General features: G+C 45.2%; 3 protein-coding genes across 5 annotated transcripts; 2 read left to right on the forward strand and 1 right to left on the reverse strand.

Moving 5' to 3' along the window:
• Positions 1 to 99,068: 99,068 nt before the first annotated feature.
• Positions 99,069 to 227,301, forward strand: LOC119652567 (elongation of very long chain fatty acids protein AAEL008004-like). The gene is made up of 6 exons (XM_038056780.1): positions 99,069 to 99,748; positions 125,952 to 126,142; positions 126,206 to 126,286; positions 167,530 to 167,692; positions 167,964 to 168,100; positions 225,901 to 227,301. Exons 1-6 carry the CDS (start codon positions 99,610 to 99,612, stop codon positions 226,081 to 226,083), a joined length of 894 nt encoding a protein of 297 aa, XP_037912708.1. The 5' UTR covers positions 99,069 to 99,609; the 3' UTR covers positions 226,084 to 227,301.
• A 14,364-nt stretch (positions 227,302 to 241,665) lies between these two features.
• LOC119651004 (serine/threonine-protein kinase STK11) lies at positions 241,666 to 256,750 on the forward strand. Of its 2 annotated transcripts, XM_038054291.1 has the most exons (7): positions 241,666 to 242,480; positions 242,537 to 242,713; positions 242,768 to 243,090; positions 243,156 to 243,350; positions 249,153 to 249,310; positions 249,406 to 249,504; positions 256,115 to 256,750. In XM_038054291.1, the coding sequence occupies exons 1-7, from the start codon at positions 242,067 to 242,069 to the stop codon at positions 256,132 to 256,134; spliced, it is 1,386 nt and encodes a 461-aa protein (XP_037910219.1). In that variant the 5' UTR covers positions 241,666 to 242,066; the 3' UTR covers positions 256,135 to 256,750. The 2 variants fall into 2 exon arrangements, with proteins under 2 accessions (XP_037910219.1, XP_037910218.1); XM_038054290.1 differs by lacking the exon at positions 256,115 to 256,750 and having other exon boundaries at positions 249,406 to 250,149.
• An 11,913-nt stretch (positions 256,751 to 268,663) lies between these two features.
• Positions 268,664 to 278,291, reverse strand: LOC119652838 (integrator complex subunit 5). 2 transcript variants are annotated; one of them, XM_038057174.1, is made up of 11 exons: positions 278,174 to 278,291; positions 277,663 to 278,115; positions 277,525 to 277,606; positions 277,210 to 277,457; positions 276,806 to 277,150; positions 276,503 to 276,752; positions 270,100 to 270,458; positions 269,661 to 270,043; positions 269,318 to 269,597; positions 269,117 to 269,259; positions 268,664 to 269,046 (listed from the first exon to the last, which is right to left on the reverse strand). In XM_038057174.1, exons 1-11 carry the CDS (start codon positions 278,223 to 278,225, stop codon positions 268,777 to 268,779), a joined length of 2,865 nt encoding a protein of 954 aa, XP_037913102.1. In that variant the 5' UTR covers positions 278,226 to 278,291; the 3' UTR covers positions 268,664 to 268,776. The 2 variants fall into 2 exon arrangements, with proteins under 2 accessions (XP_037913102.1, XP_037913101.1); XM_038057173.1 differs by having other exon boundaries at positions 277,663 to 278,265.
• Positions 278,292 to 288,358: the final 10,067 nt, after the last annotated feature.

Genomic DNA, 288,358 nt, shown 5'->3' on the forward strand with positions numbered 1-288,358 from the left:
CACGCATCACGAGATGTGCCTGCATGGGCATGCCTATGCGCAGGCCCATCGGTGGATAAAAATTGGGTATGGGAAGGACACCCAGAAATCAAACCAAATATGCAGGATAAGAAGGGTAGTTTTTTTTACGGTGCAGGGCTTTGGAAACCCAGTACCGGCGGTTTTTGCGAGTGGGTAAGAGGGCTCCCGGCCGTCGATATCCAGCGACCGCAATGCCTCAGTAATGGAAGTTTGTCTACTTTGGCATCTAATGCTACAAGAGATTTTAGTGAAGTGGAAATGAGATCTCACCGGATCCTTTTCGAAAAAGCAGAAAACTTGAGAGGTCGCCACTGAAGGCAACTTTAGCCCTAGGCAGTCGAGATTCGTCGAGGGAGTTTGAGATTCCCCGGATTGGCATAACTATCGATGCAGTAAAAGGCGATCGTTGACGGCCACAAACTGCAACAGCGTTTGTTTCATTGAGTTAATTCAATTCATTAAATGAACTCTGTGAGTTTATTAAAGAGAGGCGGAATACCCATCAAAATATCAGGGCTCTGATACTTTCGATGATCCAACGCCCAAGCGTCATGTAGCAAAAACGCGCGGGGATGCAGGTGACGCCACCTTAACACAAGATAGCTGAGAACGCGGGCGGACCGAGTGGGGATGGTGTAAGTGAATCCCTTTGTGTCCAAGAAGAAAAAAGCCTCATCGCCAAAGAAAGCTGCGCCGGCGAAAGTTCTGGGTAGTGTGAAAAAACTGTGACAAAAGGGGAACACCCTACAGCTCGTAAACTCGAAGAATGGACAAAGGTGGGCGGAAAAAAGCGGCACAAGAAGAAAAAGAAAACTCGTCCTATGCCGATAACCTTCGGAAAGTCAAATCTGATCCGGAACTGACAGACCTGGGTGGCAGTTGCAGGTAGTGGCAGGTGCCCCGCATATAGGAGGGAGCTGAATCGTAAGGTTAAATAAAGTTGATACAAATCAACCTCAAGCACTGCAAGGCAACTCAAGACTTTCTCTCGGAAACCATTCGAGAGTGGAATGTGGACGTAGCGATAATATGTGAATCGTACCGAAATTACGTTAGTACTACGTAGGTGAAAGACTCATCGGGAAACGCGGCGATGTGGGCATGTAGACGACAAGCCATCCAAGAAACAATGCCATTCCCAAGAGTCCGCATTGTATGGGCGACAATCAACGGCGTTCATATCTACAGCTGCTATGCTCCTCCTAGTGCAACATTAACGCAATATGAGGAGATGCTAGACAGCTTGGTGTTGGACGCTAAAGACCGCAGCCCCAAAATCATTGCCGGCGATTTCAACGTGTGGGCTTTAGACTGGGGAAGTCCAGTAACGAACACCAGGTGCCAAACCTTACTTGAAACCTTTGCGGAGCTGGACGTCGTACTCGTGAACGTTGGATGCGTGTCCACCTCCCGAGGCAGAGGGCTAGGCTCAATCGTTAATCTAATCTACCTCAGTACCTCGTTAGCGAGAGGGATGATCTGGCGGGTGAGTGAGCACTATACCCACAATGACGATCAGGCCATTTTTCTCGACATCAGGAACGAGGGAGGCGACGGTCGAGTGAGAATCAAAAGCGGAAATACCAGGATAGCTGGGTAGTCTAGTGGAGCTTTCGAGGATGAGACATTCCTGGGGGCTTTAAAAGGAGGTTCCGACCCAATGAGAACGGCGCTGGAGAAAGTGAGCCACTTATGTCAACGGATAACGCAGGCCTGCGACTCCACAATGCCATCACAGTAGGAAACCAAACTACTGGTGGAACCAAGAAGTCGCGCTGTTGAGAGTATCGTGTCTCCGAGTGAGGAGGCTTTGCCAAAGAATTAGACGGAAGCCAGAACATCAGCAGTCGAAGAAAGAATACCGCGATCTACGAAGTAGCCTTAAAAAGGCTATACAGGAAAGTAAGAGGAATTGATACAAGCACTTATGCCTTGAAGAAAAATACGTACTGTGGGGCGCTGCTTACAAGGTTGTAATGAACAAGATTCGTGGACAAAAATCACCCCAAGTGACGTGCCCGCGACTCTTGTTCAAAATAATCGTAATTCTTTTCTGACAACAAGAAGAAAGCACACCCCACCCTAAGATTAAACAGGACGTCTTCAGAATCCCCGGGATGACCCAAGAGGAACTATGGGAGATCAGTGGACAATTTATAGACAATAAGGCTCCGGATTTGGACGGGATTCCGAACAAAGCCCTAAAGTTGGCTGCTAAAATCAGGCCCGCATGATTCATAAGTACATTTGAATCGTGCATGGTCGAAGGAGTGTTTCCCGCCCAGTGGAAAAGGCAGAGGTTGGTTCTGCTAACTAAGCCCTAAAAACCATCTGGCACACACTTTTCATATTGTCCTACCTGTCTTATAGGCACTATAGGGAAGATGTTGGAGAGGGTGTTATACAATAGGTTGCTTCCCTCCGTTCAAATAGGGGGTGTTCAATCGGAGCGGTAGTATGGGTTTCGTAGAGCGCGGTTCACAGTTGATGCCATTGCAATGGTCGTGAACCTGGCCCGGGAGGCATCGGCCGCTGGTAAGTGCTGCGCGGTGGTAAACCTGGATGGTCAGGTATGCCTTTAACTCGGCCAACTGGGGTTGGATTAAGGGCACCCTGGCTAAAATAGGTGTACCTGGTTGTTAGCTCGGATTACCAAGAGTTACCTTTCAGAGAAACTTCTTTGGCACGAGACGGACGCCGGACCGAAGGAATATGTTGTGATAGCAGGTGTTCCCCAAAGCTCTGTACTGAGGCTCCTGCTGTGGAACATAATGTATGACGGAGTGCCGGATCTTCGCGTGCCAAGGGAGGCAACATGGATTGGTTTTGCAGCTGATTTGGCAGTGGTAGTAGTTGCGAAACATCACCAGGACATGGGACTGTATGAAACCATTCATCAAAGCATTGCTCCAAATGGTGAAATTAGACCTGGCGGAAGTTAAATCAAAATCCGGTTTGGTAATCACGAGTTCGTTTCAAAATCGATCATTAGATACCTGGGGGTAATGATCGATGCCAAATTGAGCTTCAAGGGGCACCTGGACTATGCTCGCGAAAAGGCAGCATAGACTAGTTCATCTTTAACAAAGATAATGCCAAATATCGGAGGGCCAAATTCTAGTCGCCCTCATCCAGATCAAGCAGGCGGCGATTAGCCCGAGATCTTGGGCTGCACATCAATGAAGGCAAGCCAAAATATATGGTGGCAACGTCAGCCCCGAAAACCAATCAACCGACAACATCGCACTGGTCAAACGGGAAGAATAAGGAGAGGAGAATACAACTTTGAGACCGTTGACAATTTCTCCTATCTAGGGTCGAAAATCAAAACTGATAACAGCTGCGATGATGAAGTCCGCGCACGGTTGTTGTCAGCAAACAGAGCCTATTTCAGCTTACAAAAACTGTTTCGCTCGAAACGTCTCATCATAGGGTCAAAGCTCGTACTGTACAAGACTATGATCTTGCCAGTCCTTATGTATTCCTCGGAGACTCGGGTTCTTGGCAAGGAAAATTGCGAACTCTTGGCGGCGTCCGAGAGAAGAATCCGCCGAAGAATTTTTGGCCCCCTGCATGGGGATGGACGATTCCGTAGCCTACATAACGACGAAATCTATGAGCGATACCATGACCGTCCGGTTGTGGATAAAATCCGGCTCAATAGGTTACGATGGGCGGGTCACTTAATCCGCCTGGATGAGGATGATCCCACCCGGAAAGTCAATAAGGGCAATATCTATGGTAGAAAAAGAAGTCGAGGCAGACCTTGCCTAAGATGGAGCGATAGCGTAGGTCAGGACCCCAGACAGCTTTTAGGGATATCGAATTGGTGGACCTCGGCGCAAAACCGGGATGTCTGAAGTTCCTTATTCAGGCAGGCCTAGACCGGATACCGGTTGTTGCGCCGTTGATGATGATGATGACGATCCCTGCAAAATTGACGGTAGCAGGAATATTGACCTAGGAAATGAGTAACAAAGCGTCTGCAACTACATTGTCCTTGCCGGACACGTGTTGGATCTCCAATGTAAACTGATTTATGTAGTTCAGGTACCGAAGCTGGCAAGGAGATGCTTTGTAGGACTTCTGCTTAAAAGCGAAGGTAAGAGGCTTGTTGTCCTTGAACACTGTGAACCGCCTGTCTTCTAGGGAATATAAGAAGTATTTTACTTCCGGCTGATAGCTCACAATAGTAGATGCTTGGTTCACATTTGGGTGAAAGCACCTACTGCGATATCTGAGGCATCGGCGAATACGGCTAGGGGTGCGTTTGTTTGAGGTAATGTCAGGGTTGTAGCGTCCGCCAGCTGCCATTTTCCTAGCTCAAATGCCTGAACGTCGGTTGTAGATTATGAAATGATTTGGCTGGAGTCGACTGGTATCCAACATTAAATCACAATACAAATTCCACTGTCACCAGTGAGATTTGAACCGTGACCTTCTGTACGACAGTCTTGTTCTCTAACCCCTCAGCTATCCGGACATAAAAGTTTGACATGCCCAAAAACCTTCGCAGATCCTTGACCGGATTCTTAGCAGTCCATGATGGCCTGAATTTTCTTTGGATCCGGTTGGATTCCCTCAAGTGAAAGCACGTGGCCTAGAAACTTGACCTGCTGTTGAAGGAATTTACACTTTTCAGCGTTAAGTACAAGACCGGCCTCAAGGAGACGTTGAAAACTGCATTCGAGGTGTTCCAAATGCTCATATTTAGAGGAAGAGGCGATCAAAACATCATCCAAATACACGAAACAAAAGTAAAGGTTTCGCAGGACAGAATGGATGAATCTCTGGAAAGTTTGCGCCAGATTGCACAGAACAAAAGGCATCCGTGTGAACTCGGAATGTCTTCTAGAGCTACAGGGATTTGACAGTACGCCTTGGACAAGGACGCGAAAACACGCGAGTTAGCGAGGTTCTGCGCAAAGTCGTGGATGAGTGCTATGGGATAGCGGTCTGGAACGGTGAGCGCATTCAGACGTTTGTAATCGCCACATGGTCTCTATTTGCCGCTGGACTTGGAAACCATGTGTAACGGAAACGACCAGCCGCTATTTGATGATCTGCAAGTATCCTACTTTAAAATTATATCAAATTCTTGCTTAGTAACTGCGAGCTTGGATGGTACTGGACGCACCTTCGGGAGCCAGGAGTGCGCAAATGCGAGAGTCGACTACTTCTTCAAAAATTATAGGAACATTGACAGTTGAGCAGATGACAAGTTTTCCTGGGGACCTGAGCGAGCTTACGGGGTCTGTTCTGCAAATCCATCAGCAATCCACAATCGCCTAAGAAGTCTGCGACTAATATGGAACTGCTGATGTCCGCTATAAAAGAACGCCATGACAACGTATGACATTATTAGGCATAATTTTTTCCATGCAATTACCGCAATGCACATAAGCAACAGAATATTAGGTTGGACTTTGGAGATTTCCCACCCTCAATTTGAAGCAAACTAAAAGGAATACCGCCGAAGGTAATCCCCACCCCAGAACTGCGAGCGTGAATTTGATGGAAGTTTACCGAAAAGGAGGTTCGACAAACCACAAACCGTCCGAAAACTGGAGGTTTACTAGTACACACAGTCAGTTGACATATATTATAGATCCCCCATTCGTTCACCCAGTAATATGTCTTACGCTGATATACTAAAATGACCGCTAACCCTGATCTGAAAAACTTGGAGGAACCGAAAATAGGGTCCCATGTTGGAGCGAAAAAATATCAGGGAGATCAAAGCTGGACGATAGTGCTATCGTGCATGGCATTTTATCCAGTGCAAAATCCATGACAAGATCACCATGGTAAAAATCTGCACCGCAGAAGCTGCACGGTTTACAGAAGGCATCTAGTGCTAGCCTCAGAAAAGCGTATGTTGGCACACGGAGCATGGCCTTCTGACTACCAACATAAGCAGCATATAAGCTCCTAGACATTGAGAAGGTCTATATTGGATGGATAGTCTGTCGCCTTAGAGGACAGAACTCTTTGAAAAGGGCAACCCTCCTCCCCTAACAATGGGCACCCGATCTAGCGTGGGGGACGGTCATACAGGAATGGGCACTTCGGTCCCTGTATCATTTTATAAAACTTCACCCGTTCTTTTAACCGATGCTTGAGACCGCGACGGAACCTAAAAACAAAAGAAGGTAATATTTCTTTCCGACTCGTAGGCGCGCAAACGCCTGTCGACGGGATACTTCTGTAGAGCTTCAGGATTTGCGGGCTGACCTTCACACTCAATTTCGACATCTTTTTGGGGATAGCTCCCTCAAAGTCGGCTCCGACCAACTCCGATGGTCATGTCACTCAGTGTGAGGCCCATCATTCGTTAGGTTCCGTCTAGCTAAACTTATGAAGGGTACCCTACTGGTTTTTGGTGTGTCGTGTCGTATAAGGGTACAACAGTTCCTTTTGAGCGTGCCCTTGACTTCATTTTTCAAATTTTGGTTACACGCCTTTTCCCCGGAATTATGTGTTTTCAAGCCTTATCTTCCCATCACACCTTGTAGAGGACGGTTTCCTATCCTTTCCTAGGTAGTATACCTTAAGAGTTTGCTATTTCTTATGTTTGCCTTTATCGACTTGTAGGAGATTGCCTTCCAGAAGTCTCTACGGACCTTTGCGGCTATATACAGAATGTTTACGCAATCCGAGCTTCTGAGGAGTGCCTTTCCTACCTTTTGGTGAAAGGACAATTTGTACATTCAATTGTTTGAAAATTCGAAAATTCCTTCTTGTTCGTCGGGATGAAGCGACAGGTGAGATGAAATCTTAATGGAATGCAAAGCCAGCTTACCTAAGTTGTGCAATTCTGTCCCCAATGTGTTTCCATTTTAAAAATTCCATATTCGATTTTCTTTGAGGTGGGAATAGTACCTTCCTTTGATTGCTTTTGATTTGGCATAATTATGCCTCACCAAGGAGAATTTTCCAAGCGACCGATGACGCTTGCCTTCTGTTTCTTCGCCGGATCGTTGCGACTCTGCTGAGCTTGACTTTATAATGGCACACCGCGACAATTGATGGTGACGAACTGGACGATGTCGACACGTTTTTGGAATGCCAGGCACAACCGCTTAATACCAACTCAGGGGGTTGTGACTTCACTATTTTCCCGTCCTACGACCTGGTTTTTGATGATACACCAGCGACTTTGCATATCAACCACTGTCTTTGGTCATTCAATAAACTATGCATGTCTATACACATCCTTTTCAAGGAGGAACAACAGCAGCGTCTCAGGGGGTAGGTGAGGAAAGTGCAGGAACTTTGCAGTCTTGCAGATTACTCACTAAGGAAGCTATCTCAACACCTGGCAGCTAGGGATAAAATGCACCACCAAAAATGAGAAGAAGGAGAAATTTAAGGTCCGGTACGGATAACCGGCGGGAGTCGTCTGACTTGGTGACTGGGTCGGGCTCTCGTAATGGACAGCACGGCGTCGAAACCGCTAGTCGTGAGGCGGGTCGACGTCTAGGCGCCACAACAACCAAGAGCACAGCTCCGCCTGCTGCAGCTTTTTCGCCACAATCTGTAGCGACCACTTCAGCAGGTTCGCATAGGAAGCGGATGAAATGGACTGAAGAAATGAACCTCTTCATCATGCGCTCCCACTACGAAATAACGGCGGGGGCAGGTACAACATCTTACCGCCCCTTGTTGCACCAGAGATTCGTCGAGCGTTTCCCGTAATTCGCGCACGTGACTGTGCAGCGAGTCGCAGACCAGTACCGCTTTATTACTCGCAGCGACACAATCCCGGCCACCATCAGGGAGCGTGTTCGACTTGAGGTCGTCGGGGAAACTGATGACCGAGAGTCGATGGGGGCAGAGGCGGCGGCATCAACAACACCACGCCGCACTGCAGGCAACAGGTTCAGTACTCGCCAAAGGACCCTTCTCCACCGTCCAGCTGAGGTTTCTGCTGAGGTTCGGAACGAATTCCAAAGAGCGTGTATAGAATTCTCGGATATGGATCCTTTGCATAGACCAGGTATTCCCAGGCTCTATGCATCTCCAGCAACTCCGGGAATTCTATCTCAAATCAATGATGAGATTGCATCTCGACTGTGTGCTGATATGTCGCTGCTGCAACTACAATCACTTGTGTATTGTGGTGCAGTTGCGGCTATCAGATTGCACGGTCAGAAGATTCGCTTTCGTGTTATTGGTTTGAGTGACAAAAGAGATCCACCATAGAAAATTCGTCTGGAACGTCGGCGGGACTCACTAAGGCAGGACATTGCTAGACTGATTCAGATCAGCACTGGCAATGCCAGCCGACGGGTGAGAAACAAAGTGCAGAGGGTTTACCGGAACTATGCCATCCCCTGTGAGACACCCGTTATTGAAATTCTGGACACACTAAAACAGAAACTTTGTGTCCTATGCAGTCGGTTACGACGGTATGACGAAAGTTATTCCAGACGTGTCCAGAATGCAGCATACGCGAGGAACCAGCGGAGCTTTTTCAGATCTCTCAACGAATCCCAACAGAGCGCCCAAACAATACAGTTCTCAGTGAGGGAAGCGAAAGAGTATTGGGGTAGGCTTTGGGAGTTACCTGCCCAGCATGCTGAGTGGATCACCGTCAAAGGCACCCGCCATGCCAATACACCTGGCATGAATTTTGCGGATGTTACCGAAGAGGAAGTTCGACGAGGCATAAACATCTCGAAGAACTGGAGGGGCCCAGGTCTGGATCGGGTGCAGAATTTCTGGTATAAGAAATTTACCAGCGTACACAGTCGGTTGGCACGCAGTATAAATGAGGTCATGAGTCGGCCAGAGGAATTTCCACCTTTCCTCACTGCGGGGATTACCTACCTTATCCCTAAGAAGGACACGGTGCAGGACCCCGCAGACACAAGACCGATCACTTGCTTACCAACCCTCTACAAATTCATCTCGTCCATTATTAGTGGAAGGATCAATGTGCACCTTGAGACCAACAACATTCTGTCCGAGGAGCAGAAGGCCTGCCGATTTGGGCCAAGGGGTTGCAAAGAGCAACTCATTATCGACTCGGTAGTTGTAGGACAAGCAACTAGAGGCCAAAGAAACCTCTTCAGTTGCTATATCGATTATGCCAAGGCTTTTGATAGCGTTCCGCATACCTGGCTAATCGATATCCTACATATGTATCGCATTGATACGAAACTAATAAAGTTTTTGGCGACAGTCATGGAAGGGTGGCATACCACCTATCAGTCCGTACATCTGAGGGTGCTAATACCTCAGAGCCCATCTGTATACGGAGGGGCATCTTCCAGGGGGATTCGTTGAGTCCCCTTTGGTTTTGTATAGCACGGAACTCCCTTTCATGGCTACTGAATGATGCTAGAGGGCATGGTTTTGCAATAAAGTATGGCCTACCTGCTAAGTGCGAACTGACACACTTGATGTACTTAGATGACATCAAGCTGTATGCTGGTACTGACAAGCATCTTAGAAGTCTGTTACGAATAATAGACATGTTTAGCCGTGATATTCGGATGGAGTTTGGATTAGGCAAGTGTCGAATCCAAGCCATCCGCAAAGGTCATCACGAGCTGCATGCCGGACATAGCATTGGTGACCTCCACATCGAAGCTATGACCGAGACAGACTTCTACAAGTACCTAGGAATTCTGCAAGGAACCCATGCTCGAGTTGGTGATCTGAAGGAAGCTCTGCTGTCCGAATTCCTGCGGCGTTTAAAGCTGGTGCTGAAATCGCATCTCTCGGGGAAGAATAAAATAAGTGCGTTGATTGCATTCGCCATCCCTTCACTGGCTTATGCATTCGGAATATTGCCGTGGACGAAGACCGACCTGGAAAACGTCCAGCGGCAGATACGGACAACTATGTCCAAATTCCGAATGCATCACCCAAAGTCTGCCGTGGAGCGGATGAACCTGCCTCGTGACATCGGAGGTAGGGGCGTGGTTGACGTGGCGGCACAACATCATCCCCAAGTCGACTCGCTGCGCGCTGATTTTTACAGCAAAGAGCAGGCGAGTCCCTTGCATGCGGCTGTCTGTAAGGCAAACTGTGGACTGACTCCACTTAACTTGAAGGGTCGATCTTTCAATCCTCTGAGTGGGGTGAAGTCGGACCAAGAGCGGATCGATGAATGGAAGTCGAAGGCGATGCACGGTAAACACGTGAATTGTCTTTGGCAGCCATTTGTCGATTTGCATTTATCGAACAGATGGCTGTATGCTGGGGAGCTCTTTACTGATACAGAGGGGTTCATGTGTGCCATTCAGGATGGCGTGGTCGCCACCCGAGCTTATAAAAAGCTCATCATGAAAGAACGGGTGGAGAACAACCAGTGCAGAATGTGTGGTTCGGCGTTAGAGACGTTGGACCATCTCATTTCTGGCTGTACTGTTATGGCACCGGTGCAATACATCACCAGGCATAATGCTGTATGTAAGGTTATCCATCAAAACCTTGCATACAAGCATGGGCTGATCACGGGAACATGTCCGGTTTACCGATATGAGCCGTAAGCAGTACTTGATAGTTCTGCTTACAGCATGTATTGGGACCGGCAAGTTCTGACTGATCGCCATACTGCACACAACAAGGCTGACGTACTGTTAGTTGACAAGACGGGTCGCTCCGTGTATATTATAGATGTTGCTATCCCCCATAATAGCAACATTGAACGGAAATACGTGGAGAAGAAGGTGAACTATGAGCCATTGGCTCGGGAAATCAAAGAAATTTGGCGTCTCGAGCGGGTGGTTGTAGTTCCCATAATATTGTCAGCTACAGGTATTGTACCTAAATCCCTGACGGCTTCCCTTGATGTCCTGGGACTTTCGCACAGTCTGGTTCAAACCATGCAAAAGTACACCATTCTGCATACGTGCTCGATGTTGCGGGGAGTACTCGACGGATTCTCCCATTGACCTACCACCGGCCACCACCACCAGTACCCCTTTAGTTTTTAAGTAGGTAAGATCGTCCGAGCCTAAATGCTTGGCATTAGGTAAAATCCGGCATCTGCCGAGATTGTGATAACTCGGAAATAATAATAATCGCTGGCGCAACAATCCATGTTGGATCAGGGCCTTGAAGTGTGTTAGAGCACTTCATTCAAGACCGTAACGGTACACTAGGAGGCAATGTGGTCAGCATTGCGCTCGATGTCTACAAATAACCACTCTTAAATCCGAGACCTTCAACTGGGGTAGGTCAACCCTAGCCGTTTAACTCTGCTTCCAGATCCTTTGAAAAGGTGACCTTAAGGTGCTCATTCTACCAATCTTAAAGGGTCATAAAGTAGCTTCACAATGACTTGAAGCAAGAATTGCTCGAAATCTTCTTTTTGAATCTAGATTGAAGAGAAATTCCGCTCACTATATCCACCCGATTTATGTAAGCATAAATTTATTAGAAATGTTAGATCACTCAATAAAGATATTTGGTTTGAAAAGATACTACCTCTGTATATACTTATCTTTGATTTCATAGCCTAGATATTGCCATTTTTCAGTACAAATTCGTAGATCAATTTAGAAAATTTCATATTAAACGTTGGCCAACTGCCATAGCTTGGTTACATTCCTAACATCTTGCAAACCTTGACCACACTCTTACTAACGTGTAACCTCCAGATGACAATGGAACATAAGACGAAATTCGCAAATTCTGTATTTAATTATTTTTCCATTTGAGATTAAGATGTACCAAATAATCACGATATACTGTCCACATAAATAAAAGCCTAAAAACTGGTCCGGAATAAACCTTAAACCCAACATTGAAGGGCAGGTGAGCACAGGTAAAACCTACAACTTACATTTCTATTTTTTCACTTGAAATTTTATTTTCCTAAAACCAGATTAAAGCCATTGACAAAGTCGTATAATCCCCAAGTTCTTGTAAAGTTTGTCAAAGACCCTCCACATGCTTCTGAACATATCATACCTTTCAGTAGCCGTACCTCTTGAGGTACTTAATTGCACTGGGAAAGGTCAACCCGACAAAAAAGTCCGTTGAATGGATGGACGGAATCATGAACAAGGTTTAGTTGGATACCGCGTACTTGAAATTGAGTAGAGTTTAAGGGCACCCTTCTCATGCATCGCCACAGCATTTTTTGCTACTCCTCCAACAGTTGGACCGCTCATCAATGAATGCGTGCCGCCGGCGAAGAGAAGCAGCAGCGCCGAGAACGGACACCTTGGCACAATCAATTAAGACAACAATCTAATCGAACACCTGTACTTGACACGACCTTTGAAAGTTTTCTGTTTGATTTCACCTTGAATGCATTCGATTATTAGGCACTAAGCACTGCCAGTGTCAAGACCGAAGATCTCGATAAATTGGTAATTCGCCTCAAGAAGTTCATGCGTGAAGCTGATAAATACCCGGAATTGGCAAACTAAACTGAAAAGCTTAACTAGATTCACGCTTAATTGATAACCTTAAGACTAAGTGTGTAGCTATGATAATGAGGGAGGGAAAGTCTGATTTTCACGTGCATGGAGCGCGGTAGCATTGAAAAGGGTTCGACCAGATTTTCCAATGGACCAGAAGATATTCTGATTTATTGAAAGATTAACCTTCCAGAAGCTAGCCATGGAGTTTCTTGTAAATCACACGTTTTGAAACAGACGATTATGAAATTCGTCTGATGAAATGAATGGAATAAATCAGTCGGATAAGAAAAAATCGCATTAGACTTTAAATCAGCAAACTCCCATTGGTAATTCCGCAGCAGTGATTTTTGCAGATGAACAAGAACCATCCAAGCACTCTCTTCAGCAGACCACCAGAAAGATACTCGCAAAAATTACAGATTAGCCTTTACCATAAGAGTCTGCAATGGAAATACCTTAGGAGTGCCATCAAAAACCAGGTCCCAGAACGCATTGATAGTATCGACAAAATCCGTAGAGATGGAATCAACTGGTTGTTCCTGGAGTCCTGATGGCGAATAGGCTAGTTTGTCATGTCCGGGAAAGTTGTCAGCTCCAAAACTGTCGTCAAGTGGGTAAAATTTGCCAGATTCATATCTATCGTAAAGTACGTGAAAATTATTCGTGATATCTTTCGTCCTGTTAAATGCGCCGCATGGTTTGTGTAGCCTGAGGAATTGAGTAGGTGCTGGGATTCAAGGATTGCAAAGCAGTCAATCTCGCTCGAACCAGATCTTAAACTCGTGAAGCGATGGAGGTCTCCGTCGCCACTGTTCCTGTGTGGTAGGCCCATCTAAGGACAAACGAAATGCTGTTTACTGAGAACCCCTTCTCACCTCCTGAAATTACCGAGAACTCGTAAAAGATGCTAAAATAAAATAAAATGACCATTCCAACCCCAAAATGTTGAATGCTACGAGCCCCCCCTCGTCATGAAATGCCGAAACACATAATTCGACAGTCGCAAGAATGCACTCATCCTCGGTTGGCATCAGACGACGAAATGAGAACGCAGCAGCTCTCGCACCCTCCAACTAGAAGACTCTCTACGGTCCCCAAAGAATGGTTTGCCCAGTATACGTAGCCTGTCTCTAGCTAAAGCTTGGTAATTGCAAGGAAAATGCCCCGCCTTCTCCGCGGCTTCGACAATGCGAAATGTAGGGTATACCAAGCCTGGCGGCAAGGTCCCCTTTGGGCCAGTGCCCTGTGCAGACCACTGTAATATTGTAAGTATTTGCACACGTCTTGCACAGAAGAACTAGTGATCGGATTTCGTTGTAAGCGGGCCAAATCCTCCTTAACTTTGCGCAGGCGGTGAGCCTTCGCCATCTCAAATCCGCGGCTTCTAAGTACTGCGAGTAGATTCCACCCTTAACAGTCGACAGCGGGACACCGACTGTACTCGTCGAAGGACTGCCAAGAGCAGAGCCCCGCCTGGACAATCCGTGAGCCCACTCATTCCTCTCCACGTTCCTATGACCCGGAACCCAGAGGAGGTTAACTTTGAGCGCATTACCCGAACTGTTCAGCACCAGCCTGGAGAATGTCCCCATTAAGTGCAAGGCCTTAATGGCCGCTTGGTTGTCGGTCAGAATGGCTATGTGACGCTTGAGGCTCGGATTATGCCCCAACTATCGGCAGGGTTCCAGTATAGCCAGTACTTTCACTTAGAATACTCTGGCGAAACCTCGGACACCATACGACCACTGTATGTATTCAAGAAAACCCAGCACCGACTCCACAGAACATCTTTGATCTGTTGGTGAAGAATGCTGTGTCATAACCTCCCACTCTGTCCTGGGTGGAAAGTCCGCAACAAAGTTTCACGTGAAGTTCAGCTTGCCTGTGACATAGAATTCGGATCCCCTTGTCTTGGGGGCAGTTTGTACGTCTCGGGTGGTTCTTCCCATGATCTCGATGTCGTCAGCATAGGCCAGTAGTTTGGTGGACTTAAAGAGGATCGTACCTCTTGCATTTACATCAGCATCACGGATCACTTTCTCGAGGGCCGGGTTAAAGAGGACGCATGATAGGGCATCCCCTTGTCGTAGACCGTTGTTGATGTCGAATGGTCTTGAGAGTGATCCTACTTCTTTTATCTGGCCTCACACAATGGTCAGGGTTCCCCTAGTCAGTCTTATTAATTTCGTTGGGATACCGAATTCTCTCATGGCCGTGTACAGTTTTACCCTGGCTATGCTATCATAGACGGCTTTAAAGTCAATGAACAGATGGTGCAACTACTGTCCATATTCCAATAGTTTTTCTATCGCTTGCCGCAGAGGAAAAATTTGATCTGTTGCTGATTTGCCTGGAGTTAAGCCTCTTTGGTATGGGCCAACGATGTTCTGGGCGTATGGGGCTATCCGGCCTAGCACGATAGCGGAGAATATCTTATAGATGGTACTCAGCAACGTGATACCTCTATAATTGCTGCACTGTGTGATATCTCCCTTTTTATGTATGAGACAGATAATGCCTCGTTGCCAATCGTCAGGCATTGATTCGCTGTTCCATACCTTAAGCACAAGTTGATGAACCACTTGGTGTAACTGGTCGCCTCCATAATTAACCAATTTGGCTGTAATTCCATCGGCTCCTGGCGACTTATGATTTTTTAGCCGATGAATTGCACGGACTGTTTCTCCTAAACTTGGTGGTGGCAGTATTTGTCCGTCGTCTTCAGTTGGCGGGACCTCCAACTCGCTGATGTTCTGATTGTTCAGTAGCTCATCAAAGTACTCAACCCATCGCTCCAATATGCCCATTCTATCGGAAATCAGATTTCCTTCTTTGTCTCGGAAGGATGAGCATCGAGGTGTATAAGGCTTCATCCTGCTGACTTGTTGGTAAAACTTCCGCGCCTGGTGCAGTTGCTCCCTTTACTTTTCTAGTTCACAGACTTGTTGGTTCTCCAAGGCTTCCTTTTTCCGTCTGTGTTTCCGTTTCTCCGCTCGACAGAGTTTGTGATAAGTCTCTGCGAGTGCCCGCGTTCTTTGAAAATGCGGCATTCTTCCGTTCCGTTGCTAGCCCTCACTCATCGTCAAGCCAGCCGTTCCGACTCCTTTTGCGGCTGGGGTCAAGTATGTTTGTGGCCGTATCCATGATAACGTTCTTCAGGTGGTTGTGAAGATCATTTGTGGATGCTTCATCTCCAGGTCCTCTGTTGACTGCGGTTATTGCGGCATCCATTTCCCTCTTATAGGTGTCGCGGAGGGTTGTGTTATGGATGGCTTCAGTGTTAACTCCCACCTGATTGTCAGAGGGAAGTCTAGGTGGTGTTGTTATTCGAACTCGGAGCACCATGCCAACGAGATAGTGATCCGAGTCTATATTGCCCCCCCCCCCCCCTATATGTTCTGACATTCATCAAGGCTGAGAGGTGGCGGCGTTCGATCAACACGTGGTCAATTTGGCTGAAAGTGGTCCCGTCTGGAGAGGCCCACGTATGTTTGTGGACAGCTTTCCGCGCAAACCAGGTACTTCCAGCAACCATTTCGTGTGACCCTGCTAATTGAATAATCCGCAGTCCGTTATCATTTATATTTTCGTGTAAGCTATGGGAGCCAACGTATCGCCTGAATACGGGCTCCTTCCCTACTTGGCTGTTAAAATCCCCGAGTATGATTTTGATATCATATCTGGGACAGGCTTCAAGGGTTCGTTCTACTGCCTCGTAGAAGGTATCCTTCTCCGACTCTGCAGTCTCCTCTGTAGGGGCGTGAACGTTTATGAGGCTTATATTTCTAAACTTGCCTCGCGCAGAGCGCATAGCCGTTCGCTTATGTTTTCAAAGCCGATAACAGCAGGTTTCATTTTTTGGCTGACTAGGAAACCTACTCCGAGCACATGGCAATGGTCTACGCAGATGGAAAAGATACTCGCAAAAATAATAGATTAACCTTTACCATAAAAGTCTGTAACGGAAGTGCCATAGGAGGGCCACCAAAAACCAGATCCCAGGGCGCATTGATAGTAATGACAAAATCCGCAGGGATGGAATGAACTGGAATCCTAATAGCGAATAGACTAGCTTGTCATGTCCGTGAAAATTGTCAGCTCCAAATCTGTCATCAGATTCGGATCTGTCATCAAGTACGTGAAAATTATTAGTGATATCTATCATCATATTCTCCTCTTGAATGGGCCGCATGAGTTGTGTAACCTGGGGCACCAATTCACAACCTGAATACATGAACTGAGAAGCCTTGATAGACTAGAAGCTACCTAGGATATACAGAAATCAAAGGCTTATAACACCGGAGCAATAATTACAAATATGCATATGTTAGCATGAAGCAGCCCCCCCGAAGAATATACGACAAATCGGCAGACGTGACAACGGAGATAATACAGGGGCACCGTCCTTATGGTGCAGCCCAAACTGTCGGATTATCTTTTTCCAGACGACTGAATGGTGGGATAAATGCAATGAGTGGAAAAAAAGGAGCTAAAAAGTACTAAAGAACTAAATGGGTCATACGATACCATAGCGAAAGAGGTCGTGATCTAATACAAAATATTGGCCCAAATACCTAAATTCTATTGAAGATGCCGAACATTTGGTAGGGCCCAAGCTACAGCAGCGGTCAAAGGGTAGTATAGGTGCCAGGGCGAACCGTGATTGGTACCCACGATGGAGCATAAAACCTGGGAAACGCCTGCTTAACCAACACCAATAGCTTTACTACCAAACCCTATCTCCACCTCCACGTGGTGATCGCTGAGAATTCTTTCTTTATGAAAAACTCTCGCGCCTACAAACGGGACAAAATATACCAACTGGTCCTCTAGGTTGGGGGTTGGGTAGGGCTGACAACCCTACATGGAAAACCGATGTTACGAAGCAACGAAAGGAGCCTCGGACAGGATGGATTTTACAACGACAAAGCCAAGTGGTGGAAAGCCAAGTGGTGACAAACACGTTTCGGGTTCTTTCTGGCGGTTACCGCAAGACCCGCACTTTTGACCTGCGAACCGATTTCTGACTGACTTCTAACTGATAACTGTTCAGGCATTTGATGGAGAAACATAGTCTTGGTAACTGTAACGATAATGCTAAGAGGTTCATGGATTTCTGCTACTTCCACCATCTCGTCATTGGGGGCACATTGAGCAAGCACAGAGCCTGCCATAAGGTCAGTTGACTTTCAACTGGCGGACTCTGAACGAACGAAAGAACACACTTCCAAGCAGAAGAGAAATCATTTCCACGACCAATTCAGATCTACTACTTCCCTTTCGTACAGAAATCTTGGGAATCTCATATCTTTGGCAGAGACTGGAAGAAGAGGATGGTGGAAAGGTACCCCGTTTTGAGTGTGATAATTGGAGGGTATATCTGTACTCCCTGTCGTTGTGAAGATAAAAGCTAAAATAATCCTGAAACGCAGACTGGTTTTCGCTTAGGATCATCAACACCCCTACGGATCATTTTGGGGAAATGCGCGGAGTTAACACCTTCTTAACACCTGCTCTTCATCGATTTCGAGAAGGCTGTTGATAGCGTGAACAAGGAGTGTATCTGGAGTGTTCTACACAGGGGAGCATTCCAGCGCAACTACTAGCTGTTATCAGAGCAACATATAGTGACGCAAAATGTTGTGTGGAGGAATGGACAATGATATCTTTCCTCAAACATCTCGACTACGCTGATGGCATCTGCTTGCTCTCTCACCGGGTCATGGAACTTGACAAAACTATTATAAGATTCTCAGTCTGACAGGTAATGGCGTTCTCTCTATATGCATTAATGGGCAGAGCATCAAAGACGTTGATCAATTTGTATATCTAGGAAGCGGAGTTTCTGTCGATGGCGGCACCGAATTGGATGTTACCCGACGCATTAACAGCGCTAGGTCCACTTTCACTGCCCTTTTTAAAATCTGAAAATACAGTTATCTCAACACCAAGATCAAGTTGAGACTGTTCTGTGCTAGTGTCCTTTCTGTGTTGCTATATGGGAGTTTTTTTTTATTCTTCAACTTTTGTCCCGTTCACAAGCGGGGTCGACTCGTCATGATCGGTTTCGCCATTTGGCTCTATCGAATGCCTGATCTTGGTGTAACCTCGAGGCTTTTAAATCCCCATTCAGCGTATCAAGCCACCATTGTTTCGGCCTGCCTTTTGGTCGTTTACCATCAACTTCGATGTTCAGACCAATCTTGGGAAAGCGAACTCTACTGTAACCCAAAACCTCCAAGCTTTCTTCAATACCTGACTACGTCGTAGCATCGGAGTGCCCTGCCCTGACACAATCTCAAAGGAAGAACTTGGTCGGCGCACAGACCTGACACTTGTACTCACTGTGAGCGGGAGACGAAAGAGGCAGTGAATAAATCACACTTCAAGGAGGGGCGACAATTGCGTTCATGGACGCATTCAATTGACAATTGTTTCAAGTGATCGAGGTTAAGCCGAATAAAGCAATTGATGGCATTAAATACAAGTCCCTAGGGAGAAAGAATGCTAGCCTATCTCTCGCAGAAAACAGGACTGAAATAATGCTTATCACAAAACGTAGTTTTTTCGAGGGGCAAAGGTTGACCAGAAGCTAAATTCTTCACCACACTGTGAGTATACAGCAACCAAGGTAGTCCTGAGCCTCTTATCTCGAGTATGTTGGCTCGATGCAACCCTAGTGTATTCTACTGCACTGGAAAAGAAAGCAAACAAAAGAAGTGTGTATTCCGGCTCTTATCGAACTCCGAAGAATATATGACAAAGCTGCAGTCGTGGTAGCAGGCATGATCCCAATAGATATTCTGGCGGAGAAGAAACAACGCCTTTATAGCGGAAAATGTATTAGCAGAGTATCGTTTTCAAGACAACTAAATGGTAGGCGAGATGGAAAGAGAAGAAAGGCCACCGAAAAGAACTAGAAGATGAAATGGGTGGAACGATTCGACAACCGAACAAGCTGGAATCTAATGCAACTTTTAGTCAAGCCGGATTTGGTCAGCAGAATTCACTATATTACCCGCAGTGCTCGTAAGTTGTCGAGCATACTGCACGTAGCCTCCAACAACATCTTGAAACAAATGTTGAAGTCGGAAGGAATATGGATCAAAGGTGAAAAGACGATGACAGGAATCTCGGAGAATCTTTGGTTGGAAAAGATCAGACCCTGTCCCGCGGGAAAAATGAAAGAAGAAGGAGGTTGATTCTATCAGTAAGAGTTCCACATAACCATCTGGCAGGCTTAACAAGATTGGAGTGGACAGGACGTTTATCCAGGCCCGCAGTTTTCTTAAGGGTCCGCAGTAGAAATACCAATAAACAAGTCGGGAAACCGGAAGCTAGACGCTTCAGGTATGAAAGGTTTTGTGTATTACTTTTATAAAGAGATTTGAGTATGCATTTGTCCCATTAGCATGTAGCACGCAAAATATGCATATACAGGGTGCGGCAGCATAACTTCCTTTTTTAAAATGCCCGCCACTCAGTTGCTGTCATAGCGGAGCGCTAGTGGTCTCGTTCAAGAGGGGATACTGTAAAGTTTTGTCCCGACACGGTTCAGTCGCCATCATGCGTTGGAATAGTGAGGAGCGTGCCTTTGCCGTTGAGGTTTACTTTTCAAGCGGATGTTCGGTTATTGCAATACAGCGTGCATTTCGGAGTCGTTTTAATTTAGCCCCGTTGGCTACATTCAGACAAACTGCAAGTGCGACAAAAGGAAAAACTGGAGTCCCTAGGCCCGTTAGATCACCTGAGAACATTGAAGCAGTGAGAGCGTCAATGTTGCGATCGCCACGGTGTTCTGCGCGTAAACACGCACTGCCCTTGGACTATCCGATCGTTCTGTGAGAAGAATTTTTTCGTGATGATCTTCATTTTCATCCCTATAAGATGGCGATTGTGCAGGAACTTTCAGAACGTGACTTCAATTCTCAGATGAACGCGTGTGAGCTTCTTCTTGATGTCGTTCTCGAGGGTGCAATTGTTTTTTTAGCGATGAAGCCCATTTTCATTTGTGTGGGTCGGTTAACAAACAAAACATGCACTACTGGGCTGACACCAACCCTCGAGAATTGCATCAAAAGCCTTTCCATTCACCCAAAGTCACAGTGTGGTGTGCAATTTCCTCAGCTGGAATTATTGGTCCCTGGTTTTTTGAGGAAAATGAGGTTACAGTGACAGTGAATTCGGACCGGTATGTAAACATGCTGCAGAATTTTTTTTCCCACGGCTAGAAAATTTGGATTTGGGGGACACTTGGTTCCAACAAGACAGTGCAACAGCACACACTTCAAGAGCATCGATGGCTGTTTTGAGGGAACACTTTCCAGAGCGCCTTATCTCAATTAGAGGCGATTTGGAATGGCCGGCGCGCTCTCTCGATCTGTCCCCTTGTGATTTTTTTCTATGGGGTTTTTTGAAATCCCGTGTTTATGTGAACCGTCCAAGAACCCTACAAGATTTGAAGACCAACATCCAAGAAGAAATTGTTGCAAAATTTTGTGATTCTAGGGTGAACTTAAGGTGGGTTTTCCTGTCAATTACTAACAATTATAGTAATATACTATTATTAACTTTATTTGCACAGGTATCGGTGTGGAGGGTATTTCGGAGCCTAGGCACCATATAGTGGCAGAACCCTGATTTTTTTTAGACTTTTCGGTTAGGTAGTTCCTGAGAATGGGTTCGTTAAAAAAATGACCACTTTAAACCCCCCGCACTACCCACCTTTTCAACAAAAGTCAAAACTAAGACCGGCTTCGAAAAGTACTAACCGAGACTTTTAATTTGATACCCCACATGACTACATTTGATGAAAAAAAATGTACACCCCCCTTTTGCATGTATGGGGACCCCCCCCCCCCCTTAAATTCGTCGTAAAAGGATGTAACTCACTATATGCATGAGCGTTCACAGTTCCCACCTTTCTACCAAATTTGGTGTCAATCGCTATAACCGTCTCCGAGAAAAATGCGTGTGACGGACAGACAGACAGACAGACAGTAAACCGATTTTGTGTTTACACAAAACCTTAAAAAAAGGACAAAATAAGAAGCAACATAAAGACATAGAAAAACTCGTGATCTGCAGCTGCCCGAGATGCTTGAACCTATTGAAGCAAGTTAGATTCTTTCTTGACATTGTCATCTAAGTTTATTGTGTCGATTGTTTCACCATTTATTTGATTGGATCTCATAAGCCTATACGATTTAGTCCAATATAGGAATCTAAGGATCTGTGGCCTGAAATTATTACAAATAACTAGAACGTTGACCTATTTAAAACAGGAAAGCCCCAAGAAAGAGATTAGCTAAAAACAGAAGGCTAAGGCAAAAACCTGCTTTCATTTTGCACAAAAGGTCCCGATGTTTGCATTTGTTGTTTACATAAGCAAAGGGTTTTCAACGGTATGAAGGCAGTTTCCGGTGACTGCCACTGCTACTTGAAAGCTCCAACTGTTCGTCAACCCATATGTACGGCGTATGATCGGCATACTCTAGCCTGACACAAGCACAAATAGAAAAACTTGACCACCATTCAGGCCAAAGTGTTGATCAGAAAATGGAATTGGCAGTGAAGAGGTCACTAAACGAGAAAGGCAGCGAATAGATCTAGATATATATACTTGGCATAGAGTAGGAGGAGTGTCTTGGGAGGAATTGAACCACATTGAGAGGAACTGTCAACGTAGGTGGATTGTCACGCTATGACCGATCAAGGGGTGGTGGTTGGGTAGGATAACTGATGCAACCAATTTTTTCTCAAGATATTTCGCAGTGTATGCGTCCCTTTATAAAAGGGATTAGTAAAAGGAAATATTGTAGGAATATAAAAGATAAATGATTTTTATAGGCATTTGGTTGCATTGCTTATGGAATGCTCGCTGCAATTTCAAGCTCAAACCAACCTACCTACTCCATTCCTAATAGAAATTAAAATAAAATTGTCAACCGGAAGGCTCTTATTATTTAGATCAGTGACCTTTAAGCCAACATATCTTCAGAAGTGATTCTCCTTGATTTCAAGAAAGCTTCGAAGATACCTACCAAACACGTTAATAGTTGCATGGACATAGTGAGTTCATATTTTTATTATCTCAAATTATTCAGTACATCCAACCAATTAATAACCGCAAATAAAAGCGTACCATATATTTTATTCTTATTCACTTTTAATTGAAAAAAAATATTTGTTTATATCAATTCTCTGCAGAATCGATGACGACAAGTCGTAATTCAAGAATTCAGTTGCAGGAAACAGATAAGAACCGCAAATCAAGGTCTGATTGAGACAGAACCCGCTGTTGAAATGAGTGAATGTGCACCAAAGATGGAATGACGACCACGCCATCATCAACTTTTACCTGAGGCAAAGTACGGATACAACGCAATTACTCAAGTCGATAATGCGACAGATAGTTGTTTACTGTTACAAGTGTTGATTCTTAATCACAAGATAGTTTTTCCCCTTTATGCAAATTAGCTTCGCGGGTGGAATAGGAAGATTATGAGGATTGAGGTAGTTTCCCATAACATGGATATGTAATAAATGACGCCAATTATATCTTAGATAATTCTTTTCGAAACCTTATTATTTGGAACCAATTTTATGAGTTCAAATTTTTTTTAGAAATTTTAGCTGTTGGTTCCTTCAAATTCATTTCAAAGATATTGGAAAATTCCAAAAGTATTCCTCAAGATTGCTGGCAAGTTGCTTAATCACCCATACGAATAAGACTAATTAACTTGATTGTTTTTCAGAAGCCTTGGAAAGGATCAGGTGGGCTTCCTCTTTTTCCCTTCTTTTCTCATTTTCCTTAAATTAAAAAATGTTATCTCCTAACATATTTAGAGAGGAGCTTAGGAGTCAAGACTTTTCAGCTTTTATGGAGGATTACAATTAGGCACTTTTAAGATTTTTTTTAAAGCATGGATTTATGTGAATGTGGAATTTCAAATGAAACGTCTGAATTAGCACAAACACAAGCATCTTACTTCCCTGCATTGGTTGCAAAATAAAGGAGTATGAAGTCAAAAAGAATACACTTAAGGCGAAGTATATATGAAATCTGGGTCCCAAAATAGGTCCCATTCCAATATCTACTCAAAAAACTTAAGGGGTTAGGCCACTGTAGAGATTTCTGCTGAAAAAAACACAAACAGCTTAAGAATGATATACTCATAGGATTGAGCAGGGGAAACCAAGTTACACTATGTGTAGCGTCGCTTGCAACCTCATGAAGTTATATCCAGGATAAGCATGGGTGCCCACCGATCATTCTTCGCGTGAGCCCATGCTGTTTGCAATGAAACCATACAGCTCGACCGCTCAGATTTTTTTAGTGCCGATCCCCATACTTGTGTGTCTAAAATTCAGCTTCGAATTAAATTTACTTCATCCCGAAGTCTTCAAGCCAAGACTCCACGTCCAGATAGTCCTGGCTTCGTCAAGTTGACGGGATGTTATCCCCACCCTGATGTTATCTCCGAAACAAACCACAACAAAAAAGTTGACTGACGGTTTCTTCCAAGACAGAGGCAACTCATCAGACACTGCCTCACCTCTACCCTAGGAGCAGCGGGGCCGAAATTAGCGACAGGTGGTAATCGCTCCATTCATATATAATCGCCGTGGACATGCTAAAGAGGAAGTAAGTTATTTCCAATGTGGTCCGGTCCTTCATCAAGTGGGTGTGGAATCAGGACTTCCAGCATCCTCAACAACTACAACAGCCGTAAGACACCATCATACATTATGTTCCATAGCAGACGACCGAGAACAGACCCCTGTGGAACATTTGTCATTTATAGTGTATTTTGGACCCTTCAACCAAATTGTAGAGCAACTTTATCTGTCGAAAGTAGTCCAAGATAATATATAATTTGACATTTGAGGGGCAATGGGCACATCCTTGATTTAAAAATGACCAGAGCGGAGTCGTCGTTTGGTAAATAACTACCCCGGGACAGTTACTCGCTCGAGAGCCTTGCTTATTCTACTCAGAGGTCAAAGAGGTGTCTATGATCACTTATTAGCTTACTCATCTTCAGGATCAGAGCCTCTTTTTGGCTTACTCATCTTCAGGATTAGAGCCTCTTTTTGGCGGGTCTGCTGCACTTCGACAATTGCCATATAATCTAGCGAGATTCCTGACAAAGGGGCCGCAACGGCGTTGTCTTTTCCAGACATGTTTTGGATGTCAGAGGTGAACTGGATGATGAAACTCAGTTGTTGTCGGGTTTTTGTTTAAACGCGAACGAAAGGGGGTTGTGGTCCGTGAACAGAATGAATGACTTCCCCTCGAAACAGAAACGGAAGTATTTTGTGGAGAGGTACGCGGCAAATAGCCCACGATGGTTGGCGCTGTAGTTGCGTTGACCTGCTCTGAATTGTTTAGAAAAGAAGCTGAACGGTTTCCAAGTTTGGTTTATCCGCTGGTGAAGCGCAGCGCTTACAGCTGTGTCTGAGGCATCAGCGAACATGGCTACGGGTGCATCTGGCTGCTGTTGTTTGACCTCGCAACAGTCTTTAGTTTGGGGCCCATACAAATAAACGTTAAAGATCGGTTGATGGTGAGGGGCCTTAGGCAGGAAACGACGGTAGAACTTTAAGATGCCCAAGAGCCGTCGCGGATTCTTCACCGTGGTCAAGAGGGGAACATTTTCGATCGCTTCAACCTTGTCTGGGTCTGGTTGAATTCCATCAGGGGTGATCATGTTTCCGAGAAATTTCACCTGCTTTTGTTGGAAATTGTACTTTTCAACGTTTAGAACAAGACCGACCTGAAAGAGGAGTTGAGAAATCTACTCGAAATGGCCCAAATGCTTAGATTCGGAAGAAGAGGCGACCAACACATCATCGCTGTGTACGGAACAAAAATTGAAGCTTCGTAGAACAGAGTGGATGGGTCTCTGGAATGTCTGCGCTGCATTGCACTTGCAAAATGTCATCCTGGTGAATTCAAAGAATCTGAAAGGTGCCTTCAGGAGCTATAGGGATGGTACACCTTGATGAGATCCTAGCTCGAGAAAACACAGCAGTTTGTCAAGTAACGCGCGAAATCATGGATGAGTGGAACAGAGTATCGGTCAGTAACTATCTGAGCATTTAGACGCTTGTAACCTCCCGTTGGCTTAGGGACCATATGGAGTAGAGATCACCAACAGCTATTGAAAGGTCTGTTTCATGAGACTTTTGAACTCTTTCTTTGTAACAACCAGTTTTCGTGGTGATAGGGGATGTACCTGTGAGAAGATAGGGGAGCCCGTAGTGTTTTGAAATTTTTTCTAACGACTACAACGAGGTCGCGACGTCTATTAGGACTGTATTCTACAGGTCCACCAGCATCCCATTGGGGTGCTGATGTCCACCAGGAAAACGTCCGGCGCAATCCAAGACTCACGTTTACCTGTTTGCAGCAGTAAGTGCGGATGAGAGAGGAGTTGAGGCAGCCAATCGCAAGTTTTGCAGTATCAACATGTTTGGACAGGGTAAGGGAAGAACCGACACTGCAGCGCCCACGTCGGCCAGAAAGCAACGCCTGTTCAGAGGGTCGAAAATTGTAAAGCAACGTAGTACTGAGCTTCGGGTAGCCGCGGCCGAAGTACCCAGGTTTTTATAAAATTTTTAGGTTTTATATAAAACAAAACCTTATTTAAATCGGTTTACTGTCTGGCTGCCTGTCTGTCTGTCTATTCGTCACACGCACTTTTCTCGGAAACTGTAGCAGCGAGTAACACCAAATTTGGTGGAAAGGTGGATACTATGAACGCTCCCACATACATTAAGTTACATCCTGTTACGTCGAATTTAAGGGAAAGCCCCAAACATGCAAACGGGGGCTAAAAAATATTTTTTTAACAAATATAGTCGTGTGGGGTATCAAGTGAAACGGCTCGGTTAGTACTTTCCGAAGCTGGTCTTAGTTTTAACATTTGCTGGAATGGCGGGGAGTTCGGGGAATTGAAATTGATCATTTATTTAACGGGGTCATTCTCAGAAACTGCCTAACCGAAAAATCTGAAAAAAATCAGGAAGTTGCCACTATATAGTGGGAAGGCTCGGAAATACCTTCCATATCGATATCCCTTCAAATAAAGTTAATAATAGTGTATTACTATAATTTTCAGTAATTGGATGAAGAAACCCCCTTAAGTTCATTGTAGCACAGCGAAACTCCAGCAAAGTAAGCTATAATATAGAGATAGAGAGCTACTAAGTTTGGTGGAAATCGCACGATTACTAACAAAGTTATAATAGGTCAAAGTTATCACTTCTGTGGAAATTCAAGATTCTGGATGTCAATATTACTCGAAAGTGGATATTCTCACATAATATATTACGTGTTACGTACTAATGGGACAAATTCACACTCAAATGTCTTTATAAAGGAAATATACAAAATCTTTCGTACCAGAAGTGTCCAGATTCGGTTTTCCCGACTTATTGTTGCATTGAAATTGCATCCAGGAGTACGTTTATTTACTTGAGATCCGAATATGCAAATTGTCGGGGGCCAATGAGGGTCCCGGCATGGAACTACCCGAACGCGTTTTTCAGGAGGAAGACCTCGACCGTGACTGCGATCAAGATCTACCTCAAAAACGAAAAGTAGCTACAGTGACCGTAAGCTTGGAAACTGCGTCCACAAGTGTGATCACCATTGTCTTCAGATCCTGTAACTCCCCACGTGTGGTTCTAACGTGATTACTTCGGGGTCACTACTTTAGCGTTTTTGCTATTGTTTCCACGTGCCCGGCGTGACTAAATTGTGCTGTTTGCACGTAGACTACGTGCTCACTCGCAGGCGGTCGGAACTAGAAGAAGGAGAAACCGCGGGCGTGGCTTTCTGAGAGCATATGTACCAGGAAAATTCCTGGGGCATATACTCTCGGCCCGGTTATTTGTGGTTGGAAACCTTCTGAGAGTTTCATGGTGGCTGTGGTTATACCCATACCTCAGGCAGAGCTCCTTGTTGGTTCAAGCGTGGGGTGGCGCTGTACAACTCCGGCCCCGTACCTCTTAATTGCGGCTGGGGGGTTTGATAGCCCTAACTGAGCCTGCACTCGAAATAAACCAGTACTACTGTGGCAATTATGACGAGGCTGAGATTTATTGGATGGTGGAATTATGTCTGCACGACAGATTCTCATGTTAAACCCCTGAGGAGCTCTGGCCCCAAAGGAAATCTGTGGAACGAGCGACAATCAGGGCCTCGCCAATCGGGCCATCGACCTATATATGGGCTTAGGTTGTCAGGCAATGAAATTTTAAGGGTATCCAAAATAGGAATCCGAGTGAAAAACACCACCACGTCGAAAATCCATTTTTTTATGTCAAGGATTGAAGAAATTTTGAAGGTAAAGTCTGCCAGATCAGCGACGCACAAGGATTTAGTAAGGGAAGTGATGCTCGTCTGAAATGGTAGTGATGCTCAAGGAATACCCAGCAACAAGGCAGTCCAGAACCTTATTCTATCTGAGGTATGGAGTTGTGACACTTTCACTGGATCGTAATGAGTGGTATTAACAGCCGAGGAATGGAGTATTACCAGTTTTAAGCGAAATAGGGATGTAATAAGCCTCATTGCAAGAGCAGAAAGGGCGAGTGTCTTCATTATTTTATTACTCAGCATAATCTAGACATTCACCCGACTTTTATCACTAGGCCCGGAGGCCCGAACAATGGGCTAAGGTGAGCAACAAGAGGAAAAAGGACAAAAAGAAGCTCCGCCCGGAAATAATAATTATTTCCAAGAAGGGAAATATGTCCTATGCCGATATCCTCCGAAAGGTGAAGTCAGACCCTTAATTGAAGGATTTGGGGGATAGTGTGAACCGTATCAGGCGAACACAGAGAGGAGATCTGATGCTGGAGTTAAGTAGATCCGCCGACAAGTCGGCCGATAACTTCCGCGGGAAGGTGGAGAGTGTACTAGGAGAGGAAGCTGAGGTAAGAGCTCGGAAATAGGAGATAGTGCTTGAATGCAAGGACCTAAATGAGGTCACCTCACGGGAGGATATCTGTGCTGCGCTAAAGCAACAGTTTAACCTTAGCGATATAGACCAGAGTGCCATAAAAAGGATGAAGAAAGCATATGGCGGCACACAGGCCGCTATTATTAGTTTGCCGGCGGAATCAGCTATTAAGTTGATTACCGCGGGCAAGGTAAGAGTAGGTTGGGTCGTGTGCAGGCTCAGGGAGCAAATATCTCTAAAGAGATGCTTCAGATGCCTCGATTTCGGCCATTTTGCGGCGGCATGCACTAGCCAGCATGATAGGTCGAGGAGTTGCAGGAAGTGTGGGGAAGAGGGCCACCTCATCAAAGATTGCACCGGAGATCCACGGTGTATGTTATGTAGTGGGAAAGAGGGCGTGGACGGCCGGCATATTGCGGGAAGCAGCTAGATTGCACCGGAGATCCACGGTGTATGTTATGTAGTGGGAAAGAGGGCGTGGACGGCCGGCATATTGCGGGAAGCAGCAAATGTCCGAACGTGGTGTATAGGAGGGAGCTGAACCGCACAGGCAAATGAGATTGTTACAAATCAATCTCAATCACTGTAAGGCAGCTCAGGACCTGCTCTCGCAAACCATTCGAGAGTCGAATGTGGATGTCGCGGTTATTTGCGAGCCGTACAGAAACCACGGCGGTGCGACTTGGGCGGTGGATGCGTCTGGCAACGCCGCAATCTGGGCGTGCGGAAGACAGGCTATTCAGGAAGTTATGGCACCCCGGCAGCCGGTTTTATAAGAGCGAAGGTCAACGGTGTCCATATTTACAGCTGCTACGCTCCTCCTAGTGCAACCTTAGCACAATATGAGGAGATGTTAGACAGTCTGGTGTTGGACGCTAGAGACCGCAGCCCTAAAATCATTGCGGGCGATTTCAATGCGTGGGCCCTGGAGTGGGGAAGCCGATCGACGAACACCTGAGATCAAATTCTGTTGGAGTCATTTGCGGAGCTGGACATCGTGCCGGCCAACGTTGGATGCGTGCCCACCTTTCGAGGAAGAGGGTCGGGTTCGATCGTTGACCTGACGTTTGTTAGCACTTCACTGATGAGGGAGATGGCTTGGCAAGTGAGGGAGCACTACACCCACAGTGACCACCAGGCCATCTTCCTCCGCATTGGGAACCGGGGAACCAGTCAAAGACGCTCTGGAGGTGGAAAGGCTAAGGCGGTTGGCTGGTCTATCGGAACTTTCGACGAGGAGACATTCCTGGCCGCATTGGAGGGAGCCCTTGATCCGGATGGAACAGCGGTAGAAAGGGTCACACAGCTGTCTCAGCGTGTAACCGAAGCATGCGACGCTACGATGCCACGACGACGTTTGCACCACGGCAAGAGGCCAAACTATTGGTGGAACATGGAGATCGCTGCCTTGAGATCCTCTTGTCTCCGAACGAGGAGACTTTCCCACAGGACAAGGGGAAGGCCGGAGCACCAGGAGCGTGAAGAGGAATACAGGGATCTGCGAAGCAACCTTAAGAAGGATATTCGGAGAAGCAAGTGGGAATGCTACCAGAAGCTCTGCATGGAGGCTAATACGAATCCGTGGGGTACAGCCTACCAAGTTGTAATGAAGAAGATCCGCGGACAAAAATCACCTCAAGTGACATGCCCACGGCTCTTGTTTCAAATAAATACAACTCTTTTCCCGCAGCAGGAACAGGACGAAAGAGAATCCCAACTGGCAGCTGAGCAGGACGTCTTGTCGATCCCTGATGTTATTGAAGAGGAACTTTGGGAAATCTGCAGACGTATTGGGGACAGCAAGACTCCGGGATTGGACGAAATTCTGAACAGGGCTGTGAAGGTGGCGGTCAAGGCCACACCAAGGTGGTTCGCAAGTACATTCGAATCGTGCATGGCGGAAGGAGTGTTTCACGCCCAGTGGAAGAGGCAGAAGCTGGTGTTGCTACCGAAGCCCCGAAAACCACCCGGCGTGCCCTCTTCATATCGCCCTATTTGTCTTTTAGACACCATGGGGAAGATGTTGGAGAGGGTGATATACAACAAGTTGCTCCCGTTCATTAAGCTTGCGGGTGGTCTTTCGGAGCGGCAATATGGGTTTCGGCGAGCCCGTTCTACGGTCGATGCAGTAGCAAAGGTCGTGGAATTGGCTCGAAATGCAATGGCCATGGGCAAATGCTGTGCTCTGGTGACGCTGGACGTCAAAAATGCTTTTAACTTAGCCAACTAGGGCTCGATTAAGGGCGCTTTGGCCAAACTGGGTGTTTCTAGCTACTTGGCTCGGCTCACTGAGAGTTACTTTTCGGACACGGTACGAGACGGACGACGGGTCGAAGGAGTACATTGTGACAGCAGGTGTGCCTCAAGGTACTGTATTGGGACTACTGCTGTGGAACATAATGTACGACGGAGTGCTTGGTCTTCGCGTGCCGGAGGAGGCAACGCTGATTGGTTTTGCGGACGACCTAGCGGTAGTTGCAATTGCAAAGCATCCCGAGGACGTGGACCTTTATGGAAATGAAGCCATTCATACCATCAAGTCATGGTTACGAATGGCCAAGCTAGACCTGGCGAACGAAAAGACGGAGGCGGTCCTCATTACCAACCGTAAGAAGAACAACACGGTTACCATCCAGGTTGGTAATCGTGAGGTCGTCTCAAAATCGGTTGTCAAATACCTGGGGGTGATGATCGATGCCAAGCTGAGTTTCAAGGGACACTTGGATTATGCGCGAGAGAAGGCAGCAAATGTCAGCTCATCCCTTGCAAGGATGATGCCTAACGTGGGAGGGCCGAAGTATAGTCGCAGTCTACTCATCGCGGGAATGGTGAGGTCAATCCTGCTATACGCGGCCCCTGTTTGGGCGGGAGCGTTGAACCACGCTGTCAACCGGAGGAAGCCAATCACGCTAAGGGTGTGCAGAGCATTTAGGACGGCGTCGACGGAGGCAGCACTGGCTCTAGGAAAAACGAAAGGCAAATCCAGCCGAGGTGAATGCGGATTTCCGAAAAGCCATCAGGAGAGAGTTGTGTGGCAAGTGGCAACAACGGTGGGATAACTCCGACAGGGGCCGGTGGACCCATACATTGATCCTGTGTATCAAGAAATGGGTCAACCAAAAGCACGGAGAATTGAATTACCACCTGACACAGTTCCTTACGGGACACGGTGGCTATAGGAAGTACTTGCATCGATTCGAGTTGGACGAGTCTCCCAACTGTCCTGAATGCGGTGCTACACCCGAGGACCCGGAGCACGTTATGTTCCATTGTCCCAGATTTCTGCAGCAGAAAAGGAGGTTGAACAGCATCTTAGGGGCTGACATCGAGCCCTCGAACCTGGTGGAAAGGATGCTGAAGTCGGAGGAAAACTGGATGGCGCTAAATGGCGCGGTGCAGACAAAACTCCTGGAGTTGAATCGAGCTCGGAAGGTGGCGCGACAGAGACGTGACAGGGACGAGCTGGTATAGCGAACCAGAGCCTCCCCCGCGAAGTAATACTTCACGGTGGTCCCGCGGGGAGGGGCGGAAGAGTGGGGGTGATTTTAGTGGGTGCGAATCCCACACACTGCTGCAACCTGGCGCAGCAGCGTCTTTCTAAGATTTCTACCTCCATCCATAAAAAAAAAGGCAGGGAAAAGAGCTAATGGATAGAGGCACAATGCCTGCTACGCTTTCTGCTTTTTATTACCTCTTTGACATTATTCTACCCTCTTTCATTATGGGGGACATGCCTGATGTAAACTCCAGTTTATGATGCTCGCTTCATGTTACATCTGCGTGTTCAAGATATACATACGTCGAAATTCCGTGTTATCACATCATCATTAAGGATCCGTATCCACATGAATTGACGTCAATATATAATACTTTGCACCATTCCCATTTATCAAATAAAGAAAAAGTTCAATGGACAGAACAAATAACCGTTCAAACGCCCATAACCAATAATCAGATTTTTTTTTCTTAAAATTAGCAAAGATTCCATAGTCCACACAGATTTATCTAAACATAATAATTTGCAGACTTTGGACTCTTCTTCGGCCGTACCAGAACTTGTTAGTCATCTGAACATTATTCATGTTATAACTCCGGAATGAGATGATATTTCCAGAATATTTGTCCAGCACATTTGGGAGTGCTTTTAGTAGAATTAGAGCCTGGCTCAGTCGCGGGTTCATGGAGACGGTGGTTGCCAGCACAACCGCAGATCCGGAGATCAAAGTACAAAGTCTGTAGAAAGCCCCCGGAGTCACATAAGTTTGGGATCAACTTAGCTCATTCTTGAAAGGCTTGTGATCAACGAGATCATTCAGAAAAGACCTATTGGACTCACCACCAAGGCACGTGACACGTGAGTTACGCCCCAATGTTACCAAACTTTAACCATCAAATTATCATAGCTCTGGGACAGCCCCTCGTGAAGAGGTTGATGCTGAAATGGGAATGCTCTGCACGCGACCTTTAAATTCATTTTCACTTTTGTTAATAAACATAACGAATATTCATATTAGTTAGTTTAATATGGAGACAGGCATGTGTACGGTGTATGTTGATCTTGTGTTTCCACGGGCCATTATGCACTTCAATGACAAAGATGAGTGTGCTTCGGCCTTTAAAGAGGCCTTTGACTCATATCTTTTGGCTTGTGCTGAAGCCAGGTTTGACTTACTTATTTGAGACACTGACCAGAAGAATATACTTTTGAGGATTATAAATTATCGGAAGTGAATAACTGTTGGAGTTGATCGGACATTTACATAATACAATGACCTATTTTGGGTGCAACAAACTAGAACGTCCTTGGTCTTCCCCATATGATGAAACTTATAGTATCTTGTTTTTCTCTAATTTTACGTTAAAAGATTGTAGGTTTTGTTTGACAAAAATGGACTCTCGGGGGTATGTGAACGAACAGCTCAATTAATATATAGTTAAAGTCCGTTGAAAGTTGAAAGCCCGCTAATTACATACGCCTTAAACGGTTCCGCGCCCGTGAGATGAGGCGGAAATTAACAGCTCCTTTCTAAGTGGTCTTAAAATAATGCTTGAGAAAGGAGATACGGAAGGCAGTTCAAGATAGTCAGGGACTTAACAGGCTATCTCCAATGCATCTAATTAAAGATTGCGGGTGAAGGGTCCCAAAATTATAATGAACGCACTTTATATGGCAAGTTAGCTGCTCTACGGAATCCAACTTAACAGAAGACTCACTACATATGCTTGTCTTAGCTAGGTACATTGAACAAAGGAGGGATGAAGTACTATCTAAAACATCTATTCAGATATGCCACCTTCCTGCGTTCGCTATAGGAGAACATTTCTCAAAAACTGGAAATTGGCCGACTTTCCGTGGAAAATGACATTTTTTTTTTTTTTTTTTTTGGGAGTAGTGTAGGTGAATGCGTTTACGCACAGAATGTTGGACTCCCGCAAAAGCACGCTGGCGGACTACCAACTAAACACCTCCCTGTTATCAGAGAACTAGCCTGGAACCGTTTGACACATTACTTCGGGCTAGCCCTCCCGCTCTCCCGGCTTTGAGAGCCTTCAAGTCAGGGAATTCCCTTCACCAACGGGAGGGGAGGGGAGGAAGGGAGTTGTTAGTTCAGGGAACCCCTTTCCGTCCGATCCCTCTGCCGGTCGAGTTCAATCTTCTTCGTAGTAAGAAGAGCCCGAACATAATGCGCAATACGATTTCAGCTGCCAGCGCTCTTCAGCATCTCTCGCACAATGTTATCTGGAGAGAGCTCCCCTGTGTCTGCATAAAGCTGCTGGCGGAGGCCGTCCCACCTCTCGCAAAAGAAAAAGGTGTGTTCAGCGTCATCCGCCACTCTATTGCAGAACACACAATCAGGAGATCGCGCCTTCCCAACCCTGTGCAGGTAAGACTGAAAACCTCCATGCCCACTTAGAAGTTGGGTAAGGAAGTAATCAATCTCACCGTGCTTTCTGTTCAACCACGGATCTAATTTGTCGATGAGCCGCGCAGTCCACCTGCCCCTTGGCTCATTTTGCCAAGAAAGTTGCCACTCGTTAAGGGTGCGTTGACGTTCTTCACGGGCAACCACTTCTCTTAAGTTTTCGCTCTTACGGCGGTAGATAGCTTTGCGCTCCTTGGCAAGGAGGGCAACGGGGATCACTCCCGCAATCACCATCACAGCCGGTTCGCAGACGGTGCGATAAGCAGACGCCACTCGCAAAGCTCCCCGCCTCTGCACTTGAGCGAGGCGTTTACGATGCACCTCCTTGTCAAGGGCATCAGCCCATACCTCCGCACCATAGAGAAGGACGGACTGCGTTGCTCCCATGAGGAGACGTCTCCTAGTTGATATAGGGCCGCCGACATTCGCCATTAGCCGACTCAAGGCCGCGACTCCTGCTGCAGCCCTGTCCGCTGCTGCTTTGATTTGCTCGAAGAATCTCATCTTCGAGTCGAGCATTAAACCAATATATTTAATCACTGGTTTTGACTCTATAGTCAACTCGCCGATCGATATGGGACGCAAGGTCGGGATTCTCCTTCTGGTCAGGATGACTACTTCGGTTTTTTCCAGCGCAAGGTTGAAACCGCGAGCAGTCATCCATCCGCTTACCCGTCGCCAAGTCTGCTTTGCGCCTGTTCAACAGTGCGTCCGGCAATAAGTGCCGCAACGTCGTCTGCATAACCGACCAGGGGCGACTCTTCAGGCATATCGAGTCTCAGCAGACTATCGTAGGAAGCGTTCCAGAGGTCCGGCCCTAGGATGGATCCCTGCGCTACTCCCGACGTGATTTCCATCCTCCTCTAGCCCTCTAGCGTCTCATAGAACAGGGAGCGGTCTTTCAGATAATCCCTCAATATCCGCAAGAGATAGCTTGGCACGTGAAAGGAGTTCTCCAGTGTGCCTAGCATATCTGTCCATCTTACGGAATTGAAGGCATTTCTGACATCAAGCGTTATGAGGAGCACTATCCGTCGAGATCGGCGGCTGTGTGCCCCGGCTCGATTAAACGCATCTACAACCTCCATAACAGCATCCACTGTAGATTTCCCTGTTCTAAACCCGAACTGCCTTGCGGATAAGTCCCCGGCAGCACGGATCGCTTCAGCGAGTCTACCCCTGATGAGCTTCTCGAGCACTTTTCCGGCCGTGTCAAGCATACACAGCGGTCGGTATGCAGACGAGAGCTCCGGGTCTCCTTTACCCTTACTGATCAACGCGAGTCTGGCCACTTTCCAGCGACAAGGAAAAATGCCCTCCTTCTAGCACGCGTTGAACGCTTCGAGCAGCAATTCTGGCCGTTGGCGGAACACCAGTTTGTAAACTTCGGCCGGGATGCCATCAGGACCTGGCGCCTTCCTGTTTTTCATAGTGAGAACCGCTTCTTCGAGTTCTCCCATTGTGAAAAGGGGGCAATCCCCAACGCTTTCCGTGCTGTTTACATCAACCCGTACAGGGTGTCTGGGGAAGAATGCCCGCACAATGCGGTCCATCTGGTCGGTGCTCAATATGTAGGGCTTCCGCAGAGCCCCGATTTTCCGAGTGACAAGCTTATAGCCAAGTCCCCACGGGCCATCATTCACCTCATTAACAAGCTTTTGCCAGCCGCGAGCTTTTATTTATAGCGCTGCGGAGTCTCCTTTTTGCTGATCTATATTGTACCTTTATGGCACATGCCTCCTCGTTGGCGTACAGACGTTGTGCCAAACGGCGGAGCTTATGACACTCCTTCCGTAGGTCGGCAATTTCCGCCGTCCACCAGTACATAGAAGGCTTGTCGCGCCTGGGGCCTCTCCGGGGCATGGAAGCCTCACACGCCGTCGTTATCAGGTTCATCATTGAATTTACGACGGTGTCAGCTGCGACACCACCACCCCCCGGAGTGCCCCCCAGCGCGGCCCTACCTGCTCCAAGAGCTTCGACGAACCTTCCGATGTTCACCTTCGCGACATTCCACACGCAGGGGGAACGTCGTGTTGGTGCTCGCCGGCAAGTAGCGTGAAACACTTCGAACGCAATGTACTGATGATCACTTGTCGAGAAGTCTTCTAGGACTCGCCACCCGTATACCGATGATGTCAGAGATTCCGACGCAAAAGTGATGTCGGGAGTGCTTCCTTCACAACCTGGGCGCCGAAACGTTGGCGTGGATCCGGTGTTTAAAATTACGAGCCCGGTTCTCGCCGCCATTTCCAGAATCCGCTTCCCTCTGGAGTCTGATTGAGACATGCCCCATTCAAGAGCCCTGGCATTAAAATCACCGCCAACCAGGATTCGTCCTTCCGTGCTCGAAACGGCGTCCTCCAGAGCATCAAGCCGGCGCCGAAAGTCCGGAATCGACTCATTCGGCGTCAGGTAAACGCTAAAAAACGTTATCCCTAAACACCGGATCCAAACAAATTCGTCCCCCCGGCCTTCGGCAAGAACACGAAGTCGAACGTCGTCCCGAACCCAGATGGCAGCGGTGCCCGATAAGTCAAAATACCATGATTACGGGTCCTTGTTTCGATATTGCTCGCTAATCAGCACTAGATCAGCATTTACTTCCGCAGCGAACTGTGCTAGCAACTGGTGAGCGGTTGCACTCCGGTGCATGTTAATTTGCAAAATGCGGATCATGGCGTTCGCACCCTAACCCTCTCCAATTCCGCCCTGAAGATTGGACACCGTCCCGAGCCCGCAGTGTGTGCGACGCTTTCGCCAGACGCGCCACGATCCCTGCAGAGAACACAACTCTCGCTTTCCTTGCAAGTCTTCGCTTGATGACCCGCTTGGCCGCATCTCCGGCATGCTGTCCTCCTGTCCGGACCCTTGCAAGCTGCTGACGTGTGTCCATAGTCCAGACACCTGTAGTACTTGGTGGGGACTATCCGCATTTTTACCCTGCATACTACCCATCCGATTTTGATTCTCCCGCTGTTAAGGAGTTTCCTCGCATATTGCTCGGGGACATCCACCACGGCAAGTTTTTGGCCTCGAGCATTTACAGAGGTAATACCTACCCGGGCATTGGTTACCTTTGGACACTCACGCTTTAGCGCCTCCTCTACTTCGACCTTTTCTGTGAGGCAGTCAAGATCCCGTTTTTCTAGAGAGCACATGGGTTCTAGGCTGGAAACAAGAGCCTTCTCCCCCAATAGCCCCTTGACCGCTTCGCAGAACGTGCTCTTGCTGGTCGTCTTTGGGCCCAGTTTGACGAGAACTCCACCACTCCTCGTTTTCCGTATCGAAGACACCTCTGCTCCATTCTCCTCAGGTTTCATCCTGTAGCGGATTTCACTAAGGACTTCCGCAAATGTCTTGCCTTCCGTCGACTTAATGAGGAGAGCCGACGGTCTAGTCCTTCTTCGTTTCCTCGTTTTTTCCGCTAATGGCTTTGGGTTGGCAGCGTCCTTGTTTTTGGACAGACGTGTCGCTGGCGACGGAGTCCGTCGTTTCTTTTTATCCTTTTTCGCCTTCTTTTTTTGTGCCTTGGAGACTACTACGACAAAGTCTCCTTCAGGCACGTCGTCCTCTTTCCGCTTTTTCCCCTGTTCACTTTGCAGAGGGCTATCTGCAGTCCGTTTGACGCAAGCAGCATTCTCAGCGGAGAGTGCGACTGTTTCTGCTCTACAATCGTCTTCCGCTGCTCTCCACGTGCGTCTATAAAAGGAAATGCGATCCAGTAGTTCCTCCAGTTCCATCAGCCCGTTTTTGACGCCTTTGCTGACGTTTCTCTGAAGGAACGTTGCTGACCGCATACGTTTCACCACTGCTGCGCACTTTCTGATGAGCCTTTCCTCTTCGGCTCTAGCGAGGACAGTCGAATGCACTTCCACTCGATTTGTGTCCAAATCCATCTGCTCAGGACTAACGTTTCTCACTGAGCTTACTTCCAAAACAGGGGCACTGCAAGGTAATGGAGTTGCCATCTCCGCACGGTCAGTCGCGCCACTTGATCAGGCTTCCTCTTTATTTGGGCGCCCCGGTGTCTCATCGGGTATATCAGCCCTCGTTGCCTCTTTCACTGATCGCTGCGGTGAACGACGCATTTTTGTGCTCCGCCCAAACGCACCCAGCTCTTCCTCCTTGTCTGTTGTTTCGTCGTTTTTTTTTTATAATTTCCAGAATATTCTCCATGAAAAAGGTACCAGCGCATCGTGTGCGAGGGAGCGGGCCGCAATAGTCAAGAACGGGTATACCCTCGGGGACACAGCCCCTACCCCAGTTCCCTGAGGCCTGACCTACGCTTAGCCGATCCCGGAATTCACGGACGGATCAGCGCTCGCTCGGGGCAACGCGGTCTACTAACACCGGTTCAATGCACACTTCCCGACCAGGGTCCCGAAGGGGCTGGCTCCTGATACACGTCGCAACTACCACCTTGGCAAAGCTAGGCTCACATCACCCCGTCGACGCCGACAGAGAGTTATCGACGGCTCCGGAGACTCCCAGTGTGTCCCGACGTGTACCGGTCATTCGCGGTTCGCTCTTCACCGAGAAGCTTTCTCGAGGCTACTACCTAGGACGCAGGTATGCTGCCAGCTAGGGGGCAGAACTACTTACTCGGGCACCTCGGGGACGTCACACCCCGTATCGTAAGCGACCCGTTTAAAAATCGCTAACGACCCCTGAGGGGAGAGTACGGAAGGTAGGAAGGCAGTACAAGATAGTCAGGGACTTAACAGGCTATCTCCGAAGCATCTAATTAAAGATTGCGGGTGAAGGGTCCCAAAATTATAATGAACGCACTTTATATGGTAAGTTAGCTGCTCTACGGAATCCAGCTTAACAGAAGACTCACTACATATGCTTGTCTTAGCTAGGTACATTGAACAAAGGAGGGATGAAGTACTATCTAAAACATCTATTCAGATATGGCACCTTCCTGCGTTCGCTATAGGAGAACATTTCTCAAAAACTGGAAATTGGCCGACTTTCCGTGGAAAATGACATTGACATGTATGTATATGTAGGTCCCCAAAGGGATCTGAAAGGACATAGAGGTTGAAAGGATTAGAAGAAGCTGGGAAAATACAGCTACTGCCCAGTGAAGAGAAGAAGTTGGACGACCTTGACCTGGATCTTCTTGGGCTTCGGGTGGAGAGTGACCTGCAAGAAAGCGCCATGTCAGAGGTGGAGGGTGATATTCCGACAATTGAGAAGAGCTTTAAATGCTAACGGAGCCAATTTCCAGTACTAAGATGACCCAGGTAAATCTTCACCATGGAAAAGCTGCATCCGCAGTAATTACAAGGGCAAGCTCCAAGGGTAACATTGGAATAGAGCGGGCTCAAGAGCCCTGGATGTACCAGGAGCACGTTTCGCGGTCCACAAGAAGGAAGCATGCAGGTAATTTGGAACCCCTCTTGCGAAAATCCAAGAGCTTGTATCAGTCTTAAACGTAATTTAAAATATATATGTCTCTCAGAGTTTCTGACTGGGGACCTTGTGGCTATTCAAGTCTCACTGGAAGCCAGGGAAAGAACTCACGAAGTAGTCGTAGCATCGGGCTACTTCCCCGGAGATGACATCCGGATCCCACCGAAACTGGTGAACTATTGTGAGAGGAGAGCGTTTCCACTTCTCCTCGGCTGTAATGCCAACGCCCATCACGAAGTCTGAGAAAGCAGCGGCATCAATCAAAGAGGTGAGTACCTTGTTGAATTTATTCTTAGCAATAAGCTAGAGATATATAACATAGGAAACATTCCAACGTCCATGATTAGCACTAGACAAGAGGTGCTAGAGAGGAACGGATTGGAATGCCTACGTGACGCACCTGAACAACGACATGGTTCACCTTCGAAGGGGCGGTCATACCAGAAACGAACTGGAACTGAAAACAATTGTGGAAAATCTCAAAAAAAGTCGTCATTGCCAGCTGTCTCACTAAGACAGTTAAGTCATCAAGGGATGCACCCTTGCGGAATAGGAGCCTAGTCAGAATGAGAGCAGAGATTCGTACCACTCTTCAACGAGCAAAACAAACCGGAGACTGGACGAGGTACAAAAATGCACTGACTGCGTATAGTAATGTGATCAGGGAAACAAAACGGAACAGCCACAGAAGCAATGAGGCTATGCAAAGACAGATAATTTACCGAGAATGAGAAGGACAGAGTATACCTGCTTCTCAGAACTCATTTCCTGGGGCCCTATCCAACGGCGGCAGGCACGAAACATCCTGCCCGATATCCCAACAACCAATGGAAGGGAAGAAAGGAGAACTGGACACTAGCAAAAGAGAGGTAAAGTGGGCAGTGGAAACTTTTAAACCACTGAAATCACCCGAAGTAGATAGCCTCTTCCCAGCACTAACCCAGAGAGGTCTAGAAATCAGCATAGTCCTGAGATATATACCAAGCGCATGAAGGCGGGCAAAAGTCCGTATTTCGTGTGTTCCGAAAGCGTATAAAACGGATCCTTTTCCCCAAAAATCTTTCAGACTAATTCGCCTAACATCGTTCATACTCAAAATGGTGGAAAAGGTCATAGAAAACCATTTGAACTAACGTTCTAATACGCACACGAAGATACAGGATGCCCTGATCCCCAAAGGAATGGGCAAAATGTTAAAGAGTAGGCAAATAGAAGCACCTTCAGGTATAAACTCTATTGTCGTGAATATTGCTCAAGGTTGTCCATAGGACGGGGTACTATCACCGCTTGTGTGCAGGACGATAGTAGACGAACTTCTGGACGAGCTAACCAGTGTGGAATACAGCACCAGGGTTACGCGGTGTTGCACCTCGAAGATACTACTTTGGATATACAGCGTAATAGTAAGGCCAAGAATTACGTATGGAGCAATGATCTGGGTGGAAAGAAGCAGCACACAAGGCAGAGAGTTACACAAACTCCAAAGACTAGCTTGCGTGTGTATCATGGGCAATAAGGACATGTCCAACGGCATCCCTCAAAGCCCTTCTGGGATCAACTCGCTTCCATCTGCACATACAGATGCAGGCAACGAAGGTGATCTTCAGAATGGCCGGAAGTATTAGTGAAGCAGAAAACTGACTAAATCGAAGGAAGATTAATATTTTCTTTGTCAATACCCCGAATTACTGATACCAGTTTATCATATGACAACGAGGTTTCATTTCGATAAGAAATTTAAGCAGGTTGGAATAACAGGGCAAACTGAGAGGGACACACGGTTTAAATCAGCAACTAATTACTTGGCATACTCAGGCTCATTTGTTCAAAGGAATAGCATATTACAGGCGGAAATATATGCCATAGACAGATGTTCCTCCTTCAGGCTCGAAAGGAACTATAGGGGCAGAACACTACTATTCTGACCGACAGCCAAGTGGCAATCAAGACACAAAGGTCCACCCTGGTGAACTCTAAACTGATATGGGAATGCATTGATAGATTGAATACGCTTGACTCGCGCAATAATGTGTGGATACTCCGAGTTCTAGCCCATGTTGGGTTTGAAGGCAATGAGGCAGCGGACGAACTGACTAGGAAGGGAGCCGAGACGCCTCTGCATGGACCAGCACCCTTCTGTCAAACCGGAAACAGGTTCGCGGCTATGACATTAAACAATGAAGAAAACCGGCTGAGGGAACTATGCTAGGCGAACTTACCAGGAATGGAGTAGCCCAGGGTGCTTATGAGGGGGATACGAACCCAAGCGCACAAAGGAATGCATAAACCTCACCAGCCTCCGGATTATAGTGGGAGAACTCGCTGACCACTGGCGACTAAACTATAGTCTGGGGAAGCAACGGTTATAGGCTTACTTGACATACTGCAGGTAACAGATACACTGTACCCAGCATAGATACACTATAGCCAGGAAAGGGGACATAATACTTCTTTTAAGACGCAGTGCAACTTCAATTAATAGAATAATAATAATGCAATTTTCTTAGCTAAATTAGCTTCAGATAACCAAGTCCATTATGCCGACTTTCTCTAGATGATAGTTTAAGGGGCTGTGGCCCATTTGAGGCTTTACTAGGGTGCAAATATCCCCGTAGCAACCAAAGACTCTTCCATGAAAATTTCCGTATAAATTTGATTGTTATAAGCGATATTCCAGAAGAGATTAAGAACGTATATTTCATTCGACACCAAGTGGCTTCAAATGGTTTGACTGTCGAAACCGATTCGGATGGAGCACTTTCAACAGTTATGCGTCACCAGTGAAATAGCATACATATATCTTCACTTGCAATACAGTCTTCAATTTCCCGAAGACTGAGAGGAGCACTACTGCTAAAGCCATATATTTCTGTTGTCGTCGACATGAAGATATAGGCCTATTAGCTGGGGGAAGTTTCACCTGAGATTGCTGGTACCGACCACAAACAGCTTTTGATAACCTTGGCTCCAATGAAGCCATTGTTTGTTCCCTATTGAACCATATTTGCTGGTTACAACTTGGACGGGTTCGAATCATCTAAAAGCTGCCTTGTTACCACCCGAAGATTATGGTTTACCCGAAGAATGTTCTACTCCCAAACCTCTCATTTTATAAACTTACTAGAAACCCCCACCCCCGGTAGGTAAATAGGTTTCCGAACTAAGTGTTGGACTCTTGTCACGGTAAACCGTCAATTAAATTAAAGACCTCTCCGATGTTACAATACTTCGGGATAACTGTGCCATGCTCCAGGTTTAAGAAGCGTTGAAATCAGGGAACTCTTTTCACCAATGGAGGAAGGAAATTTGTTATTTCAAAAAGCCGCAAGTCATCCTGGCGATACACCTTTCGAGTTAAAAAAGAAAAACCCAAATTGAATACAAAATACAGTTCTACCTGTCAGTTCCCTTGTGTCTCATCTTATCTTTGACAGAAAAAAAGATTTGATCGGCAACTTCCACAGACCCATTGCAAAATATTCAATCCCACTCTTTTGCAGGTAAGCCTAACAACGTCCATGCTTCATTAAAACCTAGGAAGCGACACAATCAATCTCACCATGTTGGTTTCGTCAGGTACCTATTTTTCCGATGGGCAGCGCAGACCATCTGCCTCTTGACTTGTTTTCCCAAAAGAGTTCCTAGTCATTCAGTGTATGTCGCCATTCTTCCCTTGGCGCCAGAAGTCCTTTTGCTTGCGATTGTAGATGGTATTCCCTTCCTGCAGAAAAAGCGAAAACTACCCTGACCACCATCTGAGGCAAAAAAAATGATTTGATGAGGATGTCATCTGCCTTAGCTCTTCCCCCTTTGATCATGACTGTCATGGGTCATAAATTTTCCAGTAATCTACGTCAATTTCCGTAACTATTTACGGTTCCCACAAACTTTACGAAATTTTCGAAAATATTGCCCCATGTAAACCCCATCAGGTGAGACAGAGGAAGCTTAGCTAAAATAAATGCATGAGGGATGGGACAATTCAGGTTTGTGGTGACCAGTAGTCACGAATTTTGGATGTACCAAAAGCGCAAAAGACGATAACGAAGAAAATCCAGGACATCTAAACTCTTCTGTTAGGTTAGACTGTGCGCGAGAGTGCCACGCATTTTATTAAAAATCAACTATTCGACGGTCTTCCATCTGCGGCGTTCGCAGGCTTTTACTAATCCTGATAGACCTCGCAACCTCATTACAGATGGCGGGGAAAATTTCTACCTGCAAAGATGACACTCATCCATGATTTTGCGCACTAGCTCACAAACTGCCGTATTCTTACGAACTGGGATCTAGCCAAGGCGTTCCAACAAACTGCTGTCGCCCTCGAAGACATTCCGATAACGGCTATCTGCACACCTTTCGGACTCTTTGCATTCATCAGGATGACTTTTGGCTTGTGAAACGCTGCCCAGGCTTTCCAGGAATTCATCCACTCTGTCCTGCGAAACTTAAACTTTTGTTCCTATAATGTTTTGGTCGCCTCTTCTTCCGAATATGATCAGTTGGACGATCTTGAGTGCATTTATCAAAGTCTCCTTGGGGCCTCCAGATGCAGGTGAAATTCGGCCATATAATTACCTCTGACGGTATCCAACCTGACCCAGTCAAGATTGAGACGATAAAGAGCTTTCTCTTGCCAACCAAGGAAAAGAATTTGCGAACGTTCTTGGGCCGCTGATCATCAACCAATCCTTAACGCTTGCTTGTCTGAACACAAAACCAAAGACTCCCGCGACGAGGCGTGGTCGATGCCTCAGACAAAGCGGTAGACGCTGTTCTTCACCAGAAGATGAATCAAATCTGGCAACCGTTGAGCTCGTTTTCAGCTCAATGTGGCTACAGCTCCCGCGATCATGAGCTACTCGCTGCGTACCTTTCCATCAAACGCTTCCGTTTCTCCTTTGAGGGCAGGGCGTTCACATTGTTCACGGCCCATAAGCCACTCACTTTTGCTTTGAAACAAAAGCCCGACAAAACGTCCCCTAGCCATCTTCTGCGCCTGAGTTTTATCAGCTAGTTCACTTCTGATATTCAACGCGTGTCAGGAAAAGACAATGTTGCTGCTGACGCTTTGTCTCGAACCTCGGAGGTCACAGTCCGTGCCGCGGTCGAATATACGGCAATCGCCGAAGCACAGAAAGGCGACGCAGAGCTTCAGAGGCAAACGGCAATATAAGTTCAAGGAGTTTCCTATCTTCGGCTCAAACTCCTACTTGCCCTGCGAGACCTCAGAAATGGAACCTAGGAAAATTCATTCCGACTGATTTCCGCAGGGAAGTATTTAACGCAATACGGATTCTTGCGCACTCAGACATCAGGACGACGAACCGGTTAGTCACTGCAAAATACGTTTGGCCATCCATGAGCAAGGATGTATACTCTTGGGTCAGATAGGTGGATCAACAAGCACCTACGAAAGGAAGTAGGCGTATTCCCTCACTCGACCGAACGCTTCCACACCATCCACCCCGACATCATTGGCCCTTTGCGAGACTCGCACAGATACAAGCATTACTTCATCGACGGGTTTACGCGGTGGCCTGAGGCAATACTTCTGTATGACATTACTGCAAAATCATGTGCCGAGGCCCTTGGTCAAGAGTCGATTCCGCGCTTTGGTCTACTAGCCGTAATCGTCACGGACCAGGGAATGCAATTCAAATATACTCTTTTCGTGGAGTTAGGCAAGCTGCTTGATTTCAAACGACACAAGACTACTGCATGCCACCCACAGTCCAATGGTATGCTGGAAAGTTGGCACCGGAGGCTGACGACCGCCTTAATGGCTCGCAACGATCCTTCGTGGTCGCGGTCCTTGCCTTTCGTTCTCCTCGGCCTCCCGACAGCCCACCGAAAAGAGTTCACGGTCGGCCCCATGAAGATGGTGTACGGGGAGAATCCGCGCCTCCCCGCCGACCCTGTGGTGGACATCAGAGCAGGGTTAAGCGACTTGGGAATGCTACGTCTGCTCAAAGGCGCGGTTTCGGAGCTGCGACCAACTCCACCATCCCGACACGCGACAGTGGGGGTCAACACCTCCAGGCACCTCGAGACGTGTACACAGGTGCTCATTAGGGTGCACACTCCTCGGAGGCCTCTGCAACCACCATACGAGGGCCCCTTTTGAGTTCTGGAACGAGATGAGCACTGGGTCAAGCTCAACGTGGGAGGCAGGCCCAAAGGGTCCGGCAAAGCGTTCGACGAGCCGGCGGCCGCTTCAAAAAAGCGCCCGCGCAGTGTCAGATTTGCACAGTGACCCCATTGGCGGGATCACGTTGCCGGTTAGCTCCGCTAAACCCGCGCGGTTTCAGGTGGGGCAGAGTGATGTGGCCGCACATTGGAAGCGCGAACCTAAACGCCAACGTGAAACAGCTGACGGCCTGGCAGGAAGCTGGAGTGCCAAATGTCAAGAACGACATTTGTTTACCCAGAGACTCGAATCTTGTCCACCGGGCCGTCGGCAGCTATAATGTAAAAGCTGAAAGCGAAAGCACTCATTAAACTAAAACACTGTTTTTTTTTGTTCGACTAATCTGGATGTTGCGATTATTTATAAAAAAATTAGTTAATTTAATCTTTCACTTCAACTTTTGTGGACATTGCTCTTCCCCAGCATGTAAGCAATCCAACTGATTAATAGTGGGTCCATTTGATGTTGGCTTGCTGCATCACAAATCGCTTGAATGAGGCATAATTGAAGGATATGGCCTTCTCAATTTTTCTCCTAAACTCGTCGAGTGGTGTCTCCGTGGATTTGTCTTTCTGGCAGACACGTAACCCTGCAGTGAAGACGCCTCCTTGGAATTTACGTATATATTATGAAACGATTTACATCTCTTTCCAGTCCTTTTGTAAGAAGGATGTTAGACCGATCGGCCGTAAGCTTTTTGCGCCAATATAATTGAGTTTCTTTGTTTTGGGGATAAATACTTTCGAGCGTGCAAACTGGAAACATATCAACCTAGCCCTCAAAACCAAATTTCAACTTCTCCTACTCCCATCCAACCGTACAGTTCCTAATGAGTCCATCGACCTGACAGTTCGTCAATACACCGAAGCAGTTCGGCAAGCGTGAGACGAATTTATCAGTTCCCGTCCCTTAAATTACCGCAACCTAATCACCCTTCCCGATGATATCCTATCCGACATCCAATACAAAAAGACCCTCAGGCGAAGATTATTTAGGAATAGATACTCCCCGCAATCCTCTCACCTCCTCACCGAAATCCGCGAGCTGGACAAGTCCATCCGCGAAAGAATCCCCACCCTATATTCCCAATATCTCCACAACCGCCTTTCCAACACTGAACTGAACCCTGGTACATACAGGGAACTCAGGAAGACCTGCTCGCGTTTGGGCAAATCAGTCCAACAAAACGCAATCCTTTCCCAAAACATCTCACCCACAGAAAAAGTGAAAGTCCTCGCTGACCACTTCCTTCAAGCCCACCACTGCGCTCTCCATTTCCGTGAACCAAGTTTCGATAACGAGGTAAACGGAAAAATCTCCCAACTCCTAACCCACCCTTCCTACCTCATTCCCCAATCCGCACAAAATCCCTTCACCCATGCCCGCGCCGACCCAAGTCAGCGAGAGAATATCCTCCCCATTCACTTTATCAGTCCAGACTCCGTCAGGGCGGCCATCGCCCCCTCCAAAAACAAGAAATCGGTTGGGCTTGACAAAATCCCTTCCATCGTCCTTAAGAAATGCGCCCCAAGCATTGCCCCCATTATGTCCTCCATCATCAACCACTGCCTTATCAACGCCCACTTCCCAACAGATTGGAAGAGTGCTCGAATTGTTCCTACTCCCCCCAAAAAAAAACCAAAATCCACTAAATCCCGATAGCTACGGGCCTATCTCAATCCTCTCATCCTCCTCCAAAATTTTCGTGCGGGCCATCAAACTCATCATCGACGAGCACTGTGACTCCAACCATTCAATCCCACAATTCCAATTCGCCAACCGCTCCAAACACTCAGTCGAGCATGCACTACTCGTGCTCAGATCGGACCTTCTCCTCGGCCTCAACCGGAACGCACCGACCATAGCCTGTCTCCTCGACATAAAGAAAGCTTTCGACTCCGTATGGCAATACGGACTCGCATACAAGCTTTCCGAAGTCCTCCAGTTCCATCCGCACCTCTGCAAGCTAATTCCTAGCTTTCTTGATGGGCGGAAATCCCAAGTCCAACTCCGTGAACACCTCTCGTCCCCATACTCTAGCCCGGCTGGCATCCCTCAGGGGTCAGTCCTCTCCGCTACCATCTTTTCCATGTTCACCGCAGACCTTCCCAAACCAACTACACACCCAAATCCAATTCGAATCCTCCAATACGCGGATGATCTCATCCTCTACACCTCCATCCCTGCCGGTGAAGCCCGCCTGAATTGCTATTTGGACGAGCTCTACCGGTATTTCACCCGCTAGAAACTGTCCCTAAACCCACAAAAATGCGAAACCATCGTATTCCGTGGTACCGCGAGGATGACACCGAAAATGAGGAACGACGTTTCAATCTTATCCCTGAAGGTCCACAACGACACCATCCCAACCGTCAAAGAAGTTACCTACCTTGGGGTAAGAATCCACTCCCGCCTATCCCACGTCCCACATATCACGAAGGCACAGAACCTTGCAACAGGTGCCTTCAAATCCCTCTACCCAATCCTAAAATACAGTATCCCAACACCTCAGAAAGTCAAGCTGTTTTGCTACAAACAGCTTATCGTCCCCTCCTCGTTTTCGGCTTCATCTTCTGGTCCGACGCTTCCCCCCACCAAATCGAACGACTCCGCTGCAAAGAGCGCAGAATCCTCCGCCACTGTACCAATATCTACAAGAAGGAAGACCGCCCCAAATACATCTCCAACCAGATCCTCTACGACTACTCTCAAACGCCCCGCATTGACGCCGTCCTAGTCCGTCATGCCCTCAAATTCCTAGAAAAATCCATATCCCACCCAAATCCACTTATCTCCCAGGCCATGCAGATCGAGATCGTCGAAGAGAATCTTCTACGAACTCATCTGTTCCCTCAAATCCTCTTATCTCTCCAGTCCCGTAACCTCCTTTTCGACCCCGGCGGTAGAGTAATCTTCTACAACGGCATTTACTCCTCATCCCAGTTTTCAAAACCTACCCACCTTAGCGCCACTCCTAGCTTCCTTTCCCAAACCCCTCGCGCATGACCCCCATCCTAACCCACATCCTAGTTCCTTCTCCGCCCGCCTGCTTTTACACTGTACTTGTACTTTTGGCCGTCCATGAACAAGGATGTATTCTCTTGGGTAAGATAGTGCATCGTGTGCCAGAAATTTAAGATCGACAAGCACATACGAAAGGAAGTAGGCGTATTCCCTCAGTCGACCAAGCGCTGCCACACCATCCACCTCGACATCATTGGCCCTTTGCGAGACTCGCACAGATACAAGCATTGCCTCATAATCATCGAAGGGTTTACGCAGTGGCCTGAGGCAATACTTCTGTCTGACATTACTGCAAAATCATGTACCGAGGCTCTTGGTCGAGAGTCGACTCCGCGCCTTGGTGTACCAGCCGTAATCGTCACGGACCAGGGAATGCAATTCAAATATACTCTTTTCGCGGAGTTAGACAAGCTCCTTGGTTTCAAACGACACAGGACTACTGCATACCACCCACAGTCCAATGGTATGCTGGAAAGTTGGCACCGGAGGCTGACGACCGCCTTAATGGCTTGCAACGATCCTTCGTGGTCGCGGTCCTTGCCTTTCATCCTCCTAGGTCTCCCGATAGCCCACCGAAAAGAGTTCACGGTCGGCCCCGTGAAAATGGTATACGGGGAGAATCCGCGCCAGCCCGCCGACCCTGTGCTGGACATCAGAGCAGGGTTAAGCGATTCTGGAATGCTACATCTGCTCAGAGGCGCGGTTTCGGAGCTGCGACCAACTCCACCATCCCGACACGCGACAGTGGGGATCAACACCCCCAGGGACCTTGAGACGTGTACACAGGTACTCATTAGGGTGCACGCTCCTCAGAGGCCTCTGCAACCACCATACGAGGGCCCCTTTTGAGTCCTGCAATGAAGACGCCTCCTAGGAATTTTCGTATATATTATGAACCGATCTACATCTCTTTCCAGTCCTTTTGTAAGAAAGATGTTAGACCGATCGACCGTAAGCTTTTCGCGCCCATATAACTGAGTTTCTTTGCTTTGGGGGTAAATACTACCTTCGCACCATGCCAAGTAATTCGAAAAACATGACGTTTTGTGCAGTACATGCGTGGTATACAGTCCAATTCTATGGACCCACTTACTACATCCGGAATTATATCATCGACTCCTGCATCGATATGATCCCACTCAGACATTTGAAGGGCATAATTTTTACGGTGTTTACTAAAAAATGAACTTTCAAATTGACGCCATAGTGCCAATAATAATAGTAAACATTTTTATTTTTCCACGTAACCAATTACATCATTGACGCAAGTTTCAATCCCAACTATGAACAATTGAAAGCGGAAAATGGAACTGGAAAATCATCACTTAACTAGTTTGTTTTCGTTCCTAATTTCCCCCCACATGTTCGCAATTAAATTAATCGTGGAACTTATTAACTACAGAACTATCTTCAAGACGCAACCACTAAATCTATTCATGAATGAAGGAGTAATTATTCAATTTTCAAGCCACGCTTGCTTACAGCATTGTCAACCAAGGTAGAGGGTAAATATCTATTTCTGAAGATATTTTTATACAAGAAATTCAGATTGATTAGCAACAAAAAGATATTTTCCCAAAGGTATAATACTTGGAAATTAGCATAAACCGGAGATGAATTCAATAGAAAGAAACCGGAAAGTGATAAAGGTTCAAGTTTACCCCAGCGTTACATGTGATCCGGTCATAGTCAGTAAATCATCGTGAAGGCTTTCCGAATAACAATTTTCACATTTTCACACAGAATATTAAGAAAGGTTCTGATAACTGGCTTCGGAATAAATATATATTTTACCCTTTGATATTAAGCGATATCAGATACTTTTTGTATCTTAATAATGGGCACGTGGAATATTGAAAAAATCACAGAAATTTATATGTATTTATGTCGATTCATGGATCAACAGAATAAAGATCGACATTCATTTCCACGTTAATCGTAGCAACAAATTAATTTAATTATTGTTTGTTAAAGCAAATTAGGTAATATTATTGTTCGGCATAAGAGCAACTGCAAGGGTAATTTGTGATGTTTACCCACTGGAACCAGGAAAATTCCCTCTATTAAGAAATTGACCCTGCCCAGCCAACAATTACCACTCATTACAAGAATCTATTAGATGCTTTGTAATTAGATAGAACAATTGCAGAATCTGTCGCTAATATTCTAACAGTCACAAGAATTTCTTGAAGCACGTGGATTACATGGAATATGAGATAATATTCGAATTTCTGGGCAAAAGAAAGCTAACTAAATTTTCCCAGTTTCCTTGTAAAAATTGTGAAAGTATCTCCTCGCTATCGACTCATTCCGCCTAGGACCTTCCGGAAATAATCAGTGGTTGTATTCACGTGTACAGTCCTATAAAATTGGAAGCAAATGGACATGTGTGCATGCATATGGCACTGGTTACTAATTTCAGACGGAGTAATTTTTTATAACTGTCCATCACGTTATTTGATTAAAATTCACGTGATCGACTAGTATTCCCTGCATGGAACGTGATGATGTACATCATCATCAACGGCGCAACAACCGGTATCCAGTCTAGGCCTGGCTTAATAAGGAACTCCAGACATCCCGGTTTTGCGCCGAGGTCCACCAATTCGATATTTATTTATTTTATTTATTTATTTAATTAACGGACAACAAACAGAGAATTCCAATTAATTATTGTCCTCAGGAGGAGGAGGAAAAAGCAAAAAACTTATCCTACTTTTAAAACTACTTAAAGTAGGGAAGTTAAAAGGACGAAGCTGTTTTGCATTATAATTTCGGCCTGGGAATCGGGGAATGAAAATAGACTTCGAGCTCCGCGAAGGGCACGTTGAAAATGTCTGCGTTACGTGTGTTATAAGACGCAGGACGGCAGGTGATCTCGTCAGCGGCGAAGCAGTCCATCAGACCCGAGGAAAGTTTAAAAAATGTGCATAGATCCAGATAGGATCTACGCTGTTGTAGGAAGGGAAGGTTTAGAAAGCGGAGGCGGGAGGGGTAATCCACACGAGGGAAGCTTTTCTTAAAGAAGAGGGAAGAGGGTGAATTTACGTTGCACATTTTCAAGAGCAAGACAATCACAGTTACGGGAGGGTGACCAGATCACGGAGCAATACTCGAGGGTATTCCTCACGAATTTTGCTACTCGATTGATGACATCGAGGCAATGGGTATCAAAGCGGAGCTTATTGTCGAAAATGACTCCGAGGTCTTAAGTGGAATTTAAGCAGGATAAGGAATGTCGGTCAAGCGAGTAGGAGAAAGAAGTGGGTGAGGATTTTAGGGAGTAGCACATAGAGTGACACTTTCTGACGTTTAGCGCTAAACCATTAGTCGAGCACCAACGAACCAGAGTGTCCAGGTTATTCTGAAGGGAAACACAGTCCATAGGCGACGATATAGCGGAAAACAGCTTAAGGTCGTCTGCATAGAGCAAACAGGGACAAGTAAGGAGGGGAGGAAGGTCGTTAATAAAAAATCAAAATAGCAAAGGACCCAGAACAGACCCCTGTGGGACGCCAGAAGGGGGGGGGAGAAGGAGCGGGAAGTACAGCCGTCAAAAGAGACGCGGCAGGATCGGTTGGAAAGGTAAGAGGCAAGCCATAAAACAAGTGGTATGGGAACGTTTAGGGACGAGAGTTTGGATAGAAGTATCTTGTGATTTACAGTGTCGAAGGCTTTCGCGAAGTCAGTGTAAATGGTATGCACTTCTTGCCGTGAATTTAGACATTTGGCGACAAAGTTGGTAAAGTCAAGCAGGTTGGAGGCAGTGAATCTACGTTTAACGAAGCCTTGTTGTTCTTTCACTATGTGTTGGCCAAAGTGGGCGGACAACTAGTCGCTGACATATCTTTCCAGGATTTTGGACCAGGAGGAGAGGAGGGAAATGGGACGGTAATTCTCGGCAAGCGAACGATCGCCACTTTTGTGAATGGGGATAATGAGAGTCTCTTTCCACAAACTGGGAAAATGATTCTCTTCAAGGCTTTTGTTGAAAATAAGAGATAGGGGAAGGGAGATGGACCAGTTTTGAGCAAAAAGAGGTTTGGAAGACCATCGTAGCCAGGTCCGACCTTGACATCAAGTTCGCCAATGAGGTATTCGACAAGGATAGGGGTAAGAAGGGAATGGGTAGGTGAATGCATTTACGCACACAGTGTTGGACTCCCGATTCGGTACATCGTCGGACTACCAACTAAACACCTCCCCATCGTCAGAGAGCTAGCCTGGAACCGTTTGTCACATTACTTCGAGCCAGCCCCCGAACTCTCCCGCCTTGCGGAGCCTTCAAATCAGGGAATTCCTTTCACCAACGGGAGGGGAGAGGAGGAAGGGAACTGTCAGTTCAAGGAACCCCCTGCCATCCGGCTCCTCCACCGGTCGAGTTCTATCTTCTTAGCAACGAGAAGGGCCCGAACGTAATGGGCAACACGGTTCCACCTGTCAGCAGTCCTCAGCATATCTTCGACAATGTTATCTGGAGAGAGATCCCCTGTGTTTAAATAGAGCTGCTGACGAACCCCATCCCACCTTCCACAAGAAAAAAAAGTGTGGTGGGCGTCGTCCACAACTCCATTGCAAAACACACAATCCGGAGAACGCGCCTTTCCAATCTTGTGCAGGTAAGACTGAAAACCTCCATGCCCACTTAAAAATTGGGTAAGGAAATAGTCAGTCTCACCATGCTTCCGATTCAGCCACGCACCTAAGTTGCCGATGAGCTGTGCAGTCCATCTGCCTCTAGTTTCATTTTGCCAAGAGAGCTGCCACTCGTCTAGAGTGTGTTGCCGCTCTTCGCGAGCAACCACCACCCTTGGCTCATCTCCCTTGCGCTTGTATATGGCCTGACGCTCCCTAGCAAGAAACATCTACTATCGGGAGGGATTCGGAGGAAGGGGGAGGAACATAGACTGACGAAAAGTAGCGGCAGAGTAAATCGCAAGATCGTTGGGGGGGAGTTAGCTGAGAAGCCAGAGAATTTAATGGATGGAGGTTATAACTGGGCAGAGCAGCGGGAGTTGCGAATGTGAGACCAGAAAGGTTTTAGATTTCAGCGCTTTAGTGAGTCTTCCACGCTGGACAAATATTTATTATGTATTAAGGATTTGACGGAGGAACGAAGGGATTTGAAAAAAACTAAGTCAGCAACGTTTCTAGAAGACAGGAACTTCTTGCTCGCAGTCGGTTTTTGACGTAGTTTTTTGTGAATTTTAGTGGTGAACCAGACGGGGTAAGAGCGTAAGCACTTAGGAGAGGAGGGAACGTAACAAGGACGAAGATTAGATAAAATGGTATAGAAAGTGTCGGGTGCTTGGTCACATGTAAATGGGGAGAGCAGGGGGCCCAGTTGATTGACGCCAGGGCTGAGTTCAGACCTTCGAAGTTCGCCTTATGAAAGTTGAACTTGGTAGGCTTGCGAGCGACAGGAAAGTGGAGTCGGGATATCTGAACATCGAACTGGAGAGCAGGATGATGGGCGTCAGGGGCAACGTAAGACGGAGCATGAAAGGATTGGGAAAGATAAAGTACAGGAAGGTTAGAGAGGACAAGGTCAAGAGTGCGATCCAAGTGGTTTCTAAAAAGGTTAAATTGGAGGGCCCCACAGGAGTACATGAAAGTGGATAGAGGAAGGGAAGGGTGGGTCGAGTTTTTAGGGAGGGAGGGAAGGCCAGGAGTAACGGGCCAGGAGAGCATAGGAAGATTAAAGTCAAGACAGAGGATGAAAGGAAGTGAGGGAAACAAAACGGTTAGGGCCTCTGATAATCTGTCGAAGAAATCCTCGTACAGAGAAGGCGGGCTTAGGCCGGGAAAATATACACACGATATGATAAAGGGACATACGTTTGGCGGAAGGACACGTATGGTAACAGAATCGTAGGAGGAGGAGGAGGAGGAAAAGATGATTTCGGCACGGAGAGGGGACTTAACAGCTATTAGGGCACCTCCGCCAGTTGTCTTACCAAGCGCAACGCAGTCTCTGTCACAACGAAAGAACCTTCGAGGAGCTTAGAATCTAAAATCCTGTCATCCAGCCAGGTTTCAGAAATGCAGATGACATGATGTTGGAACGCTAAGGCAGACAGTTTGAAATCCGACAGCTTAGTCCTTAGACCCCTTACATTTTGATAAAATAGCGTATAGTTATTGGAATCATTCAAGTTCGGCGAGGCAGGCGAGCGGGCCGGAAATTTTCACGAAGCCTAGACCTCTGATAAGGCTTAACGAAGACCCTCTGCGGCCAAAAAGAGGATTGGACGATAGCATCGAAGTCATGGGGATATGTCACTTTGAAGGAAGCTATCACTCGGTCAGGAGAGCCATCCTTCGTCAGCTTCACACAGGAAGGAGGTGACAAAGTTGAGTTGCTTTTGCTTCTGATATAGGCCAGAATTTCGTCGGGCGTAGTGGAGTACGCTAGCCTTGACACGAAAAGCTGTTTCGGTGGCGAGGCGACGTTCAATTGGGGGCCGCTCGGACGACATGAGGTCGGAAAGGCCTGCGGTTCAGTGGTGGCGGGCGTCAATGATACACAGGAGGAAGCGTCCGGTGGTGCTAATGTAATGACTGTAGGATAAACGCCAGAACTTCGTAGCGCATCCTATATTGCGTAGGGAACTTGTCCCTCTGATGGAGGATTTTTCAGTAGGCTAGCGGACGTCATCGGGTTGATACCATCTTTTATGGACACACTGGAATAGAGCGAGGCAGATAGAGGCAGAGAATTAGAATTAGTCGACCGGGGCGACTTAGGTATGGCGCCAGTTTTGCTCATTCGTTTGTCGGGTGGCTCTTCCCATCATCTCGATGTCGTCAGCATAGGCAAGTACTTGGGTGGACTTGAAAAGGGTCGTACCTCTTGCATTTACATCAGCATCACGGATCACTTTTCGAGGGCCAGGTTAAAGAGGATGCATGATAGGGCATACCCTTATCGTAGACCGTTGTTGATGTCGAATGGTCTTCAGAATGATCCTGCTGCTTTTATCTGGCCTACCACATTGATCAGGGTCAGCCTAGCCAATCTTATTAGTTTCTTCGGGATACAGAATTCTCTCATGTCCGTGTACAGTTTTACCCTGGCTATGCGATCATAGGCGGTTTTAAAGTCGATGAATAGATGGTGCAACTGTTGTTCATATTCCAAAAGTTTTTCCATTGCTTGCCGCAAAGAGAAAATCTGATCTGTTGCTGATTTGCCTGGAGTGAAGCCTCTTTGGTATGGGCCAATTATGCTCTGGGCGTATGGAACTATTCCGCCTACCAAGATAGCGGAAAATATCTTATAGATGGACTCAGCAACGTGATACCTCTATAATTGCTGCACTGTGTGATATCTCCCTTTTTATGTATGAGACAGATAATGCCTCGTTGCCAATCGTCAGGCATTGATTTGAGTTAATGAACCACTTGGTGTAATTGGTCGCCTCCAATTTGGTGGTGGCAGTATTTGTCCGTCGCCTTCAGTTGGCGGGGCCTCCAACTCGCCGATGTTCTGGTTGTTCAGTAGCTCATCAAAGTACTCAACCCATCGTTCTGATATGCCCATTTTGTCGGAAATCAGATTTCCCTCTTAGTCTCGACAGGATGGGCATCGAGATGTTTAAGGCTTCATCCTGCTGACTTGTTGGTAAAACTTTCGCGCCTGGTGCGGTTGCTCCCTGTACTTTTCGAGTTCACAGACCTGTTGGTTTTCCCAGGCTTCGTTTTTCCATCTGTGAAGTCACTTCTCCGCTGCACGGAGTTCGTGATAAGTCTCTGCGCGTGTCCGCGTTGTTTGAGAATGCAACATTACTCAGTATGTGGCATTCTTCCGTTCCGTTGCTAGCTTACATTCATCGTCAAACCAGCCGTTCCGACTCCTTTTGCGGCTGGGGCCAAGTATGTTTGTGGCCGTATCCATGATAACGTTCTTCAGGTGGTTGTGAAGATCATTTGTTGATACTTCATCTTCAGGTCCTCTGTTGACTGTGGTTATTGCGGCATCCATTACCCTCTTATAGGTGTCGCGAAGGGCTGTGTTGTGGATGGCTTCAGTGTTAACTCTCACCTGATTGTCAGAGGGGATTCTGGGTAGTGTTGTTATTCGAGCTCGAAGCACCTTGCCAACGAGATAGTGATCCGGGTCTATATTGGCCCCCTTATATGTTCTGACATTCATCAAGGCTGAGATAATGCTCGTCTTTCCTATATTCCATTTGAAGGCAACGTTCACCCCTCCTTCTAGTATATTGGGACCCCCCCCCCTCCATTTGAAGACAACTCAAACATATGTTTTTGGATTTTAAGCACGCCACCTTTAAGGAGATTTTCCTTGTGTTCACTCATTTGAGGTTGATGAAAACAGGGTCCATTTTTCCGCTCTTCACAAGGTACCCTTTGACATGATATGTGATGTTCGTGCTCATGTGGCAGCTCTTTAACTATTTAATGATTACACCCTTGCCCATAACGTTGTCTAAAAAATACTCTGGAAGCCTACTTACTTTTTAGCTGATATATAATTTACATTTCTTAATTCTGTCCCCATCATTACTGCCTTGAAGACGTCTATAAAGGTTACTTTTCTTCATTTTTAAGCAGGTTTTTCATTGTGAAGTCATTGAAGTCATTGGCAGCTCTGTTACCCAAACATCCGGTTTAAATTGGCAATCGTTTTATTTTCTTGTCTCAAGAATTTTCATTTCAGCAAATCAAAATCTTATTTATTATATAAAAAGATTGAGGCAATAAAGACGAAGAGCCAAAAAAAATTAAAGCAAATTTTAACTAAAAGTTGATTGTGTGTGACCGGAAACCGTCAAATTGGAACAGATTTAACAGATTTAAGGCAATTTAGCTCACTTTGATGGAAAAATATTACTAGATTATAGTGAGCTCGTTGGTCCTTTGGTGTTAACTGAAAATTGAAGCTTTTATTCTTTTAAAAAAGTATCTATTATCTACAGTGGAATATTCGGATGGCATATTGGGAAGAAACAACTTATTTAATTTGTGCAACTTTTTTAGTTATATCTATCGTCTCTTCCGTGAGTGATACCTCTATTGATAGTACTATATCTGTACAACCATAGTGATAGTGTTTCTTTTATCACAATCAAGTAAATTTAAGAATTTCACTTGCATTGTCCTTCAACAAGAGGCGGAGCCCAGTCTTTTTCGAATTTTCACAGACCGATGGATCTGATAAAGCAAAGAATTGCTCCACATCACGGTAAAGGCTAAATTGGCACATATAATATCAACGTTTTTTGGACCATCAAGGATTTTGATATTTGTATTTATAACTTATCTGTCATTCCGATATGTATAGACAATGTTACAAAAAACTAGAAAAAAGTATACATTAAGATCGATATCATAGTATCATACATAGCCAGCAGTATCGCAAAAAAGAAATAAAAAACTTGGTATTTGGATCAAACAATAAGTTATTGTTGTTGATTTGTCTCATAATGTAAATATATCAACATTTCAACATATGTTACAAATAACAAAAACGTGAGCTTTTGACTACGTTGTTATTATGCTGGTCTAATGGATATGGGTATGTCTTTATTTCATATATTCTGCAAAAGATTTTTTCACAACAAAGATTTCGCGCAATTTGCCCACTTTTTTATCTAATCACTTTCAAGGAGAATGTTGGACAAAATAGATTCTTATAAGTAGATGATTGTTATAAGATCTTTAACGACTGGCATGAACTGACATTCATTAATTTTTCCGCTAAGCATGGTTCTGATTCCAATAAAAGCAAGGACAATAACGTTGAAATGTGTATCAATACGTCATAGCTAGCTGTCATTACTTGCTTTGACTATTAGGAGTCCAAAATCCATAGATTTTCTATATCTTCTAATTTTACTAAAATTTCTGCAACCCTTTTTCAAGGGTTTGTGTAAAACAAAAGGAGGTGGAAATCTTCAAAAGACTCTGGCCTGGGCATGCCAGAGTGTGGGATCTTTACCCATTAAAACCGACCCCCGACTCTCCCCTAGGCCGTGAAACCACCTTTAGGTGTTACACAACAAAGCGGAGTTAGCTTGCTTTAACTAGGTCTCCTTCCATCTACCCGAGTAGTTTGTAACCGCGCCTTCCTCACTTCTTCTGCTTTTCACAGTTTATCTTGGATTCCTGCGATCATGAAACTGATCGCATCCCAATCCTCCTGGCAAGCCACCATTTTCCGGACAAAATTTTCCTCTAGGTTCCTCCTTTCTTCCTTGAACCTAGGACATTGGAAGGATACATGCGCTGGGTCCTCTGGGACCGCGTCGCAGTTTAGACAATTAGATGAGGTGTCCAATTTAAACCTGTGCAGGTATCGACGGTATTCTCCATGGCCAATGAGAAATTGGGTGAGATTATAATTAATCTCCCTATGCTTTCTCTCCAGCCACTCCCCGATGGAAGGAATCAACCTGTAAGTCCAATGACCCTTTTCTGACTGGTCCCATCGCTGTTGCCATTTGCTTATTGATCTCTCCTTTCCGCTTTTTTACCTGAGATAAGGGAGAGGTGGACCTGGTGTTATAATTGTTCATAATTTCGGTTGCCAACATCATTCCCGAGGTGACGAACGCTGCATCATCTGAGACAGTCCTAAAGGCAGAACACACCCTTAATGCTGTTCTTCAGTAAACAGAACTCAGTTTATGAGAGGCAATACAGAGCCCTGTTGTACACCCGCGGAGACAGTGTACTCATTGGGTCCATCATCGGTATTATACCAGAGTGTCCGCCCTTGCAAGTAGCTATCGATAATAGCGGCGAGATAGGTGAGAACACCAACCGGTGCCAGAGAATTTAGTATAAGGTTCCAATTAGCCGAGTTGAATACATTCTTCATATCCAGTGTCATCACACCATCACAAAATATTTGCCGGTACAAACCCCTTCCGTGAATTGCATTTTTGGCTAAGCTAGTAACCATTTTGATGGGGTCATTGGTTGACCTGGCTTTACGGAAACCACACTGCCTATTTGAAAGGCCTCCTTGGCTTTCGACGACTGGGAGTAATCTATTATAAATAACCCGCTCCAATATTTTCCCCATAGTGTCTAGAAGACATATGGGTCTATAGGAGGACAGTTTTCCTGGAGGGTTGTAAGCCTTAGGGAGCAGCACCAGCTTCTGAAGCATGGGGAATAACCCCTGGATTATTTTCAACAAGAGCATAAGGCATGGATGGGGATTTAAAAGCCTCGATATTGCACCCAGATTAAGCATTCGATAGAGCCAAATGACGAAACCGATCACGACGAGCCGACCCCGCTTGTGAACGGGACAAAGGCTGAAGAAAAAGAATAAGATAAGGCACGTGACCGGCCGAGATGTTTCTTTGGATTTCGGCTTCCGGGGTGAGGGTCGCCTGCCTTGTGGCTCCGTCCTTAGTTCAAATGTGATTGCCTGGTAGTCGCTGTATGTCAAATCCTTACTAACTTGCTAGGACATGTCACGGGCTAGCGCAGGGCTGACAAAAGGCAGATCTAAAATTGAACCAGATCCCTCTTTCGGATAGGTGTTTACTTGAACTTCGTTGGCTAGAACTAAATCCAACTGAGCAAATGCTTCTAATAAGCACCGTCTCCTTGCGTTAGTCTCTTTGCTGTCCCACTCGATAGCCCACGCATTAAAGTCACCGGCTATCACCTCTGGACCTCGTCCCCTTGCGCCGTGAACAAGATCGTCTAATATGTTTTCAAACTCTGGCAGTATGAGGCTCGGTGGGGCGTAGCAGTTGTACACAAATATACCGCTTATTTTTCCCCACACAAAGCCACTAGCCCCCTGACCCATGCTATATTGTATGGCTTGACGAGCGCAAGCCCGTATGGCGCTCCACCAGTCGAATCTGTGACCCATACACCACCGTAAAGATTTCTGTACGGTTCGCTAATGACAGCAATCTCCATCGCGGATTTGTAAGTGGTCTGCGCAAGCAAATCTTGTATTAACCTTACTTTTTCACTGCAGTTAACACCTTCCTAAATTCGGGGAATTTACCACTTCCGTCAATATGCCGGTTATCCCGTTCCTCCTTTCCTTCGCACAAAATGCATTTGGGATCTCTATTGAACTCCCTGGGAATATGCCCTTTCTCCCCGCACCTTCGACATCAATCGGACCGATCAACACCGCTAGTGCATGTCTTCGCAAAGTGTCCAAAACATTAGGCGTTTGAAGCACCTCTTTAAAGAGATCTGTTCCCTTAGTCGGCAAACAACCCATCCAATCCGAACTTTCCCCACGGTCAATAACTTCTGCGCTGACTTCACTGGCAGTCCCATTGTGGCCGTTTGAGTACCCCTACAAGCTTTTCTTAGTCTCAGGTTAGACTCTTCGTTGAATTCTTTCAGCTTGAATTGTTACTTGAAGGCAGTGCAGATCTCTTCTCTGGATGCTACCTCATCGAGATCCTTGCTCTGTATATAGATCTCATGTTTTTGGGAGCGAACCGTAACATTCTCCCCAAGTGAGTTTATAGCTTGGTTACGAAAGCCGTCACTTTCTCCCACGCTAGATTTTTTCAGCTCAAACTTGAGATCTCCTTTCTGGCTCCTCCGGATTTTGCTGACATTTCCACCTAGGTCTTTTAAGCCGGGGTCAGAATTCGCACTTTTGGTTTCTTGTTTCTTTTTTGTTCACGACCTTAGTCCAACTATCGTTTTTATTTTCCTTTAGTTTCGCTTCGCTAGCCAGTATTCCCACTTTGGGCACTTTTAATTCCATTTGTTGGACTGGTCAAGATCGCTTTTTTCCTTTTTGGGGCTTGTTGATTCCCCAAAACTTCCTCCTCTTTGTCTCTCACTCGCTTATTTGATCGAAGCTCTTTGGCCATGTGTTTTGCTGTCACTTGGGTCACCTGTGACACTGTTGGGGCTGCGATGTCCGGCTTTTCCTTAGGCTTTCTTTCTTCTTCCTGCTACCTATTGTAAAACACCCTGATGACTCTCACCATGTTCTTAATGGCTTGGTGCACGTTGCGCTTGTCCTTGATGAATTCGGATAGTTCGACTACTTTAGTCCCAAGTTGCATAAAAGGTAGTTCTTCTGGGTCGGGCTCTGCTCTCGGAGAGTCTTGGCCAGATTATACTTTTCACTGACTCCTTCACCTTTTTCAATTGCTTAGCTCCCATGAGCTTTCTCCTTTGCCAGTTTTGATATTAGAAGAGATCGTAAAATTGATGAGCTTCCCCTGAATGGATCTGTTTGCTGCTGCTGGAGAACCTCTTGATCAGATGCGATGCGCTTCGAAATCGCCTTTTTTGGCCAGCTATCTCCTTTTAGTCCATCATTCTTTGTCTTTGCAATTGGTGTTCTTGGCAGAGTTGCCCTTTGTTTGAACACCTCCTTCTCCAAATCTAAATCCGTCTGTCCGTCTGTCTGCCTTTTTTTTTGACTGGGGGAAATCCATCATCAATACGTATCTGGAATCTAGGACCCGCATGCCGGGCTCTTACCGGCTAAAATCTCCCGTATTTTCTCCACGCAATCCCCACGGGACCACCGTTCCGGTATTGCTTCGCGTCGCTGTTCAGTTCTTAGCTGTTCACTCTAAATGAGCTGCTACTGCTTTGCGGGGCGTTAATTGCAGTAGCTTCCCTTATATGTCTCCGCTGTACTTCTACTGCTTTAATGCTCTGTCAAACGCCGCTTGCCACGCAGGGCCGAATCCTGGTAGAAAGAGACTTCAATGCTTGGGCGCTTCATCTCAGAGCATATTGACTGCAGTGGAAAACGTAGCTTGGAAATTGTGACAGGGAGTTTCAAACACCGGATTCACGCCAATCTTCCGGTGTCCAGGTTTCGAAGGAAACATCCCGAGCTTAATTTTTGCGCCGGAATCACTGGTACCGTCGGTGGACGAAGATCCATCCCGGGGATGATGGCGTTGCGGCTACTACTATGACATTCAGCGGTGAATCTGATAACAATAGCCTGGGAAGCTACTATGCCCCAAAGAGGCTCGGCTCTGATAAGCCTTGTATGCACTCGTATATGGCAGAAATTTCCGACCTACGGAAGGAGTGTCATAAGTTCCGCCGTTTGACAGCACAACGCTTTCGCGCCCGCGAGGAGACATGCGCGACAAAGACAGAATACAGATTGGAAACCTGCGGCGCGATAAATAAAAGCAAAGTTTGCGGCCAGGGGAACTTAGGGATGGAGATGAATGGAGATCCATGGAGATTCGATTATAAACTGGTAACCCGAAAAATCAGGGCTCTGCGGAAAACCTGCATATTTTGTAACGGCCAGATGGACTGAATTGAACGGGCGTTATTCTCCGGACATTCCGTAAGTATTGGTAGCAACAGCGCTTTTCAATATGAAAGAGATCGAAGAGGCACTTCTCGCTATGAAAAGTAAGAAGGCGCTGATAGTATCCCAGCTTCCTTCTCGGGATATTCAACGCCTGCCTGGAGCACAAATTTTTGGTCTGAACGAGAGAAGAAACCTAGAAGAAACTCTAAGCCGTAATGCTACTGGGAAATATGATACGGAGAATCCTAACACACCTCGCGGATCGGAGGGCGGTTAGACCGATAACAGGATCTATTTAGCATAAACTTCAAAAAGTGGGGGAGACCAGGAAAGTTTGATTACGAGAGCTGTGTATAAAAGAAAAAAGACAAAGCTAAAGTGAGCGAACTCCTTGATATTATATCTTATGGTGGTTCAATTGGGCTGGGAGTTGTTGTGGGGGATAAAAATCTCACACTCTGACGGGTCCAAGTCGGTGTCCTTAAACAATTTCAACCAACTTAAACGAAAAGGCAGATAGGGCAATTTGTAAAAAGTACCGAGACCTAGAAGAGAAATCAATCCTGAGACCGGGCAATCAATGAGGCGAGCTTTCAAGCGAAATTAATTTGCCCAGATGCAGAACTACCCCCTTAAGCTAATACGAAATGTGAATCAATATTCAAGTTGAATAATACATTCTATTAAAATTATGTATGTGCTAACGGTTGCTTACTTTTATTACGCGAAATTATCTCATTTCCGCACAACACCAATTATTTACAATTTCCAGTAGCAACGCCTAGACGGTTCCTTCGCGTGCAGCACCCACAATTCCTTACTTTAATTGGAGGAATCTGCATACAATTAGCAGTTATTGGTGGATTACCTCATTGAAGTGGGAAAAGGTATTTCTGTGACTGACCTTTCTAGAATAAAGTTGATTTCTAATAATTGTTTTTCGCTTGCATAATGAAGCATTCCCAACGGAAAGAGTAGAACAATGAAACTCAAAGTGATTCAATTTATTTAATGATGGTGCTAGTAAGGGCAAATATCACCAGGATAATGATAGTTCCCGAAAGATACTAGGAGGCGTACAATTACCCACCCTTCAGCTTCCCGGTAGTAGCAAAGTCAATGCAATTCACACGGAACTTTTCCGATAAATGTTTGATTTTCACAATCAATGAACCTGGACAGCCCATGAACCTGGTCAAACCCCATGGTTCCGCTTTAGATTTTTTTTTTAATAAACAATAACGTGTTCAAACACTCACGGAAGAAACCAGCACTGGTTGTTTGAAGGTCCCCTACAAATTGAGCCTATAAAATTTGGATAAAAATGACAAATTATAAACCATTTGCTTACCTCAAGACAACCATTCCATACCGCCAAGATGTTAAGTAAAGATAGTGAATTTGCCGCAGATACGGCGGTAAAGAAGTGACACCGACCTTGATAGGAGACGTCAATAAGGAAAATTATGATGATTTCTCAAACAAAATTCGGAAACAAACATTGGGTTGACGCTCGTATAAACTAAATATAACGAACCGACTCATATTGCGCTGAATCTTGAGAAAATACCAAGACTGGAATTCACATCATCCGGAAAATATGAATAAATTGAGTAGTTGAAGCGTAATGTTTTGATCATTAGTTGTGAAGTGGAATAAATTTATCTTAAGAACTAAAAGATTGACGTTTTTTATACGAGAAAATCTTAAATTCCAAGATACGCTTCGGTTAAGCAACCATGGACGATTCTCTTGATTTGGGTGCCGGTTACAACCACAATTTTATGGGCCTTAACAAAGATAAATCTGCTTCCGTCGAGGTACATTTGTCACAAAAAATTTTCGCGAAATGAAAGTCATGAATTTGATAACAACACACAGAAAACCCATTTGTCTCTGCTGCTGTTAATTTATTTTGCATAATGAAGACAAGACGTTGCAGTGCTTCCATTATACAATATTGTGCCGAAAAGATCCAGCCCTTTATTCATATTCATGACACTTCATGACTTATGAGAATTATGGTACCTACCAATTAAAAGATGTTGAAAATAAGGTCATTCATTTCAAGGGAAGAAGATGGATGCTTTTCAAATAAGGAGTTTTCTAATGTGTTAGTACACAGTTCACATTGAGTTCAAGACTTCCAGGCTAACCCCAAACGTCAAGCTTAAAGGTGTTCTCCCGCCGCTCCAAGATTTTAAAGGGGCTCTCATATGGTGGGTGGCCTGGTCTGATTATGCTTCAGGTTAAAGTTGCATAATTAGGCAAGTCCTCACACGACCTCCGCGTGGTGGCCGCTGGAAACCGTCTTCGGGCGGGCCAAGAGTGTGTAGGGCCGGGCTGGGAGTAGGCTCATCCAACTGACGAGGATCTGCTTGTCTGCTGGTCATGTGTTAGGGGCAAGTAGATCTGGCGGGGGGATGGACTGAAGCAACAGCCCGGGGATCGTCCTCCCTGCACCGGAGAAGGTGCTAATAGGACCCCAAGCCAAGGTGGAACAGCATACGCCGAGGGCTGCGTGGCCAATGGGGAGCTTGGTCTTTAGTATGCGAACTCTGAATACATTGGGCACCTTCAGTTTCAAATAAGACCCTTACCCTGGTGGCCGGGCCAGCCAGGGTGGACATTCTTCCCGGACTACTCGTGGGACCAAGACATGGACTCAATTAATAAAAAAACCAAAACGACGATAGAAGAGGAGGCGATGATGCCAGGCGCATCATCGGAGGACGAGCTGCTGGCCTCCAGCCAGGAGACAGTGGCCGTCGAGAGCAATACACTCGGTGCCAGCCGTAGCACCGTTATGCTGAAACCAACCGCAGGGACCTCCCGGAGCGAGGCGTCAGACGGACTAGTGGCTTCTAGCCTGGAACCCACTGCCGTCAGGCTGGGTGTAGCGAGTACCAGACATAGTACTCCTGACCCGAAGCCCTCAGCGTCGGGGGATCCCTCGAAAGCGAAAACCGACAAGAATCGCCGGAAACCGGCTAAGAAGCGAAGGTCCACGGGTGTCCTGCTCAAGAGTCAGTACCAGAAGGCCATGCATATTCTCGGCAAGATTGCCGGTACTGTCGACGAGCGGGATGAAAAAGACCTCGCTAAATACCAGGCGATTGTTGATGAATACAACAGCAAACGCCGGGCTGACGAGCAGAAGGCGAAGCCCATCGCTCTAAAACGCAACCGATCTCAAGACGAGGTCGAACAAGATAAAAAGCGGAGTAGAGTGGGCAAGAGCGCAGACGCCAAGCAACATACGAAGGAAATTGTACAGCAACCGTCAGCCGGCGGGCCACGTACTGCGAAGACCTTCAGCGATGTGGCCAGGAGTCACTTATGGGTGGCGCTGGCGGATGGCAATTCTGCTAGCGGCAAACTAACGCTGGAGGTGTGGACCAGTGTTGAGGCTAGGCTGTCGGGAATGGTCTATGAACATCTCGTGGAAACCGGAGGGGGAGGGGGACTCACTCCCCACTTTGATTCATCTCATGTGGTCCGTGGGTTCCACGTAATAACTTGCATGGACCAGTTCTCTAAGGACTTTTTCGGCTCGTGCGTCGCTAAGATCAGCGACGCTTGGGAGGGCGTTAAGCTCAAGACTATCCTTTACGGCGAGATTCCCAGGAGACCGGTCGCTCGCATTTGGTTGCCGAAGATCCGCATGGAGAAGGACAAGCTCGTCCATTTCCTGCGCCTTCACAACCCCGGGATTCCCATGGACGACTGGGTTGTTATAAAGGAGGAGGAACCTCAGATAAACAGCCAGCCCGTACTACTCCGCATAAACGAGGAGTGCCTGGAGGCACTGAAAAAGGCCGATTACAAAGTGTGGTTCGGAGTCAGGAATGCCAAAGTAAAAGTGTTCCGCTCTGCAAAACCGGACGAAGACCTTAACCCAATCGACGCCGCCAACGAGCTGTTGGAGGAGATGACGATCGACGGTCCGACGGGGGCTGACGAACCCCCCACGCAAGCAGATCATGCTGAGGGTAACGCAGATAAATCTGCAGCACTCGAAGTGTGCCTCGGCTAATCTGCTCGTCTTCCTCTTAGAGGAAGACATCGACATCGCATTAATACAGGAGCCCTGGGTCGGAAGCGACCGAACCATCAAAGGGCTCCAAAGCAAATATTTTAATTTATTCCACAGCACAGGAGACGCTGATCAGGCTAAACCTAGAGCATGTATTCTTGCGAGGAAGAGTCTGCACGCTTTTCTGTGCCCGGACCTGAGTTCCAGTGACCTAGTTGCGGTCAAGCTGGAGCAGGTGGGGGCAGAGAACGTGTATATTTCCTCGGCGTACATGGCTCACGACCGATCAGCTTCGCCACAAGAACTACAACATCTGACGAACACCATAACACCAAAGAAAGCCAACCTGCTGATAGGCTGCGACGCAAATGCAAGGCATACGCTTTGGGGCAGCTCTGAAATCAACGAAAGAGGTGAGTCATTCTTTGATTTTATTATTACTTCAAATCTATCGGTGTGTAACAGGGGCAGTACACCAACCTTTCACTTCCCCTGCTCGGAGAACTGTAATGGTTGGGAGGAGGTCCTTGATATCACCCTAATAACCGACAACGGGATTCTTAGGGTGGAGGACTGGTCAGACACTCTCTGACCAGAGAGCCTTCTCTGACCACAGTTGGATACTCTTCAGTCTAGATCTCGCCGCAGAGGTCTCCAAGCCCTTTAGAGACCCCAGGAGGATCGACTGGAGAAAGTTTGGTCAGGTAATTAAGAACAAACTCTCCGGTGCGCAAATTGGTAGGATTGGCACGACAGACGAACTGGGGTCAAAGGTCGGGGCTCTGGAGAAGGCTTTTGATACCGCCTTCAAAGTCTCGTGCCCTGCTAAGTACAGCAAAAAGACCCTGCCACCGTGGTGGAACGAAGATCTCTCTAGTCTCAGGAAGTTGACCAGAGAAATCTTCAACATCTGCTACAGGCAAAAATACTGGCAGCCATACAAGGACTGCCTAAAGAAGTACAAGTCGGCCATCAGGACCGCCAAGAGGCGGTCTTGGCTAGACTATTGTCAGAACATTGAAAGCACTAGTGAATCCGCGAGGCTCAATAAGATTCTGTCCAAGGAACATAAGAGTCCATCCTTCCTTAAAAAGTCGGAAGGCTCCTGGACGGAATCTTCTAGTGAAACCTTGGAGCTGCTGGTGCAAACGCACTTTCCCTCCAGCGAGGAGGACTGTAAGTCAGAACCTAGCTTGGAGGGTTTGCGGCAACCCCAGCTGTGCGAGACTATCAAATCGGTAATTACCGGGGATAGGAACGGCTGGGTTATAAACAGCTTCTCCACACACAAATCTCCAGGCCCAGATGGCATAATGCCAGTCATGCTACAGAAGCAGCAGGAAAGGGTTGTGCCGTGGCTTGTTGAGATTTACCGGAGCTGCATCACTTTAGGATACGTACCGCAGTCCTGGAGGCGCGCACGGGTGGTTTTCATACCGAAAGCGGGCAGGCGCGGTCATGAGTCCGCGAAGGACTTTCGGCCAATCAGCCTGACCTCTTTCGTGCTGAAGACCCTAGAACGCGTCCTGGACATTCACTTAAGGACGATTATGGAGAGAACGCCTTTCTCTAAGTCACAGCATGCCTACCTCAAAGGAAAATCCACAGAAACCGCCCTCCACGAGGTAATTGGCACGGTTGAGCGGTCGCTGCAGTACAAGCAGTATACCCTTGCTGCCTTCTTGGATATAGAAGGAGCCTTCAACAACGTCAGTACCAACGCCATCAAGGAAGCCTTGACCGGTGTTGGATTGGAGGGGTATCTAACGCATTGGATTATATCCATGCTGAGTACCAGGATAATCCAATCCGGTCTGGGAGGCAACCACTTGACCAGAGCTGTGAACAGAGGCACGCCCCAGGGTGGTGCTATCTCACCGGTGCTCTAGTTAATAGTAATGGACAAAATTTTACGTACATTAGACAGCAGCGGGGTGAAGGTGGTGGCGTATGCCGACGACTTGGTGATACTAGGATCTGGGATGTTTCCGTCCATTATGAGCGACATCATGGAAGGAGTGTTGCGAAAGGTGTGCCTGTGGGCCGCAAGATGCGGACTCAGCATAAACCCAACCAAAACGCAACTGATGCTATTCACCACCAAGACAAGGATACCTGAATTCCATCTACCACGGCTGAATGAACAAAGATTGGTTCTTTCCTCTAATGTGAAGTATCTGGGTGTAATTCTGGATCCTAAGCTAAATTGGAGGTTGAACATAGAACTGAGGGTTAAGAAGGCCTGTATAGCCTTCTATGCCTGTAAGAGAACCTTTGCCAAGAAATGGGGTCTCCGGCCGAGGATGGTTCTCTGGATGTACACCGCTGCAGTGCGTCCGATCCTGACGTACGGATCTATTGTATGGTGGCAGGCTTTGAAGAAGAAATACAATAGAACGAAGCTTAATAGGATTCAAAGAACCGCGTGTGCAGGTGCTACGGGGGCTTTGCAGTCTTGCCCGGCAGATGCTCTCAATGTACTCCTGCATCTCCTCCCCCTTGACCTCCACAACAAATATGTTGCAGCGTGCAGTGCCGTCAGACTACGTGAGTCCGGATGCTGGGCAGCGAAGTCCTACGGCCACAGCAACATTCTAGATGAAATACCTCGAGAAATCTGGGCATCCCCCACGGACTATGTCACACGCAAGCTGAACTTCACGAGAAACTTTGCTGTGGACCTTCCAACCAGGGCAAAGTGGAAGACCGGCGGCGTGTTGCAAGACTATGACACGGTATTCTTTACGGACGGATCAAAGATGGCCTATGGAGTCGGCGCGGGGGTTTTCTCGAATACACACGGTGTGTCCAAGTCGTATGGTCTCCCAGGTTTCACCAGTGTATTCCAGGCGGAAGTACTGGCGATATTGGAAGTCTGTCGATGACTGGAGCGTGATTCGAGCCCCAAGCGTAACATAGCCATTCTGACAGACAGCCAAGCGGCCATCAAGGCCTTGTACTCAACGACGACATCTTCCCGGTTGGTGGGGCAGTGCAGAGACACGCTCAACCATCTGGGCGGCACGCTCAAGATAACTCTCCTCTAGGTTCCCGGGCATAGGAACATAGAAGGGAATGAGCGGGCTGACGGATTAGCCAGGCAAGGCTCTGCTCTTGGCAGTCCCTCGGGGAACACAGTCGGTGTTCCGCTGGCGGCTGTCGGGGGCCGAGTCTACTCGCACTACCTAGCAGCCGCGGGCCTGAGATGGCGAAGGCTTACAAGCTGTGCCAAATCAAGGAGAATTTGGCCCGCTTATAACATAGCCCGATCACGAGAGCTCCTGTGCCAGACGCGTGCAAATGCATTCAAGATTACGGCGGTCTGCACGGGGCACTGGCCCATAGGGGACCATGCCGCTAGGCTCGGCTTACCCTACAACTCGCATTGCCGAAGCTGCGGAGAAGGAAGGGAAACCCTCATGCACTTTCTCTGCGATTGCCCGGCTCTGGCTCGAGTCAGGCTGCGGACACTGGGTAAACCATTCTTTGGGGACCTCAGTGAGATTTCTAGTTACAGGGTCGGAGAGCTGCTTTCCTTCGTGAATGCTACGGGCTGGCTCTGAAGATCCGAGCCAGCTGGACTCCGCTTCCCTGTTCCTATAACAACAGTCACGGTCTTAGGAGTTTGTGGCATCAAAACGGCGCACCAAGGCGCTAATTGGGCTCCTCGGAGCGGCCACTGATACCTACCTACCTACTCCCGCTGCTCCAGGAGCGTGTCTCAATGCCCCTAGGGGTTTCGACCTTCAGTGTCATGTGTCGGGAAGGTTGGATCGGCCGCAGTCTTAAAGCAGCGTTCCTAACATGCTGAAGTCACTTAACCCTGCTCTGATATTCAGCACAGGCTTAGCGGGAAGTTGTAGATTTTCCCCGTACACAACCTCCGCGGGGCGGGCTGTGAACTCCTCTCAATGGGCTGAGCGGAAGCTAAGGAGGGCGAAAGACAAAGGCTACGACCAAGACGGATCGTCGCGAGCCATTACGGCGGATTTTAACGTCCGGTGTCAATGTTCCAGCATCACATTGGACTGAGAATGGTATGCAGTGGTCCTGTGGCATTTGAAACCAAGAAGCTTACCTAACTCCGAGGAAAGTGTAGAATCAAACTGCATTCCCTGGTCCGTGATAATTACGGCTGGTACACCAAAGTGCCAGAATGCCAGCTTGCTTTAACTTCAGCAAGAATTATAACGACACAGGCTGGACATTGTAGTGACCGCGGCTGCGTGACGGGAGCGGAATCTCATTCGGCTCTTTCTTAATTAATTTGCTGAAACAATGCATTTAACAGTGTGCAATTGCCTTAATGTTCGCCGCAGATTGCACATTATTGAATGCATTCGAACGGATTGATCTTGACAAGAGGCGAATGATTTGCCGCATCCGCAGGCGCATGCGCATGTTGCCGCAACATTGCCTAGCGAGTGAGAAAGGCTATGTAGCGGGAATTGAAGCGGTGCACGAACAAAGAACGCGGAGAGTGTTGCTTGGGAAGAAGCGGTGCGGAGGAAAACAACGAGGAGTTTCGCTGAGTGAGGAGAATTTATTTATAATGTGGATTGGAAAGTGTTGCGCGGAAAAATAACCGGGGGTTGGATTTTTGGCTGAGTGAGGAGAAGGTTGCTAGAAGTTCATTATGGTCATGAACATTCCTGAGATTAATTTATAATGTGGATTGGAAAGCGTTGCGCGGAAAAATAACCGAGGGTTGGATTTTTGGCGGAGTGGAGAGGACAAAGAAGTTTTTGGGATCGAAGGAAGGAAATAGGAAGTTTTGGGATCGAAGACAAAGGAAGTGACGTTTTGGAGAAGAAAGGGTTGAACGCCGGCTTCAAAGAGTGCATGAAGGGTCGTGAGCGTAGTGGAGTGATTTGCCAGTTGCGTTGTGATTCCGTAAAATACTTAAAACTTCACCTCGCCTACTTATAGCGGAACCGCCTGAACAGTTTGTGGGAATAACTGGTTCGATACGTTATTTTATGGATGAGCGGAACTTTCGCTGAGTGAATTCAGTGATTTTGCAAATGTTTGACGGGCTCCATTCCAAGACTATTCGTGGACTTGCTAGCACTCCCTCCTTGAAGTGAAAGGGGTGCAAGTTGAACACTCCCAGAAAACAAACGAAAATCTTGTGTAAATTGAGTTTTCCCACCTACATTTTGACCAGGACGGAATTCCAAACTCAACTTACAAAATCTCTCGTCCTGTCTTGTTGGACTCGTGCGTAGGTTGGTAATTCACTTCTTTTTGCACAATAAGTTCGAGCTTTCAATTGGAGGACGTGCGTAGATCTGGTTTTTGCAGTACTGTCCTCCCCAGTCATTTCAGTTCCCTGTACTGAGGCTTGGAATTTTGATATCTGGATGAATATTCAGTAAAAGTGTTTCGTGTACTTCCTGGCGTCAGGACGACTTCAGTGTGCAGCTGTTCATCTGCATCACATAAAACTAAGATTACTAGAATAAGAACATAATGTAGAAAGGCGTCCAAGCAATTACTTAAAAATAGAGAATAAGCAACTTTGAACAAAGTAAACCAGCATCAATCCGAGCTCGGAGTGACACCTGGGTAAGTCATTGTTTTTTATTTTATTTTCTATTTTCTTTTTTTTATGATTTTATTTCTCTAAATTTTACATTTTGTTTATTTTTATTTTCATTATTTCTTTAAATTTTACATTTTGTTTATTTTTATTTTCATTTTTTTTTTGTAATAATTTTTGTAATAATTAATGAATGCTTGAACAACGGACAATGGTGATTGACTAATCTTATCGTAGTTTGAGGACTTCCTCCCTTTCGTTCCTCCTTACTCTCGCGGAATTTCTATACAGGGACATCCTCAAAATGAATAACTGGCCGAAGGATGTCGAGGAAGGGTGGGAACCTCAGAGGCCGCGCCTCATACAAGATCTGAGGTGGAATAGACAGCAATTGAGACGGTGATCCGTCGTGGATCTTCCCCTCCTTGATTGCGGCACTCGGGTCCGGAGACTTACGGCTCCACGCGCGCGGTCGAGCCGTTTTTTTTCTCCTTTCTATTTTCCAATTTAGTTCGCGTTCTAGTTTTCATTCGATAGGCCGTCGCGAAATCCTAATTAGTGTCGAGTTAGAATCCGTTGTGGACCCACGCATCGGAATAGCCACGTTGGTTTTTAGTAACGAAGCGTGAGGAATCAAAGCGCTCAAAGGACCCCCCCACATTCCCCAGCCTAGCTAGCACAGAGGCGTGCAAGAACGTGTCGACCGAGCACTTTGATGGAGCTTCAATCTTTGTGGGCGGACCTTCACGGTCAATTTAGCCAATTTGTTTAGATTTTTGGGATAGCTCTGCCCTCTAGGTCGTTATCGGCCACTCAGGATGATCGACCTGATCTCCTATTCCACACATATCATTACAACATTCTAGAGTTAGGTGAGCTCAAATGGTCGGGCCAGGAGAGCAGTAGTCTCCCTCCAACCGCAAGTTACTGTTGTATTTCGGAAGCTGACTGATTTAAATTTGGTACCAGATTAATGCTAAGTGCATCCTCCAGTCCTAGAAACCCGCATCAGGCAAAATACTAACTGCACGATTCCGGTTCAGGATGAGTAACATGATAATAGCACAGTGTTACACACCAAAAACTTATAAAAGAAAGAGTCTTTTAATGAGCAACTCAATGAATTTCAGGAGACACTTTCCAGAGGGGACAATGCGATCGTGATGGGAGATCTGAACGCCAATGTGGGCCCTGAAAAACCTGTCCTCAAAACATGGGCTTGGAGACCGTAACGATGATAACGAGAAGATGGTGTCATCTTGTTCGTACATAGAGCCTGCCATAAGGTCAGTCGGTTGTCAACTGACTGTCAAAGTACCTGTCATCACGTCGACCACATCGTCATAAACCGCATTTTGAAAGTTCATTATCATCAACGGCGCAACAACCGGTATCCGGTCTAGGCCTATCTCAGGAAGGAACTCCAAACACTCCAGCTTTGTCTGGCGTCCTGACCTGCGCCATCGCTCCATCTCAGTCAGAGTCTGCCTCGTTTTTTTTTTCTACCGTTAAAATTGTCCTTATAGACTTTCCGGACTGGATCATCCTCATCTACATGGATTAGCTGACCCAACCACCGTAACCTGCTGAGCCGGATTTAATCCACAACCAGACGGTCATGGTATCGCTCATAGATTTCGTCGTTATGTAGGCTATTTAAGAATTCCTCTCCAGATATACGAAATAAGAGAGGCACTGACTTCAGCCTCGAATGAAACATCACCTGACGGTCCCCCGCCGACGATTGCGTATCACGTTCGCATCTTCTCGCAGAGGGGAGTGTTGAATCCCGAGGCCCAACACGGTTCGAGACCCGGTTGTCATTCGACAATGGGAGAACTATCTTGGGGATCGGACGGAAGACAGTTTTTGAGGAAAAATATTGATGTGCACCGCGCTGCCATCAAAAGTGCTTTTCTCTCCGACGTAAATAATATTATTGGCCACGTCCTGAAGAGGCGTCATAAGATTTTGGCAACTGCCGATATATGGAAAATCGGGAAGTGAAACGTAGTAACACACGTCTTAAAAAAGGCAAATTTATTATTGTACTAGTCGGAGAAGCAGAAGCTACCGCAAACATCTACAATTTTGCCACAAGTCCTCCTACGGAAATGCCCCGTTTCAGGGTTGCTTCCTCTAATTTGCGAGTTATGTCATGCAATGGAACCCAGTATCCCAAGACGGCGGAAGAGTGGATCACCCTAGAGGTACCTGCTACATAATAGTCGAGAAGGAGTGAAAGCTTCTCGGTAAATCGTGGGAGGATTGGAAGTGGATTGCTGCGAATCGACAGGGACAGCACGTTTGTGTAGTTGGCGTGTTATAAAAGGAAAGAAGTCGGGGACGGGACTTCTTATAATTTGTTTAGAAAGATTTTGCAATATAACACATCCCATAGAATAGAAGAGATGCATCAAATGCGGTTACGTTCACCATCCAAATAACTGCATTAGGACGATGAAAGAAAGTATGAAGTTTATCAAACGCGGGACAAGGAACTTCGTCACCAATAAACCCAAATTTTTTAAATAGTGACAAAGGGAACAAAATCACGGAGAACTTCAACCAAGTTCAAACCAGCGGCAAAAGTGACAAGCATTCTCAAGCCATCTGTCATTCTCGACAGTGGGCCTTGCACATGATTCTGCCGTAATGTCTGTCATAGGCATTGCTTCAGGCCATCACGTCAACCCGTACACCCAGAAGTATTTTCCGGTGACTACCCGGTTCGAGGTCGTGATGCCTGGTGCGCAACATTGCTAAAATCAGCCAGAATAAATGGACTAGGTCCCTTGTCTGAGGTCTCGCAGAGTAAGTAGGAGTTTCAGCCGAAGGAAACTGCTAAAAGTTGTGTTTGGAGTTTGTCCTCAGGCTCTGAAGCTCTGTGTCGTCTTTCTGCTCCTGTGAACAGGTGTGGTCCGTGAACACTGTGACGGGGAGGAACGGAAGTATTTAATAGAAAGGTACGAAGCGAGCAGCTCCCGATCGTAGCGCTATAATTACGTTAAGCTGGGTTGAGTTGTTCCAAAAAGAAGCTAAACGGTTGCCAGGTTCGGTTCACCCGTTAGTGAAGGGCGGTGCCTACCGTTGTGTCTGAGGCATCGACGAACACCGACTGAAGAAATAAAAATGTAGCATCCACTAGCTATAGTTGACGCAACCTCGCAGGACTCTTTTGCTTTGCGCCCAGATAAGTAAGCGCTGAGGACCACTAGAGCGGCCTTGGACAGGAAACGACTTTGGAAGTTTAACATACTCAAAAACCTTCGCAGATCCTTCACTGTAATGGAATCCATGATATTCGTATTTCAGAGGAGGTTACGATTGTCAATGACCTTGCTGTAGTTACTGCCTTAAAACACCCAGGGAAAGTGAAGTTCAACGCCACGGGGACGGTGAGAGCGGCGAAGATCTGGTTAACCCTGGCGGATAAAAAAACGAAAGCAGCCTTAATAATGAACCCCAGGAAGAAGAATACTCTCTAGGTCTTTGAACGGTTGGTAAACGTACAGGTACATGTGGTTTTCATGCGAAAAGCGGGCAAGTCCGGCCATGAGCTACGAAAGACCTTCGGCCAATCAATATCATCTTTAGGACGCCTTTCTCCAAATCTCCTTAAAAAGAAACCATTTTTGATTTCGATTGAGCCCTCGCTACCCTAGAAGCAATGTACTCTGGCTGCCTTCCTGGATGTAGAGGGAACATTCGACAACGTTAGTACCAAAGCTATCAAGGAGGCTCTAAACAGGATTGGAGTAGTGTCCCTTGGATTGGATAGTGTCCATGCTTAGAACCAGGATAATCCAATCTAATCTGGGAGGTAGCCGCTTGACCAAAGTTATGAGTGGGGGGACGCCTCAAAGTAGACACATTTCTCCGGTACTCTGGTTGGTAGTGATGGATCAAATTCTACGGATATTGGAGAGGAACGGGGTGAAAGTAATGGCGTATAGTAATATTCGTGTGAAGAATGCTTCCCTCCGTGATGAATCAAATTATGGAGAACGTGTTGGGAATGGAATTGATGCTGTTTACTACCAAGACAATGGTATCCGAATTTCAACGCTCGCGGCTAAATGGACAAAAACTGGCACTTTCCTTTCATGTACTGAAGCATATATTTGGGCGTGATCCTGAATTCCAAGTTAAGTTGGAGGTCGAACAGAGAGCTGAAGGTTAAAAAAGCCTTAATAGCCTTCTACACCTTGATGAGGGGTTTAGGTTCTTCGGCCCAAGTTGGTTCTCTGGATGTACACAAGTGTAATTCATTTCATCCTAATGATACGGTGCCAAACGTTAGGCAAAAAATACAATAGAGCAAAGTTTAATAGCATCGAAAGAAGCGCGTATGTCGCTGCTGAGGGGGCTCTGCGAATCTGCACGACAGATGCCCTCAATGTACCCCTGCACCCCTGGACGACTGTCGGACTACATTAGTCCGGATGTTGAAAATCCGAGCCCTACGGCCAAATTAATATCCTAGGCGAAGTACCTTGACGTATTTCAAGGTTACGGCACAGTAGTCTCCACCAACGGATCAAATATAGTCTGTGGATCCAAAGCCGAGTCGTACGGTTTTTTAGGACCCTCTAGTATATTTTAAGTGCAGGTTTATCGATAATTGGGGCATGATCCGAGTGCGTGAATGCACATAATAATTTTGATTGACAGCCAAACGCCCCTTAAGGCTTTTGTAGAGATCCTCCAGATTGGGAAGGCATTACTAGGGGGCGGTAAACATTCTTGACGGCACGCTTGTTCATAGGAGTATAGAGGGGAATGTACAGGCTGACGGGCTGACAAGGTGGCGCCCTTCTCTTGACAGTATGTCCGCGTGGTGAGGACGATTGGCACTCCAATAACAAAACCGCATCAAAGTAGCTTCTGCGGTTTAAACGTAATTCCTACGGGCAGGCTCTGAAGATCTGAACCAGTTGAATACTGCTGCATATAGACGAAACGAAAGGATGAAGTCGAATCTCCCGCGCCTAAAAACACACAAAACCTTAAAAACGGAGGTGATGGTATGTACCGCCAAGACAAGGCTACCCAAATTTCAACTCCTGTGGCTAGGTGGACAAAGATTAGCTCAATGTACCCCTACACCTCCTGCTCCTGGACTACTATCAGACTACATGAGTCCGCATAATGGAGAGGAAAGTCCGACTTTTAAAGTAATATCCTAGACGGAGTACCTCTTGGCATTCTCAAGGAATTAGGCCACACGCAATGGCTTTCCAACCAGTGGCATGGAAAGGTTATGGCACAGTAACCTTCACCGACGGATCAAAGATGGTCTGTGGAGTCAAGACGGGGTTTTTCTAGGATGCATACAATGTAGGCGAGTCATACGGCTTTTTGCAATTCGCCAGTATATTTCCAGTGGTTTTACAAGCGATATTGGAGGTCTGACGATGGCTGGAGCGCAATCCGAGGGCACAGGGGAACATACATAATCATTTTGATCGACAGCCAAGTGATTATTGAGGTTTTTGTACTTAATAACGACATCCTCCAGGAACGCGCTGAACAGTCTAGGCGGCACGTTCGAGCATAGAGACATATTGGAGAATGAACGAGATGACGAACTGGCCAGCTCTTCTCTTGACAATAGCTCGGTGGGCGTAGTTGACCTGCACCAAGTCGAAAAGGATTTGGCCCTCTTATAACAGAACCCGATCGCAAGAGTTTCTTCACATACTTACAGGCTACTGCCATATAAGGGACCGTGTCGTCAGACTCGGCGTACCCTGTAGTTCGTGGGAGGGAGACACGCTCAGACACTTTTTAACCGTAGATTCCAAAATATCTTTTATAAACCTTTACGGTTAATGCTAGGCAGAATAAAGTCTCAGAACATGAGTGCACGTGTCCAGGTGTGGACGAGTGTCGGGTGGGTGGTGTGGCTTTGATGCGTCGGAGATTGTCCCTCAGCAGACGCACCAACCCCGACTCTGTGAGACCCGATCTCTTGTCGAAGACCGGACCGCTTGGGAGTCTTGGGTTCTCCCCATATTCCAGCGTATACCGCCGCTTGGCGATCCTTATGGCCGATTTGTACTTCTTCAGGCAGTCCTTGTATGGCTGCCAGTATTTTTGCCTGTAGCAGATATTGAAGATTTCTCTGGTCAGCTTCCTGAGACTAGAGAGATCTTCATTCCACCGCGGTGGCAGGGTCTTTTTGCTGTACTTAGTAGGGCGCGAGACTTTAAAGGCGGTTCAAATGCCTTCTCCAGAGCCCCGGCCTTTGACTCCAGTTCGTCTGTCGTGCCAATCCTACCAATTTCCGCATCGGAGAGTTTGTTCTTAATTACCTGACCAAACTTTCTCCAGTCGATCCTCCTGGGATCTCAAAAGGACTTTGAGACCCCTGCGGCGAGATCTAGACTGAAGAGCATCCCTCTGTGATCAGGAAGGATCTCTGGTCAGACACTCTCCAGTCCTCCACCCTAAAAATCCCGTTGTCGGTTATTAGGGTGATATCAAGGACCTCCTCCCAACCGTCACAGTTCTCCGAGCAGGGGAAATGGAAGGTTGGTGTATTGCCCCTGTTACACACCGATAGATTTGAAGTAATAAAAAAATCAAAGAATGACTCACCTCTTTCGTTGATTTCGAAGCTGCCCCAAAGCGTATGCCTTGCATTCACGTCGCAGTTGGCTTTCTTTGCTATGATGTTCGTCAGATGTTGTAGTTCTTCTGGCGGAGCTGATCGGTCATGAGCCATGTAAGCCGACGAGATATACACGTTCTCTACCCCCGCCTGCTCCAGCTTGACCACAACTAGGTCACTGGAATGCAGGTCCGGGCACAGCAAAGCGTGCAGACTCTTCCTCGCAAGAATACATACTCTAGATCTATCCTGATCAGCGTCTCCTGTGCTGTGGAATAAATTACAACATTTGCTTTGGAGCCCTTTGATGGTTCGGTCGCTTCCGACCCAAGGCTCCTGTATTAATGCGATGTCGATGTCTTCCTCTAAGAGGAAGACAGGCAGTTAGCCGAGGCGCACTTCGAGTGGTGCAGATTTATCTGCGTTGGTCTCAGCATGATCTGCTTGCGTAGGGGGTTCGTCAGCCCCCGTCGGACCGTCGATCGTCATCTCCTCCAACAGCTCGTTGCCAGCGTCGATTGGGTCTAGGTCGTCCTCCGGTTTTTCAGAGCGAAACACTGACTCCGAACCGCACTTTATAATCGGCCTTTTCAGTGCCTCCAGGCACCCCTCGTTTATGCGGAGTAATACGGGTTGGCTCTTTGTCTAAGGTTCCTCCTCCTTTATAATAACCCAGTCGTCCATGGGAATCTCGGGATTGTGAAAGCGCAGGACTTGGACGAGCTTGTCCTTTTCCATGCGGATCTTCGGCAACCAGATGCGAGCGACCGGTCTCCTGGGAATCTCGTCGTAAGGGATAACCTTGAGCTTAACGCCCTCCCAGGCGTCGCCACACGAACCGAGGAAGTCCTTAGAGAACTGGTCCATGCAAGCTATTACGTGGAACCCACGGACCACCTGAGATGAATCAAAGTGGGGGATGAGTCCCAGGTGTTTGCCTCCGGTGTCTAGGAGATGCTCATAGACCATACCCGACAGCCTAGCATCAACACTGGTCCACACCTCCAGCGTTAGTTTGCCGCTAGCAGAATTGCCATCCGCCAGCGCTACACGCAAGTGACTCCTGGCCACGTCGCTGAAGGGCTTCGCAATACGTGGCCCACCGGCTGACGGTTGCTGTACAATTTCCTTCGGATGTTGCTTAGTGTCTGCGCTATTGCCCACTATGCTTCGCTTCTTATCTTGCTCGACCTCGTCTTGAAATCGATTGCGTTTTAGAGCGATGGGCTTCGCCTTCTGCTCGTCAGCCAGGCGTTTGCTATTGTATTCATCAACAATCGCCTGGTATTTAGCGAGATCTTTTTCATCCCGCTCGTCGACAGTACCGGCCTCCTTATTCTTAGCAATCTTGCTGAGAATATGCTTGGCCTTCGGGTACTAGCTCTTGAGCAGCACAACCGTGGGCCTTCGCTTATTAACCGGTTTCCGGCGACCGACATTCTTGTCGGTTTTCGCTTTCGAGGGATCCCCCGACGCTGAGGGCTTCGGGTCAGGAGTACTATGTCTGGTACTCGCTACACCCAGCTTGACGGCAGTAGGTTCCAGGCTGAAAGCCACTAGTCCATCTGACGCCTCGCTCCGGGAGGTCCCTGCAGTTGGTTTCAGGGTAAGGGTCTTATTTGAAACTGAAGGTGCCCAAGGTATTCAGAGTTGGTCATGCAGCCCTCGGCGTATGCTGTTCTACCTTGGCTTGGGGTCCTATTAGCACCTTCTCCGGTGCAGGGAGGACAATCCCCGGGCCGTTGCTTCAGTCCATCCCCCCGCCAGATCTACTTGCCCCTAACACATGACCAGCAGACAAGCAGATCCTCGTCAGTTGGATGAGCCTACTCCCAGCCCGGCCCTACACACTCTTGGCCCGTCCGAAGACGGTTCCAGCGGCCACCACGCGGAGGTCGTGTGAGGACTTGCCGAATTATGCAACTTTAATCTGAAGCATAATCAGACCGGGCCACCCTAGTTTTATAATTAATATACTGATTTTCTCCTCGACAGCTCTTTTCAAGCTCATGCTAGAATGACTGATTTGGCAGGGGTTCCTTTACTTACTGATAAATAGATGGAAATTTTCAAGAGTATCTACCATAATAATTACAACCTATATTGCATGGTTACATGAAACTTTGCCGCCTTAAACGGTAAACCTATCTTTAGCTGATACAGATGAATGAATTTATATTTTTGATTTCACAAAAATTGAAATGAAAGCGCGAGAAAAGCTGAAAACAATAGATTATTTCACTCTACAAATTCATGGTCAAATTTAATGCGATTTTTAGTCAATCATTTTACAAAATCCAGTGATATTGCTTTATCGTACTATTCAGAAATGTTCCAATAAAAAATATTTATTTACGTATTTCGCATATGAAAATTAACATAAACATATAAACAATTTTCCAAAAGTGCGCAATTATCTCAGAAATTAATATTTAGCATGAACATTTCCAAATATTTAGTGTAATATTCACGCCTTCTCAAAGAAACTCCTTACGGACTTGTTCGAATAAACAATAAAAAAAAAAAACATCCACACCATCTACACCCGTACATTTGTATCTAAACCTATTTCACGAGGAGTTAATTGAGCAGGAAATGTACTAGTTTTTAATAAAAGCATTCAGCGCTTAATGCTCTGAATATCATTATGAATAACTCAGATCCAGTGCAACCGCGTTTTTTTGTTTTTCTTCGGAACAAACGATTTCGTGTTGTATTTTTAATTACGTTGCACCATTTTCCCGAAATTTGTATTCAAATTTTCCACCACATCGAAACCCCCATGAAATTTTTGCAAAATTTTGGTTCCTGGTTCGCGAAAAATTCTGAAAAAAAATAATTCATAAACACATAAAATAAATTGGAGAACACAAGACGTGATTGATGAAACCCATTGTGGGTCAAATTCAGATAGACACGTTAGTAAATAAAGATACACCATAAAATTATAATATCTTCATGGTGCCGGCTGAGACTCGTCTATCTTCGAGAAGATCGCATCGAGCCCCATCCAACCTAAAAGATTTGCAGATCGAAGATGGTTTCGGTGATGAATGGAGCCAGGTAACGAAAGTGAAAACTCACCTGGGCGAGCGACTACCCGAGTGGCACAGTTTTCAAAGTCGGCAACAGATACATGCGGATAATTGGTCCATAAAACTGACCATCGTCAAGCATCGTTTTGAACTCAAAAGAAAACGGTGGACTGCATCTTGGACGATTATGCAACTAAACTGCAAGCAATAAGTGGCGGATGGATTCAGGTTGGCTGGCGGGCTGGCTGGCTGGCTTGCGTGGTAAGGCAGCTTTGCGAAGCGACCTTGCAGAAAATCTTTTAATGCTTGAGTGAATCTCACATGCAGTTATATTTACCTCTGGAACTTCAGATATATAAGGTACCTATTAGCGTCTGGATGTTTTTGTGCATGTGTTCAGATACTTACCTGAGTCGTCGTTAAACGTTTTATGTAAGTAATTCGCCCTGAGTACTTGCATTGGCCCTCAAAATGAGTGTAATTGGGCCGGTTGATGCACTTTTCGATCGTAGCCATTGCATCAGAAAAGGCCTTTCTTAAAGTGGCAAAATCAACTCATCTTTATACATGTACTTAATATTGGTAGTTAACAATCATCAGACTGCTTTGGTTATTCTGAAGAAAGCGGCAGTTCCTAAACATCGGTAAACTTAGAAGTCGTCCCAGCTTTTTGTCTCCATTTTTTGACCTGCTACTGCAGCTTATCCCTTGCAATCATTATAATAAAAGGACTAAATTGTTTCCCGCTATGATCGCAAGATTCTTAAACAATGCTGCGAGCATCTTTGCTCATACTTCCTCAAAAGGACCCTGGGTAGGTAGGTAGGTATCAGTGACCACTCTGAGGAGCCCAATTTGCACTGTGGTATGCTGCTTTGATGCTACAAATTTCTTACACGTGACTGCTGTTATGAAGGCAAGAAGGAAGAGTTCAGCCGGCTGAGATCTTCAGAGCCAACCCGAAGCATTCACGAAGGAAAGCAGCTCTCCCACCTTGGAGTTAAAAATCTCTTTGAGGTCCACAAAGAATGGTTTACCTAACTAAGCAATCGCAGACGAATTGCCTGAGGGATTTCTCCTCTTCTCCGCAGCTTCTGCACTGCGAACGATAGGGTATACCGAGCTTGGCGATATGGTCCCCTATGGGCCAATGCCCTGCGCAGACCGCCGTAATCCTGTATTCATTTACACGTGTCAAGCATAGGAGCTCTCGTGATCGGGTTTTTTTATAAGCGGGCCAAATCCTTGACTTGGCAGAGGTGATGCACCTTCACCATGTCGCTGTGTCATCACAGCCAATAGGACGTATTATCACAGCCCCAGACTTATTCAAGTCAATGACAGTTTAATGCAAGTGCAAACGATTTCTAGTGCGAATATTTCTTTTTGAAGCAAGATTATTTTAAAAGTGACAGAACAAAGGAAGACATTTTCTATAGAGAAGTGTCGTAAGGCGACAGGCAGTCCGACCGCTGAACTTCAACTGGACGGGCCAAACGACGGCGTCCTAAACGATGCTATCAAGCGACTGCGAGTCCCACTCGTAGTCTAGCTTTGACTGTACCGTCAGAATTACGCCACAATCGCGAGTCTACCGGCCTCCAGAAAGAGAACGATAAACTGATAAGAAAGCTTGAGGAAGCCCTCGAGAACAACAAGTGTCCAGACAAAAGGATCAAAGAGCTGACGGCCGTAATCGTGTCGCTCGAGGCCACGAAAGCAAGTACTTTCGAGACACCCAGCCAACGGAAAACCAGAGGAGATTGGCATGACCACGCACTTGTGCTCTCAGCTGAGTCCCAACCCGCGGCCATCCCCACCCTCACCAAAGCCAAGAAGCTACGTCCGACCACCACGGCCAAGCAACCATCAGCAAAGGAAACGAGGCAGCAAAGGAAACGAGGCAATCAACCGCTACCACCAGCAGTGCAGCGCCAAGGAACAGACAGGAGGTAAGCCGAAACTTCCTCCACTCACGTTCGTCGAGATCCCCGAGATATTTAAGGGCATAAAACAAAGCCTTCCCTAAAAGTTATTTGATCAAAAAATCAGGCAAGTCACCCCAAATACTAACCAAAACACCGGAAGACTACTCTACCGTCAGGCAGATCCTAGTGGAAAATCATATTAAGTTCTTCACTTATATCCTCCCTGTCCAGAAGACTACCAGCCTCTCCTCCGTGACTTAGACGCGATGTTCTTCCCTCAGGAGACCGTCGATGAACTCCAAGCTCAGGGAGTCTCCAGTACCCTGGACGCAAGACCCTTCGCCACGGCCTAGGCTAAGAACAATAACATTAACCTCGACCGTACAACGTACAACGAGCAACAATTGCGCAACGTTAAATCCATTCACCACATGATCGTTCGCTTCGAACAAATCAAGAATAAACAGGTACTGCAATGTAAATATTGCCAATATTGCCAGGATACGCGGCAACTAACATATGGCGTACCGATGGGTCAAGTGTGACCAGCTTCATGGTCCAGGCGAGTGCTCCTCTCCAGGCACCTACCCATATAGCCTACCCTACTACCATTTCCAATTCTTACTTCCTTCAGTTCGCAAGAAAATTTCAAGTATCCTTGCAGATGTTCAACTCAGCGATCGGTATCTTGACATCCATTAATGGACGTTAAGATAATCAAGTTAAACATAAACTCCATTATCGGCCAAACTCGCAGACACAAGTTCGAGGTATTTCTTGGTAAGCACAAACCCCATATAGTTACCCCATCTGAAATTAGGTTGAACTACAGATACACACCGTCCTTTCCCAATTTCATCCTCTTCCGAACTGACCGACCATAGGCCCACCCATAAGTCCGCAACACCTGCATGGGAACACCCGACCTTATCTCCGAAAAATTCCTAGCCATACAAAAACACCCACCTCCCAACACCTTCAAACCAATTGAAACCACCATCATCTCCTTGGATTCCCAATCAATCTCCGTCTTCGTCGCCTCGGGTTACTGCCCTAACCAATCCCTCCCCACATACAACTTCCTCCGCATCAAGTCCCGCTACGAATCTCAAACCCATCCTCCCGGAAAACAATGATTCTTAATTATCGGTGGAGACCTCAACGCCAGGCAACCGTCCTAGTTCGATGCGCCGTCGAACCAGAACGGGGAGCAACTCCACTGTTTCCAAACAACCTCCCATCTCACCATCAACCTAGCCCCTTTCAACCTAATCCTGCCAATCTTTAAGAAAGTCTACTACCATCCCTACCTAGATCGCTTCCTGATTAGCAGTAACCTAACTGTTATTCCCAACCCACATACCTTTCCCTTCCTCGAATCAATCCGTGGTATCAGTGACCATAACCCCATAATCCTAGACATTAAGCTCCCGAGCGGAGTCATTCGTTCCACCCATCCCTCAATCCCCGACTTCCCACGCGCAAATTGAAAACGCATCAACCTGGCCCTCAAATCTAAATTTCAACCCCTCCTACTCCCATCCAGCAGCGCAGTTTCCAACAATACCAGCGACGAAACAGCCTCCAATACACTGGAGCAATTCTGCAAGTATGTGACAAACTGATCCCGCTATATACTACCGCAACCTCATTAAACGGTCGCACGGTCGCTCATGGTTTACTGGATGGCCACTATAATATATGGTATAGCGGCTTCTTCTCCAAGAAACCGGTCCCTGTTCAACGCATCACCTGTAACGCTGTTACATCAGCCCTATATTGGGACAGGGTATCGGCTAGCTGCTCAGCAGCTTCATCTCTGTACAGGGAGTGCACGTTCCATGAGTAAATGCGTAAATCGTTATTCCGTTGTCGTTGCCGGGTTCGTCGTTGTATAATCCGTCCAGTCCGAGGCTCTTGTTGTGGTTCCGTAACATATTGTTTTCCGTGTAGGGTTGTCAGCCCTATCCAACCCCCAACTTGGGGGACCAGCTAGTACAATTTGTCCTGTTTTTGGGCTGGGGAGACTCGCCTTCATCCTTCTCTTTCTGCAGCTTTTCGTTAAGAAAGAGCTCCCAGCGGTCACCACGTGGAGGTGGAGATAGGGTTTGGTAGTAGAGCTGTTGGTGTTGGTTCAGCAGGCATTTCCCTGGTTTTATGCTCCATCGTGTATACCAATCCACGTTTAACGTACTTAACATTGGTGGTTAACAATCATCGGACTGCTTTGGTCATTCTGTAACAGGCAACAGTTCCTAATCATCAGTAAACTTAGAAGTCGTCCCAGCTTTTTGTCTCCATTTTTTGACCTGCTATTGCGGCGTATCACATGTAATTATTATTAGAAAAGAACTAAACTGTATTCCCGCTATGATCATAAGACTCTTAAACAATCTTACGAGCACCTTTGCTCATACTTCCCCAAAAGCACCCTGGGTAGGTAGGTAGGTATCAGTGGCCACTCTGAGGAGCCCAATTAGCGCTGTGGTGTGCCGCTTTGATGCCACAAACTTCTAAGATCGTGACTGCTGTTATGAGGGCAAAGAGGAAGAGTCCAGCCGGCTCAGATCTTCAGAGCCAGCCCCTACCATTTGCGAAGGACAGCAGCTCTCCCATCCTGAAGCTAGTAATCACTCTGAGGTCTAGTGTCTGTAGTCTGACTCTAGCTAGAGCTGGGCAATCAGAAAGGAAGCTCCTGAGGCTTTCCCCCCTTCTTCGCAGCTTCGGCAATGTAAATGGTAGGGTATGTCGAACCTGGCAGCATGTTCTCTTAAGCCCCAGTGCCCTGTGCGTAGGAGCCCTCGCGATCGGGTTTTGTTATAAGCAAGCCAAATTCCCCTCGGCTTGTCGTAGGTGGTAAACTTTCGCCATCTGAGGTCCACGACTTCTAAGCAGTGCAAGTAGATCCTGCCCTTGATAGTCGCCAGCAGGACACAGACTGTACCCACCCAAGGAATGCCAAAAACAAAGCCCCGCCTGGCCAATCCGTCAGCCCACTCATTGCCCTCTATGTCCCTATGACTGGGAACCCAAAAGAGGGTGACCTCGAGCATGCCGCTCGCCTAGACTGTTCAGCGCATTTCTGCACTACCCCACCAGCTTGGAGGATATCATCACTGAATACAAGACCTTAATAGTCAATTTCATATTTTCCAGTTGGACCGTGCCATTGACAGTCATCACTTGCGCTCTCAACTGAGTCTCAATCCGAGGCCCCCCCCTCACCGAAGCCAAGAAGCTACGTCCCACCAGCGCGGCCAAGCAACCATCGCCAGAGGAAACGAGGCAATCAACCGCTACCACCAGCAATGCAGCGCCAAGAAACAAATAAGAGGTAAGTCGAAAAATCCCTCTGCTCAAAATCGTCAAGAACCCCATGATATTTAAAATCATAAAACAATGCATTCCCCGCGCCCTCCCCAATAGTTACTTGATCAAAAAATCAGGTAAGTCACACCAGATACTAACCAAAACACCGGAAGACTACTCTACTGCCAGGCAGATCCTAGTGAAAAACCATAATAAGTTCTTCACTTCTAGCCTCACACGACGTTCTCCCCTTCAGGAGAGTCTCCATTAACGTGAACACAAAACCCTTCGCCACGACCTGGGCTAAGAAAAGTAACATTAGCCTCGACCTGTGACTGGTCACTTTTGAAGCAACGTTCAACGAGGAACGGTCACGCCACGTTAAATCCATTTAACACATGATCGTTTGATTCAAACAAATCAAAAATAAACAGGTACTTCAATGTAAAATTTGCTAGCGCACAGGACACGCAAGAAATAACTTCCATTTTGCGTACCGTCAAGTGTGACCAGCTTCAAACTGTAGAGCGGACACCTAAGTTCGTTAACTGCGGGGGCAACGGCCACTCCGCAAACTACAGAAAATTTCCTAGGTTTGTCCAGGTAGTGGCAAGGAGAAACGCACAAAAACGTGCGCCTCCCACCCACCTACTCCCCACAACTGCCTCAACTACCTCTGGTCGCCCAGTAATCAATTCCGCCTTCATCCGTCCGTCCGTGTCCTTCGCAGACGCTGCACAAAGCGAAACTTCCCCCCAGCCCTACCCGTATAACCCACCCTTCTACCATCTTCAATCCTTACTTGATTGAGTTTGCCAGAAAATCTCAAGAATTCCTGCAGATGTTCAACTCAATGGTCGGTATCTTGACATCCATTAATGTACTACACCAAACAGATCATCAACTTATGCTCAAAGTGTGGGACAGCAAACCAATGCCTGACGATTGGCAACGAGACATTAACTGTTCCGTACATAAAAAGATAAGATAATCGAGTTCATCATCAACTCCATCATCGGTCGAACTCGCAGACACAGCTATTTCTTGGAGAGGACAAACCCCATAAGTTCGCGTGTATGAAACTAGGTTGAATTACAGATACACACCGTCCTTTCCCATTTCATCCTCTTCCGAACTGATCGACAACAGGCCAACCCTCAAGGCCGCAACACGTGCAGCGGAACGGCCGTCCTTGTCTCCGAAAAATTCTTAGCCACACAAATTCATCCACCTCCCAATACCTTCAAACCAATTGAAGCCACCCTCATCTCCATCGAACCCCAATCAATCTCGGTCTTCGTCGCCTCCATCGACTGCCGTAACCAATCCCTCCACACATACTACTTCATCTGTATCAAGCCCTCTACGCATTTCAACCCCGTCCTCCTGGAAAACAATGATTCTTAACTATCGGTGGAGACCTGAACGCCAGGCACCCATTCTAGTTCGATGCGCGGTCGAACCAGAACGGGGAGTAACTCCACCGTTTCCAAACAACCTCCTATCTCACCATCAACCTAGCCCATTTCAGCCTAACACTTCCAACCTTCAAGAAAGTCTACTACCATTCCTACCTAGACCGCTTCCTGATTAGCAGTAACCTAATTGTTATTCCCAATCCACATCCCTTTCCCTTCCTCGAATCAATCCGTGGCATCAGTGACCATGACCCCATAATCCTAGACATTAAGCTCCCGGCCAGAGTCATTCGTTCCACCCATCCCTCAATCCCCGACTTCCCGCGCACACATTGGAAACGCATCCGCATCAACCTCGCCCTCAAATCTAAATTTCAACCCTTCCTACTCCTAGTACAGTACAGTTTCCAACGGCACCATCGACGAAACAGTCCGGCAATACATTGAAGCAATTCAGCAAGTATGTGACGAGCTGACACCATTACTCGCCCTGATGATGTCCTACACGATATAAAATACAAAAAGGCCCTCAGACAGAGACTATTTAGAAATAGATACTCTCCGCAATCTTCTCCCCTACTTTCCGAAATCCATGAACTGGACTGGTCCATCCGCGAAAGCGTCCTGACCATCTACACCAAATATCTGCACAACCGCCTTTCCAACACTGAACTGAACCCTAGTACATACAGGGAATTCAGGAAAATCTGCGCGTATTTAGGCAATATGTAGAACGAAATGCGGCCCGGTCCGACATCAAGTGGATGCGGACTTACAACCCCGTAATTCTCAAAAAAAATTAAATTCGATTCTACCCCAAAATATCCCCTCACAGAAAAGATGAACGTCCTCGCAAACTACTTCGTTCAAGTTCACTGCACCCTCCACTTCCGTGAACCACGTTTTGACAACGAGGTAAGCGGAATAATCACGCAGCTCCTTTCACTCCTTTCTTTCTACATCTCTCAACCTACCCAAAATCCCTTCAGCCAAACACTCGCCGTCAGCTTAAAAGGACCTTCACCATCCACTTCGGCAAACTCCGTCATGGTATTCATCACCTCCCCCAAAAATAAAAAATCGATTGGACTTGACAAAATCCCTTCCATTGTCCTAAAAACTGCGCTCCTATCATTGCTGCCATCACGTCCTCCATGACAACCACTGCCTAATCAATGCTTACTTCCAAACAGATTGGAAGAGTGTTCGGATAGTTCCCATCCCAAAAAAGAAGCTATAGACCAATCTCGATCCTATCATCCTCCTCCAAGATCTTCGAGCGGACCATACAATCACAATCAATCATCGACGAGCACTGTGACTCCAACCACACATTCCCCAACTTTCAATTCGCCGACCGACCCAGACACTCGTCTTGCTCAAATCGGATGTTCTCCTGGATCTCAACCGGAGGGCGCCGAAATAGCCTGTATCTTTGACATAAAGAAGGCGTTCAATTCCGTATGACAATACAGACTCGTTTATAAGCTTTCCACAGTCCTCCATTTCCATCCGCACCTCTGCAAACTAATTTTTTGCTCTCTTGACGGACGGAAATCCCAAATTCAAATCCAGCAGCACCTTTCTTCTCTCTACTCAAGGCCAGCTGGCATCCCCCAAGGATCAGTCCTCTCCCCTACCCTCTTTTCCCTGTTCACCGCAGACCTACTCAAAATAACCCCACATCGAAACCCAATCCGAATCCTCCAATACGCAGATGAACTCATTCTTTACACCTCCGCCAAAAACATCCCGGCCGGTGAAGCCCACCTGAATTCCTATTTGAACGAGCTTTACCAGTACTTCACCCATTGGAAACTCCCTCTAAACCCACTAAACTATCGTATTCTGCGGTAACACAAGGATGACGCCGCAAATAACGAGTGACATATCAACCCTATCCCTCAAAATTCACAACGCCCCAGTCCCAACCGTACCTACCTTGGGGTGATTGTGAATTCCCGCCTATCCAACTTCCCACGTATCACGAAGGCACTTAGCCGTGCAACTGGTGCTTTCAAAACTCTTCACCCAATCCCCTAAGGGGAAGGCAAACAAATTAGCCGAAGCCCACCTCGAGTGCTGCAGATTTATCTGCGTTACCCTCAGCATGATATGCTTGTGTGGGGATTCGTCAGTCTCCGTTGGGCCATCGATCGTCAACTCCTCCAACAGTTCGTTGTTGGCGTCGATAACATCCAGTTCGTCGTCCGATTTTGCAGAGCGGAGCACTTTCACTTTAGCGTTCCTGACTCCGAATTGCACATAATAGTCTACTTTTCCAGTACCATCAGGCACTCTCCGTTTATGCGGAGCAATAAAGTTTGGCTTTTTGTCTGAGGTTCCTCCTCCTCGATAAACCTGTCGCCCTTAGGAATTCTCGAGTTTAGAAGGAGCAGCGATTGAATGAATTATTCTTACATGCGCGGATCTTCGACAAACCGATGCGAATCTCGTCGTAGGGAATTACTTTGAGCTTTACGCCCTCCCAGACGTCACTGATCTTAGCGACGCACGAAGAATTAGTCCTCGCAACCTATAACGTCGAACTCACGGACCACCTGAGCGGAATTAAAGCAAGGGATGAATTCCATATGTTCGCCTTTGGCGTCCAGGAGATGCTCAATGACCATGAACGATAGCCTGTGCTTAACGATAGTCCATACCTCCGGCGCTAGTTTACCGTTAGTGGAATTGCCATCCGCCAGCGCCACACTTAAATAGCTCCAGGCAAGTCGCTGAAGGGTTCCACAGTTCGTGCCTCGTCGGCTGGCTGTTGCTGCTTATCTTCTCCAGCTCCTTTCTTGCAAGCCCGGCCAAAAGAGTAAGGGTCTTATTTGAAACTGAAGTTTTCCAAGGTATTCAGAGTTCACACACTAAAGACCAAACTTCCCATTGGCCACTCAATCCTCGGCGTATGCTGTTCCACCTTGGCTTGGGTCCTTTTACCACCGTTGCCAGTGCAGGGAGGACGATCCCCAGGCTATTTCTTTGGCTCATTCCCTAGCGCGAAAGAATCGTGAAACCAAAGACTTGATCCACAAACGACCTATGCAACCTTCAAGGTCACCGGTACATCAACCCAGATACTTGGCTTTTGAATGACGATGTTGAAATAAATAAAATATAACGCTGACCACTTGGCAAATTTACAAGAATGTTAACCGGGAGGCGCGGCCCCTGAGGTTCCTTCCCATCCTTGACATCCCCGGGCCATTATTTGGAGGATGTCCCTACGAAGAAAGAGAGGGAAATTCGGGGGCCGCGCCTCAATAACCATATGAGGCAAGGGAAGCAAGGATAGAGACTGTAGACTGTCGTGGATCTTCCCTCTCGATCGCGGCACTCGGGACGCACGCGTCGAGCCGCTTTTTTTATTTTCCAGGTTTAGCTCGCGTTCTGGTTTATTACATTAGGCCGTCGCGAATTCCCTTGTTCGTTGCATCATCTCTAGATTCGCTACGGACCCACGTCGGTATAGACACGTTGATTTTGCACAAATGACACGTGCACAGGGATCAAAGCACTCAAAGGACCCCTCCACATTTCGGGCCTGGCTAGCGCAGAGGCATGCAAGAACATGTCAACTAGGTACTTTGATGGAGCTTCAGTATTTGCGGGCGGACCTTCACCGTCAATTTCGCCAAACTTTTAAGTTTTTGGGATAGCTCTTTCCTCCAGGTGGTCCCCGACCACTCAGGATGGTCGTTTTATCATCCTATGTCCCTTAAGTTCATTACAGGCGTTTGTCCTATTATGGACATTGATGGGCGGATGCAATGTGATTGACAACACTTCTATTGAGGTCGTGCTGGTGAATAGGGACGTGAATGTGAGTGAGGGCACTTCAAGACCCTGATCTAATTGGATTGTTGCGCCAACGATTATTATTATTATTATTGAGGCAGTTTAAAGGTTAAAGGTTTAAAGGTTTAAAGGTTTAAACTGGAGACGATTCGTCGGTGAGAGTAGTGGTGACCCTTGGGAAGCGTCTACTGGATATGTGGAGGGAAACGTCATCACGACTTAGATAGTGAACCTATGCTGACATGGTGTGATAATGTTTGCGCTTTGTTGGGTGAACTGTTTCCAAGATCCGAGCTTTCGGTGTCTCCTGACGCTCGCGTTGAAGGAGGGGAAGAAATTCCTCCCCTAAGGGTGTTGTGTGATCGGGGAGAGCATCGCGGGGCTCAAGTTTCGGAAGTCACCTGGTTGGGATGTTCAAAGCCATCTAACGGGCCATCCCATCTCATGTCCAGTGTCTGTTTGAATGTTGCTTGCGGGAAGGTTATTTCCCTGCATTCTGGAAGACTCCCAGGATGGTTGTGCTCCTGAAGTCACCTGGGAAGGATAAGAGTTATCCTCGGTCATACAGAGTCATATCTCTTCTTATTTATTTATTTATTTATTTAATGAGGACAATACACAGAAAGCAAATTTCTTATTACATATTGTCCTCAGAGGGAGGAGCAAGTAAATGGCTTATTTTGCGCTTAAAGCTAGAGAGGGACATAGAGTCAAAGGAACCAAGCTGTAGGGCATTGTAGGACCGGCAAAACCTCGGGATCGGAGAGTGAAAGTAAATCTCGAGCTCGGCGAAGAGCACATCAAAAATGTCCGCATTACGTGTGTCATGAGACGAGGCGATACGGAGAGTAATATCCGAGTTGGCGGAGCAGTCCGTCAGACCATTGCAGAGTTTGAAAAGAGTACACATATCAAGGAAAATACGGCGTTGCTGTAGGGAGGGGAGATTGAGGGTGCGGAGTCGTAACGGATAATCAACCCGTGGAAGGTTCTTTTTGTAAAAGAGGGTCCGGGTGAATTTGCGTTGTACAGCTTCAAGAGCGCGGCCGTCACGGATGCGGTAGGGGGACCAGACTACACAGCAATATTCAAGGATGTTTTTTACAAGGGAATTGAAGAGTGTTAAGGAGGGCTGGATTGAGGTAAAGTCGAACGAGGAACGTAGGATAAAACCAGACATTTTGGAAACTCTATTGATGATGTCAACGAAGTGGGAATTGAAACGAAGTTTATCGTCGAATATTACACCCAGGTCTTTGAAGGAGGTCAGTAGTGAAAGGGGTTGACCACTGAGAGAATAGGAAAAGGATGATGGGGAGGGTTTCAGGCAATAGCGCATCCAGTGGCATTTGTTGACATCCAGTGTTAGCTTGTTGATCGAACACCAACAGGCCAAATTATCAAGGCTGGATTGTAAGAGAGCACAGTCCAATGAAGACGAAACAGAGGCAAACAATTTAAGGTCGTCTGCGTAAATCAAATACGGACAGGTGAGGATGGAGGCGAGGTCATTAATAAAAAACAGGAAGAGTAGCGGGCCAAGTATAGAGCCTTGGGGAACACCAGGGGAAGGAGAGAAAGAACCAGATGAGTGACCATGAAAAGAAACTTTGCAGGAACGGTATGAGAGATAGGAGGAAAGCCATGAGATGACTGAGGGAGGGAAGTCTAGAAATGAAAGTTTAGAGAGGAGAATGTGATGATCAACAGTGTCAAAGGCTTTGGAAAAATCGGTGTAAATAGCATGTACCTCCTGTTGTGAATTCAAGCATTCAGCAACAAAGTTGGTAAAGACCAGAAGATTTGAAGCCGTTGATATATGTTTCACGAAACCATGCTGCTCTTTGACAATGAGGTGACCGAAGTGCGCGGTCAACCAGTCGTTGACGTATCTTTCAAGGATTTTGGAGCAAGAGGAGAGAAGGGAAATGGGGCGGTAGTTCACAGCAAGGGAAAGGTCTCCGCTCTTGAGGATAGGAATGATAAGGGCCTCTTTCCAGAGACGGGGAAAGTAGCATTCGTCTAGACTTTTGTTGTAGATTATACACAGGGGGAGGGAAATGTGTTTTCTACAGTTAAGGAGGAAGAGATTAGGAAGCCCATCGGGGCCAGGTCCGACATTGGGGTCAAAGTTACAAATGAGGAACTCAACCAAGGAAGGCGTAAGGAGAGGAATGGCTAGTGATTCGGAGGAGTCTGTGGTTATGAAAGGTGTAGAGGGTGAAGGGCTCGAGGGAGAAAACACTGAAGAGAAGTAGGTGAAGAGAAGGTCGCAGGATTGTTGTGGGGAGTTGGCAGTGGAGTCAGCGAAGCTGATAGAAGAAGGGATAGATTGAGTTGGATTACGAGAGTTGCGAGCGTGAGACCAAAAGGGTTTTAAGTTACCGCGGGCAAGGGTGGCTTCGACGCTCAATAGGTACCTTTTACGCGCCTTTGTGACCATTAACTTCACAGTAGATTGTATAGCTTTAAAGTGAGCAAGGTCGGCGTCATTTTTAGAAGCCCGAAACTTCTTCCTCAGTGTATGTTTCAAGCGAATGTTAATATGAAGTTCCGTTGTGAACCAAGTTGGGAAAGAACGTAGGCAGGGAGGGGAAGAAGAGACATAACAGGAGAGGAGATCAGAGAGGATATTGTAGAAGGTGTTAAGAGCTTGATCACACGATGAATTACTTAATATATGACGATAAAGCTGAGTTCAGACCGTCAAAATTGGCTTTGCGGAAGTTGAACTTAGTGGATTTACGCTTGGTTTTGGGTTTTGAACGAGGGAGCTCCGGTTCAAATTCAACGGCGGGATGGTGAGCGTCGGTTTTTACATACGGGGATGTGCCAGGAGATAAAGAGATGTGGCGCTCGGGGAGGTTGGAAAGGAAGAGATCGAGAGTGCGACCCAAGGAGTTTTTGGTGGTGTTGAAATTGAGGGCAGAGCAAGTATACATAAAGGAAGAAAGTGGGAGGGAAGAATGGGAGAGGTTGTTGGAAGGAATTGGAAGACTAGGATGATTAGGCCAGTTGAGCATGGGGAGGTTGAAATCTCCACAAAGGAAGAAAGGGAGGGAAGGGAATCTGACGGTAAGGAGTTCAGACAAACTGTCAAACAATTCTTCATGCAGGTGAGAAGGGCTAGTACAGGGGACATAAACACAAGAAACAATGAACGGGAGGAAGTTGGGCGGGGAGACATGAAGAGCAACACAATCAAAAGGAAAGCCAGAGGAGGAGAAGACGAGTTCAGCGGGAAGTGAAACTTTTATAGCAATTAGGACTCCACCGCCAGTGGACTTACGAGAAGCATCCCGGTCTCTGTCACAACGGAAAGTGGAGTACCCTTCGGGGAGCTCGGAGTATAATATGGCATCGTCTAGCCAGGCTTCGGAGATACAGATGGCATGGTGTTGCTGAGCCAGCGCGGATAAATTGAAGGCCCCCAGCTTGGTTCTTAAACCCCTGACGTTCTGATAAAACAGACGTTCAGTGAACATGGATCCAGTTATATAGCTCGGCGAGGCAGGCGGGTTGCCCTGAAATTTACCCGCGAATTGGGGCGCTTATACGGCTTTATGAATACACCTTCAGGCCAGAAAGAAGGGTTGCCGAGGACATCAACTTCGTGTGGGTAAGTAACCTTGAAAGATGCAATGACCCGGTCGGTGTTGTCGTCTTTTGTGAGTTTAATGCAGGAGAGAGGAGAGAGTAAACCAACTTTGCTCCTTATATACTCCAGAACATCGTCTGTAGACGTTGTGAACGCTAGCCTGGAGATGAAGAGATGTTTAGGTGGGGACGCCACCCTTAACTTGGGGCCACTGGTATGGATGGTTGAAGTGCCAGGATATATGGCGGTAGCGGGAAGCGGAGCTTCGTTGGCGACTGGAACGATGTCAGAAAGTGGGGCGGCTGTGTTCCGATTCAAAACTTGCTGAGGAAGCTGCGGATATTGTCCCCTCGTAGGCGCGATGGAGCGAGACAAGATGGGAGGCTCGGTGGACCGTAACTCGTCGCATGGGGGCCGCTGGATTAGGGCTGTAGAGCCAGTGGAAGCAACCCTGATGTAGGAGGGCATTGCAGGCGAATTCAATACAAAATGAGAGGCCTGGTGCATAGACTCCTGAGATGATGTTGAGGCTACATTGTTATGCACAGTAGAAAGCGCCTTTTCGGAAGTCACAGTCTCGTCTAACGGATTCCTGAGCCGTCGGGAACATGCAGATGACGACGTCGATCGCTGCATTTTTGGCAATGCACCAGTGTTGCGGTTCACGTTTTCGGCGGAATTCCCCCTTCTTCCCTTGGCAAGGTCTTGGAGAGGATTACGGTCGAGCCACTGGGGGTGAAAATAACCCATTTGGTGTCTGACAGGCAGTACGACTTCCGTACTGGCAGGTTCACCGACGCCGCCTTAATATATGTGAAGAACTTTGTTCTCTGCTGTCCTTGGAATCTTTGTAGATTTAAAGGGGCATTTGATTACCTAAGTTGGTCGTCCGTGTAGTCGACACTTTGTGAGTGTGAGTGCCAGGAATTCTTCCTTGCATGTTCTACACTCGAGCTCGAGAAGTTCCATCGTGGACTTCGGGCTTGAGATGGGCTTCCTCCTGAGGGGGCATGGTAGCTTGAATGAACCTTGCCTCCAGTCAGGGTTGTATTCTATGTGGGGCAGACTCAGAGGACTGATTCCATGTCCTCTGTGTCTGTCCAGCGTACTGTGATATCCGTAATCTAGACGACATGGACGTGGTGAACGGTATCTATGATTTCAGCCAGTGTCTTGCTAGCTGTGATTCACTCCGACGCGATATGCTATTGACTTGTATCTTTTTCTGTTGCTCGATATCTTAACATAAAATGGCATCTTTCATTACACTCTCTTCACTCTCGCCATTGAATTATAAGTCATGGGTTGAACTCAACTCTTCCGACATTAACCCATGCATTACGGAAGCGCAATAGATATATACGTACTAATCTAAAATCAGATTAAGTTCAATGTTCAAGTGCAAAATCTTGACCACTATTTTTATATCCATGAAACACTTTTCTCCTTTCATCCTTCGTAATCAATTGATTAAAAGTACGCATAAATGGCCAGACATGCAGCACAGATTGCAAATACTCATTTCTCTACTTATCCTTCGCAACGTAAATGAGTACATAAAACGTGAAAGATTGAATTGAAAAAAAAAAAAAACATGAATGAATGACGTGGAAAAAGTGATTATTTAATTATTTGCTGAATTCACATATTCAAGGTGGTTTTTTTCCGGTAAAACCCACTATCGAGAATGCAAAATCGTTTCCTTGAAGAATAGTGAAATATGAGAGATAGCTTGGACCAATTAAGTATCTTTCCGATAGATATGCTCCGAAATGGTATTAGCACCTTGAAAATGCCAGCAATGATACTCTTCGGTCAATAATCATAGTTGATCGGATTAGATTTAATTTGGGAAGATTGTGGGTTGGTGGTAAACTTGAGGGTGGGTCAACGAGGACTGGAAAGATAAGTCTATCTTAATGGATTAGATACAAGATTCAGTGTTATCAATAGTAAGTCGCCCTGCACTTAAAAATACATTCACCCGGGTCCAAAAGCGAGCCCATATATGCCCGCCAAATATCTTCTGCGAGTATCTTTTATCTGAATTTGAATCTGAAGACTGGAAACTCAACGTCGTGGAAAATACCTAAGCTACAAGCTTATGTAAAAGATGCGCATTTCAAGGGCATTTCGAAAACTTATTGGCACTAAACACTGCAAAAATCAACCACTCCTTCCTTTTCCGTTTGCAATCTCACTAACACTATCTCGGTCAGCGGCAAGGGTATTGCAACAGATCCGATACCCGAACCCGAACGCATATCTTTTTGTTAATAACAATTTTTGCAGCATCAGATCATGCCGCGGTGGTAAGCTTGGAGCGTAGTGCAAATGTTGACCGCCACCAGTAACAACAAATTGAAGTTATTGTTGGTGTTGTTGTGGCGCAGATACTTCCATTCTGTTAGTATCTTTATATGGGCTTGTATCTACTCTGAGGTGGTTATTTTCACTGCAAGTGTGGTAGTGTGGGGCCGAGATGTATTACCACTGAGTCGGTTGTGGATCTTAACTATTTTTCATGTATGTCGTTGGATTTTTTTGATCAACGTTTCACTTTTTAACTTATAACCGTCAGGAAGTTTTCAAGTCAGTTTAACTTAAACATTCGTTCGATTCGGTCTGAAAGTCTCTTGAGAAATTTCGTTGATTTTTAAGAAAATTATAAATAAAGAGTTAAAAATCATAAGCAACGACCATTCTTTAGTTCTTTCAGTTAAAATCTTGTATCTTTATGTTGCATTGAAATCCGTGCCGTAATCCATGAAATGTGTTTTATATCAACAAATTCAAAATGTTTATTGTAAAATATATTTCGTAACTTTTATCGCATAACGAATATCTTGTGTTGGATGATATTGTGATTTAACTTTTTCTACGATTTAGACAGCAATTAAAAGATAAGTGGAAAGTATTGGTAGCATTGAATCAAATAATGTCGCTTAAGACCGTTGCGAAAATTTTTTGATTCAGAATTAACGCGAAAAAAGAAAAATTGTTTTTTTTTTTGTGATTTATCTAAAGTTATCGATAAAGCGCGCTTACGTACACGTACATTTAGTGGCTCGTGTTTCTGATCCTTAATTTTAAAAGATAACTATAACAGCTAAGATGGATAACTACACAGACTTTTCACTGGCGGCCGAAATCTATAGAGTTGCTATCGATGAGTACCAACAGCATCATCTAACACGAAACTATACAGGATTATTGCAACGATACTATAAACTGGTCGAAGATGAATATGGTGGTATGTAAAAATCCTTCAGTGCATCTTTAAATATTCAAATTTTTAACATCTTTCACATGAAAGTGACCTTCATTCCGCGGAATATCGTTTTCATCCTTTAGTGTGACTTTTGTGAAAAGGAAAAGGAGCTTCCTTTCTTGGTTACAATTTCATCAATTAAAACAAAAATCGTATTTCGGGAATCAGTTTTTCCCTTCTCGAAGGAACACAACACTGCGGAGGGGAAAAACTGATTCCCGAACTATCGTATCTGTTTTAAGATAGACAATTGTACGTAACAAATCTTCCCCTTTCTTTTCCATTTCACATAAAAGACTTAAACTTCAAAAGTACTTAATTTGATTAGATCGCCCCCCCCCTTTTCCATATTTTAAAATTTTCTGTAATACAAAACCTTATTAAAATCAGGTAGGCCTGTCTGCCCGTCTGTCTGTCTGTCTTTTTTTTAAGCATTGGAAGGTTGAAAAGGTCAAAACCTCTGCTGGCTCCTACCATCCGGTTACTGGAGAAATTTACTAACTAAAACTGCCTCCTTTTTCGCTTACCCTGGAGGACTTCCATATCGGTATTACATATTACTTCAGAAGCTCTTCCTTTAGCAGATTATGGATCGCCTTCGTTAATTTTTTCACCACCTTCCAAGGGGTTTCAGAAGCTAGCATGTGGTCCACAATATTCTCCAGTGATAGCCGTGTTCCGGCGTCAACTTCGGCCTTAAAAAAAGGTATTCCACATCCTTTGAAATCATCACGCATGTGGGGCAATATGAGCAATCACCACCTCTAAAGCTATCAAAATATGCGCGGTACCCTCCATGTCCGCTTAGGAGCTGAGTTAGGTCGTAGCTAACTTCGCCGTGCCTTCGTTCGATCTATTTTGAGACATCTGGAATAATCCTGTGAGTCCAGCGTCCTTTAAATGAATCATCCCATCTCATCTGCCACTCTAGAAAATAGTCTCGCTTCGTGCAAATTACCAACCATAGGTACAGGACTCTCCGATTCCATATGTAGCCATACAATTCAACTTCCTTATATATGCTGAATACCTGCTCCCTTTTTCCTTTACACAACATCGTATACATCCAATACAACTTTTGTTGAGATGCCTGTCTTCTCACTTTTTTCAATCTTTCGTGTTGATCCCCATATACCTTCTTCATCCTTTTTATTGCACTTTATTCTATTTCGTTCCTGTGATATAGATTTTTGCACTCGCTTTCGAGCTTAGCCGCCAAAAACTACTAATTTTCGCTGAAAAAGGTTTTTTTTCTTGGTTCCGCACACCAAAGGTTTCTTCAATATCGTCCCTACTCCATTTCCCGACATTCTCACCTGCCTTATGTTGAGGGTATCACCTGCGTTTCTGGCGTGCCACATGCCGCGTTCGCCTCTATTGCTCTGATATAGAATAACCCAAGGCCCATATCAGAACCCTGATATTTTGATAGATATTATGCCTCTCCTTAATAACCTCACAACTTCCGTTTATGCGTTATACCAGTTCCAAGTTGCTGCTTTCTACGTTCCTCTTTTGCAACAGCAGCATTAATGTCGATTAGGCACTTCCGATTTCCACGAGAGAGCTCGTCTGCTGAGGGGTAACGTTGTACTTGGGGGTAACCTTCCAAGCTTCGAGCTCCTGTGTCTCCAGCGTCCTTCAAATGAATCATCCCATCTTTTCTGCCACGCTGAAAAATAGTTTCGCTTCGATAGATACCATAGATACAGAGCCCGCCGATTCCATATGATGGATCATAGAAGCGTCGACCCTCGTTCACCAAGATGTCAATGGGGACCACACCTGCTATCACATATGTTGCTTCGTCTGATGTTGTACAGTGAGCACACGACGTTCGCAATGCACCCAATCGGTAAGGGGTGCAATATTTCTTCTATTGGTTTCTAGCTTCAATGACGATGTTCAGATTGGAGCTGAAGTTGAAGAGCATGAAATTAACAGATCTCGAAATAAAGAGCCGAAGGCTTTGCCTAGGGCTACCTACATTCGATAACATTCTTCCCAACAAAGTATCCACCCCGGAAACTTTTGTTATTAAATTCTCAACATGGGGCTAGAATTTTAGACTTTGGTTCACCATGCCTCATAGGTATTTAAGCGTGGGTTGCAAATGTATAATGTGTTCGCCAATCGTGACTTTTGTCGGAAGGAAGCGAAACTTCCTTCGCTTGGTGAACAAAACTATGCTCTGCGAGCCTCACCCCAGTGTCTTCTAGCCAAGATCAAATTTCAAAAATCGTCTTGTTTATGAAAACCTCCATCTCGTCAATATCTTGTGTCACGAGAGTCGCTCTGATGTCGTCTGCGAAGCTGATGATTGTCCTTTGGGCAACTGCAACTTCAAAATTCCGTCATACATTGTTATCTACAGGAGAGGACCGAAGATTGATCCTTGTGGAGACCCAAAATACCCTCTATGCCAAGATCTATTCAAATTAGATTAATAATAGTATATTACTATAATTTTTAGTAATTGGCTGCAAAACCCCCTTTATTTCATCCTAGAATCATTAAATTTTAGGCTATGATTTAATTTATGGTCCTACCAAATTTGCTTAAAATCGCACTATAACCACAAAGTTCTAATTGGTGAAGCGACAACGCTTCAAAGGAAATTCTAACACTTTGAATGTCAGTGGCACGCGAAAGTGAATAATTTGTGCTAGGTACTTATGTTTTTTTATTAGAAATTCACAAAACCATCCATGCCTGAAGGGTCCAGCTTTCGGTTTCCCCACTTGTTTCTTATATTTAGCATTGCAGCATTGTTTCTTATATTTAGCATTGCAGTGCTATGTACATTTCTATGCTAGAGTGCAATTAAATGCATTTAATCTAAGCGTTTCGTCCCAATAAGTATAGAAATACTTCTGTAAATAATGGTGTCAAATTGCGTACTGTACTTATCATAATACATAAATGTCAGCCAAGTCATCGTTTTGGCAAGACGAGTGCCGCAGTTGATTTAAATAAAGTGCAGCTGATTGTTTGTTTGTGCGATTCGTCGTTCACTTGGGTCAGGACAATTCCCAATTTACCTCTATGTGCATCTATAACCAAGGGTCCAAAAAGGAATGTTCCAAAAAGCTGATGGTTCTGGCTCGTTGGTTATAGAATCGTAACTCCAACTTCGCCAGAGTAGATTCATTTACTTCTTCCCCTTCGGAACTATAGTCAATAGCTTTGGAAGCCATCAAGTCTTGTAGCCTTATTTTGACCCAAATAAAAAACCGTTTGGAATTTTCAAATCCCAATTTAGAGTTTTCAAGCATTGGTGGTCTTTCGAAAGTTAACAATTGATAATACTCAAAATTTATCCAGAATAGAAGCCCAATTCAAGCTAAGAAGAAGCACTACTTCAGGCAAAACCTCAATAGAAGAATAAGAAACAGATATTTAAGGATTGTGTTAAACTTGCAATAAGGAAGAGTTTGAAGCCCTAGGGCCGGATATTTAATAAAAATTTCACATATTTATCACCAACACACATCACAGTGTTTTCGCGTCCTGTAAATTTAAACGGTTAAGTGAATATCGTCTGTTAGTTGACTGCAGCCGTGCAGTGCCATTCTACGCTGCGAACTGACAGAACCTGAAGAGTATTTCCCTATTGCTGGACGAATAGAATGGTAACGATATAAAGCATCTAAATCTCCATTAATTGACCTGTCAGAAGAGTAATAAAAAGTTGATGGGAAGAACATTGGAAAGGAAATTTCAAACTTATTCAACTTTATAAAAGGGGCTAGCCTCGGAACTGAGCCAATAGTATATACCTATGTCAGTTGAACCCAGGCAAAGCTCTGTGCATTTTGCTCAAAGGCATTGAGTCCGCAAATGACTCCAAAAAATGCTATAAGTATACTATCATCAGTACTAACAAGTCTGCTTTCTTGGCACTTTTGATGGTCAGTCAGATGGCGTTCTAGCTTCCTGACTAACCCGATTAAAGAATTCACTGAGCTATAGTGTTGGGTCCCAGCTCTTCGCTTTCCAGAGCTCAAATATGATGTCGCCAGGTCCTGTTGCTTTCCTCGATTTCATTCGTTTTATTGCTTCGTCGACAGTTGCGCTGACAGTTACGTGTCTGTGAATTAACGTTGGTGCCTTCCTCGGAGACTGAATTCCACGGTCTTCTTAAGACAGGGATTGATTTTGTTACCATAATTAGAGCCCCGCTGTGACAAGCTACAACACTACCAGTCTATACTGAGTGCATGGCTCAGCATTTGTACTGGTGGATGCAAGACCTACCTAAATCTCTACCAAACCCGTGTTGATACGAAACACCACGATTGAGGCCCAAAGCTCTCTGTTCGCTTGAATACAACCACAACCCCCATGAAACTCCCACAAGGGGGCCAACCGCACAATCGAGCTGATCGCACATACAACATGAATTCTTCCATGAATTCTTCCCATGGAACTAGTATACCCCTGGCAAGGTTTCATGACCTATTGCCACTTCAGATGAATCCCCGTGCAGACTCGGGTCTGATCGTTCTAATTAGGCCTTTGGACCATTCACCTACTGCATCACGGCCGGCAAACCAATGTGATATAACGTCTCCTCACCACCATCTCTGAGCACCAGTTGCGCTGACAGTTAAGTCCTTGAGGGTTTAACGTGAGCACCTGTCTTGCGACTTAATCCCACGGTCTTCTTAAGACACGGATTGATTTTGTGACCACAATCAAAGCCCCGCTGAGACAAGCAACAAAGGTACCAGTCTATACCAAGTGCATGGCTTAGCATTCATACTGGTGGATGCAAGACATACTTAAATCTCTACCGAACTAAGGAGTACGGCACCTGTGTTGAAACGCAACACCACGCCGAGGCCCGAAGGTCTCTTCTCGCTTGAGCATAACCACAACCACCATGAAACTCCCACTAGGGGGGCCAACCGCAAATAACCGAGCTGTACTCACATACAACGGGAGTTCACCCAAAGTATGAGAGTCCAGGAGCTATCTCGGTTCCCATGGTACCAGTATACCCCTGCTGAGGTTTCGTGGCCAATTACCACTTCAGATGAGTCCCCGTGCAGACTCAGGTCTGATCGCCCTGATTAGGCCTTTGGGGAATTCGCCTACTGCATCACGGCGGGCAAACCAAAGTGAATACAGCGTCTACCGATGCCACCACTATGGAGGTTCTTCTCGGCCACTTGGTTTTGGTTTGACCGACAGGGTTGCCGCCCCGTCTTCCTCACCGCCACCTTTGAGCACCAGTTGGGCTGACAGTGAAGCCCATAGTGTTTTACGTAGGCACCTGTCGTGAGACTTAATCCTACGGTCCTCTTCAGACACGGATTGATTTTGTGACCACAATCAGAGCCCCGCTGAGACAAGTCCCAACGGTACCAGTCTATACCAAGTGCATGGCTTAGCATTCATACTGGTGGATGCAAGAATTACCTAAATCTCTACCGAACTATGGAGTACGGCACCCGTGTTGATACGCAACACCACGTCGAGGCCCGAAGGTCTCTTCTCGCTTGAGCACAACCACAACCACCATGAAACTCCCACTAGGGGGGCCAACCGCAAATAACCGAGCTGTCCCCACATACAACAGGAGTTCACCCGAAGTATGTGAGTCCAGGGGCTTTCCCGGTTCCCATGGTACCAGTATACCTCTGGTAAGGTTTCGTGACCAATTTATCACTTCAGATGAGTCCCCGTGCAGACTCGGGTCTGATCGCCCTAATTAGGTCTTTGGAGCATTCGCCTACTGAATCACGGCCGGCAAGCCAAAGTAATTACAGCGTATCCCGGTGCCACCACATGGAGGTTCTCCTCGACCACTTGGTTTTGGTTTGGCCGATAGGGTTGCCGCCCCATCTTCCTCGCCGCCACCTCTGAGCACCAGTTGGGCTGACAGATGGAATTCCTCCAAATGTCACTAATGATTATGGAAGTGGAGGATGAATAAATTCCTCAGTTAAAATCTGATCAAAATATTCTCGCCATTTATCCGTCGCGGCACGATAGTCCTTAAGCAAAGTGCGCATTAACGGAACAGGAGTAATCGATAGAGATCTCTCTTTCATACTGAGTGTCCAGTTTATCGTGAAGATTTTTGTAAGGGTACGTTCCTTACGCTGTTTTCTCGGTGGCCTGATTTGCATGGCGGCAATCAACGGCCTCAAAGGATACACAACGGGCAAGACAAGATCTAGCAAAAGCGCTTGCGTTGGGCCAATAGTTAAGCCTTTCGGAATTCATTCTAAAGCACCTGCTGGTAAAGCTCATCACATAAAATCAAGTCAATCTTCCGAGATCATTGGTCTCTGATTTCCTCCTTTGTGAGAAGACAGTTTTTCCTCAGGCTCGTCGAAACGCGACTAGAAGGTAAGGGACCCCGGGAATGTTAATACCATCCTTATCTCGTTCCAAATCCAATTCTTGAGTGGCCAATTCGGATATCTTTATCAAAAAATGCATCTCTATTTTCTTGAATTAGATTCCTTTTCATAATAAAGCGTGAAAATGTATGAAAGGAGCACACAGTCCCGTCAAATGGCGGCCAAAAGGAGGGGGGCGGATCCTGCCTAACTTCAATTTATCTCAAGGCTCGAAATAGAGACTAGAGAAAACTAGATTAATTATCCAATTTCAGGGAGGTCGAATGATTTTCAGCGGATCTAGTGTGCCCTCTTCCTATCATGCTTGCAGACTCAGAAGTGCTAGGAATCAACTTTCATACAATCACTGAGCTATGCTACCAGCATCCGAAATTTCAATGTATCAAATTTTTAAATCAACTAATTTTATTAAGTAACCTTTCTCCTCTTGTGCTATAATCTTTCGATATAATAATACGAAAACCTGACATCCCGCACGAACTTTTAGTTTCACTCGGTCAACCGAAATACCTCTGAGCTTCGGAAAAACCAAAGATATGAATGAACTAAAATAAAAACCAAAAAAGATACAGTCAATATGTAAATTTGAAGCTTAGTTTTTATCTAGGCATCTAATTATTGTGCACCAAACTGAATTTGAATCTAATAATAGATGGCCGGCATCGGGTTCAATCAGGGAAGTAAATATTTGGCATGAATTTACATACACACTGGGCAACAGGTGCTTATTCACCTTTGTAAATCTTGGCCCATCATAGATTTCTTAATTTTAAAATAAGAACATAGTAGATCATAACATTCATCTCCATTGGAAAGTTATATAAAGATAAGATAAAATATCTGAAAAATTCGTAAAAATTAATTCATTTATTTATTTTACTATAAACTATTATTACTATTGGGTGTACACATTATTATGGTCGTTAATGTTTCATATTGCTAGCTGATTGTAGTTATGTCAGAGAGAGTAGATATCTGTCAATAATATACAGTGGATTCTGCTTTAAGGTTTATCCGGTTTTTTATGTTAAAAATGTTGAATTTTGTGGTAACTGGGCAGTAATTGCAAGAAGTTTTACTTTTCTGTTTCAATTGGAAAAAAATGCAGCTGAAGCGCATAGAATGCTTGTGGAAGTGTATGGTGACAATGCCGCAAGAGATAAATCATGTCGGGAGTGATTTTAACGATTCAAGGATGGTGATTTTAGCGTTGATGACAAGCCTCGTCCTGGACAACCGGAAAAATTCGAAGACGAAGAATTTGATGCATTGTTCCGAGAACATGCGAGTCAAATGGAAGATGACCTTGCAAAATCATCGGGAGTGACACAGTAATTTAAGTACGATTAAAATGCAAAGCAATGATCCAGAAGTAAGAAAACTGGGTGCCCTATGAACTTAAACCGAGAGATGTGGAAAGGCGATTGTGCATGTGCGAACAGTTGTTTGAAAGGGAAAAAAAGCAAGGTTTTTTTGCATCGGATTGTGACTTTTGATGCGAAGAGGATATTTTATGACAATCCCAAGAAGAAAAAATACTAAGCTAGGCCCGGTCAACCGTTTCCATCGATCAACAGCCCCAGGAGAAAAAAACCCAGAATACGCGTTATCTTTTGCATGATAACGCTCGACCTCATGTCGCAAACGTCGTGAAAAATTATTTTCAAACACTTAAGTGGGAGATTTTACCACACCCGGCCGTATTCGCCAGACATTGCTCCCTCCGATTCCGGCTATTCTGACGGATGCAGCAAGATTTGGCAGGACACCGGATCACCCCTTTCGAAGAAGTGGAAAATTGGCTTCAGACTTGGATCGCCTCTCTCTGAGTGACGAAAAAATATTGTAGCCAACGATGGACAACATTTTAGCTAATCCATTTGTTTATCTTATTTCGAAATAGATACATTGTTAACACCAAAAAAAAAAACAGACCGAATTAATTTGCACTACCAATAATTAACTATTATTGGACGAAACCGTCAGTCAACTTTTTACCTTTTTTTCTGTAAACTTGGGTTTAACTCAAAAAAAAGAGGAGTCCGGGAACTACAAAAGAGGGAGTAAGTTGCTCCCCAAGTGGTTCGGTCCGTCACTAATAGGGTGCGGACTTAGGACTTCCAACATCCTCAACAAAAAATATTAACTATTAATTTTTTCAAATTCACTTTTTAATTAAGAAATACTCGTAGAAGAAAAACTTGTAGAATATTGAAAATGACCGGTGCGGTCAACGGCTAGCTGCAAGTCAGTGTGGTTTTTAGTGATACCTTAAGAAATCAAAACTGGCTTTTATTGCTGCAAGCATCTGCGAATATTATGATGATAAACACCATGTAAAAAAGTTTAAAAAAAAAAGTGGATTTAAGGTACCAATTTGAACGATTCGTTGAATCCGTTGGCAAAGTCAAATTTCAACCTTTTATCCCTAACTTATTTCAAAACTTCCAAAACTTCATATGCGTCTAGGTTCCTGGTGTCCCTAGTTTCCTTCAACACAGTTAGCTCGTTTCTGTGAAACTGAAAATTAACACCAACAAAACTAAGGTTCTCATATGACGGGTCATTGCACTCTATCTATCTTCATTAATGGACAGAACATCGATAGCGCCGATCAATTTGTATATCTAGGAAGTGTAGTTTCTGCCGACACCGTAACACCAAACAAGGCACATAAACAGCGTTAGACCCGCCTTCACTGCTTTGTCTGAAATCTGGAAATGCAGTTATCTCACCATCAGGATAAAGTTGAAGCTGTTATGGCCTAATTTTCTTTCCGTTTTACTACACGTATATAATAGTAAACTGTTACTCGAAAGCTGAAGTGAAAGTGGCAATAGATAGGTCACACATTGAGGAAAGGTGACAATTCCATCACTGGCTACGTCATGCACTGAAACCCACTGTTCCAAGAAGGCCGACGAGTGGATCGCCCCAAAGCGCTTGGCGCAGAACAGTAGAGAAAGAGTGCAGTCATCTCGGGAAGTCCTGGAGAGAGTTGAAGCGCGTTTCAGTAGACACAATTTTATTTAACCTTAGCTAATCATCTATGTTTTCAAACTTCTTCGTACGCATAAAAATTTACTCCACGAAATTTCCTCTGTGTTTCTGTTATCACAACCAAATCATCGCTTCCAGCAGAATGCCTCAAGTGTAGAAATCGCATTGTTTGCTTATACAGCGTTAATTATACTTGAAGAAATTGGGTTAATATTTGCCGTTGGTTATAGTTATTCATCACTAAAAATGTGAACATTATTTTAAAATTAATGAACCGTATTTATGTATAAAATAGTCATCTGTAATTTTTATCTAAATTGTTATGATTCATAGGAAAAGAGTTTTGAAGACGAAATTTCAAAAAAATCGCTTTGGGGCCCATATTGAGTGGGTTAATATGGTAGACCATAAAAGTGTGGTGAATCAGAGCAAAATATGGAACTATTAAAACTTAGCAACCGAATCCGAACTGTGTTCAACTCTAAAGGCTACTAGTTAAATCAGAGCAGTCGAAGCCTTAATTCAAGGTACCTTTTGGCTCGAACAGACGAGCCCTCTTAACTCAGATTAAAAGCACCAAAAATACCAAAGTTGTAATGACTGTTGAGGTAGGGTATAACCAAAATGAAACGACCAATCATAAGGGCAGAGCTATCCAAAGACCGGAGGAAATGAAGAAAACTGACCATGCTGGTCCTCAAGTAAACCTCCACTGAAATGTCGACCCCCATTTCCCTATTCTGGCCAGCATAGAGGCATGTAACCGCATAATGAAGGAACATTTCAGTGAGTTTCTTATAAGTGACGACCAACATGGGTCCTGACTAACATGTGGTAGGTACCCTATTTTAACTCCAAACTTCATTTTTAGCCAGCCAGTAGAGGATAATACCAGCCTCTCAGCTTTCGTTCCCTGCTAACCTCCACGTGCACTTGCTTTCATTTCTTAAATTTTGAGTTACATGCCTTTTCCCTTGGAACAATTGTTCCTAAAATTGATAAGACCAGTAGCTTACTCCAAACTACAATTCTATTTTATAGTGTATATATATCTCGGGAGCAACTTACTCCCTTCATCGGTACAAAGCTACTTCTTTGTTGTTCCTAAGCCTCATTCCGATGCAAACTTATAGAATAGAATTTTCTATCCTTTCGTTTGGAATAAGGACCATTAGAGCTCATCATTTTTTGTGCTCATGTTGATGCCAATCGTCACCTAGGCGATTAAATCTCCGGTGTCCCAGAACTTACAGACTTTGTGACCACATGGACCTCAGAAGGCGAAAACTCACCACCTCTGCCAAGTGAAGGAGGGGTTTGGTCCGCATATAATAAAATCCGATTGCGAGAACTGTTATGCCAGACACGTGGAAATACATACAAGATTACGACGTCAGGGCCTTCCTTTGCGATTACCCAGTTTTATCTAGAGCTAGGCTAAGGACACTAAGTAAACCATCCTTTGAAAACCTCAGAGAAATCTCTAGCTGTAGGGTGGGTAAGCTACTTTCCTTCATGAATACTACGGGCTGGCTCTGAAAATCTGAGCCCACTGGACTCTGCCTCCTTGCTCTTATCACAGCAGTCATGTTCTTAGGAACACACCACAATGCTAATTGGGCTCTTCAGAGCCGCAACTGATCACTACTGTCACACTGTCAGCTATTGATGGATATCTAGAAGCAATTAGCCCATGTTGAAGCTATTCTTTAAGTCACGGTTCATCTTCAAACTACTCTCCTTTGTGCACAGTTCGGCTGTGATAACACTGTGCTATCTGTAAGTTCTAGGGGTTGAAAGTTTACATAACAAAGAAAATTTGGTTGAGTAGTTCTACAATGACATACATGGCCCGACCGTTTTTGTACTCGAAGAACAGTTTAAACAGTTTTTCCGACAGCATCGCGCCTGAAATATTAAATATTCCAAGAGTTTCGCTGTCAGATTACGCTATCAATACTGCTGATCAGAGAGTTCGACTATTCCAAAGCTGACAAGCACACGTAAGATCTTCCTCTTCTAACTAATTTCGACTTCTTCGAAGATTTTACATCCCAATTTTTGAGATTAATGCTAGGTTAAGCCGGCCAATCTCCGAACCCAATTTAGACCTCAAAAAAGTTTTCATTTTTAGCAAGAAAGGCTTAACAGAACCTTGACAGCAGGGTGTGACAAGAGCCGATAACAGCTACGATGATGAAATCCGCGCACGGTTGGTGGTAGCCAACAGAGCCTACTTCAGCTTACAACAACTGTTTCGCTCGAAACGTCTCACCATAGAGTCAAAGCTCTTACTGCACAAGACTATGATCTTGTCAGTCCTCATGTATTCCTCGGAAATTTGGGTTCTTAACAAGAAGAATTGCGAACTCTTGGCCGCGTTCGAGAGAAGAATCCTCCGAAGAATTTTTGGTCCCCTACATGTGGATGGACGATTCCGTAGCCTACATAACGACGAAATCTATTAGCGATACTATGACCGCCCGGTTGTGGATAAAATCCGGCTCAATAGGTTACGGCGGGAGGATCACTTAATCCGAATGGATGAGGATGATTCGCCCTGAAAGTCTATAAGGGCAATATCTATGGTAGAAAGAGAATACGAGGTAGACCTCCCCTAAGATGGAGTGATGGCGTAGTTCAGGACGCCAGCTTTTAGGAATATCGAATTGGTGGACCTCGGCGCAAAACCTGGATCTGGAGTTCCTTATTAAGGCAGGCCTAGACCGGATACCGGTTGTTGCGCCGTTGATGATGAAGATTATGATGTGACAAGAGCATGTGAAAAATTAGATAAACGGGATTCTGTGCAACCAACTCGAAATATCGGCCACGATCTGCATAGCGAACTCAAATGCTCGAAGCGAAACAATACCCAAATTGATCTTGTTGGGAAGATCATGATAGGAGGATTCAACAAACAACAACAACAAAAAACAGAGTCCTGGATATAAAAGCTGGTAAGTTATATGAAATCTTTGAAAAATTCACAGCATTTTCCACAACAAAAGTCCCTTACACGTCGTCCATCAAACTATGACTTGGCTCTCAGTAACATCCAACCACCTACCTTATTTTGAAAAAAGCACTCGAGCAACAGCATTGAAGATCAATCCTTAAAAAATACAGCGGGTACTGAGAGGTTGACTTGAGTACCTACCATGTAGGCATAACCCTGCGGTGCTATTTAGACACGGATTGATTTGGGGACCACAATCAAAATGCTACCGTGATAAGCACCACGGTTGTGGTCTGATATGATTGCACACACAATATTTATAGGCGAGGCCTATCTAACACCTCTGGTGGCCCTGAATGGCCCCTGGATGGTTAAGCCGATCTCAAAACGTTGAGCCCACAAGGAGCCTTTCCAGCGTTATATGCGTAATTACAGCCATAATAAAACTCCCAAGGAGGCCAACCGCATATAACCGCATATAAATTCTCCTGAAGCATATGCTCTCAGAGAAGCAACCGGTTCCCCTGGTATCTGATAACCTCTGGTAAGGCGTCATAACAAGAGCAACTTCAGATGAGTCCTTTGCAGACTCGAGTCTGATAAATATTAATAATTAATAAATATTAATATTAAAAATGTATGCGCTTGAGTTGTAAAAGCAATTGTATGGAATAAGTCCATCAGTAGCCGTTTCTTCCAATCGTTTCCCTCCTTTTGACTCTCTTCTAAGGTAAGACCATGTAAATACTCCCAGTATCAATCGAAACTTGATCAAGTGAATTTCCACAACTGATGTCCTTTGCAATCGATGCACCGACGAAAGTCTCAAAGCCAAACCTACCTCAGTATTGTTCGCCCTGTCACCTCTTATTGATCAGACTCTTGACCAACCACTAAATTACATCCACTTTCCCAGCGCTTTTCATTTTCTACGGTCCATGATTAAATTGATCTTGGTCGTTTTTGACATCCAACGCCAACACGGTACGCCATCTGCCAAAATTGTCCTGCCAAGTACCACACTGCAGGGGACGCAATCATTCTGACAGGGCATTGCCATCAACGATAGGCAATATCTTGTAATTAGTGACTCCCTCCATCATCTTCCCCAAGCAGATCGGGGGATATGCTGTCTTTAAGTCCATAACTTTGCTTTTTCCGCTGGATAGAAAATATTCCTTTTTTAGACACACCTTGAAAGTGTTGACAATAGGTTGGACCTTCCCTTAATTTTTAGTTCTAACGCTTTGTTAGGGCTTCCTTAGAGCCTTATTGTCACCGGATCTTCGGAAATGAAGGAATTGTGCACTAGTCGAATTTGATCACCTTTTGCCTTTTACCCCTTATGTAGTCGCGAAAACTTCTTTTGCTTCTACAAATGGCCTTCATGGTGCTGCCACTCTATTGACTGTGTACTCCCACTAGAAGTTGTGTTACCTCCTGTCGGCCGCACGCTTTCATGATCAATTGGTTCACTAGAGTGACCATTTCTATGGCCGTGCCGTTCAGTCTTATATCGTCTCGTACCCCGCATTCCACCCTCATCTGAGTACAACCGACATATGGTGGTAGCTCATTTTTGAACCCAATAACCTTTTGATCACCGTGCCAAATACGTATAATCCTGATTAACATGTCAAGCGACTCGCCTCGCTAACTTCGCGCTTATATCTGTCAGGGTCCTCTATAGGCTTCAGGGCTTTTCATCAGAAAGTGTTTGATTTCCAAACATTCGTCAATGCCACATCAAGCTCTGCAAGCGCTTGAAGCTACACACTTCCCTCACATTCGACCGAAATGTTTTAGGATGTTCGCTTACAGAACTGAAGTGAAGACCTTGTAGATGGTAGGAAGACAAGTAATTGGTCGACATTTAGGATGGGAGAAGGCAACCTGTTCCATGTGGATGAGGAAACTTATCCCTTGGTGAAAAATTGTGGAACTGATTCCGGGTCGGCAATCATCTGATTAAAATGATTTGCCAATACCCTGTGAGTTCTCTTGAACCAGTTCAGCCAGAAGTTATGAATCTTATCAACTTCTGGCGCCTTTCAATTATCTGCCTTTTTCTAAGTCGACTTCACTTACGTCAAGCATGATCATTTCGGGGAGGGCCTCGTATGAACGGATAAGCTGTGGGAAAAGTATTCTGCCTGATCCAGATCGAGGTTACTTTCTCAACCTGTATGCATAGTGTATCCGAGTCGTATGATCTTCCAGGTTTCGCCAATGTATCCCAAGCGGAAGTACTGGCGATATTGGAAGTCAGTCGATGGGTGGAGCGTGATTCGAGCCCCGAGCGTAACATGGCCATTCTGAACGACAGCCAAGCGGCCATCAAGGTCTTATACTCAGCGACGATATCCTTCAGGCTGGTGGGGCAGTGCAGAGACGCGCTGGACAGTCTGGGCGGTACGCTCAAGGTCACCCTCCTCTGGGTTCCCAGTCATAGGAATATAAAGGAGAATAAGCGGGCTGGCGCATTGGTCAGGCAGGACTCTGCTATTGGCAGCCCTTCGCTGGATTCAATCGGTGTCTCGCTAGAGGCTGTCAAGGCCGGAGTCTATTCGCACTAGTTAACGAAACTAGTTAGGGAAACTCACATGCAATTTCTCTGCGATTGCCCAGCTCTAGCTAGAATCAGGCTACGGACACTTGGTAAACTATTCTTTGGGAACCTCAGAGAGATTTTTAGCTGCAGGGTGGGAGAGCTGCCTGCCTTCGTGAAGGCTACGGTTTTGCTCTGAATATCCGAGTCGGCTGATCTCTGCCTCCCTGCTCTCACAACACCAGTCAAGGTCTTAGGAGTTTGTGGCATCAAAACGGCGCACCACAGGACTTATTGACCCACCTACTTACCTACTCCCTGATTGATTTACAGAAGGCTTTCTATGGCTTGAACACGGAGTGTATTTGCAGTGCTCAGGAGAAGCATCATTTCGGAAAAACTAATAACTATCATAAAAACGACATATGACACCGCATCAAGGTTAAGTCTCAGGGAAATCGGAAGTCCAAAGCGGAGTCCATCAGCGTCAACGGACCACCCTCTCACCGAGTCACGAATTTTAGCCAAATGGCTTTGGGTTTGAAAAGGAAGACACCGAAGTTAGTATCTATCAATTAGTATCTATCAATACCTAGTTAGTATCTATCAATACCTTTCTCACTCCCATTGTAAACATCGTGAATGTTCATAAAACCTTTATTATAATATTTTTTAAATTTGTTATTAGTTCCTTTGACTCAACGTAACTATGTTGTCAAAAATGGATAAAAAATAGCAGCGACCTCGAACGGTTGTTGAACGCATCGAAATAAATCAGGAAATACATATAAAGCCATCAAGAACGGTCAAAGAACTCATCTTTTCCGGTCCATTCACTTACCCGAGCGTATAAATATAATTTTTTCCTCAGGACCAGTTTCCAAACCTACACTATAAAAGCAACTAGATTGCGTAGTAAATTCCCAATAACGGTGAAAAAGCCAGAAAAGTAACATGCACAGTGTCATTATCTCCTTGAAGGACGTTCACTTTCGCTTAAGTCGTTTCAGGGTTAGAGAGATCAATGGATCTAAAATTGCCAACCAACTTCAAACCTTGGAGGGAGATCTTCATATCCACCTACGCAACACTAATATTTCGTGGTTTTGAATTACAACTATCTCAATGGCAACTATCAATAGATAGTTTATTCACACTCACCAGATATTTTAGTGGATTTGATTCGTAGTATCTGATTGATTTTAAAAATTATCTTTTATAGTAATCTCCTGACTTTATATACTTTGTTCACGTAGAGTCATGCCCTTCGAATTGAGAAGGGAGAAAGTAGTGATTCTCCCGACGAGAGATTTTCCTGGAGGCCCATATAAGAGAGACAGCAACTAAATTGAATTGATTGCGCAATTCCGGGATAAGATACACGGATTATCTCCCTAATAGAATCCATTCTAATTCTAATTTATGATGAGGGTAGGAACCACCGACCGCTCGATATTCGTATCTTTTCTTTGTCATCAGGAACCAGTTAGTATGGTACATCAGATCAGCAAATATTATCTGGTTTTCCCTCATTTTGTTAAGAATTATTGGGAATACAACCCTCTTAGCTACAATCTATCATACAACAAAGTGCTAATAGGTAACATTTAGTTTCAGAATTTGCCATTTTCTTCATCAATTGTATTTATTTTTGAATTTTACATATCTTTCTTAATTAATTCAATTTTCATTTCTCAGCTGTGGTTATTACTGCCATAAAAGACACATTTTTTTTGTTTTTGTTATTACTTCCGCTACACTACTTGAAAAACCTTTGTTTTTTTTTAATAATATAATTGATTTAATCTAACAAGCAGTTTAGTAAATTAGTTGTTGTATGAGCCTCACTATTTAGCAATGTTTATTAATCGTACTGAAAGTGATTTCATATGCATGCTGACCCAATTACGTCCATAGATACTATCTATAATATTTTCAGATATAGTTTAAATGGGTTCGATTACAAAACAACTTGAGACTGCTAATTTTTTTGTTTGCCATAACTATGAGGCCTTTAACACCATAAAAACCAAAAACTGTCCTCCCACTGTGTTTACCAAAAAGCACTTTACATCGAACATGGAAGTTGGTGTTTGCGATACTTTGGAACCTGCAAGTCTGTCACCCAGAAAACTTTCGCAGTATTTTGTAAAGCGGCAAGCATACACTTGACATTGACTTTCATTTCCCAGTGAATTAGCATCCGTTATCGAAAATGTTACTAATTATTTCATAATATGATCTATTGACTCTGGTCAGTCTTGGTAACTTGCGAAATCCGCCATACGGTGTAAGTTGTGTTGCGTTTTCTTCACATGAATTTGGGTCATGCCGCGTGTGTAGATGATAATTTGGATAATATAATTTCGCCAAAAACGGTTATTTCGATGGATTCATGTAAATAATATTTGGTCTTCGATTTCATAAATAAAGTGCAATTGGTGATGAGTGGTCGATTTGCCCTTGAAATCCTTTATTGGTAATGCATGAGCGAATGTAGATAAACTTGTTAACGGCTATAGTTTGACGCTTCAAGTCAAACCACATTATGTTCCCATATAAAATTAGTTAGATTTTTATATTTTCACTAGTTGACCCGACAGACTTCGTACTGCCTCAACCGATAAATAAAAGACCTAAACTTTTGTATAAAATAATTTTAAAACAAACAAAACGAATCCGTATTTAATAAGAAAGCATATTGTGAAGCATTCCGTCTGCGGATTCGATCAATTTCATTATGTCGTGATTGCTGTTGTTGTGTTTGATGTGCACGAACTCGTTGCATTCTAAGCCTATCTACTTCATTATCACTCACTAAAAAACGCAACTCTGACATAGCAATACGACTATTTTCTTGATCTGTCTCTCTCTAGTCATCAGTGCGGTTAGCACGTGAGGTAGCTCTTCCCACATTTGATTGAATGTCACTATCGCAAAGGATCCCCAAAGTAAAGAAAGTTCTCGCGTACTCATAGATATCGTAACGCAATATCGTAATACTTCTTTCCGTGTTCTAAAGTGCAACAGGATGGATTGACACATTAGTTGGTTGTCAAATCTAATGTCAAATATTATCGTTGCGTTCAGAAATTTAATTTGTAACAAAACTTAATATCTAGTTTAGGTCTAGGTAGTCTAGTTTGGTCTTGAAATATTTATGGAAATTCAGAGAAGGTTTAAACGGTGAGAAACAAAAATACTAAAAACAGAAATTCTATTTTCCAATACAACATGTTCTGAGCTGTCAAACATTTGATATCTTTTGTCTTTTTAGAAATAAAGATTGTCACTTGGTTGGTTACGTTAAAAAATTTGTCCGTTTCATAGCTGGAATATGAGGTCCGATGAACACAGTGAGTGATTGAACTCTATTGAATATCAATAAAGTTCAAATTGACTCTAAATTTTATTTTGAAAAAAACGTTTATATGGGAAGAAGAAAAGTGCTGTTTTTAGGGTTTTACCGGCAATTATTCGAATTTTTCTCACCTTTTAAACCTTTCCTAGACCTCCACGGACATTTCAGAATCAAGATAAGATAAATCCGTTCAGCCGTTCTCGAGTTTTAGCGAGACTAACGAACAGCAATTGATTTTTATATATAAGATAGTTTAAATATTAAAAACCTGACCAATTGTGAAGACACTGTCTTCTATCTTAAATTATCTATTTAAAACTGAAATAACTCATCAGACGCCGCCTTACCTCTGCCCTGGTTTGCTTCCTTCTCTTTAATCATCACATGGGTGCAAAGTACACTCAGGGCGCAAACTGTCTGGCTCAGGGCTACACTGCAAATATTTTTTTTTTCATTATTTAGATACATACAAACATGTATCACAATCAACCTGTTTTTGAGAATGGAAATTTTTATGAGAATGTATTTTTCCTGCATATTCTACTTTCCTTTGCTGTTCTCCCTAGCTTCCCCTAAAAAAATAGAGTGCAGAGTGGGTAAGCAAGTTAAGACTATTCCGTGACTTCGCTACTTCTTTCGCTTCACAACAAAGCTAATCCCGAGCCACTCATCCGAATTGGAATTGTTGCCAGTAACACCACCGCGTCTACTGTCAGTAGCAGTGATCCGCCCAGAACTAAAAGAAATCAAATATCGCGGAGCAATGAAAGTGCCACACTTGTCAGTCCAACGCAAATAAAGTGACGATCTCTCAGATTGAAGCATCAACGGGCCTAATTGCTTGACAATCACCAAAGGCAATAAACGCCCCCTTGAGGTAATGGAGGCATATATCGCTACGATGAATGGTATATTTTTTTTTCTGTTCGCACACGGAGCTGAAAAATCTTAACGTCGAAGCTACAGCAGGTACGTGTGGGATTCGCATCCACTAAAAACCACCCCCGGTCTCTCCAGTCCCAGCCCCGCAGGACCATCATTTAGGTATTACTCCGCGGGGTAGGTTTGCCCTTTGGCACTCATCCATCTGGTTCTTTCGCTTTTCATTCTTTTTTGCTTCAGCAACTCCTCCTGTATTTTCACGACTGCGGAGGAAACCTTAAGCCATTTCTCCTTTGGCCGTTCTCCGGGTTCACGCTCCTACCCACCGCTTGGTTTAGATCCCTTTTCCCCATTGCGAATCTTAGGCAGGGAAACATCGCATACTCTGGTTCCTACGGTATTCCACCGCAGCTAGGACAATTCGGAAAATCATCCAAACCAAAGCGATGTTCCCTAAAGCTCATCATCCCAGGTATTCAATAGCCTGCTTTGATACGACCGTATATCCACTGACTTCCACTTTCACAGGGGTTTTTCCTATGCCTCAGTCCAGTCCCAACTCTTTCTAGAAAGGACTTTACCTCTCTAACTATTTCCGTCGCGTAGACCTCCACATTTACTGAGTGTTTTGCTGTAACAACCACAGCTAGATGTCAACAGCAAAGCCGACAATCGTAGTCCCCTGTGGGACGGGAAGAGCAAACACCCCATTATACATAACATTCCACAACAAGGGACCCAGTACCGATCCCTGTGGCATCCTGGCTGTGACAATGTACTCTTCGAGGCCCTCATCCGTCCCATACCGGAGACTCCTCACTGAGAGGTAATTTTTCACCAAATTCGCTAAATACCCTGGGACACCTATGTTAGCCAACGCGCCTTTAATTCTGCTCCAGTTGGTCAAGTTGAATGCCCTTTTGACATTCAGCGGCAGGAATCAGTGCGTCTTTTGTCAGGCACACTACCATGCTTATTGCAACCACCGTAGAGTATGCACGGTGGAAACCAAACCGGCACTCCGACAAGCCAATGCTATTTTCGACGATGGGTAGGAGTCTATTGTAGTTGGCTCTCTCTATCATCTTCCCCATTGTATCCAACAGACAGATGGCACAATATGATGCTGCATCTCCAGGTGGCTTGTTAGGTTTAGAAAGTAATACCAACTTGTTGTTTTTCCACTGAACAGTGAATATTCCTTCTCGAAGGAAGCCTTCACTGCCAGTTCCAAAGCTCGGTTGGGGATGCCATCCAAACCTGGGGCCTTGTTATCACCGATCCTACCACATATTTCCCGCAGCTCCTCCACAGTTACTGGAGGTATTATGTCCTCATTTAGCTGAACGACCATTTAATTTTCCTTATTTTCGTGATAAGGGAACAGATTGGTAACAATATGTTTCAGAAGGCGCGAGCAGGTCACCTGGGGTGATCTCCGCAGCCGCTTCATTACCTCCCTGTGGTCCTCGCCCCAAGGGTTTATATCGGAGTGATCACACAGCTGTTTGAAGCAACTCTTTTTACTCCTCCGAATCGCTTCCTTTGGGCGCAAACGCAGTTACCTATGTATCTCTTCTCATCCATCGCCACCGGGCTTTCCCCTGAACCTCTGATTGAGCCTCCTTGCCCGGAAACATAGGGCTCGCAACTTGCGATTCCCAACTGATGGTTGCTTACTGGGGAGCAAACGCCTTCTGGGCATAGTATTATCATACGCCTACGTCACCCATCATGATTTGTATGGCTTTTTCTTTAGCCGTGCCAATTTGAGTGCCGCACAAAACCTGTCCCCCTCAAAAGCTTTCACCGTTAAGCTGAGCTAACTACCGAACCCGATCCGCCCTTGTTGAATCTCAGAGGCCCACGATGTGTTCCCTTTGTACAAATACTGTCGTAACATGCAACCGAAGGCAAAGAACCATCTGGTGAAGGTCAAGCGAAACCCAACTGATCTTGTAGCAGCCTCTGCTCTCGAACAATGAGTCGTCAAATACAAACCTTCAATTACAAACCTTTCACCATCGTTATTACGGTCACTAGAACCATATCTCCTTATCACATGCCCGAGCAAGGTATTATCAGCAATGCCTAAAAATGCTGATTCGCCACTAGAAACCGAATTACTGATGGAAAAGCGAACTTGTCAGCATACGACCCGCTTGCCGCCGTATAGGTAAGATCGATCAAGGGTAAAAGGAAACCTGAAAGAACCTCAGACGCGCCATCCAGCAAAGCAAGAGAAGCTTTGTTTGCAGGTGGATATAAACCGGTGGGGTAGCACCTATAAAATCGACAAGAGGTTATTTCCCCAGCAAGAGAGGGGATACTGACATCTTTCCGCGACCTCTGAATGTGGCCCCGATTTCGGCAGTCATCAGAGACAAGTTGCTGTGGATCTGTGATCGAATAGGTGACAGCAACGCCCCAAATCTGTACGGCATATCGAAAAAGGCCCTCAAGCTTGCCGTCAAATGCTGATCGGATAAGCTCGCTGAGTTGTTCGAAGCGTGCGTGTCCGAGGCTAGTAAACCTCCCATATGTCACTATGGGGAAAATGTTGGAGTGGATAATCTATAATAAATTACTCCCAGTCGTCGAAAGTCAAGGAGGCATATCAGATCACCAGTTTGAGCTCCGAAAAGCCAAATCATCCATTTATGCCATCAAAAAGGGTTGCTGGCTTAGTCGAAAATGCAATTCACGGAAGGGATTGTATCAGCAAATATTGCGTGGTTTGGCAGCGAGGAATCCATTCAACTCGGCCAGTTAGAACCTTAGTTGGAAGTCTTTGGCGACGCTCTGGTATGACACCGTTGATGGACCCAAGGAGAACTTTTTCTACGTATTGTGCCCACTACTCAAGAACATCATGATGTAATTAAGCTTTCAGATCCGGAGGAGGCCATGGTGGTGAATTAGACAAACGACAGATATTGAGTTGTACGAAGCAATCAGTGCTGTTAAGGTTTGGTTAGCGCATGTTTTAGGCAATGTACATAAACCGAGTGCGGTCTACTGAAGAGCAGCTTTAAGCAGCATTCGTCATTTCGGGAATAATAACGACTGACATCTTGGCAGGCGAGATGATGAACATATATAACATCAGGTCCATTTCTCCCTTATCGCATTTGAAAAAAGCTAAAAGATAGAGATCCATATGGAGTTGGCAACAGCGATGAGAGCAATCAAAAAGGGGTCGTTGAATTTACAAGCTACCCTTTCATCGAGGAGATCAATTATAATTTTACGAAGTTTCTCACCGGTTCTGGAGGATATCGGTAATGCCTGTACAGAATTAAATTTGATACCTCATCTGATTGCCCAAACTACGATGAGGTCCCAGGGGACCCAGCGTATGTGATCTGCCAATATCCGAGATTCTTGGAAGAAAGGAGGAACCTAGAGGAAACTCTGGATGAAGTACTATCACCGGAAAACTTTGTCCGGAGAATGATAGCTTGCCGGAAGGATTGGGATATGATCAACTCCATGATCACAGGAATGCAGGATAAACTACGAAAAGAGAAATTTGGAGAAAGTGAATATTCGAGAGGCCTTCAATACCGATTGCAATGATGATCTGCCTAACCGTCAGCCATATTCCAGAATCATTTTTGATAGTCAGAAGTCGTAGTCGCGCAATTAGTCCCTATCCGAGAAACTGTTGACGTTTCGGTAGTATTAAAGTGTGTAAACTTGCAGACTTCTAACCAATACTTTTACGAAAACCAACCCAGTTCAAATGCAGAAAAGAGACGGTAGGGGGTTTAAAAAAAACTCTTAAATTAAGGTCGCCCATCTCAAAACTGTACATATGTCTATCCTGGTCATCCTTTGGTCGAAAAGCCTTGCCCTACCGCGTCGACTCTTATGAGTGAGCCGATTATAGGTTACCTACTTGAAATAAATATCCCTGTTCAACAAACCTTAGGGCCTTTCATCAGGAGAAATACCACGTAGAATTTAGATTGGTGAAATTATCCCACCTCTAAACTATTAGTTAGACGTCTGTCAGACTTCTGTTTCGATGGTCCTGTGAAGGAAGTCAACGGTTGATTTCGCATCCGCGATGACGAGCAACCGGAGAGGTGGAAAAAATACTTCAATACAGTTCTAGACCGTATCACATCCTATGACGCCCTTCCTCTTGAGGATGAAAGCGCTAATCATCCCAACATACGAGTACGGACTGATCCGTCAAAGAGAAGAGAAATCAATCATTTCGCTCCTTTTCTCGAAATTCTCAATATTACCGGAGTTAGAAACGTTTGAAAATAGATGCCCAAGATACCACCAAGCTTCAGCAATTTTCCTGGCTCCCAGATCCCCCAACCTATATACCATTTTGTAGCTCATATCCTCCCCCGATGGAAGTGAGTCACTCAGTTACTGCAAATCTGCTGCTTCCACTCGTTCAGAAATTTTGGGAATCCCAGATTTTTCTCAGAAATAGGAGGAAAGGCATGATCATCAGGATCCCAAAAAAACGCACTCGCTTTGAATGTAACATTTTGAGGGGTATCCTGCCATCGCAAATATAATAATAGCTAAAATAATCTTGGAACGAAAAGAGCGTCTCGAAAGCTAGATCGATAGAGAGCAGGCTGGTTTCCGTTCCGGATCCTCCTGCATTGACCATATCAACATACTACGGATTATATTGGAACAGTGGGCAGAATTTAGATCTTCGCTGCACCAGCGCTTCATCGATTTCGAGAAAGCTTTAGATAACGCGAACACGGAGGGTGTCTGGAGTGCTCCACGTAGGATATGGATTCTAGAGGAACTAATAGCTATTAATAGAGTGGCATATGGTGGCGCCCAATGTCACGTGCTGCGCCAAGGTAAAATTTAGGAGCATTTTAAGGTCGAAAGCGGAGTCCGCCAAGGTTGCATCTTGTCACCAATATTATTTTTTCTTGTTATCGAGGACGTTTTTCATGCTGTCTTGTCCGGAGGACGAGGAGGAATACAATGGACGATGACATCTTTCCTCAAATATCTCGACTACGCTCATGACATCACCCGGTCATGGACCTTGGCCAAATGGCTCTGGATTTGGAAATAGAGGCAAGTAGAGTTGGACTGAAGATAAACACCAACAAAACCAAGGTTATCAGTCTGACTATCCCCCTATCAATGGCTAGAGCATCGAAAGCGTCGATCAATTGGTATATTTGGGAAGCGTGGTTTTTGCTGATGGTGATATCGATTTGGATGTCGGTCGAAGCACTAGATCCGCTTTCGTTGCTCTGTCGAAAATCTGGAAATGTAGCTATCTCAACACCAAGATCAAGTTGAGATTGTTGTGTGCTAGTGTTCGTCCTGTTTTGCTATATGAGAGCAGTACAGGGAAAGTGAACTTTAATGTTACCCGATAGCTCCAAGCTCTCTCTGCATCGTATCATCCGAGTGCGCTGGCCTGACACTGTCTCAAACGGAGAACTTGATCGACGCACAGACCCGGCATTCGTACGTACTGTGCATGCAGTGGATGGCCGACGAGTGGATCGCCCCAATGGCACTTGGCACAGGACAGTAGCAGATGAGGGCGAGCATCTCAGGAAGTCATGGGGGGGAGCTGAAGTACATTTCAAGTAACCTCTCAACTAACTGATCAGCAGTAGATTTAGAAGTTGTTGCATAGCAAGAAGGGATCTGACAATTCCCTGGAAAAGGCTGGCCCTCGCAGTGCAGGAGAATTCAGACCCCACCATGTTGAAAACCGACCAATCTCCAAAAAAGTAGTCCATGGCCCCTCCATGATTTCTTTCAAATCAACAGCGAATCTATCTCATCATGTGTATCATATAAAAAAATATTCATTAATTAACCCCAACAGGTCTTTGACAAATACCGTAAAAGATATGTACCTACACTATACGATATCGCTATCTATAATTAAATTAACTATCGAACACAATTGCAAAGACTTAATTAACAGAAATAAATGCCTACGCCGCAGCAAAGGTGTCGAGTAGTATCAAATATCACGGACTGAAACAAGCATTTAAATGTTTGCATATTGAACTGGATTAAATGAAAACAATGACGACCAATTGTAGATACAAACATACTCAGATACTATATACCACATATTACGAAATATCAAGCCATATTTAAGATTATAGTTTATATTGCAAACTGCAAACTTGGAATGTGGTTTAACAAGACGATTATTGACATTGTTTGTCACCGTCATCCCTGACCTACAGAATTTCCTTATCCGATTGTGTGTTATACATATTTATCTGAAAGATGAAAAACGTGTTGCACATTCATTTTCCATAAAGATCAGATTCATAAGGTATAGATTTCAGGGACTTTTTTTTCAAATTTCACTCGTGCAGATAATATGCTTAGAGTATATAATATCGAATGATCTGGCTTCTTTGCAGTTTTTTTGTTAAAGATATTTAACAAAAACCGAAGATACAATCTATTTATTGTACTAAATCAGGTGAAGGAAGGCAAATCTCAAAGAATTATGTGAATTTTGTCGGACTTACTTGATTGGATACTATAAAAAATGCATCGACATTGATGATGCTCTTCCAAAATTATTTAAATGTCAACATCAGCGATATTTATCTTTTCTAATTTTAGATATACTTTTTTTTCGCTTTTAATTCAAATTATCAATAAAATCTTGCTCCTTCCTTATTCGTGAAGGCCTAGTGCAATTACACTGAATCATTCTGCACCAGAGCGTATCTTAAGATTACTAATTAGCCATTGTAAGTGATTTGAATCTTGCAACCTATTCATCATTTGTCTAGTTGACATGTCTAGAAGATAGAAAACTGCTTTAAGATACATTAAAACATCTTCTCTCGTATCCGCCGGAGATCATGAAGTTTCTACATAACTGTACGAGATAATTATCAGTATCAAGTCTCATGCATAGACGATGAGATGGCAATAAATCTGTAGATACTATTATTTGCCGACAACGCTATTATTAAAGAACGTTTTTGTTGACAATAACATTTGTTTAGTTGCAATTTCCAGTGGTTTTTCTAATGATAAATATTATTTACTTTTTTGTTTTGTTACAGATCCTCGAGCAATTAGCTATCCATTCATGGAAAACCCACTGCCAACGCTAGGAATGGTTGCCACATATTTAGCATGGGTTTTAGTGATAGGTCCAATTTATATGAGAGATAGGAAGCCAATGAACCTGAAGACCACACTTATAGTTTATAATGCCTGCCAAGTACTGTTAAGTGCCTACATGTTTTATGAGGTGAGTGAAGGACATCAAAATGAAATTAGCCATTCAACGAATAATATGCTCTTTTATCTTTAGCACCTCATGGCCGGATGGGGGACATTCTACAATCTAAAGTGTCAACCTGTTGATTATTCAGATGGACCAATGTCAAGAAGGGTAAGTGCCATTATATTTTTCTGTAACCACAATAGAGAAAGTTTCTAGGCCATTCGGAAAACCCTAAATTTAAGTAAACTCAACTAGCAACCATCCAAACCTTCAAGAAAATCTTGTATAATAAAATTGTTCCTTCACCCAAGAAAAAAGGGATCTTGCCATGGATAAGCGTTAAAGATAAGCAGGCTGATAATACAGTTCATTCGAATGGGGTTATTCACCATCGAAGACTAGAACCTAGGTCTGTATTATTAAATTTCGTCCTTCCGAATTCAATTCTAGAACAGATAGATAAATAGATAGATAGATAGATAGATGGATAGATCTTTTTAAAAATGATGATATACAAATAGTCAAAGAGAATAGAGGCTACTTAAAGAGGGTAGAGGCGAAGCCGATTCAGAAGAGTCGACCACCCTACCTAGCACACGCAACTAGGACTAACAAACTAAAATAGGTAAAGCCAAACCTACCATTTTCTACATTGATCTTACCTATTTTTGATTATTCCTGGATGATGAAAATAGGATTTTCTTGGCTGCCGATCTACATTCAATCAAACACAAAGAGAACGTCCTCCTTTAGCACTGGAAAGCTTTTATTTTGTCAGTAGTATTAGCTAATGTTGGTAAAGTGATTATCAACAGATCGCTGGCAGGCCTAGACCGGATACCGGTTGTTACGCCGTTAATAAAGACATCGCTTATCATGAAAGGCTTGAAAGGTAGTATGTGTCTCAAGACAGTCTGGACACTCGGCACTGCAATCCTCAACGAATACCTTTTTTTTTTTTATGTATGGAGATGGAAATCTTAGAAAAACGCTGCTGCGCCAGGTTGCAGCAGTGTGTGGGATTCACACCCACTAAAACCACCCCCACTCTTCCGCCCCTCCCCGCGGGACCACCGTAAAGTATTACTTCGCGGGGGAGGCTCTGGTTCGCTATACCAGCTCGTCCATGTCACGTCTCCGTCGCGCCGCCTTCCGAGCTCGATCCAACTCCAGGAGTTTTGTCTGCACCACTGCTACTGCCTCATTTGCCACCAGCCAGTTTTCCTCCGACTTCAACATCTCTTCCACCAGGTTGGAGGTCTCGATGTCCGCCCCTAAGATGCTGTTCAACCTCCTTTTCTGCTGCAGAAATCTGGGACAATGGAACATAACGTGCTCCGGGTCCTCAAGTGTAGCACCGCATTCAGGACAGTTGGGAGACTCGTCCAACTAGAAGCGATGCAAGTACTTCCTATAACCACCGTGTCCCGTAAGGAACTGTGTCAGGTGGTAATTCAATTCTCCGTGCTTTCGGTTGATCCATTTCTCGATACACGGGATCAATGTATGGGTCCACCAGCCCTTGTCGGAGTTATCCCATCGTTATTGCCACTTGCCACACAACTCTCTCCTGATGGCTTTTCGGAAATTCGCATTCACCTCGGCTGAATTTGCCTTCCGTTTTCGTAGAGCCAGTGTGCCTCGCTCGCTAGAAGATCTATAGGGATCATTCTTGCGATAACACACACTGCCTCCGTCGACGCCGTCCTAAATGCGTTGCACACCCTTAGCGCAATTGGCCGGTATGCCGAACATATCTTCCTCCGGTTGACAGCGTGGCTCAACGCTCCCGCCCAGACAGGGGCCGCGTATAGCAGGATCGATCTCACCACTCCCGCGATGAGTAGCCTGCGACTATACTTCGGCCCTCCCACGTTAGGCATCATCCTTGCAAGGGATGAGCTGGCATTTGCTGCCTTCTCTCGCGCATAATCCAAGTGTCCCTTGAAACTCAGCTTGGCATCGATCATCACCCCCAGGTATTTGACAACCGATTTTGAGACGACCTCACGATTACCAACCTGGATGGTAACCGTGTTGTTCTTCCTACGGTTGGTAATGAGGACCGCCTCCGTCTTTTCGTCCGCCAGGTCCAGCTTGGCCATTGGTAACCATAACTTGATGGTATGAATGGCTTCATTTGCATAAAGCTCCACGTCCTCGGGATGCTTTGCAATTGCAACTACCGTCAAGTCGTCCGCAAAACCAATCAGCGTTGTCTCCTCCAGCACGCGAAGGCCAAGCACTCCGTCGTACATTATGTTCCACAGCAGCGGTCCCAATACAGAACCTTGAGGCACACCTGCTGTCACAATGTACTCCTTCGGCCCGTCGTCCGAGAGAAGTCTGTCCGAAAAGTAACTCTCGATGAGCCGAACCAAGTAGCTAGGAACACCCAGTTTGGCCAAAGCGCCCTTAATCCAGCCCCAGTTGGCTGAGTTAAAAGCATTTTTGGCGTCCAGCGTCAAGAGAGCCCAGCATTTGCCCATGGCCATTGCATTTCGAGCCAATTCCACGACTTTTGCTACTGCATCGACTGTAGAACGGGCTCGCCGAAACCCATATTGCCGCTCTGAACACGAATACCTAGGTAATGCTATCAGGCATGGAGTGTTGAAGAGGGCGATAATCCCGGGTTTTAGTTTGGTGCTCACAATTTAACAAGGCTTTAAGAATGTTGCCAATGGGGTGGAGTTATCCTCCAGATAAAGTTGCCTCATAAGTGGATTAGAATGATTCTCCGTTCTTTCGAAAAATTTCTCGACCAGGCTGAAAGCGAACTCTCGAAGAGGTTTTATTATTGCTCGCCGGTACAGTGTCTCAAGATTCTGCCCTCGAAGGACTCACATTTCTTCATAGCTCTGGTCGAGCAAGTGATCCATGTAGGGACTCTGTAACAAAGAATGGGTCTTATTGGGACTTTATATTGAGTCAGCTTGTGTATGTGTGTGTTTGAAGTGGGGGAGAGGCAAAGCCTCTGAGCACTCAGACCTTAGTGCTCTATTGTACTCGATTCCCCATTTAACGCAATATCCCGGATTCGTTAATGTATCCCCGCATTTTCGTGATGTGGTGTGATGCTACCCGCTGCCGTTTGAGCACATCAACAGCAAAAAATCTCATTACAGGATGGACACGTATCATCTACCTATTCTGAACATATGCCCAGCTAGTGAATTATGGCCAGTCAGAATTCCCACAATACTTCTGCAAGTCTTCCTATTTTTTGACAGGATAAACATAATGCAAGTTTGTTTGGTTCTGACAGGAAAAGTTTGGTCTGTCTAGCAGCATTATGAAAAGCTTGTTCCCAGTTTTTTATGGCAGCATCAGCCACCCCAATTGCTGGTTCCGGTCCGGACATGGGGAAAGTTCACGCCTCTTTTGTTAAGGCATCTGAGATTTCATTTCCCTCTACACCACAATGACCAGATACACAGAGTAAATCCACCGTATTGAATCTAGAAACAGAGTTCAATCGGTTTCTATATTCCTGAACGATTTTTGAAGTGATTAAAGTACTACTCAACGCCCTCAATGCAGCTTGACTATCACTAGAGATTGCAATGCACCTGCCCTTCAACCGCTCATCAATAATCCACTTTGCCACCCTTAAGATCGCATACACTTCAGCCTGGAAGACCGTTGTGTATTGTCCCAAAGGAAAAGCCCACTTCACGTTTTTATTCGAGAGGTAGACTCCTGCTCCAGAACCATTTTCTGTTTTTGAGCCATCGGTGTTCGTCGCTTTCGTTGTTAGGTAGTAATCGACACTCACTTCAGCGCACAGAAATCTCTGCGGTAGCATAACGTATGCACACTTTATTAGGGTTTCATGAACACCATGCACTCTGGCTGCATCAGAAAGCTTTTGGAAGGGCGCATACCAAAAGCCTCTTCAATGTCCACAAACACCCCCTCGCGTATTCGCTCTTCCAAGTTGCATCCTCAATCTTTGAAAGCAGTGAATGAAGAGCAGACTCACAGGGCTTTTCGCGCTGGTAAGCATGTTGGTTTTCATTTGGTGGGTGCGACCTTAGCGCCTTCTCGCGAATGTGATGCTCAACCAGTCTCTCCAAACATTTCAGCGAAAATGATATTAAGCTGATTTGCCTGAAGTTCTTTGGATTAGAATAGTCATCTTTTCCACGCTTTGGTATGAAGACTACCTTTATCTTCTGCCAAGAGGAAGCCATGTAGCCCAGGGCAAGACATCCTCGAAAAATATATCTTAGAAGTTGCTCTAAGTGCTCTATACCCTCCCTTAGCATCGCTGGGTAGATGCCATCCATGCCAGGGTCTTTGAAGTGTTCAAATGATAGTATAGCAGATCTGGCCTTTTCATTGGTAATAGCCGCTCTCGCAGTGTCCGGATTCTCCTTGGAACACCTTCGTGTTGAAGGGTTTGCTGAAACCGCAAATTCACTTCTTCCCATTTCTGAGACCTGTTGTCCCGGGTGATGCACTTCCAAGAGAGTCTGTATAAACTCAACTTTAGAGTTCGTGCAAGTACCATCCGGGTTTCTATGAGAGTTAAAATTGGCCACCTCATCCTTATTAAGGACTCTGCACAGCCTGGAGGTTTCCTTTCATCTTCCAGTTCCTCACAGTATGCTCTAAAAGGCTATCATTTCAAACGTTTTAAGAGTCTCTTATATTCACGCTATGAATTCCGGAAGTTTAGCCAGTTATCACCTTTATTGCTTTTGCAGGCACGATTTCGAAGTCATCTGGTTGATTTCCGGAGTCTCTGCAGTTCTCGGTTCCACCATGGAACCATTTTACCACGTTGGCCTCGAAAAATACTATATAAATTAATAAATAAATTAAGAATTGATCTTCTATCGCCAAAGAAGTCCTTAGTCGCCTAGGGGGCTCAACTTTTTCGCCAAGAAGTTCATTGATCTTCGTCTAATCTGTTTTCCTAGGATTCCATCTTTGTATTACAGGCTGTTCGCCTGAAATAGTCAGAGTAAATTCTAAGTACCCGTGATCTGAGAGTGAGACTTCATCTAGCACTCGCCAGTTTCTAATAAACTCTACCAACTTTGAAGTGCAGATTGTTAGGTCAATTACTTCACTTCTTCGAGGCCTCACGAACGTAGGGACACACAGTGTCACCGCCAGGCCGGCCGTAGTCGGATTTCCAGTTCTTCTCATTAAGGGAGTTGCTGTACTATCCTTTTTGGCTGACCGCACCGTAGACACCGGGTGTAGGTTTTCCACTGAAATGGAGAGCCTGCCTTCCACAGATTTCTCCGCGGGGGAACATTTGGTAAGGCCTCCAAAATCCCTGCCTCGGCCACGACCTGATTTCCCAAAGTGGCGGGTGGATTCGAAGTCCGTGACTTCTTACCACTTGGAGAATTACAATCCCCTGTTTCCCTCTTCATGTGTTTTTGGACACACTTAGTGTAAAAGTAAACTACAACCAGCTCCCCCACCACGACAAGGTGGTGTCCGAGGGGAAGCTACTTTTATCTGCTAGCGAATCCGTTTCACCATTGCAACTACCGCGCCCCATGCTGTATTTGATTGCACCATGCACCTTATCAGATTTTCCACTGTTAAACGGGTATTTAGCTCTATTTCAAGCTTTCTCTTTGAGCTTTTAAATTTTGGGCAAGCAAAGAAGACTTATTCTGTATTTTCGGCTGCACCTTCACACGTAGGACAATCAGACCCAACCTCAAGAAATAATTCCTGTATCCACCGTGTCCGGTTAAAAACTGAGATCATAACTCGTCTCACCGTGGTTCTGCATAGTCCACATACTAATGTCTGAGATAAGCCTGTGTGTCCACCGACCCTTCTCCGCCTGGTCCCATGTTTGCCATGTAGACGCTTCCTGACCTACAGACCCTACACACGACTTGCTTCATCGGTTAGAATACCCACCGGGATCATCCCCGCAATCACGCGTGAAGGTCGTCCATGGTTTCTTTTAGAGTGAACGTATCGTCGAAACCGCGTCTGATCAGACTCGTAGTTTTCTCGGATAAGAGGGTGTAACTGTTAAACTTGGTATTCCTTTCAACCAGGAAGTTTTCAGTAGAGGCAAAATCCCCTTTCATTTGGACGAGGATTTGGTGAGATTCAAGGCCAGGCATTCTAATGAGAAAGTCGTGGTGGAGCAATTTCTGCAAGGTTGTTTTAGAGGCGGAAAAACGAGTGAGGGGGGGGGGGGGGAGGGGTTATGGTCGGCTCCTTAGAAGATGCTATCATATGAAATTTGTTGTGACCGTGAAATGATACCCCTATACCTAAGTAAAGCCCGCAACGCTTGGGCTTTACTTAGGTATAGGGGTATACTTGAATGGAGCGATTAAGGGGTGTGGCCTTCTTTTCATGGTTTTGTATGGTTTTTGAAGCTGAACTGCCTATCGTCATAACCCTTTTGAAAGCCTACCCTTTAAAATGCATACTCGCAATCCTGGAGAGCTGCAACTTCACCAAGTCCAACACCGACCGCTTACACGATACACGATTGGGGAGTCGTAAGTCCACATCCGTTGATGTCGGACCGGACCAAATAGAGAGCAACTTACTCCCACTCTTTATGATCCACCGACCCCTCTTTTTGGGCTTAACACCGATAGGTCAAAAATCAAAAGCGGGAGTAAGACGGCTACGGTTTGTTGAGCTGATAGTCGCCGCTTTCTCCCCAGTAAGCGTTAAGTGGGGTTTAAAGCGCAGGTATTTCAACGATGCCTGAGAGCTAACAACATGCGCCCCCATGCAAATTTCACCAATTTTCTGTTTCCGCCGCTTTTCCGTCTTGTGTTCGGCAAGCTCTAGCCCGTGGTCTAAAAGTCAATACTTGATCGTTTGTATAGTCTCGTACGCATATATCTGTCCTTCGTCGGGGTGATTGGACGACAGCGGCTTCTTCAGCTACTGGAAGCCGTAAAACACCATTATACATTAAGTCCCATAGCAGAGGGCCCAGAACAGACCCCTGCGGAACTGCTGCCGTTATTACATAGATCTTCAACCCTTCGTCCATATCATAAAGTAGCTTCCGCTGTCGGAAGTAATCGAAGACTATGTTTAATATATATTTTGGTGTTTGTGCCACGGTGAGCGCTTCGATGATATGGTTCCATCTGGCTGAATTGAACGCGTTCTTGATGTCAAGAGTCACTAGACTTGCATCCACCTCCGATTCCAATATTGACCACCTTTTTCTGCCGTTCCCTTTCTTCCATCATGATTTCTCCTGAGAGAGTAAATTTTAAGATGTTTGGCTGAATCGCTCTATTGATACTTCTCCCAGTTGTGCTGGGTGAATTCTATGAGGTTTCTTGCCAACTTTATTACAGATATTCTGGTACTCTGAACCGGGTTTTCAACCGCGTTCTGGATATTTTCTCCCGCTAACGAATGTCATCAACTACACAATAGCATATCCAGTCTGGCAAACTTTACCATTCTGTTTCAGCTAACGCCTGCGTTCTAGAAATGATCATTTTTTGGCCAAGCTGTCTTTCTCTGGGGTATCTCTCGGGTATTAGAGACAGCTGCGAACTATGGTCGGAAGAAATTTCCGAATTCAAGCCGCTCGTCCGTTGCTCACAGGATACCCAACTTGTGATTCTATTTACTGCAAAGACCAAGTCGGTCACCACTGCGGTATTATAGTCCCTTTATGTCGCCGATTACATGCCTGCTTCCTTAAATCCCTCCTCTACCTATATTAGATATCCAAATCCCTGTTTGGTAACTTCCCAATCATCAGCGTCCAGAATTGGTTTTTTGCTCTGGATTCCTTCTCGCATCTGATTGGAAGTTGCTACTTACCGGCGCCACAGTTCGCTGCTCATCCTCTCTCACTTATTGCTAAGCATCGCCCGGCAATTACCACGAGCAGGATGGAGTAGGATTTGGTAGCATAGCTAGGGATGGTTTCTTTTTTCAACAGTCTATTCTTCGGTTTGTACTACTGTGGAGTATTTTCTTTACAAGTCGGTAGGGGGACATATTGTCGTTTAACAATCTTGTCTATCTACCTATCTCTCTGTCTTTGTCTGTTTGTCCATCTGTATATCTGCCGTCTGTCGCACGCAAGAAGATTGACTATAGGAAGAGAAGATCAAGTGGCTAAGGGACGTGGAATGTCATTGCGTATCTGTGGGATAGGGCAGAGGTAGCTATGTGGTTGCAGTATTGGTGTGTCGATAACATTTTGTCTTGTGTGTGTTTCCCCATCCCATGTGACAAGTCATAAACAGCAACACAGCAATGCACTGCATCACATACATAGCACTAACACCAGACCTTATACGCGGAATTTTTCTCGCACATTTCCCGTAGACGGTCGAAGATGCGCAATGATCTTTCTTCATCATAAAATTTCGAGCAATGCGCTGGGAGTTGAATCTCCTATGTTCAGTATTTTTGGTCGCAAGCAATTTATTAGAAAAAGGCTGCTCCTATTGGTACAAAATTTGGTGGAGATATTGAAACTAGGAACTAGGAGTGAAGTATCCAAAGTGCTGGCTTTCCCTCTCCGAAAGTGGCAGTCAAAGAGGCATGCAAGCAGGTACTGATGGAACACTCTAGTAGAGCTACGTTTGGGTCGTCTCAATCATGTAGTTTCCCAAAAACTCGCAAATAAAAAACCTTTTGAGCAAATAACGGAAATTTTCAATCTTTATCTGTTATTCTACTGTCTTAATTCAACAAAGGCCTCCATACTTTGGATATGTAGGGGTTCTTGAAATATACAGTTCCTAGAAAATTCTCCATTTAAAACTCGATTATCTGGCGAAGTACAAGCACCACACAATCAACGCGTGATCGGTTTGGGCTACTTTAGATATTTTTCAATTCATTACAATTTTACATGATATTTGCCTTCGTATTTGATTTATTAATATTCAAAATTTCACTTCCACTAATCCAAAGTTCATTTCATTACCATGCAAATTCTGTCAGCCCGGACGTTTCCTGCTTCTTGAGAATTATTCTGAATTTCCAGAGAAACTCTACCTTCCCATCTCATTACCCATTCTCAAGAAAAAAAACCCAGACAGAAAAAATACTCCATAATTATCACTAAAACAAACTTGAAATCTGTTTTACATCTTTTATGAGTGACTCTCATGTTCATGAATTTTCAACTTGACTAACCTCCCCTGCCACTGGTTAATCCACTTCAATGTTATAAACGTTTCGTTTTTAGATGTCTTAAAATTTAAGATGCTCATTACTTACCTATGTACTTGCGGGACATTTCTAGAGTAATTATTTTAGACTCATTTCAAGTAAATAAGCAGATAATTACGTGAATTTTGTAATATTCGTAACGAGTTCAAGGGTAATGTCGAACAATATGGCCAAAGTTGAACCCATGGTCTGGGAGATGTGACTGGTTTCGATTAAATATGGTGTTTGGTTTCAGCAATTTGCATGACCGGAACCCAAGGCACCGTTTTATTGTTGAAAATAATTTTTAAATTATTTAGATTTTTATAAGATACGCAACTTACATTTTTCTGCAGCATGAAGACGCTAGCAAGATACTCCGCCTTATACTCGCTTCCATTTTATTCGCACTCTCATCTTCCTTTATGGACGCTATACCAGGTAACGCTGAAACAGTTACAAGTGATGGGAGAAACAAGATTATGTAACTGAACAAAAAAGATATTTCTGTTTTGGATTTTTTCAGTAACACAAGTTACTCATCAGGTTCTACTCCGTCGTATTACTACAAGTAATATGACCTCCGTTAACTGATAGGTTTTTTATATGCGAACTCAATGCTTGAGTTAAATTTTGTGTCAGATGGCCCCCAACCTAGCAATGGAAACCCTGAGTGTATTTGTATTGAGCAAAAGACAACTTCAAAAAAGTTGGCTGACGGTTTCATCCAGGACAGAGGCAACTCATCAGACGCTGCCTCACCTCTGCCCTGGGAGCAGCGTGACCGAAAGTGGCGACAGGTGGAAAGGGCTCCATTTATATATAATCGCAAACACGACGTCGTATGTTCAGACCTAAACTAGTCCGAAGTGTATTTTTTGTCGACGATGTAAGGAGTCCTGAGTCTGCATCTACTTGATGTCGGACCGGACGCAACCTACTTCCTCACTTGTAGTCCACGGATTCCTCTTTTTTGGGCTGAACATTGGAGTGCTTACCACCTGTCATCATTTTCGGCCACGCCGAAGTGAGTGTGGAGGCAAAACTCAATCACTTACTGAATGAACTTTCACTAGGTGACCGTACCCCTAGCCAGTTGCTTCGTGAAAGGTGGCAATTGGGTGGGCATATGGTTGTCTGTGACCTGCTGAAGTCACTCTGGCTGCAGCGTCTTCCAGAGAGCTCTCGCCCCATTTTGGCCTGCGCCGACTCGAAACCACTGGAGGGGTTTTCCGCCACGGCGAGGACCCTTATCGTCCTCGACGATTTCTTGGTACCATCTTATTTACGAGCCTCAACGAATTAACATACCACCGGATGCTCGTTTAGCGCAACAAAAACTAGGCTCGCTGAGCACCTTGGCGACGGCTACCCGAAGCGCAGTACCAAGTCGCCTTACAATCTTCGACCCTCTAAGCAGACGTTGCTTTCTGATCGACACGGGCGCTGAAGTGTCGGTTCTCCATGCACCTTGTCCGAACACCCTAATGCCGCAAAACCTACCACTAGCGGCCGCGAACTCTTCTCCCAGATGCGGGGATATAGGCAAGCGGACGTGAGTCTCGGACTGTGCCGAACGTTTTCGTTTTTCGATTTGGGCTGCTGGTCGACTTGCAGAACAACAAATGACACACTTTCGATAATTTTCAAGGACATTAATACAACCGGCCCTCCAATTTTCTCAAAAGTGCGTCCACTTTGACCCCAGAAGCTTGCTGTTGACAAGAAAGAATTTGAAGACTTGATAAAACAGGGTATCCTCACACCATCCAATAGCCGTTGGCCCTCTCCACTTCCAAACGGTGGATGGCGACCATATGAAGATTATAGGCGTCTGAATGCTCAGACAATTCCAGAACGATATCCCATTCCACCCATTCATGATTTTGCACAATCGCTTACGAACTGCCGTGTTTTTACGGCCTTGGATCTTGCGAAGGCGAACCAACAAATACCTGTCGCTCCCGAAGGCATTCGGAAGACGACTATCTGCACATCTTTCGGACTTTTCGAGTTCACTAGGATGACTTCATCCACTCTGTCTTACAAAACGGCAACTTTTGCTTCTTCTCCATAGATGATGTTTTGATTGCTTATTCTTCAGAATCTGAGCACTTGGAACATCTCGAGTGCTATTTTTCAACTTCTCCTTGAGACCCCCCAGAGACCGGTGAAATTTCTCGGCCAGTTGATAACCCCTGATGGTATCCAACCTGACCCCGACAAGGTTGAGGCGATTAAAAGTTTCCCACTACCAACCACATAAGGCGCTCAGAGGTGGCGGTGAGGAAGACGTGATGTAATAGGCGAATGCTTCAAATGCCTAATTAGGGCCATCAGTCCCAGGGCAGAGGTGAGGCAGCGTCTGGTGAGTTGCCTCAACCCTCGTCGAAACCAGCAGTCAACTTATCATATTGAAGTATTGTTTCAGTAAAATTAAAATTCAACTAGGCCTACGTCGGTGTCATAGAGCAGCTGAATATACGTGACCACATCCAGCTGGCTCAAGGATCTTATAACATATTGTCATTGCGTTGAACTGAAAACATTCGTCACATCAAGGGTTATGATAGCACAGTATTTTTTGATACCGCCCTGCCATCTTATGTATACCTGCAATTCCTTCCTCTGCCAGATTGACAACTCCATTGATAGCATCCACTGTTGATCGGCCAGCGTATTATATGAACATATTTCCTGCTTCCTCTACAATTGGGAGCAAGATATTGCATATACCATACTGTCTAATAAACAAATAGGGGGATACAACGATGGCCCACCAGGTGGTTTGCCACTCTTTGGTAGGAGCGCCATTGTTTCATCACGCCCGGGTACTTTTGAGTTGTTATGTGATCGTAAGAAAACCAGTGAAAGTGGTCACTATGATGGACGCTTGATGTGCGATGCCCTGCCTCCCTTCGCCTTACTCATTCCTCCTCTGTATGCTCCTCCCCACCGGTTGATATTGGCGTCGTCGCAAAGTTCCTTTAAAGAATTCTATTATATTTGCCCTGACAGATGGCCTCCCACAACTCTCTCAGATGAGATTTTTGCCTTTTTATGTGTGATTGTAGACCTTTGGCATGCAGTTATCTGATTTCGCCATTCTACCAGGGTCTTGGTAACATCCTGACATTATTTCTACGCCTTGCCATACAGGCCTCATAGGCTGGAACCACGCTGCTGACAAAAACAAGATCTCTCTTCTGCGTACCTCTGATTCTTAGGACATTGCCACCTATGCCGTCTAGCTTCGTATCTACCTTGACTTTCCGCGAAATTTCAGTTTAGGAGGGGTCACTTCTGGATAACAATCGCGTCTGCACAGGGCTTTGGAGTTTCTGTACTTTTTCGGTGTTAGAAGCTTGACCCCAATATCCTCCGTCCCTTATCTGCTCCTCTTTATACGCTGTAAAATTTTCGACTTTGGGCATATTTGACTGACTCGTTTCCAGGAGTTCTCCAGATTTCGGACCACCACCTTAAGCGGTAGACGTTATTCTTCGCCCGACAACTTCCTAGAACATGAATACCCCCCCCCCCCCTCCGATCAGTTTTACACCACGCGCTAACACTGCATCAATTCTCTCGTCGTTGGTTTGCACTATTTCTTCCTTGCTTTTGCCCGGGACAGCTACTGTCACTATCAATATGTGTTCTTCCATCCGTGGACTTAGCTAGAGAGAGTAGCATCTTACCACTTCGTCTAAGGCAGGAAAAGCGTCAAAATCCTCTCTGTCCTCCAATATTAATGGAAATTTGCTTCTTGCATTCATATTTTTGTTCGGCTCTTTGTCCCAAATTCAAGCACAGGCTCGCGTTCAAGACCCACAACTGTGACAATCCCCAACTTTTCGCTTCCGTCTGTAATCCATAAGAAGTCCCATTCCTCCAGTCATGTTTTCCCCTCTTTAAGCTGCCCAAAGAGCAAACGGCTGACGAAGATTTCGTAGACTTTCAGAAGTAGTTCCGCTTGCACATCTCCTGAGACAAGTTTACTAACTCTGGTGTATCTCCTAGTTTAGGGCCGCTGTACGTACCCTAAATCGCGGTTCACCTGTCTCGGGATTGCGAAAAAAGGCCATTGGATTCCGAAATCGGCAGAAACGTTCAATTCAACTAGCCAGTCACAACAGAGGTAGGTGACGTTAAGCAAATTAGCTTGAGTTCTAGACCGATGAATTAGTAACATTTCTGCGGAAAAGATGTCCCTCACCCTTGTCCTTTTTTTTCTGTTTATATACAGAGACGGAAAATCTTAGAAAGACACGTCCTCTCCAGCTCCACCGCACAAACGGCGGAGCTAGAGTGGGCGCGTGTAGGATTCACATGCACTAAAAGAAAATCACCCCCGGGCTCTCTAGCCCCAGACCCGCGGGACCACAATTTAGGTATTACTTCGCAGGGTCGGATTTCCTTTAGGCACTCACGATTCTCTTCTTTTGAGCTTCCCCCTCCTTCCCTCCTTCACCAGCTCATTTTGTATTTTTATAATTGCGGAGGAAATAGTAAGCCAGTCCTCCTTTTATCCAAGCATCTTTACAACTATACTCTCCGGGCCCACGTTCCTTCCTGTTGTTCAGGCTACTTCCTTTCATGACGAACCTTGGGCAGTGAAACACTACATGCTCTGCATCCTCCGGTGTGCTACTACATGCAGGACAATTCGGCGAATCATCCAGCCCAAAGCGGTATAAACACTGCATACAGCAACCCCTGTGTCCCGTGAGGAAATGGGTAACGTGGTAGTTGGTTTTTCCGTGTTGTCATCCAAGACATACCCTAATGTTGGTACACACAGAGAGTATCTTCTGCAGTATTTCGGGCCAATGAGATTCGGCAACATTCTCGCAAGGGACCGTGGCCGCACCAGCTGCCTTTGACCTAAACACTCTAGGTGCTCCCTAAAGCCCAGTTTGACGTCAATTATCACCCCCAGGTAATAAACAGCCAGCTTAGAGAGGATCATATACCTACCGACTTTCACCTTCACGGTGCTTTTTTCCAGCGGTTCGTTATTAAAACCGCTTACGTTTTCCCATCTGCCAATCCAATCAATCCAGCCTTCAGGTCTTTACTGCTCTCACCGTCTCCGTCGGATTAACCTCCACATCCACCTACAGCCAGGTTATCGGCAAAGCCTACAATCATAGCCTCCTCTGGGACGGGAAGTACTAGCACTCCGTTATGCATGATATTCACACGGCAAAGGACCCAGTACCGAGCCCTGTTGTACCCCGCTGTGACGATGTACTCTGTGGAGCCCTAATCCGTCTCGCACCATAGAATTCTCCCTGAGAGGTAGTTCTCCATCAAACATGCCCAATATCCAGGAATGCCTATATCAGCCAGTACGCTTTTAATTCGGTCCCAATTGGCAGAATTAAATGCGTTTCTGAAATCCTGCGCCACCATGGCACAGTAACCACCAGTGCGTCTTTTGCTGGATGCTGGATCTCCACGTGGCTTACCGGGTTTGGGAAGCAACACCAACTTTTGCTTCTTCCACTCGGCAAGGAATATTCCTTCTTTTAGCACGCCTCGAAGGTATTGGCGGAACAGTTAGGCGTAGTCCTCACTGCCAAGTTCAAAGCTTGCTTAATGATGCCATCCAAACCTCACCGATCCAAAAACATATTTCCCGTTGCTCCTCCTCGGTAACTGGATGTATCAGGCACCTGTTGACTATGGCCACCGTTTTGTTTTCCGCTGACTTGGTGGTGAGGAAACAGAGTGGTCACAATCTGTTTCAGGAGTCGCGAACAGGTCACCTGAGCTTATTTCTGCAGCATTTTCATTACCACCTTGTAAGCCCAGTCCCAAGGATTTCTGTCGGCATCTTCGCACAACTGTTTGAGGCATTCCCTTTTGCTTTTGCGAATCGCCTCCTTTAGGCGGTCACTTAGCTGCCTATAGGTCACCTCTCGATCTGCTCTTCCGGGTTTTCGCCTGAGCTTCCGGTAGAGCCTCCTTGCCCGGAAACCTACTGGCGAACAGTGGCCTTCTGGCATCGCATGCGCTTGTTATCCATTGGATGATCTGGCTTGCTTTATCTATGGCCGTACCAATCAGAGATATATCAGACTCAAGTGCCACAGAGAACTTGTCCCTCTCGGAAGCTTTCGCGGTCCAGCTCGGCAACTAATCCGATCAAACTCGATTCGCCCTTAATCTCCATGTAGGTTGCCTGGTGATCACTGCGAGGTAGTCCTCACTAACTTGCCAAACAACTCTTCTGACTAAAGCGGTGCTCACGAATATGAGGTCCACTATAGACCCCAAACCCCTTCTCGTAAAAGTGTATGAAATCCCAACCTTCGCGAATGCCTCCAGCAGAACACGCCCTCTCACATTCTTTGTCCGGCTGTTCCATTCAAGAGCCCACGAATTAAAATCACCTGCTATTATGGTTGGCTTCTGGTATCCAGAACAAAAGCGGTCAGCATTTGCTGATAGTGTAGCGCTGGTAGGAACATATTAGCTGTATATGTGAACGCCTTTTATCTTCGCACTGATAAAGCCTTCCTCCGAGTGTTCCATTATTTCCTCGAAGGCCTGCTCTCCGCAAGTCAATTTATTAAATTTGAGTTTGTTATTTCCCAAAATTGGTTGCCAGCCTCTGATGACTTTGTCTCTTCGTAAACGAACTTTGGTAAAAAATTAAACCTGAACTTTCGGCTTGATCCATTCTGGGGGGAAGTCCCCTTACAAAACAGTGTAGATGCCTACTCTACCAGCTTGAGTCAGCAATTGGTGCGTAGGCGTGTGCCTGGGACGCAGTTAGTGCCAACAGCTTAGGAACGACTTTTCAGTTTTCTGTTTCAGGTGTCCTTCCCATTGCTATTTTTCGCTCACGAGTATACGTTTTTCTCCCACATACCGACCCGTGCATAACTGGCTAATGCACGTACACCTCGCAATGCGTTCAAGCGCATTTTCATACGCCCTCATCCGCCCGAATGGACACCTCCTACGAGGTCCGCCTCTCTGTCTTTTTTCGTCGTTGGAAGGTGGAAAAGTTCAAAATCTACCGTTGGCCTCTGCAATAGGGTAATGTGAGAATTTTGCTCAATAAAACCACCTCCTTCTCCTTCGTTCAAACCGTGGGACTACTATTTCAGTATTGCATCGCAGAGGAGGATCAGTTGCTAACTGCGGCTCATGTTGTTATTTACCACTTTCCTCCGAAGCTCCTCCTTCCTCAGCAAAACTCTTGATCGCCTTCATTAATTTTCCCAACGGCCTTTAAGTTGTTTGAGAGGTTAACATGTGGTCCATAATATTCTCGGGTATCACAAGAGGCCCGGCGGCAATTTCCGTTTCCCCTCTATGTGCGGCGAATCTCAGGAAATTTAAAACAACATGCTTCGTATCTTCCGGGATCATTTCGCATATCGGGCAGAAGCGACAAGGGTGTGAACGATACACTCCATATCCAGTTAGGAATTGGGTTAGGTCGTAGCTAACTTTTCCGTGACTTCATTTGATCCATTTTGAGACATCAGGATTAATTTAGTGTGTCCACTCCAAAACAGTATCCTAATTGGCGAGCCCTATACATACCCCATACATAGGAACTGCATACAGTAAAATAGAGCTGACAACTCTCGAGCTAAGGACACCTCGGCTTTGCCTTAGGCCACCTGCATTCGGTAACATTTTTGCCAACTTTGTAGGGACTTCGGGAGCCTTTGCTGCTAAACTCTCAAGATGACGTTTGATGTTAAGTTTCAGGCCAATCATGACTCCCAGGTATTTAAGCGCTGATTGCGAAAGAATGGTGTTTTCGCCAAACCTGATCTTTATCAATATTTGCTTCCTTCGTTTAGTGATCAGAACTACCTCGGTTTTATGTTTTGCGAGGGTCTGACCAGCATCTTTTAGCCAAGATTTCAAAAATTGCTTCGTTTGTGTGGTCCTCGATCTCTTTAATATCTTGTGTCACAATAGTCACTCCGATATCGTTTGTGAAGTCAATAACGGCCGCGCCTTTGGGAGGTTGTACTCTTGAAATTCCGTTGAACATTATTATCCACAGAAGAGGGCTGAGGACCGATTCTTGTCTGCGTGTCTGTCAATATGTCTGTCATACTCACTTTTCTCAGAAAACGTCATACCTATTGACACGAAATTTGCTGGAGATGTTGCAACTGTGAACACCCACAGATTTTACTGGAATGCCCCCATGTATACCAAAGGAGGGTCTAAATTTTCTTCTCCAAATATAGGCATGTGGGATATCAAATGAAAGGTCTCGATTAGTACTATCCAAAACTGGTGTTAGTTTTGACTACATTGAAAATTTGAAGGAAACTTTCCACTGTTTTCAGTATTTAACGCTGAATCCATGCATGGAAAATAAGCGTAAAATTTATCAATATTCAGTCTACGTAGCAAATAGTGGCGGGACATAGTTCCAATTTTTATTTAATAAGATATTCAATAATTTGAACTTTAAAAACCCACCAAGGACGTGAAAGAGAAAGCTGGAGATACACTTAATAATGCTCTCATGAAATGTGATATATGAATCCGATTGTCTATTAATGTAGCCATGCATATCAACCGGAAAATCTTAAACACCGAGCAAAGTTCTGAATGAATCTTCTAGTGCTAATTCATGAATGTATCTATTTGCATGCGTATACTAAATCTCCACAAATATACATATAATATCACTACTTTTCGGTCGCTTGTGTTGTTTACGTTTGTATCTTTTACGGTTTATTTGAATTTTCGGTGTTTATTTCTCATTTAAGATATTACCAATTCAAATCTTCCATGCATTTGCATCCACGGTATTCTTTCAGGAAGGAACGCTTACACCATCTTTCTGCATATTTTAACAGACAGTTACAATCTTTGCATATATTTCAATATTTACTGTCCCATATTCATCACAGTACCAGAATTAACAACATCCGGTTCAAATAGATTGATTATCCATCCATCATTTGACACTAACTTGTTAAAGATACACTTGTTCCGTCAGATTGCCCAATACCCATCTTGCTTCCTGTCAATATCGTAAAATTTGTTCGAACACCTGACCTCATCCAAGGCAAGCAACACATCCAAGAGGTCATCTTTCGAGTAAATACCGTGCATTGTTTGCACCTCAAACAATTAAAAAAAAAATCTGAAAAAGCATTCAAACCAGCACAAAAAAAGATTACAAGCATTTTGCTCATCATTACATAGCAAAGAAAGGCGTTATAAATGACCGTGAGATATCTACGGATGATGGTCATACGTGAAATTTGGTGCAGCATTATCACCTTCAACATGAAGTTATTGTTACGATGGTGTATCTGCAGGCAAAACTCATTAAAAACGCAGACAATTATCTGAGCACTTCAAAATGTTTACCCATCTAGATATGAGCCGTCCTAATACCCACTAAATTGCCAGCTTAATTTATGAATATCTTTCATGAAACAGAAAGACAAGATATGAATAAAAATTTTTGCGGTTACTCTTTCATTTCGTAGATTTATAATTTGTGCAAAATATTAAAGATATTAGATAACGTTACGAATCATCGTTTTTACCTTTCTAGCAGTGGAATTACAAAAGATTGTAAATTGATTACGTCGTCTGGTTGGGTTGGAAAAAAAAACAGACACGCACGCAAATTACTCACCGGAGTTTGGAAAGGGTTTATGTCAAAGTGCTAACTAGATAATCATAAAAGATACTTTGGGTATCGTTTCGGTGATAATTGCTTGCCAACATGGCACATAATGCAAGGGGGTTATGTGATTGTTTCTTCAAGAATAAATATTCCATCATTTGAAAGGTCTTAGATGTGAATTGACCTCATTTGATCTCTCAACTTATGGTAATCATTCCAAAGTTTCATAAAAATCAGGTCATCAAAATTCCCTGTGGTATTGTCAGACCTAGGGGACGCTAGCGAGACTCAGGTCCCAGAGGTCGCCTGGCTGGAATGTTTAATTGTTGTTTACAGGACGGTTATTTCCCCGGATTCTGGAAGACTGCCAGGGTGGCAGTCAATCCTAAAGTCACCAGAGAAGGATAAGAGAATTTCTCGGTCGTATAGAGTCATTTTTTTTCTCCCGCCCTTGACAATGTCCTGGTGAGGATTATGGTTCAGCGACTGTGGGTGAAAAAATCCCATTTGGTGTCTGACAAGCAATATGGCTTTCGCCTTAATGTATGTGAAAAACTTTTTTGTCCGTTGTGATAGCAAATACGCTCTTGAAATTTTTGTAGATTTTGTAGATTTTAAAAGCGCATTTGATTACCTAAGTAGGCTGTCCGGGTTCTTGAAACTTCGTGAGTGTGACTGCCAGAAATTAGCTCTGTGGAACAGCTAACCATAGTAGAAGAGCACTCGTTCAGGGCAAGCATTCTGATTGAAGAGAACAGCCGACTTAAGCTTGAGCGGCGGGGTACTGAGTCCATGTGCAACATAAACGAGTGGCCCTCGAAAGTTGGTGTTGCGGTTTCAACGAAGAAATCCTTTGCGATGTTGTTGAAAGGCAACCAGTAGTAAATTCAAACAGAGTAAATTTGAGATACCGTCATTAACAGACATACCTAGTTGTCAACACATGCGCTGGTGCCGTTCTATGCAGGTGAGCCACTAGATCCATATATGTGGAACTCTTTCTTGCATGTTCTACATACGGGTACCCTCTATTGTGTAAGTTTGTAATGACGGTGCCTGTCCGGAAGTTATTGTAGGCTTATCAGTGAACGGCGCTGTTATCGTGTCTTCCTGCCTGTCGCACGGTTTCGAGCGATACCATGCATGTTTTGTTAGGTGTTTCTCCACTTGATCTAGAGATAGTCCAGCGTGCTACGACCAACAAGATTAGGAAGGACCTACCTTTGCCGCAAACCGATTTAGTTAGTTCGGATCAGGTGGAGGGTTTAGGACCGCTTGCTGTCAAAAGGTTGTTAAACAATAGTATAACCTCTAAGTGGCAGTCACATATGAGTACATAAAAAGTGTGTCTGCCAGAGGAAGCTCTGTCGTGGACTTGGGGTGAGCATCCTTCTGACGGGGCACGGTAGCTTAAACAAGTTTCATTCTGAGTCGGGCAGAGTCAATGGGTAGGTTCCATGTTCTCTGTATCTGTTCAGCATACTATGACATCTGTAATATAGACGAGATGGGCATTCACGTAAGAATTCCTGGAGAAGTTGCGTTAATTTGCGGTTGGCCCCCTTGTGGGAGTTTCATGGTCGTTGTGATTGTGCCCATATTGCGGACAGAGCTTAATCGTGAAGTTGCATTGTACAAGTTGGGCGCCGTACCCCTAAGTTGCGGTAGAAATGTTAGATAATGCCAAGCCTGCACTTAGTATCGCTGTGCCAGTCAAAACGAGGCTCTGATTGTGGTGCCCAAAATAATCAGAGGACCGTTGGATTAAGCCTACATTTCAGGTACTCACGTTAAATCCAAGCGGTTCATATCCCATAACACGGTTTTTTGACGTTGTCAGAAAACTGAGTTGGTTTGAACTTTTTCGGCTTCGGCAAAGTTGACTGCCGCCATTCTAATGATTGCTGTTGGTTTCGCCAGTGAAATGACACGCCCACGTTTCGTCACCTATGACAAAATTGTCCGACAATTCCTCCTTGTTTCCGGCACATTGTTGTAAGAAGTAATAGCGATATTTGACGCATCTCTGCTTATGGTTTTCTGTGTCCGGTCTCCACTACGTACATACCTTCTGATAAGCCAGCTTTTCTAATTTCTTCGCCTTTCGCAATTTGCTCTAGATAAATCTGACCAAGGGGTTGATCCCAGTCTTCCTGACATGCCCACACACTTCGCACCAGATTGTCTGAGCATGAGCACCTCTCCTAGAGTCTCCTCTAGGCATCATTCCAGAGATGACGAATGCTGCATCGTCTGAGACAGTGATGAATGCCGAGCACACCCTAAGGACTGTTCTCCTGTAGACTGCACGCAATTTGTTAGTGTTAAATGTGACCTGCAATGCCTTTCTCCAAACTGGAGCTGCATAGAGCAGGATCGAACTCACTAGCCTAGCTATAAGCAGCCTGGAAGCATGCCGTGGCCCTCCATTGTTTGCCATCATCCTTGCCAGAGCCACACTTGCGGTGAATGCTATGTCATAAACATACTGCACATGTTGCTTATAGCTGAGCTTTCCGTCTGTCATCACGACCTAGTATTTGATGGCAGGCTTAGAAGTGCTGATATGATTCCTTATTCGAATACGGGCATAAATTTTTTTACGGCGCTTGGTGATAAGGACCGCTTCCGTTCCGTTCCGCAAGTCTCAGAATAGAACTCTCTAGCTAACGCTTAACAGCACTAATCGCCTCGCATGAGTATAACTCAGCATCTCGACATCACAACTCCCCCAACAGTGGGCCCAGTACAGAGCCCTGTGGGACACCTGCAAAGATAACGTACTCCTGGGGTCCCTCATCAGTGTTACACCAAAGCCTCCAGTCTTCGCCAGTGAAGGTTTAATAGCCTTAAGCAGTAGTACTCACTTCTGTCGCTTTTATGATACAGGAAATATCCCCTCCGACATGCACACTTCGAACAACTCAGTGAACACGTCCAGTCTGGATTTCATGACAAGCTTAAAGGCCCTATTCGGCACGCCGTAAAGGCCCGGAGCTTCGTTATCTCCTATTCTAGCGCAGATCGTCACTGATGACTGGCGGCATTGCCGTCACATTGAGAAGTTGTTGGAATATGTCACTGCCCTCCTCTTGCTGGGGGAATAATCCCTGAATAATTTCTAACAAGAGTGAAAGTTTGAGGGTTTTGCGGGCTTCCTTATAGGCGCGCTCTTTTTGCGCTTGGTTGATTCTGCCTGGTGCTCTCTGAGCCGCTCTTCTGGCTCGATGACACACCTCTATGAAGGTCTGCCCATCCAAAGCTTTTGCAGACCAGCCTGACATCTTTCTCGATTTCGAGGATGATAGTCTTTTACCCGGTGACTCCATCCATACCCCAAAGAGGATTTTCTGATGTAGTCCCTGCTGATGCACCAGGACATATCACGTGCCAGTACAGGGCTGACAAAAGTTGGGTCTACGATTGAGGCAAACCTCCCTTTCTGAAAGGTGCATTTGTGTCTCTGCTACCCCACTCACGGACACAAACATTGAAGTCACCAGCATTCACGCTTGGACTACGACCCCTTGCATCGAGAACAAGGCTGTCAAGCATTTCCTCGAATTCGGACAATGTCAGACTTAGTGGGGCATAACAGCTGTACACATATACCCCGTTTATTTTCGCCCGCACAATGCCGCTTACAGTCTGACTCCCAGTACATTGTATGGCCTGTCGACCGCATGTCCATATCGCTGCTCCACCAGTAGAATCTGTAACCCATACGCCACCGTGATGGTTTCTATAGGGTTTGCTCATGAGGGTAATTTCCGCCTTGAATTCGACCCTGCAATGATTGAGGTTTATTTTAATAAACCTTATTTTTTCATTAAAGTCAGCGCCTTCCTAAATTCCGAGAATTTACCACTTCAGGTAATAAGCCGATAATCCCGTTCCCCTTCCTTCGCACAATAAGCAATATGGCCTTCTCCCCACACCTGCTACATCAATCGGACCAATCTTGGACGAAAATCATTAGACCATTCCTGGGGACGTGTGCCAGCTAATGAAATTGTTTTTTTTTTATTATTTTCTAGGAATGGGGAGTCGAAAGTCCGCATCCACTTGATGCTGGACCGGACCAAATTGAGAACAACTTGCCTCCACCCTTTATGGTCCACGGACTCCTCTTCCAAGGTTCCAAAAAGTAAAAAAGGCACAAAGACGGTTAAGGTTTCCTACCAGGGCAGAGGCAACTCGTCAGACGCTGCGTCATCTCTACTCTGAGAGTAGCCTGACCGAAGTGGCTCCCAGATGTCATACGCTCCCTTGGCAAAAGGCAACACGGGTGCCAGTAGGGAGCAAGTTGCTCTCCATTTGGTCCAGTCCGGCATCAAGTGGATGCGAACTTAGGACTCCCCATTCCTAAAAAACTGTCTAGCTCTGGTCAAACTGGGCGGATTTTCGCTGAATATAATTTTAATCAGGCAAAGTCTCGCCTCATTTTGTTTGAAGTTTTGAGAAAGCATGCCCAAAAGTCATTAAGTAATTAATAATCTAATGAGAACAAACGAGATTCTGTACAACTGGTCGAAGGAAAAATAACCAAAGAAAACTTTTCAACTACTCTTCTGTCCACGCAACTGCACGCCCTATAGAAAGGACAAACAAAAGCGAGTGAAATAGTTCGACCAGAGTCAAGCCAGAAAAAGTTAAGATAAGGAAGAGGAATATTAAGGTTCGTATCGTTATATTCACCATTTCAAGGATGTGCAGTATGTCAATTGTTAAAGAAAGTTGATCCCAATCTGAAAGACCTGGGGAAATGTCAGCGGAGTAAAGAAGAACAAAAATAAGTATCTCATTTTATTGCTGAATGGACCCGGTGGGAGAAGGACTAAAGACTTCCTCAGTGAAGTCAAAATTTTGCATGAGGAGAGCACCACGATGCCTGTTCAAAAGCAAGAGATCCTATTATATTTGATGCAAAAACCTAGACGATGTCACATCCAAGGGCGTAATTCAAACTGCAGGATTGGAGGTGTACGACGCCTACTGTCAATCTCAGGAAACCGTATAGGCGCCAACGGAAGACGAACATATGACTACCGGTAATGACAACTTAAAAGCTCCTTGACATAGGAAAATCGTATTAGGTCGATAGTTTGTTGCCTTGAAGAGCAGACCTTCTTGAAAGGATGCCCCAAGCACAATATGAAAATGAAGTTGATTTAAATCAACCGCAAATTAACTCACCTTCGGACTGCGTATCATCGTACCAAGCGAGAGAGCCAGATTAAGAGGTTGAACTGGGCAGGTTAACTTTAGAAAAATCGGTCCAGAAGCGGGTATGAACCCGAAGTCATCGCATACTGTAACCCTGAGATTCAAATGTCAACGGATAACATATACCAATCCAGAAAATCAGGCGCAGCGATCACCTTCAAAGACGCACTAATAATACTACAGAGGAAAGAAAAGGTCCCCAAAATTTTAAATCAAAGAACTGATCTGCTATTCGGAACGATTAAATCCCCTTATGGCTTACCGAATAACATTTAACCGCTGGCTTTTGGTATGCATTTAGGGTTTTCTTATCATTCATCTGCTCTGTATATCAAGTCTACTGTAGCTTCCTAAATTTGATGAGTGTAGGAATCACAGGTCTGTGGATTCTTTTGAGAACTATGGAAGTAGTTTAAAGATTTTGTGAGGCCTGAGTGACAGTCGATATTTAACTAGCGTCAACCTTATAGTCGGACAAATTGGTGTACCAGACTCCTCCATAATATTATATACATAGTGCTTCCCTGTCAATACTGCCATATATCTATTTGGAGTCCTCAAATATCTGGGGTAGGTCAGTGTTGTATTGCCAGTATTTTTCTATCGTTAGTTTTACTGAGAATATTTGGTATACTGTGCAAATAATTAGAACTCGATCTTGGCCTTAAACTCATATGAAACCGCCACAGCCAAATATCAACCACAATATCAGAAGTCCTGGGGCGGTTACCAAAACAATGGAACAACACCATCCCAAACTCTTTGCCACCAGATCTGCCAAAACTCGGCTGCCTGAATGAAATATTCCTGATGTGGGCACAGAAGCACCAGATCATCGCTGGTAACGAAATGGCTCACAGCTTAATTCACCCGTGGTTTTAGTTCACAGTGCCACTGGTGGGATCACAGCTGGTTTTCGGTGACATGTAATTCACTATAATATATCCTGTCAATGCCGAAGTTGCAAAGTTTTGTGCAGCCAGATCGAAAATCCTAGCAAAGAGACATAAGACCGCTAGAGAGGCATACTTACTTTTTCTTATGAGGGAAACATCAAAACCCTAATAAAGCTTCCTCGGCACTACTCTTTAAACTTTCACCTAAAAACAGTGGTAGGTTTGACTATTTGCAACCAACGTGAGAAGTAGAAAGTGGACTTCTGAGCTTCCTAAGACTTAGAACGAAGATGTCTCAGAAACTTCTTTTTCAACGAGGAATTTGCAGACCCTCTGCCTTTAGTTGGAAATAATTTACTAACTATCAAGAAATGTGTACAGGACCCTAAAGATCTATGGACCCTTCAATAGTTACAGTGTACCTATCACAACTGCAGCATGTTACTTGATCCTTTAATTGACAAAAAATCAAGGATCTTCCCTACTTGTAAGGCTGGCATTATGCCATATAACCTCTCTGGTGTGTTTCCTTACTACAATATTTGAATGACTGAGTGTACTTCCCTTAGCTGCTTTTTTTTTCTAACTAAACGGTAGGCTAGTATAAGCCCTTGGTATCCCTGGTAACCTGAGAAATGCGCAGAGCTCCCGACGAGTTTCATTTATGAGTTTACTATGACCGTAGGGTTTTGCTGCCCAACATCCAGTCTTGCGTAGTCTAACAACACTGCACTCTACACCGTGTTTGATTGGGGAGGACGTGCAGGAGTACGTTGAGGGCATATGCCGGCAGAAATGCAGAGCTCCAGTAGCGTCTTATTCTATTGTACTTCTGACTCGACGCCTTCCACTATACAATAGAACCGGGCTTTATAATGAGACGAACCACGGCTACGTACATTCAAAAAACCATCTCCTTTACGTGCTATGCAGGCCTTCTTAATCCCTAATTTAAGTTCCATGTTCAATCTCCAATCTAACTTAGAATCCTGTATTTCACTCACATACTTCACGTTGGAGGATAGAGCCCATCTTTGTTCATTCATCCTTCCGAGCCCACAGGCTCCTCCTTCCCCACGCGCTCATCATAAATGCATTCGTAACAGAGAAAAACGTCACTGACCCAGATATCACTGATTCAGCATTCTTGTCAGACCATCTGGACCCGGAAATTTAATTTAGCCCAACTAATTTTACCCAAGATGATTGCTTTTTCATTAATCTCACGCGGCTGGGGCTGCATAGCCTCCAAGCGGGGTTCTGACTCAGTTCCCCACGCTAGTGGGGAAGTACGTCCAGACTCAGGACTTTTTCAGAAGGGATAGACCTGTATTTTACTTGGCCAGAATTTTACTTAGTATCGGGACTAGCTGATACTTCCAATGTTCTGACAATAATCCAGCTAGGACCACTTCTTGACATTCTTGATTGCGGGCTTATACGAATCATGCTGCCCTTGTATGGCTCCCAGTAATTCTGTCTATAGCAGATGTGGAAGACCTTCCAGGTCAGCTTTCCGAGATTGAACAGATTTTTTTCCAGAGGTCCAACCTTTGACTGAAATATATCCAAGTATGATCTGAGAAGGATCTCTGGTCAGACACCCTCCAGTTCTCCACCCTGAAAGTCCCATTGTCAATATATCCAAGTATGATCTGAGAAGGATCTCTGGTCAGACACTCTCCAGTTCTCCACCCTGAAAGTTCCATTGTCGACTAGTAGTAGGGTGATATCCAACACTCCTTTCCAACTCTCACAGTTCTTCGAGATGTAGGGTTGATATACGGCTCTTGTTGCACACTGATAAGTTTTTATTAATAATAAAGTGAAAGAAAGACTCACCTCTTTTTCTAATTTCCGACCTACCACAGACATAGTCCGTCGCTGCAGAGAGTACATGCCATGAGTCTCAGGCTCATGCCATGTGTTTATGTAGAGTAGAAAAGGCTATCTATTTGACTTGACACCCAGTCATCCATGGGGATCCTGCGATTTTAAGAGTCCAAGGATTGGATGAGCTTATCCATGCCAGTCTTCGGTAGCCAGATTCACTTGCCAAGATTGTCCTGAACATAAAAGTCGATGCAAACGACCAAAAGGCCGGTCGAAACAACGGTGACTTCATACGCTGGATAGCGATTTGAAAGCTTCTCGATTGCATGAAAATCAGGCAAATGACATAACAAAACAGCCCAATTGATCACGGCAATTCGACTCCGCTTCTCAAGCACCAGTTTGCAACTATCGGCTGAAAGGTTTCACAGCCAAAGCTCTGTCGGCCGACCGTTATTGTGTCACTGTCTTCTTCAAGTGGGGCTTTTCACTTTCCGGAGGTTTTCCAAGCGGATTTCTGCTTATTTGCTAGCTTACATCTCACCATTATGGTTTTTGATAGCCAAAGGTTGTAGTTTTGACATCAGTCGTTGTTGCCGTGTCGGTAGCAGTAAAGCTTCAAAATTTGCAGGTTGCGCGGTTCCTAACCGTATCACATCCGGTGAACTTCCTTCTCTTGTGCTTGAAATGGTTGGTCACCGTAACATCCCAATACGGACTGTTCTTCCAAGCAGAAGAGAGTAAACGGAGTAAAGTTCTTGGGGTTGACAGTCTTCCCACAGAGTTGTTTATCGCTGTACCTACAATTACAGCAAATCTGCCACTTCCACCCTAACGGAAATCTTGAAAATCCGAAATCTTTGCCAGAACTAGGAAGAAGGGGATGATTCCAAATTGAGTGTGAGAAATTGAGGCTTATCTGTGTGCTCCCTGCCGTTCTAAAGATATAGCTAAAATAATCCTGAAACATATCAAACAACATCTTGAAAACTACATGGGCAGAGAGGAGGCGGGTTTCGCTCCGGATCCTGATGGTGCAAAATCTCGGAAGATTTTGAAGTCAATAAGGGGAGTCCACCAGGGTTCATGTTACCGATATTATTTCTTTTTGTTAACAATGACGTTCTTCATGCTGCCTTATCCGGAGGACATGGAACAATTCAATGGACTATGACATATGACAAACACCTCCACCACGTTGATGACATCTGCTTGGTTTACCACCGTTCTGACTGAAACATTGACCTTGGCCAAATGGCTCTGGATTTGGAAAGATAGGCAAGTAGATTTGGACTAAAGATAAACAGCAACAAAACCAAGGGGCGCGGTCTGACGGATCATTGCACTTCTACTATCTGCATCAATAGCCAGAACTCGTAGAAGCGTGATTTCTGCCGGCAGCCGCACCGAACTGGGTGTCGTCCGGTGCATTAACAGCGCTAGATCCGCTTTCGTTGTCCTGTCTAAAATCTGGAAATACAGTTATCTCACCACCAAGATCAAGTTGAGACTGTTCTGTGCTAGTGTGCTTTCTTTATTGGTATATTGGAGTACCACAGGAAAGTGAATTCAACTGTTACCCGAATGCTCCAAGCTTTCGTCAATATCTATCTGCGTCATGTCATCAGAGGCCACTAGCTTGACACTATCTCCAACGAAGAACTTGGTCAGCATACAGGCTTGGTCCTGGGCCGCACTGAGATTGGAAGGCGGAAATGGCAGTGGATAGGTTACACATTAAAGAGGGACGACAATTGCATTGCTGACTGCGCCATGCAATGGAATCCACTCGCTCAAGATGGCCGAAGAATGGGTCGCCCCAAAGGCACTTGGCGGATAACAATAGAGGAGGATTGCGGGCGTCGCGGGAAGTCGAGGAGGTGAACCTGTGCAGAGTTGTTAGGCGCATCCTCCATGCGGATAATGGAGTTCCAAGCGAATGCCTGTACACATGTTAAGATGGATACGGATGGATATGCTAGTCAACATGTTCAATAGGCGGGAAGAAAACACCTACCCATGAAGAATAACAGCTTCAGAAGAACACTGAGAGTAAGCAAATTTCATTTCCCGTACCGCACTGACACTTTCAAAGATGCTCCTTGAATTTTCCGAATTTTCAGTGACTACAGAGAGTAAATATGCTTGCATATTAATTCGAATGGAAAATCTCAATTTCATTTAACTGAAAGATTTCATTTCATAGTGCTTTTATCCTGTGATTCTTTTTTAAGGTTTTGTGTAAACACAAAACCTTATTAAAATCGGTTTACCGTCTGTCTGTCTGTCTGTCTGCCTGTCCGTCTGTCTGTCCGTCTGTCTGTCTGTCTGTCTGTCTGTCCGTCACACGCATTTTTCTCGGAGACGGTTATAGCGATTGACACCAAATTTGGTAGGAACTGGAACTGTGAACGCTCACACATACAGTGAGTTACATCCTTTTACGTTGAATTTAAGGGGGGGGTCCCCATACATGCAAAAGGGGGGTGTAAAATTTTTTTTCATCAAATATAGTCATGTGGGGTATCAAATTAAAGGTCTTGATTAGTACTTTTCGAAGCCGGTCTTAGTTTTGACATTTCTTGGAAACGTGGGGAGTGCGGGGGGTTGAAAGTGATCATTTCTTTAAGGGGGCCATCCTCAGAAACTACCAAACCGAAAAATCTGAAGAAAATCAGGAGGCTGCCACTATATGGTGCCTTGGCTCCGAAATATCTTTCATATCGATATCTGTTCAAAGAAAGTTAATAATAGCATATTACTATAATTTTTTGTAATTGGCTGGAAACCCCGCTTATATTCATCCTAGCGGCACGAAATGCAGCGATGTAGGCTATAATGTAGAGCATGATCATACCAAGTTTGATGGAAATCGCACTATTAGTAACAAATTTATAATACGTCGAAGTTGTTGCTTCTTTGAAAATTGAACACTATCAATGTCAATATCACCCGAAAGTAGACATATGCATATATTACGTGCTACGTACTAGCCACTTTTAGCTGATTAGTTCTCATCGGCGCGAATTGCATGATCACACCATCGAAGACGTCAGTATCACAGTTTTTCCACAATGGGTGCAATCCCGTATCCCCATGTCATCATTTTGAAAGTAATCATAGCGATTTCTCGACCACTGGAGCATTCCGACGAAAGTTAATGTTAATACTGACACTATACCTAAGTCACGCCAGGCAGGTAATCCTCCGTTCTTGGTTACTCCCTATGGTCCTGATGAGACTCAAACGCTGATGTCAGCACAGCACGCGCTCCCTCTGCTATGAGGGATCCGTCAGTGTACCAAGTAATCAGTTGCTGGTTTAAGCCGTATGTCGCAGCCACGCTTTCCCAGTTTGCCTTGTTACTCCAACGTGTTTCGAACTTCTTATCGAAGTGAAACCACGTTGTCATGTTATCCTTTGGTATCAGTAAATCGGGATACCGCCTAGAAAGAATATCAATCTTCCTTCGGTTTAGGCAGCTCCCCACCTCACTGATACTCCCGGCCACCCTGAATATTGCCCTCCTTCTCTGCATCTGTAGGTGCAGATGGAGAGGGTTTAATCGCAGAAGGACCTCTAGGGATGCCGTTGGGCATACCCTCATTGCCCCACTGATACACACGCAAGCAGTCTTTGGAGTTTGCGTTATTCCGTGGCTTGTGTGCTGAGTTCGGTTCTTTCTGTCCAAATTATCGCTCCATAGGTAATCATTGGCCTTACTATTGAAGTATATATGTCCAAAATAGTATCTTCGGGCTGCAATCCCATTTTGTCCTGCTATGGACCTTCAAGCCATCAGAGCCTAGTAGTATGTTACCTTTTGCCTAGTTAACCAGGTGGTGGACCTGGCGTTCTGGTCGCCAATGGTCATTGTATTGAGAGGGTAGGATAGAAACGCAAGCACGGACGAAGTGTTCATTTGAGGAGGAAAATAGACCGATGCCATAGTCCTGTCGGGTTGAAGGTTACAGGTTTGCGCAATGATGACATCTTGTTCAATATCGTATTTAACTTCTTGAAATGCGATATCATTTTTAAAGGCGATGGCCACCCCTCCAGGTATACTTCTTAAATTTGGCAAAAATTCCTCAGACAACCGGTGCCTGGAACGTATGTGTGGTATGACTGACCTGTCAGTTTGAATGTACAGGCGACGCTATCGATTGAAAAATGATTCGACCGGCCGGCTTACCTGTAAGGAGTTTAGGCGTGCCAGTACGTGCGCGGGATAACGCGCCAAACAAACCGTCGTGGTAGTAAGAATTCCTTACACCATATGAATTCTATGTCCAGTGCTTTTCAGGGCAAGGATTCATCTGATGGCGTCATCCAGCTTGCCAGGACGTGTATGAAAATTGACATTTCTAGAAGCAACCGTATGGACTGTGGACTGTTCAGACGTAACTGACAGGTCTGCCGGAGCATGTATAGGTTGATCAAATGCAATAAAAAGTCCTCCCCAGCATTCGTAGGACCGATTTTCTGAGAGAGTGGAGTTTCCTGTGCATGTAGTCTACCCGGTGTGGTATTTAATCAATTATTTTGGTTCATTGCATTTGGGCGACTGCCACTTACTTCTTGCCTGGATCAGCGGTCCCTGTATTAAACGCTACTGTGGAAGTTGAATTTAAAGTATTGGAAAGCAATTGTACGTTGGATCGGCTTCTAAGAAGGTCAAGACAAGGATAGAGGATGTGGTTGTCAGGAAAATTGGTGAGCTCCAAATCGAAGAAGGGGTTATTGTGAGTTCAATTAATATTGAATTTAAAGGCGGAGCAGGACGAAAAACTAATTGGAAAGAATTGAAAGCACTATAGGCGACGAAGCCTAAGTAAAGGCAACAGTTTTCCTTCAATCCACTAAACCTGAAAGAAGCAGTTCTGAATTTACTCAAATATTGTAAATCCTTCAAGAAAGTAATATTTTAAGGACAAAAGGTTAATGTCCGAACATACATAGGTGAATTTTCACAAGTGCTCATGTACGAAATAGTAAACCGTATTGCATCGCATCTAAGTGTTCCTTTTTCCTTCTTTACATCTTTTCACAATTAAAACTTCTTCCAAGAATTCATGCAGATTTTTCAGAAATGTCTACTCATTTCACAACTTGGATTTATTTTCCGATTTTCTCTGATATTTTGTAAATATGTAGATACATCCATATGTGTTTGTCATTTTTTCCGCGCAATAAACAAAAAAAAACACTTTCAAAACAATCTATTATCATCTAAAAGTCTGCCCCACATGTTCCGACTCCACATTCTACTCACATGGAAATGAAAATTAAGCAACGCACACTACTTATGGGATTTCCAGATAATTACTGCAAGCTTTATAAAACTAATTAGTGTGAGGCAAAACTCGGCAAGCACACGTTTACCTGGAATTTCGAGAGTAACATAATCATCATCAAGCGTTTTTCTTGATGGCAACGGAAAATGAAAATTTGTTATAGTTCTTGAACGCGAGGAGCGCGAGATTCACTACCGCAAGGTCGAAGAAAACATGATTTTCCACATTTAACTGTAACTATTTGTAAACACCAGAAAATGCACTTTAATGCATACTTAGACATAGCATTTCCACTTTGTGCACAAGCACAAACATTTTGGTATGAATTTCATATTTTTTTTTTTTGTACTTCTCATTGCCGTGAACTAAAAAGCCGGCGGTGTATTAAGTGGAAAATGACTCAATATGCACCTTATTCGCTCCGCCATGATGATGACAGTAATTTCGGAACGTTGGCCCTAAATATATAAATACATATCTGCCATGTCGCACAAAATTTAATACAGAACGCACCTTATATAATGGCCCGCGACCTTGAAGGTAAAAGTTTGCCCAGGGGGGGCTTAGCAACTGTCTTAACATGTCTTAAGTGACTTTATAGCTCTTCAGCGGAAGACACGGGCTTAAAAGTCATGAAGATATCACTGAGCCCATAATCTGCAGCTTTGAAATTTATGTACAAACTTCTTAGACTTCTGGTTTGTTTGCAGAAGTAATTAACGCTTGGTAAAGAGAAATCTATCAGTTGAAAGACGAATTAGCTTCTGGTTTGGAATGGCGTCCAATGCTCACGCTTCAAATGGACACCGTTGGGTTTGGAAATTTTGTACTTGTTCTGTCGAAATTGATTTTTATGTATCGCAGACTAATTATGAGTTAACACGCTGGTTAACCAATTTGCGCATACCTAGTCAGGCGTGATGAGAGCTGGTTTGCGATTACCAGCTTAATTGGGAATTGGTTATCGAATAATATTGGGGGTATTGGACTTTCACACTTCGTAATGAGGGACCATCGAGAGTGGTCTCAAAATATGGTCTCTTATGAAGGCTTGAAATTCCACCATGAGTTATACACGTGTTAACCTTTCGGGTATAATCAGGGTTTAACCATATAAGACTGCACTGACACCGAAAGGCACTCCACTCCATCTCGCTCATCATAGTCAGGATCCCTCTGTTGTTCTTCTGAAATATTGGCTCCTTTCAGAACAATTCATCATCACAATTAATAGCCCAACAACCGGTATCCGGTCTAGGCTTGCCTTAATAAGGAACTCCAGATATCCCGGTTTTGCGCCGAGGTCCACCAATTCGATATCCCTAAAAGCTGTCTCTTACGTCATCGCCCCATCTCAGGCAAGGTCTACCTCGTCTTCTTTTTCCACCATAGCTATTGCCCTTATTGACTTTTCGGGCTGGTTCATCTACATCCATACGAAATAAGGGACCCGCCCACCGCAATCTATTGAGTCGGATTTTATCCACAACCAGATAGTCATGGTGTCGCTCAAAGATTTCGTCGTTATGTAGGCTACGGAGCCGTCCATCCTCATGTAGGGGGCCAAAAATTCTTCGGAGGATTCTTCTCTCGAACGCGGCCAACAGTTCGCAATCTTTGATTCGCTGTCCCACACCTTGAGCATAAGTTGATAAGCCGCTTGGTGTAGTTGGTCGTCTCTATGTTTAGAATAGATCCCTATGGGACGCCAGAGGAGGGGAGAAGAAGCAGGATGTGCAGTCATCAAAAGAGACGCGGCAGGATCGTTTGAAAAAGTAAGAGGCAAGCCATAAAAAAAAAGTGGTATGGGAACGCTTAGAGACAAGAGTTTAGATAGAAGTATCTTGTGATTTATAGTGTCGAAGGTTTTAGCAAAGTGAGTCTAAATAGGAGGCACTTCCCGTCGAGAATTTAGACATTTAGCCGCAAAGTCAATAAAGCAAGCAAGTTGGAAGCAGTAAACCTACGCTTAACAAGACCGTGTTGTTTTTTCACTATGTGGTGGCCAAAGTGGGCGGACAATCGGTCACTGATATATCTTCCCAAGAGAAAGAGGAAAGAAATGGGACCGCAATCATGCCTTCGCCACTTTTGTGAATGGGGATGATGAGACCCTCATTCTACAAGCCGAGGAAATGACTCCCTTCAAAACTTTTGTTGAAAATAAGGAATAGAGCAGATCGACTGACCAGTTTTAAGCAAAAGGAGGTTTGGGAGACCGCCGTAGGCTGAACCGGCATTGGCATCAAGTTTGCCATGGAAGTATTCGACAAGGAGAGGGAAATGCTAGGCGATGCGAGACTGGCTACAGCCACTAGCGGGAGGCAAGAGGAGGAAAAATAGTTTGAGGAAAAATGATGGCAGAGTAAATCACGAGATAGTTGTGGAGTTAGAAAAGCTAGAGATTTTAATGGGCTCTGGGGACAGCTGGGCGGATCATCGAGAGTTGCGAATGTGGGACCAGAAAGGTTTGAGGTTTCCGCGCATCAGTAAGTCTTCAACACTGGTCAGATATTCACTTCTAGGCTTACGAATTAAGGATTTGACCGCGAAACGCAGAGTTTTGAAGAAGAACTCGAGAGCAGAATGATGGGCATCAAGGGCAAGGTAAGAGGGGCATGAGGGGATTGGGAAAGGCAATGTACAGGAAAGTTAGAGAGGACAAGATTAAGAGTGCGATCTAAGTGGTTTCTAGAAAGGTTAAATTGAAGAGCGGCACAGGTATACGTGAAAGTGGATAAATTAAGGAAGGGTTCATGAATTTATTAGGGAGGGAGGAAAGGTCGAGAGTAGTAGGCGCGGAGAGCATAGGAAAATTAAAGTGAGAGGTACAAAACGAATAACTCTTCTGTCTGGTTGACAGCTTTCAGAAATACAGATGATGTGATGTTGGAATGCTAAGGTAGACAGTTTGAAACCTGACAGCTTGGTCCTTAGGTCCCCTTACATTCTGGTAAGACACTCTTATAGTTGTGAAATCATCATCAGGTGGGCAGATCGAAAATTTTCTACAAGCTTAATACTCTGATAAGGCTATAAATTTGCCTCGCATGCCCAGAGTGCATAGCCTTCAGCTTATGTTTTCAAAGGCAATAACAACAGATTTCATTTTTGCATACCAGTTGAGTCAGCTGTGAATGAGTACCTGAGCTAAATCAGGATAATAATCTCGGACGAACGCAATGCTCACCACATTGCCTCCTACGGTCTTGAATGAAGTGCTCTAACACACTTCCTGGCCCTAATCCCTGAAAAACCGCTCCCTGTCTACCGCATCTCTTTTAACGCTGCTACATTAACCTAATATTGGGTATCGGCTAGCTATTAGGCAACATTCGATCTATACAGAAAGCGCTCATTCCACGAGGAAATCATTCGTCCATTTTCGTTGCCGGGTTCATCCTTATGAAATTCATCCAGTCCAAGGCCGCTTTCGTGGTTTCGTGACTCTAGTTTTCTATGTAGGGATATCAGCCCTACCCAACTTCCAACCTGGAAGATCAATTGGAGCAATTTGTCCCGTTTTTTGACGCGGAAGACTCGCCTTCATTCTTCCCCGTCTGTAGCTTTGCGTTAAGAAAGAACTCCTAGTGGTCACTACTTGGAAATGGAGACAAGGTTTGGTAGTAAAGCTGTTGGTATTTGTTTAACAGGCGTTTTATGCTCCATTGCAGGTCACGTCCTGGGACCTACACTTACCACCTCGCTAATTGCAGCCAGTGTCAACAATGTGTTTCTGCATAAAATTCTCTTCCGAAAAATCCGAAGCACTTTTCGGTGGAAACAATACTTAAGAGATTACCACAATCTGGTCAATGCTGCTTCTTCACTGTTTTATCTTCTGAAAATTTTCCATTATGATTTGAGTTTTTAAAGCTAAGTTTCCATCTGTCCACCAAATTTCATTCAGATCGGTTTAGCTGTTTTGGAGTACGTGTGGCAGACAAACAGACCGCTTTTGTTTTACATAACCCCTTTAGGCTTTGGCCTGCTCCCAGCTAATTTGACTAACACTTATATTTTTAGACGTAAGTGCAGTCTTATATATGATGAGAAACCATCGCTAACTGAAGCGGCTTTTGCGTCCAGTGTGGGCCTTACCTGGTTCACCAGCTTATTCCACTTTTCGCTAAGGGTTGATGCGACAATGCATCGTCGGCTGAGAGCCTTACCAAGTTTGCGATGTCCGCTCCACATGGATCTTTTTCCACATATCGAAATTAGACCAGTTGCAGTGCCAGCTGCTTTTCCCCCACTTCCCTTTTTTTAGAGAGGAATAGAAATTTGGGCCTAGTATCCTGTAAATACCAAAACTTTTCAAGTACCGAGACGTTAATAACGCCTTGGATAAAGAACGGCTACGACCTTTGGCTATCGGAGACGACATAATTGGATCCTTGCATGCGCGCACGCCTCACGACAACCCTATTGAGGGAATACCCGCTTTTTTCAACTTGAGCGAGAATTCCGGCGATATAAGCTGTACATTCTAGGCCTACCCCCATGAGGTGATGAGACTTTGAATTGTTTGCTCAGCACGAATCCGATTTCAAACTCTTGACAACCGCTACCAAAAAAACGCGCAGTTTCTGAAAAGATCTTGACTACGATTTTCCGATCCAGATTAAAGAGTGTCAAAATTACGCAGTGCTACTGCCAGTAGAGTTTGCCGATATAGTAGAGAAAGACGCTTTCTTTAAGCAAAAGGTGATATCGCCATCGTGATATGTGACCTGAATACCAAGCTGGGCTATGACAAAATGCTGCTCAATTGTGCCCACATGTGCTAGGGATAGTCTTGGTGACCATAGCAGCAACGAAGAAGAGTATTGTAGGGTAGGTAGGGTAGGTATCAGTGGCCACTCCGAGGAGCCCAATTAGCGCTTTGGTGCGCCGTTTTGATGCCACAAACTCCTAAGACCGTCACTGTTGTTATAGGAACAGGGAAGCAGAGTCCAGCTGGCTCGGATCTTCAGAGCCAGCCCGGAGCATTCACGAAGGAAAGCAGCTCTCCGACCCTGCAGCTAGAAATCTCACTAAGGTCCCCAAAGAATGGTTTACCCAGTGTCCGCAGCCTGACTCGAGCCAGAGTATTGTAGAGTTCTGAAATTTTCACTGCCACGTTATCGGCCACATACTGTTGGAGCACAGAGCCTGCAACAAGGTCGGAGACCACTGTTTGATGGTCGTTTACCTCCGCCTACGTATTGCTCCTGCAATCAGGTCACATAGGAACAGAAAGTTAGTTCCTAAATTCAGTATTTTCCGTCTTCACAATCCGATTGTTGAACAGCAATAGAGTGTCAGCTACCAAATTCAATATGGACCGGTCTCCGCGAAAAAGTTCATGTGAATTGGGCCGCCATTAAAAGTATCCTTAAATTTAGTGCGGATAAAGTTGTCGACCAGGTCTCAGAGGAACCTCACAAGACCTGGCTGACTGCGGAAACGGATCGATGGACGAAGTCACTGATAGCACTTTTGGTCGCTGCGAGCGGAGATAAATTCGTTGCTTTGGAGCTCCGTTACCGTAAAAAGTGCGAAAAGCGCAACGTAACATACAGTATGGCAAAATTAAGTTTACCATTGCGATGTAATGCAAAATACGATTTCTTTATCTTATACCACAGGGCGAGAAAGCTTGCAAATCATTTAAGACTTTCGATGGATCCTTGGATGACGTTAACGATATCCTTCTTATCCACAATGATGAGCAGCTGAAATGATCATCCGGGGAAGTTCCAGTTCTTAAAGATGATGTGAGAAGCCACCGTAACACGGACGGGATGGGATACGGACTGGAAATTATTTTTGCCATAAACGCGCAGAGTAAATCCGAAGGACTTGACCAGTCCCCTTTCAGAACTTTTCCTTACAGCTACCTTGAACGCAGTAACCGGAGGGGTATTTACGTCAATCCTGTCTTAATGAAATCATTCTGGTATGCAATAAAGGACACGTCGGAAGCTCGACCGGCATAGAGCAGGCTGGTTTTCGTTCTGCGTTGATCACTATAGACCCTTCGGTTCAATGTGAAGAAGTGTACCAAGATTAGAGGACCGCTTTGCTTACTTTTCATTGAGAAAGCCTCCAACAGTGGTAACAGGGAGTGTATCTACTCTTCTCAATAGGGATATACCGGTGAAACTAATAATGCCTAAAAACTCAGATAAATTTGAAGTAAAAGGAACCTGCCAGAGTTGCATCTTGTCACTCATACTTTTTCTCCTCATTATCGGTGACATTGTTCATACTGCATTGTCAGAAGGATATGGAGGGGTTCAATGGATCGCGAAATCTTTCCTCAAACACCTCGACTACGCTGCAAACATCTGCTTGCTCTCACCGAGTCATAGAACTTGGGCAAATGAAGCGACAATGTCAGTCTGAACATAAACGCCAACAAAACTAAGGTAATCGATCCAACAGGTCATGGCACTTTTACGATGAGTAAAATATCGAGACCATGGAACATTTATATATCCTGGAGGCATTACTTCTGCCGAAGGTGGCACGGTACTTACCACCACTCGATGCATTAAAACCGCTAAAACCGCCTTCGCTGTTTTGACCAAAATTTGGATTTGCGACATCTGAACACCAACATCTAGTTGGCGATATTACACTTCGGTATTCTCTCTGTGCTGCTATATGGAAGGAGGGGCACATGGAAAGTGACTGACAATGTTACTCCAAAGGTCCAAGCATTTATCAACTCATATCTGCGTAATGTCATCGGGGTACGTGGCTTCAGACATTAGCAAATGAAGAACTTGTTCGGATGAGGGTGCAGATACCCATGGACGTATTAATCATAAGGTGAAAGTAGCAGTGAATAGGTCACACACTGAGAAAGGGTAACAGATCCAATGGCGATTATACCATGCAATGGAACCGACTATCCCAGGATTGCCCGCGAGTGGTGATCCTACTGTCACGTTACACAAAAGGTTGGAAGAGTCCAAACTTGTGAAAAATCGTGGGAAGTAGTTGTCCGAGTCAATTCCACAAACTGAAACAAAACGAAAAACGCATTACTGAATGCAGGGCCGATGCGCCTTGAAGATGCATCCTAACAAGATTGTTAACACATGGATCCATATTAGCATCGCTTCTGTACTGAAGCCAGAAGTCACCCAGTTCAAATTCATCCTAGACCATGGTCAACGAGCTGAATTGGCCAGAACGGTTCGGTGGTCTTCTTCAAAAAAATAGCGGCCGATGATCCCATTTCTTGAAAGGCCACATCATATATTAACCCTGTCAAATTTCAGAAACCCTCTGGTGGAGCTTCCTGGGGTTTGTTAGACTCCAATAGCGCATTTTCTGTTTATTGACATATCCACTGAGGAAATATGCCTCGTCCGAAAAGAGAACGACCGCGTCCCATGGGAGCATGCTTTCAAAAACTAGTCACCTAGCTTCATAATCACGTGGCAGCAATTCATGGATGACTATCATTTTGTAAGGATGCATATGAAGATGTTCTTTAAGTATTTGATCAATGGTACGCCTCAAAATGCCAAGAACATTTGACTATCTCCGTTTCGAACGCCAGGGAGACTGTTCCATGGCAGCCCGATTTTTTTTAGTGTGTTCTGGGGTAGTGACGGTGTCTTGACGCATCCTTCTGATTGACGAAACAATTAGATTTCAATTGGGAATTCGACCGCGGGGGGTTGAACCTCAAACGAAAGGCACACTCTATGCAGATGATTGAACATGGGGTTTTCAAAACAGGCTGAGTGGGGTCACAACAAATCTCCGAATGATACCACTCCCCATCGCCTACATCTGCTACATGAGGATGGACGATTCCATAGCCTCTATAACGATGGATCCTTTGAGCAATACCATGGTCGTCTGGTTATGGATAAAATTCGGCTCAATAGGTTACGGTGGGCGGGCCACTTATCCCATAGTAGTAAGGATGATCCTGCCCGAAAAGTCTATAAAGGCAATATCTATAGTAAAAAGAAGACGTGGCAGATACTGGCTCAAATGGAGCAATGGCATAGGTCAGGACGCCAGATAGCTTTTAGGGATATTGAATTGGTGGACCTTGCCGGAAAACCGGGATGTCTGGAGTTGCTTACTAAGGCAGGCCTAGACTGGATACCGGTTATTGCGCCGTTGATGATGATAATAAAAAGAAAGTCCAAAATTTAGAACAATTTGGTCAATTCTAAACTTCGGCACTGTTGCAAGTGATTCTAGTAATAATTTTCAGATCAGTGATCTCTCTAAGTTCTTCTGGGAGTAGGACTTCCCATTTCAACGTTTCTAGATATGTTTTAACGGGCTGTGCAACATGTGGAAGGGCATTGTCATGTTGCAAAATAACTTTATCATGCCTTTGCTGGTATTGCGGCCGTTTTTTCTTGAGTTCGCGGCTCAAACGCATCATTTGATGTCGGTAGAGTTTGCCCGTGACCGTTTCGTTCACCATATACACAGCATGATCTTCTCACCATGAATATTTGCTTTGGCCGTCGATGATGAGACATGGCCGGGGTATCTCCACGTTGCCCGACGCTTGGGATTATCGTACTGGATCCACTTTTCATCGCCAGTAACTATTCGATGCAGAAAACCCTTCCTTTGTTGTCGTTGGAGCAGTTGTTCGCACGTGAAAAACGGCGTTCGATGTCTCTTGGCTTCAGTTCATACGGAATCCAATTTCCGACCTTTCGGATCATTCCCATTGCTTTTAAACGGTGGGAAATGGCTTGCTGAGTGACTCCAAGTGTTTTTCCATGTTCTTCTTGCGTTTGTGATGGATCTTGGTCGAGCAATGCCTCTAATTTTTCATCTTCAAAAATTGTTGGCCGTTCGGCGCGGTCTTCGTCTTCCAAGTCAAAATTGCCACTTTTAAACCATCCAAACCACCTCTGACACGTTCGCTCAAATAGAGCATGATCACCATAAACTTCCACCAAAATGCGATGACTTTCGGTTGCTTTTTTCTTCATATTGAAATAATGAAGTAGAACTCCCCGCAAAAACACATTATTTGGTACAAAATTGGCCATTTTCGTTGATGAGAAAAGTATTGTTGTTTACACTTCAATTAAATAATTTATACTGACGTTTGTGCCTATTGACAGTAGCTTTCCGATGAATGTTTGGAAATGTGGATCAATGGAATAAAAAACAAGCTACGCCATCTATTGTGAAAACCGACAGAACTTATTTGTAGGCCATCATAAAAGACATATAAAGAAGAGTATCTTAGATCATAGTTTAGGCATCAAATTCGGACTACTTCATGAATTTCTTATACTCTAAGCAGAAGTTTGAAAATATTGTCCCTTCAAATCTCAATTAAGAAAACCCCCACACAAGCTCTACTAAACACATTTTTGCCTTCTTTTACAGATGTTGAACCTGTGCTACGTTTACTACTTATCAAAGTTGACTGAATTTGCAGACACGATATTCTTTGTGCTGAGAAAGAAAAAGTCACAAATTACATGGTTGCACTTATATCATCACTCCTTGACCCCCATTGAAACCTGGATTTTGGTTAAATTCCTTGCAGGTGAGTGTTCGTAGTTTTAGAAAAAGAACAAAAGTAAAAGATATAAATCTTAGATACACATTTTTTCATGATCGATTTTTAAATGGATAGACATTTCCTATTTGAGTGTTTACCATTGGCTTCATAACTCAATGGAAAATTGTCATAGAGTACAACTAACATGATTCTTCACCACCTTCAAGGTCTACTTTCCACTAACCTATTTTTTTCCTATGACCTAAAAAATTTAGGCCAATCAATCACGTAAATAATCAACAATGTTTTGTCTTAGGTGGTAACGCAACTTTCCCTAATATTTTGAACAACTTCGTTCACGTATGTATGTATTTCTACTATATGATGGCTGCCATGGGACCACAATACTCCAAATTTTTATGGTGGAAGAAATATATGACAGAACTTCAAATTGTAAGTACCATGACTTTTTATATATTTATTTAGTTATTTCAATTTTAAATCGAATGTTGTGGAGGTTGGACTAGCTTTGGTCTTCTTGTGTTTTCAACCAAGTGTTCCCAGTGCAATCTTTTTTCCCTGCTTGGAAAAGGAGGCATATATGGAAGTGAGTGTGACTTTCACCTCCGACAATGACAATTCTAAACCAGCGTCTGGAAAACAAGTCATTAGAAAAGAAAAAAAAATCGCTAGGCAGCGCACAAGTCTACCTTCCACCGTGTCCAAAAACAAAGTACCCAAAACAAATACGTGCCCCACAGTGGCCCTAACCATCCCCTTTGCAAACCAGCAACTATTAGTATACCTCTTTCAGTAGCCCCGAGCGCTACCCCTACTAATATCTCCCCAAAATCCCTTGATGCTAGTGGAACGGTATCAGCCCCTACCCTACCATCCCCTTTTCGAACCAGTCACTATTAGTATATATCCAGGCTGAGCAATAAAATGATACGGTCAAGAATGGTCGGGCCCTGCATACCACATTGTCTCTGATTACCATTTGGCCACCGCCTTCAAAAATGATATCACATTTAAAGAATAAGATACTGACCAAGATGTCATCATTGCGGAAACGTGTAACCTTCAACCCAACATAACTGTGGCATCGATATATTTTGCAGTAACAATTCTAACAGGGAGTTTTAGGACCTCAGACCCGGATATCTCCCTTGTCAACGCTCAGGTGCCCTCCTGGCACTGGAAAACCTTAGATGACACCTACTCAAAAAATCATCACAAGCCAATTCTCCTACAAAACAAATCATTTACAGTCCAACCAGGTTTCAAAATTGCCTAAAACAAACTGAATAATCTAATTGGAAATATGCAATCACAGGACACCATTGAAGGCTTCACTCACAGTATTCCAGAGAAAATCAAACTTGTAACATTTAGGGCACGGAGAGGCACTAAACCCAAGGATTGGTGGGATCCGGACCAAAAACCATACCTCTTAGAAAAAAGGGAATTCAGGCGGGTCCCTAACTTCAGGAAGACCTCGTACCAACAGGAAGATTTCGCAATGCATAACCTTAAGGATATTCTGGACAGACACAAATCACCAACAGCTCCTGGGACCGATACTGATACCGACCACTCTCCATAACAAAATACATGAATCAGTGCATATCTATCAATATGTTGATGACTTTCTGTTACTAGCAGCACATGAGGACAATCAGCGTATCGACAAACTTCTACAGGACCAAGTCAACATCTTCCTTAACGAATGTGATGCGCTTTGCTTACCGGTTAATCTTGACAAGTCCAGCGTAATCACTTTCAAAAAAAGCAGAATCGCGCCAAGTCACATTTTGGTCAATCGAACCCTGCTTAGGCAAAATAAGGAAATCACTTTTCTGGGTAAGACAATAACTGCTTCTCTGTCAATTAAAAATCACACCACCAAAATGATTGGAAGGACAATAAGAAATGTCAACTTCTCTACGGGCTTCTCCTTAGGCCTCAACCCGAAAAAAAACGGTTAAACTGTTTCAAGCAATGGTTAGACCAGTTTTCCATTACCTCTACTGTTGGATCACCCAAATATCTAGACAATAAAGTAGATTCTGTAATTGCCATCCAGCTCAAAAGGTGCCTGGAACTCGAATGAGTTGTTTGTCTCGCGGAACCTTGTCTCCAGTAAGGGATCAGCACCCTCCCACGTTGTCCATGCTCTTGCTAATGAACCCCCAAACAAGTTTAGAAAAAAACTTCCTAGCAGTCGAAGACCATCCTCTTATAATGACAGAAAACCCGTCTGCCAACAATGGCCTCTCGTAGGTATATAAATGTTTCAGGGAAGTTTTTGACCTCACGAGGGTCATTGCTCAACTAGAAGGCTGGAAGTCTCGAATGGGCCGAACCGGACTTCCAACAAGAATTGATGAATAAGGTCCAAAAGAAACTAAACTGGTCCAGAAAAAATGGTTTCCCGGTTTATACCACCGATGCAGCAACAACAAAAGAAGCCACGAGTTGTGCTGTGGTCTCAGCATCTCCCTGTATAAAGGTAGACTATAGAATGAGAGCAATGACTGACCTCTCTGCGGAACTCATGGGTATCAAGCAGGCCACACTGCTGCCCAAAGATTGAGCTTAGGAGAAAGTAGTCATTCTAAAGGGACTCTCAAAAACCTGTACACTTCTCAAAAACCAGAAGACCAACCCTCGAATCATATGGAAGATCGTCAGCGAAATTGAGAGTTCGAACATCGGAGAGACAAAAGTCATATAGGTTCCGGCAAAAAGTGGAATCCACCTAAATATTATAGAATAGCGCACTATGCAGCTAAAGGGACCATCTATAGTGGGACCCAACTAACAACCACACTTGGTGAGAATGATATAACATGACAGGTTCAAAACAGGATCAACGAGGACTGACAGTTTGAGTATCAAAAAATCTCCAGACGAAAAGGCAGGGTTTTTGCTAGCTTCTTCCCCATGCTACCTGTGAAATTACTAGAATTCATTGATTCGCAAACAGCTCCCATAATCAAGACCCTCAACAGACTCTATTCGGGTCATGTACACCCCAAGTCTTTTCTCTTTAAAATTGGTAAACCAAGCAATGACGTATGTCACACCTGCGGAGTTCCAGAGACAGTTGATCACATATTCTTCTCATGTCAGACTTTTGCCGCTTTTAGGAAGAATTATAGTTGGAACAAGGCTTTCAACTCTGTAAACAGTAGAAAATTATATTGGAATTCATCGACTTTTATTAGCTTGATATTTCTGCGTGTAGCAGTGACTGCAAAGTGGTCGGACATGCTCGGTGACGTTTTACAGGATTTCACTTGAAAACTTTGTTTGGTTTCGTCAGACAGCAGGAAGTAGTCTAGGACAGACTGACTACTCGGTCTTGTCAGTGTATCTGGCAAAACCATCTAAAGATTGGTGAGCAAAAAAGGGTCATGGATAAATTTTGGCAGGGTTTCCTCATTTATAATGGCTACCTTGTCGCCCCAGGAGGTGTACCTTGAGTTGAAATCGCCCCCAAGAAGAAGGTGTTTGACTTTAACTGGAGATTGCCCAACACTTGTAAGTCATGGCCCAGTTTGTAACACTGCACTTCCTCCAGTGGTTTGACCTTTTCGAAGGTAATCTTTTGATGAAGGACGTACTTCACCTTGAAAACTTCACTTAGCTCTTGAGAGGGCTCAAAGTTGGTTTGGAGGCCGGATTGAGATTTTATAGGGATCGAGGGGCTCCCCCTGTGGAGAACCTTATCTTGTTTGGTCACAAGACTTGCATCCGAGCGATCTTTCAGAAATGGGTACTCTGAAATGAGTTCGGCCATCATTTTTTCGGGGTCAGTTTCCCTATGGAGACCACGGATGATTATGGACTGAGTTCTAAGGGATGGAGGGGTTTTTGTGGTAGAACTAAGTCCTTGCTCTTTATTGAGCGAAAAAATGTTGGTATGATCCCCCGTGGACTCTACAAAAATGAGGGCTGTATCACACCTGGTTTTTTTAGGGTTACCTTGAGACCTTTGCCCTTTAAGGATTTCAGTAGCTGCGGGACATTAACACTATATGCCGTATTTGGGGGAATTTTCTCTTTTTTTGGGCTTTAAAACACTAGCAAGGAGGCACTCATACTTGCCACTTAGGCAGCACTTATGCTTTTAGCAATCACCTGCTGTTTTTTGGGCTTTTTCCGCCGACAAACGAAGCTAAAAGGATCTTCTTGTCGCTCCTTTTCGATGACCTCAAGGCACATCTTTTCTCTTTCGGATCCCTATTTTGGCTCATTTGCGGGCTCTTCCCACGTTGGACGAAATGGGGAAGTCGCTGCTTGACGTGGCTTAGGCAGTGGGGGATAGTCACCTGGTACTTTCGTTGGCTTGGTCAGGACAACAGCGTGCAGTCCCATGTTCATAGTGCTGTTCCTATGTTTGCTGATCGTTTTCGTCAGCAGCTCAATTTGAGTACGCTGATTCACATTTTGTCGCAGCCTCCATAGGCATTTGTTGCTGTTTTTCGGTAACTGCGGCCCCACGTCATCCTCGGAATCATCATTAATATGCTGGGCATCGTTGATGGTTTTGCGACGTTTGGGGCCCCTTTTCTCCGTAGGCATTACCTGGAATTGCTACAATCGATTTTTAAAAAACCTTTTCTTAGTTTATGAAAGAGAAAGAAACTCAATTTTGAAAATTAGTCGGCACAGAGTGCCTAAAACTTGGTTGACTAGTCACAACGTCCGGCAACAGTCTGGCGGCAATATAGATCTCTGCTTCTAAAAGCTGGCAGTTGATAGCGGCGGTGAGAATTTTCCCTTGGTGAGCAGGGGTGCAGGTTGATGGTAATCCACTTTCTTTGAGCCTGGGAAAAAGCATCTACTGTCCACGGCAGTCAGCCGAAGCATAATGAATTGTCTTGCACAACATAATCCTTGAAACAAATCAAATGACAACAATAATGCCAGTTTTGACGGTACATCAACCGAGATACTTGGCTTTGGAATGATGATGTTGAAATGAAGGTCCGTGAAAAGAAACGCCTCTACCACAAATTTCTCGACGATAAAACGCCTGCTAATTGGCAAATTTATAAGAATGCCAACCGGGAAGCAAAGAAAGCAGTCGCTGTCACCCGAGCGAACCATATCAAAAATCTTTACGATAAACTGAACACTCGGGATAGCGAGAGAGATCTGTATCGACTTGCTAAAAGCCGTGATGAACGCACACAGGATATCGAACACTTCTGTTGTGTTAATGACAAGAACGGTACTTTGCTTGCCAACCGTCGAGCCGCAACGGATAGATGGCGAGAATACTTCGAGCAGATTTCAACTGAAGAATTTGCTCATCCCCCACTTCCACAATCATTGCCGACATTTGGAGCAGTTCCACCAGTCAGCGCAACTGAAGTCGAGGAGGCAATAAAACAAATGAAATCGGGGAAAGCAACAGGACCTGACGACATCGCATCTGAGCTCTGGAAAGCGAAGAGCTGGGACCCAACACTGTGGCTCAGTGAATTCTTTAACCGGGTTATTCAGGAAGGAAGAACACCATCTGACTGGCAAGAAAGTACCACTGTTCCAATAGGGAAAAAGAAAGGTAGCCCAGCAGAATGTTCAAATTACCGACCGATCCGGTTACTTTCCCATACCATGAAGATTTTTGAACGCATTCTTGACAACCGTATTCGCGAAATCGTTGAAATAACCGTGAATCAAGCCGGATTCGTCAAGAACTGCGGAACTACTGACGCAATACACGCTGCGCGGTTACTCATGGAGAAACACCGTGAGAAGCATCGCCCTCTTTATATTGCATTTCTGGATCTAGAGAAAGCGTTTGACCGTGTACCACACGAACTCATCTGGTATGCTTTACGACAGAAGAACTCGTGCGCTGGGTTCAATTGCTCTACCACGATCCGAAAAGTAAAGTTCAAAGTATGGCGGGTGTATCAAAACCGCTTCGTGTCTCTGTTGGTGTTCATCAAGGAAACGCCCTCTCACCACTCCTCTTTGTCCTTGTTATGGACACCGTCACACGGGATATCCAACGTCCAGCGCCCTACACACTGCTTTATGCAGATGATGTTTTCCTAGCATCTATCAAATGATCTCGAGCAACTTGTTCAAAAATGGAATGATCGCCTCATGCAACACGGTCTCAGATTGAATTTAAACAAAACTGAATTTTTGACGCCCGATCCCCATGAAATAGGCACAATCACTATCAGCGGCAGTGATCTGCGCAGAACTGAGCGATTTAAACACCTCGGGTCAACGCTATCAACCAATGGAGAACTGCGTTATGAAATTGCTTCACGCATCAACGCAACCTGGATGAAGTGGCGTTCCACAACTGGTGTCCTTTGTAATCGACGTATCAACGAACGTCTCAAATCTAAAATTTACCGCAATGTCGTCCGTCCAGTCGCTCTCTATGGTTCTGAGTGTTGGCCGACCATAAAAGACAATGAACGGCGTCTTGCGGTAATGGAGACGAAGATGCTACGTTGGACTAGTGGCGTCACACGTTTAGATCACATCCGAAATGAGGATATCCGCGATCGTTATGGGGTTGCACCGATTGTGGAAAAGTTGCGAAAGAGGCGTCTTCGATGGTATAGTCACGCAATTCGTGCAAACGAGAATTCACTTACCAAGATTGGTCTGAACATCGAAGTCGATGGTAAACGACCAAAAGGCAGACCTAAGCAACGGTGGCTTGATACGCTGGATGGGGATTTGAAAGCCTCGAGATTGCACCCAGATCAGGCATTCGATAGAGCCAAATGGCGAAGCCGATCACGACGAGCCGACCCCGCTTGTGAACGGGACAAAGGCTAAAGAAAAAGAAGAAGAAGAATGCCAGTTTTGGCAAACACAAAACTACTTCATATACAAGGAATCTCAGCTATGAAGGGCAAATTGCCTATACGACCGAGCGACAGCTGGCATACATAGACCCAGAGCCTAGCCATTTTTCGTCCTCACGTATGGTCGTCGTAAGCCGGACTAGGAAACTAAGCTCTCTCTCTGATGTAGCTTGCCGGGACATCGTGGGACAGCTAAAACACACCAACAACAACAATAACTTTATTTGAGTTTCTGTGAAAAACTATCGAGAAACAACCTCATATTTCACGGAAATTATCTTCTCGTGAACGAGGTGGAAAGATACTTTTTATCGCAACTGGAAACTATAAACTACATTCCGAAACTACATCTGTTTTTTGAGCTTCATCAAACGGATCAGAAAACAACTTAATTGGGAATTAAATGTAGACATTTTTTACCAAATGACTAAACCAAAAAAAAAGAAGTAAAAAATTTGTACCAAGACGAAGCACCTTCATTGATGTGTGGTATGCCTCCCCTCGCTTCCCCATTTATCTCAATGCACTCTAAGTTATTCTCGCTGTAGTTTGTACATTATATAAACAAATTAACGAAAAATGTGTTTAAAAAGTTAAAATATTTAGTTAATTGCGCCAAACTATATCTTGCACATTAAAGTGTACCTAAATAAAACGAAGTTACTCGCTTAAGTCTTTTGTTTTCGATGAACACGTCTACGTTGGTGTAGATTGCACTAAAAATTATCTTAAGCTCGATGAGATTTTCATCGATCTTCTTGATATTTAAAGCTGAGATACCCTACATTATTGGCTCTACTGACGGATGAACCATTCTTGGATAATTCTTGTAAAAGGTAGCAAGCATGCTGCAAAATATAGCGATTCCTTGCTCAAACTTCACTGACCTACATTCATTGATGAAAACTGATTACAACTCAAAGTAAATAATGCAAGTGAAATGTTGTGTAAAATGAAACCCGTTCATTGGGTAGCTTCAAGAAAAAAAAAGTTTCAAGCCTTTCAGACGACTAAACTAGCAAAAAAACGTATTAGTGAGATTTAAAAGCAAGTACGATTCAATAATTGCTTATGACCGGGTATGAACGCAGCCGACGGGAAATATTCTGTAAGCAATCTAGTACCGAATTAACTGCATGTAATCCGCCTGCATTAATTAACCCCCTGGCATTAACTTGACTAACAGAAAGTGAGGAAAATGGACTCAATATCTACTGAAACTACTCCATCTTAATTTACTCACTAAAAATTGAAAGGGTTAACAGTGCAAATCGGTGACAAGTTGAAACTTTAAAATATCTATTGAATACCCAACTTTTGCACTATACCTATTTCGGCACACCTTTACCGTTACTTCTGCATATATCTTACATTGTACACAACCGGCTTCTCCAATTTGGTGGTATTTTTCAATATTATGCAATTTCTTAAAGAGCGGAAAGCTGTTTCTGCAAGGTTCGCTTGAAAACAGACCACACCATCTTGTTCGGAAAAGTAGTCTTGCTACGATTGGGAAATTGGATAAACTTGTACCGTGCACATGCAACCTGTAAGTTAAGTGTAGATAGGAAAATGCGAAATGACGCGCACTTGAATTTTCTTACACTGAACTGTGAAGAATTTGTTTGTTTTACATAATATAACGTGTTTCTTTGCACACCATAAATCCCTTTTGTGCTAGTTTCAAGGGCTTGGCTATTATGTCCATTAGATTTTGCAAGAGGTGTTGGGTTGTTATTGGATAGAATTATTTATTGATTGCTAGATTCAGTAAGATTGCCGCTTGGGTGTTTGAAATGTCCGCAGAGTCTTTTCAGTAGCTCAACTCGCCAATTGACTTTAACAATAGCAAACAATGGGACCGGAATAATGGAATGCACATCCAATAAAATAAACCAAAAGTAGGAGTCAAGTGAAAAATTTGGTAGTAAATTCAAACCGCTAATAAAACGTTTTAGATCGCGGAACAACATCAATCACATTAAACCGACCACAAATCGCTTTTCTGCTTACCTTGTTGATTGAATAATTCCAAATCAATCAAAGAAATAAATATCTCATCAATTTGAAATAGCAGCTTAGGATAAGCTCTCAAATCTTCAACCGAAATTCCAACATTAAAAAATATCTAATATAAAACTATGGTCATTCAGTTCGCAGATAGATTGATTTGACTAATTATGATTACATGCTTCATGCTTATAAGAACACTTTAAAAATCCATTAAACTCAGAATACTCCTCGGCTTTGGACAACTGCAAGCATATCTGAATATTCTCCCTGGAAATGCATATCCCAGCAAATAAGCAAATAAATTCTAATTTCCTTTTTTGTCAATGATATTCCTTTGTGGCGGCACACCGGAGGCACGAACCTGACCGCCATTGTGAATTCGCCGCTGTCGCTGCATTCAATGCCGTGACAAATGTCAAGGATGACATTTGTCAACATCTCTCTAGTCTCGTCTGCTAACCTGGACAGTACATTCTTTAAACAGTATCTTCATTTAAAACTTATTAATTTAATCTTTTTCAACGATTTCTTGGAATAACAACAAGTAAAAGGCTGTGATACATTCTCAATGAAGTAGTGAATAAATTGAAAATTAGAAAAACAAAATATCTTTCAAATAATTGGAGAAAATAACTCTCCAAACTTTAATTCTCCGTTTACGTATTTCGGGAGCCACTTGCTGCCATCTTCATCGAAACCGTAAGCACACCGTGCACAACACGCAATAGTACTGCCGACATACCAAAGGCAGTAAACAATTACTTGTATCCAAAATAAATATGCACATATACCATATACCGATCAATTAATGTATAACATTTGAGAGAACCTAATCCTACCATCCAAAGGGATGAAAAATAAAAAGTGGAGGTCTATATTCCACCGTAAAGTTAAAAGACAACTGGACAGGCGGCATCCAGTAAAAAAAGATGCAGCTCCACATCACCTAAAACCACTCCCTTCCGCGATTAACGAATTGAACTATAGTAGACCTACCACATGAATGCGCCAATCATCAATTACCACACAAAATTATCGCTGGAATTATCAAGAAGTAACGTCGGCCACAAAGCATGGGGCAGAGTCTAAGGGTGTCAATTTTCAAGGATTAGTGTGAATATTATTAAAATCAATTCAATGTCTATCTGTCTTTTTTTGACGTCAGAAGGTAGAAAGGTTCAAAACCTTCTGCTGGTTCCTACCATGCGGTTATATCAGACTTTTATCCACTAAAACCACCTCCTCCTCCTTCGTTTACTCCGCGAGACTACGTCGCGGGGTAGGATCAGTTACAAACTGCGCCTCATATCGTTATTTACTACTTTTCTCCAATGCTCCTCCTTCCTCATCAGGTTATGGATCGCCTTCATTAATTTTTCCATGGTCCTCCAAGCTGTTTCAGAAACTAGCTTGTGGTCCACGATATTTTCAGTTGACAGCCGCGCTCTGGCGTCTATTTTCGCCTCAGCTCTGTGTGCGGCGAACCTCGGGCAATTAAAAACAACATACTCCCCATCCTCTGGAATCATATCAGGCAATATGGAGAGTCGTCATGCCCGAAGCAATAAAGATATGCATGGTACCCTCCATGTCCGCTTAGAAATTGATTTCGGTCGTAGCTAACTTCACCGTGCCTTCATGTGATCCATTTTGAGACGTCTGGAATAATCCTTTAAGTCCAGCGTCCTTTAGTGAATCATCTCATCTTTTCTGCTACTCGAAAATAGCTTCACTTCATGCTAATTGTCGACAATAGTCACAGGATACGCCGGTTGCATATGATGAGTCATAGAGGCGTCGACCCTCGTTCGCCAAGATGTCAATGGAGACCACTGCTCCTTCTGATTCTGTACGGTAAGCGCACGACGTTTGCAGTTCACTCAATCGGTATGGGACTGCGATTTTACTTCTAATTGCTTCTAGCTTCAATGCTAATGCCCAGACTGGAGCTGCATAGGGCAAGATGAAGCTCACAACTCTCACAAGAACTGACGGTTTTGGCTAGGACCACCTATATTCGGTAGCATTCTTGCCAACAACGTAGAACCCCGGAAGCCTTTATTGCTAAACTCTCAAGATGCGGCTTGAATTTCAGCCTTTGGTCAATCATGACTCCTAGGTACTTAGGCGTTGGTTGCGAACGTGTGATTTATTCGCCAATTCTGACCTTAATCGATGTTTGCTTCCTTCGTTTGGTGATCAAAACTACCTCGGTTTTATGTTCAGCGAGCGTCAGACTAGTATCTTCTAGGCGGGATCTAATTGCATAAATAGCCTCGTTTGTGAGGACCTCCATCTACTCAATACTTTGTACCACGGTAGTCATTCCCATCTCGTCTGCGAAGCCGACGGTTGTCACTCTTTCATACATTATTATCCACAGGATAAGACCGAGGACCGATCCTTGTGAAACCTCACAGGTCGTTCTGTACATCTTAGATTCATAGTACAAATTGCAGCCCAACAGCCTCTCCCGGAGAAATTCCATGACTATGCGCACCAGGTATTTGGGAGCGCCTAATTTGGCTAAACCCACAATTATTTTACTCCATTGAAGGCATTCTTCACATCGAAAGATTTATTGGGTTTCATTGTTTCCTCCGCAATTTTCATCCCCATACCGACCGAATTGATCGTTGATCTTGCCTTTCGGAATCCGAACTACCTATCTGAGAGGCTGCCCTCCCTTTCTGTGATTGGTACAAATCTATTGAAGATAACCCGTTCGAAAAGCTTGCCGACGCCGTGTAATAGACATATAGGCCTATAAGACGAAAGATCACCCAAAGGTTTAAATGGCTTCGGGATTAGCACAGGCTTCTGTTTCCTCCACTTTTCTGGGAAAATCCCTTCTTCGAGGAGCGTTGTAAATGTTTCAGTGAACCACCTTGGAACTGTTTTCACGGCCACTACCAGAGCTTTATTCAGAATGCCGTATAAGCCTGGCGTTTTGTTTTCGGCAATCTTCTTCGCGGCTTCCAGGACTTCTTCAGTGGTTACCTTGGGATGAAATCGATATCTATCTGGACAGTGGGTAGGTTCGATTCACTTGAAGGTTGTGGGAAGAAAATACTAATGATATCCCTCAGCAAATCAGGGTTGGTAATCGGGGGTGAACGTATACCCTTGATTAATTCCATGACAGCCTTGTATGCACCTCCCCATGAGTCGGGGTCCGTTTCCTTCCAGAATCTCTTGAAGTGTTCAGTTTGACTTCTAGGGATTGCTGCTTGCAGTTCTGTCCTGGCCTTTTTATATCGGCTGTACAACTCTTCAGACCCAGGTCGGTTCCTGCTACGTTGACTGCGTTTCCTGGCTTTAAAGCACACTTTGCGAGATTTTTCGATTTCGGCATTCCACCAGAAGTTGGGCATTCGTTTCTTGCATACAGTGCGACGTGGCATGGCAGTGCCATATGCTTTCTGAATCCTGTCGAGAACCTGCATCACTTTTCCTTCTGCGGTTCCCATCAACATCGCCAACTGCAAAAGTATTTCCCCGAACATTTCCTTATCAAGTTTCTGTCTGTCTGTCACACCCGATTTACTCGGAAACAGCTAAACCGATTGTTACGAAATTCGGTGAGAACATATGGTCTGTATGTCCGCTTACATGCAGCGAGTGGCGCCTATTTGTGTTGAGTTTGAGGGAGAGCGCGAGCGAAATGGGGTGTAAATTTTTCCATAGAATGTAATCATGTGGGGTGTTAAATGAAAGGGCTCGATTAGTACTTTTTGAAAATGATCTTATTTCTGATATTGGGTGAAATATGGGGGTGTTGTAACGGCTCAAAATGTGTGTCCCAAAAAGTGAAACAGGCCTCGTTCTAAGAACCTATCCAACCTTAATATCTGAAAAAAAATACAATGATGCGTCTATATCAAAATACATCCGGTGCCGATAACTGCACAAATAATCTGCACATTGAACTAACCTTTACTCTTTTACTTAATATAAGCACCTTAAAATGGGGAGTCCTTCGACAACATCAAGAAGTCCTAAGCCGAACAGTCCACGGGTGTAAATGCATGCATAACTTTGTTTACTGAGTTAAACGTCCTCTAATCATCGAACTGCTGGGTAGCTTATGTTATAAAAGGTGCGCTTTCATAAATTTTCGGAAATCCAGCTGCACACAACGCAAGGAATTACAGCCCTTGGTCCAACGTCAACTTTCCATTTTTGGAACGCCAAAGGCGATTACTTAACAGCAGATGATATGGTGGTTAACCTGCTGAATAAAGTGTGCCGACACAGAAACGAAAACATCTTCCGTTTTATTATCACGAAATTTAATGTTGTTCGAACGATAAGCCCACAGCAGCAGGACAAACGCATCCACGGCGAACCTAGATTAGAACCCAGTGCAAAGAGATCGAGAGCCGAATCAATTTGACACCCATGCCGACAAAAGACACCGTTGAATCTAACAAACACTCTATGCCTATGAAGGTAAGCCGGTACCTGATGATCCTAGGTATATGTTTGGTACTATTCCTGACAGCTTGGTCTTTGACATTTCCTCGGAGATATATGCAGTCTAGAAGGAAATTTATCGTGATCATGAGGTGTGGAGATAGTGGGCCAGGACAGTGCCTACCGAAAACAACTACACTATTGTCGACTTTGAATGTGACTACAATGAAGGTGTCAGAAATTGATGCTTTGGAAGTTAGTACAGCAAGTGGATAGCCAACTACTAAAGGAGTCACATAAACCTATGTCACCGCCTTAACGTTCCCATGCAAAAGCTACTAAAAAAGTGGAGGAGGACGGTAACTTCATGGAACCTTTGACTCTCTGTGTTCATAAATCGAAGCCTGCGTAAACATCCGCACCATTCACCTGATCACTGATAGTGCTTGGCCCTGACGAGTCTTGGTATTCTCGCTAACAAGGTGGAGAACCAAAGACCCTAATTGTTGCCCTAACTCATTGATGCTGAGGCTCACCAAGCCATCTACAATCTGGTTGGATTGTTGGTCCATTAGTTGTTGAAAGCTCCCCCTTTTGGACTAAAGCAAATAGCATCAATTGGAAAGGGATTGATAAACTAAAAAAAACTAGGGTGGAAGAAGACGTATTGTGAGGCGTGGTCTTCGAGGTTCCTTCCCTGTCTTGGCATCCACAGGTCATTCCATTGGAGGATGCCCCTTTACAAGGGGAATTTTGCGGGGCTAAGAAAGACAGCTCGTCCTCCGATGCTCTGAAAACAAGTCTCTCCCCGGCTCCGGTCTTTCACAATCCCGGCTTCTCCAAACCTTTCGCCATTCATTGCGACGAAAGCCAATATGGCAAAGAAGCGATGCTCGTGCAGAAAACAGTGGAGGCAGAAAAAGTAGCGATAGCGCACTTGCCGAAGAAACTTACTTAGCCTCAACAAACCCACACTTTCACTGAACAAGAATGTTTGACAGCGGTGCCCAAATTTATAGCGTACAAGGCGCATCGTTCGAGGTAGTTGCTGACCACCTTTCGCTCAATTGGCTGATGTACCAGTCAGACTTTCACGGTAGAATGGCCAAATAGGGATTCAAACTTCATGGATTTTTGTTCATCATCAAACACAGAAAAGGCTGACAATACTCGGTGCCAGATTCTCTATCTAGCATGTATTCGCCAGAGGAAGTGGATGCTTTGGAGAGGAATTGGAACGCCACAAACGTGGATTTCGATTCGCCATATTTTCGGTCTACCGGCTATTTGAAACCGGCCGAGGGCATCCTGAACATGAGGGGATCATCCTGCACAAAGGGGGGCTTGACAAAACTTTGGGTAGACTGCGGTTGCGGTTCCATTGGCCAAAAATGGGTTCACAGATGAACGACTACATCCGTAATTATGATACGTGCAAGACGTCAAAGGCTCCAGTCCCAAATGGGTAAAGCCAACAACAACAATTTAGTGTCTCAGCGCTTGTATTTCGATCTGATCAGCCCATACCCAAGATTTCGATTCTCTCTCGAAGTTTTCATTCGTGAAACCGATTGAACGATTAACCGTAACCGTGCTCACTGAATAATTAACCTTGTCCTGGACAATCGAAAAAAATCGAAGACGAAGAATTAGATGCATTACTCGATGAGGATGCGATTCAAACCCAAGATGAGCTTGCAAAATCATTGACAGTGACACAATAAGCAATTTCAGTACGATTAAAATCATTGGGGTTGATCCACAAGCAAGGAGACTGGGTACCTTACCAACCTAAACCGAGAGACGTGGAAAGACGATTATGCATTTGCGAGCAGCTCCTTTAAAGGCAAAAAAGAAAGGGTTTTTGGAATCGAATTGTGACGATCCCAAGAAGAAAAAAATACTAGGTTAGGTCTGGTCAACCGTTACCATCGACCTCAACATCTACACCTAAACCGAATATCCATGATTCGAAGGTCATGTTGTGTGTCTGGTGGGACTTAAAGAGAATTGTGTATTATGACCCTCTGAAACCTGGTGATTCCATTCGACCCCGCTTGTAAACGGGACAAAGGCTGAAGAAAAAGCAGAAGCATAGACTGCCATTGATTCGTTTTGCCCGAGCATTGTTAGGGAAAAGACCATAAGACGGGAAGGGACGACAGAGTCATTCTTTTGCGTGATAACACTCGGCCTCATGTCGGAAACGTCGTGAAAAATTATTTGCAAACACTAAAGTAAGATATTTTGCCGCACCTGCCGTATTCGCCCGAAATTGCTCCTTCCGATTACTGGCTGTTCCGCCGGATGCAGTACGATTTGGCAGAACACCGGTTCACTTCTTTCGAAGAAGTCGAAGATTCGCTTCAAACTCGGATTGCCTCCAAAAACAAGCAATTTTTTCGTGATTGAATTCGAAAACTGCCTGCAAGATGGGAAAATGTTGTAGCCATGTCTAGAGGCAAGCGAGCACATGTCGACAGGACATTGTTAGACAACACTTATAGGTGCTCCCCTTTCTGTAAGCTTCAATGTCACTAACATCACAGTTAAAATGTTCAAGTGATAAACCAAAAAAAGTGGGACAAGCACAAAGCCAAACACAAACATCGATGACGCAGCCGCAATTGAAACCTGGGGCAGGTAGTCGGGGGGTTAGTCCTCTGCAAAGTCGGCAATTGACGGTCTATTAAAACCAGGTCCAACACGATCTCAAAACTTACCGCTCTTTTGTGAGCTCCGATAAATCTTCTGCCTACAAAAGGCGCGTGAGGATCAAAAGAAATATTACTACTAACATGAAAGCTCCTCCTAAAACCCCTATGAAAACTCCCCTTAAGACCCTTTGGTTCCTCTACGCTCCTTGGCAAGAAGGGCAACGGGGATCACTCCCGCGATAACCATCACGACTGGTTCGGAGACAGTGCGATAAGCAGACGCCACTCGCAAAGCTCCCCGTCTCTCCACTTGAACAAGACGCTTACGATTTACTTCCTTGACAAGGGTGTCAGCCCATACCTCTGCGCCATAGAGCAGAACCGACTGCGTTGTTCCCATAAAGAGACATCTCTTAGTAGATATAGGGCCCTCAACATTCACCATTAGCCGACCCAAGGCCGAGAATTCAGCTGCAGCCCTATCCGCTGCTACTTTGATTTGCTCAAAGAAGCTCATCTTCGAGTCGAGCATTAAACCAAGGTATTTAACCGTTGATTTTGACTCGATAGTCAACTCGCTGGTCGATATTGGACGCAGGGTCGGGATTCTCTTTTTGTTCAAGGTGACTACTCCACTTTTTCCAGCGCAAACCATGAGCAGTCATCCATCCGCTTACCCGTCGCATGAATATGCCAAGTCTGCTTTGTGCCTGTTCAACAGTGCATCCGGCAACAAGTGCCGCAACGTCGTCTGCATATCCGACCATGGCATCAAAATCACCACCTACTAGGATTCGTCCCTCCGTGTTCGAAGCGGCGTACTCCAAAGAATCAATCCGGCATCGAAAGTCCGGCATCGTCTCGTTTAGCGTGAGGTAAATGCTAAAAAAATGTTATCCCTAAACACCGAATCCAGACAAACCCATTCCCTCGGCCTTCGGCAAGAACACGAAGTCGAGCGTCGTCCGGAACCTAGAAGGCAGCGGTGCCCGATAAGTCGAGATGCCATGAAGCTGGATTAGCATTGACTTCCGTAGCGAATTGTGCTAGCGGTTGCACTCCGGTGCATGTTGATTTGTAAAATGCCAATCATGCCATTCGGGCCCTAACCCTTTCCAGTTCCGCCCTGAAGATTGGCCAAGCCCGCAGTGTGGACGGCACTCTAACCAGACGCGCGACGATGCCTGCAAGGGTTCTAAGCTGGAAACAATAGCCTTCTCCCCGAATAACCCCTTCACCGCTTTGCAAAACGTACTCTTGCTAGTCGTCTTCGGGCCCAGTTCGCCGAGGACTCCGCCACCGCTCGTTTTCCATATGGAAGACACCTCTACTCCGTTGTCTTCGGGTTTCAGCCCGTAGCGGATTTCACTAAGGACTTCCGCAAATGTCTTGCCTTCCGTCGGTTTAATGCGCAGAGCCGACGGTCGATTCCTTCTTCGTTTCCTCGTCTTTTCTGCTCCTGGCTTTTGGTTTGCAGCGTCCTTGTCTTTGGATAGATGGGTCTCTGGCGGCGTAATCAGTTGTTTAGCTTTTTTCTTCTCGGCCTTCTTTTTTTTTGGACCCTGAAAACTACTTTGATAAAATCTTCTTTAGGCATGTCATCCTCTTTCCACTTTTTCCCCAGTTCGCTTTTCAGTGGACTATCTGCGGTCCGTTTGAAGCAGATCTACATGTCTCCGTTGCTTCCTTCTATAATATAATCTTCCACCCCATCAACAGTTACGTACCCAGAATAAGGAAACGCAATAGACCCTCAGAACCCTGGCTTGATAATAATTTGAGGCAGTTAGGTAACCAAAGAAATAATATCTACAAAGTCATCAAAAGTGGCTACGACATCAGTGAGGATTTTGAAAGAAAGAACGATACACTTTCAAGAGAATCCCCCTTGAAATCCCGAAAAGCATACGAGTCATACGTTAACTTAACGAGAGAAAAAATTATCAAAAATCCAAAAAAAAAATTGATTGACTTCGTTAATATAAAACGGAAAGCAGCTGAATTCCCTAGAGATCACAACTTCTTCTTACCCACAGAAAATATGTGATTTATTTGCTGATCACTTTCAAAACACTTTTTGTCCACCTCATATCCCGTCATCAACAATGTCTGCAGTAACGGTCCCGAAATCACTTATAGATGGAATGGAGTAAGTTTTGAGCCGGGAAGAGGTTCACAAACCTCTTCAGGAACTCAACATCAACAAGGGTCCCGGCCCCGACATAATTCCTCCCTACTTTTTGGTACAATTGACGACTCCCCTGTACAAAATCTTTAACAAATCGCTCTCAACGGCATCTTCCCATCCTCGTGGAAATCCTCCCATCTCACACCTATATACAAGAGTGACGATAGAAGGTCTGTCGGATATTATCGAGGAATCGCTATTTTGTCAACTAAACTCTTTGGGAAGTTGATCTGTGATAAACTCACTCCTGTCATCGACCCGCTTCTCAACGAGCAACAACATGGGTTTTGAAAAGGCTGGTCGAGCTCCACACACCTAACTATCCTAGTTTCTGATGTCCTCTGCAAGTTAGAAAAAGGAAACCAAATTGATGCGGTCTATACGGACGTCAGTAAGGCCTGCGACAGGGTCGATCATCATGTTCTACTGGGTAAATTACGCGATTTTGGTATATCGGACTTCTTACTCGGCTGGCTTTAATCCTATCTCCATGATCGCGAACTCGGTTTGTCAGATTTCAAGGGTGTCTATCCAAAAGAATCCTCGTGTCTTCTGGAGTACCGCAAGGTAGTCACTTGGGTCCTCTACTCTTTAACATCTTCATTTCAGATTTATCTCGCGAGTTATTCGATATTCCTCACCTGTTCCATGCCGATGATCTGAAAATGTAAGATAACATCAACAGTCAATCTGATGCAGGCTTTCTTCAATCCAAGCTGCAATCTCTTGAGCGCTGGTGCATCCACAATAAGAAATGCAATGTAAAAAGTTTCTCATGCAAGGCTTGAGCTACAACTCAACCCTACTTTATAGGCAACGAGAAACTGGCCAGGGTGCTTCATATCATTGACCTCGACAGCAGTATGACACAATCCTATTCACGGCCAGTAAACAACTTGGTTTCATTAAAAGACTTGCGAAGGAGTTCAAAAACATTTGGGTCACCAAGCCATGATATATGGTATTTGTACGCCCACTTCATGAATACACCTGCATTGTCTGGAACCCAACTTTCGAGCGACAGAATCAAATCCAACCAAAAGCAATTTTTATTGTACTTTTCGCCTTAAGAGACCGCTATGACCCGCATGATTTTCAGGATCTTCCCCCTTAAAAATACAGGCTGGATCTATTAAATTTGGTCACTCTTTCATCCAGGAGAAAACTAATCTCTGCCTGCTTCACCTTTGACATCATTAGAGGAGCAGTGAAGGTTGACACTCTTTCTTCTAAGTTCACCCTTAACAATTAACCGAAGCGTACTCGACATAGGTCCTTGCTCAAGGAATCTCAGCACCAAACTTTTTATGGTTATAATGAGGCCATAAACAAATGCTGTCGAATATCTAACACTGTCGGTACGCATTATTCTCCAGACTCATCTAAATCACAATTTAAAAATATCCTGATTAAGAACCTGTAATCCTTGTAATCCTTTCTCCAACCTCATTTTACCTTAACTAATATTTTGTATTTGTTGCTTGTGTGTGTTTATATTATACTTAAATTATATTATAATTTCATGAATTGTTATTTGTGACCATACATTGCTTTGTAAATTAAATTAAATAATTTTTAAATTACTCTAAGTTTGCTAATATTGAAAGGTTTTGCACCGAATTTTCTAAACTTAAACGAGTACAATCTGAATGCTACTGCTACAAAAAAAATATCATTTCCATTTTCTACAGTGCTCCTTCACCTACTTCCATCAGTTTATTAAAGACCAAACAAAAGACTTAAGCCAGTAACCCGATTAATATTTTAATTTTATTCATGGCAGAGTTGTATGAATGAAAATCAACTGCAAAAGTTATTAATATTTATGTAATATTACGCTACCAGGTGTCCACAAAAAAGGACGAAAAAGGATGTGACATTATGCATAGCGTATGCGTATTAATTGCTTTACTAAGTGCACTTATAAAACCAGAAATCCAATAGCACTTATACCATAAATAATAAGACTCTAATTACGTTGAAATTTCGCAAGTTCAACCCGTCTATGCGGATAAACACACAATACGGTATCTATTCAATTTCCGTCAGTTCTAAACTCGTCAGTTCAAAAACCCCGTCCAAGTATTTCAACTGAATGAAAATATATTAGTTTTAGCAATGCAATCTAATTCCGTCTCTAAACTCAATCTACAAGTTTTCTTAGGCAAGTTCTATGCATCGTCGCACCATTGGTAGCCAGCAAAAATCTTGCTTAACTCGCCAGACATATCGCCACCAGCAAATGTATCTTTTTCCAATAAAACTAAATACGCTCAGCGTAGTCATACCGAACACTTGTAAAACGAACAACACCACAAGTGCACCTGCTTGGACGTTAGCTTTTGCAATGATATTTCTTCAATTACCAATCTACGAAATGTTATTATGAATTTGAGGTATGTCAATAAAGCGGTCATACCACGCGTTAAAGAAAAGTGTTGAGATCATTTGCAAAGGCGATATTGGCTTTTGTTTTCAGGTAAAACTCCGTGGATTTATGCATAACTTCAGCAGTAGCACAAGCCTATATAAAAGCTTTTTTTTTTTATTCAGTTAATGAACTCATAAAAAGATTTGGTATTGCATCTGAAATAAGTGAATATACAGTAATATCTTATGCGTTAAGATAAATTAACCGCAATTGATTGATTGATGAAACATCAGAGGCCTATTCAGATGCACATCGAAGATTAGTTTTTCTTCAATTACCAACTACCTTAGATGAGTACTAATTTTCAATCTTAAATATATTTGTTTTTAGAAAAATAGATAGCAAATAACTACTTCAACCCAACACAAGATAAACTCAAAAAAAAAATGTCTTTCAAGTTCAAAGCGTGCAAAAAATAAATTCAAGGGAAAAGTGACTAAAATCTTTTGATTTATTCAATAAATAATTATTTATAATAATTCTAAATAATTTCAAACTAAATTAGATAATTATTCAGTTTCAAATTTCTATTTAAAAAAATATTTTTATGAAAAGATACATTACATGGTTAACATATTCAATGAATTCAATCTTTAGCCATAAATTAGTTTATTGTTGGCAAATTTTAATTATGAAAGAATGGGGAGCTAACTTCCAACAATTTCGGTTGCAATATCTTTTTACGATGTGTATTGTGTTGTAGATAGACTACTTAGACTACAATTCAATTTCCGAAACTTCTCTTAGTGTTTCCACCTCCACTCCTTAGTGAAGTTTAGGGCATGCACATGCATGTGTTCCAGTTTCACTATCATTCTAGTTAACGCTGTGCAGGTGATAAGCTCACAGCAGCGAGAGACAAACTCAATATGAACACAGATGCCCATGACCACTGGGATTTCAACCCAGAGCAGCGATATTGAGAGGCTGACGCTCTATCCGCTCAATCACCGCGCCATCAAAGATGACAATGCAGAAGAGACGAACACTTTTATACTGGACTACCTAATTCTAATTAAATCATTTATGCTAAACATTACTCAAATCACCATGTTACCATTTGAGTAGTCATTTGTCAAACATAGTCTATTTCCTTAGAAAACTCGATAGCTCAGGTGACAGCCCGCCGAGGGGGGCATTTAGCATGTCAGACAATTCACTTTAGTGTGATGGCCTGGACATATAGAGGAAGCTTCATCATCTTTTCAGATTTTCCGTTTGGCTACTTTGTAAGAATGGGTCTGTTAAAGAAATCATCACTTTCGACCTTTACCTTTTATGCCTTTCCACGAAATGTCAAAACTAAGACCGGCATCGAAAAGTTCTAATCAAGACCTTTCATTTGATACCCAACATGATTATATTCGGTGAAAAAATTTACAACCCCCTTTTGCATGTTCTTTTCAGTAGACCTTCGGTGCAGCTGGGGGTTTCGGTTGCAATACCACTTGACAAACGGTAAGCTCAAGTTACGCTTCAGCTTGCATAAGCAGGCAAGTCAAAGCATGAGCTTTCCGTATTGGTTGGTGGAAACTCTTTTCTGACTCTCTAAGGATGCATTGAGCTGAATGGAGATCACCGGGATGGACAGAGACCCATCCTCAAATCGGATCTCTGGAACTTATCCTACGATAGTCTGCTAAGACGGAGCATGCCAGAAGAGTCGCGCCTGGGCCAGATGATGTTGCGGAACTTGTTGCCGGATGCACTGCTGAACGTGCAAAGCAGACTTTTTTTGATAATTTGAAAGCTCTGGCGAAACCGAAATAGTCTTGTTGAGAAAAAAGAAAATCATCGATAACTGGGTACAAAATTAATGTACCACAATTCTTGAAACCTCTCAAGGAGAAAGGGTTGAAAGCAACCTTGAAAAACACAAGGGCTGACAGGACCCTCATCTTCGCTGAGAGCGTCGAAGATCATGCTTCGATATTTGCTCTCATAAGAGAGAAAGGGCTACACGCTACAACCAGTACCCCACCTGCCTTGAAGACTCAATCGTCAGTCATCCGCGGTCATCACAGGGAGACAGGCCCGGTGAAACGCGGGGCAAATTTAGTCACGCTTGCGGACAAGCTTCTGCACAGTCAGAACCCGGCACTCCCGATAAAGTCACAATCGGAACTGTTCGTGGCAACTTTCGAGCCCTTCCAAGAGCTCAGTAAAGTATTCAAGATAAAGGATATACTTTGCCATAAAAACTGGGCAAACAAGAATGCCGAAACAACGAGAACCAAGCAAATGATGATACAGATGGCACAAAGCTTGTCTTGACCAGACGTATCGTACGCCTAAGCAGTTAAGAATACGCAACAAATTGGTTTTCAAAAACTTCGTCGAAATTCTGGCTTCCATCCAGACCAATGAGCAGCGTTAATTCGCCGCAATTCAAATCATCATGAACTTAACTCCGCGTCACTGATCTAACGCACCTAACGCACCATTGCGTTGATTGACACACAAAAAACGCACATATTCTGCGTTTCAGAGACTCACCTTAATCACAGACATAATGTCAACTTCACCGGGTATAACCATATCCGGGATGACAATAATACAGGCGCAGCCCTAATAGCAAAAAGAAATGAGCAACTGGGCCATGGCTTAAAAGTCTTAGGCGATCTCCAGTAAAAATCAAAATACCTAATCTCTAATCCAACTAACTCCTCAATACAAGAATACAAATCGGTAAAGAGAGCATCTCGACTCCCCCCGGACTTCAGTGGCGAAGACCAAGAAAAGTAACGAATTCGATCTAAACAACCCGATCCAGCTTACAAATGAAACAAAGGCCCCTTCCACAAGAAGAAGAAGAAAAGATACGATCGGTGTTATCCGCCACCCCATTGCAAAACACATAATCAGGGAATCGTACCTTCCCAATCTTCTGGAAGAAACACGGAAAATCACTATACCTACTTAGAAGCTGGGTAAGGAAATAGTCAATCTTACCATGCTTTCGAATCTACTACGAACCTAAGTTGCCGATGAGCTGCGCTGTCCATCTACTTCTTGCCTAGTTTTCCCAACCAATTTGCCATTCATATAGTGTATGCTGCCGTTCTTCACGAACAACTACCTTCCTTGAGTTCCCCGCTTGTGGATGGTTTTGTAAAGAGTGCAATGGGGATCACACCCGCGATCACCATCACAGCCGATAATGAGATTTTGCGGCAAGCAACTGACACCTGGAAACCCCCCCCCCTCCCCCCTAGAGCGGACTATCTTGCATTTATAAGAAGACGTCTCCTGCTAGAAAAGGAATCTCAGCGTTTACCATCAGCCAACTGAAGGCCGAAATTTCAACTACTGGCTTCGGTTCTTTGCAGCGCAAGGCTGCATGAGGTGCCATCTATTCGCCTACACGTTGCTTCAATATGCCACGTCTGCTCAAGCCTGCTATGGGCCTGTTCAACAATGCGTTCAGCAAAAAATGTTTCAACATCATCTGCATAATCGACAAAACTTCGATCACTTTTCAGTCATGCCAAGCCTTAGCAGGGTTTTGTTAGATACGCTTAAGAATTCCAGTCTTAGGATGGGTTCTTGTGCTACCCCCGACCTAATCTACATCCATCCCTGGCCTCCAATGTCTCATAGGGAGCGGTCCTCTGGTAATCCCTCAAAATCCGCAACTCTCTTGGCAAAATGAGCCAAGAGGGAGATAGACTGGAAGGACCATCGACAATTTAGATCAGTGACCGAATCGAAAACATGGCAAAACTGAGTTTTTTTAGTTTAAATTTTTAAGTTTGGATTGTGTGCTCTGCTATGGGGTCGCGGACGACGCCCAACACACCTTTTATGAAGACACATGAGAGCTCCCTCCAAGCAACGTTGTCAGAGAGATGCTGCGCTGGCAAGCGTAATTATGTGGGACATTACGTTCAGGTCCTTCTTGTTGCGTCGAAAACTTAAGACCGCTTAAAGACTGGTCTGCTGTTAGCGTTGTACTCATCCCCAAAACTTTTGACCAATTACAACGTCGCAACAATCAGTATCCGGCCTAGGCCTGCCTTAATAGGCAATTCGATATCCCTAAAAACTGTCTGGCGTCCTAACCTACGTCATCGCTCTATCTCAAGCAGGGTCTTCCTCGTCTTCTTTTTCTACCATGGATATTGCCCGTATAAACGGGATTAAGTGACCCGCCCACCGCAACCCATTAATCCGGATTTTATCCATAACCTGACGGTCAATTTCGTCGTTATGTAGGCTACGGAATCGTCCATCCTCATGTAGGAGGCTAAAAATTCTTCAGAGGATTCTCCTCTCGAACGCGGCCAAGAGTTCGCAGTTTTTTTACTAAGAACCCAAGTCTCCGAGGAATACATAAGAGCTTCAAGATCATTGCCTTGTGCAGTAAGAGCTTTGACCCTATGGTGGGAGGTTTCGAACACTTTTTGTTAGTTGAAATAGGCTCTGTTGGGTGGACTTAAAGAGGATCGTACTCTTGCATTTACCTCGGCTTCACGGATCATTTTCCCCAGGACCAGGTTAAAGAGGACGCATGATAGGACATGCCCTTGTCGTAGACCGCTATTGATGTTGAATGGTCTCGAAGTGATCCCGCTGCTTTTATCTGACCTCGCACACTGGTCAGTGTCAGCCTAGTTAGCCTTATTAATTTCGTCGGGATACCGAATCATCTCATGGCCGTGTACACTTTTACCCTGACTATGCTATTATAGGCGGCCTTAAAGTCGATGAAAAGATGGTGCAACTGATATCCATATTCCAACAGCTTTTCCATCGCTTGTCGTAGAGGGAAAATCTGATCTGTTGCTGATTTGCCTGGAGTGAAGCCTCTTTGGTATGCGCCAATGATGCTCTGAGCATATGGGGCTATCCGGCCTAACAAGATAGTGGAGAATATCTTATAGATGGTACTCAGCAACGTGATGCCTCTATAATTGCTGCACTGTGTGATGTCTCCCTCTTTATGTATGGGACAGATAATCCCTCTTTGCCAGTTATCAGGCATTGATTCGCTGTCCTACACCCTGAGTATAAGTTGATGAACCACTTGGTGTAATTGGTCGCCTCCGTATTTAACCAATTCGGCTGTAATTCCATCGGTTCCTGGCGATTTTTAAGCCGATGAATTGCACGCACTGTTTCTTCTATACTTGCTGGTGGCAGTATATGTCCATCGTCTTCAGTTGATGGGAGCTCCAAGTCGCCGATGTTCTGGCTGTCCAGTAATTCATCAAAGTACTCTTTCAAAACCCATTCACTCCGAGGCTTCTTCCTTGGCTCTGTAACATCGGTTTTCCGTGTAGGGTTGTCTACCCTATCCAACCCCCAACCTGGAGGACTAGTTTGTACCATCTGTCCCGTTTTCAGCCGCGAGAGACTCACCTCCATCCTTTCGTTTCATTTATATGTTGCAGAATTCAACTGCTTCAGATCTTCAGACCCTGCCCATAGGGTTTACGAATGATGGCAGCTCCTCGCCAGCGTCTGGAAATCTCTTTGAGGTCTCTAAAGAATTACTTACCTAGTGTCAGCAGCCTGGATTTGGCCTGAGGGTTTCTCATTCCTCTCCTCAAATTTGACAATGCGAATGTAGACTATGTCCGGTCTGGCAACATTTTAGGCCCCTATATTGTCCCGTTCAAACCGCCGTAATCCTGTATGAATTTGTAAGCGCTTGACCCAAAAGTTCTGGTGATCCAGTCTTGTTATTGGAATGCCAAATCCTCCTCACCACGGGACAATCACGCAATCGAGCGCTCATCAACATTCGGTCAAGAGAAGGGTCCTTGCCAGTCCGCCAGCCCGCACATTCCCCTCTATGCTTCTATGACCAAACGGGCAGCCAGGACTGTTTACCGCGTCCCAGTAACGCCTTACCAGCTTGGAGGATCTCTACAAAAACCCTAAAGGGCGTTTGGTTGTTGATCAAAATGATTATGTATGTTCCAACGCTCGGATCATGCCCAATTATTGGTAAACCTCCAATATTGCTCGTACCACTATTTAAAATATACTAGCAAACCCGAAAAAACTGTGCGACTCGTTTACACTCAATGTATCCTAAAAAAAAACCCCATCTTGACTCCACAAACCGTCATTGATCCATTGGTGGAGACTTCAGTGCCATTACCTTGCAATGCGCCCACGTATTTCATCTAGGATGTTATTTTAGCCGTAAGGCCTCGCTTTTTTATGGACTTATGTAGTCTGACAGCAGTCCAGGGGTGCAAGAATACATTAAGGGCGTCTGTCGTGCAGAATCGCTGAGACCTCTCAGCAGCGACATATGTGGTTCTTTCCATCCTATTAAGATTTTTTCTATTATATTTTTTTGCTCAGCCATTGCCACTACTCAATGGAACTTTACTTTAGGCTGAAAAGAATCACAGCTGTATACATCCAGAGAACCATCTTGACCCCAAGAACCCAAACCCCTCTTCCAGGTAAAGGCGGCTATAAAGGCTTACTGAACCCTCAGCTTCCTAAAGACTTTCTAATTTGATTCAAGAATTTGTCCGTGGTTTTATTTTACCCTTGGATTTCATGAGCTTCAATTTAAGGTCCTCCTTCTGGGACCGTCTATTGCGGGTTATATAATCTTCTTGTTAGATCCACTCCTCCACATAGCCGTCCTTCTCACATACTCCATTTCTCAGGAGTTGAGCCCCTTTTCCTGTTGAGAAGTTTGCTGCCCTATTGATTCGTGCAGCCCTCCAAGCGACCGACTTAACTGATGGGGCTTGGAGATAGCGTCAGCCGAACCAGACGTTCCCCAAAAGGAGATTTTATGCTGGAACTAAACAATTCCCCGGGTAAGACGGCTGAAAATTTACTGGGTAAGGTGGAGAAGTCCTTAAGGGAAGAGGGGCTAGAAGGCAGTAGATTGTGATACAATGTCAAGAAATTGATGAAGTCACGATTAAGCAGGATATCCACGAGGTCTTAGAAAATCAGTTCGGACAACTCGGTTTGCAAGAGTTCGAAATAAAAGGACTCAGGAAGGCATATGGGGGCAGGCAAAAGGCAAATAAATATAAGCTAACAGGCTGAAGCACTGTTGAAATTGCTGGCGACTGGTAAAGTAGAAATAGGTTCGGTCGTTTGCCAACTCAGAGAGCAAGTGTTCCTCAAGTACTGTTTTAAATGCCTTGAATATGGCCGTATTGCGGCGAAATGCACTGGTAGCTAAGACAAATCAAAGAGGTGCAGACAATATGATGGAGAAAGTCATATATTCAGGCAGCACAACGCTAACCCAGAATGTATGTTTTGCAAGGGGAAAAGGGGCATCGACTGTTAGCACGTCGTAGCAACAGATGCCCAGAGTCTTGGATGCAATGAAAAAATAAGGGCGATGGAAATCAACCTCAACCATTATGTAGCAGCTTACGACATACACTCACAGACCATCTATAAGAAGGGAGTCATATTCAGTGAGCCCTACCACAACAATAAAAGCCAACCAAAATATGATGGATTTTTCGGAAGTTCAGGTTTCGACGAAAGAACCCGCTGCGGACTACTCGGCCGAAGTCACATGATGGACGTCAAAACGTACGCGACGCTTCTTTCCAGTGTCATCTGCCTGCTAGAAGAAAGGCTTCAGCCTGTCGAAGGAGACCATCTTGGGCTTAACACCGACATCCAAACTGAACTCGTGCTCCCCACGCTCGAGGACCGTATAGAGACCCTCGTATGGTGCCTTCAGCGGTCTCCGAGTGGCATCAGTCCTTACCAGAACATAGGTGCAGGCTTCCACCCCCCAAGGATTGTGAACCGAGATGGCGGAAGCGGCGTCAATTCGAAGACGGCCTCTCGTAACAGATGCAACAATCCGCCCGTCCATTGCTATGGTGCTTGTCAAATGTTGTTGTTCTTCTGGCGGAGCTTATCGGTCGTGAGCCATGTAAGCCGAAGAAATATACACGATCTCTACCTCCGCCTGCTTCAGTTTGACCACGACTAGGTCCCTGGAACTCAGGTCCGGACACAGAAAAGCGCGGAGACTGTTCTTTGCTAGGATACATGCTCTAGGTCTCTCCTCATCAGCATGTGCTGTGGAATAGATTAAAATATTTGCTTTGAGGCCCTTTGGTTCGGTCGCCTCCGACCCAAGGCTCCTGTATTAGTGCAATGTCGCTGTCTTCCTCTAGGAGAAAGACAAGCAAATTAGCCGAACCGCACTTTGAGTGCTGCAGATTTATCTACGATACTCTCAGCATGATCTGCTTGCTTGGGGGGTTCGTCAGTCTCCGTCGGACCGTCGATCCTCATCTCTTCCTAAAACTCGTTGCCGGCACCGATTGGATATAGGTTGTCGTCCGGTTTTGCAGAGCAGAATACTTTTATCTTTGGGTTCCTCGCTGCGAACCGCACTTTATAGTCTTTATAGTCTCCATTTATACGAAGTAGAAAAGGTTGGCTGTTTATCTAGGGTTCCTCCTCCTTGATAACGGCCCAGTCGTCCATGGGAATCCTAGGATTGGAAGAGCTTGTCCTTATCCATGAAGATCTTTGGCAACCAGACGCGAGCGACCAGTCCCCTGGGAATCTCATTGTAATGGATGACTTTGAACTTTATGTCCATGCTCAATGATCGTCTCCGAAAACCTGCCCTCAACACTGGACCACACATCAGGCGCTAGTTTGCCGCTAACGGAATTACCATCCACCAGCGTCATACGTAAGTTGCTCCTGGCGACGTGTACTTTTCTCTCCTAATATGGAGACACTGATGTCAGCCAAAATGAAGCGCTAGAAATAGATCTTACGCAAGCCAAGAATCACGCCCACTTGCCTGTAGCCATAAGCTGTGATGGGCGTGGAGTTTGCTACCGCTACTTTCAGCTGCTGAGGAAAAAGGTAATTGGATCTGAGGACTGGGAAGACTGCTACTAAGAGAGTCAAGGACTGTAAGGCGGCGTGTTGCTGTGCTTCGAGTAGATGAAGCCACGTTCCCAGCGAACTCCGTTTTTTTTTATAATCACAAATAAAGTGCATGGGCTGGTACATTTAGTGGCCTGTTCCGCCAACCTACGAGGGTAAGAGCACACGCCTGAGTTTGATGCGGACCGCGGTGCGTGGCTACCCAAACGCCCATTTCTAGAGACATTGAACGAATTCGTGACCGCTTGCTCGAACTCAAAGCATTTATCACCACCGTCAGTGCCGTCACATTGGCCTACAGTACCAGAGCAATCTGCAAACTTTCTGACATTGTTCCTGGATATGACCCTCCAACATGAATTTGGAGTCATGATGTACTTCTGAATATATGACTGTTTATACCAGCTCAGTTCTCACCCCTGATAAGGTGGACAGCATATACCTACCCCTGTTGACGTTTCCAGTCAACATAATTAGTCCAGTCGTCTTAGCGTTTACCGTGAGTCCATAACGGAGGCACCAACTATGAATGTTCAACGGAGTAGCATTCAAGCCTTTGTCTTTACCAGGACTCATAGAAAAGTATACACTGCCAGCAGCCATAACAAAGGAAGGGGAACCTCTCCCACCCTGTGGGAAGCCTGCTAAGACATCCTGCTTCAATAGGCCAATAATTGGATCTGTCACCCCCCCAGCATGTGAAGGATCCAACTGACTAACAGAGGATCGATTCCATTCACCTTCGACATCGCACCAGATGTGTCTGTCATGCGCGGTGTATATAGACCCAGGACATCTGCCCCCTCTATTACTAGAGTAGAAGTGATGCCATCTGAACCCACGAATTTGTATCTATGGAACGAGTTAAATACCCATTTTATTCGCTCAAGTGACACTATTTTGCATACCGAAGTTCAGTCGCTCGGTTGGGGTCTGGATATAACTGCCAACACTGAGTTATGATTTTGGATGCCAAGTGCACTTCGAACAGATGATTCGCCCTTTCATCAGCGCTGATTGAGCAGTACTACCTGAACCAATCGTTCGTGCTTTTTCGGCAAAGTTCAAACCAAAGCTTGGGGTCTTCCGATGATCCATTCATTACTGCAAGGAGGAGTCTCCTTTTAAGCTGTTCGCACCGTTCACTACCGTAGCTTCGGCTTTGATAGCCTTGGCTGCAAATGAAGACCTAACTATTGTCGACCATAAAGAGGACTCCTCTTTTTGCCTTTTGGGTTGATGAACTGGAATCGTCGAAAGATCGCTGAGGTTTGCTCTTAGCTGTAGATGCCCTGGACAATCCTTCCCTTCAACGTTAGGGCAACCTGGGAGTTGTGGTTTGCCTGTCGGCCGTTTAACCGAAAGCAGTTTGCCAGGAAACGATTTACCGGGGGGTAGTTTTTTACCTGAAGACGAAAGACCAGTAGGTAAAACTTGAGTCTCAGCAGATAGGGTTAACTGGAGCTTCGTGTCTGGAGTGCTGACAGAAGTGGCCTGTTTCGGCTTATCTGTTAAGGACTAAGTACCAATTGGAGTGGTTGCCAATTGAATAAGTAGACAATCTGAGTCTACACTCTTCTTTTTTTTAGCCTTTGTCCTGTTCAGTAGCGGGGTCGGCTCAATCTGAGTCTTGACTCCTAAGTAAACCTCAAATATACCAACCCCATTTCGGCCATTTACGAAAAAAAATGAGACTTCTTAGAAAACCTCACTTTTAGATAAATACTATTAGGCCACGGAAAATGGAGGCAGAACCTAGAATTTAGTTTTGCAGCAAGCAAAATACTCAGAAGAAGAAAGAAAAAGAAGGCTACCCTGGGAGTCATAAGTGCTTCCTAGAAAATATTCTCACTACTCGGCATAATATTAAAATGTTTGATTCCATAAGCTTACCTGACTCGTGCCCATTCTAAAGTAATTGAAAAACAGAAATATCAATTTTAAATGATTTCACCCCATTTGTATCTATTGCTGCTTTCAAAGGCCCTGATCACCCGCGTCACAAAACGTCGCATTTATTCAAATTTGTAAAATTAATTGCAAATAATTGGTTGCATTGTTTCCGCTGCACTGAAATTATACAATTCAACCTAATTACATCATTAATTATACGAGTATTTCATAATTCAGGGAGTTATATAACTGTGCTGTGGAAAACACCACTGATGCTGCTAACCATTGTCTGTAGTAAAAAGGGTACTTGGTTCAATCTTATTTGAATGTTTCTCGAACATTTCTAAAGTCCGGAGCATTAATACCTGCACAACGGACGCTTTGCATTGAGAAGCTTTACAGAAATTCTATCACAATAATAGGATTTGCACCAAACTTCCCACTATCGTACTCTATACCATAATCTGTGTTGCTATAAAATTGTGTCTTCAAACAGAATTAAGGAGCGGTTTTCTAATATTCTCTAGAATATGGCTAGGTTTTCCTATAAAAGCCCAGCTCCAAAGCTCAGTTCAGAAGGCATTCTGGATCTTCTGGGACCCAAAGAACAAGCACCCCATTGTATATGACACTCGACAGCAGGGGATCGTACCGACAGTACCGAGCCCTGTGGTACCTTCCGCTATCCAGACTTGCTCTCTGCGAACCTCATTCATCCTCTACCAGAGAGTCCTCTCTGAGAGGTAACTCCCAACCTGACTCGCCAAATACCCATCTATATCAGCCAACGTCCCTTTAATTCTGCTCGAGTTGGTAAAGTTAAATGCATTGTTGACATCCAAAGCCAACACGGCTACTGTGAGCCAGCCGTCAGAAGTCAGAACGTCTTTTACTGGATTCACCATCGATCCTTATTGTTTACTGCATCTACCGCAGAACGCCATTGTTGCATCGTCTTCCATTGTATCCAATAAACGTTTCGGACAATGGGAGACCAGATCTCCAAGTGGCTTGCTGGGTTTGTGAAGCACCATCAACTTCTGTGTTTTCCACTGTGCAGAGAATATTTTTTTTTTTGAGGCATGCTTCGAATATATAATTGCCGTTTACGCCGTGGATAGGTGTCGCATGTCAAACACCCCTACGCACCATCGTTCGTGGTTACCTAAAATACATTTCAACTCCTTCCACGACTTCTCGAGCCGCCTGCACTCCTTTCCACCGTTCTAGGGTAAATGCCCTTAGAGCAAACCACTCATCGGTCATTCTGAGAGAAAGGATTCCACTGCATGACTTAGCCATGTCTTAATATCTAACCTATCCACTGCCACTTCTGCCTTCCGATCACATTGCATGCAGATGCCAGGCCTCCCATATAGCAACACAGAAAGAATGTGCTAGTGTTCAAGTTCAAGTGTGAACAGCCTCAACTTGATCTCGGTGTTGAGAAACTGCATTTTCAGATTTTAGACAAGGCAGCGGAAATGGGTCTAGCTCTCCTAATGCGTAGCGTAACATCTACTTTGGTGCCCTAACCGTCGGCTTTCCCCTAAGTCTCTGTAGAAGCCTCCTTTCCCGGAAACATGTGGCTCGCAAGACTGCGACTGGCAAAAACTCAATGACAACTCTTCCCCATTCCCCCTATGCTCCTGACCTGGCTCTGTGTTACTTCTGGCTGATCCTGGAACTCAAGAACCCAATGAAAGGACAACAGTTTCAGGCGCTGCAGGAGATCATGGAAAAAACGATGAAACAGCTGAACAGAATCCATAAAATAGAATTTCCCAGAGGCATGCAATAGTGGAAACATCGATGGGGGAAGTGTATTCGCTCCAAAGGGCAGTATTTTAAAAGGGATAAATCAGAACTCTTTGACCAAACCTCGTAGCTTCTATTCCGGGCCCCCGAAAAAACACCGGGACCAGGGGAGCAATTCCTAGTTTTCCAACCCGCTCTAGTCAGGCCTGTGGTCACCTACACATTGCTATATGTTATCTGTCCCGTATCTTCTCCCTTCGTTGGGTCATAGAATTTGTTTTGCCTTCAAGGATCCTAATCTCGACTTCTTATGCTGCTGACCCCTGGTCCAGGAGCGTTTCTTTGATATCAACTATGTATGTAATTGTTTGGGATATGGGGTATCCACATGATGTTAGACCGGACCAAATGGAGAGGAACCTACTCCCACGTTTTTTTGGTCCACGTACCCCTCATTTGAGGCACAGCTCCCAAGCATTCAAAACCAAGGACTAACGAAAGTACCATTTTCGGTCACGCTGCTCCCAGGGTGAGGCAGCGTCTGATGAGTTGCCTCTGCCCTGAACGAAACCAATAGTCCTTGTTTATGGCTAACATAGAAAAAATGTTATTGTCAACGGTTCATTTTCCTGATGCAAAGCCCGAATAATGTTTATCAAGCCAAACCTTGGCTTCAGCAGTACTTTTTTCGCTAAAAAGCAATGCGTTATTAACACACTAAATTCCTTTTCATCCATTTTTAAGGTTTTGTGTAAACACAAAACCTTATTAAAATCGGTTTACCGTCTGTCTGTCTGTCTGTCTGTCTGTCTGTCTGTCTGTCCGTCTGTCTGTCTTTTTTTTTTTTTTTTTTTTTTTTGTTGAGGAGGTGGAAATCTTCAAAAAGACACTGGTCTGGACACACCAGCGTGTGGGATTTTTACCCACTAAAACCACCCCCGACTCCCTCCCTGCCCCGCGGAACCACCATAAGGTATTACATCACGGGGCGGAGTCAGCTCACTCTAGCTTTGTCACCTTTCTTCTATACGCGGCGCACGTGACCGCGTTTTTCTCCTCTCCTCTGCTTTTCGCAGTTTATTTTGGATAGATGCGATCATGGAGTTTACCGCATCCCAATTCTCTTGATGTGCTAGCATTTTCGGAACCAGATTTTCTGGTACCAGCACCTCCCCTAGAGTCTCCTCTAGATTCCTCCTTTCTTCCACAAATCTCGGACAGTGGAAGAATACATGCTCTGGGTCCTCTGGGACTCCATTGCAATTTGGACAATCGGGTGAGGTCTCCAATTTAAACCTGTGAAGGTATTGGAGATATCCTCCGTGCCCCGTGAGAAACTGGGTGAGATTATAATTAATCTCACCGTGTCGTCTCTCCAACCACTCCTTGATGGCAGGAATGAGCCTGTGCGTCCACCGGCCCTTTCCCGAGCGTTCCCACCGCTCTTGCCATCTATTTATGGATCTCTCCCTTTCAGTCTTCCTCGTCCGCGATGAGGAAGAGGTTGGCTTTGCATTGTATATGTTCGCCATCTCATCTGCCAAGATGTCAATCGGCATCATTCCAGAGATGACGAATGCTGCATCATCTGAGACAGTCCTGAAGGCAGAGCATACCCTCAGGGCTGTCCTCCTGTAGACTGAACTCAGTTTGGTAGCGTTCCCTGACATCCACAACGCCTCCCTCCAAACTGGGGTCGCATAGAGCATGATCGAGGTCACCACCCTGGCTATAAGCAACCTAGAGGTATGCCGTGGCCCTCCAATGTTCGGCATCATCCTTGCCAGGGCCATACTTGCAGTGGATGATTTGTCGCAAACATACCGCACATGTTGCTTATAGCTAAGCTTCCTGTCTATCACCACCCCCAAGTATTTGATGGTCGGCTTGGAAGTGACGATATGATTCCCGATTCTAATACAGGCGTAATCTCTCTTCCGACGCTTAGTGATGAGGACCGCTTCCGTTTTTTCCTCCGCAAGTGTCAGACCAGAGCTCTTTAGCCAACTTTTAACAGCACCGATTGCCTCACTTGAGTATAACTCAGCATCTTCAAGATGCTTTGCGACAACAACCAGCGCAATATCGTCAGCGTAACCCACCACTGTGGCTTCCCCCGGAAGGGGAAGATTAAATACATCGTTGTACATGATGTTCCACAGTAGTGGGCCCAATACGGAGCCCTGCGGGACACCCGCGGAAACAACGTACTCCTGCGGTCCGTCATCGGTGTCATACCAGAGCCTCCTTTCAATTAAATAACTATCGACAATTTCGGCGAGATAGGCGGGAATACCAACCTTCGCTAAAGATTTCCGTATTAGATTCCAATTGGCCGAATTGAATGCATTTTTCACATCCAGGGTTACTACCACGCAATATTTGCTGGTACTACCCTTTCCGTGAATTGCATCTTCGGCCAAGCCAGTAACCAATTTGATGGCATCAATGGTTGATCTGGCTTTACGGAACCCATACTGCCGATCCGAAAGGCCGCTTTGGCTCTCAACAACCGGGAGTAGTCTATTGTAGATTACCCGCTCTAGCATTTTCCCCACCGTGTCCAGGAGACATATGGGTCGATATGACGACGGTTCACCTGGAGGTTTACCTGGTTTAGGCAGAAGTACCAACTTCTGCCGCTTCCATGCCATTGGAAATATCCCCTCGGACATGCACGCTTCGAACAACTCAGCGAACATGTCCGGTCTGGATTTCACGGCAAGCTTAAGGGCCTTATTCGGTACTCCGTCCAGGCCCGGCGCTTTGTTGTCTCCTATTCTACCGCAGATATCCAACAGCTCGTCTCTGGTGACTGGCGGAATTGCCGCCACATTCAGAGGTGGTTGGAATGTGTCGGTGCTCTCCTCTTGCTGGGGGAATAACCCCTGGATGATTTTTAGCAAGAGGGTGGGGCACGTGATCTGCGGAGATGAACGGCCTCTGAATCGTCCCATCACGATTCTGTAGGCATTCCCCCACGGGTTTATGTTCGCTTCTGAGCAGAGCTCCTTAAAGCACTCCCTCTTGCTTCGCTGGATGGCGAGCTTGAGGTTTTTGCGGGCTGCCTTATAGGCGCGCTCCTTTTGTCCCTGTTCGACTCTACCTACCGCCCTCTGAGCCGTCTGTCTGTCTGTCTGTCTGTCTGTCTGTCTGTCTGTCCGTCACACGCATTTTTCGCGGAAACGGTTACAGCGATTGACACCAAATTTGGTAGAAAGGTGGGAACTGTGAACGCTCACGCATACAGTGAGTTACATCCTCTTACGTCGAATTTAAGGGGGGGTCCCCATACATGCAAAAGGGGGGCGTAATTTTTTTTTTCATCAAATATAGTCATGTGGGGTATCAAATTAAAGGTATCGGTTAGTACTTTTCGAAAACGGTCTTAGTTTTGACATTTGTTGGAAAGGAGGGGAGTGCGGGGGGTTGAAAGTGACCATTCCTTTACGGGGGCCATTCTCAGAAACTACCCAACCGAAAAATCTGAAAAAAATCAAGAGGCTGCCACTATATGGTGCCTGGGCTCCGAAATACCTTCCACACTGATATCTGCACAAATAAAGTTAATAATAGTATATTACTATAATTTTTAGTAATTCGCTGCAAAACCTCCCTTAAGTTCATGCTAGAACGACGTTCTACGACGTTGAGAGTCCTTGCTCTCAATTTGCCTCTCATAGCATTTGAGAGTTGAGAGTCCTTGCTCTCAATTTGCCTCTCATAGCATTTTTTATTTCCCGAATACCGGTATTTTCGAGGACCAATTTTCCTCTCCTCTAGAGAGTTGTCCTTTTAAAGTTAAAACTCTCTTAGGAGGATTAAGGAATGATTTCCTCTCCTCAGTCCCGTATCTTCTCTTTTATTGAATTGATGTTCGTGCTTTGAAGCTATTCTTACTAGGTCTTACTGAACGGTGAAAGGACTCGTTGGACGAACGGTAATTGATAAAAAGGAACGGTTACTCATCTGATCAGGGTGTCACATTAATGGGCTCCATTCTTCCTATCAACTTGTTGAAGTGAAATTCTCTTATAAAAGGGGGCGGACGGAGGAAGAAAGTAGGATGTGGTTTGGGATGGGGTGCATACGGGAGAGGTTTGGGAAAAGGATACTAGGATTGGTAATGGGGATGGGTGGGTTTTAAAAATTGAGATGAGAAGTAGTAATACCGTCGGGGTCAAAAAGGGAGTTTTGGATATGGAGAGATAACAGGATTTGAGGGAACAGATAAGTTCGTAAAAGATTCTCTTGGATGATCTCGATCTACATGGCCTGGGAGATAAGGGGATTAGGATGGGTTTGATATTTAGTGAGGAAGATGAAGTCATGGCGTGCTAGAACAAAGTCGATGCGGGGAGTTTGGCAGGAGTCGTAAAGGATCTGGTTGGAGATGTATTCGGAGCGGTCTTCATTTTTGTAGGAGCAGTGGCATAGGATTCTGCGGTCTTTGAGTCACAGTCGTTCGATTTGTGTTGGGAAGCTGTCGGACCAGAAAATGAAGCCGAAAATGAGGAGGGGACGAATAATCTGTTTGTAGCAAAACAGCTTGACTTTAAGAAGTGTTGGGATGTAGTGTTTCAGGATTGGGTAAAGGCACTAGTTGCACAGCTTAGTGCCTTCATAGGGATTTGGATGTGGGATTGTTTTGGGTAGGTCTGCGGTGAACAGGGAAAAGAGGATAGCGTAGGGGATCGATCGCTGAGGGATGCCAGCCGGACTTAAATAGGATGAAGAGAGGTGCTGTTGGATTGAACTTGGGATTTTCGCCCGTCAAGAAAGCTAAAAATTAGCTTGCAGAAGAGCGGATGGAAATGGAGGACACGACAGAGTCGAAAGCCTTTTGTATATCCAGTAGACAGGCTATGGTCGGCGCCTTCCGGTTTTTTTTTTGGGGTAGGGTAGGTGAATGCATTTACGCACACAGTGTTGGACTCCCGATTCGGTACGTCATCGGACTACCAACTAAACACCTCCCCATCGTCAGAGAGATAGCCTGGAACCGTTTATCACATTGCTTCGGGCTAGTCCCCGAACTCTCCCGCCTTGCGGAGCCTTCAAATCAGGGAATTCCTTTCACCAACGGGAGGGGAGAGGAGGAAGGGAACTGTCAGTTCAAGGAACCCCTTGCCATCCGACTCCTCCACCGGTCGAGTTCTATCTTCTTAGCAACGAGAAGGGCCCGAACGTAATGGGCAACACGGTTCCACCTGTCAGCAGTCCTCAACATCTCTTCGACAATGTTGCCTGGAGAGAGATCCCCTGTGTTTAAATAGAGCTCCTGACGAACCCCATCCCACCTTCCACAAGAAAAAAAAGTGTGGTGGACGTCGTCCACAACTCCATTGCAAAACACACAATCCGGAGAACGCGCCTTTCCAATCTTGTGCAGATAAGACTGAAAACCTCCATGCCCACTTAAAAATTGGGTAAGGAAATAGTCAGTCTCACCATGCTTCCGATTCAGCCACGCACCTAAGTTGCCGATGAGCCGCGCAGTCCATCTGCCTCTAGTTTCATTTTGCCAAGAGAGCTACCACTCATCTAGAGTGTGTTGCCGTTCTTCGTGAGCAACCACCTCCCTTGGCTCATCTCCCTTGCGCTTGTATTTGGCCTGGCGCTCCCTAGCAAAAAGGGCAACGGGGATAACTCCCGCGATCACCATCACGGCCGGTTCAGAAACAGTGCAGTACGCAGACGCCAGCTGCAAAGCTCGCCGTCTCTGTACTTGCGCGAGGCGTTTACGATATACCTCCTTTTTAAGAGCGCCAGTCCATATCTCTGCGCCGTAGAGCAGGACAGACTGCGTTGAGCTCATCAGGAGACGTCGCCTACTAGACCAATGTTTGCCATTAGCCTTACTTAACGCCGAAACTCCAGCCGTAGCCTTGTTCGCTGCTGCTTGGATTTGCTCAGAAAAGCTCATCTTTGAGTCAAGAGTCAATCCGAGGTACTTGACCGCTGATTTTGACTCGAAGATCGACTCGCCGAACGATATGGGACGCAGGGTCGGAATTTTCTTTTTAGTCAGGATGACTACTTCGGTTTTTTCCAGTGCAAGGTTGAAACCATGAGTAGTCATCCATCCGCTTATCCGTCGCATCAATATGCCGAGTGTGCTTTGCGCCTGTTCGACAGTGCGTCCAGCAACAAGCACTGCGACATCATCTGCGTAGCCGATCAGGCGCGACTCTTCTGGCATGTCGAGTTTAAGCAGACTGTCATAGGTGGCGTTCCAGAGGTCCGGCCCTAGGATGGATCCCTGTGCTATCCCCGACGTGACCACCATCCACCTTTGACCCTCTAGTGTTTCATAGAGCAGGGAGCGGTTCCTCAGATAGTCCCTCAAAATCCGTAAGAGATAGTTCGGCACGTTGAAGGTATTGTCTAGTGTGCCTAGAATGTCTTTCCATCTTACGGAATTGAAGGCGTTTCTGACGTCAAGCGTTCCAGGAGCACCACTCGTCGACTTCGGCGGCTATGTGCCTCTGCTCGTCGAACGGCGTCCACGACCTGCATGACAGCATCAATTGTCGTTCTCCCTGCCCTAAAACCAAACTGCCGGGGAAATAAATCTCCGGCAGCGCGTATCGCTTTAGCGAGTCTACTTCTGATGAGCTTTTCCAGCACTTTCCCAGCAGTATCAAGCATACATAGTGGGCGGTATGAAGACGGCAATTCGGGATCGCCTTTCCCTTTAGGGATCAGCGCAAGCCTCGCAACTTTTCAACGAGCAGGGAAAATGCCCTCTTTCAGGCAAGCGTTGAATGCGCCGAGCAGTAGGTCTGGCCGTTGTTGGAATACCAGTTTGTATACCTCTGCTGGAATACCATCGGGTCCTGGCGCCTTCTTGTTTTTCATAGAGAGGACTGCCTGTTCCAACTCTTTTATAGAGAAAAGTGGACAGTCCTCTGCGCTCTCCGCGCCGACGTGACCATCCCATACGGGGTGCGCAGGGAAGAGTGCCCTCACAATGCAGTCCATCTGCTCGGCCTTAAGTGAACAGGGTTTCCGCAGAACCCCGATTTTTCGGGTTACCAGTTTGTAACCGAGTCCCTACGGATCCCCATTCACCTCGTCGACCAGATCTTGCCTTCCGGTTGAGACCCAGGAGAACGGCCGTTTTGAGCACGACGAATGTAAGTCGGGGAGTGTGTGATTGGAGTCACAGTGCTCGTCGATGATTGCTTTTACAATCCACTCGAAGAGCGGAGTTGAGAAGCGCAGAAGGACTTGATCTGGATGAAGTGGTGTGTGTCGAGTGATTGGTTAGGGCAGTAGACGGAGGCGACGAAGACCGGGGTTGGTTGGGATTCGAAGGAGATGAGGGTGACTTCAATTGATTTGAAGATGTTGGAAGGTGGACAACATCTCTCCTGCTGGAGTTGTATATCCAGGCGTATTACGATCAAGTTCACAGTATCACTACCAAGCTTCCAAAATCAGTTTCTCTCTCTAAAATACGTACATATCTTCCTTACAGCAGATACATATGCTTCAATAATTTTCAATAGCAAAGGAACTAACTAACCATAGGAAACTGAGGTCTCCATCACTCAGCAAAAATGATTACTTCAATATCATTAAAACTACACCATCCACAATCATTCACACATAAAACCTGCTCTGTTGGTTTTTCGCGACCTACAACAATTAAGTGAACATAATTAAATGCCAGCCATAAATATCCATTACCACGCATTACACAATCGAAAACTGGTACAGTTATTATCCAAACCATGCACTCCACCAAGATACATTCATCAACATCTCGTGAACAACTTGATGAGTTTATTTAACAAAGTCATACATTGTTCTTCCACACATACCCGTCTGCATTGCCTTAAGATTGCTCATAAAATATTTTGGGTCTTCTTGAAGATGAAGATACCAAAAGCGGGAAAACATAACCTTCCGAAGAAGAGCCCGGCAATGGGGTATTTTCCATCAATGTTGAATTTACCAACGATCCCATAGGCCATGCACTAGATTAGCAATCTTTTCTGCAAGCATCAAAGTCGTAGAAGCAGCCAGGTCTGTACTAGACATTCAACTTCAGGAAAAGATACGCAATCACCTCTCAGATAGCTGTCGCATTAAAGCATGCAATTAATTGAATAGCGCTGGATAGTTCAAAGCTAGAAAGATGTTGCAACGTAAATGCACTTTCGAGCTATAAAATGAGTTGCAAATTCAAACCGTTTGGCAAATAAATCACCTAAAATGCATCAACTGTTAAGATGCGAAGTAAATTCGAGTCGATTTGTTTAACTTCTTGCGGAAAATAGCTATTTTGTTGGAGTGGATTTATTATCTATTTTTACGATATTTATTTTTATGTCTTCCGAATAAATTACTAAAACAATCTTTGCGGTTCTTGGTAACATCTAACAAGTCAATACACGGTAGTTCGATTGCAAGACATTCAGTAGTAATTATCACGTCAATCATCTGCAACCAAATAATAATCTAAACTGTGAACAATCTTTTGGCATTCCAATCTACCGTCATTGTTAGGATAGTGCCGGTCATCACCGGACTGCAGAAAATGAACTATTCACTCACAAATGCAGAGGCGGCAAAGCATTAAAACTCCGTGACAAGCGAGGTTTCTACATGTTTGCCAATCTTGTCCTGTGCACATGAATCTCACTTTGAAAAGAAGCTGAAGAGAACGCGAACCTGCGGAAAATTTTAAGCCAATAAGCCTGACCTCAGACGAACTAGATCACATTTTGAGTGCATCCTCAACTTCCAACAAAGCAAATCAGATGAAACACTTACCCTTGCAGACACGAGGGGAGTCATCTGAAGTGGCTCTTGCCACGAAGCTTACCGGAGGTTATCTGGTACAATCAGGACCGAGATGGCCACCTGAAGCATATGCTCCACAAGAATCCTTGAGGAAAGTGCTCCCGACCCGATTGGTGGTGACTGTGCCCATATCGTAACCAGAGCTCCTTATGGGCTATGTTGTGGAGTTACACTGTACAACTCAGGCGGCATCTGAAGTCACTGTTATCACGAAGCCTAGGAGGTTATCCGGTACTATCGGTCACCTGAAGCATATGCTGCTGAAGAATTCTTGAGGGATGTGCTCCTGGGCCTGATTTATTTCCCTTTATGAGAGTTTCAAAGTGGTCGTGCCTATATCGCGAACAGAGCTCCTTGTGGGCTATATTATGGAGTTGCACTGTACAACTCGGGCACCGTAATCCTTAATTGCAGCAGGAAGTATTAGATAGGCCTCTCATGCACTCAGTATCAACCAGTACCGCTGTACAGATTTACCGGGCCTCTGATTATGGTCTCCAAATCAATCCGTGTCTGAAGATGACCGTGGTATTATACCTACACGACAGGTTTAACCCCAAACTCGCAGGCTATTAATTCATGGATCTAACTTTTCTCAGGGGTGCGACTGGTTCTTCCAATATATCAGAAACTATACTGAATGACAGTTGCTGTGCATATCTGGTTCATCTTCCAATGTTCAATTTTTTGGGTGCCATTTTCAGTAATTTCAGTCCCATACCTGAAGCGGGTAAAAAGTTAATGGTAGGTGAGAAGGATCCCATCTTTAAACTGGATGAAAATACTTTGCGTTGAAAAATCGCAGCGGTATCCTCCTTAGCAAGTTAAAGTGCTACGAATGAAAAATATTTTCATATAATTAACCTTCCTTTCCAACGGCTAAACACCGCCACATGAGAGGAGGAGGACCTTATTCTATTGTCCGCATCCCTCTCTTCTCTTTATCCCCACCCATTCCGAAGTTGACGCTGACAAATCAAACTTTACTACGATTTTATCAAAATATATCCCATTTGAAGCGCCACTACTTTTTAAAGAAACGTAATCGCTGCGAACCTTCAACCTGCTTGGAGAGAGATGATCTCTGACTTTTCCGTTCATACTCTCTCTTCCGCCTGGTGGATGGCATTCAAAGTTAAACCCTTCCATTTTGACATGGAAATAGAGGCCGTCGTAACTTTTTAACGATGCTAGAGAAGGGGAACTTCCTCTTCTTCTGACTGATCGTCGGTGTTTATTTCATGACCCCACTTGACCATATGCTTAGCCAGCATGGATTTTGTGAATTTTAGGGAGCACTTAATAGCCACTTCTACCCCTTTCATATGCTCCCTAAAGCGATTACTAGCCTTTTCTTCTGTTCGATATACACCTTCGGACATTCTGCGCAAGCAAACTACCGCATAACTCCTTTCCTCCTCTTCGCATAACTACCATAAAATAATAAATCGCGAGGTGGGCAAGGTTCAAGTCTTTCCCTTCACCCATCACAACCGCTCCTTCCTCGTCTTCTCTCCCTTTTTCGACCTGGACTGACTCCGCCACACCTTATGGTTAATTGTCCTACTGTTCTCCACACTGTCTCTTCTCTTCCTTTACATATGTAGTACGATGGAAAAAGTTGGAACGTTGAAAACATCGTTAGGTACGCCATTCCATAATAGCACACCCGTAGTGGCAAAGGAGTACCTTAGGTCTATCGTGTCGCACTACATCCTTCTTCCTGTTAGATAGCTGTCAACAAGCATAGTTAAATAACTTGATACGCCAATCGTCGTTGAAGACCACCTTATAAGGTTCAAATTGGCCGAGTTGAATGCATTTTGCACAAGAAGGCCCTGCGTAAGACTCGGTAGTACTACAATTACGAGCATTGCATTTTCAACTAAGCCTGTAACTAGTTCGATCGTGCCGATGGTCGATCTTGCCGCACGGAAACCGATTTATCGGTTTGATAAGCCTCCTCCGCTCTCTACAGTCGTTCCAGAAGACCCTACTGATTTTCTGTAGAGTCAGCTTGAAGTTTCTTTTAGCTTCTTTGTAGCAATGCTGCTTCACCTCCTAGTTAGTTGTACCCAACTGACCTCAACTGGCCCAATGACACGCCGACCGAAGATCAGACGACTCACTGTTCTGGCAGAAGCTAGTCCTCCTACTGTTTCCTGGAACGTCAGTGAATGCTACATCCACAGTGATCACCATTTAGTAAGTGGTATGCGAAAGCAGGCCTTGAGTGACAGTACTGTGATTCAGGTTAATTTGAATGAACCTCATTTTCCCACCGCATTATGCCTACTGTGCAGGTCCAGCATGTACTTGAGGTTCTTGTCACATTACCAGACAATGTGGCTCTTTCGTCCGTCTGCATCTGTCAGACCCATCAACCACACTTATCCATGCCCTTGCCAGATTCCATATAAAATATACTTCAAGCATCTCGTCTGCTGGTGATCACCTCATGTAAACCGTACAGCGGAACTGTTCTGTACAGATTTCTACCCTAGGAGTGATCTCGTCTAAGTCCTCACACTGTCTAGCAATTCCAGATTTTTCAACAACCACGACAGCACTCTCACCAAGTAAATTGTTCACATCGCTGCCTAAGTCTCTGGCTGCTCTCATCGATCCTTTTTAGCTTCAGCTTACGATCCCGCCTTTGGTTCCTCGAATTCCCATCCAAGGCAACTTTTACCATGCTTAGTACATCTGCGTAGGACATACTGCCAGTATTAGAAATGATGATCGCCTCAGGTCGGATCTTTGCTTTTTCCTTCTTAGCTCAACCGTCAAATACATGTTGATTAGATATCAGCTCCCTTAATGGCACCAGCGTTTTGGACACTATTTTCCCAGTTATCGAAGTTCTCCTTCAAAGCGAGCGACTGGCCTTTTCGATTTTGTCGCACCTTGGTGGGTTCCTGGGTGTTCATCCTCCTTTTCCCGAAACTGCTTGTTCCACCCCGCCTGTCAGTGAGCATACGGTTGGGTGTTGACTGCGTTACCGAAGGAGTAATTTTAGGGCTATCTCTTGATTTTTTAGCATGTTCCTACGATTTATTGGACAGTACCCTGACGGCACACGCTATACGGTTGATTGATGCGTGCACGTTGTGCCTGTCTTTAATCAATTCCAAGAGCTCAACAATTTTGACTCGAAAAAATTAATGAAGGACAATTCTTCTAGGTTGGACTTCTGCTCAGTAGCTTTTTTCTCCTGGATGATCTCCATTCCTACTTCCGCACATTTCGAGATGTTTAGGGAGCTCCTTTGGCCCGGTCCTTTTACCGCCTTGGATATTGGAACGGATCTCTTAATCTTGGGGATCCCTCTGTGGCGCCTTGCACTAGGATGCTCTTTCAACTAGCCTGGTTCTACCTAAGCTTCTTATGTTGCCTACTATCGCCTTTTCAATTTGAGTCCATATCCTTTTCGACTTCAATTCATATCCCCTTCAACCTTAACATATACTCCATGAAGTTTTCTGGTGTAAATGTTCCCAGACTGTAGATTCCAATTCGGTCCTTTGGGCTGCAAACCTTACGCAGTAAAGTAAAAAAGTTTCAGCGTCCATTGCAATGTTCGTGCTCTCCAGGGGTGGTCAATAACCTCCATGTCATACCAGGAGACATCATCTTATGAGTATAATACAGTCCATTCTGCTCTACGGAGCGGAGACATGGACTGATGCATTTGGCAGGGAGGTATATCGTAAGCGCCTTGCTCAAGTGTAGGTGCCTTATTACTTGCCTATCGCAATACTCCATGATGATGATGATCGTGGAAGGGATCTACGTTACCCTCCTTGTTAAGAAATGTAAAGGCATCTACAGGCGCAAAAGAGAAGACTCAAGAAGACCGAGAACGTACCCTAACTGGGTGGTGCTCTCTTGGAAAAATGAGCTGAGAGGTAGATGGACTACGTCAAGTCATAAACAGCTCTCTCTCAATTTCGATCTCTTCGAGGATGCGTGCAGCAAATATCCATCAAATGTTTTCCGCGAAACCAATGGTGGCCATGCCAGCTGAGAGCTATAACGTCAGTACTTCGCTATACATAATTTTCCACAAGAGTGAGCCTAGAGCGGATCCCTGTGGGACGCGGTCTGTTGTTTGAAATAATTTCGATTCGTCAACTGAACTACAGTATAGAAACCTATCGATTAAGAAGTTGACAATGATGCCTACCAGGTGCTATGGCCCAACTAATTTAAGTGGAGTCTCTGGGGGTCCTCCGCAACTTCGACAATGCAAATTGTAGGATATGCCAAATCTGGTGGCATGGTCCCCTATAGGCCAGTACCCCACGCAGACCCACACGCGTTTGGCACAAGATCTCTTGCAGATCGGTCTTGTTATAGGCCTACTTCTCCTTGTCTTAGCGCAAATAGTGGGCTTTCAGCATTTGAAATCTGAGACTACGAAGTAGGGCAGATGCCTGCGGGACACAGACTGTTCAGTCAGTTCGAATAACTTGCCTGGGGCTCTAGGAAGAAGGTTCACCCAAAGGTTTATTTGACTTAGAAATTAATATTAGGGTTTGCTTCTTTCATTTTTTTTTTCAAAATGGTCCGTCTTTAAGACATACGACAAATCACTTGACAAACATTTTCAGGTATTTTCTTCGCAGTTTTGGAGACCTCTTTCTCGCATACCATTGGAACTTCGCCGGAGTTCACCTGGACAGTGGGAAAATTAGCGACAAGCACATGTCGTGAGAGAATGCCTTGTGACATTCCTCGATTTCAGAATTCCACCAAAAGTTCGGTACTCTTTCTGGGAGCCAATAGGCATAGACGCGTCACAAGCTAGCCATAGCTTTTCGCCGATCTGTAAAGCCATATCATTTTCGTTTCCTTCCAGATTTGTATTTCACAGGAAAACCTCTTTTAAAGTCTTTTCATCAAACTCGTGATAGCCCATCCCCCATCCCCCCCCCCCCTCCATCGGAAAGAGTTCGCAACTACACGATTCAGAGATAGAACGTCAATATATGTTACGTCCCCATACGTTCATTTCTCATCTTCTCTATTTTTCCCAATGCGGTAAAAGCGCGGGCATGTATCCTAGGGTTATGGTTACCTGAATCTATTGCTAGCATGACCGCCGTTGATTTGACTCCTTTATCTTAAGACTTGATACCACAGAGCAAATTTAGATGGATATACCACTCTTTTTCACTCTCATGAAACCAGGCTCAAGGACCTTCGTTGTTCCTTCTATGCCTCGGCTTCTGCATGTCCACAACCGCGCTATTCCACTCTTATCCGTAAGCAAGTTCCTCTGGACTGACTATGTTCCTAGCTGGAACCGTAAAACTTGCTTAACTTCTCCGTTTGTAGTAGCTTCATCCAAGTCCTTACATTCAATGACTACCCGATTTATACTCAGTTTTGCCTCTCCAGGTTCCACCAATAAGGAGTCAATATTCCCCCATAGGCCTTCTGACTTGTTTTCATCTGGTTCAAATTCTAGCAGCGCCCTTTAGCGTTCGCCTTATAAGATCCATGTTTTTACCTAGATCTGCCAGCAAAGTATCTGTTTTAACCTTGTGCAGATTGTCAACCTATCGGATTCGATTCTCCTCCGTAGCTTTTTCTTGCTTCCCACCTTAGTCCAGAGCGGATCTTCAATGCACTTTCCGTCTTTTATTATTGGGACTGGTAGTCTTTTGTCGGACAGCTTTCTTGTTTATCCTCATCATCATCATCAACGGCGCAACAACCGGTATCCGGTCTAGGCCTGCCTTAATAAGGAACTCCAGACATCCCGGTTTTACGCCGAGGTCCACCAATTCGATATCCCTAAAAGCTGTCTGGCGTCCTGACCCACGCCATCGCTCCATCTTAGACAGGGTCTACCTCGTCTTCTTTTTCTTGTTTATCCTGAGGGCGTTTTCTCTATTTTGAATTTCTGGCTTCGTTCAGGAGAGTCCACTTTCCTATTAAATTCTCTTAGTCTTTCAGGAAGCTCCGTTGTTGCATCTATCAGGGCTTATATGTTATTATGCACAAAATATCGCGCATTGACATACTTCATTAGATCTTTAATCATTGTGCCAAGTATCTGCCTGTTTGTCTGTCAGTTACACCCTTTACTACGAATAGTAAAAGGGGATCCCAATACCTGAAAAAGGAGGGGAGGCTTAAGGTCTTTTTCCATCAGACATAGTCATGCAGCGTATAAAATGACTTGACTATTGTTTTTCGAAGCTGGCGGGCAGTAACATAGCGCATAACATATCTTTTTTTTTTTGTTTTATACGTTGGAAGGTGGAAAGTTTCAAAACCTACCGCTGGCTCCTGCCATACGGTTATGTGAGACTTTTACTCACTAAAACCACCTCCTTCTCCTTCGCTTAACCCACTGGACTGCCATTTCGGTATCACGTCACGGGGCAGGATCAGTTATGAACTGCGGCTTCTGTCGTTATTTGTAACTTTTCTCCGAAGCTCCTCCCTCCTCAGCAGATTGTGGATCGTCTTCATTAATTTTTCCACCGCCCTCCAAGATGTTCCAGAGGCTAGCATGTGGTCCACGATATTTTCGGGTGTCAACCGTGCCTCGGTGTCAATTTCCGCCTGCGCTCTGTGTGCAGCGAACCGCGGGCAGTTAAAAACAACATGCTCCGCATCTTCCGGAATCATCACGCATGTCGGGCAATACGGGGAGTCGTCACGCCCGAAGCGATAAAGGTAAGCGCGGTACCCTCCGTGTCCGCTTAGGAATTGAGTTAAGTGGTGAGGTTCACCGTGCCTTCGCTTAATCCATTTAGAGACATCTGGAATAATCCTGTGTGTCCAGCGTCCTTTAGGTGAATCATCCCACCTTTTTTGCCATTCCAAAATAGAATCACTTTGTGCCAGTTGCCGACGATTGGTATAGGACTCACCGATTGCACATGATGGGTCATAGAGGCGTCGACCCTCGTTCGCCAAGATGTCGATGGGGATCATGCCGGCTATCACACAAGCTGCTTCATCTGAAGTTGTACGGTAAGCCCATGACGTACGTAATGCGCTCAATCGGTATGGGGCTGCGATTTTTCTTCTGTTTGCTTCTACCTTCAAAGACGATGCCCAGACTGGAGCTGCATAAAGCAAGATGGAGCTAACAACACTCGAGATCAGGAGCCGGCGGCTTTGCCTAGGACCACCTATATTTGGTAACATTCCTGCCAACATTGTAGCCACTCCGGAAGCCTTGGTTGCTAAATTTTCAAGATGAGACTTGAATTTCAGTCTTTGGTCAACCATCACTCCTAGGTACTTACGATGGCTGCGACTGTATTATGTGTTCTCCAATCCTGATCTTTATCGACGTCTGCTTCCTTCGCTTTGTAATCAAAACTGCCTCGGTTTTATGCTCCGCGAGTATCAGACCAGCTTCCTCTAGCCAAGACCTGATTTCAAAAGTTGCCTCGTTTGTGAGTACCTCGATCTCATCAATGTCTTGTGCGACGATAGTTACTCCGATATCGTCACTCCTTTTGGTAGTTGCAACTTTAAAATTCCGTCATACATTATTATCCACAGGAGAGGACCGAGGACTGATCCTTGTGGAACCCCGCAGGTTGTTGTATACATTTTAGGTCCATCGTCCGAATCGTAACACAATATCCTCTCCCGGAGAAATTCCATGACTATGTGCACCAGATATTTAGGATTTTGACTGAAGCCGCAATTATTTTGCTCCACTTTGCCGTATTAAAGGCATTCTTCACATCGAGAGTAACTACCGCGCAAGATTCATTGGCCGCCATTGCTTTTTCCGCAATTTCCGTCACCGTGCTGATGGCATTGACAGTAGATCTTGCCTTTCGGAATCCGAACTGCCTGTCTGAGAGAACACCCTCCCTTTCTGTGATTGGTACAAGCCTATTGAAGATGACCCGTTCGAAAAGTTTGCCGATACCGTTCAGCAGGCATATAGGTCTATAAGACGAAGGATCACCCAAAGGTTTATTTGGCTTCGGGATTAGCACAAGCTTTTGGTTCCGCCACTCTCTTTGAGGCACGTTGTAAATGTTTCAGAGAACCACCTTGGAACTGTCTCGACGGCCACTGTCAGTGCTTTATTCGGAATACCATCTAAACCTGGGGCTTTATTTTCGGCAATCTTCTTCGCGGCTTCCAGGACTTCTTTCGTGGTTACCTTGGGAATTTCACCGGGATCTACCTGGACAGTGGATAGGCTCGACTCACTTGAAACGCAGCAAATCAGAGTTGGTGATCGGCGGTAAGCGCTTTCCCTTGGTTGTTGCCATAACTGCCTTGTATGCACCTCCCCATGGGTCGAAGTCCGCTTCCTTGCATAACCTCTTGAAGTGTTCAGTTTTACTTCTAGAGATGGCTGCTTGCAACTCTTTCCTCGCCTTCTTATATTGATTGTGCAACTCTTCAGACTCAGACCGGTTTCTTCTGCGTTGGCTGTGTCTGCTGGCTTTAAGGCAAACTTTACGAAGTTCATCGATTTCGGCATTCCACCAGAAGTTGGGCATTCGTTTTTTGAGTAACATGCAGCGAGGCATGGAAGCGTCACAAGCTTTTTGTAACTTTTCAAGGACCTGCGCCACCTTTTCTCGTGCATTTCCAACCGGCATCGCTTCCTGCAGAAGTATTTCCTCGAACATTTCTTCATCAAGTTTTTTAGATGTCCAACCCGATACTGCTGTGTTCTTGATTCGCTTTCCTCCTGTCGTACGCTCCATCTGGAAGATGATAGCCTGATGGTCACTGTGCGTATATTCCTCGCTCACCTGCCATTGGAGGTCCTTAGATAATGAATCGCTAACAAAGGTCAGGTCTATTACCGATCCCATATCCCGTCTCCGAAAAGTATTGACGCCGCCAGTATTTGCCAGAACAACGTTCAGACGTATAACATATCTAGAATCTCACCTAGCTCCCAGGGAGAGAGAGTTGAGTCAGCGTCTCATGAGTAGCCTCCGGCATGGACGACACCGTGGTCCGTCTTTCTCCTTTTTTGTAGAATTTGGGTGCTTAGCTCAAAAGGAGGCTCCGTGAACTAAAAAAGTGGGTTTAAGATGTTCTCCAATTGGTCCTGTCTGACATCAAGCCGACCCTACAAAAACTTGATTGGATCCTAGTGGAATCGCACCCTAGGATACCATGTCAACGTAGTTCACACTATCGAAAACCCACTAACTAAGATTGGACTGAACATCGGAGTCGAATCCAGCATTGACTGTATTCTTTCGATTCCCGTACGCTATCTCAAATATTTATTCCTAAATTGACAACACTTTGGTATTTGTTTACAACTCAACTATCCAACCCATCTGATGTAGCCAGGTTGCCGGCTCTTCCTCCAGACGCTGATGTTTGTGCTGCGATCTTGCAATCCAGCTAGAAGATATTTATCTTACCGGTCGTTGTTGCATTACTTCTAAAATCGCGATCCACTTACCATAGCCGCATAGATACTTGTATCTATCCATATACCTAATGTATCTGAAAATTATATGTATTCCGCAAACTGAAAATGTACACAGTCAATGAAGGTAGTTACACTGGCATGCATTATGACGAAACCGAAAGTTCAAATTGTGCGTTTACCAACCGTTACCGGTTTTTTACCCAATAATTTCTTGTTAGAATGTGATTTGCTTAGGATGTACGTATGGACGTAGTGATCGGAGTGACTTTTCCTAACTGGTTTCCTATGTCGTTCTTTCCCCTCTGGAAGTATTGCAGAATTTGCAGATAGTGACCCAATGAAACGTGCACGATTCAGATACACACATGTGTTTATCGGATTCCGAGTAGGAAATACTACAGAAGAGAATTACTTAGTGGATATGGGCTAATTAGGCGACTAGACAGTAGTCAGGCGGGAGCAAGTTTTTTAACCATTTTCTGTTTGTCTACTTTGTAATGAAAGAATTTCAGGCGTACTTTCAAAACCAGTAATTGGTGGTAACTACCGTATATACCAGGCTGTAGGATTATAGCATATTCGGTCAATGGTACCTGATTTCTGTTTTAATCGCTTAACTTACACTGTCAACTACTGACTTATTTTTGTGATAACACTCAACAAAGGCCTCAACCTCAATACCACGAAAATCTGCTAGGTATGGTCTGGTGTCAGCAGAAAGGACTCTCTACGCAATGACACAAGAAGAAAGACGTGATGATAACAAATTCTGGTACCCAGCGAAAGATACCTGGTAACCCGAAGCCTAAATTTGAATCTGAATTTTAAAGCGTATTAGAGCCCTAAAGTTACACTAGCAAGCAATGGGATCAGCATTGAACTCGCCAGGGATTGTTACCCTATTTCCACTCGAATACACATTCGTAGCTAAGTCGGCTGATATCCGACATCCAAGCACGATTCAAGTCCCTGCCAGCGGGATTGAACCACAACCTTCCAATGGGAAACCTTGCCATTCCCATCACTAAACTATCCGGAGGCCGGATAAATCAGAACAGAAAGACGACAGATGACTGAGAATGGAAAGCAGAGGGCAATGGACGGAGAACAGGAGCTGAAGACAGACGACAGAGGTCATCTGCCCGTGGATAAAAATAGCTACCGGAACGACACTCAGAACAAGAAACCAATATGGAGGAAAGTCCTTGGGGTTTTAACGTAGATACCTGCCGTGGAGACTTAATCCCACGGTCTTCTTAAGACACGGATTGATTTTGGGACCACAATCAGAGCCCCGCTGTGACAAGTAACAACGGTACCAGTCTATACCAAGTGCATGGCTTAGCATTCATACTGGTGGATGCAAGACCTACCTAAATCTCTATCGAACTAAGGAGTACGGCACCCGTGTTGAAACGCAACACCACGCCGAGGCCCAAAGGTCTTTTCTCGCTTGAGCATCACCAACAACCCCCATGAAGCTCCCACTAGGGGGCCTACCGCAAATAACCGAGCTGTCCTCACATACAACAGGAGGTTCCCATGGTACCAGTATACCCCTGGTAAGATTTCGTGACCAATTTGCCACTTCAGATGAGTCCCCGTGCAGACTCGGATCTGATCGCCCTAATTAGGCCCTTTGGAGCATTCACCTGCTGCATCACGGCCGGCAAACCAAAGTGAGTACAGCGTCTCCCGATGCCACCACTATGGAGGTTCTCCTCGGCCACTTGGTTTTGGTTTGGCCGACAGGATTCCCGCCCCGTCTTCCTCACCGCCACCTCTGAGCATCAATATGGAGGAAAAAAGGAAATCGTAACTTACGGTACAGGGGCTCGGAATCCTAGTGTCGTTCAACCGATTCAAGAGAAACTCAACCATCTCCTGAAGCCAAGGTCGGTAAAAAATGGAAATCAAAGAAGCTCCCCGAAAAGCTAATAAATACGAGAGTTCACAGTGAGAAAACCAGCTATGAATCATCGTCCCTCTTCTCGGAAAGAAAATATTAGGGTTATCTGAACTCATGTAGGACAAACACAATGCCACCTGGCCTTTTTCGCTGGTGTAAATATTTATTCTTGCAAATACCGATATTTCGGGAACCACTTGTTCCCTTCATCAGTGCTAACAAGACTTGTTAGCACTGATGAAAGGAACAAGTGGTTCTCGAAACAAGTCTCTGATTTGTTAGCACTGATGAAGGGAACAAGTGGTTCCCGAAATATCGGCTACACCAGCGAAAAAGGAAAAAACAATTTTTTTATTATTTCGAATTGATTCTGGAGCTAAAAAGTAGCTGAAATCACAAACAAAGAGGATAACCGCGGCGTCTTTGAAAATCAGCTCGGGCCAATCGGTTTACAGGAGTCCACAATCTGGGGACTCTGGAAGGTATATGGGGGCACGCAAACGGTAACTATCAGCGTAACGCCTAAAGGAGCGTTCAAACTGTTGGCAGCTGATAAAGTAAAAATATGCTGGATCGTCTGCGGATTCAGCGAGCAGATATTTTAGTTATCTTGAATTTTTCCATATAACAAGGATATGCACCGATGACTGTAATAGGTCCAAGAGGTGTAGAATATCTGGAGGAGAAGATCATATATTCAAGGAATGCCAGACTGATCCTGAATGTATGCTTTGCATGGGGAAAAAGGCGTCGACTGTCCACACGTGGCAGCAGTAGCAGATGACCAGTATTTAGGACAGCGTTGAAATCTATTTCAACCATTGAAGGGGAAGTGCAGGGCCTACTTTCACAGATCATCTATGACGAGAAAGCCAAAGTAGCCTAATCAACGAGCTTTATCGAAGTAATAACAGGCGGACCTAGGCCACATATTTAACTGGCAACGTGGTAATATAGGCAAGTGGAAATGAATCCATTCAAAAGCTGATGAAGTTCCCGCAAGTTGGATTCGTCAAGCCAAAAATGGGTTTGGCTATGCCAAACATGACGATGAGGAAATGCTCGGTATGCTATTTTCGGATGCAAGACGTCGAAACACCAAAAATTAATAAGGGGGCAGGCTGTGGATTATGACAGCCAAACCGCGGACATCAGGGGCTGTATTTCGATTAAGTCTTTCCCCGAGCTAGTTTTGGTGCTTGGTGAAATTTTTACACTTTACGACGGACAGATTCAGGCTCAGTAGTTGATTTGACATATGTGAATACATTGGCGACGAGAATTGTCTGGTTTGTCAGGGACCAGTTTATTCATGACGACGACCAGGTAGGTTTTCTTCAGATGGGCTAAGCGGCTATGTATATTCCCGGGAAGTTGGAAATTCGGGCTGATCCCTGAAAATGTTTGAAGGGAATGCATTCATTGATTGCTATTGAGAGGCCATGATCCCGGTGGTGCCGCTTCAGAAAAGGTAGGACAAATTATGAGACCCATAACGAGACTATGCGATGCGTCATGCCGATGAAGATAAAGAAATCGCCGAGTTGCTGGCTGGAAGCTTTTGAGCAAGAAGGACTTGTCAACGACCTAGAAGAAGACCAGGCTTCCGCGAGAAACGGAAAGTATACGCCAATTTTCGAGCTAGGATTAAGCCTAGCCGAAGGCTATTCGAACCAACCTGCGAGAATTCTTCACGGAAGTTTGCATGGGGTCAGACCAAAATCCCCGGGGAACGGCGTACAGTTTATTATGAAGAGAATGAGGGGCACCCTCGCTCTCTTCACCATACCTGCAGTAACGGAAAAAGAACCTGCGGAGATTAGCCGGGCAATTGATGAAAATAAAGCTCCTAGTTTGGATGCTTTTCCCAATGCAGCCCTTACACTCGCTGTTAAGATCAGACCTAACTGGTTTATCAGCGTATATGGAGCGTACATGGTAGAAGGAGAAGAAACTAGCATGGATGATATCTAACATTGGTGGCTCAAGATACAGCCGCAGATTACTTGTGGCCGGAATCGTTCGCTCTATGCTGTTATACGCAGCACAATTTGGGAGAAGGCACCAGCGTGTGAGAGCAGTACAATCTTAGTTGAGGCAACGTGTATTATTGCAGGAGTGATATCAATGGATATTCTGGCAAGTGAGGCGACGAGGAAAGGAGAGTGGAACTGCCTAAAAAGATACAAAATACCAAAGGGCTGCAAGGTGGGAGTTGTTGGAAAAGTGGCAATAATCGTCAAATGACTCGCTAAGGGATCACTGGACCCACACTTTAAGTCCCCGTATTAAGGAGGGGATTCAGCGACAACACGGCGAGATTAACTACCAACCGAACCAATTCCTGCCAAGGCATGGTGGTAACAAGACGTTTCCGTATCGATTAAGGTTGGATGATTTTCCCTTTAGTTCTGAATGTAGTTGCCCATCTGAGGACCGGGAGCATGTTCTACTATCTGCGATTTTGCATAGACAGGAGAAGCCTGGAAGTCTCTCTGAGAACCCGTATAAGCCTTCAAAACATCATCGGGAAAATGCCAACTTGCCAAAAGCTACCTCAAACATGCCGTCTCCCACGGACTGATGCAAGCTGCAACGGTTTCAGGATTTAAAGTGTTGTCTCCCCTAATTTGGTGGTATAATATTAAAACGAGTTTTTTTCCGGAGGATTGGAATGCCAACAGCCAAAACGTCAGATTTACAGTTAACAGGCTCGCGACGTTTCTTCAAGTAATCCTGATACCCATAATTCTAGGTCGCGTAGTTGGAATCCAAGCTGCTTCAGTATCCAGTTCCGACAAGCAACGTCATGAAGAAGAATTTAGGGTATGGGGTCATGGTTGGGTCCAGAGAATCAAGCTCACTCTCGAGCTTATTCAATCGACCAAGATTTCCTTAAAATTGCTTTAAGCTATCGGGTCAGTGTATTTGAAGTAATTGAGGCTTCCCTTTTCTATTCGCTAGTAACATTTATCAAGCTCGCAAATACCAATATTTTGGGAACCACTTGTTCCCTTCATCAGTGCTATAAGTCTAAGTCAGGCCAGATTGCATACCCTGTCGAAAAATCTCCACCCATTTCTCTCAATGAGTGCTACAACGGTTACCCCAACTTTCGACTTTAAATCTGCTGCTAGAACTCACTGAATGAACTAAATTCGATTATCTTGAGCGACACAGCAATTGAACTTCTACCTGGAGGCTTCGCTTTAACACCTGTTTCCTAGTGCTTTCCTAGGCGTCTCCTAAAGGCAGAAAGCCATTAGATACTTTATTAGACATGATCCTCCCCGGCTGCATTCATCATGAGCCTGAGGAACCTACTCGATTTCCGGAATTGACCCTACCGAGATACCTCCATCTTGAATTTGAGGAAGCCAGACAATTGCATATAAAATACAGGGCCTTCTTCCCTTTTTCATCACATTGGATACGAATAGTGGAACCGATGAGCACATTTTTTTCCCGGTGCTAGCTACCCATAGTATTCCTAAACTTGAAATTTTCGGTAGCTAATGCAAGCTCAGCATTCTTGCCAGTAAATACAAGACCTATCTACTATCTCTGCCGCAATTTAGGGATACGGTGCCCGAGTTGTAGAACGCTTGAGCCCCCAAGGACCCCGGAAACACCATGAAACTCTCACAAGAGTGCCAACCGTGAATAACCGGACCGAGAACACATCCCCCAGGAACTCTCCTACATCATATGCTCTCAGAACTTTCTACAATAACCTCCTGTGATTTTCCATGACAAGAGCTCTTGCAGACTCAGGCTTGTTCAGCTTCCTCGATCACTAGGGGACCGGCCATAGCCATGAATAAAGTTGTCGCCCTTCCTCAACGAGTGACCTATCCATCACCACTTCTGCCTTCCCATTAATACGTCTATGGGTATCTGGCCCGTACGCCAACGAAGTGCTTCGTACGAAATTGCATGAGGCAAGAATACCCAGATGACATAACACAAAGAAGGGTTTGAGGAGGCTCACCGCTTTTGAGTAACTGTAGAGGTAAATTTTTATATACTAATCCCAAATAGCAACAGAGAAGGAAGTTTGCATTGAGCAGTCTCAGCTTGATGTTGGCATTGAGATAGCCGCATTTACAGAGATACGACATCGTCTCTTCAGCCCTCCAGCCCCACCAATAATGAGAAGAAAAAAGCAGCCTTTCCCGACTGCACTGTGGACTTAGATTTCCTCTGAGATTTTACCTCTATACTGCATCACATGTGGAGAGACATCGATAAATTCGACATGTATAGAGCAATATTTATTTCAACCAATGCGTCTTTATTCCGCCTCGCTGGTTGGCTCCAGTTGGCAGAGTTGAATGTGCTTTTAACATCCTAGGCAAGAACAGCCCAATATCCGAAAAAAAATCCCCTTACTCTGGAAACAACAACAACAAATTTTGTTATTTTCACTGGACATGGGAATATTCCTTTTTATAGACACACCTCGAAGGTCTTGTTGAATGGTTAGACCTAGGGTTCACTGTTAGTTTTAGCGCTTTATTGGATAAGCTACTCAAACCTAGAGCCTTATTGTCGCCCATCCTCCCACATATCTCCTGCAGATCCTTCACTGTAAATGAAGATATCGCACATTCGTTGGACAACCATTTGCAATTGGCGAGGAAACCGAGTGGCAACATTTCTTGAGCCCCCGTAACTTTCCTCCGTTAGTTATCAAGCAACTCTCCACTGTAGACTCTTCCTCGAAAGCTACATGAAGTCCTAACATTCGTAAGTACCACGTTCCATCACATGTTTTGTTAGGCTGCTCAACAACCGACCCGTTAAAATTGTCACCTATTATTTTCTGGCCAAACCTGTCCAGTTAAATTAAGCTTGGTGGATTGCCTCCATCTTTGCTCTTATAAATCCGCCTTCCGACTCTATTATCTCCTGAAAGAGCTATTCTTGGCCGCTCGAACTGCATTGTCTCTGGTCTAAATAATACCCCTTTCAAATTGGAGAAAACAAATTTTCCTTCAATATTTTTATTACAATTCTTTATTAAAAATATTCATTGTTATTTTTTTTTATTTCCAGGCTCAATTCATCCTATGCATTGTCCACACAACACGTGCCTTGTTCTCAACATCATGCCAATTCTCCAAATTCATTTCTGGTCTTCTGCTTCTCAACGCCTCAATATTCTTCGTCCTCTTCATGAATTTCTACGTCCAAAACTACAAGAAGAAACAAGACCAGGCAACGAAAAAAATCGAATGAAGTGTTTAAGTTAAACGAAAAAACAAATAAACTATAAAAATTAGGAAATAAAACTGTAAGATAGTAGATTGTATAGATTTAATATCAAAAATAGTTGCCAAGATACTTAAAATGATAAGAATGTACATTTGTAATGTTTTTGTAGCTTGCCAAAATATTTAAATATATTTAAACAATTTCTTTTTAGTTACTTTGATAAATAAAAAAAAAATTTAAGGACATTTATTCATAAATATTTAAAAGAAAAGATACTAAGGTAATTACAAAAGAAATTGTTTGAGATGAAAACGTTATTAAATGATGTTATTTCCATACTTTAAAAAATATAAAACAATATTGTTGTATAATATTATTATTATATTTTTTAAAGTACAATTTATTTAAAAACTATGTAACTAAATTGTCTAGTTAGTTACTCAAAGTTGAAAAGTTTCCCAGTCTCTTAATTGTAAAATACTAAAACACAGACGTTGCGCAACTAATAATTAATATTATATTTTACATTATCCATTATTTTTCGATAATGTAAAATATACAAATGAATTGTTTTAAGTAATTTATAGACAATTTAGTTGTATTTGTATACTTAATTAGTTGTAAGTTAGAATTGTATAAATTTCATTAATTTTAAGATAAATATTACTTACGTTTCGATTAATTATAAAAAAAAATACATTTGCCAATGATAAAATACTATTTGGTATTTTATCTAACTATTATAGAATTATCAATTTCAGGCGACATACAAAACCGGCAATTTATACAAAGGGGCTGCTTATAAAAGCTTATCTTTAAGGTGACTGAAGCAGTTCTGCACTGTATAATTAAATGGGCTAAATTATTGTTAAAAACTATCTGAAAGTCAGTAAAAATCACAAAAAAGATACTATACTATCTAAAATTGTGATTTTAAACTTAAAGTAACTTGTAACTGTCTCAAATTGCCGTGAATTAGTAATATTTTTAACAATTGTACATAATTTTGATACAAAACGGTTTAAATATTAGAAAAAAAAAATGTTTTTATGAAAAGAGGCAGCGATTCCATGAAGAACAACTCAACATTGTAAAATATCTGAAAGTAATCGTGTTCGCTTTTATCAATTTATACTTTTTTTTGTACACATTTTATTGATAAGATTATGTACCTGAAAGGCACTAGCAATTTCACAAAATCTACGGTATTTTTGAAGGAAATAAATTATTTCGAATGGAAAAGTTGGTTTTGGATATCTAATTAAACACAATATTGCATAGACAATATATATTGGCCATATGGCAACCGAGTTGGTTAAGCGTCAGCCATATCGAACTCGAGAGTTCAAATCCTGGTTCGTCACGGATGATTGTGCTCCTTGTGTTTGCGTCCCCCATATTTGAAGACCCTTTGCCTTAGACTAAACGTAACGCCATGTCATTTACAACATGCTAAAGGATTACCAGTTCCAATGTAACCACCAAATTTCGTATAACCATTTCCATTCGGATAGACAGACAGACATAACTTTTTCTTGTAAAGAATTTTTTTTTACTCATGGAGGTAGAGGGCATCGAAAGCCACAGTGTGGAATTTTAACCTACTAAAACCAGGTCTCCTCACCCGCTATGCCCCAAGGAATATCATCTAGAGACATTACATCGTGGGGCGGGTTAATGGCCTATCGGCTTTTAGTTTAGTTTAGTTAAATGGGGGGAGCCGCAGCTCCGAGCACTCAGGCCATTATTAGGCCCATTGTACTAACCCCGTAAGTTGCCTATTCAATGGCTTCCCGCCTACGGTGTTCGCAGGCTTTAGCGAATCTGAGAACATTCTCAAGAGGCAGAGAGTGTGCAGATTCTTCATTGAAGAAAACCTTGCCAAGGTGTCTTCGTCTGAGATCTGAGGATGCCGGGCAGCTGCATAAAAAGTGCAGGGCTGTCTCCTCCTCCTCCTCACATTGGTCGCACATAGCCGAAACCACTACCCCAATCTTTTCCATATGGTAGTTTAAGGGGCAGTGTCCCGTTTTCATGGGTTTTCAGGGTTTTCATGTTCCACTTTTTAAGGGACAACAAAAATGCCGCTCTAGTGGCCCTAGGCTCCTTCACAAGGATTTTCGCTTGCCGGCAAGAGTCCAAATTTCTCCACTCGGTTGCGTGAATCCTTGCAATTTCACCTTTCAGAGTAGACTTGACAGTAGATGGTCGGATTCCAAGAGCTGGTTCTGGGCCCACCATTGTGGATCCAGACCCTCGGCGAGCCAGTCTATCAGCCCCCTCATTACCGGCGATGTTAAAGTGCCCCGGCACCCACATCACAAATGTTTCGTTCAGTCGGCCAAGTTTCAGCAGCACCTGATGACAACTCCACACCACCTGGCTTGATATGTTGTTGCCATCTAGTGCTGATAATGCCGCCCGACTGTCGGAACAGATTCGAATGGTGCGACCCCTCCATTTTTGTCGCAGACATTCTTCTGCTGCCAATGAAATGGCATATAGCTCCGCCTGGAATATGGTCGTCATTTTTCCGAGGGGTCGGGCCAGTTCTATAATCGGATTCTCCGAGAACACACCTGCACCCGATCCATCCTCCGTGACTGACCCATCGGTGAAGATTATTAGGTCTGTAATCTGAAAAGACTCATGGCCACTTGTCGACCATTCTTCTCTTTCGGTGATTACGACAGTGTATGCCTTTTCAAAGACGAATCTGGAAACCATATGATCGGCCGGCATCAGGGCTACCGGATGTTTTGCAAGGAATTTCCATATAGACGCATGCCCGTTAGATTGGCCCCCTTTCCACGCCCCAATGGTATCGAGCCTATATGCGTCGTTGGCCGCTTTCCGTTTCACCTCCAAGTGGATAGGGGGTAAATTTAGGATGGCTTCAAGTGCTGCAGTCGGCGTAGTACTCATTGCTCCAGTAATACTTAGGCAACCAAGTCTCTGAATCTGCGTTAGCAGCTTCCTGCTGTTAGCAAAGTTCAGTCTTGGCCACCAGACGATGCATGCATACATCAAAATGGGTTTTATTATGGATGTATACATCCAATATATCCGTTTAGGTGAAAGTCCCCAGGTCTTACCTATCGCATTCCTACAGCACCAGAGCAATCTGCAGGATTTCTGGTATTGTTCCTGGATATGATGCTTCCACGTTAACTTGGAGTCGAAATGTACTCCTAAGTACTTGACTGTTTGTGCCAGCTGGATTTCCGCCCCTGCTAAGGTGGGTAGCGTATAGCTGCCCCACCTGACGCTCCTAGTGAACATAACTAGTCCAGTCTTCCTTGCGTTCACCGTGAGTCCATTGCGGAGGCACCAGCTGCACCTGTTGGCCCCGAGATTAGATTTTGGATGCTGCCTGGGAAGTGTACTTCAAGCAAATGATTTGCCGTTTCTTCATCGCTTTCTGTGTACTTCCCATTCTGTAAACGTAAGTAACCCAGTTTCTGGCTACGTTCTTTGACCAGAATCCGCTTCAGCTTTGAGGTTGCCTCAAGGGAATTAGTCTCTTCGCAAAAGCGTCTCCAAGATGACCGTTTAGCCGATCTTATGCTCTTCTTTAGAGCCTTCTGTGCCTCTTTATAGCGATTCCAGCTAGTGCTTGATTCACCCTTCAGAACACGATTAAGGAGCATCCTTGTCGTTCTCCTCTGTTTTGCCAAATCCGAGTTCCACCATGGTGTTTTACCCTTCTTTGGGATCTTGAGTGAACAGCTTTCCTCGAAAGCTTCTCTCATGCTAGTTGTGATCATCTGGGTTGTCTTCTCAATTCCAGGAATGGATTTGATGCGCTTCCCAGGGATCGTGACTCGGGCGCTCAATTCTGTTTGATACATTACCCAATCTGTCTTCCTCGGATTCCGAAATGGAGTGGGTGGAGGTAGATCCAAGCCCATAACGAAATCAATGCGTCTGTGATCCGAGAGTGTGATATCGTTTGATACTCTCCACTCTCCGATCAGAGCCGCGATGTCAGGAGATGCCACCGTGATGTCGATGACCTCTCGCCTGACCACGTTGAAGAAAGTGGGTTCATTACCCGCATTTAGGATCTGCAAATCGGCTCCTACTAGATACTCCAGTAGTCTCGATCCTCTTGCATTGATGTTCGAACTTCCCCAGCATATGTGGTGAGCGTTGACATCACATCCTGCTATTACCCCCTACTACTTTTGGCATATTGGATAGCTCTGATGAATGTTCCACTGGGAACGTCTTCTGCGTCGTAGGGGAAATATGCAGAGCACCATAGTATCTCTTTATCTTCCTGTTGACTTTTTATGGTTAGCTTAGCCGATGTGGTGTCGCCTTCACATAGATCGTTAACCAGGTTAGCCTGGAAGTCTTTGGAGACTACCATGCAGGTGCGGGGTCGATCGCTTCCATTGGCATACAATAGGTCAGAATGTTGGAAGTTTAGGCCCCTGACTGCCCCACCAACAACCCACGGTTCTTGTATGAGGTATATAAATGTCTTGCAGCTATTGATCCGACGACTGATAAGTGCAGTCGCCGCTTTACAATGCTGCAAATTTACTTGGGAAATGTGGCACCTCATTTACGTTTCAGATGTAGATGCCGGGGGCTGCATGTCCCGTTCAATGGTTTTAGGAGCCGACACTTGTAACGTGACGGTCCCCAGCCCATAGTAGAGCCGGCAACCCGATTTTTCCCGAACTTTCTTAACATCAGGTTCGGGAACGCCGATAGTGAGGAAAGTTCCCGGCCTATCGGTTCTCTCTCCTATTTTGCTGCCTAGCAGCAACCAGGTGGAAGTGTTAAGGTTGTTCTGTACACCAAGTTGTTCCAGAACCCCGACGACCATTTCGCTCTTCTTCTGGAAGCCAGAGAAAGCACTTTTTGATCGATGGAAGCTCAGAGACCCTTTTCAAGGTTAGTCGCGCACCCTCCCACACATCGTTTAGGGAGGAGCAGTACTGCCTGAGCCACTCGTTCGTGTCTTCGTCGGCAAAGTTCAGCCGTAACATTTTACGGTATACACCTACCGACTCAAAGCAAAGCTTAATGCCTTGCGCGGACGCAGTCCTTACAGCTAGGAGGAGTTTCCTCCTAAGCTGAGTATCGTTACCGGATGGATTAGAGCCGTCATACAGGACCCATCCATCGTTGCCTGTTGCCGGCCGAGCCCTCTTTGCCGCCTTTTGTGTCGAAGAGTTAGGAGGACCGCTGCCGCTTCGGTTCCCCCTTAGCCGCAGGTGCCCCGAACGCTCCTTTCCCCTCAACATTGGCACAGCTCTTTGGTTGTGCGTTGCCCGGAGGCGGTTTGCCCGGAGGCGGTTTGCCCGAAGGCGGTTTGCCCGGAGGCGGTTTGCCCGAAGGCGGTTTGCCCGGAGGCTGTTTGCCCAAAGGCGGTTTGCCCGAAGGCAGTTTGCTGTCCGTGGACAGTTGCTTACCCATGGGCAAGACTTTAGCCTCAGCAGGTGGCGCCGATTGGAGCCTGGGGTCAGGAGTACTGACAGAAGGGGCCTGCTTCGGCTCATCCGGTAAGGACTGGGTCCCAATTGAATTGGTTCCCACTTGAATAAGTGGGGAATCTGAGTCTATACTCAGGTTCTCCATCGATGAGCTCAGGGTTGCACCTTCACTCGGGGTTGGATCGTCACGATCGAAGTTTAATTGTGTTTGCTTAGTAGGTTTGTGTTTTTGTTTTTTTGTTTTTTCATAGTTGGCTGCCATGGCCTCAATTTTTCCGGGGAAAGTAAGTCGATCTCGGCAGAGCCCCTTTTTGCCGAGACCTATCGGCTGACTCCTACGGTGAGAATTGTTCCCTCTCCCCTTCGAAGCTCCTCCTCAATACAGCTTATGTTGCCACTAACTGCATTCTACACTCCACTTCTTGGGATTCGAGCATTTGCGGAATAGTCGTTTCCACTTGTAAGGATCTTGTCAAGAGAAATTTAAACTGTTCCCTCTCATTTGCCACCGGGTCCTCGTATTCGTTTACACACTCAGGACAGAAGGAAGAAAAGTCATGTCCAAAACAATGTAAATACTTGCGGTATCTGGTAACTAGACTGGGTGAGGTGATATCGGATATCTCCATAATAGTCATGGCTGCGCGTAATCCAAAGCTGGATATTTGGAATTAGCCTGTACGTCCACCGTCCCTTATGAGAATTATCCCAACGTTCCTGCCACACCCTGATTGTGTTTTCCAATTGTATAGTCTTCACATCTCCTCAGCCAAAATATCAATAGGCACCATTTCCGCGACTACGAGAGTTGCTTCGTCTGACATTGTTCAGAATGCGCTAGAGATTCTTAAGGCACTCAAACGATATACTGAAGATGATTTTCTCCTATACCCCTGAACATTAAGGGCTTTTGTCGAAACAGGTGCTGGATACAGTAAAATGGATGAGCACACTCTGGCTAGCAACAGCCTCCTCGGTGGTTTGGGTCCTCCAATATTGGCCATCATGACAGTTAACGCAGCTGTAACTTTCGTTGCCACGTAGCTCAAGTGCTCCTTGAAAGTCAATCAATGATCCAGCATAATGCCGAATTATTTGATGAAAAGCTTGGACTCTACCACATGCTACCCCACACGAAACCGTATGACCGTGCTGACCAGTACAGCCTCAGTTTTGTTATCCGCCAAATCTAATCCATGTGATACCAACCAATACTTGTTCAGCATAACCGATGTCTCACATACCCCCAGGATAACATCCTCGCTTCAACTACAACAATTCCGATGTCGTCTGCATAGCCGATAAGGGTAGCTTGTCGGGGTTTTTGGGGTTTTTGGTACTGCCCTTCCTCCTTATACCTGTAATTGCTTTCTCTGCCAAATTGACTACTGCGTTGATAGCATCCACCGTTGATCGGCCGGCGCGAAAACCGTATTGTTGTGTGGACATGCCTCCTCCTTCCTCTATAATTGGGAGGAGCCTGTTGCATATAATGCGCTCCAGCAACTTTCTCATACTGTCCAGTAAACAAATGGGATGATACGACGATGACTCTCCAGGTGGTTTACCATTCTTTGGTAATAGCACCCGCATTTGCCTTTTCCACTGAGTCGGGAAGGTGACGTCTTCCAACCAATATTAAAAGTGGAAACGAACCATTCCGGTCTTGCTTTTATCGCCGCCTTCAAAGCCACATTCGATATTCCGTCAAACCCGGGTGCTTTTTAGCCCCTACCTTTTCGCAGGCAATGGTAAGCTCATCCTCTGTTATACTTGGAATATCCTTTGTGGGATGCAACCGCAATAGTGCATTTATTTTGCTATGGGAATAGAGTGGTCACTATTCTTCGCACTAAAACTGGGCACTTTATCTGCGTGGCCCTGCTTCGTTTCAACTTAGTCATTGCCATTCCATAGGCTCCTCCCAACGAGTTGATGTCGGCCCTTTCGCAAGGTTCTTTAAAGGAAATCCGTTTACTTTTACGAATCACCTACCGCAGTTTTATTCGATTAGTTTTGTACCTCGCCTTCCTTTGTACAATTTCCTGCTCATCATTTGCGCTTTGGCAATTTCTCCTCGCTTGCAGACATTTGGCACGCAGTCATTTGATTTCGTCATTCCACCACGGTTTCGGTAATCTGTGAACGTTATTTCCGCCCCTTGGGATAGAAGCATCACAGGCTGCGACCATGTTTCTGACAATTCTCTCAGATTTTTCACTCGGTGTACTTGTTGGTGTGGAACTATCCTTAAATATCTCTGAAAACATTTCCGCGTCAAACCTCTTTGAAATCCACTGCTTCGTCTGACATGACTTTATGTCTTTCGGATGCTCCGTTCTCCTTTCCTCCATTACATTAAACAGTATAGCTTGATGGTCGCTATGCGTGCAGTGTTCACTAACTCACCAGGTAATGTCCCTTATCAACGCACTGTTTACGACGGTAATGTCTACCACTGAACCTATCCTCCCTTTCCGGAAGGTATAGGTACTTCCGATATTAGCAAGAACAACGTCCAGTGAGGAGAAAGCTTCCAGCGATATGAGGCCCCTATTGTTAGAAACTTGCTTGCTTCCACACTCGGCAGACTATGCATTGAAACCTCCTACGATGGCAATTGGGGATCGTACACTTGCGTTTAACGCCAGTTCATGTAATATTCGCTCATATTCCACGCCTGTCCACTTATCTTTTCCTCTGTATGGTTCGCGGAAAGTTAACGATTGCCGCTTGCGTGCCACCGTATGATTTCCACAAATGCGTCGATATTGCCATCTGGAGTTTGAAATTGCCTCACCAGTTTTCTCCATATGTCCTCCTTCGTCGTGATCTCGTCAAGGTCCCTACACTCCAGAATTATCTCGTGGGTTAATTACCTTACCGCAACATCCTCACCCAAGGATCTACCAACCAAGTTGTGGTAGTTGAGCGTCCTTTTGTCCTGCGTCTTCCGAAGCTCCAGGAGTAATCCTCCCTTCTGCGTTCTTCTGATCCGTGCAACATTGTCTCCCAGGCCGCTTAGCGTCGATCTCCCTTGACCTTCAGAATCGCAGCGTATGAGAGGTCACCTCTGCTTTCGATAACAATTGCATCCGGATGGGCCTCCTTCTTTTAACCTACTTCCTTGGCTTCACGGTTGTCCAAACATTTGCTCGTATTTCCTGGGATTTCATTTTTGGAGCCGAATTAGAGTCCAAACCTCCTCCCCCTTTGTAAGGAGATGGAATTCTGCGTATGACTTTAGCTTGGACACCAGAGAGAAGCACAGAGTATGGGATTTCTTCCCACTATAACCAACCCGAACCATGCGAATTGTCCAATTTGAACGTATAGAGGTACTGGCCGTGAGGGTACTGGATAAGATTATAATTAATCTCCCCTATTGTCTCTCCACCCACTCGTTGATAGTAGGGATAAGCCTGTGTGCCCACCGGCTCTTTCCCAAGTGGTCCCAACGCTCTTGCCATCTATTTATAGATCTCACCCTTTCGGCGTTCATTATCTACGAAAAAAGAGAGACTGACTTCAGATATGCTCGTTATCTCATCTGCCAGGATGTCAATGGGCATCATTCCCGAGATGACGAATGCAGCCTCATCTGAGACTCTTCTGAAGGCGGAAGACACACTTACGGTTGTCCTCCTATAATCCGCACTCAATTTATGGGCATTGTATGAAATGTGAAATGCCTTTCCCCAAACAGGGGTGGCATAAACCAAGATCAAGCTCACTGCCCTGACAATAAACAACCTACAAGCCAGAGCCATATTCGCCGTGGATCCCTTGTCACACGCATTAGAATTTCCCTCAAATGGAAATTGGGTCATGCCACGGAACGCGTTCCCATGAGAAGAGAGTTGGAAATCCGGATTAGTCCGTTCAAGAATTTGAGGGAATGCATTCATAAACATTCATAAACTCGGTTTCAAAAAAGGTAGCACCAACAATTACACACTGATCGGAGCATGCAACGGTGTCATACCAATCAGGTGAGTTCTCACCAAAGCCGGTCGAATTATGAATGGAGACTGAACTTTGGCATGAAAATGGCACGCGAATAATCGGAACAGGCTTAAGCAGTCATATGGACCAGGAGCCTGGGATCATCATCAACAGCGCAACAACCGGTATCCGGTCTAGCCCTGCCTTAATAAGGAACTCCAGACATCCCGGTTTTGCGCCGAGGTCCACCAATTCGATATCCCTAAAAGCTGTCTGGCGTCCTGGCCCACGCCATCGCTCCATCTTAGGCAGGGTCTGCCTCGTCTTCTTTTTCTACCATAGATATTGCCCTTATAGACTTTCCGGGTGGCATCATCCTCATCCATACGGATTAAGTGACCCGCCCACCGTAACCTATTGAGCCGGATTTTATCCACAGCCGGATGGTCATGGTATCACTCATAGATTTCGTCATTGTGTAGGCTACGGAATCGTCCATCCTCATGTAGGGGGCCAAAAATTCTTCGGAGGATTCTTCTCTCGAACGCGGCCAAGAGTTCGCAATTCTTCTTGCTAAGAACCCAAGTCTCCGAGGAATACATGAGAACTGGCAAGATCATTGTCTTGTACAGTAAGAGCTTTGACCCTATGGTGAGACGTTTCGAGCGGAACAGTCTTTGTAAGCTGAAATAGGCTCTGTTGGCTGAAAACAACCGTGCGCGGATTTCATCATAGTAGCTGTTATCGGTTGTGATTTTCGACCCTAGATAGGAAAAATTGTCAACGGTCTCAAAGCTGTATTCTCCTATCCTTATCCTTCCTTTTTGACCAGTGCGGTGTGATGTTGTTGGTTGATCTCTGTACAGGGAGCGCACGTTCCATGAGAAAATGCCCAAATCGTTGTTCCTTTGTCGTTGTCGGGTCCGTCGTTTTAAAATCCGTCCTATCCGAGGCTCCTGTTGTGGCTTCGTAACAAGTTGTTTTCCGTGTAGGGTTGTCAGCCCTACCCAACCCCCAACCTGGAGGACCAGTTGGTACAATTTGTCCCGTTTTTAGGCGCGGGAGACTCGCCTTCATTCTTCTCCGTCTGCAGCTTTTCGTTAAGAAAGAGCTCTCAGCGGTCACCACGTGGAGGTGGAGATAGGGTTTGGTAGTAGAGCTGTTGGTGTTGGTTCAGCAGGCATTTCCCAGGTCTTATGCTCCATCGTGGGTACCAATCCACGTTTCGCCCCGGGACCTATACTACCCTTTGACCACCGTTGTTTCCATACTGCTCACCGATGAGGACTAAATCAACTTTGGTGTCTGCAACGAACTGTGCGTCCTATCTCTTTCCAGTGCTGCTCTGACGACTGGACACCGCCCCGAGCCCGCAGTATGCGCAACATTCTCATCAAACGCGCTACGATCCCTGCGTAGGACGCAGCTCTCCTTTTCGTTGCACGTACTCGCTTTATGGCCTGCCTGACCGCATTCGCGGCATGTTGCCCTTCTGTCAGATTCCCGACAGGCTGCAGACGTGTACCCATAATCCAAACATATGTAACATTTGGTATCCTACGGATTTCCAGAGAGCACGTGGGTTCCAGGCTGGAATCCGAAGCTCTCTGTCCCAGAAGCCGCTTGACTGCTTCACAGAACGTAACTTTATGTGCTGTCCTCGGGCCCAATTCGACTAGGACTCCACCACCCTTCGTTTTATAAATGGAAGACACTTCTTCTCCGCTATCTTCGGGCTAATTCTTGTAATGAATTAAACTGAGGACTTAAAAGTGTTGCTTTCTGTCGGCATAATAAGCAAAAGTAGCGGTCTAGTCCTCCTTCGTCTTTTGGTTCTTCTTCCTTCGTGTCCGCCCTAATTTTAAGCAGAGGTTTTTCTGATGACGCGGCATATTGTTGTCTCTTGTCCCTCTTCGCCTTCTTCTTTTGAGCCCTGGAGAGTACCTGAGTGAAGTCTCCTTCAGATGCCCCTTCCCCCTTTCGTTTTTTCCTCAGTTTGCTTTGCAACGGGCTGTCTACGATCCGTTTGGCGCTTGCAGTGTTTTCATTGGGAGGTGCAGTCATCTCTACTCCCCGCGGATTGTGTTTTACTCTCCATGTCCGCCTATAATACGAAATTCTGTCCAGGAGCTCCCCCAACTCCACCAGCCCGTTTTCACTCCTTTGCTGACTATTTCTGAAGGAGCGTTGCAGGTCACATACGCTTCACAACTGCCGCGCTTATTAAGAAATAAGCTTTCTCTCTTCAGCTTTCGATGAAGTGGTCGACAGCACTCCCACTCGGCCTATATTCGAAACCATCTATAATAGTTATTTTCAGCAGTTTCCACTGTGCTTCTTTCCCGTCTCTTTCGCAGGTGCCGCATAACTTTAAGAATCTTCTTCTCTATTTACGATTCTCATCGGATATCTCAGTCCTTGCTATGTCCTGCGCTGGGCGCTGGGTCGGGCGACGCATTTTCATGTTGCGTATAAACACAACCAGCTCACTCTCCATGCCCACTATCTCCTCGTTCGTATTGTTTGTGTTCGCCATTTAAGTTTTTTACCAGCAAACCATCGTGTGCAAGGAAACGGACCGCATTAGTCAGGAACGGATATACCCTCGAAGGCAAAGCCCCTACCCCAGTTCCCTGAGACCTGACCTACAATGAGCTGATCCCGGAATTCACGGACCAATCAGCGCTCACTCTGGCAACGTGGTCTACTAATACCGGTTCAATGAACACTACCCGAACAGGGTCCCGAAGGGACTGGCTCCTGATACACACCATAACTACCACCTTGGCAGAGCTAGGGTCACATCACCCCATCGACGGCTCCGGGGACTCTCAGTGTATCCCAGCGTACATCGGTCATTAGCAGTTCGCTCTTTATCGAAAAACTTTCTCGAGGCTACTACCTAGGACGCAGGTATCATGCCAGCTAGAGGGTCAGCACTACTTACTCAGGCGCCTCGGCGACGCCACTACCCGTACCTTAAGCGACCCGTTATGGATCGTTGACTACCCCTGAGGACGGCTATGATGAGGATACTCAGAACATAAAATCACAATGAAAGAGCTTTAGCCATAGACAAGAAAGGCAAATGAATCTTCGAAACAGGCTTAAGCAGGCCTTACGCATCAGCAAAAGAGAATGCTTCAAAGAAAGAAGTATGAAGCGAGCCTTAGCAAGCAAACTGCGCGAATGAGGCCATTGGCTGCACGGCAAACATCATGGAACCAGGCGAAGAAGGGTCGGTGGACATACAGGCTAGTCCCGAACATAAGAATGAGGACTACGCGAAGCCATGGCGAGACGAGTTACGATTTGACCCAATTCTTAAGCGGACACGATGGGTACAGGAAATACCTCTACAGGATCGGTTTACCTAAGATTCGAACACATAAGATGAAGCCTCGAAAATAGCTGAGGTCTCCCTTAATGACGCAAAATCTCATACCGCGTGGAATGCAGCAATTGCACCGGTGGAACGAATGCACCAGAATAGTAGTCCGGAGAAAATATGGGTGATTTTATTCGGTAAGAGCCCGGCACAGACGGAAAAAGGAAGCCTGGGAGAACCAACAAGTATGTGAACTAGAAAAGTACAGGGAGCAATCACATCAGGCGCGAAAGTTTTATCAACAAGTCAGCAGGATGAAGCCTTACACACCTCGATGTTCATCCTGCCGAGACAAAGAAAGAAATCTGATTTCCGACAGAATGGGCATATTGGAGCGATAGATTGAGTACTTTGATGAGCTACTGAACAACCAGAACATCGGCGAGTTGGAGGTCCCGCCAACTGAAGACGACGGACAAATACTGCCACCACCAAGTATAGGAGAAGCAGTCCGTGCAATTCATCGGCTTAAAAATCATAAGGCGACCAGTTACACCAATGGTTCATAAACTTGTGCTCAAAGTATGGGACAGCGAATCATTGCCTGACGATTGGCAACGAGGTATTATCTGTCTCATACATAAAAAGGGAGATATCACACAGTGCAGCAATTATAGAAGTATCACGTTGCTAAGTATCATCTATAAGATGTTCTCCTCCATCTTGCTAGGCCGGATAGCCCCATACGCCCAGAACATCATTGGCCCATACCAAAGCGGCTTCACTCCAGGCAAATCAGCAACAGATCAGATTTTCTCTGTGAGGCAAGCGATGGAAAAACTGTTGGAATATGGACAACAGTAACACCATCTATTCATCGACTTTAAAGCCGCCTATGATAGCATAGCCAGGGTAAAACTGTACACGACCATGAGAGAATTCGGTATCCCGATGAAATTGATAAGACTGACTAAGCTGACCCTGACCAATGTGCGAGGCCAGATAAAAGCTGCAATGACCATTCGACATCAACAACGGTCTACGACAAGGGAATGCCCTATCATGCGTCCTCTTTAGCCTGGCCCTCGAGAGAGTGATCCGTGATGCTGAGGTAAATGCAAGAGGTACCTCCTCTTTAAGTCTACCCAACTACTGACCTATGTTGACGATATCTATATCATGAGAAGAACGACCCGAGACGTACAAACTGCCTTCATCCAGATCGAGCAGACGGGGCGAGATCTTGGGCTGCACATCAATGAAGGCAAAAAAAAATATATGGTGCCAACGTCAGCACCGAAAACCAACCAACCAACATCAAATCGCACTGGTCAAACGGGAAGAATAAAGGTAGGAAAATACAACTTTGAGACCGTTGATAATTTCTCCTATCTAGGGTCGAAAATTGCAACCGATAACAGCTACGATGATGAAATCCGCGTATGGTTGTTGTCAGCCAACAGAGCCTATTTCACCTTATAAAAACTGTTCCGCTGGAAACGTCTCACCATAGGGTCAAAGCTCGGAGATTCGGGTTCTTAGCAAGAAAAATTGCGAACTCTTGGGCGCGTTCGAAAGAAGAATCCTCCGAAGAAATTTTAGCCGCCTACATGAGGATGAACGATTCCGTAGCCTACATATCGACCAAATCTATGTGCGATACTATGACCATCAGGTTGCGGATAAAATGCGGCTCAATAGGTTACGGTGGGCGGATCACTTAATCCGAATGGATGAGGATGCTCCTACCCGGAAAGTCTATAAAGACAATGTCTATGGTAGAAAAAGAAGACAAGGCAGACCCTGCCTGGAATTGGAACGATGGCGTAGGTCAGGACACCAGACAGCTTTTAGGGGGTTCCTTATTAAGGCAGAACTAGACCGGATACCGGTTGTTACACCGTTAATGATGATGATTTGTTGTCGCCCATTACAAAGCCCTACCCAAGGTTGGTCTCGGTGGTAGCTGCTTCAGGTGCCAGCTTTCACACATCCATGTTGCAGGTCTGGCTGCGCAGTTCGTGTCACCATACTCACCTGAGATGCTTAGGTGTAACTCAGCCATTCAGGCTACAATTATCCTTCCCTCCTCCTTTCTCAACAATAGTTTGGAACAGGCCACTGCTTAGTTAAAGCACTGTTACCCTTAAGATCCCGAAAAACATCTTTCGCATATCCGAGCAACACCTTATGAGAGCCCATATCGACATTCATACCACCCATAGCAATGACAATGTCAATTTTAAGAAGTCTCTTTTATGCCAAATTGAATTACTCGTGAAAAACCTTCTTTTCCCTATCGAACTGGAATCTGATCACCAGTTTTCTATCTAGTGCCGGTTTTTATGAGGTGAGTACATACATATGTACCTTGCAGGAAGCCAAGCTGACTCCGAAACAGTGATTTCGACAATCTATCCGCAGTTTTTGATGCAGTGCCGCAAGACAAAAATAACGCCACCCCATAGCTCCATTGCTCTGTCAGGCTTAATCGTAGAATGTGTGTTATCGCAAGCTGGATTCCTGGCTAATGTCCCGGGATAGCGATTATTTGATGGATTCGATACAATCGACGAAAAGTGCTCCCTCATTCCCGAATCTAATCCATTTCTTTTTCCTTTTCCTTCTCTTTCAGAAATATCCAAGCTAATTTTCTAGCTCAATAAGAACAAATAGGAACACGATGATAAAGGAGCGAAATTCTACATCAGAAGGTTACTGGCATTTTAACTTTAAACTGACCCGACCGCATCAACTGGGAAATCCCCGACTTTCAAATAATGACGAGAGCTGTCTTAAATAGAGCTTTTGTAAGAAACCCATCACGCAGACGAGTCACCCTGTTCTATTTTGACAGCTCTCAGATTGTCTCAATGTCAAAATCGTTTCCATCTTCATGTGATTATGGCTGCCTCCCGAAAAGTTCGCCCGTCAACCGGTTGAATTCTGTGTTTTATTTTTAGCATCAAAATATCCCCCAAACGGTAGCCAACTAGCATTTTAACTGTCTCAGGACTCGGTGGCGCGCCATAGACACATTTTCATCGGAAATTCCCAAGTGAAAATCAGTTTTGCAGTGGCCCAGTTGCAGGCGAGCCATTCGCTCGTAAAAACGTAGAAAGTAACGGCAGAGAAAAAGGCAAAGGCGTTTGCAGCGCGAAAATGCTTCGATTCAGTGTCGTGTGAAAAGGGCAGCGAATCGAACCGAGCAGCTCGCTTGCGAGTCAGGCGCGCGCCTCGTGCGTAAGAGCCGCACGCAGTCAGGCGATCTTAATTCGTGTCAAATGACAGTCACGGTGATGGAGGAACCCAGTGGCCGATCGCGAGATGTCTACCGCCAGACGCAGGACGATATCGCAGACGAGGGCGAAGCCGAGCTGCTGCTGGGCAACCCGCACTACACCGACTCGCGCCACTCGGAAAACGGGCTGGTGGGCGAGAGCGGGCTCAACGACCCGCACAGCTCCGTCACTTGGCTCGACGACGAGGAGATCGAGCGCCTCGACTTCTCCTCCACCGCCGACCCGGCCAACATGTTCTTCAACCGCGTCAACAGCTCCGAGATCATCTACCAAGCGAAGAAAAAGGTCTGCAAAATGGTCGGCAAGTATGTGATGGGCGACATCCTGGGCGAAGGGTCGTACGGGAAGGTCAAGGAAGTGCTGGACTCGGAAACTCTTAACCGAAGGGCTGTGAAAGTAAGTACCCCATCCCCAGTCCCCAGGCGAACCGGCCGCTAAACCTACCCTTGCAGATTCTGACAAAGCGGAAACTCCGCCGGATCCCCAACGGCGAGCAGAACGTTCGACGGGAAATTCAGCTGCTGCGCAAGTTGAAGCACAAGAACGTGGTGGAGCTGCTCGACGTTCTCTGCAACGAAGAGAAACAGAAGATGTATCTGATCATGGAATACTGCGTCGGTGGTCTGCAGGTAAGTAGCCACTCCCCCGCCTCAGGCCACTCCCAATTAATCGCTGCCTTCCAGGAGCTGCTGGACCATGCGCCGCAGAAGAAGTTGCCACTATTCCAGGCGCATCGCTACTTCCGCCAACTAATCAACGGACTAGAGTACCTGCACAGCTGTGGTGTCATTCACAAGGACATTAAACCGGGCAACCTCCTTCTGACGCTCGACCACACTCTCAAAATTTCAGATTTCGGCGTGGCCGAACAACTGGACGCGTTCGCCGTCGACGACACTTGCACAACGGGGCAGGGCTCGCCTGCCTTCCAGCCGCCCGAAATTGCCAACGGACATGAAAGTTTCTCAGGGTTTAAGGTGGACATTTGGAGCAGCGGAGTGACATTGTGAGTAGTTGCGGATGGGGGGGGGCAGGTTTGACCTGATCCTGATTGCCCACTCCTTGTTGCAGGTATAATATAACGACGGGACTGTATCCCTTCGAAGGTGACAATATTTATAGGCTTTTGGAGAACATAGGGAAGAGCCAATGGCAAGCTCCTGATTGGCTGTACGAACTGGACCAGACGCTCGCCGAGCTGATTTTAGGGATGCTGCAATCAGAACCGATGAGTCGACTGACGATACAGCAGATTCGACATCAATCGTAAGTTTACGTTAATTCTTAATTTATCGCAATGGAAACTTGTTTTTTGTCAACAATTTGCTAGTGGTGGGTGCGGTCTAAGGACTCCCAGCATCCTCAACAAAAAAAATCACTTCGGCCTGGATTAGGTCTGAACTTACGACGGATTTCACTTCAATATAGTTCGCACTCATGTCTTGTTTGCGATTACCACCTATCGCTACTTCCGGCCTTCCCAAGGCAGAGGCAGCCTCTGATGAATTGCTTCTGCCCTGGACGAAACATAATACAAAACGTCTTGATTCTATAGAAATCCGGGTGAAAGTGACAAGAGCCCCAGCGTAGAGTAGTGGTTGGTCTCGGCGATAGTACTGTCGAAGGTGGGAAGCTGCCTTCGTTCTCGGGCCGAAAATATGTTTTGATAATTTTTTGGGGCAGCAGCAATCGGACCTTGTTTCCTGAATATTGTTGCGTCTAATGATTCAGGTAACTCTGGGTTGAGGACGTGCGCTTGCTTAAGTGGTGTGTTTCGCTAACCTGGTGTGGAGCACAGACGAATCTCTGCTAAGCAGCTTCACATTACCCCGCCTCCAGCTGATACTGGGTTTCAGCAATAAAACCCGACTCGTGGCCCGCCAAATTAATGAGCGCAGATCAGATTTCAGTCCCGGGGACAAAATGCTTTAGCTTGGACCCGGGGTTATTCTTTGGCCTTCCGTCGAGGTCCAACCTAAAGAAATGCTCCTCTCTGTTCAACACTTCATTAGGGCCCTCATATGGTGGTTGCAAGGACTTCCGAGAAGTATCCACGCGAACCAGGACGTGTGTACAGACCCCCGGATTCTTGGGGGTGTTAGCCTTCATCGCAGAATGACGGGATGGTGGGGGTGATTTTAATTTGGCCACGGTGTTCCGGAGCAAGCGCAAAAGCCCAATGGTGGGAAGGGTTGACCTGGTATCGAACATAGGATCGCTGAGGAGTCTCAAATTCTCCCCTTATACTAACTCGGCGGAACTGGCGACAAACTCTTCACGACAGGCTGTACGTAGGCCAAATAAAACGAAAGGCAGGACTTGCGACCACGAATAGTCATCGTGTATCATTATAGGAGCTTTTATGTCCTATGCCAGCGTTCCAGCATCCCATTAGATTGCGAGCAGTACACAGTCGTCCCGTAGCATTTGAAACCCAAGAGTTTGCCCAACTACGAGGACAGGGTAGACTCTAACTGCATTCTTTGATCAGTAATGACTTCGGTTGGAACTCCAAAGTGTGAGATCCATTCCCCACAAAGGGCCTCAGCGCACGATCGTGTGGGGATGTCGGCCAGAGATATTGTTTCAGGCCATCGCCTGAACCTAGTGATGATTGTGAGACAATACTTGAAGCCATGCGAATCTCACAAGGGCCAATGATGAACGTGCTTGGTGACTTCACACTTCTGGCACGCGATGCACTGTCTGGCCCAGGAGTTAACAACCTTATTCATTGAGGGCCAGAAATATTCGGTTGTGACCAACCGATTCGTTATCCGAATACCTGGGTGCGCAAGATCATGTACTGCATGAAAAACTTCCTTACGAAAAGCAGCCGCAATATTCGGCCTAAGTCCCTGTTCAGAGGTTCGCTGAATTTCGGAGGTTGAGTCGAAAAAGAGACACGTGTTTTATATCCGTAGAAAACTGGCTTATAAAGTTTAGGTGCCGGAATTGACGAAGGGACGCTTTGTCGGGCTTCTGTTTAAACCTGAAGGTAAGAGGCTTGTAGCCCACGAACACTGTAAACTAGGGAGTTCCGGAAGTACTTTATTGCCATATACACAGCTAATAGCTCACGATCATAGGTACTGTAATTCGGTCGAGCTGTATTCATTTTCTTAGAAAAGAAGCTCAACGGCTACCAGATTTGGTTAATATTTTGGTGAAGGACAGCACCTACCGCGTTGTTTGAAGTATCGGCGAAAACAGCTAGGAGTGCATCAGATTGAGGGAATGCCAGGAGTCTAACGTCCGCCAGCTGTCGTTTGGCTGGCTCAAATACTTGGACGGCCCCTGTAGACCACGAAATCACTCGTGAGCCTTTGGTTTTGCGTCCAGACAAATAGGCATTGAGGATCGCTTGAGGTTGAGCGGCTTTGGGCAAGAAACGACGATAGAAGTTTAACGTGCCCAAAAGCTTTCGCAGATCCTTGAACGTTTTAAGTTGCGGGAAGATCGTCCTTTTCGGGTAACAGACCGCGAACGGGTTCGGCATCCACCTCCCGAACGCAAAGCTCCCATTGGAGCCGCTAGCTTAGAGACGGTAGCCGCGAGGAATGCCACAGTCTGCTGAAGCTCAGAAATTTGGCTCGCGGCCTCCGGCAACACTTCACTGGCCACGGGGCGCGCATCCACCTCGTGAATTTTATCCACGGTATTTGCCAACACCTCGAAAAATCCGGAGCCAGGCCACAATGGCCTGGCTATTCTCTGGGAGTCACTGCAACCACAGCGACTTCAGAAGCGCAACCCCGACTTTATCCCCACCCTACTGCTTTATTTCACGCAGTAGTTGGCTAGGGGAGCGGTCGTCTAAGGTGAGCTCCGTCAGCAAGTGATTCAGCTTTCGCACTCGTACCGCCACTTTGACGATTGCCGCATTGTTATCAAACGACGAGTGAAAAACGCAAAAACTTAATCAAGGCCGGGGCCGAGGTTGGATTCCTGAGGGACTCCTGAGTCTACGAGGAAATCGATGGAGCGAAGTACGTCTAAGCGCACGTGACAAATTCTGTTGGAGGTGAAGTCTACGAGTACTCTAAATAAGGGAAGGGCCAGAGCACCCCTTAAGAATAGGTATTAGAGAGCTGATTTTCAGGATACAGGGAAGTGCCCGGTAGTTGTTGAAGAGGATGGCGAGACGTTCACTGATAGTGAGCGCACACTTCCGCAGGATGAAGTTGAAGATACCATCAGGACCCGATGATTTCCTATTGTTGGACCGGATGATTGCAAGTTCAATTTCTTGTTGGGAGCTAAAGACAGAAGTGACAACTACCGAGTTCCAGATGGGGTCTGCGGGCAATTTGGCTCTGAATAAGTGGCTGAAGTAGTCTACGCAGGCAAATTTTTTTTCCTCATGGGAGTGGAACTAGAGGTTTCCTGTTTTTATTCGGGAGTATTTGACTCAGCTGTGAATGAGTACCTGAGTCAAATCAGGGTAACAATCTCGGGCAAGCACAGTGCTGATCACATTGGCTCCTACATGGTACTGTAATCCTGTAGCGTATCGTTACATTGTTGAATGAAGTGCTCTAAAACACTTGAAGGCCCTGATCCGTTGGCGGTTGGTTGCCCTGCTTCGAGAGCGCCCGCGATACGGTGGTGGGTCGTCCAGAAATGCGGTTCGTACCTGCAGGCTCTGTCTCGTGAGGGAGATGAGTTGTGCTATGCTGAGACGAAGAGCAGCTAGCTCCCGAGCAGCTGGGTCATTTTCGGCAGAGCACGAAGATCTCATTGAAGATGTTGTTAAGGCAGGCGGCGGCGTACTAGCGATCGAAACGGACGGGTCTGTCGCGATGAGCTCGTCTGCGAGCGTGGCCTGTTCTTCCAAGTTTGAGGCTTTTAGCACTTTTAGGATGGAAGCATGTCTAGCCATTTTACACGAAGCGCGTCTTCTGTGGTCGCATTTCCGGCGTATCGTAGGAGCTGCGATGGCTGTTTATCACCCAATTCTAGCTCCGTGAGGAGTTTGTGTAGCTGGCGGTCCGCTGAATCTTAAGGCGATCTAGGATTGTCGCCTTAAGATTTTCGTACTTCCCGTTTGCCGGCGGAGTAAGAAGTACATCCGCGATCTCCTGGATGACTACCGGGTCGAGGATTAATACGACTAAATCGTATTATATTTATTAGTATCGGAGCATACCTTATTAACATTGAATATCGCCTCGATCTGCTGGAGCCATAGCTTCTAAAATTTAGGCAAGCGGCAGTTAGCGATCGACTCGAAAGCCAGCGTGGCTTATTGATCTGTCGGCTGCTGCTGATGCGTCTCCTTTTGAGGATTCGTTGGACGTCATCTTCGTGTTTGTCCGATGAGTCGACTGCGATGATTTTAACAGCGTGCGCGCCAAATCTGTAGATGGCAATTGCGTCCGCCTCCGCTGGGCTTCTCCGCTGCTTGTCGCATGTCTGCACTTTGCGCAGATGCTTTTGCGACACGTTGCAAATGGACGCGGCCGTCATTATCCGCCGCGTTGTAGGCAGTTTGTTCCGTACCACGTGGCGACTAGGCAAACCAAGAAAAAAATTCGTGCCGAAGGAACACGGAATCTTCTTTTGTTTCGTGTGAAAATGCCTAGGAATTCCTGTTGTTTGTTATACCCACGCCAATGGCCGGCACTCGAGTATTGCTTCTATATTGTATACTCGCGAATGATCGGCACTTGGAATTTGCTGTTTTTTATTGCATTCGGATGAGCCGCTATCCTGGCTCGAGTCCTTCTCTAAAATAAAAAAAAGAAACGTGGCCATTTACCGTAAAAAAACGATTTATTTCTAACAAGTCTTGAATGGAGCCTACCAGTCCTAAAATGGCCGACGGAACAAGAATTGCGCGAGTGCTCTTCGATGGTCAAACTCAGACTGGTCCGTGCTGCGTCCGTTTTGCTAGGAGTGAGGCGGACACGTGACATTGATCAGTCACAAGGTGGCAACGTCACTCTAGAAAATTCTGTTTGGCAAAAGCAGTTACTTGCGCCGTGACGGTAGCGCATGAGTCGTATCCGGCTCAGAGCGTGGCTTAAGTAGTTGCTTGTGCCGCAACGGTGGCGCGTGTGTCGTGTGCGATTCAGTGGGTGGGTTCAGCAGTTGCTTGCATCACGACAATGGCGCGTGTGTCGCATCCGGTTCAGACTCCACAGATGAACACAAAACCTTTATACCTATTTTTTTTTCATCATGCTCGATTGCTAACTTTGAAAGTTTTCAGGCTATAAAATCCATCAAAAATCAGAGAAAACTGCATTCAATACTTAACTATGGAAAAGTCCTCCGAGGAGCAACCTCTTTAAATAACATTTCCTTAATTGAAAAAGGAAAATCGCGGAAAACCAAAAGCAATTCTCCCGTTGACGTGAATCCGTTGCGAAAAACGCACATTCTCCTTTGTATTGTGGCACCCCTAGAAATCCGAGAAGCTCAATTTCACAAAGGATGATGACCTAACTGCTCCTTAGCGATCCGAAATAAAATTTGCTTTTTCAGAAATTTAGCGGATTAGATCCGTCCGTACAATGTTCAACGAATCCCCCCGTTCTTCCATCTCTTCGTGAAGTTATGTAAAAGAAATACGAGATATTTACAGAAAAGCAAATGCGCCCGAAATGACAATCTCACAATAAAATCTCGTGATTTCGATCCACCGCGGTCCAAAAATCCTTCCTCTAAGTTTGTTGCACAAAGAACAGAACTGTCATTCACTTCCAACACAACCAACCAAAAATGATCTCCTCTGCTCATCAGCTGTCTCTCGATCAACCGGTCACGTTAACTTTGCCGTTGAACCTCTTGAGTTTAAGTTACGAGCGGGATGTGCAGCAGCGTTGACGGATGCAGCAGATCGTTCTCCTCTGTCATGATCAATTCGCCCGAATGCATTCAATAATGTGCAATATGCGGCGAAATTTAATTGATCGCTAGCTATGGAATGCATTATTTAATCAAACTAATCCCGAAAAAGGCGAATAGAATCCCACTCCCGTAACGAAGTCGCGACCACTACAACTTATGCGACCATTATTTTCCTCCCCTTCTTACATTTAACACGACACTCTTCTGTTTCAGATGGTTCATAAGCGCGCCTAAAGTAACTGGTCCACCGATTCCTATCCCACCGTTGAAACATGATGAACTTCGTTGTTCAACTGTACTGCCTTATCTAGAAGCTTATCATTACGAGACAGAACGCGAGGACGTCTACTTTACCGAGCACGACTTGAATCGTGAGTACAATCGTAGTAGTTCTTTCCAAAACTAAAGTCTTATCTGAACAAACTATTTTTTTTTTTGTTTGTTTTTTGTTTCGTTGTTCTTACAGAGGAGCTTGCCCGCCAGGCGGCAACGCACGCGGCCCAATTGAGAAACTCATCATCATCTACATCGGTGCCAAACACCAAGAAAAAGCGCAACAGTTCAAGTAAGCGACGGTCTCGAAAATCAGTATCTTGCATATCGGTTAGGAAGCTAACAAGTTGTCGTCCATCGTGAAATTTCCGTTTCACCTCTCCGATAACTCGTGAGAGGTTGCCATTTCTTTTGATTCTAATTATACTTTTTTCAATTATCGGTTTCACTTATTTTCATCCATTTTCTAATCCGCGTTAAATTCAATTTTTGTTACTGATTTTACATAATGAATTTGTAAAGAAATATACACAAATGCATTCTCAACAGAAAAGAAAAGAACTTGAAAGAAGAGAAACAAAACAAACAAACAATTTAGAAATGAAAAACAAAAACTTGTCCGCCAATATTTGCTTCACAAAACACATCAATTAGACTTCCGGATCGGTCTTTGAATGAATCTAGAAATATGTCCTGCGGGACTGGATAAATACGTTTTCATGTTTTCATCTTTGTAATGAAATGATCAGGATTGTCACGAAAGTGTTAGTTAGAATAGAACGATGAAAGGAATTGAACTGAAAAAAGTATTATCGTAACTGGAACAATGTCAAGTAAACTTGTCTGCGGGTCAGACATTCCACTTTGTATTTTGCCTTGCTGCGAAACAGTAACTAGAAAGAAAACGACCGGCGGCAAAAATGTTTTGATTAATGAAGATCTTTTGTTTTATTTATTTATTTTGTGCTATTGCGTTTTCTCTCCCTTTTACTTTCCTTTTTTCTCCATTTTACTTTCCTTTTTTCCAAGTTATTGATATCGCGCAAGTTTCAATTACTTCAGTCCCTTGCGCACAAAGGGCAAGCTATTGTCCTTACCAGGTGTACTCCTAATTAATCTCCGGTGTTTTTCGATAAATGGCGTTCTATGTTTTGTGTCGCCGTTGGTCACACATACCTGTCATTTTATTTAGTTGTTGTCGAGTGTCTAAACTGCGTTGACGTTTTGTAAGGAAATTAAGTGGGTAGAATGATTAGAGCGATCATCCTAAGTGGCCGACAACGACCTAGGAGGCAGAGCTATCCCAGAAACCTAAAAAAAATGGCTAAGTTGACCGTAAAGGTCCGCCCGCAAAGATTGAAGCTCCATCAAAGTGCTCGCTCGACCCGTTCTTGCACGCTTCTGTGCTAGCCAGGCTCGGGAATGTGGAGGAGTCCTTTGAGCGCTTTGATCCCTCACGCTTCATTACTACAAAATCAACGTGTCTATTCCGATGCGTGTGGGTCCGCACCGGATTCCAAAATAGACAATACTAGGGAATTCGCGACGGCCTATGGAATAGCAACCAGAACGCGAACTAAAATTGGAAAATAAAAAAAGGCTCGACCGCGCGCGTGGAGCCGTAAGTCTCCGGACCCGAGTGCCGCGATCAAGGAGGGAAGATCCACAACGGATTACAGCCCCGATTATTGCCTCTTCCGTCTCAGATCTTGAATTAGGCGCGGCCCCTGAGGCTCCCACCCTTCCTTGACATCTTCAGGCCAGTTTGTCATTTTTGAGGATGTCCCTTATACAAGTTCCGCGGGAGCAAGGTGGAAAAGAGAGGGAGGAAGTCCTCAAATTACGCAAGAATTACTCACAAATCAGCAATTGTATTGCGTATTCAAAAAAAAACAAATGCGAAAACAACTCTACCAAATCCCCTAGGTGAAGGTGTTGTTGCGGGCAAGCCTCCCCGAAAATTTCACATCCACTGGAGCCGCCTCTTCGCCTTTCTTCTGCTGTTTTCTGATGTAACACTCTATTTCCGCGAATGTTATGAGGCCTACAAATAAGTTCTGTCGGTTTTTTTTTAAATTTGAAGCTTTATTGTGAAAAGTTGGTTATACATTCATTGTTCAAAGTATTGCCCATCGCTAGCCACAACTTTCTTCCATCTTTCAGGCAATTCATAGATACCATCGCGCCAAAAATTGGCCGGCTTGGCCTGGCCGCTATCCGTAATTGGAGAAGTGCTGGTCAGCCAGGCCATGCTGCATCGACTGGAACAAATAGTAATCAGAAGGAGCAATGTCTGGAAAGTACGGCGGGTGGGGTAGGACTTCCCATTTCAACATTTCTAGATATGTTTTAACGGGCTGTGCAACATGTGGACGAACATTGTCATGTTGCAAAATAAATTTATCATGCCTTTGCTGGTATTGCGGCCGTTTTTTCTTGAGTTCGCGGCTCAAACGCATCATTTGATGTCGGTAGAGTTTGCCCGTGACCGTTTCGTTCGGTTTTAGCAGCTCATAGTATACCACACCCAGCTGGTCCCACCATATACACAGCATGATATTCTCGCCATGAATATTCGCTTTGGCCGTGAATGATGAGGCATGGCCGGAGTATCCCCACGTTGCCCGACGCTTGGGATTATCGTAATGGATCCACTTTTCATCGCCAGTAACTATTCAATGCAGAAAACCCTTCCTTTGTTGTCGTTGGAGCAGTTGTTCGCCCGTGAAAAAACGGCATTCAACGTCTCTTGGCTTCAGTTCATACGGAACCCAATTTCCGACCTTTCGGATCATTCCCATTGCTTTTAAACGGTGGGAAATGGCTTGCTGGATGGATCTTGGTCGGGCAATGCCTCTAATTCTTCATCTTCAAAAATTGTTGGCCGTCCGGCGCGCTCTTCGTCTTCCAAGTCAAAATTGCCACTTTTGAACCGTCCAAACCACCTCTGACACGTTCGCTCAGATAGAGCATGGTCACTATAAACTTCCACCAAAATACGATGACTTTCGGTTGCTTTTTTCTTCATATTGAAATAATGAAGTAGAAATCCCCGCAAAAACACATTTGGTACAAAATTGGCCATTTTCGTTGATGAAAAAAGTATTGTTGTTTACATTTCAATTAAATAATTTATACTGACGTTTATGCCTATTGACAGTAGCTTTCCGGTGAATGTTTGGAAATGTGGATCAATGGAATAAAAAACAAGCTACGCCATCTATTGTGAAAGCCGACAGAACTTATTTGTAGGCCTTATATAATTTTCGATTATTAATATTAATTTAAACCGCGTCACGGTTAGTCTTCGAAGCAGTCCCGGAGGCTTTCTTTGTCCGGAACAACAAAAAAAAACAGACTTAATTCACCCGCCAACAGTTCAAAAAAACAGACTCAATTCACCCACCAACAGTTAAAAAAAACGACTTAATTCACCCGCCAACAGTTCATAAACCAAGACTTAATTCACCCGCCAACAGTTCAAAAACAAAGACCCAATTCGCCCACCAACAGTTCGAAAAAAACGACTTAATTCACCCGCCAACAGTTCAAGACAGACTCATCGGCCTTCGGCCTCTCGCCTTTTTTCCCAGCACCACTTCGCCTGCCGCTACGTTAACACATCGTTCAATAAGTCCCGGGACTAACTATGAAAACAACATTTTATCGGCAAAATTCTTTATTATTCATCAACATAATCTCCTTCAAGGGTTATACAATCATTCCAACGCTTCTCTAACTTTTCAATGCCATGTTTGTAGAACGATTTATCTTTTGACTAAAAATGAGCCTCAGTACCAGCGATCACTTCCTCATTTGAGCCAAATCTTTTTCCCTGGAGCATCTTGTTGAAATCCGCAAAGAGCCAGCAGTCGCTGGGGGCCAGATCCGGCGAGTACGGAGGATGAGGAAGCAGTTGGAAGCCTAATTCGTTGAATTTGGTCATCGTTTTGATTGACTTGTGACACGGTGCGTTGTCTTGATGAAAGATGACTTTCTTCTTGTTCATGTGTGGGCGTTTTTTTCGCTATTTCGACCTTCAAACGATCCAATAACACCATGTAGTAGTCGCTTTTGATGGTTTTTCCTTTTTCGAGGTAGTCAATGAAGATTATACTATTCGCATCTCATAATACGGACGCCATCACTTTGCCGGCCGACTGTTGTGTTTTTGGCCGCTTCGGGCGGCTTTTACCGGTCGTACGCCATTCAGCTGACTGCCGACTTCATTCCGGAGTGAAATGGTGAATCCATGTTTCATGTTTCATGTTCATCAAAATCCTGTTTATTGCGAGTAAACAGTGCCAAACAGCACTCCGAATCATTGATACATTGTTGCTTTTGTTCCATTGTGAGCAAACGCGGCAGCCATTTGGAAAAAACCTTTTTCATAGCCAATTTTTGTTGCAAAATAGTAAATGCACTACCAGTTGATATGTTCATCATCTTAGCTATCTCGTGCACTTTCATTTTGCGGTCACCCATCACGATTTTCAATACTTGCTTGGTGTTTTCGGGAGTTACTCCCTCATTTGGCCGACCCGAACGTTCCGCATCATTTGTATCAGCACGACCGCGTTTCACGTCGAAAACCACGGACAAATGGTTGTTTTCGACGGAGTAGAGTCCGGATAACGTTTTTCAAGCCATTGCTCAGCTTGAACAGTGTTTTTTCTCCATTAGAAAACAATGTTTTATCAACACACGAAACTCGTTTTGGTCCATTTTTTCACGATTGCAAAGGTAGCGTCAGTTTAACCACTATAGCTTTCTTGGTTATGTTTCGAATTACATCAAATTTTGACACATCTTATCCGAAGGTTGGTACTTCTGAACCTTGGTATATAAATGGCATTATTAGCGCCATTTCTACGTTAGTCCCGGGACTTATTGAACGATGTGTTACCTTGAACTCTCTCAGTTCACGTTGCGGCAACATACGCATGCGCCGGCGAATGCAGCAAATCATTCGCCTCTGTCAAGATTAATTCGCCCGAATGCATTCCATAATGTGCAATCTGCGGCAAACATTAGGGAAATTGCACATTATGAAATGCATTATTTGAGCAAATTAATTCAGAAAGAGGCGAATGAGATTCCGCTTCCGTCGCGAAGCCGCGGTCACTACAGTTTCCCCAAAAGCTACCTCCAGCAAGTTTTTATTGTGCGTCAAATATGTCGTATTACGTACCGAATTTCGAGCATATGCGCCATGTATTGCTTTTCATGTTCAATCAAGGAAAAAAAAGTGTCCGAGAGCCACTGTGCACTTGCGGAAGTTTATGGCGATCGTGCATGAACACTTCGAACATGTGAAATGTGGTTTCGACAATTCAAAAATGGAGATTTCGACCTAAACGATGGGGCACGCTCCGGCAAGTGAAAATCGTTTGATGACGCCGAATTGCAAGCATTATTGGATGAAGACAGCACGCAAACGCAACGACAGCTTGCAGATACGTTGGGAGTTCAAAAGCAAGCAATTTCGAAACGTCTGCGAGCCATGGGAATAATTCAGAAGTGTGGAAAGTGGGTGCCGCATGAACTGACCGAGAGACAAATGGAGAACCGAAAAGTGACGTGTGAAATGCTGATTTAACGGTACAAAAGAAGGTCTTTTCTCCATCGAATTGTTACGGGCGACGAAAATAGGATTGTCTTGGAGAACCTTAAACGCAACAAATCGTGAGTGAGTCTAAGTGAAGCATCGACATCGACGGCACGACCAAATCGTTACGGTCGGAAGATCATACTAGGACCTGACCGATGTGATCTACTTTGAACTGCTGAAACCTAGTGAAACTGTGAACGCCGTTCGCTACAAGCAGCAAATGAAAGATTTAAGCCGAGCGATTGCGGAGAACCGAGAATACCGAGAAAGACAGAAGAAGGTGATTTTGCTTCACGACAATGCACCATCGCATAACTCGAAAGTCGCTCACGACACGCTGGAAAAACTCAAGTGGGAGGTGCTTAACCATGCGACTCACTCACCAGACCTGGCCCTATCGGATTACCACCTCTTTGCCTCATTGAGCCACGCACTTTCTGAGAAGCACTTCGGCTCCTCCGAAAATTTGCGGAAATGGCTCACTGAATGGTTGAACTCCAAAGACAGTCAATTCTACTAGCGTGTGAGAGACATACGGAGAAATGTGTAAAAAGCGATGTAGAAATATTTCGAATAAAATAACTATTACGGTTCCCTTGGAATTATCTGTTCTATTCACAAAAAAAAACCGGAAATTAATTAGGAGTACACCTGGTACAAGTCCCCTTAAATATTTCGGGTTTCAATGGTAAAAAGTAAAAAATCCACCTAATAAATGCTATGAAAACGAAGTAGCCTTTTATATAAAATAAACACAGTATTTTACTAACATAAAAAGCAGAGCTTTAGTGAATTTTAGTTGAAACAGTGTGGATTGTCTGCCACCTCACACTTGCGTGTGTTTGCCCATATTCCATTGCATTCCTTACACTTTTTTTGAGTATTCGGAGCTGTTTTAGATTAAGCAATCAAAGTCAGAGTGATGGAGACAACTGTAGGTCAGCATGCAATTGCGTTTTTTTTTTTGTACTAACTACCATGGATGGGGTCATACCATCCTCGGTTGAGTCCTCATAGTTTGCGCACAACATACCTACCCAGTCGCTTGTGATATTATACCACCGTAGATAATCCATTAGGAAATTAAGAGCGTGTATTGCACATTCCCCCCGGGAACGTAGAAAATTCTGAACAAGTTTCGCCAATGTAATTTCAGGACACCCAAAGTGCTCAATGTTGCGTGTGCGTACTAATAAAGTATCACTAACTGTAAGGAGAACTGACTCCCAAAACTTTTCATTTTCATCTTTTTAATAAACAAACAAAATCGGAATGGTTCTTCTACTTTTAGGTATTTTTTTAGCATTCTAGTCGTTGTAATCTAAACGCATTGTGTAATCCAAATAAACCATCAATGCTACTAGGAATTACGCTTTTGCACTTGCCTCCGGACCATTGGTAACTAGCAAATTTGTCGACGTTCGTGTCATGTTGCATCCTCATTTGCAGACGTTCACTCTCTCGTGCCCATAGGCAATGAAATGAAATTAATCCTGAGAACCCGCTCTGCTTTTCAGATTAATTAATTGTAATTCTAAAGTCACTGCGTCGTCTCGGTGTTACGAAGGACATCTTCGGTTTTTAATTGACTCTTTTTTTTGTTATGACTTCTTGTTTTTTTTATTTATCTGTAACTAAGTGCTTTATGTAGTCACGTCAGTTTAGAAACACGATGAAAACCTTGTATGATACAAATACCCTTATTATAGATGTATAATAAACCATAAGCTGATATGAGACAAATGTACATGATTGTTCGAAATAACTAATTGTAAAATGATCAAGAAAAAAAAAGATGAAAAAAATACATTAAATATATTGATAATTGTGGAGCACTCCCAGAATTTGTGACGTATTACCTAAATATTGAAAAACATCAGCAACAAATGAAAGAAAATACAAATAAAATAATAGTGAAATAAATTATGGAACTCGATTGTTATTTTTGGGGCCCTTGTTCGATCCGCTCACGTAAACTATTCTATTCTATCCATTCCAATGGGTAGAATATTAGGTTGTTGCACATAAAATGGCCGATTTGGCAATCAAGTGAAGTTAGTTGCGATTTTGCTGTATCAAACCATCACCAGTTGGTGCTGTTGGTGTCGGATAATAAAGTATAAACACTCCTACATTTAATCAAGGAGTCATTTCAGTTTTGACCATCGTTGTAATAACAGTGAATAAAAAGGAAACAAGTCGGGAAACCGGAAGCTTGACGCTTCAGGTATAAAAGGTTTTGCGTTTCCCTATGTGAGGAGCATAACGTAGTTCTCCATTGGCTTATAGCATTGACCCGAGATATTGAAATCGCTCAGTTTTGGGCAGGTTACTGCCATTGCCAGAACTCAGCGATTTAGTTTAGTTAACTGGGGGGAGCCGCAGCTCCGAGCACTCAGGCCATTGTTAGGCCCATTGTACTATCCCCGTAAGTTGCCTATTTAATGGCTTCCCGCCTACGGTGTTCGGAGGCTTTAGCGAATCTTAGAACATTCTCCAGAGGCAGAGCGTGTGCAGATTCTTCATTGAAGAAAACCTTGCCAAGGTGTCTTCGTCTGAGATCTGAGGATGCCGGGCAGCTGCATAGAAAGTGCAGGACCGTCTCCTCCTCCTCCTCACATTGGCTGCACACAGCCGAAACCACTACCCCAATTTTTTCCATAGGGAAGTTTAAGGGGCAATGTCCCGTCAATAGCCCTACTAGGGTTTTCATGTCCCACTTCTTAAGGGACAACAAAAATGCCACTCTAGTGGCCCTAGGCTCCTTCACAAGGATTTTCGCTTGCCGGCAAGAGTCTAAATTTCTCCATTCGGTTGCGTGAATCCTTGCAATTTCACCCTTCAGAGTAGACTTGACAGTAGATGGTCGGATTCCAAGAGCTGGTTCTGGACCCACCAGACCCTCGGCGAGCCAGTCTGTCAGCCTCCTTATTACCGGCGATGTTAAAGTGCCCCGGCACCCACATCAGGAATGTTCCGTTCAGTCGGCCAAGTTTCAGCAGCACCTGATGACAACTCCATACCAACTGGCTTGATATCTTGTTGCCATTTAGTGCTGATAATGCCGCCCGACTGTCGGAACAGATTCGAATGGTGCGACCCCTCCATTTCTGTCGCAGACATTCTTCTGTTGCCAATGAAATGGCATATATCTCCGCCTGGAATATGGCCGTCAGTTCTATAATCGGATTCTCCGAGAACACCCCTGCACCCGATCCATCCTCCATGACTGATCCGTCGGTGAAGATTATTAGATCTGTAATCTGAAAAGACTCATCGCCACTTGTCCACCATTCTTCTCTTTCGGTGATTACGACAGTGTATGTCTTTTCAAAGACGAATCTGGAAACCATTATATCGGTCGGCATCAGGGCTACCGGATGTTTTTCAAGGAATTTCCAGATAGACGCATGACCGTTTGATTGGCCGCCTTTCCACGCCCCAATGGTATCGAGCCTATATGCGTCGTTGGCCGCTTTCCGTTTCACCTCCAAGTGAATGGGGGGTAAATTTAGGATAGCTTCAAGTGCCGCAGTCGGCATAGTACTCATTGCTCCAGCAATACTTAGACAACCCAGTCTCTGAATCCGCGTTAGCAGCTTCCTTCTGTTAGCAAAGTTGAGTCTTGGTCACCAGACGATGCATGCATACATCAAAATGGGTTTTATTATGGATGTATACATCCAGTATATCCATTCAGGTGAAAGTCCCCAGGTCTTACCTATCGCATTCCTACAGCACCAGAGCAATCTGCAGGATTTCTGATATTGTTCCTGGAAATGATGCTTCCACGTTAACTTGGAGTCGAAATGTACTCCCTAAATACTTAACTGTTTGTGCCAGCTGGATTTCCGCCCCTGCTAAGGTGGGTAGCGTATAGCTGCCCCACCTGACGTTCCTAGTGAACATAACTAGTCCAGTCTTCCTAGCGTTCACCGTGAGTCCGTTGCGGAGGCACCAACTGCAGAGTTGCATTCAAGCGGTCACATACTGTATCCGCAAACTTGCCGGTAATTATTACGGCTAGGTCATCCGTAAATGCTTGCTTGCGATCTACTAGTCTTTCTAGTCCTTTTAGCAGAAAGGACGTTAGGCTGATCGGTCGAAAGCTTTTTGCGTCTGTGTAAGTGCAGACTTGTATCTATGGAACGAGTTAAATACCCATTTCACTCGCTCCAGTGATACTACTTTGCATGCCAGATTCCAGTCTCTCGGTTGAGGGCTGTATGCAGTTAATTCGCGCGAAATTGTTAAGTTTGAACTGCTATAACTTTGCCGCTAATGGCCAGATTTCCATGAAATTTAGCACATATATACGAAATATTGTCCTCTATGCGGAAGTCCTAGGATGAATTTAAAGGTGTTTTTTTCAGCAATTTCTAAAAGTTAATAACATACTATTAGTAAGTTTATTTGAGCAGATATCGGAATGGGACATATTTTAAGGCCTAGATTTCATCTAGGCGCACCACCATGATTTTTTTCGAATTTTTAGGTTGGGCAGATTCCGAAAATGAGTCCTGTTTCACTTCAAGTGCACACATTTTGACTCCTTACTCATGTACTTTGCAATTCAAGTCAAAACTAATGTCAGCTTCGGAAAGCACAAATCGAGACCTTTTATTTGATACCCTACACGACTATAAAAAAAATGAAAAAAATTTTTGAATCCCCCCTTTGCATGTATGGAGAGCCCCCTTTAAACTCCACCTAAATTTATCCCACTCGCTGTATGCGTGGAATTTCATAGTTCCCATCTGTCCACCGAATTTCGTTCGGATCGGTTTAGCCGTTTTGGAGAAAAGTGCGTGTGACAGACAGACAGACATTAAATCGATTTTAATAAGGTTTTGTTTTACACAAAACCTTAAAAAGGATGGAAAAGAGCCAAGAACGTATACTTTTTCTGTATGAGTATGATCATAAAGCAGCGGAGTCGACCAGGAACATTAACAGCGCATTTGGAGCTGATACGGTAAGCGAACGAACCACACGGCGGTGGTTCGAAAAATTCCGGTCAGGAGACGTAAACCTTCAAATTGAGCCGCGTGGCCATCCAGGACCATCGATTAACAACGACGAGCTGCGTTTGCTAGCCGAATCCGACACACGTCAATCTGTGGGAGACATTGCAGAGAAACTGGGCGTACACCATTCGATAGCTTCGCGGCACTTGCAACCACTTGGAAAGGTGAAAAAGCTCGACAAATGGGTTCTGCATGCCCTTACCGAAAAAAACACCACGCTTCGAATGGAAATTTGCAGTTCTTTACTCTCCCGCAACAGAAGCGATCTCTTTTTGCGCAGAATAGTGACATGTGATGAAAGTCCTGGGGGGTTTAACGTGTGTACCTGCCGCGTAGGCATAATCCCACGGTCCTCTTCGGATTTTGGGACCACAATCAGAGCCCCGCCATGCAAACAAAGCGGGCCTGGTTGATAGTGTGTGCAGGCTCAGCATTCATACCTATCTAACACCTCTGCCGCAACTAAGAGGTACGGCACCCGAGTTGTACAGCGCAACTCCACGCTTGAGCTCCGAAAAGCTCTGCCCGCGATGTAGGCATAACCACAACCACCATTAAACTCCCACTAGGAGGCCAACCACAAATAACCGGGCCGAGAACACATTCTCCGGGAATTCTCCTGGAGCATATGCTCTCAGAGAGCCGTCCCGGTTCCCATGGTACCAGATAACCTCCGGTGAGGCTTCGTGGTCGAAGCCACTTCAGATGAGTTCCTTGCAGACTCGGGTCGAAGTGACATGTGATGAAAAGTGGATATTATACGACAATCGCCACAGATCAGCATAATGGCTAAATGCTGATGAGCCGCCGAAGCATATGCGGAAACCGAGCCTCCATCCGAAGAAGGTAATGGCGACTGTTTGGTGGTCTACAGCTGGTGTTATCCACTATTCTTTTTTGGCACCTGGAGAAACGATAAATCCACAGAAATACTGTCCCCAACTTGAGGAAATGCACCAAAAATTCAGTATTCAACGGTCGAGATTAGTCAACAGAGACGATGCAATATTCCTTCACGACAATGCACGACGTCATGTTTCCAGAACTACGGTTCAAAAGTTGAACGATTTGTAGTATGAGACTCTGCCTCATACACCATATTCACCGGACCTTTCGCCAACCGACTACCACTTTTTTAAGCATTTGCATCATTTTTTGGCGGAAAAAACAATTTAGGCACGAAGATTCTGTCAAAATTTGTCAACACCCGACAGTTGAACTTCTACGAAACTGGCATAAATGCTCTTGAATCTTGCTGGGAGAAGTGTTTTGGATCAACTGACACCTATTTTGATTAAATAAATAAATTTTTGTAAGCTTTACAGTCGTTTCAAATTTTAGTACCAAAACGGCTATTTCATTTGCAACAACCTAATAGAATGATTCAAGGGATGCATCCTATACTAATCGATTAGGGGTTTACTCCAAGCGGATCCATCACTTCTCTTTGGGCCAAAATATAATCCGAAGCCTACAATCTTAACAGAGCGGATTCGGCAGGGTAGGATAGTGGGATCGGTTGATCTAAGTTGACTTGGATGGGTGCCATCGAGTAACATACGATCTAGCAATTTTGTTATCATATTTGGTTTGTCTAAGAGATATTCGCTTCAATTGCTTTCGTAAGTTCAAACAAATCCTACTGTTTAGCCTGTGTTGAAAAAAATCATCCCTACCCTGCGCTTAACTCTTATCCTCAAGTGGATTAATCGTCTGCAGTATCCGCTTCATTACTAATCGCACCAAAATTTGATCAAGCACTTCTGCTGATTCGGTTGTCACGTATTAGTTCATGTAAAGAGTCACCGTATGTTCCCCTTTTTCTTATTTGGCAAAAAATTCAATCGTCCTAAAATCCTTCTTTTCCTACCCCAACGGTTAGACCTTAAAACTAAAGAACCCTGTTTTGCACTCCATTTAGCAACACAATTTAACCACTTCCCTCTCTCTTTCCTGCCCTCCTTTTCTACCAACAATTTTTAGAAGTTTTTTTTACCTGAATCTGTTTCTGCTACGGCGCGTTTAGGTTGGCGAAAGACCATCCTGAGTGGCCAGAGACGACCAAGAAGAAACCCCACCGAATTGTTCCGTCAACACATACTTGTGTGGAGGCGCAAGTTGATTAGCGAGGATTCGTCCGAGCTGAGTTCGCTTGGGTCCGCCTAAGCGAATGGTTCGTTCTGCCGATTGCTCTCGCCTATGTTCGGATGTCGCCAAGTTTACGAACACCGTTATTCAGCTGTTTAGCTGGTTTAACGGTAAAACAATGCCAGTCAGAGTTTTAATACACGTGACTTTTCGATAGCAAAGTGAAACCTGTACAAGCCTCGCGCCGCGAATGCGGAACTCATCCTTACTCGAGCGACACGAAACCACAACGTATAAAGGACGCGGAACCAGCTTACACTACCGCCACCCATTGACTGGGCATTCCAGCATTACCACACAACTCCTCCATTTGGCCGACAAGACCGTTACGTAAATGATTAGTGACGACTACCCTGCCATAATCATTGACGCGACCACCAGAGCTTCCCTCCTGGGGACCAGCCCGGCGCTCGCAAGCAAATTCCTATGTCAATGACATCCAATGATTCCAAGACGAATTCAAACTTGCTTCAGGTATGTCTGTCTTGAAACGAAAACAAACGGATTCGGGCATTTCCAACAATGAGGCCTAAGCGAACAAAAACCTCTCTGACAACGAGTATCGCCCCGAAGCTACGCACGCACGCACCCGGAACCTCGAAATCTGCAGACGCGACCAACCCACCGTTAGTTAAAGATGATAGAATTAGCTTTCTCACTCCGATTTTCCTGTATGGATTGACTGCCAGGGCTCTGGACCTTAACATCGAGAACATAGGCAAAAAAACCAAATTTGAAATTACCAACCTACCGGCCGACAGACTCAAAGTTCGGCCCATTTGTGCCAATATCAATAAGGAACTACTCCACCTAATCAAGATCACGAAACTGGAAGGTCATTCCTTCCGCTGAAAGAGGAGAGGAAGCCGACCCTCATCCGCAGAGGAATCTCGTCGTATGAATTCACTCCCAAAGAGTTAACACAGATTATGCCTGTCCGCGTAACTAGGCTTTCCACTCCGTGATCACGAGCCAATGACGCCAATCTGAGTCTCTTCCGTGTGACTCTCAACTCTGAGGCAGATGCCAACTTAGTCATTAAACAAAATACCCTAATTTTCACCAGATTAGCTGGGAGAAACTCAGAAAAGGGAACGTCACCCAATGTTTCAATTGCCAACAATTTGGCCACGTGTCCCCAAACTGCGGATACGACCCCAAATGCGTGAAGTACGCGGACCCTCACGCCTCCAGGGACTGCCCCCGTTCGAATGTAAAAGCCAACGTCGAAAAGGAGTCGACGGCGCCCCTGAAATGTGCAAACTGGGTCACCCTGCTAACTTCTCTAAGTGCCTCCGTAGGCTGTAATCAACCCAGCGCACAGAGAGAGCCAAAAGTGTCCCGCACTTCCGATCTGCTTTATTTTCCCCCAACCTTGTCAGACCCTCGTCTGTTCGTGTCTCTCAACCTAGCACTCTGCCTCATGCCAACTGGATTGCCTCTCCCTCACTGACCCCGTCTTTCGTCGCAGTGGCCAGGGGGCGAGCAACACCCGAAACCCTTAGCTCTTTATCGCCCCTACATTCTTCCATTCCTAGGGGCTTCTTCATCGAAGCCAAACCCTATTCAATATACCATTCTCCTTTCTGTGGAACACAATCTCTAACTTCTATCACAACTATCTGCGTCTCCCCCCTGAAGACAAACCCAAAGCATACTTACAATTCCTCTTCACATGTTAGACAACCAAAATAAAGGTGCTCACAATCAACACTAATTCGTTCATTTCTAAAGACAAACATTTCGCTCTCCACAAGCTCCTCGAGGATTCCGATCCTAACCTCGCTCTCCTAACGAAACCAGACTGGGGGAAACCCAAAACGTAAAACTACATGCTCCTGGTTTCATTATTTTCCGCAATGATGCGGGCAGAAGCACAATCATCCTAGTCAGATCGGGAGCGCAAATAGCTTCAAATCGGCTACACTGGCATACAGACTGTCTATTAGTGGTGGAGGCGTCCTCCGACTCCTAATCGGCACTCTCTACTTCCCGGGCAGCACAGGTCGTTACCTCACTCCCATTCGGGCCAAACTCTGGGAAATTGCGACCAGTTTCGATTCCTTCATCCTCGGCGGTGACCTCAACGCGAGGCACGTATCTTGGGACGACTTAGTTAACAACGAAAACGGCAAAGTGCTCTTCGATTGATTTCAGTCGGGCCCATTCCATAGCGCGGACATCATTAACACTGGAGTGCCATCTTTCCCTCGTGGGTCTTCTTTCCTAGACAGCTTTATAATCTCGTCCAATCTCTCAGCATGTGCCACTAGCTGCTCCTCTTTGGCAACTCATTCCCGCCATCATGCCCTCAGCCTCTCTCTGTATCTATAGCAAATTCTCCCTTCACCATCCGCAAAAAAGCAGATCCTTCAATCTGACAAACTGGGATGATTTCCAACGAGACTTAGCCAGTGCATTGGACCCTTCCCTGGACAAATCACGCATCCACTGTAATGTTGAGCTAGATACATACATTCGGAAAGTCAAATCTCGAAGGCAGATACAATTGATACACGCTCCAGTTGAAGAAGCTGGTTACTACAAATACGGGTGCCTTTCCCCCTCAACCCTCCTCTTAGTCCGCGATAGAAACAGACTACTGCAGCGCAGGAAACGATTACTTCACCAGTTACGGAACAGATGCAACGCTGGCTGCCGTCTCTCCTCCGAGATCATCAAAAACCCCTTTCCAGCAACGTCAATGGAGCTATTCGGTCCGAACTGAATGCATCTTACAAGAAACTCCTTAAATACCTCAAACCTGACCCACAAGTTTTCGCAATAATTAATCGATTGGCTGGAAGAAAAAAAATCGTCTCTTAACGAGAACCACACCCTGATAAAAATAGGTAACCTCCAGTGTCACTCCCCTGAGAAGAAGATATCCGCTTGCGTAGACTATTTCAGCCACTTATTCAGAGCCAAATCACCAGCGAACCCCATCTGAAACTCGTTGGTCACCACTACTGTCAGCGATAAAAAGTTGAGCTTGGAAGTGTCTTACCTTTGCCACTTTCCTCCTACCCGGCTTATATAATCAGAACAGGCCCGTTCGCCTCCTTTACCTCCCTAGAACAAGTCGAAATTCCAATCTCCCGGTCCAACAATAAAAAATCTTCGGGCCTCGATGGCATCTCTAACTTTGTCCTGCGGAAGTGTGCGCCTATCATCAGTGAACGTCTCGCCATCCTCAACAACTGCCTGAACAACGGACACTTTCCGGTATCATGGGAATCAGCCCTCCTTATTCCTATTCCTAAGAAGGGTTGCGCGGGCGATCTCAAAGAGGGCCTATCCCTCTTCTTTCCAATATTGGAAAAATCTTCCAAGGTATCTTACTAAGTCACCTCAATCGACACTACTCCCCTATCATTCCACTTAATCAATTCGGCTTCGAAAACCTCAGATCCACCGAGCAGGCAATCCTGTATCTGCAAGACCATATCTTCAACCACCTGGAAAATAGGCATTGCACCGTAGCCTGCGCTTTAAACCTCGAAAAGACATTCGATTCAGTTGGGAAAGAGGGCTTCTTTTACAAAATAATTCAGTCCAATTGTTCCCTCCCCTTATTCAGAATTCTCGGAGACTTCAACTCTAACAGAACTTGGCACATGGGCTTCAATGGACTTCGCTCCCCAGGAGTCCCTCAGGGATCTATTCTAGGCCCCAAACATTTTAACATCTTCCTCAACGATATTCCACTCCCTCCCGTAAATTGATCCCCTACGCCAACGGCAACTCAGGACTGTCCCACCCTAACCCGCTGATGTTTTTTGTCTTCAGTGTTTGCGCAAAGAATAATTGACGACGGTTGGTACAAATGGGAGAGATTATGTACCGATCTCAAAACATCCAACGTGACTAGCCACTTAACAGTAGGCAGAGTGTCAGCTGACATCACATTTCGAGCTCGGACGGAATCAATATCGTCCCCCTACCCCCATATCGCGATGTAACGTAAAATTTGCACCTTGGCGTTGATTTTGTGCTCAAGTTCAAACTCGCAAAAGATTTATTTGCACCTTCAGTTTGATTAATTAAAAATGTCGAGTACCTCAATCGACACCAACTAACGACACTTCAGTGAGCAAGGCTCAATTCTTTCATTCGCAATTCTCCGCCTTTCGAGTCGGAGGGCTTAAGGTTTATAAGTGTTGCAACAAAGCGATTAAGCAGAGACATTTCTCAGTCTCTCCTGCCATCGTGAAGTTCCTCTTCGAAGAGATTGATGCTCGCTTTGGGAGTCATCGATGTTGAGAACCGGGAATCCGCTGACAAGACCAAGGTAGGCCACGTCTCCGCCTCTTCACAACATTCCTTAAAAAAGGATCACAGGAAACGTGCCCAGTTGGGATGAAGCACAATTTTTTTTTAAAGAAAGGCATCGTAAAGTTAGAACTTATGATTTTGTTCTTTTTGGTTGAATGTATTAGTTGTCGTGTCGAAATAGTTCTTTGATCTGATGACGCCTTCTTCTTCCTAACTCTCGCGAACCCACATTTACCAAGGAGCATCCTCCATTTTTACGGCCTGAAGATGCCAAGGAAAGGTGAGAATCCCAAAGACCGTGCCTTTGGAACATCTGGGGTAGGCAAAACATCGATCGAGGCTGTGATCCATCGTGGATCTTCCTTCTCGATCGCGGCACGGCTCTAAGGCCACAATTGACTTCATCTCAACAGCCACCGCTATCAGGCAGAAGCCGAAGACTCCGCCACCATCGCTGCCGCAGCCACTATCGCTGTCGCCGCAGCCACCAGAGACGCCGTCGCAGCCACCAGAGACGCCGCCGCAGCCACCAGAGAAGCCGCCGCAGCCACCAGAGACGCCGCCGCAGCCACCAGAGAAGCAGCCGCAGCCACCAGAGAAGCCGCCGCAGCCACCAGAGACGCCACCGCAGCCACCAGAGACGCCGCAGCCACCAGAGAAGCAGCCGCAGCCACCAGAGACGCCGCCGCAACCACGCTCGCCGTCTCCAGCATCGACGCCGCCGCTGCCTCCACCATCAACACCGCAGCCGTTGCCGCCAACGCCGCCGCAGCAGCGAATCATTGTTGTAATTTGTTGAATTTTGTTGTTTGAATTTTAATTTGTTTTAGTTGAATTTATTTATTTAAAAAAAATCAATAAATAGTATGCCCGCTGCAAGAGACGACGTTCAGGCGTTTTAGGTGCGGATCATGGTTGGTTGTCCGCTCTCTGGGCGAAGTTCTGGGAAGTGGTTTCGGTCTGCGCTTAAAAGTGTCCGCTTCGGTGGTGATTTCTTTGTACGTGCGTGAATTTGTGGGTTCGGCCTGCCGTGTAGTTAGAACAGTTTCACTGCGTTTTCGTTTTAACACTCGCGTCGAAAAGAAGTTTCCTTTTTATTAGTCAAGATGTCGATCGACAACAAAAACGCGGCAGGCCCATCGGACCCACAAGTGACCGCCCCCGCCGTGCGTGTTCCTCCATTTTGGCGGCGGAACCCGGAGCTGTGGTTCATACATTTGGAAGCGCAGTTCCAAATGTCCGGAATCACATCGGACGCGACCCGCTTCAACTTTGCGGTGGTCGGCCTGGATGAAGAGTCGATTCTTCTGGTATCCGATGTAGTGAAGTCGACATCATACACGCAGCTCAAGAGCGAGTTGATCAGGCGCCTGTCGGCAAGCGAGTCGGCAAAATTATACCACTTGCTGGCGGGTTTAACGTTGGGTGATCGAACTCCCAGCCAACGGATCTAAAAATTAAAAAAACCATTGCCGAGAATTCGATGTTGTTTGACTGTTTTGTGACTCCTAGTTGGATCATGTTGACATTCTCTGGATTGATCCAGGAAAAGAAATTCACATTAGTTCCTATGCAAGAATTTGTCCATGAAGGAAAACAAAATTCTCATATCCCATTACTTGTGTAACTGAGAGCAATTCATTTGCAGCGACTGAGGCCGCTCAACAAGTGGCGAATGCGAAAATTGAAAGTGTCGGCTATTCACACTGTCAGAAGACTCCGCCACCGTTGTTGCAATTCTGACTCGCGGCAGCGAACCCATCATTTGCCACGTATCCAGAACCACTCGGAGAACATTCGAAATAAATTTCGAATGCTGCGAATCCTGCCGCGCCACAGCTCCACGCGCGCAGTCGTGCTGATTCGTTTTTACTTTCAGTTTTAGCTTCGTTCGTGTTTTCCTCTAGGTTCCCGCAACATTACCTTTTTTGTTATTCAGGTTCTGGTATTTTCGTGCGGTTGTAGCTTCGCACGTTATTTCCCGATAGGTCCACACGGTGCTCCCTCGTTTGTTTTTCCGGCACGATTCCCCGTATGGATTTAAGGACACATGAAGGACTTAAGTGTCCAAAAGGACCCTGCAACCGCCCTCATTTCCCAGCTTGGTTAGTACAGTGTTGTGCAAGTGCGTGTCGACGGGGACCGTCAGTATTTGCAGACCGGACTACACGGTCAGTTTGACCAATTTTTTTTTATGTTTTTGGGCCAACTCCGGCCAACGAAGATAGCCATGATCACCGCCCAATCGAACAAGTCATTACAACCATCCGGGATGACTTTGCAGGTGACTTACAGTGGTACCATCAGACATTGCCTAAACGGATCGCCAAACAAAACTTTCTTATGCGCTTCAAATAAAAAAATGACCATTTTATGAAATACTATTTTCTTGTCAATTCCATTTTGTACATCGCTAAGTTTTCTTCTTAAAAACTATCTAACAAATAATTTCTCTGGCGTGTAATCATACAAAACATTTCATTTAACTTAAAACCTATAAACCTTAAAAACTAGGCTGCTCACCCGCTTTGCCCTTTCTACTATTTTGTTCCTTTTCCTCAAATACTGGCATCACAAACATCTGATAGTAATGGGCTCCTACTTTTGGCAGTTTCTTTTGCATTATATCCCGCAACGTATCAACATATTGAGGTGGCGGCTTCAACAAACTCGGATTTCGCCAGTACAAACCATTTGCACTGCGGAAGATTGCTGGAGCGGGTACATTATCTTTCAGGTAATTCCAGACACATTCTTTGAGGACCAGAGCGATCTGCGAAATGTATGATCGAAAAAGATCGTTTACACCAATCAAAGGACTGAAACCCAAATTCGAAAATTACCTCAGGAGCTTCCAAGTATTCGATGATCATGTGGATCTGTGATAACGGATGTGGAAGCAGTTGACCCATGGCTAAAATTTGCAATAGATTTTTCGTAGAAACCATCAATTCATCGTTTTCATCAGGTGACTGGAATCGATTCACTGTAACGAATGAAAGGCAAATAATCCCAATTCACACAAACGGAAAGGCATTGTGTACCGTTTTTTGCTCGCCACTGGTGTAAGAATGAAGCGCACAGCGCTCTCAAAAGTACGGACGAATAGCATAAGGCGGGTCTATGCATTGCCACTAATGAGATAATTGGCAGTAGAATTGGGGAAGTTTTGAAGGCTCGCCTGATTTGCAGGTCCCGTTCCATTGTAACCTTTGAAAATTCCTCATCTGGAAACGGCAGACCGTTGTACATGATATCAGGGGACACCATTTCTACTAGTAAAAGGGAAACTACAGAATATCCGTCTGCAGTGCTGCCTCTGTCCTGTTGATTGATATGACTTTCACACAATTTTAAAAATTAAATCTACAAAAACTGCTAACTTACCGTCGAATACTGACAACAAGCATCAATCGCTTTAAGCAAATGTGCTTGTAGCTCTGCGTCCGGCTTCTCGATAACCGGGTCCGTAGGTTCGGATTTCAAACCCTTTCCTATCAATCCGGCATGCAAAACTGACCTGTTCGCCATTGGTCCTGCATCTTGTTTCTGATTTAAGACAATCAACTTTTCATTTTCTGAAATTCCAACTTCATCGTCCTCATTTGAATCATCATCTACGATTCCTCCAAATAGTTTTGAGTAGGTGAAAAGCGCGCCTTCAACCAAATCTTGCAGGCATATTGTTCGGGCAGCTTTTCCCGAATTCGTGCATTGTCTTCGTAGAAGTGTAAGTGCAGTATCGATGCTAGTTAGTCGTAAAGTGGGACCTGAAGAGAAAATTCTATAGCACTCTGATGAACTGTAAACAGATTTCAGTAATTACTTTTCTCTGTGAGGCACCAGAAGAAATATTTCACGGTCAAATGTGCTAATTTCAATATGTCAACCATATTCTGTTGATTTTGACCCGATCCGGGCTCAATCACATCCAGTAATTGGATAACACTGTGCACTATTTGACGAGAGACATCTGGACTATAAGGTTCGGGATCCACTTCCATGTTTTCCGTTTTTACTCGTTTGTCCAACGCAGATTTTATTGATGGCGAAGGGGATTCGCCCTCTGGTTCGGGCATTTTAAGAACGCATTCCAAAATGTTTAGCAGTTTTGAAAGAGATGTATTCAATGATGTCGTGACAGTTTGCTGACGAAGGTAAGGGGATGATTTGCTCTTCTCTAATCTACAACGACCGAAATTATTTTCTGTGAATATTGATTAATGAAAAAACAATCTAAATTATTTAAAGGATTTTTTTAAGCGCAAATGTATCATTACGAAAAACGAGGTGTCTGAAGGTTAACATGCCAAATAATTAGTCAATTTTCGATAGAATTGCCTAAGCAGTCTGGAATCTTCTCTAACATTTTATTCTATTTTATATATATGGCTGCCATTCAACCCCTTAGTGGGGTATAGCGCGTCGACCACACTTATGCGCCATCGTTCGCGATTACCTGAAATGTCCTTCAGCACTCGTCACACCTTCCCGAGATGCTCGCACTTTACTGTTCTGTGCTAAGTGCTCTTGGGCAACCCACTCGTCAGCCAACTCGGAAGTGTGGATTCCACAACATGGTATAGCCCACAATGTAATTGTCGCCCTTCCTTAATGTGTGACCTATCCACTGCCACTTCCGCCTTCCGATCACAGTGCGTACGAGTGCCAGACGTGTGTGCCAACCAAGTTCTTCCTTTGAGGTAGTGTCAGGCCAACGTACTCATATGATACCCCGCAGACAGGTGTTCACGAAGGTTTGGAGCTTTTGAGTAACGTTGGGGTTCACTTTCTGCTACTCCTATATAACAACACAGAAAGAACACATCATATCCAGATCCAGAGACAAGGCATCAAAAGCGGATCTAGCGCTGCTAATGCGTGGGGCAACATCCAGTTCAGTGCCACCGTCGGAAAAACCCACACTTCCTAGGTATACAAATTGATCGATGACTTCGATGCTCTACCTATTAATGTAGATATGGAGGGTACGATGACCCGTCAGACTGAGAACTTTGGTTTTGTTGATGTTTGTCTTCAGTCCATCTCTACCTGCCTCTTTTCTCAAATCCACAGCCATTGGGGCAAGGTCCATAACCCGGTAAGAAGGCAAACAGATATCATCATTGTAGTTGAGATACGTCCCCCGGGGAAGGCAGCGTGAAGAACAGCACCGATAGCAAGAAGAAATAATATCGGAAACAATATGGAACCCTGGCGGACTCTCAAACTCCTCTCCAGCACGTGACATTTTGCGTATCATATGTTGCTCTGATAATAGCTATTGGTTTCCGCGAAAGTCTGTCGAAAGCCTTCTTGAAGTTGATTAAGAGCGAGGAAGCGAAGATCTCAACTCCGCAGACTGTTTCAAAATGATCCGTAGGATGTTGATGTGGTCAATGTAGAAGGATCCAGAACAAAAACTAGTCTACTCTCTGTTGATCAAGGGTGCGTTTTTATGCGTTCCAAGATTATTCTTGCGATGCCAGGGAGCACGCAGATACCCTTCCAATTGTCAAAATCAAGACGGGCGCCCTTCCTTCTTTAGAATCTTAACAATCATCCCCTTCTTCCACCTTCTGGGAAAGGCCTCGCATTCCCAGCATTTCTGTACGAATGGAAATCGCAGATCTGAACAGAAACTACAGGTTCGACGATAATTAATTCTGCAGGGAGACCATCAAGCCTAGTGGTTTTACTATGTTTGAGTGCATTGATGGCCAAGATGATTTCCCTTGTTTGAAGGAACCAGTGCGAATCTGCACGTTACGGGGGCTAGCCATTCCATCCACAAAAGGCGGAACTTCGCCGGATGTGATACCACCTATTACGCTGCTCGTCATGGCGGATGAGAAGTTAACCGGTAGCGTCTCTCACAAGACCATCGAAACGCGCCTCCTACACACGATGCTTTGAGAACCAAGCTAGCTAAATTTCATCGCGTCTAAACAAGTTCAAGTTTAAGGGTACTCGCGAGTTTGAATATAAACCGATACGACCCTCGCCATTCCATTAGTGAGATGAATGACTGTGCTTGTATCACACCAGCATCCGTGCGTGTTTGGCACCGGCAATCCGTCAGAAAGCTAAAGCGATGGTTGTTTTCAGACCGACCAGCCAAGTGAAATTACGTCTCCCTGAAGCTGATAACAAAATCGAACCACTTCCACTAAATATTCATCTAAATAATTGAGGTAAATCAAAATTTCAACTCAGTGCAGGGAATGAGAGTGAGCATTTCAACCTATAAACACGACACTGCGAGAGTTTATTTGGATTTTTGAGGTTAACATTATTCACCTCTAGCGTCGCCTCTAAAAAGCTGCTAATACACAGTCAATCGATCAGTCGATCTCGGTCCCGCTAATTTCGATCGAGGTCTTTGGTCTTGAACTTAAAAGTCCTTGCCGAGTTTAACGCCAACAGCAACATAGACTGTCTTGAATTGTGCAGCAGGTGCAGGAGCAAGTTTATGAAAAAATAGAATTTGAAATGGTTTAATTGAAACTGAAGTATGAAATTTAAGGGAAAGGGACCAGCTATTGTTCCGCAGAAGCAGCACCAACCGATATAACCCAGCATAATGTTTTGCTCAACGCTCGCATATAGGCATATCGATCAGCCGCCCCTCATCGTTAGAAGAGTTAAGTAAACTAAAACTTTCGTCAAGTCAATCAATGAAGCGAATTGTTGATTTAGCAGAATTGACTCGGCAAGTATGTGTCCAAGTGGTGTTCACATACTTAGCAATAGTAGATTACTACTGCGGAGGCGATGCAGTGTGTGAGTGAACCTCGGAACACACCCGCCTCAACAACTCACCCCGTGGTCAGTGTAGTGTTACGGCAGATTACCGACCTTCAGCGGAGAGTGACCACCCTCACGGCTACCGTCTCTATGCTCAAAGACTCCTGCAGTTTGCTTACCACCGCTTCTTTGCCGACAAAGCAAAAAAATGTACCAGTTCGTGCACGTTCACAGCACCAAAAAACTAGACTCGCTAGGAACTCCGGCGGCAGTCCCATGCCACCTAACCATCTACGACCCTTTGAACAAGCGCCATTACCTAATCGACACAGACGTAGACGTCTCGGCCCTCCGAGTATCGCGGAATCACAAGTTGATCCGGCAACAACTCAAACTAGCGGCTGCAAGCTCCTCAACTACATACGCTTACGGCTACAGGCAAGTAAACGTAAGTCTGGGACTTTGGCGAACGATTTCATAGTGTTTTTTTAAAGCGGACATCAGCAGTCCCATATCAGGCGCACACTTCCTATACCACTATGGATTGCTGGTGGATGTGCAGAACAGGTCTCTTCTAGCCCCCGGAACTTCGCTCAGGTCTTCGGGAAAACTTGCCACCAGCTCAACCGTCATTTTTTCTATCATTTTTTAAGAAGAAGCCGACCCTCGCATTCGCCTGCTCCTTCAAAAATACAGCAACATAATTACTGAAAGTAGTCTCTCGCAGTTAGCTAAGCATGATGTACAGCACCACAACCGCACTACTGGCTCGCCTATCTTCTCGAAGGTGTGTCCATTACCACCCCGGAAGTTCTCTGTTGCTAACAAAGAATTTGACATACTTTTAAATCAGGGTACTTGCAGACCATGAAATAACTGCTGGTTTTCTCCACTACACATGATCCTAAAGCCTAACGCAAATGGAGACCATGTGGCAATTACAGACCATTGCAGACCGTTACCTCATACCACTCATCCACGACTTTGCTCACAACCCCGCATACTGCAGTGTTTTCACAACCTTGGACTTAGCCAAGGCGTATCAGCAAATCCATGTAGCTCTAGAAAACAGAAACGGCAATATGCACACCCTTCGGACTCTTCGAGTTCACACGGATGACTTTTATTCTGTGCAATGCGGCGCAAACTTTTCAGCGGTTCATCTACTCTGTCCTGTGAAACTTTAATTTTTGTTTTGTGTACTTTGATTATGTTTTGGTCGCCTCTTCCTCTGAGTCTGAGCATTTGGAACACCTCGAATGCATTTTTCAACGTCTCCTTGAGGCCGGTCTTGTACCTAATGTTGAAAAGTGCAAATTCCTTGAACAGCAGGTGACGTTTTTAGGCCACATGATTTGCTTTGAGCGAATCCAGACCAGATTCACAACATCAAGTGATCCTCAATGCCTACTACTCTGGACCCATAGCTAAAGACACACGTGTGATTGTGTGGTTTACAGAAGCCGTCCAGGCTTTTAAGCTGGCCAAAAGAAAACTGGCGGATGGTGCACTCCTGGCATTTCCTCAACCAGATTCACTACTAACCGTAAACGTCAATGCTTCAGGCATCACAGAAGATGCTGCCCTTCGCCAAAAGGTGAATCAAATCTGGGAACTACAGCACCTACAGCTTTTAGCCGCATATATGGCAATCAAATACTTCCCTAGAGGGCATGCTGTTTACAGTGTTCACGGACCACAAGCCTCTTACCTTCGATTTTAAGCAGAAGCCCGACAAAGCGTCCCCTCGCCAACTTCATCACCTAAACTTCATAAGCCAGTTTACTTCGGATATTCAGCTTGTGTCCGGACAATGTAATTGCAGGCGCTTTGTCACGCATTTCAGAGGTCAAAATCCCTGTCACGGTCGATTTTTCGGTAATCCTCGAGGTACAGAAAAATGACGCAGAGCCCCAGGGACAATCCCAAATACAAGTTTTGGGAAGTTTTCCATTTTTCGCTCAACCTCCGAAATACTCTACGAGACCTCTGACTTCCTGGGCCAGACAGTGCATCGCGTGCCAGAAGTGTAAAGTCATCAAGCACATACCGAAAGAAGTAGGCTCATTCCCTTGGTATACCAAGCGTAGCAATCCATATCCATCGTTGACTCTTTGCGAGACTCACATATCTTCCAGTATTGCCTCACAATCATTGATAGGTTCACGCGGTGGCCTGAGGCCTGTAAGTCAGGAAAACTCCTAGGATTTAAATGACTGCGTACACCTGCATCCCAATGGGATGCTGGAACGCTGGCATAGGACGCTGATGGCCGTTATAATAGCACACGATGACTTTTCATGCTTTCGTTCTACTTGGCCTCTGTACAGCCCATCGTGAAGAGTTTGTTCCGCCGAGCTGATATACAGGGAGAATTTGAGACTCCCTAGCAACTCTGTGCTCGATACTAGATTAGCCTTTTCCACCATTGGATCTTTGCGTTTGCTCCGGGGCACGGTGGCGAACTTAAAGTCACTCCCGGCATCCCGTCATTCTTCGAAGAAGGCTAACGCCCCCAAGAACCTGGACGTGTGCATACACATCTTGGTGCACGTGAATGATTCCCGTAAGCCCCTGCAAACACCATGTGAGGGCCCATATGAAGTTTTAAATAGAGGGGAGCACTTCTTTGGGCTTAACGTCGACGGCGGGTCCAAAAACGTCTCCGTGTCCAGGCTAAAACCTTTTGTTCCAGGGGTTGAGGCTCTGAGTGTTGGCCGACTATGAAAGACAATGAACGGCGTCTTTCGGTAATGGAGACGAAGATGTTGCGTTGGACTAGTAGCGTAACATGTTTTGATCACATCCGAAATGAGGATATCCGCGATCGTTATGGTGTTGCATCGATCGTGGAAAAATTGTGAGAGAGGAGTCTTCGGTGGTATGGTCACGCAAATTCGTGCTAACAAGAATTCACTTTGATTGGTCTGAACATCAAAGTCGATGGTAAACGACCAAAAGGCGGGCCGAAACAACGGTGGCTTGATACGCGGGATGGGGCTTTAAAAACCTCCAGATTGCACCCAGAGCAGGCATTCGAAAGAGCCAAATGGTGAAACCGATCACGACGGGCCGACCTCGCTTGTGAACGGGACAAAGGCTGAAGAAAAAGAAGTGAGAAGCTCACAGCAGCGAGACAAACACAGACACCCATGAGAACTGGGATTCGAACCCAGCGAGATTGGGAGGCTAACGCCCTACCCTCTCAACCATCGGGCCGTCATCATATGTCGCCATCGTTTGCGGTTGCCCGACATGCATTTCATTAGTGAACTGTTCTTTCTACCTCTTCAGCTGCTCGTCATCCGTTAACGTCCTCCACAGGACCATCGAAGCAGATCCGATAGCTCGTGATCACAACCATATCCCCCCACGAGTTTAATCTACAGAATTCGAGTCATAAGGGTGTTTCAATAAAACCATTTGACATATTCACTTTAAACCTGAAAACTTGAAGGTGGGATGAAATGAGTGCTCCTTACTTGCAAACTGTGGTCAAATTCTTGATAGCGTTTAGGCACTCCGTCTGATAGTCGACAAAATGGAACTGATTTTGCAACAACAACCGCTCCAAACTCATCTCAATGCCCGGCTTCACCTCTGGAAAATCCGTAGTTCCGCTCAACCCTCCAACGAAACGGATCAGCGCGCCGATTCCACTTTTGTTAGTTTCGTATGATTTCATCAGTAATTCGGCGATTGTCTGGTGGTAAATATGATGATGTTGGGTAGCTGCAAACAAAAAATCTAAGCCTGGTCCCTATTCAACACCTCGGAATACTTACAAACCAACAGGAGAAGTCGCACTGCTGTTTGTTGCTCGATGGCATTTCCGCTCGAGCAACTTTTCCACAACAGCACTTTCGACTCTTCTTTGGCAATATCATTCAGGAGCGGGCACGAAAAATTATCCAATATTAATCGTTCAAGCTCTTGCAGTGTGTATTCGATGAAGTCCTGGCACCAGAAGAAGCGATCCGCCACTTTCGAGACTGTGAGCAGGAGCTTGGTCCCATTCGTCTTCACCTTCAACGCGATATTGTTCAAGGAAGGCGTCATGTCGCGGAATATGAAGCTTTTGGTCCAAGCGTTTGTTTGACGGACAATTACCTCCAGCAAGGCGGGGTTATCTGCAAACAGTAATCATTCGTTCAACTTCTGGGGAGAAGTCATAAAAGAGAAAACTTACAAAGCTCCAGGAATACGCTGACAATGGGCTGCAGAATAATCTCCGAGACAGACGCCAGCTGCATGAGATACGGTATGATGTCGTAGTGGATTGGCTTCTTTGGATTGAATCCATCGTCAAACAACTCCTTTATGGCGTGTTTCAAGTCTTTTTCATGGGCAAAGGACAGGTAGTCAAGGATTCCGATTTCTGAGTCGAAACGACAGCGGTAGTCCTCTGAAAACCTTTTCAATCCGCACTGTAGGATCCTGTAATATAAAACGGATTGAATGCAAACGTTTGGCCCCAATTAAAGATCTTGAGAGTGATACTTACTGGGATATGATTTTCAGAGGAAAGCATCCTCCCAAGCGCGCCACCACCCAATCGAAAGAGGGACTGTACTTCCTGAACGTAGCTGCAAGTGGAGAACAATTAGAAACGACCCCAAAATCATGAAAACCTTCTACCTACCCAGGAGGGTCGCGATGCAAACCTCAGCCTCTGTGTTGCTCATCCTGCGAAAACAAGAAGCCATCAACCCGAGCAGGCACCTCATCGCGCTGCAATTCAGCCACAGATTGCACGCCGCTCCGATGTCAAGTTTCCTGCTGGGCCAATACTTGTCCGACAACCGACCCACCAGCTCAAGACTCCACGAGGCGATCAGTGGGCCCCAGGCGGGCGGCCCTTTGGTCACCAGACTCTCCAGTGCTTCCTGAATATCATTGATAAGCTCATCCTCAGGCGGGTTGCCTTGTGAGTCCTTCGACACAAATTGCACGTAGTTCCCAAGCGACACATCGAACACCAACGAGAAATACTCCAAAACCACTTCACGGGCGGCCGGCAGGTCCTCAAGGAGATTGAGACTGTTCCGGACCAGCTGCGGCGATGAAATGTTCTTCGGGATGCCGCGGTGGTTCGCTACCGTGTAAATGAATTGTTTTAATTCGACCAGAATGTGCTGTTTTATCATGTTTACTGGCTAGTTGGGCATGTGGAGAAATTAAACTCGCATCATTCCAGCAACACATCCAACAATATAATTCCCGGGCCTGAAGTTCCGGCTCAGAGTGATGGGTTATCGTCCGAAATGTCGTGTTGACAGCGAACAGTGGTTTGTTGTGGTTAGTGCTGTTTTCTAATCACTGTACAGTTACCTTAAAAACTTTTCTTTGGAACAGTTGGCGGTTAGGTTAGTTAAGGTTGCCTAGAAAATGTATGTGTTTAGATAATAGATAATTTCAAGACATCATTATCAGATATTACAGGAATATTTCAAGCCATTTAATTGAGCAACAAAAAGACTGAAATATACAACCCATCAATAACTCTTCCCAGTAAATAGATTTGATACACGGCCTGGAAATGTGAACCACAAAAACGACAAGCACATGGCCTTCCGTATTGTAACAAAGACATTTATTTTCAGCGGAGAAAAACGCATAGTGGATAGTGATTTCATAAATAAAAATTAGAAGACCTTAGAATTCTTTTATTCCAAATTTTTGTAAAAATGTTCAAAGTACCCTCCTTATATCATTAAACAATAAGGGGGTCCGCCATTGAAATTACATTTTGATTTTGGTAATATTTTGCTTGATATGTTTATAGTAATATTAATAATTTTAGAAGAAACTTTTTCATAAGATCTTGGAATGTTCTAATGAACCAATTCTTGTTCTTTCAAAAACACTCAGGCAAGAAGTATTCTAGTAGATTTAAATCGGACAATCTTAAAAGACATCATATTGACCCACACGGGCTTATCCCTTGTTTTACGAACGCAACAACTTTGGCCCTACCTTGAGCGCCAACTCTGTTACGATGAGAATCAGGCGTTGTATCACTTTGGCCCTAACACCGACACCAAGGCTTTTTTTTTGTTTGAGGAGGTGGAAACCTTCAAAAGACACTGACCTGGACACGCCAGCGTGTGGGATTCTTACCCACTAAAACCACCCCCGACTCCCTCCAAGCCCCGTGGAACCACCGTACTGTATTACATCACAGGGCGGAGTCAGCTCATTTTAGCTTCGTCCCCTTTCGTCTCTACGCGGCTTTTCTGATCTCCTATGCCTTTCGCAGTTTGCTCTGGATAGATACGACCATGGAGTTGATCGCATCCCAGTCTTCCTGACATGATAGCATTCTTCGCACCAGATTCTCTGGCACAAGCACCTCTCCTAGAGTCTCCTCTAGGCTCTTCCTTTCCTCCACAAACCTTGGACAGTGGAAGAATACATGCTCTGGGTTCTCTGAGACTCAATCGCAGTTTGGACAATGGGGTGAGGTATCCAGTTTAAACCTGAACAGGTACTGGCGATATCCTCCATGCCCCGTGAGAAACTGAGTAAGATTATAATTAATCTCACCGTGCCGTCTCTCCAACCACTCCTTGATGGTAGGGATGAGCCTGTGTGTCCACCGACCCTTTCCCGACGCTCTTGCCATCTATTTAACGATCTCTCCCTTTCGGCGTTCTTCGCCTGCGATAAAGGAGAGATAGACTTCGCATTATATATATTCGTCATCTCGTCTGCCAAGATGTCAATGGGCATCATTCCCGAAATGACGAATGCAGCATCATCTGAGACAGTCCCGAATGCCGAGCACACTCTTAGGGCTGTTCTTCTGTAGACTGAACTCAGTTTGTTACCGTTAAATGTAACCTGCAATGCCTTTCCCCAAACTGAACCTGCATAGAGCAGGACCGAACTCACTACCCTAGCTATAAGCAACCTGGAAGCATGCCGTGGCCCTCCCACGTTCGGCATCATTCTTGCCAGGGCCACACTCGCAGTGGATGCTTTGTCATAGACATACTGCAAATGTGCTTTATAGCTAAGCTTCCCATCTATCATCACTCCCAAGTATTTGATCGCAGGCTTAGAAGTGATGATATGATTCCCAATTTGAATACGGGCGAAATTTCTTTTACGGCGCTTGGTGATAAGGACCGCTTCCGTTTTTTCCTCCGCAAGTGTCAGATCAGAACTCTCAAGCCAACCCTTAACAGCACTGATCGCTTCGCATGAGTATAACTCAGCATCTTTGAGATGCTTTGCGACAACAACCAGCGCTATATCACCGGCGTAGCCCACCACCGTGGCTTCCTCCGGAAGGGGAAGATTAAGAACATCGTTGTACATGATGTTCCACAGCAGTGGGCCCAGTACGGAGCCCTGTGGGACACCCGCGGAGACAACGTACTCTTGGGGTCCGTCATCGATGTCAGCCTCCGTTCTTGTAAATAGCTGTTGATAATAGCTGCAAGATAAGCGGGAATACCAATCTTCGCCAGAGATTGCCGTATTAGGTTCTAATTGGCCGAATTAAATGCATTTCTCACATCCAGGGTCACCACTATGCAGTATTTGCTAGTACTGCCCCTTCCGTGGATTGCATTTTCGGCCAAGCCAGTAACCATTTTGATGGCATCAATGGTTGATCTGGCTTTACGGAACCCATACTGCCGATCTGAGAGACCTCCCTGGCTCTCAACAACCGGGAGTAATCTATTATAGATTACTCGCTCTAGCATTTTGCCCACAGTGTCCAAAGGACAAATAGGTCTGTAAGAGGTTGGCTCACCTGGTGGTTTGCCAGCCTTAGGCAGTAGCACCAACTTCTGTCGTTTCCATGACGAAGGAAATATCCCCTCGGACATGCACACTTCGAACAACTCAGCGAACATGTCCGGTCTGGATTTCACGGCAAGGTTAAGGGCCTTATTCGGCACGCCATCCAGACCCGGAGCTTTATTATCTCCTATCCTAGTGCAGATCTCCAGCAGCTCGTCACTGGTGACTGACGGTATTGCCGTGTCGTTCAGAGGTCGCTGGAAGCTGTCTACGCCCTCCTCTTGCTGAGGGAATAACCCCTGGATGATTTTTAACAAGAGTGTAGAACACGTGATCTGCGGAGATGATCGGCCTCTGAATCGCCCCATCACGATTCTATAGGCGCTCCCCCACGGATTTACGTCTGCTTCTAAACAGAGCTCCTTAAAGCATTCCCTCTTGCTCCGTTGGATGGCGAGCTTGAAGATTTTGCGGGCTTCCTTATAGGCGCGCTCTTTTTGCGCTTGGTCGATTCTGCTTACCGCTCTTTGAGCCGCTCTTCTGGCTCGGTGACAGGCTGATCGAAGGCTGGTCAGTTCAGCATTCCACCAGTAGTTTGGTCTTCTACTGAGGAATGAGCACCTCCTCGACATGGACGCGTCACACGCTTTGGCGATGCATTCCGCCACATGGACAGCTCGTTCCGTAGAGGCGCCTGCTTTATTAGGTTGGTATAACCACACCTCCATGAAGGTCTGCTCATCCAGAGCTTTAGCGGACCAGCCTGACATCTTTCTCGGTTTCGCGAATGATGATCTTATGCCCGATGACTCCACCCATAGCCCAAAGAAGATTGCCTGGTGATCGCTGTGGGTGTAGTGGTTGCTGACACACCAAGACATACCACGTGCCAGTGCAGGGCTGACAAAAGTTAGGTCTACGATTGAGGTAGACCCCCCTTTCTGAAAGGTGTTTACACATCCTTCGTTGGCCAGAACGACATCCAACTGTGCGAAAGTGTCTAATAGACTGCGGCCCCTTGCATTTATCTCTCTGCTACCCCACTCACGGGCCCAAGCATTGAAGTCACCAGCTATCACCCTTGGACTACGACCCCTTGCGTCGAGAGCAAGGCTGTCAAGCATTTTCTCGAATTCGGGCAGTGTCAGGCTTGGTGGAGCGTAACAGCTGTACACATATACCCCGTTTATTTTCGCCCACACAAAGCCGCTGTATGTCTGATTCCCAGTACATTGGATGGCTTGTCGACCGCATGTCCATATCGCCGCTCCACCAGACGAATCTATAACCCACACGCCACCGTGACGGTTTTTATAGGGTTCGCTAATGATGGCAATTTCCACCTCGGATTCGTAGATGGTCTGCTCGAGTAAATCTTGAGCGACCCTACAATGATTGAGGTTTATTTGAATAAACCTCATTTTTTCATTGAAGTCAGCGCCTTCCTAAATTCCGGGCATTTAGCACTTCCGGCAATATGCCGGTAATCCCGTCCCTCACTTCCTTCGCATAATAAGCATTTGGGGTCCCTATTGCACGCTTTGGCAATATGGCCTTTCTCTCCACACCTTCTGCATCGATCGGACCGGTCAATGCTGCTGGTGCATGCCTTCGCGAAATGACCAAACGCGAGTCACTTGAAGTACCTCTTTAGAGAAATCTGCTCTCTCAGACGGCAAACAACCCATCCGATTCGAACCTTCCCGGCCGCCAATAACTTCTGCGCGGCGTCCACTGGCAATCGCAATGTGGCCGTCTGAGTATTGCCATAGGCTTTTCGCAAACTCACAATGGACTCTTCGGCAAATTCCTCCAACTTGAACTGTTCCATCAAGACAGTGCAAATTTCTCCTTTGGATGTCACTTCATCGAGATCCTTGCACTGTATACCGTCACCAAGGCTGTCAATCAACCAAACTCGCCTACACTCTCCTCTTCTCTTCCCTTCCGTGCCCGATGCTTGACGACCCAAACCCGAAATTTCAATTTTGACTTTTAAATTTGAATATCCAAACCTCGAAAACGACTATGAAAATTATATCGTAACAAAAAACAGGTGCTTTGCAGGTCCCACGACAAGGAGAAGAACCTGGAGGAATCAGTCAGCGATGCATGGGTCAGATTTTGCCTCCAGCACCGAAATGCACCCGCACACGCGCTTTATGTTATTTTAGTCCCTCATGTCTATCGAGTCCTGTCGGAGAAGGCCTTGAGTAAATATTTCGTCTAGGCAGAGATACTCTCTGCTCGTTCAGGAACCGCCCTTGAATTGCTCCACTTGGTCCATCGACGCTGCTGACGAATTTACGGTTGCCGGGGTTTCAACTTCGTCTGAAGCGACAGATCGATGTGCCGCAATTAGGCCCCGAGGGGCGTCTGAGAACTAGACTTCCCATGATACACTTTCATATCTCACCCACGGTCATCCGTCAGTCTGTATAGATGGGCGTCCAGCCCTTCCTTCACTACACTGGGTAGAAACTTCAGCTCCAGCTTAGCATTATAATCTTTATTAAAATGGTTTTTCCGGAAGTTCCTCCAAAGCCTCCGAGGCAGATAGTCGTGCCCTCAAGTTGTGATGACCAACTACTCTCTGCTGGGCTAATCGCAGTTTCCCTTCTACCTCCTGTTTTTAGGAGTTACGTCCTCGCATCACAAGAGATGACCGAGGAAAGATCCTGGAGGAGGTTCAATTGGCACAACAGAGAGTAAGACCCTCCATGCGTAATCATATTCTGACCAAAAGTAAAAAAAAAGTAAGGGGTGTATCCGGTGGCTGAGTGAACGGATGATCTCAGCACGCAGCAGATATCATGAACCTTTCGATCCCAGTCGCGCTGCTTAGAAAAGACGTAACCTCGAATGGCGGCTATTAGGGATCAGTTAACTCGTTCGGAGGCATTCGTCTGAGGAGAATACAGAGCCGCTGAATTGAGCGGAACGGAATTGTACCCCGTTGTCCATCAACACCAATTCGAATCGACTCCATGGAAATGAATTTCGTGAAGTGATCAAGGACGTTCACAAACGGGGTCGGCTCGTCGTGATCGGCTTCGCCATTTGACTCTATCGAATGCCTGATCTGGGTGCAATCTCGAGGCTTTCAAATCCCCATCCAGCGTATCAAGCCACCGTTGCTTAGGTCTGCCTTTTGGTCGTTTACCATCGACTTCGATGTTCAGACCAATCTTGGCAAGTAACTTTCGTTAGCGCGAATTCCGTGACCATGTCATCGAGGGCGCCTCTCTCGCAATTTTTCCACGATCGGTGCAACCCCATAACGATCGCGGATATCCTCATTTCAGTTGTGATAAAGAACGTGTCACGCCACTAATCCAAAGCAACATCTTCGTCTACATTACCGCAAGACGCCGTTCATTGTCTTTTATAGTCAGCCAACACTCAGAACCAAAGAGAGCGACTGGACGGACGACATTGCGGTAAATTTTAGAGAAGAAATCTGCAACGCCTTGAAACGACCATTCTTGTTGGACGATTGAGAAGAAGAATCCATTGTGAGTTTAAGAAAAGCTTATGGCGGCACTCACCCAAAATGCCAGTGGAGATAGTGCAGAAGTTGTTGGCTATAGGAAAAGTTCGATTTGGATGGATCGTTTGCCGTCTAAGAGAAAGGTATCTCTATAAAGAGATGGTTCAAATGCTTGATCTTTGTACTCTTCGCGGCTTCGATGGGGAGAAAGGATATATTGCCAAGGAATGCAATGGGGACTCCAAATGCATTTTGTTCGAAGGAAAGGAGGGACGGGATAATCGGTATATTGCCGGAAGTAGTAAATACCGCTAATTTAGGAAGGGGGTAACTACAATGAAAAAATGTGGTTAAAAAAATACTAATTCTAAATTCTAGCCCACCAATGTGTTGTAAATACCTATCGGAAAGGGGAAGCTGAATTCAATTGTAGATCTAACTTTTGTCAACCCTGCGTTTTGGCAAGTTAGCGAGGACTTCACGTACAGCAACCACCAGGCAATCACTTTTGAATTAAGGCAGAGCTACACAGCAGGATTCCCGCAAGCCGAAAGCCAAATTCGAGAAGCCCGCCAAGGTGGTTGGAAAAAGCAATGGATGAGCAAACATTCATGAAGGTGCGTTTAGACCAGCCTAACAAGGCAAGCAACTCCACGGATAGAACTCTTCTACACATTGCATTGCTAAAGCATGTGACGCATCGATGTTCATTCCCCACTAGAAGACTCAATTATTGGTGGAATAGTGAACTGTCCAGCCATCGATCGACTTATCGCTAAGCTAGACGGACGGTTCAGAGGGCGATAGATATGATCAATCATGGCCAAAAGAACATGCTTATAAGGAAGCCCGTAAGAACCTCAAACTCGCCATCCAGCGAAGTAAGAAGGAATATTTTAAGGAGCTCTGTTCGCAGACAGACGTGAACCCGTGGAGTAGCGCCGATAAAATCGTCACAGAGGCCGTTCACCTCCGCTGATCATGTGGCTACCCCCTTGGTAAAAATCTTCCAGGGGTTATTTCCCCAGCAAAAGGAGAGTACTAACACTTTCCAGCGAGCCCTGAATGTGACTCCGATTCCGACCGTCACCAAAAACGAGCTACTGCAAATCTGCGGTAAAGTGGGAGATGGTAAAGCTCCGCGTCTAGACGGCATATCGAGTAAAGCCCTCGTGCTTGCCACAAACTGGTTACTCATTAGCTCATAGTGAGGTGACTAGACCTGGTCGGAACATGCCGCAGGACTTACTGTTTGATCCATTTAGGAGAAGCGCGACGATCCTACGATCTCATCCGAAATCAATGTTGATGAAGGAAGGAAATCAGTTAAGCTAATAAATACGTAAGTGTCCAGTGGGAAAACCAAGCAGAGGAGCTGTGTCGGAATCCGGACGAATCATCGTTTGCCCTACTCGGAGGTAAAATAGTAGAGTTGTCTGAATTTATTAAGGACAAACACAACGTGCACCAGGCTATCAAAAACATGGTCCGCACCATTCGTGTACTGCACAATGGTCCTAAAGACGAAAAAAATGCCTCGAAGAAATCAAGCGTCACCCAGGCAACACAAGTGACACCCACTCAAAATCCAAAGGGCGGTAAGTTTGAAAAGAGGAGTAGAGAGGGGGCGAACGATTCTTTCGGATCCTCACAGGACGCGAAAAGGCAAAAAAGCCTCTTACCGGCACAAGGGAAGGCAAACAAAGTTACCAAAATCGTGGCAACTGCGGCGCCGGCTGCAATCAACCCAAGGGAGGCAAAGCCCCAAAAAGGAACCAAGGAAGCATGGACCAAGGTTGACGGAAAGAAAAATGCGACCCATAAAAGAAGATTACGGCCCGAATTAATTATCATCTCCAAAAATGGTGATATGACTTATGCCGATATTCTCAGAAAGGTCCAATCCAACTCTGAGCTGATGGATCTTGGAGAGAACGCCAGCCGAATCAAACGCTCTCAAAAAGGAGATTTGATGCTGGAGCTGAAGAAGTCTCCGGCCAAAACGGTAGAAAATTTCCTAGGCAAGGTGGAGAAGTCTTTAGGAGAAGAAGCACAAGTACGGGCCAGAAAGCAGGAGATTGTTATACAATGTAAGGACATTGATGAAATCACGACCATGGTGGATATTCGCGACGCCTTTGAAAAGCAATTCGGACCACATGGCTTGCAAGATTCCGCAATCAGGGGACTGAGGGAGGCATACAGAGGCACGCAAACGGCAAGCATAAGCTTACCAGGTGAAGCAGTGTTCAAACTACTGGCGGCTGGTAAAGTAAAAATAGGTTGGGTCGTTTGCCGACTAAGGGAGCGCTGCTTTAGATGCTTGGAATTTGGTCACATAGCGGCGAAATGCACCGGTGACTGTGACAGGTCAAAAAGTTGCAGAATATGTAAGGTCATATGTTCAGGGAGTGTAAGACTGAGCCTGAATGTATGCTTTGCAAGGAGAAAAAGCACGTCGACTCTCGGCAGGTTGCAGGCAGCAGCAGATGCCCAGTGTTTAGGAGAGCCTTGAATGCAGTAAAGAAATGAGGTTGATACAAATCAACCTCAACCATTGCGAGGCAGCGCAAGACCTTCTCTCGCAGACCATCTATGAGAAGGGAATCGAAGCTGCCATAATGAGCGAGCCTTATCACAATAATAAGAGCGGTGCCTGGGCTGCAGATGTAACTGGCAAGGCGGCAATATGGGCGTGTGGAAATCAAGCCATTCAAGAAGTGATGGAGTTTCCAGAAGTTGTATTCGTCAGAGCAAAAATAGCCGGTATCTATATATAGTTGCTATGCTCCACCAAGCACGACGATAGCCGCATTCGAAGGAATGTTAGGTATGCTGGTCTCGGATGCAAGAAGTCGAAAACCCAAGATCATATCGGTGGATTTCAACTTGTGGGCCGTGGATTGAGGCTGTCTCACTACGAACACCAAGGGCCGTATCCTGCTCGAGGCTTTCGCGGAGCTAGACTTGGTGCTTGCCAATACGGGAAATGTTTCCACTTTTCGTGGGATTAGGTCATGCTCAATGGTCGCTCTGACATATGTGAGTACAAAGAGCGGAAACAACACAAGCAAGCATTGGACGTCTACACCATACCTTCTGTAACTGAGGAGGAACTTGCGTAAATTTGTCGGAGAATTTGTGATAACAAGTTTAGTTTAGTTTAGTTAAATGGGGGGGAGCCGCAGCTCCGAGCACTCAGGCCATTATTAGGCCCATTGTACTATCCCCGTAAGTTGCCTATTCAATGGCTTCCCGCCTACGGTGTTCGCAGGCTTTAGCGAATCTGAGAACATTCTCAAGAGGCAGAGAGTGTGCAGATTCTTCATTGAAGAAAACCTTGCCAAGGTGTCTTCGTCTGAGATCTGAGGATGCCGGGCAGCTGCATAAAAAGTGCAGGGCAGTTACCTCCTCCTGCTCACATTGGCTGTACACAGCCGAAACCACTATCCCAATCTTTTCCATATGGTAGTTTAAGGGGCAGTGTCCCGTCAAAAGCCCTACTAGGGTTTTCATGCCCCACTTCTTAAGGGACAACAAAAATGCCGCTCTAGTGGCCCTAGGCTCCTTCACAAGGATTTTCGCTTGCCGGCAAGAGTTCAAATTTCTCCACTCGGTTGCGTGAATCCTTGCAATTTCACCTTTCAGAGTAGACTTGACAGTAGATGGTCGGATTCTAAGAGCTGGTTCTGGGCCCACCATTGTGGATCCAGACCCTCGGCGAGCCAGTCTATCAGCCCCCTCATTACCGGCGATGTTAGAGTGCCCCGGCACCCACATCAGGAATGTTTCGTTCAGTCGGCCAAGTTTCAGCAGCACCTGATGACAACTCCACACCAACTGGCTTGATATGTTGTTGCCATCTAGTGCTGATAATGCCGCCCGACTGTCGGAACAGATTCGAATGGTGCGACCCCTCCATTTTTGTCGCAGACATTCTTCTGCTGCCAATGAAATGGCATATATCTCCGCCTGGAATATGGTCGTCATTTTTCCGAGGGGTCGGGCCAGTTCTATAATCGGATTCTCCGAGAACACGCCTGCACCCGATCCATCCTCCGTGACTGACCCGTCGGTGAAGATTATTAGGTCT

The sequence above is a fragment of the Hermetia illucens genome, chromosome 3, assembly GCF_905115235.1.
Source record: "Hermetia illucens chromosome 3, iHerIll2.2.curated.20191125, whole genome shotgun sequence".
Taxonomy (NCBI): Eukaryota; Metazoa; Arthropoda; class Insecta; order Diptera; family Stratiomyidae; genus Hermetia; species Hermetia illucens.

What these genes read in the sequence shown, in the direction of transcription:
- LOC119652567 (XM_038056780.1), top strand. Translation starts at nt 99,610, where the DNA reads ATGGATAACTACACAGACTTTTCACTGGCGGCCGAAATCTATAGAGTT. An exon ending in GTGCCTACATGTTTTATGAG is followed by an intron (nt 126,143 to 126,205) that starts GTGAGTGAAGGA and finishes TTTTATCTTTAG; the next exon opens with CACCTCATGGCCGGATGGGG. An exon ending in TTTGGTTAAATTCCTTGCAG is followed by an intron (nt 167,693 to 167,963) that starts GTGAGTGTTCGT and finishes GTTTTGTCTTAG; the next exon opens with GTGGTAACGCAACTTTCCCT.
- LOC119651004 (XM_038054290.1), top strand. Translation starts at nt 242,067, where the DNA reads ATGACAGTCACGGTGATGGAGGAACCCAGTGGCCGATCGCGAGATGTC. An exon ending in TTAACCGAAGGGCTGTGAAA is followed by an intron (nt 242,481 to 242,536) that starts GTAAGTACCCCA and finishes CTACCCTTGCAG; the next exon opens with ATTCTGACAAAGCGGAAACT. An exon ending in TGGAGCAGCGGAGTGACATT is followed by an intron (nt 243,091 to 243,155) that starts GTGAGTAGTTGC and finishes TCCTTGTTGCAG; the next exon opens with GTATAATATAACGACGGGAC.
- LOC119652838 (XM_038057174.1), bottom strand. Translation starts at nt 278,225, where the DNA reads ATGTGTTGCTGGAATGATGCGAGTTTAATTTCTCCACATGCCCAACTA. An exon ending in CAGCGTATTCCTGGAGCTTT is followed by an intron (nt 277,151 to 277,209) that starts GTAAGTTTTCTC and finishes TACTGTTTGCAG; the next exon opens with ATAACCCCGCCTTGCTGGAG. An exon ending in AATTTGACCACAGTTTGCAA is followed by an intron (nt 270,459 to 276,502) that starts GTAAGGAGCACT and finishes CGGTCGTTGTAG; the next exon opens with ATTAGAGAAGAGCAAATCAT.